The sequence below is a fragment of the Balaenoptera ricei genome, chromosome 1, assembly GCF_028023285.1.
Source record: "Balaenoptera ricei isolate mBalRic1 chromosome 1, mBalRic1.hap2, whole genome shotgun sequence".
In the NCBI taxonomy this organism is placed as follows: domain Eukaryota; kingdom Metazoa; phylum Chordata; class Mammalia; order Artiodactyla; family Balaenopteridae; genus Balaenoptera; species Balaenoptera ricei.
The window spans coordinates 105,914,060-106,202,417 of NC_082639.1; the positions used below are offsets into that span (position 1 = coordinate 105,914,060).

The 288,358-nt window shown below is 40.1% G+C and overlaps 2 protein-coding genes and 1 pseudogene across 2 annotated transcripts in view; 1 reads left to right on the forward strand and 2 right to left on the reverse strand.

The window, feature by feature from the left end:
- Positions 1-23,544: 23,544 nt before the first annotated feature.
- Positions 23,545-204,220, reverse strand: NOTCH2 (notch receptor 2). The gene is made up of 34 exons (XM_059929082.1): positions 203,924-204,220; positions 148,207-148,288; positions 119,821-120,080; positions 115,664-115,999; positions 105,601-105,723; positions 84,517-84,750; positions 83,018-83,173; positions 82,294-82,482; positions 81,239-81,352; positions 80,316-80,429; positions 78,398-78,631; positions 74,556-74,666; positions 68,235-68,427; positions 66,732-66,877; positions 65,039-65,152; positions 54,774-54,893; positions 53,899-54,051; positions 50,969-51,197; positions 49,974-50,175; positions 48,377-48,530; positions 47,810-47,994; positions 46,080-46,212; positions 41,604-41,840; positions 38,833-38,945; positions 37,372-37,877; positions 35,661-36,008; positions 34,676-34,818; positions 34,263-34,473; positions 33,718-33,814; positions 32,067-32,235; positions 31,168-31,469; positions 30,219-30,366; positions 29,123-29,220; positions 23,545-28,190 (listed from the first exon to the last, which is right to left on the reverse strand). The coding sequence occupies exons 1-34, from the start codon at positions 203,994-203,996 to the stop codon at positions 26,802-26,804; spliced, it is 7,416 nt and encodes a 2,471-aa protein (XP_059785065.1). The 5' UTR covers positions 203,997-204,220; the 3' UTR covers positions 23,545-26,801.
- Positions 93,550-93,926, forward strand: LOC132347249 (ubiquitin-conjugating enzyme E2 D3-like; annotated as a pseudogene).
- An 80,574-nt stretch (positions 204,221-284,794) lies between the features above and the next one.
- SEC22B (SEC22 homolog B, vesicle trafficking protein) overlaps positions 284,795-288,358 on the reverse strand; it is a 19,300-nt gene continuing 15,736 nt past the window's right edge. Inside the window, exon 5 of the mRNA XM_059929094.1 lies at positions 284,795-286,737. Coding sequence (XP_059785077.1) covers positions 286,583-286,737 — 155 coding nt within the window. The 3' untranslated portion in view covers positions 284,795-286,582. The remainder of the gene's footprint in view (positions 286,738-288,358) is intronic.

Sequence of the window (288,358 nt, forward strand, 5' to 3'; positions counted from 1 at the left end):
TTGCCCACTTGTTCTTGATCTTAAAGGGAAAGCTTTCCCACTGAGTATGATGTTAACTGTTAGCTTTTTATTCATGGCTTTTATTATGTTGAAGTAGTTTTCTTCCCTCCCTCGTCTGAGGGGAATTTTTGTCATGAAAGTGTGTTGAATTTTTTCAAATGCTTTGTTTGCATCAATTGAGATACTCATATGGGTTTTTCCCTTTGTTCTCTTAATGAGGTTTAGTACCTGGATTGATTTTTCACGTTTTGGACCATCCTTACATTCAGTATAAATCCCATTTGGTCATGGAATATGATCCCTTTCATGTGCTGTTGAATTTAGTTTGCTAGTATTTTCTTTAGGATTTTTGTATCAATATTCATGAGAGATATTGCTCTGTGGTCTTCTTTCCTTGTTATCTTTTATCTGGTTTTGGTATTATGGTAATGCTGGCCTCATAGAATGAGTTTGAGAGTGTCCCTGCCTCTTTAATTCTTTGAAAGAGTCTAAGACGTCTTGATGTTAATTATTCTTTAAATATTTGATAGAATTCTCCAGTGAAACCATCTAATCCTGAACTTTCCTTTGTTGACAGGCTTTTGATTAATTGTCAATCTCCCCACTAGTTATAGGCCCATTTATATCCTTTATTTCTTTGTGATTCATCCTTGGTAGGTTGTTTGTTTCTAGAAATGTATCCATATCTTAGGTCATCCAATTTGCTAGCATATAATTATTCATAGTAGTCTCTTGTAATTCTTTTTATTTTTATGACATTAGTTGTAATGTTTTCTCATTCATTTCTATTTTAGATATTTGAGTCTTCTCTTTTGTCTAACTATGTCTCATTAAAGGTTTGTCAATTTTGTTGATATTTTCAAAAAACCAACTCAGTTTCATTGATTTTTTTTTTACTCTTTTTTGATTCTCTATTTCATTTATTTCTGTTCTAATCTTTATTTTTCCCTTCTGTCTGCTGAATTTGGGTTTAGTTTTTTTCTTCTTATTGTAATTCCTTGAAATGTAAGGTAAAGTTATTTGTTTGAGATTTTGCTTCCTTTTTAACATAAGTGTTCACTTCTGTAAAGTTCTCTCTTTGTGCTCCTTTTGCTATATCCCATGAGATGGGATGTTGTGGCTTCATTTTCATTTATCTCCAGATATTTTCCAAATTCTCTTATAATTTTTTCTTTAACCCACTGGCTTTTAAAGAGTGCATGGTTTCATTCCACATTTTCGTGGAATTTTCTGTTTTCCTTCAGCTAGTTTAAAAAAATTTTTTAATTGAAAAGTATAGTTGATTTACAATATTATATTATTTCCAGGTGTACAGCATGGTGGGGGATTCAGTGTTTTTACACAATGTATTCCACTGAAACTTATTACAAGATAAGAGCTATAATTCCATGTGCTGTACAATATATCTTTGTTGCTTATCTCTTTTATACATAGTAGTTTGTATCTCTTAACCCTCTACCCCTAATTTACCCCGCCTCCCTTCCCTCTCCTCTTCAGTAAGCACTAGTTTGTTTTCTATACCTATGTGTCTGTTTCTGTTTTAAGCCTACATTCATTAGTATTATATTTTAGATTCCACATATAAGTGATAGAATACAGTATTTGTCTTTCTCTGTTTAACTTATTTCACAAAGAATAATATTTTCTATGTCCGTCCACATTGTTGCAAATGGCAGGATTTCATTCCTTTTAACAGCCGAGTAATATTCCATTGCATATACATATCCCACATCTTCTTAAGCCAACCATCCGTTTATGGGCACTTGGGTTGCTTCCATGCCTTGGCTATTGCACATATGAAGCTATGAACATTGAGGTGCATGTATCTTTTTGAATTAGTGTTTTCATTAATTCCAGATATACACCCAGGAGTGGAATTGATGGATCATATGGTAGTTCTATTTTTAGTTTATCGAGGAACCTCCATACTGCTTTCCATAGTGGCTGCACTAATTTACATTCCCACCAACAGTGTATAAAATTTCCCTTTTCTTCACATCTTCACCAACACTTGTTATTTGTAGACATTTTGATAATAGCCATTCTGATAGGTGTGAGGTGATATCTTGTTGTTTTGAATTGCATTTCTATAATAATTAGCAACATTGAGTCTCTTTTCATGTGCCTGTGCACTTACCAAGGTCTGATGTGCTGTCTGTGCAGGTTTCTACAGCTCTGTTCGGACAAAACCCAAGATCGAGTCTTTTCCCCTGTTGTGGTCTTCCCAGATTTAGTGCAAGGTTGTGGCATGAAGTGGGCAGGGTTGGAGCATTTCTTCACCCGGGCCTGGGATCCCAGTGTTGTGGCTGTGGGAATGAAAGCAGCTGGGTTGCTGTCAGAAGTCGGGGCTGCTTCTATGGCACTGTTTGAGAAAGCACCAACAACGGCTGCTGCCATCACAACTGGACATCTCCCTGGGCCTGTGGGTCTCCTCTGTGTCTTTTAGATGGAGTCTTTTCCCAGGACCTTGTTGTCCCAGATCCAGTGCCAAGCCGTGACTTGGAGTGAGCGGGTCCAACGTGTTCCCTCAGCTCAGACTGGAGGGCCCAGAGAGGGGGCAGTCCCTAGGGCAGACCTCTCTCCGCCCAGTCTGGTCGCAAGCCAGCACCTGCACACTCCTCCCGAGTGGAGTCTAGGCTCCTCCAGCCTTTCTACCTGTCCCAGCAGTTCTCCAAGTAGCCAAGGGGGCTTGTCTCCTCCCTGGAGTACGCCAGGACTGAGATGCCCAGTCTATGGCTCAACCCACTCACTCCCCAGGGTGAATGCCTGCCCCTGTGGTCTCCCTTTTCCTCTTAGTCCCTTCCCAAGGGCACAAGTCTCAACCCAATGCAGTGCTTTTCTTCCACCTGATTACATGGGAATTTTTCTTGCAGCCTTGGTCATATAGGAGGTCTTCTGCCAGTTTCCAGTTAGTTTTCCATTAGAATTGTTCCACATGTATATATATTTTTGGTGTGTTGCTTGGGGAAGGCGAGCTCCATGTCCTCTTACTCTGCCATCTTCATTCCCCCACTCTGTAACAACCTATTTTAAACCGATAACAACTCAAATTCAATCGCATGTAATAAAATTATATACAATCTTAGAGGAAAAATACTTTGTAAATTAATCAAGGAGGTAAGTTTGACAGGCTTAAATGTAATTCGGGTGTTCTCTCTCTCTCCTTTGCTGTATGGAGTAGCTGAAGTGGTGCCTTCCCCAGCTCAGGTTCCCTTTCATCTCAGAGCTCTGCTCAGATAAAGTCTGTCTCTGTAAAAGGAATCTTGGTGTGAGCAGCTAAGCCACTTCTCCTGCCCCCATGTTACTAAATATAAATGGAAGAAAAAATCATACGTAAGCACTCTACTCTTTTACATCCCTACCCCCTCTCACTTTATCTTATTTATGACACAAATTACCTCTTTTTATATTGCTTATCCTTAACAAAAATTTATAATTGTTTTAAAGAAAATTCTATACCAGACTTACAAGTTGTTAACTCACCTATATCAGAATACTATGGCACTCTTTATTTGTCTAAATATTTACCTTTGTCAGAGAATTATATATGGTTGTATGTTTTTGTATTGCTATTTATTATCCTTTCACTTCAACTTGTGGAACGCCTTTCAGAATTTTTTTAAGATACGTCTAGTGGTGCTGAACTCCCTCAGGTTTTGCTTATCTGGGAAAGTCTTAATTTCTCCTCTGTTTTTAAGGATATTTTGGGCAGGTGTAATGTTCATGGTGACACTTTTTTCTTTCAGTAACTTTAATATATCATCCCACTCTCTATATCTGAGAGATTTCTGCTGAGAGATCTGCTGACCAATCTAATGGGAGCTCCCTTGTATGTAACACTCACTTTTCTCCCTCTGCTTTCAAGAGTCCCTCTTGATACGCGACTTTTGACAGTTTGATGATCATATATCTTAATGTAGGTCTCTTTAGATATATCCACATTAGAGTTTATTGAGCTTCTTAAATTTGTATGTCTCTTTCTCTCCTCAGATTTGGGACACCATTGGCCATTTTTTCTTCAGTTTCTCTGTCCCTTCCTCTGTTCCTCACTTTCTGGGATTCCCATTTGTATATGTTGTTTCAGTGGATCGTATCCCTTAAGTCCCTTAGACTCTCTTCATTTTTCTTCATTCTTCTGACTTTTTCTTCCTCTGGTTCACTAATGATGAAAGGCCTATCTTTTAATTTGCTGATTTTTTCTTCTGCCTGGGTGAGCCCCTCCAGTGAACTTTTCAAATAAAGTATTGTATTCCTCATTTCCAGAATTTCCGTTTGGTTCTTCCTCATGGTTTCTATCTCTTTGTTGATATTCTCGTTTGTTCATGCATCATTTCCCTGATTTTGTATAGTTGTCTATCTGTGCTCTCGGTTAATTCGTTGATCTGTAAGTTTGAGTTTTTGTCTGGCAATTCATATATCTCCCTTTCTTTAGGTTTATTATCTAGAGATGAAATTGGTTCCTTAAACATGTCATGGTTGCCTGTCTCTTTGTATGTCTTGTTTTGTTGCTGTTGTTGTTGTTCTATTTTGGATTTTGGCATCTAAAGCATCAGTCAACTCTCCCAGACTGGTGTCATACAGGGCGGTTTTTCTCCACACAGCCAGGCAAGACAGTCTGGAGACCTCTCAAGTCTTTTCTGTGTGTGTGTGTGTGTGTGTATGTGTGTGTGTGTTTAATGTATAATGTCTATGTATCCTTTCTGGGCTTGTTTATGCAATTTTTTTGAAGTGATTTGCCAGTTTCTATTCAGGAGCTCCCACTGCAAAGTTGAAGCTTATCTGCTGTTGTAGTAAATCACCATCCTGGGGCTCCACCTAGTTTCTGTCTGTAGTGCTGCACACCCTGGTACATGGTTTATATCTGTGCTCTGAAACCCCTCAACCTGCACCTTTGTTCCTGTCAGTACTGGAGTACAGGCAAGACAGACACTTGTCCCTTGGACTGTCCCCTGAAGGTCATTTGTACTTACATTCTACTCCTTTTGCTTCCCAAGGAGAAGATGGGAGTTGACTGTTTCCTCCCAAACATGCTGCATATGTGTGTTTGTGGATCAGGGGATGATGGAGAGGCTCTCTGGTGAGAGAAAGTGGATAGAGCTGCAAATTCTGTAGCCAACTTTCATGAAGATGGCTTCACGCTCATGTGGGGTGTGGTCGTCTTTTTACTGGTTTCTGGATTTCTCACAGAGGTATTTTGTTGGTTTGTACTAGTAGAGGAGTGTCAGGGCTTCCTAATCCACCATTTCGCTGATGTCTTTAGTCTGTTCAGTGGAACGTTTTGCAATGGTAGAGATGTTAATACAGCCCAATACTATAGCCACTAACCTTCTGCAGTTATTGACCTATTAAATGTGGCTATTGTGACAAGGCAACTGATTCTCAAACTTATTTTAATTACAGTTAATTTAAATTTAAGTAGCCACGTGTTGCTACTAGCGGCCATATTAGCCAGCACAGCTATAGAAGGCCCACTTTCCTATGTTTCTAGAAGTATTTAATATCCAACTCTTTAATATAGGCTTATTAGAAAAAGAAGATATAGCTCATTATTTAAAATGACCTTCTCTGATTATTAGTGAGACTGAACTTTATAGTAGCTTAATGCCAATCTACTCTTTAAATTATTTCTAAATTGAGATATAATTGACATATAATGTTATATAAGTTGTAGGTGCACCACCTAATGATTCTCTATGCAGTAGTCTCCCCTTACCTGTGGGGGATAGATTCCAAGACCAGCAGTGGATGCCTGAAACGAGAGATAGTACCAAGCCCTATATATACTATGCTTTTCCCTATACATACATACCTATGATAAATTTTAAGTCATGAATTAGGCACAATAAAAGATTAACCAAAACAACGAATATTAAAATACAATAATTACAACAATATACTGTTATGAAAGTTATGTGAATGTGGTCCTCTCTCTCTTTCAAAATATCTTACTGTCCTGTTCTCACCCTACTTCATCTCATGAACCTCTGAGATGATGCAATACCAATGCAATGAGATGAAGTGAGGTGAATGACGTAGGCACTCTGAAGGGAATTCTCCTTTACAGTTGACCCTTGAACAGGACGTGTTTGAACTATTGGCTAATACAAGATTTCTGCAAAATAAATACAGTACTACATGATCTGTGGTTGGTTGAATCCACAGGTGCAGAACCGAGGATCCAGAGAGCAGACTAACAGACATGAGCATCCAAGGCTTTGGGTGTCTGTGGTGGATCCTAGAAACAACCCCCCATGGATACCAAGGGACAACTGCAATATTTTTGGACTGCAGTTGGCTGCAGGCAACTAATAATATGGAAAGTGAAACTGTGAATAATGGAAGACTACTGTATTTATGTATTGCTAAATGATCACCACAATAAGTCAAACTAACATTCATGACTACACATAGTTATACTTTTTTTCCTACGGTGAAAACTTATAAGATTTACTGTCTTAGCCACTTTCAAATGTACAATACACGATTAAATTATTCTTACATTTGCCTCTTTGTATCCTTTGCCCATTCTTCTCTTACATGCTTTGCTCTGCTTTTCGATTTGTTGGCGCTACTAATATATTGCAAATTAATTTGGCCAATCTGTTATTTGTCACCTAATCTATACAGTGTCTTTCACCATACAGAATATTTAAAGGTCTTCTACCTTCTGGGTTTCATGCCATTCTTTAGTCTTTCCTTATCCTATGATTGTAAAAATGTCTGTCTAATATGTGCTTTAACAAATTTCTCTTAGTACATCTCTGATTTTTTTTTTTTTTTGGTATGGAACCCAATACTGTCTTCCAGGTGTGGTATGGTTCTGTTCTGTCTTATTATTGGATCAAGTACTGAATAATCCTATAACTGACAAAGGGCACTCTAAATGGTTTTAACAAATCAATTAGAAAAAGACAGATAATCTAATAGAAAAATGAGCAAAAGATTTCTACAGGCACATCACATAAGAGAAAATTCAGGTAGCCAATAAACAGATGGAAAGGTTTCAATCATATTATTAAACAGAATACTGCAAATTAAAGCTGCTATCTGATGCTATACCCATCAGGTTTAGCAATGATTCAAGAAATTAATAATATGAAGCTTTGTTGAGGATATAGAATGATAAGACCTCTCTTACACTTCAGTGGCAATAAATCAATAAAACGACTTTAGATACCTGTTTGACATTACCTCATATAGTTGGAAATAGGCTCTATGATCCAGGAATTCCATCCCCACCCTACAGAAATGTGTACATATGTACACTAGGATACATGGATGTAACAGTACTCCCCCAAACTGGAAAGAAGCCTAATTTCCATCAGTGGTGACTGCAGCAATGGAGCTAATGAATCTGAGTTATATGCAACAACATGGATATTACAAACAAAACACAAATGAACATATAAGTCAAAATCAGGCAAAACTGAACTTTATTTTTAGGTGTACGTGCATACTTGATAAAAATAAATCAAGGACATTATGAGCAGAACTGTCAGGAAAGTTGTTACTTCTGGGGTGAAGGGAAAGGGCTCTAATCAGGAAATAATGGGATAGGGGCAGGGTATGGTTCATGTAGCTTCCAGGGAGCTCTGGTGTTGGTAATACATTTCTTGAGCACTACTGTTTGCTGTACGTATTTGTTAAAACATTCCTAAGATTTCAAGATCTTTTGTGTATATATTATATTTCATGGTGAAAAAAAAGTTTTTGTAATGTAAATTTTTTGTCTCTTTCTGAGATGTGACAATTACATATGCTTTGTTATCATTAATCTTTAGGTTGACGGATTAGCATAGACTCATAAAGATATCGTTGAAGGGATAGTGCTGGTAGATTAAATATGGCTGGCATTTTTACTTACATTGAAAAAACTATATCACGGGTGCATTGTGTCTCTTCCTTTTTTTTTTTTCTCCTAAAAGATAAAAAAATAGTTTCAATTTTTTGAGATGGCCATTATGATTCATTACATCCCTTTTGCTAGTGAATTAATGAAATGGTTATTATATGGATTCTAAAATGCCTCTGCATTATTCATATTAAGATAAAGCTAAGCACAACAAAGAACAACATTTATTTCTCTTTAAAGTTACCTTCTGAATCTATCCGTTTGGGTTCAATCAGTAGAAAGAAACCCTACAGTAATTGAAACAGGAAAATGTAATATAAAAAAAATATTAGCTGTAACAAGAGAATGGAATAACTACAGATTGGCTATTAACATGTAAAGAGAACTCTAAAGAATATTGAAACAGTGGATATATAATAAAGCAGATATATGATACATGACATGATATATATGATAAAATATGATATGATATATGATATAGCCACCACTCCCAGGGGTGAATTAGAGCATCTGTGGCAGGAAGAGTTAACCTCCTCCTAGGGCTGAGATCCAGATCTCGTTGGATGGGACAGCCTTGGATCACTGAATGGCAGAGAAATCACTGAGGTACACTCTGGTAGGTCTTGCCAGAAATCCAACCTCTCATGTCCTGGGGTAAACTGTTCACAGGAATGTGTCTCACTGAGGCACTGCAGAGCACTGGAGAAAGTTGTTCATGGGGAGGTATGTCACCGGGGCACCCTAATACACTCTACTACAGAACCGCCTGGGGAAAAGTGGGTGCCTGGGATTGCTACTGGTTGCTGGGTGCCTCTGGCTGCCTACACTGCAGATGTGTGGCCCTAGAGAGGCTGCCTGCACTTCAGAAGTTTGGCCTGGGGAAGTTACTTCAACTGCAGGAGGAGCCTGTCTAGGGAGTCACTGGAACAAGAAAAGCAAATCTCTTACTCCTAAAATTTCTCTCCAGCACCCTCTACTGATAAAGCTTAACTTAGTGCCAGCTAACAAAGCTAAGATACTTAAGGGCCCAGATCCATTTGCACAGGCAGAAAGGGTGATTTTAGAGCTAACTGGTAATAAATTGATAATCTAGTAAGTCCACTATGAGGAACTAGATTTGCCAGTCAGGACAGGCAAGATCAAAGAATTCTAGTTAGAGCTCTATTTTCTCTCACCCAGTTGTTTGAGGCTGGAACAAGGTGTGAGGATGGCACCCTTAAAGGATGATTCTTCCTGAGGCACAGATGGAATAGGCAAACCTGTTTTTTTTTCTCCACCAATGTTCTCCATTTGGTCAACAGAGGTCTTCCAACCCATACCCCTCAATTATCCAGTTTTTCTCGCTTGACTTGGGTAGATACACTTCTGAACCCTATGGCCAGAATACATGTAATTTCCTCCACAATTTGGTTGAATTCAACTAATCACTAATAGAAAAGGTTCCAATTTCTTTAATATGTTCTCTTGTCCTCTTTAATTGCAACAAGCTCTAAAAATTTATATTAGCCTTTGGACATTTTATGCATATAATTAGTTGGTCTACAAGCAATGACTGTGTTTTTTTTTTTCTTTCCTTGCTAGAACTAGAACTCCCAGATCAACTTCAGATTGAGAATATATGAGAGCTGACATCTGCATTATTCTTAACTTTAAAGGAAATAAATTTATACGTTTATTATTAAGTATGATGTTTTCTATAAATTAGATACCCTTTATTAGTTTTAGGAATTTTCTCTCTATTTCTAACTGCTGTTATATTTCATAATTTTTATCATGAAGATTTAATTTTCCCAAATACTTTGTTGATTCTACCGAAATGATTGTATGAGTCTTCTTAAGGTGTGATATCTAGTAATTGATTCACTAAGTGTTAACCATCTTTTCTGAGGAAAAAATTATTAGTCATAGTGTATTTGTATTCATCATTATGAACTTGCTTCTAGTTTCAGTTTGGTGAAAATTGATTTACAATGTTTGCCTCTATGTTTCTAGGTAAGTTAGATCTATAATTTTCCTTACTTGTGTTATCCTTGTAGGGTTTTTCTATCAGAGTCAAATTAGATGCATATATTGAGTTGAGGAGTGTTTTATTTTTCATTCTCTGGAAGGTTTATGATAGGCTGTTCTTTTAAATTTCAATGTATTATTATAGCAGCTAGGCCTGATTTTTCCCAAACATATTAGAATAAATTCGTTTACATTCATAATTTTTTATCTACTGTATCTGCCAAAACATCCCACTTTTATTTCCCTAATACTTGTTAGTTGTGCCTTCTTTATATTTTTATTTAATTTAACTATCTTTATTACCTTCCTTCAGTTATTTCATTAATTTCTGCTTGTCTTGATTATTTCCTACTTTCTATTTCTTTGGATTTATTCCGTGGTTCTTTGTCTAATTTCTTAAACAAAATGCTATGCCAAAACAATCTTGAGAAAGAAGAACGGAGCTGGAGGAATCACGCTCCCTGACTTCACACTATACTGTGAAGCTACAGTAATCCAAACAGTATGGTATTGGCACAAAAACAGGCATATAGATCAATGGAACAGGATAGAAAACCAAGGATTATACCCATGCACTTATGGTCAATTAATCTATGACAAAGGAGGCAAGAAAGCTCAATGGAGAAAAGACAGTCTCTTCAATAAGTGGTGCTGGGAAAACTGGACAGCTACATGTGAAAGAATGAAATTACAACACTCTCTAACACTATATACAAAAATAAACTCAAAATGGATTAAAGACCTAAATGTAAGACCAGATACTATAAAACTCCTAGAGGAAAACATAGGCAGAACACTGTGACATAAATCATGGCAGTATGTTTTTGGATCCATCTCCTAGAGTAATGGAAATAAAAACAAAAATACACAAATGGGACCTGATTAAACTTAAAAGCTCTTGCACAGCAAAGAAAACCATACACAAAACAAAAAGAAAACCTATGGGATGGGAGAAAATATTTACAAACGCTGCTATGGACAAGGGATTAAACTTTAAAATATACAGACAGCTCATACAGCTTAATATATATAAAAAAACAAGCAATCCAATCAAAAAATGGGCAGAAGACCTAAACAGACATTTCTCCAAAGAAGGCATACAGATGGCTAACAAGCACATGAAAAGATGCTCAATATCGCTAATTATTAGAGAAATGAAAATCAAAACTGCAATGAGGTATCACTTCACACCAGTCAGAATGGCTATCATTAAAAATTCTACAAATAATAAATGCTGGGAGGAGCTTCAAGATGGCGGAAGAGTAAGACGCGGCGATCACCATCCTCCCCACAAATACATCAGAAATACATCTACATGTGAAACAACTCCTACAGAACACCTATTGAACGCTGGCAGAAGACCTCAGACCTCCCAAAAGGCAAGAAACTCCCCACGTATCTGGGTAGGGCAAAAGAAAAAAGAAAAAACAGAGACAAAAGAATAGGGACGGGACCTGCACCAGTGGGAGGGAGCTGTGAAGGAGGAAAGGTTTCCACACACTAGGAAGCCCCTTCGCGGGCGGAGACTGCGGGTGGCGGAGGGGGGAAGCTTCAGAGCCACGGAGGAGAGTGCAGCCACAGGGGTGCGGAGGGCAAAGCAGAGAGATTCCCGCACGGAGGATCGGTGCCAAGTAGCACTCACCAGCCCGAGAGGCTTCTCTGCTCAGCCGCTGGGATGGATGGGGATTGGGAGCTGAGGCTCGGGCTTCGGTCGGATCACAGGGAGAGGACTGTGGTGGGTGGCGTGAACACAGCTTGAAGGGGACTAGTGCACCACAGCTAGCCGGGAGGGAGTCCGGGAAAAAGTCTGAAGCTGCTGAAGAGGCAAGAGACTTTTTCTTCCCTCTTTGGTTCCTGGTGCGCGAGGAGAGAGGATTAGGAGCGCTGCTTTAAGGAGCTCCAGAGACGGGCGCGAGCCGCGGCTATCAGCGCGGACCCCAGAGACGGGCATGAGACACTAAGACTGCTGCTGTGCCACCAAAAGCCTGTGTGCGAGCACAGGTCACTCTCCACACCGCCCCTCCCGGGAGCCTGTGCAGCCCGCCATTGCCAGGGTCCCGTGATCCAGAGACAACTTCCCCGGGAGAACACACGGCACACCTCAGGCTGGTGCAACATCATGATGGCCTCTGCCGCCGCAGGCTCACCCCGCATCCATGCCCCTCCCTCCCCCAGGCCTGAGTGAGCCAGAGCCCCCGAATCAGCTGTTGCTTTAACCCCGTCCTGTCTGAGCGAAGAACAGATGCCCTCAGGCGACCTACATGCAGAGGCGGGTCCAAATCCAAAGCTGAACCCCAGGAGCTGTGGGAACACAGAAGAGAAAAGGAAATTTCTCCCAGCAGCCTCAGGAGCAGTGGATTAAATCTCCACAATCAACTTGATGTACACTGCATCTGTGGAATACCTAAATAGACAACGAATCATCCCAAATAGAGGAGATGGACTTTGGGAGCAACGATATATATATATTTTTTCCCTTTTTCTTTTTTTGTGAGTGTGTATGTGTATGCTTCTGTGTGTGATTTTGTCTGTATAGCTTTGCTTTTACCATTTGTCCTAGGGTTCTGTCTGTCCTTTTTTTTCTTTTTCTTTTTTTTTATTACTTAAAAAAAGTTTTTTTCTTAATAATTATTTTTATTTTAATAATTTTATTTTATTTTACTTTATTTTATTTTATCTTCTTCTTTCTTTCTTTCTTTCTTTTCTCCCTTTTATTCTGAGCCATGTGGATGACAGGCTCTTGGTACTCCAGCCAGGCATCAGGGCTGTGCCTCTGAGGTGGGAGAGCCAAGTTCAGGACACTGGTCCACAAGAGACCTCCCAGCTCCACATAATATCAAACAGCGAAAATCTCCCAGAGATCTCCATCTCAATGTTAAGACCCAGCTCCACTCAACGACCAGCAAACTACAGTGCAGGACACCCTATGCCAAACAACTAGCAAGACAGGAACACAACGCCACCCATTAGCAGAGAGGCTGCCTAAAATCAAAATAAGGCCACAGATACCCCAAAACACACCACCAGACATGGACCTACCCACCAGAAAGACAAGATCCAGCCTCATTCACCAGAACACAGGCACTAGTCCCCTCCACCAGGAAGCCTACACAACCCACTGAACCAACCTTAGCCACTGGGGACAGACACCAAAAACAACAGAAACTACGAACCTGCAGCCTGTGAAAAGGAGACACCAAACACAGTAAGTTAAGCAAAATGAGAAGACAGAGAAACACACAGCAGATGAAGCAGCAAGGCAAAAACCCACCAGACCTAACAAATGAAGAGGAAATAGGCAGTCTACCTGAAAAAGAATTCAGAATAATGATAGTAAAGATGATCCAAAATCTTGGAAATAGAATGGAGAAAATACAAGAAACGTTTAACAAGGACCTAGAAGAACTAAAGAGCAACAAACAGTGATGAACAACACAATAAATGAAATTAAAAATTCTCTAGAAGGGATCAAAAGCAGAATAACTGAGGCAGAAGAACGGATAAGTGACCTGGAAGATAAAATAGTGGAAATAACTACTGCAGAGCAGAATAAAGAAAAAAGAATGAAAAGAATTGAGGACAGTCTCAGAGACCTCTGGGACAATATTAAACACACCAACATTCGAATTATAGGGGTCCCAGAAGAAGAAGAGAAAAAGAAAGGGTCTGAGAAAATATTTGAAGAGATTATAGTTGAAAACTTCCCTAATATGGGAAAGGAAATAGTTAATCAAGTCCAGGAAGCACAGAGAGTCCCATACAGGATAAATCCAAGGAGAAACATGCCAAGACACATATTAATCAAACTACCAAAAATTAAATACAAAGAACAACTATTAAAAGCAGCAAGGGAAAAACAACAAATAACACATAAGGGATCCCCATAAGGTTAACAGCTGATCTTTCAGCAGAAACTCTGCAAGCCAGAAGGGAGTGGCAGGACACATTTAAAGTGATGAAGGAGAAAAACCTACAACCAAGATTACTCTATGCAACAAGGATCTCATTCAGATTTGATGGAGAAATTAAAAGCTTTACAGGCAAGCAAAAGCTGAGAGAATTCAGCACCACCAAACCAGTTTTACAACAAATGCTAAAGGAGCTTCTCTAGGCAAGAAACACAAGAGAAGGAAAAGACCTACAAAAACAAACACAAAACAATTAAGAAAACGGTAATAGGAACATACATATCGATAATTACCTTAAATGTAAATGGATTAAATGCTCCAACCAAAAGACATAGACTGGTTGAATGGATATAAAAACAAGACCCATATATATGTTGTCTACAAGAGACCCATTTCAGACCTAGGGACACACACAGACTAAAAGTGAGGGGATGGAAAAAGATATTCCATGCAAATGGAAATCAAAAGAAAACTGGAGTAGCAATTCTCATATCAGACAAAATAGACTTTAAAATAGACACTATTACGAGACACAAAGAAGGACACTGCATAATGATCAAGGGATCAATCCAAGAAGAAGATATAACAATTGTAAATATTTATGCACCCAACGTAGGAGTACCTCAATACATAAGGCAAATACTAACAGCCATAAAAGGGAAAATCGACAGTAACACAATCACAGTAGGGGACTTTAACACCCCACTTTCACCAATGGACAGATCATCCAAAATGAAAATAAATAAGGAAACACAAGCTTTAAGTGACACATTAAACAAGACGGACTTAATTGATATTTATAGGACATTCCATCCCAAAACAACAGAATATACATTCTTCTCAAGTGCTCATGGAACATTCTCCAGGATAGATCATATCTTGGGTCACAAATCAAGCCTTGGTAAATTTAAGAAAATCGAAATCGTATCAAGTATCTTTTCCGACCACAACGCTATGAGACTGGATATCAATTACAGGAAAAAATCTGTAAGAAATACAAACACGAACTTCCCTGGTGGCGCAGTGGTTGAGAATCTGCCTGCTAGTGCAGGGGACACGTGTTCGAGCCCTGGTCTGGGAAGATCCCACATGCCACAGAGTGGCTGGGCCCGTGAGCCACAATTACTGAGCCTGCGCATCTGGAGCCTGTGCTCCGCAACAAGAGAGGCCGCAATAGTGTAAGGCCCGTGCACTGCGATGAAGAGTGGCCCCCACTTGCCGCAACTGGGGAGAACCCTTGCACAGAAACGAAGACCAAACACAGACAAAAATAAATAAATAAAATTAAATTAAATATTAAAAAAAAGAAATACAAACACATGAAGGCTAAACAACACACTACTTAATAAACAAGAGATCACTGAAGAAATCAAAGAGGAAATAAAAAAAATACCTACAAACAAATGACAATGAAAACACAATGACCCAAAACCTATGGGATGCATCAAAAGCAGTTTTAAGAGGGAAGGTTATAGCAATACAATCCTACCTTAAGAAACAAGAAACATCTCAAATAAACAACCTAACCTTACATCTAAAGCAATTAAAGAAAGAAGAACAAAAAAACCCCAAAGTTAGCAGAAGGAAAGAAATCATAAAGATCAGATCAGAAATAAATGAAAAAGAAATGAAGGAAACGATAGCAAAGATCAATAAAACTAAAAGCTGGTCCTTTGAGAAGATAAACAAAATTAATAAACCATTAGCCAGACTTATGAAGAAAAAAAGGGAAAAGACTCAAATCAATAGAATTAGAAATGAAAAAGAAGTAACAACTGACACTGCAGAAATACAAAGGATCATGAGAGATTACTACAGGCAACTATATGCCAATAAAATGGAAAACCTGGAAGAAATGGACAAATTCTTAGAAATGCACAACTTTCCGAGACTGAACCAGGAAGAAATAGAAAATATGAACAGACCAATCACAAGCACTGAAATTGAAACTGTGATTAAAAATCTTCCAACAAACAAAAGCCCAGGACCAGATGGCTTCACAGGCAAATTCTATCAAACATTTAGAGAAGAGCTAACACCTATCCTCAAACTCTTCCAAAATATAGCAGAGGGAGGAACACTCCCAAACTCATTCTACGAGGCCACCATCACTCTGATACCAAAACCAGACAAAGATGTCACAAAGAAAGAAAACTACAGGCCAATATCACTGATGAACATAGATGCAAAAATCCTCAACAGAATACTAGCAAACAGAATCCAACAGCACATTAAAAGGATCATACACTATGGTCAAGTGGGGTTTATTCCAGGAAAGCAAGGATTCTTCAATATACTCAAATCAATCAATGTGATACACCATATTAACAAATTGAAGGAGAAAAACCATATGATCATCTCAATCGATGCAGAGAAAGCTTTCGACAAAATTCAACACCCATTTATGATAAAAACCCTCCAGAAAGTAGGCACAGAGGGAACTTTCCTCAACATAATAAAGGCCATATATGAGAAACCCACAGCCAACATCATCCTCAACAGTGAAAAACTGAAACCATTTCCACTAAGATCAGGAACAAGACAAGGTTGCCCACTCTCACCACTATTATTCAACATAGTTGTGGAAATTTTAGCCACAGCAATCAGAGAAGAAAAAGAAATAAAAGGAATCTAAATAGGAAAAGAAGAAGTAAAGCTGTCACTGTTTGCAGATGACATGATACTATACATAGGGAATCCCAAAGATGCTACCAGAAAACTACCAGAGCTAATCAATGAATTTGGTAAAGTAGCAGAATACAAAATTAATGCACAGAAATCTCTTGCATTCCTATACACTAATGATGAAAAATCTGAAAGTGAAATTAAGAAAACACTCCCATTTACCACTGCAACAAAAAGAATAAAATACCTAGGAATAAATCTATCTAAGGAGACAAAAGACCTGTATGCAGAAAATTATAAGACACTGATGAAAGAAATTAAAGATGATAAAAACAGATAGAGAGATACACCATGTTCTTGGATTGGAAGAATCAACATTGTGAAAATGACTCTCTTACCCAAAGCAATCTACAGATTCAATGCAATCCCTATCAAACTACCACTGGCATTTTTCACAGAACTAGAACAAAAAATTTCACAATTCGTATGGAAACACAAAAGACCCCAAATAGCCAAAGCAATCTTGAGAACGAAAAATGGAGCTGGAGGAATCAGGCTCCCTGACTTCAGACTATATTACAAAGCTACAGTAATCAAGACAGTTTGGTACTGGCACAAAAACAGAAATATAGATCAATGGAACAGGATAGAAAGCCCAGGGATAAAACCATGCACATATGGTCACCTTATCTTTGATAAAGGAGGCAAGACTATACAGTGGAGAAAAGACAGCCTCTTCAATAAGTGGTGCTGGGAAAACTGGACAGCTACATGTAAAAGAATGAAATTAGAACACTCCCTAACATCATACACAAAAATAAACTCAAAATGGATTAAAGACCTAAATGTAAGGCCAGACACTATCAAACTCTTAGAGGAAAACATAGAACACTCTATGACATAAATCACAGCAAGATCCTTTTTGACCCACTTCCTAGGGAAATGGAAATAAAAACAAAAATAAACAAATGGGACCTAGTGAAACTTAAAAGCTTTTGCACGGCAAAGGAAACCATAAACAAGACGAAAAGACAACCCTCAAAATGGGAGAAGATATTTGCAAATGAAGCAACTGACAAAGGATTAATCTCCAAAACATACAAGCAACTCATGCAGCTCAATATCAAAAAAACAAACAACCCAGTCCAAAAATGGGCAGAAGACCTAAATAGACATTTCTCTAAAGAAGATATACAGATTGCCAACAAACACATGAAAGAATGCTCAACATCATTAATCATTAGAGAAATGCAAATCAAAACTACAATGAGGTATCACCTCACACCAGTCAGAATGGCCATCATCAAAAAATCTACAAACAATAAATGCTGGAGAGGGTGTGGAGAAAAGGGAACCCTCTTGCACTGTTGGTGGGAATATAAATTGATACAGCCACTATGGAGAACAGCATGGAGATTCCTTAAAAAACTAAAAATAGAACTACCATACAACCCAGCAATCCCACTACTGGGCATATACCCTGAGAAAACCGTAATTCAAAAAGAGTCATGAACCACAATGTTCATTGCAGCTCTATTTATAATAGCCAGGACATGGAAGCAACCTGAGTGTCTATCGACAGATAAATGGATAAAGAAGATGTGGCAAATATATACAATGGAATATTACTCAGCCACAAAAAGGAACGAAACTGAGTTATTTGTAGTGAGGTGGATGGACCTAGAGACTGTCATACAGAGTGAAGTAAGTCAGAAAGAGGAAAACAAATACCGTACGCTAACACATATATATGGAATCTAAAAAAAAAAAAAACAGAAAGAAAAAATAATGGTCAGAAGAACCTAGGGGCAAGACAGGAATAAAGATGCAGACCTACTACAGAATGGACTTGAGGATACGAGGAGGGGGAAGGGTAAACTGGGACAAAGTGAGAGAGTGGCATGGACATATATACACTACCAAACATAAAATAGATAGCTAGTGGGAAGCAGCCGCATAGCACAGGGAGATCAGCTCAGTGCTTTGTGACCACCTATAGGGGTGGGATAGGGAGGGTGGGAGGGAGGGAGATGCAAGAGGGAAGAGATATTGGGACATACGTATATGCATAAGTGATTCACTTTGTTATAAAGCAGAAACTAACACACCACTGTAAAGCAATTATACTCCAATAAAGATGTTAAAATAATAATAATAATAATAAATGCGGGATAGGGTGTTGGGAAATAGGAACCCTCCTACACTGATGGTGAGAATGTAAATTGGTACAGCCACTATTGAGAACAGTATGGAGGTTCCTTAAAAAACTAATAGATAGTTACCATATGATCCTGCAGTCCCACTCCTGGGCATGTATCTGGAGAAAACTCTAAAAGATAATGCACTGCAATGTTCATAGCAGCATTATTTATAATACCCAAGAAATGGAAGCAACCTAAATGTCCAATGACTGTTGAATGGATACAGAAGATGTGGTATATATATACAATGGAATTTTACTCAGCCATAAAAAAGAATGAAATAATGCCATTTGCAGCATCATGGATGGACCTAGAGATTATCATACTAAGTGAAGTAGGCCAGACAGAGAAAGACAAATATCATATGATATGGCTTATATGTGGAATCTAAGAAAATGATACAGATGAACTTATTTACAAAATAGAAATAGACTCACAGACATAGAAAACAAACTTAAGGTTACCAAGGAGGAGAGAGGGGTGGGGGAGGATAAATTAGGAGTGTGGGATTAACATATACACACTACTAAATATAAAATAGATAAACAATAAGGACTTACTGTATAGCACAGGGAACTATATTCAATATCTTGTAATAACCTATAATTGAAAAGAATCTGAAAAAGAATATATATATGTATAACTGAATCACTTTGCTGTATACCTGAAACTAACACAATATTGTAAATTAACTATATTTCAATTAAAAATTTTTAAATGCTTATGTTATTGATTCAGTCTTTCTGCTGTGGCATAAATATTTAGATGAGAATTTTTCTACTTAAAAACTTTGGTTGCTGTCCATAGTTCTAATAATTACTATTTCAAAAATAGTGGTAGTATTTGATAAGAATTTTGGTATAGTTACTAAATATCTTCTAACATATTTTATTAATAACTGACATTTATACATTAAATTTTTTTCATAGATATAGGGGTGTTGGTTAGATTTTTTGTTTCTCATTTGATAGTGCCATGTTCAGAGATAACTGTCTATATGATACTGATTCTTTGAAACTACACTAAGATTTTAAGATGGCTTTACCTAGGTATAATTTTTATGAATCTTCCAGATATTCTTGGAAAATTCATTAACTGTTATTGTGACAGTCAGTGCTCTGTATATAATAGGGTGTTGAAAAGGTATTCTTCCTGTCTTGGAGTGTCAGCACAGGCCTCTTGATGTCCTTTAGTCAAACCACAAGGAGCACCCTGGTGAGTCAAACAAAGATAGATTCACTGATGCTTTTTGCTGCAGGGAAAATTACACACTAAGGGGAAATGTGGTATCTCAGTAAGTGAGTGTTAGGAAGGGCTTATTATGGGATTGTACTTGTGTTAGTTGATATTGAGAGAGGTTTAAAAAATTGAGTATCTTAATGAATATTATCAAAGTTGCAGGCATGATCAGACGAAATGTGCTCTTCTCTTTAATTACATCCCCAAACTGGATTTTGTTTATAACAAAGTTTTTGTATAAAGTAATTTTACATTGTTTTATTTACTGAAACCTAAGGTAGGTTTTTAGTATATTTTCTTGGGTTGTCCAGGTATATAGTCTTATTAATCTCAGATGAAGATATCTTCTCTTCCTCCTTTCCAATTCTTATATGTAAAATCCTGCAATAACTATAGTAACAAGATTCTGATGTAACATGATTACTGGTTGGTGACCATCGTCTGCCAGATCCTTATTCTGAAATCTTTTCCCGGAGTGAAGGGAAAGGGGTGATTGAGGAGAGGGAGAGAGAAAAATGAGACAATTCCATTACAGAAAGACACAAGCTGGGTTCTTACATTCCAGTATTTGCTAGCCTAAATTGTCTGAAATAGGCATAAGAAGCAGGTGATGATTTACAATGAGGAGCTTGCAAATCCCTGTCTAATTACAGAACCCAGACTCAATCCCAATATGTTTATGCTGAAGCAGCTAAGTGCCACCAGGTAGTACCAAATAGCAGCCAGGGCCCAGACAGGTATGGATTATCCAGCTGGACTCCAGAACTCCTACCCAGCTAGCCAATAGCTGGCTTGCCTTGTTCATTTAAGTAATTTTGCAATTCTGTGGTCTCAAAATTTATACAACTGAATTTGAAAATATATTTGCTTCATGGATCACCTATTGCAAATAGCAATGTTGTTAAGCATAAAATAATCTCCACAAATTAAATTTATGAAAGCAAATAACTGGAAAAGGAAGGAGGGAGGAAGGAAGGGAGGGAATGGAATTAGTGAGAGGATATAGGAGTCTCACCTATATTACCTCATTTTTGAACATCTGAAACAAATATGAAAAAATATTAATGTATTATAATTTTAAAATATAAAATTATACATAGTTATATACTACAGTATTTATAATATTAGGTGTTTATACATTTCTGTCAGTATTATAGATACATTTTATTGAAGTATAACTCACATTAGTAAAATTCACAAATCTGAAGTAAATTTTACATGAAATTTTATGTATACATTCATGAAATCACCACCAAAGTCAAGGTATTTTCTGTCTCCAAACAGATTTTTCTTGCAGTCTTCTCAGTCAAGACCCCTCTCCCCGAGAAGTACCCACTATTCAGATCTTTATTTATCAGCTGTTTGCTTTTCTGACTTACATAATGGAATCATACAGAATGCACTTTTTAGTGTCCGGCTTATTTTGCTCAACATTATGTCAATGACACCTCTTTATATTGTTGCATGTTATTTTTTTCATTTCTGGGTAGTATTCCACAGAGTGACAGCACCGTAATTTATCCATCCTCCTGCTGATATTGTCTTCAGTTTGGGTGCTCAAAGACAAGGTGGTGAAGAAACACACTAGTTGATCAGGAAAAGAAGTTAAGTCAGGATTATTAATACATAATTTCCCTGCCTTCACGTATCAATGGCAGGCTGTCAATAGAAGTTTTTTAGAAATATTATCATTGGAGGGAAAATGTTTTGGATAATGTTGTGTTTGCACCTTCCAGATCCACTCTCTTCCTTTCTCCACCAAGATTTCTCCTCCAGGAAGCTGACCTGTATCAATGGTTCAATTCCAACAGACTCCTTTATTTTCAGACTTCGACTTGGCTTCAGCAAATAGAAAGTCCAGGGTGGAAGTGTGGTGGGGAATGAGATGAGGGTGTTCATTTCTTGGCTTCCTTGCAGTGAGAGGGCCTGGGGCTCACCATGCCCCTGGCAGAAGTCACAGCTCTCCTTGAGTTAACTTGTTCTATAGGACTCCCTCCTTTCAGTTTCCAGTAACCTCTCCCAGCCTTCACGCCTTTGGACCGGGAAGTGGTAATACATGCTGATGCTAATCAGGACTTTCTGCACTACCCCCTAGGTTTCCCCTACACCCCACACGCATTTCATAATTAGTTTTGATAAATAAGCCCTTCTTGAATTATCCTTATTTGAATTTGCCCACACTTTGCAGTCAGGACTTGACGGGTGCAGATGTTTTAAATGTGTTTTCTTAAGGTCCGTTTCAAAAGAAGGAAAAGTTGTATTCACTCTGTTTCACACACATTCACACACCTACACACACACACACACACACACACACACACGCACACACACACACTTCACACGCACCATGTCTCTCTTCGGGGCTTTTGCAAGCACCTGATTCATATTTCATTTTAAAAATACTATCACCAGGGAATTCCCTGGCAGTCCAGTGTTAGGACTCCGCGCTTTCACTGCCGCAGGCCCAGGTTTGATCCCTTGTCGGGGAACTAAGATCCCACAAGCCGCGTGGCACAGTCTAAAGAAAAAAACAATACTGTCACCAAATGAGGTGAATGACCTCAATATCATGCAGCAAGACTGAGGCAGTGTTTATTGTGAGAACTTGGAAGCAGAGGCAGTAACAAGCTTGTAGTTTGCCTGTTGCCCATCACATCATCACAGTGTGCAGACATTAAAGACGGTTGGTCTATTATCATATTCTGAGAAAAGAATTCACCCCCTCTCCTTGAGCTGTGGGGCCTTTTAGTTGCATGACAGGGAAGCCCAGTCCCTCCCCTGGTGTGACCATGGCCTGGGGTCCTAGTCTATTGTTCCAGCTGTGTGATATGGCAGCCCTTGGCCTCCAGTCCTGCTCTTCTTTCTTGCATTTCATGCCTAGCAAAGCCCTGATAGTCCCTGCACGATCAAGCACTAGGTTTCTACGCTTGCAGTTGCAGGAATAGGATGTGATGGACAGCCCAGATCCACTGAAGTAGGTTTCCATGGAGCAAATTTTCATTGCCACAGAATCTGAAAGGCTCTGAGAAGCCAGCCTGTAGAGAACCAGACTTGGGCGAGACATTCCTTAGCTCTCAAATTCATTTTCTCTTTACACCATTTCAAAACCCAACATGAGGACTCAAATGTGTTTTATATAAAATTATAACACTCAGGATAACCAGTATATGATACCAATTGTGTTTAAAATGCCATATATACCATCAATGTCAAGTATTTGTGTTCAAACATCTCACTGATTGACAAGTAAATGCATGAATGAACTTGGTAACATCTATATATGCAAAATAATATTATATAGCTGTATATTTTAACTCTATACAAAATTTAAAGAGGAATAATATTGGAAACTAATGGTTTAGTTAATAGCAGCATTGGTTTTATTAGTTATATCCCAAATCTCAATTCTGGCTTTAGCAAAATTCTACATTTCCACTGGAAGGCACTTTGTCCTGAGCCACTGCCCACTTGTCACCAGTTAGTGCACAGAGAAGTAACTCAATCTTGTGATGCTTCCTATCTGGCAGAAGCTTTCTCCTCAAAAGCATTTATTTATTCTCTGCCTGGTGAAAGAAAAAAAGACTAGTGCTAGGCTCCGTGGGATTCAGAATGAAAATGTTTTCCCTCTCAGCAAATTATGACATCAGAAGGTAAATCATTGCAAGACCAGTGATGCAAGAATGGAAAATAAAAACCGCAGTGCCCATTGAGCTTGACATGTAACGTTTTTTTATTTTGTGATAAAAATGCTTCCATATAAATTTCGTCTTTACTTTTAGAATGAAACTTTGAAAATTAAAAACAAATTGTGCATTTTCCTTACTATGTATAGTCAGGAATATGCAGTCATTTTACTGGTTATGGGTTTCTCATACAAACAGATATCGTATCACTTTTAAGAGAAATGTACACAAGGAAGAAGCCACAGTACCAAGCAGTTATGAATGGGAGCCTCAGGGCATATAAACTTGTCCTCTCAAACAGTCATTATACATTCAGTATATTAGTTAAGGCCAAAATCCCCAAACCACCTGCCAACAGAACATTACACCTTTGGTTCTTTTTTATGCAAGAATTATGAACTAGCAAATTTAATAATAAGATGATATAATGGACTTGCGCATCATAGCTGACTGCTTACATAAAATCTTTAGCTCTCAGTCTCTCTTTCCCTCAAACCTCTCCCTCCCTCACCAACATGTAAGTCAGAAAATGACGCTTAATATAAAAGAAACAAACAAATAAAAAACATATCCCCAAAGGCAGACAGAAGAGGAATCAAAGGAAGAATTTATAAAGATAAAACAAGACTGTGGGGGGCACAGAGGGTGACCTATACCTGGCATAAAAGTTGTATCCCATACAAACTTAGTCTCCAATTCAGCACCCATGTGAGAAAGTGATTCTCCATCTTACCTTCTCTTTTACTAGGTCCTATACAACTCAAGCGTTCTTACAATCTAAGCGATTGATAAATGCTTGAAAGGCAGTGTCTTCCTCCTCATCACTGAAGCCCGTTGTCTGTAATGGCAGCTTTCACATTCATCTCCCCAAAACCCAAAGAGGAACAAGCAAGTTAGGCCTACAGTGTGCTTGCAGATGGAGGAGGCTACAAGGGATCAAGCTACTGGATCAGAGGCTGACACTTTGAGGAAGAGGGGCTGGAACGGGATGACGGAGAAGTGCAGATGTGTGGGGTCCGTAGTGATCCATGTAGATAGGTTCTCCCCACCTGTGAATCAACAAATGGGTCCAAGGATAAAGAGTCACCGTTTAGAGTGATAAAATACTACACACTATGAACGGGGCTGGTAGAGTTGCCATGTGAGAGAATAAAATACAAATGAACAAACAATCTGCTTATGTCAGGGAAAAACAAAAATTTTTTTTAATTCAATGAACTTGGGCAGGACTGGGAAAATCCTTTGTACACTTCCATGCGAACAGACACACAGGGTTTCCATACGAAGTCACAGACAGATAAATCAGGTAAATGGGAAGAACTGATGAATACTCCCAGGCAAGGCAGGAATGAAAACTATCGAAACCAACACGGAGTAGGCAGTCCACCTATTAATATCTGCAAAACGTCCCCCGAAGAACTAATTTTCCATGTGTCATGACATCATAGCACCGGGCAGAAGTAACAGTGTGGAGACAGGACCAGTTGTTAGCTGACTCAGGGAGAAGAGGAAGAAAAGTATTTTTCTCCTCTTTCTAGTGTTGGCTAGAATGCTTCGTCCAACTTGACAGAGGGTCAAAAAAGTTGCCAACACCACAAATACAGGAAGCAGACTCAGGTGGGATACAATCACAATCCGAACATGAGGATGACAAGACAGTGAGTCTGTAATTGCCCATTATCATCTAGAAGGTGACTCTATGAAGGGAAAATGTCCCTGATGAGTGTCCACATTAGTTCCCTAACAGAGAATCTCATGATTGCTGGAAAGGAAAAGAAATGGAGGCAAAAAATAGCAAAGGCTACCTCATAGTTCCTCCCCTTCCAACCTTCTTATAAGGCTGCTTAGGCCCTAGAAAACTAGCCAACATTCTATTTCCCACACTCGAACACAGAAAACCCACGTGTTCAGTGAGAACCTACTGGGTGCCCCAGTAATCAGATCCCACAGTATGGAGGGAAGCTAGGTGAAGGGGCCTGGAATCAGAAGGAACATCAGGAAGTAGAGACTACGGTCATCTGACTAGGGGAAGACGACTGTCACAGGGGGCCCTTGAGCGGAGGAAAGAAATTTCACTTCTAAAGAGCGAGGGAATATTGTTTGAGACATTTTCTTCTTGGAGATATGTGGAAGGGATGGCTCAACAGCTAAGATGATCTTCATCTGCTGGATGTGTGAGTGAAGCAGGCCGAGCGTTCTAATATCAGGGAACAAATGTGTTTCACACTGGCAGTCAATGGAATGCTTGGCAGGGACCGGTCAGCGGGTAACCACTCCTTCGTTGCATGAGTTAGCTTATCTCTTGGTCATTCCAACATTCCAAACCTTTGTCTGTTTGGGTTTTTTAAGGGCTCATATTACCTACACTGCCAAGGATAAACCTTCACACTTACTAGGCCCACAAATGGAAGAAACAACAGATTCTTACTCTTCTTCCTGGTAAGGTTTGTAGGAATCCTGCATGCAGGCAAGAGAATTCAGGGGCAGCCTCTTGAAGGGGGTTCTGGTCCCCTAAATGGGTTCAAAGAGAAATATTTTGTTCCCCTTCTTCTTTTAGGAATGATATTATGTAGGAGAATGCACTATGTCCATTTTCTAAAGAAACATACTTGAAAGTTTTCTGCTGAGAACCATAAAAGTAAACCCCGTGAGACTCCTAGGAACACTGGGAAAATAGGAGGGGAAAAGAAGGCTGCAGGTGCTTTCCAGAGCAGGAATGATTAAAAGCACAAAGGTCCTGCCCTATAACATGCAGGTGGGGTTCCAGCCACAGAGAGGTGCAACAATTACAGCACCAAGTGAAGTCAAAAGACTTTCCAAGGATGAGAATATAAGATAGGTCAACTCCGGCAGAATTCCAGGGCACAATTCCCAATAGGACTCTACTATAGAATCTTCTCATGGATATAGCAATAGCCCCCAAGGCTGGAAATACAGTCCAAGCTGCAAGAATGTCTGCAACAGGCATCAATCTTGTTGCCCACACTGAAGAGAGGAAACGCGGTCCCAAGTCTTGTATTCATCTTGCAATTCCATGAACCTGGGCTTGATGGGCAAGAGATTACAAGGAGCCTTGTCCCTCCCCTGCTCCCAAAACCCTGCAGATACACAGTGAAGCTAATAAAATTGCTTCCTTTGCATCATCTACAAGATAAGAGCATCTCCTCTCCCCTGCCTCCGGAAGCTGGTTCCAGAGATTTCTTCATTTCTGTCCCGGACGACCTTCATTTGCTCCTCAGCAGCATTTACGATAGGAGTTCTGTCCCTACGCTGGAGGCAGAGTGTTTCATGCGTAGACCTGCATGTTGCTGCGTGGTGGCTCAGACATGTGTGCCCCAGGTCCCCGCTGACCTCCTCCAGCACCCCCAGGAGTGGGGCTGGTGGTCACATCTGACCAGTCAGAAGCAGAGTGGGGGGATGAACTTGACCACTGGTCAGGAGACTCTGGGGATGGTGTCAGGTAGGGGTGCTCACCCTGGAGGTGACCACTGTGACTGGGGGTTCTCTCAGCAGCATTGGAGGAAGCATAGCTATGCTGTGAAGGGGGCGTGGGATACTTGCCCACAGAGGCTGGAAAGGGATGGTAGGCTGGGAGAATGGTCTGAGCAACCTGCCCATCCTGCTGGGGCATCATGGCAGTGGGGAAAGCCATACTGGGCAAACGAGCCATTTCTGGAATCTGATACATGGTGGGCAGGGTGCCTGCAACAGCTGGAGGGCAGCTGGATGGAGGCTGGGCAGCCCCGGCTGGTTGGGCAATGCTGCCTTTGGGGATTAGCTGGAAAGTCACGATGGGGGGCAGGGGCTCTCGAGGGGCAGGTAAATGCTTCCCTTCAGGCGGCCTGCTCTGGGGAGTTATGCCAGGGTGAGTGCCCTCAGCTGGAGCCAGGACCATACCAAACATCTCGTTGTACTGGGTCTCATTGACCTCCACACGGTTCACCCAGTCCGCTGGGACACTGACTGGATGTAGCCTGCCCAAGCTCCCCGCACCGCCACCGCCCGGGGGAACGATGTGGTGGTGCGACAGCAGCTGGCTCACTGAGGGAAGCACAGTGCTGGCCCCGTGAGCCAAGGGCTGCATCTCATGAAGGTTAGAGAAAGACAGTGCATGCTGTGCATGGACTGGGGCAGGGGGGGCAGCAGTGGCCAACACAGGGTTGGGTGAGGCCTGTAAGATTCCGGGGGATGTAATCATCGGAGAGGATGTGGTATCAGAAACATATGTGTGGGGAGATTCTAGGGAATCGACGGGGGACAGAGTCACTGAGCTCTCAGACAACTGGCCCTTGTCACTCAGAGACTTCTTCCTCCTACTCCCCTTGGCATCCTTGGCCTCCTTGGCAAGGTTAGGGAGGCTAGAGGGCACAACACTCTTGGCATTGGGCCGTCTAGACTTCTTGCCCATCGGGGTGTGCTTCAGACTGAGAAAAGATCTGTTGGGTCCACAGATGACAGGTGAGAGAGCAGAAGTCAGCACGGTGCCTGGAGGGCTCGGGGTCACGTTGTACTCATCCAGCAGGCGCACAATGTCATGGTGCATGCGGTCCCGAGCCACGTCCCGGGGAAGACGATCCATGTGGTCTGTGATGTCCCGATTGGCAAAATGGTCTAACAGGATCTTGGCTGCTTCATAGCTCCCCTCCCGGGCAGCAAGAAACAGAGGGGTCTCTTCCTACAGAAAAGGTCCATACAGAGCACATTTTAATAACACTCTTGAGAATACAGCAGTGTTTCTCAATCTGTTTGTTATCATTCCTTTAGATATTTTTTCCTAACTTCCTTCCTGCATGAAATTTTAATATCACAGATAAAGTGTATAACTATCTACGTACTGAATGGATATCTGTACTTTATACATAAAGAAAGTTAAGATTACTTTACCCCTCCCTAAGAACCAATTTTGCCCCATTGAGTGCTACATCTCCTTAGTGGGGAACATGTGAGATAAAGCATGTCCCCAAGCCAGAAATTCACTTAAAAGAGCACTGAGCTTATCCAAATAGGATCCTAAAAGGAATAACAGGTAGAAATAAGAAAGGTATGCGGGGAAGAACCTAAAGCATGTATAGAACTGGGAAAAATAAGGGAAAGTAAAAGAAAGAAGAGACAAAACATCTGAGAGAAAGAACTAACATAAGGGAAAAGAGGAAATGAATGAGAGAAGATAAGATGAGCAAGAGAGGGGAAACATGACATAAAACTCAGAGGAAGAAAAGCAAACAGGAAAACATCATGATGCCCAAGAACAGGGGGGAAAAAAGTATCAAGAAAACAAATAAGAACAAACAAGTGAAAAGGAAGTGAGTGTGAAAAGAACGAAGACCAGGAGAAAGGGAAATGTCAAAGAAGAGAAAGGCAGAAAAGGCTACACCAAAGTTATTGACAGGAGAACCTGATGCAGACTGAGTACTGAGTAGGCAGAGGGTCAATCCTGACACTTCCCTGGATAAGCCCAATACAAGCACTCCAGCTCTCTGGACCAAGTTCCAATCTGCTTCCATCTTTGTCTATCCTTATCACAAGAGGAGCTACAGGAGAAAAGCAAAGGCCTGATAATCTGAGGCCCTGCTATGCCTGCCCTCCAGCTCAGAGCCCAGACTGTACCTTGTTGTCCTGCATGTCTCGGTTGGCCCCATTTTTCAACAGCAAAAGGGTCGCCTCCACATTATTCACAGCAGCTGCCCAGTGAAGAGCAGATTTTCCTGCAGGAAAAAACATTTTTAGGGCTTCCCTGGTGGTGCAATAGTTAAGAATCCACCTGCCAACACAGGGGACGCGGGTTCGAGCCCTGGTCTGGAAAGATCCCACATGCCACAGAGCAACTAAGCCCGTGCGTCACAACTACTGAGCCTGCGCTCTAGAGCCCGCGAGCCACAACTACTGAAGCCCGCCCGCCTAGAGCCCGTGCTCTGCAACAAGAGAAGCCACCGCAATGAGAAGCCCGCGCACCCGCTCGCTGCAACTAGAGAAAGCCCGCGCATAGCAACAAAGACTCAAAGCAGCCAAAAATAAAAATAAAAATAAAATAAATTTTTAAAAAAACAAAACATTTTTATAAGCAGACAGAGCAGAAGGGCATGTCCTACTCCTACTATTGGGAAGCATCAGGACTTGTACTAGGAAACCTTGAACTTCTCAGACAGCAGTAGGAAGCCAGTTCTCTCTGGGGGCCCATAGGAAAAACCCAAGTATTATCTTCATTTTCCCCTATTCTAGAAATACTTCAGTACAGGCTGCCTAGCCTTCAGAAGACCTCTAAGTAAAAGGATCATCTGTCTATGGTACCACATCCCTCACATGGCAGAATCTACCCTGTCACACACTGAAGGCAATAACCTACTTATTTATTACATGCCAGAATGCATAGTTAGAGTATCTCACAACCCTCACCTCCACAATGAAGTTGGCTCTCACATCCTTATATCAAGAGTGGTGTGCCTGGGAACATACACAGGGAAACCTTCCATAGACCTGCTTTGAGATCTGAGAACCCTCACTAAAAATCCCTTCCCAGCTTCATCTATGGACCTCCCGCTGTCTCAGATCTCTGAACTCAATATGGTAAAAGGAAGAATGAATGACTGAATGAATCTTCAGTGGATTCGGATCTGGGACAGCTCATTAAGGATCGTGCAACAATCTTCCTCCTTAGAGACTTGCTTTGCAGGTAGGAATCTGAATCCCTGCTTCTCATCCCTACCGTGGTCGTCCACTGCATTCACATCTGCTTGGCAGTTGATCAACTCTGCCACCATTCCCTCCACAGCTAGGCGGGCAGCCAGGATCAGGGGTGTAGTGCCATCATTCATCCTGGCATCTAGATCAGTTACTCGGTTGCGGATCAGTATCTAGAACACGAGAAAGTACAGAAAAGAGAGTCACCTGGATACAAAAAATAATGAAGCTAAGATAAGAAATAACAGCATCAGAGCTGAGGCTACACTGTAAGTCCCTGGAGGACAGGGAATGTCTTGTTATCTTTGTGCCCATGGTTCTACCATGGTCAGTCAATAAATATTTGTTGAATGAATGAATGAAGGAATAAATGGATGAACAAAAATACAAACAAATAGGTGCTCAACCTTTACAATGGCTATGTAAACTAATGTACTTCTACTTTCTAAAGAAAGAAGAGGGATGTGGGAAAATACCACAACCTCAATTATGGTGTATAGGTTAAGATGATACAGCATGCTTCCAATTTCCTCATGAGGGTAGACTAATAGGGCATCAGGTATACATCATGAACTCATGTCAAGAAACCCACCAAGGAGCAGCTGGAAGCCCATATGGTCAGATAAATCTAGAGGGAGAAGCTGACACTAGTCAGAGGCTTCATAACAGGTATCACTCCCATCTGATCTTTTCATTTGGGAGGCATTTTGCCACATCAGAAACAAAACAAAGCTAAGCAGTGATTAACAATCAGAAGACTGGTGTTTTCTGCTATTGGCTCTATTATTTCCTGGCTGCAAACAGTCAAGTCTGTTTGCCTGCCTCCCTTTTCCTGCTTTCCCTTTTCCTTTCCAGCAAGCAGGACTCTATCATCTGCCTTATTTTCTCAAAGAATCATTGAACAAATGTAATGGGATATTAAGTGCCTTAATAAAGGGAAAATATACTAGATCCATAAGGAACCAACTCTTTACCTGGAAGACACCTTGGGCATCAGCTGCCACTGCAGCATGGAGAGGGCAGCGGCCCATGTTGTCCTGGGCGTTGGCATCTGCACCTGCATCCAAGAGGCGCTTGGCAGCATCGGCCCTCGAGTAGCGGGCTGCAAGATGCAGGGCCATCTCACCAGTCCGGTCTGTCTGGGCTTGGAGGCTGGCACCCTGGTAGACCAAGTCCGTGATGATGTTGGCAGAAGAGTCCTCTGCATCTTCATCTTCATCACTCATATCTGAGCTGCCTCCTCGGAGAGAAGCCAGCATCAGGGGGGTGCACCCATCTAGAGGAAGGGAAAATTCCAAAAAGTATTCGAGGAGGGGAAGGACATTAATGTTCAATTAACCCTATTGTTGTTCGACGTGAAGAAAATTATTCTTTTGTGAAGAAACTCTGTGATTCTTGTGGTAATTGGCAACTGACTTTTCCTTGATAACATCCTTTCTGTAAAGAGCAGCTATTCTCTACGTTAAATAAGCTTTCCTGTTCAAGTTCCTAAGTGCTATGTTATTTTAAATTGGACAACTTTTAAAAATATCCACTATTAATAAACTATGTGCACTAAGGTACGAACTAAACAAATTCTCTATCCCTCTGCTTTGGAATATTATTTTTTTGTCCTACTAAAATCTATCCCAAATAATCAACCTATTTGCTGTCGAGCATGGTGTATGTGAAGCAATGTGAAATCCTTCTCTCTTTTCTCATATAAGTTCATAATTTCTGCAAGCCTGTGTTCCTTAAACATTCATTTCCTCGAGCTGATTTCCAATCTGTGAAAGCAGAAGGGAGCATATCACCAAGTGGGACAAACACAGGGATAAGGTGGAAGCCGGGGCAGGCACGCGCAATGAAAAAGGGGAGGCTTGCAGGTGCTGACCTGGGCCGCGGACGTTCACATCCAGCACATCCACCTCCTGCTCTGCCTGCGGAGGAGTGAGAGCCAACGATGGCGTCCTACGGATATCTGCAGCTTCAAGGTGCTGCTGTGTCCATGGCCGTCGATCGATGGGATCATCTTCTTCTGAGAGTAAAGCCTCATCTTCAGCCTGAAAGGAGAAGACGACTCTCCCTATCAATCTGGCCCATGGCAGGAGCTGCAGACAAGGAGCTAGTCCGGAGTCTCCCATCACTTCTAATCTCCCACCCAGTTTTCTCTGTCCTCCTATCTAACCTTCCAGATTATTATCCACACTGGCTTCCCACTGCTCTCATGATGTGGTTCCTGTCTACCTCTCCTGCATTGTCTGTACAACTCTCCTAACCTCCCCAAGCCCATACTCTAGGCTTCAGCCTTACTACGTCACCTATATTACCTACCTAACATGCCATCTATAGATCCCCAAAGCACCATTTTCCTGCTTCTGGGCTTTTGCCTATGTTGTTCCTTCAGCCTGCCATGGTCTCTCCCAATTCTTTGTCTGACTAACTCCTGTCTACCCTTCAAATAGAAAGTAGACTCTAATTCCTCTTGTTGGTCCTAAAGGGCACCCTCTGCTCACTCTGCGTAACTGAGCATGTGTTAAGTACCTACATGGCACTACACGGCAGTTCCCACTGCTGCCTGAAAGGTTCCTCACAATAGGGAACAAGCCTTGCTCAGGGTTGTCTCCTTGCACCCCGTATTTAACCCAGTGCCCAGCACAGAGCAAGCATTCAGGAAGTATTTACTGAATAATAATATTATTATTATAATTTTAAAACCAGCTGCCCTTTATGAAGTATTTAGTATGTGACAGAAAATAGGTAATAGGCAATTTACATGTAGTGCTGTATTTAATCCTCACAACAACTCATAGAGGAAAGAATTATTATTATTTTCCCTATCTTACAGATTAAGGTAATTAAATACAAAGAGGTTATAAGTAATGTGCCAGAGTTTTGGACTTGAATCCAGTTCTGACTATAGCTAAAGCAATGTTCTTAACCATCATGGTGTACTTCATGCCTGTATTCCTCAAGCATTTATTTCCTCAAGCTGATTTAGACTATCCTTGGGATACATGCATATCCTAGCCATGTATATCTATGGGTGAATGGTCTCCTTTTTCATGTCAGACTCAGCCCAATGTACCCCTTACTTCTATACGGCTTTAGTTTCCAGGGCTCAAGATCTGAAGCCTCCAAACTCAGTGGTCATTGGCTCTCTTCCACTGATTAGTTCCACCTTCCCTTCCAGAAGGAGAAGTACCCAGAGAGGATAAGGGAGAGATCTAGCCATGAAGGAAATTGCTATTTACACACAGTAGTCCTTATTCCAGTACCATCAGCATGACACTTGAGGAAGGAAGCATGTTTGTTTTATTATTTTTAAAGAGTTCCTTTTGAAAAACTTACATAGGTAACCCAAGGTCATCAGTGACCTAAAGATTCCTGCTTTTTCAGACAACCTAGGATAGCCTCTGCCTGGGCAACGTGTAAAGACTATCACCCTTTTCTCCCATTCTTGACACTCTAGATACCAAAGGACAGAAATATGAAATGCGAGCAGATAATGGATAACAATGGTGGTTCTACCATGGCTAGCTTACCTTGGCTTTCTTTGGCTGGGGCCCTTCATCGTCGACCCAATGTTCACTTGTTCCAGAACCAATCAGGTTAGCCTCTGAGACTTGCACTGAGAGATTTCTGATGTGACGGAATTATGAAGGTGTAAAATAAGAGCAGATGTTATATCATAAAAGAACATAGAAGTTTTCAATACTTTTTCTACCATCACACACTCTCATGGCTATAGTCAGACTCTCAGGGCCTTTGGCCCAGGAAAAATGGGCAATATTACATCCCACTGCCTGAGGAGATATCCTTTCCTTTCCCACTAATCAAGAGCTGACAACAAAAGTGTGCCTGCCTCATCACAGAAGCTGAGGACCACTGTGATTATATGTACAGAACTGAAGCATCCAGACTCTTGTTGTTTTAGAGTCACTCAGTAGGCATCCAGAATCATGGTCAAGTGTAATAACACAGCATGGCCAGAGCTCAGAATATAAAGTCATGATTCAACAGATATGATTTTCCTCTCATCCATGCTCGTTATTACTGTGAATGGTAGCTTGGCGGCAGACCCCCTTACTTCAGCCCCACGGCATCCTGTCCCACCGGCTCACGACGTTTGTGATTGCTGGAGTCACGGCGAAGGGTGAAGCCTTCAGGCAGCCAGAGGGAGCCATGCTTACGCTTTCGTTTTGCCATGATAACCCCCAGCAGGATAATAAACAAGACAATAACAACAGCAACAGCAAGTAGATAGATAAGCTGGGTGCGTTTTGGGGTCAGGGATTCACCTGAAAGTGCAGAGAGACAGGGAAAAGTAATGAATAAAACATCCACCCCTCAATATTCCCCCTACATTCCTTTAGAGAACAACTTTGACCTCACCAGCCCTGAGAAATAGAGAGCTGCACATTGTAAACTATACCCTGTTCTTTCTGCCCCCAAGAGACACCTTTCTCCCCATACTTTCCCCTTAATTCCAGTGCTACTCACTGACAACAGACACAAGAGGGTACGACAGGGTCCCCTGGATGGCGTGAGACGCCAGAAGAGCTGCTGCTGCATCCGTATTCTTGAAGCACTGGTCTGAATCTTGAACACACTGGCGGTTGTCAATTTCCAGGAATACCTGAGAGCTGTGGGAAGCCGAGGGGAAAGAGGTAAAAGGGAAATGGTGAGAAAACGGAAGGGTGTCGTCCAGGAATCTGAGTTACAGAGGGTGACATGAGCCTTCTTCCTCACCCTCAGCCTCAGCCTCTCCACCTCTGGATGCTGCCTCCAGAAAGATCTCAGAAATTCAGATGTTGTCCATCTAGATCCTAAACACTAATTCTCACTTGGGGGATGTCTCGCTATCCTTGGTTTGGCTGAGTCTAAGCATTCTGACTTAGGCAACATGAGACAAAGTGAGAAAATGGAGTGAAGCTGTCTTTGGTGGGCTTCTCCTACCCGTTCCAACGTACTCAACGGTACATAGAGCCGCTCTAAAAATACACCCCTGCCCCTTGTTTTTGTTCCTTACTCTCCTTTGTCTCTGCATCTGTACTTCAGCTAGCTATCGAGTTGAACACTGTGAGATATACTAACAATGTGGGGTGTGAATGACAGAACATATGCAGAACATCATCGTCAAAGAGACATAAATGGAGGGCCTTGAAAAGAAGGCCAGGATTCATACAAAGAGGAGTCATTACTAGAGGGATTTAAGGTAACTCTGGCAAATGGTTAGAGATTCTAGCACTTGAGGAGGCCGTCCTGACATCCTGCCCCCCGCTGGCTCCAGCCCACTTTTCAGGATCCCAAAATCAAGGCAAACCTTTAGCACTAACTGTGAATACTGGGATCATGGGCTTGTGTTACTTGGTTGGCTGTTCTTTTTCTGACCTTTCATTTTTTTAGGTGCAGTTATGACTTCTGCGTATCAAAGTGCTCAGCTTGATAAAATTAAGCTTTAAGAAGTTCAGAAGTTAAAACCTACCCAGCCACTTCCTGTTCTTGATCGCCAGGAAGGGACCTGCGCGTCAGTCTCTGCTTCTTCATGGCAGCTGACTTTTCACCATAATAGGGGTAGACCATGAGGTCCCCCTGGGCATCCCGTTTGATGCGTAGGTTGGTGTGGAGCAGGGTGCCCAGCGCCCGCAGGAAGCTGCGGGCATCCTGGAGCAGCTGTTCAGGTGGCATCAGCACCACAATTACCAGGGTGCCGTCTGCCAGGTTTTCTGGCCGGTCAGCAGCACAGTCCAGCCCATCCCAGCCACACTCCTCACTGTTGCATCCCTGGTCACAATGGTTGTCTTTGAAGTGGTCTGCACAGTACTTGTCGTATCTAGGCAGGGGGAGGCAGAGGAGGAAGAGAACAAGGTAAGGGTCTCAGACCAGAACGGAGCTCTAGTTGGTTTCCCCTTGGAACTAATGTGGATTTTCCTACCCATTTTCTATGGCTCAGATTAGATCCCGAATGCCCCATGAAGCCTTCTGTGACTCTCCTATCCCTGTCTTCTTAGAGCATATATAGTCTACACCCCTTAGTGTCAGTGAGTGCTCTCTGAATGAGAAACAAAACTGTACTCACTACACTCATGGGCCCCCAGGCAGCTCATAATCTTGTTAAATCAGATTTTTAAACAAATCTGGAACAAAAATCTACTTGGTTCATGCTTCCTTTATTTTTTTTTTAATCCATTGCCTCTAGGCTTTCAGAAGTAGAACATGACTCTAGAGAGTGCTTCCAGAAACTGGATCGTAGCCCTGTACCATCAAGAGATGCTGTACAGTGGACCATGTTGATATGACCCAATTCTTTTCTAATCAAGATTGAATCCCAGCTCTGGAAGGTAGGTGGGGAGCAGTGTGTCCCACACAGGGTACCAGATCTAATTTGTACAGCATCTTTCAAACACTGGGAAAAGGAAATTGAATCCCAAAGCCCAGTGATGCAAAAATCATTTTATTTCCACTCTCCTCTCCTCCCCGACTCACATCCCTTGATGGTTCCACCACCTAGCACAACTTGTGCCACTCTAGCTCAATGAGGAGGTCAGGAGTAGCTGTATGTGCTTTGGCAAGTTCTTGAACCTCCTAGGTCTCAGTTCCCTCACCTGTGAAAGGCCATTAACAATACCTGTGCCTCACAAGGTTGGCGAAAATTAATCAGAGTTAAACTAAATGGGGTGACTAAATGGAAAGTCATTATGTAACCCGCAAAGCCCCGTATAACTGCAACAATGAAGACCTGGAGGGTTAAGCTGCCTAAGCTAGCTTATATGCTTCCTGATAAGCCTGATGGGGAAACCCTGTCTTAGGGAAAGGAATGGGGCAAATAGAGAGAGGTACAGACCTTTCCATCCATCCTGCAGGCAGGTTAAGTGAGAGGCTGCCTGAGAGTGGGTAACAACACTTCCAAAAGTTATTTCCCCCAGGAGATTGTGAGAGCAGCAGGCGAGGAAGCAGAGACAGGCAGAGAGAGGGCGGCTGTGCAGTGAGCGTTCCCGCACCTCCGGCAGCAAGGGGGAGCACAGGGCAGCGTGTGCTGGGACAAGGCTGACGCCAGGAAGAGGAGGGCCCCAGGGCACCAGTCCGAAAAGCAGAGGCAGCTTGGGCTGCAGCACTGGAGCGGTTAGGAGCAAGAACAAGAAACCAGGGCATGTTAGTGACAGCGTCCCTCAGTTCTGGGGGCCCTGGATGCTTACTTGCACGTCTTGCCATTCCTCTGGCACTCAAAGTTGTCGAACAGGCACTCGGCCGTGTTGCACAGCTCATCGCACTGGCTGTTGATGTAATCCCAGCAGGGAATCGGGGAGGAGCAGTTGGCCCAGGGGTTCTCCATGGTGAGGGAACAGTCACCCCCATCCCACTGGCAGGCATGGCTGTTGCAGGCCTCATCGCAGACGCCATCCCGAGCTTTGTCGGCACAATACTGGCTCAGACAGGTGGCAGGAGGGGTGCTGGTGGGAGCTGTGTAGAATTCACAGTGGCTGCCCCAGAACGGCGGAGAACACTTGCAAGAGTAATAAGGAGGCTGGCGCTGCGGGTAGCAGCTGCCCCCGTGCTGGCAGGGGCTACTGGCACAGCCTGAGTCGCAGTCCTGGGGGTTGGGGCAGAAGCAGCGGGGTCCTGAGGCTGTGTGCACACACTGCTCCCCTCTCCTACACTTCACTTGTCCACAGCTGCTCTGGCATCTCGCCCCAGAGAATCCCTGTGGAAATCAGGGAACAAATGAGGATGGCAGGCTGACTCTTGAGGGCATGCCCCATTTTCCCTCCCAATCCCCTCTCTGCCACACCTCTAGGGAGGTGAAGACTAGACCCTTGGCTAAGATTCCTCCGTGTAGCCTCCTGGACCAAGTTCTAGGAAGAGACCTCTTCAAGTCAATCTATAGGTGAGGGCTGGCGGTTCCATAGGATGAATATAGAATTTTCTCACTCTAAGAGCTCAGTTCTAGAAATGAAGTCAACAGTTCATGGTAGGATAAGAGTCAGGTGACACCGTATCTATTAGCACCTTTCCTAAGCGTCATTAGATCACTCATACAGTGACTTTATAGGGGGAAAAAACTCACTTCAGAGTATTAGGTGTCTAAAAAACTTTCCTATGCCATTTCGTTCTTGGCCTTCTTGCTCAGTCCAGGCCAAGGTTACTGGACAGGTTTCCTTTTGGTATCTCTCCACACATAGTGATCTGTGTTAGAGAGGTTTTAGCCTCTGGCAGTAGCAAAAGTGTTTGCAAAGCAAATGGCTAACGTTAGGCTTCCTTCTAGTTGAAGAAGCAGCCTGCTCTCAAATAGTCCCTGCCAAGGAATGTGAGCAGAGTGGCATTTCCAACCAACTCTGTCCCAATCTGGGCAGCAAGACTACCCTCCAGCACAAGACCCAGAAGCCAGAGACAGTAGCCCTGACTTCAAGGGAACGTTCCATTGCCCTTGGTGCTTCTGAAGATTGACAGTCACAAATCAGGGAGCTCACTGTTTCTGGAAGTATTTTAACAGTTCTAAGTGGAAAACTGAAGCACTTTCTCCTAAAGAGGCTATAATTAAGAAATGTCCCCACCAAGACAGTTCCCCACAGAGCTCGGAAACACCAGGTTTAATCTCAGCTTCGTCACAGACTGTGTGGAAGAGAGCATCCTCCTTCAACAGGCAACATGGCACTCACTGGGGGACAACGACAGATGAAACCATCAGGCATGTTGCTGGCCACAGCACAGGTCCCTCCATTCAGGCAAGGCATCTGGGGACACACATCGACGAAAGTTTCACAGTGACGACCTCAGAGTAGAAAATGAAAGGGTGTTTTAAAAGGCAGAAGTAGTAACTGCAAGTTACAGAACAGAACACTGCTGGGATGTGAGCCAGTCAAAGGATTAGAGGAGGGAGAGGTATGAGAATTAAGTTCTAAGCCTAAGGGAACAAAAGAGGATGAGGAAGGCACTCATTGGATCTCAACATGCGTGGCTCATCACCGACTCAGGGCAGTTCCCTCATCTGTCTTATCTACAGTAATAAGCACAAACGGCACACATACGCGCTTGAATCGACTCACAAAACAAGAATCGACTCACAAAACGAGACTCACAAAACAAGATTTTTTACAAAAAAAATGACTAATCCCTCCAAAAAAAAAAAAGGAAAATGACATCTAAGCTTTTTTTGAAGGCACTTTAGCTTTCATGAGTCAAAAGAAACATTTAGCAAAAGTGTTCACTGCATTTTAACACCGTCTATTTCATAAGAGAGGCTACACCAGACCAATACATCTAAATGGTGATTAACATATACACACTACTCTATATAAAATAGATAACTAATAAGGACCCTACTGTATAGCACAGGACACTCTACTCAATACTCTGTAATGACCTATATGGGAAAAGAATCTAAAAAAGAGTGTATATATGTATATATATAACTGATTCACTTTGCTGTGAATTCACTTTGCTGTTACTTTCACAGCAGGAAGTAACACAACATTGTAAATCAACTATACTACGATAAAAATTAAAAGAAAAAAACTAAGAAAAAGGGTGATTTGCAGTTTATAGCGAATTTTCATCAGTGACCTCTCTTTTCAATCATTTTCTAGCCTTTCTGTAACCCGATTGGCACTGTTTCAAAACACAGCTTAATATTCCCAGAGTTAATGATCTCTAGGCACAGTTCTAAAACAGAAGGTATCCTGAGCCCACTGTTCCATGACAAACTGAACTAAGCAAATGAAATTATGCGGGGTACATGGGGCAATGCTGGGGCCTTTTGGCAAATAGCAGGATTCAGGCCCCATCTGGCCTTCAGGCACTTGGAAGGGAAGAGATGGCTTTAAAAATTAAAATGAAATGAAAATAGCAATAATTTTGGCCAACCAGAATTATGGGGCAGGAGTTACAAATGTTTGTTTCTTCAAATCATAGCAGCAGACAATAAGCAAGAGCAGCCTCCACATTTGCACGGGGCTCAGGGACTGATGGTCCCTTGATGTTCATCTCAGCATCAGCACCCCACCATAATCGCAATCAATGAGTCAAAGGATTTTTTATTCACAAGTGTAGAAAATGTAGAAACACCACTTCCTAACTAGGGGACCCCAATTCAAGGTGGCCTCCATTCCTTCCTTCATCTGTTTCCTTCTTTCTTTGTAAGTGCTTATCATTGTTTCCAGATAAAGGAAGCCTCAGAGGTAATGAAAGGAACAGGAGTCAGTTCTGCTCTTCCGGCTTCTCAAGCACATCATGACCAATACGAGACTACAGACAGATTGTTCATATTCTTTCTGTCCAGTGCTGCCTCGAAGGCATGATGTTCATAATGGATTGTTTCTCTTTTGAGAAATGTACGTAGGCATCTTCTATATTTCAAAATCCATCCCATTTTTAATAAAATTCCCAAGTTCTTAAAGGTAGCACATCTTCAAAATTGGAAGGAAGAATGTCTGGATATAATAGGCTCAGAATGTAGCAGAGTCCAACTTGCCAAACTATTAGTAAGTAGACTACTGCAGACTCTCGTCTGACTCCCAAGGAATACTTCTACAGCATAAGATTCGGATGGACCACAGAAATGCAAAACAGATTTCTGAGTATCTGATGATACTGCCATATTTAGACATAAACAACTATTTTAGCTCCCCAAAGTCACCAAGCTGCCCTCCTACAGAAATAATTAGTAAGTGTCTATGATAAAGTCCCTATTCTGAGGCAGGACTTGGTCATCTTTATAATCTGTGATGAACACAGCCAAGTCTTAAGACTGCAGGTCATACTTGTGACTTCTGAAGTTTTCCTTTTCAAACCCTCATCAACCAATTTTGGTTAAACACACCCCAATTTGGATCTACTCCCTTTAAGTGTCCTAGAAGACCCTAAGCCTCTCTGGATTCCCACAGAGGTGGAAAGGTCACAGTGGCAGCGACTACCCAGTAACTCAAGTCACTACGTGCCAAAGGAGGCAGGGTGATGAAACCAGAGTTAGATGTAAGGTTCCTGAAAACAAGATGTTATTTTGCTCAGATGAAGAGTTCTGGAGATGGATGGTGGTGATGGTAGCGTAACAGTGTAAATGTCCTCAACACCACTGAACTGTATACTTAAAAATGGTAAAGATGGTAGTAAACTTTATGTTATGTGTATTTTACCAATTTAAAAATGTTATTTTGCTCAACCACTCCCAACATTCTATTTCTTTTTTTTTTTATATTTCTGCTACAATATGATATAATGAATGTATAACAAAAGAGATAGCGTCTCTCAGGAATAGCAAACATCGATGGAGCACAGACCTAAGAAAAAATTGGGCCCTTGAATTAAGCTGGTCTAGTTTTCCACATATGAGAAAAGCTTCACTCGGGTCTGGGATTTGTCATACAGGGCCCAGTTTCCTCACTAAAATCCCCCTCCGAGGCAGAGTGGCCGGGGAGGCTGGAAAGTCGCTCACCGGTAAAGGCACTGCGGCAGACACACAGGTAGTCGTTGGTAAGCTGTATGCAGTCTAGGCTGCCCTCAGAGCTGCAGGGGTTGGAGAGACACTCGTTGATGTCCCCCTCACACCGCTCTCCAGCAAAGCCAGGCAAGCAGCGACAACTGTAGCCCCCAATCCTATCCACACACTGACCGCCATTAAGGCAGTGGGGACCCCTGGCACAGTCATCAATGTTCTCTTCACAAAGCAGGCCTGGAGGAAAGAGAGGAGAGAGAGAAAATCATGACAATCCTTGGAACGCTGCTTTCCAGCAAGGGAGAACCACCCTTGTTGGCACTTTCACAATTAGTCAGGTTACATTCCTCAGTCTGCAGTGGGAACTTTTAGGTCAGGCAGGGCAAAACACACTCTTGATCCAGGACAGCTGCCATCCTCTTGGTCACCAGTAAGGAAAGAATGTACTCAGGGCTTCACATGTACTCTCCCGCACAACCCAAAGAAGCAGCTCATTAGGGAGTAGCTAGCATTATTTTCATTAATTTATTCATTTTCATTCAAAATATAAAAAGTTAAAAAATTAACTAAATAAATAGATTACAAGTAAGAATTGGAAGAATTCTTGGTAAGAATTGGAAGTACATTTTGAGTGACATAATTGACTTTTCCTGTAAAATAGTATAAGTGCACTAATATCTTATATTGAAAAAACAGAGGGGAAATATCCTGTTGAGAGCTCAAAGGTTATTCCATTTAAAACAGAACTCATTTAATGTGCTGTAGTTGTAAATGAGCCATCAAGCATGAGTATCCGTAAATATTTTTGAGAAAGAAACAAAAGAAATCAATGACTATTCTAGAAATGATTTCATGATTAATTCAAAAAATTACAAAAGAAAGGAAAGCAGTTCTCTATTCCTACCACTTGTAATAGCAAGACTATTGGAAAGAAAAGAAAAATGTAAGAAAAGACCTCATTTTCAATAGCAACAGCAAAAGATAAAATACCTAAGAATAATCTTAACAAGAAATGTGCTACACCTACATGAAGACTTTAAAATAGACCTGAAAGACTCAAAAGGAAACTTGAATAAATAGAAAGACACTATGGTTTGGTTAGGAAGACTCCTCATCATAAAGATGTCAGTCTTCTTTACATAAATTCATAAATTTAATGTGACTCCAATAAAAATACTAACAGGATTTTTAATAGACAATCTGATTCTAAAATTATATAGAAAAATAAACTATAACCACAGCCTGGAAAACCCTGAAAAAGAAGATCCTTAATATTTAAAGCAGAGAGGCATTGATAAATTAATAGAATAATAGAACAAAAAAGAAAGCCCAGAAAACACCCAAATACACATGGGAATTTAGAATTTGATAAAGGTGCCATCTCAAATCACTGTATGAAAGATCAAATATTCAGTAAATTGTGTTGGGACAAATCAGTAGCCATATGGAAAAAGTTCTCCAGTATTCTAGTATTTGAAGAAAATATGTGAAAATTCCTTTATAATCTTACAATGTGAACAGTGTTGCTGACTAGGATTCAAAATACAGAAACCATAAAAAAAAAACTGATAAATTCAACCTGATTAAAAATAAAAATCTCTGCATGAAAAATCTCCATAAAGAAAATTTAAAAACAAAAGGCAATACATTGGGAATATACTTATATTTTGTTTCATAGACATCTGTTCTCTGTAAAATATTAAGATAAACAACATAACAGGAAAAAAGGATACAGATATGAACAGAGAAACCATAGAAAAAAGAAAACCAAATGACTCTTAAATGAGAGTATGTCCATTCACATTGAGGAGAAGCCCATAGGTTTGCTCATACACTGCTATTCAGTAATATCAACCAAAATTACAAATGCACATATTCTCTAATCCAGCAATTCCATTTCTGAAAATTTATTCTACAAATACACTTACACACATGCTAGACAATTCACATTTCTATCATTAGGGCACTGGTTAAGTAAAATATGGTATGCCCATAAAAGGGACTGCAGAATAAAAAAGATTAAGGAGGTTCTATATTTTGATATAGAAACATCTCCAACTAAGTAAAAAAAAAAAACAAGTGCAAAATACTGTGTCTAATCTATCTTCAGAGTAAGAAGTGGGTATTAAAAATATCTTTGTCCTTGGCTTCTATATACATAAAGAAACTCTGAAGGATACATTAAAAAAACAAACTCAAGAAAGATATACAAAAGACTAAAGAAAAGTGGTGTTTACTTGTTTGTGAGAGAAGGAGAACTAGGTATATGGGAAGGAGATTTTTCACTGTATGCTCTTTCTACGTGTGTGTGTGTGTGTCTGTGTGTGTGTGTGTGTGTTGGGGCAGGGGGTTGTATAAAATTGTGGACCATGTGCATACATTACCTATTAACAAACAAAATCAAAAATTGCAAAGTAAAAGCAAACCGGTATGTGCTCCCACTCTCATAGAATATTTGGTATTCTATGGACTGCTAGTAAAATGAACACAGATGCTTATCCTCCCATCAGGATAGAACCAGCAGTCATGAACAGACCTATCAAGTAAAAAAGAGGTCAACCTCAGCCTGAGGCAGAAGAACTGTTACAGTTAGCTCTTGACGTGGGGGTCTGGAGGCAACCCAGGCCAAGATCCAAAGCTCAGGAGTATAGAAAGAAAAGCAATAGTGGTAACTCTAGCAATGAGGCTGTGGGACTTGAGAGTCCTCTGGAATGTTCACCAATGGCCAGAGAAGTCAAGCCAGGAGAAATAAATACCACTCCACATATCCAACCAAACACAACAGTATAATAACTCAACGAGTTCTAAGTATGACAAACTCAAAGAGATCCACACCTACACACATCATAAAAGACAAAGAGAGAATTTTGAAAGCACCAAGAGAGAAGCGACTCATCATGTACAGGGATCCTCAATAAGGTTAACAGCTAATTTCTCATTTAAAAAAATGGAGGTCAAATCACATGGGATGGGATGACACATTCAAAGTGCCAGAAGAAAAAGACTGTTAATAATAATAGCAAAACTATTATTTCAGCCATCCTTAACAAATGGTTAGAAGAGAGAAATTTTGTTGCCTTATGAAACGATCCATTCTAGGACTGATATCTCTAATTAATAAAAAGTTAACGGTTAAAAAAAAAAAAAAAGTAAGTTAATGGTATAGCAGAGATTTTAGTGTAGATGAATATCCATGTGCTTGCCTACATTTCCCAGTCTCCCTTGAAGTCAGGTTGAGACCATTTTACTACTTCTGGCCAGTATACTGTGAGCAGTAGTGATGGGTGTCACTTCCAGACTGAGGTATTTAAAGCTGCTGCATGACCCTATAAGTCTGTCCCTCTTCCCCTGCTGTGGAGGTCTTGGAGGCCCTGTGCTGCAAGCCACATTTCTAAAATATAAAGAGAGGTAGCCCAACACACTCAGACTTGATTTGAGTGACAAAAAAAAAAAAATTGTTGTGTTAAGCCACTGAGATTTGAGGTTTAATTTGCTACTACCAGAATCACACCTTGTCCCATACAGTACAAGTATTCAAAGGACCAAGCTAACAACAAGTCAAAATTAACTTCTACTTCTCTTTCAAGTACTGAGCAGAGAACTCAGTACTTTTACAGGACAAATCTTCAAATATTCAAAGGCTGTTTCTCCCTAATTTTTTCTTCCCCGTTAACCTCGTTGCTCAATAACTAGCCTACTAGTGGGGTACTCTTCCATTTTAATTTAGCCAAACTCTGAACTCAAGAAGGGTAAATTATCAAAATTCACTGACACAAAGGTCTAAGACAGTATAAATATTTCTCTAACATTCTATTCTCTTTGACAATGAGAATCGATTTCCCACCATTGTGGATGGCCTCTTACTTTTTATTTTTTTCACAAGCTGCTCAGGGCAGGTACCATTATAACTACATCTTTTCTAAAAAACAATACTCTAAGCTCTTTCCAAGAGATTGTTTGGAGGCAGGGGAATGCCCCTGGCAAAATGATGGCTCCATCATCCACCATCTAGGGTTGTATCTCATTAGGTCTTACTGCAATTCTTTGTTACAGTCTTGGGCCATCAGTGCTCTCCCCTGGGCTTATGAAAATAGGCAAATGTTTTCATGTCATTCATTTCCCCACTTCATGGAGGCAAAACTTGGCAAGTTTAAAAAAATACATGAGCTGGTAAATATGAATTATTTTTTCAAGAGGCCACTAGTTGTCTTCCCTTGAAGCACCAAGAAATCTTGCTAACCAGATTAACTTTGTTGCAACCTTATGTCATTTTCACATTCTGTGTTTCATGGATTCCAACAACAACCAGACAGAATTGGAGTCAGAACATCAGAGCTAGGCAAGAGATGAATGAAATGGCTTGAATTACCAGGATTCAGAATAATGCTTGATTTTTTAAAACCCACTCAACACTAAAAATGCATTTGTAACTTAGAGAATGCCCTGGATGGAAGACAGGTAAGGCTGATTTCATACCCCGAGTGCCTGGTGGGCAGGAGCACTTGAAATGGTTCACAAGGTCGATACAGGTGCCTCCGTTCTGGCATGGCTGGTTCTGGCACTCATCCACTTCATACTCGCAGTTGACACCCTGATATCCTGGGACACACTGCCAAGAGCAAGCAAAACGAACAAGAAATATTGGCCCACTGTAGGACACAGACCATGAGAGCAAATGAGATCTGGTAAGTTACTGTGACCCTCTTCCCCCAACCCCTACCCAGCCCTTGTACGCTTCTCTGGCATCATCACACTCTCTACTAACCACCACGTGCAGAGTTAGCTCACATCTTACTGGCATTTATCACTTCCAGTCGAAAGTGATAAAAAGCCACTTGAAGGGGAAGGCAAGGACTGAATATTCTGAGCGATATTTCAGATGATGCCTGTGCAAAACTTTTGTCCCTCCTGTGTGCAGGCTTCCCCTAAAATATGCATTCCTGTGTATGTGATGAGGACCCTGTGACTCACTCAAATGGTATGTGTGGATGGTAGTAAAGATATCACATGTATTGATCTCCAGGTTCAGGAAACTACATGTTTAAGTGTGAGAAACTGACTGGTATGGGGTGAGGGCCCGGAGAGGTGGGCTAGCTACCTGGGCTAGAGGTAGGGGTTCCAGGGCTTTTAGGGCTGATCAAGAAAGAAGATACTGACCACGAAGTGGCTCTATTTAAGAAATGCTTTGAGTCCCTCACAGCATAAGATCATCCAGAGGGAGAAAGAGGGTAAGGAGAGGAGGGCAGATGAACTTGGAGGGAAGGGGGTTACAGAGATGGGGCTGACGTGTTTGGTGATATCACTCAGCAGCCAGGCCAGGGTCTCTGGATCAGAGAGCTCTGAAGGGCAGCTGTGGCTTGGTATCTTCATGTCCTGGGGCTTATCTTACCTATGGCTAGCAGTGTCTGGTGCAGGTTTGCAGAATATACAAAGCAGGCAGGCTCTAAGTGGCTAAATTCTACTTATTAAAGCTATGTTTAAAACAACTGGATGTGTAAAAATTTGAGTTTGGTTCCAGTGGTTTTTGAGCTAACAGGTCTCAGCCTGCTGTGAAGAAATAAACAACTTAGGGACCAATATACAGATGCCATCTTTGGCTCATTTATGATAAGTGGACAAGCAAAGCTTTTCTCAGTGTTGCTTGGTGGTCTAAATTGGGATCAAATCCATGTCTCTGGTCTTTAGTTAAAATCTTGATCTAGCCATTACCAGCCCAGACATTAAGAAGACATGACATGTCCCTTAAAAGACACACACATCCTCAGGTATACACATGTAACAGTATGACAGTACACAGAACAGGCTAAGCAACACTTTTTTGAGAGAATTATTAGTTGGTTGATCAATGACTGTATACAAAGATGACATGGGTCAAAGGGACACGCCTCAAAGTGGCTTCTCCTATCTCAACTGCTATTCAGGGAAGTACCAGGGGCCGCTGGGCTGTGTGGGGCTGTGAAATGCACTCCAGCCAGGGAATGTTGGCTTTGAATCCTGGAAGCAACCCTGTGGAAGTAAGATGGTTCCAGACCTCTGTAAAAATATATTACCAGAGCTATTTTAACTTATTGCACAGGGGGACTGAAAAAAAAAATCTATAAATTGCGAAAATAAGACATAAGCAGCTAAACTCAATATGCTAATGTTCGTAGGAGTTGTGCCATCTTCTGGGAGGTCTCTGACCTCTCCCTGCTCATCTTACTCACCTCACATCTGTATCCACCGATGAAGTCCCTGCAGGTGGCTCCGTGCTGGCAGGGATTGGACGAGCACTCATCAAGCTGATCCTCACAGTAGCTCCCGGTGTAGCCCAGGGGGCACTGGCAGTGATGCGAGTTGCCGGCACTGATGCAGATGCCTGAGTGCTGGCACAAGCGGTCAACGGGCACCCCTGGGAAACCCAGTGGAGGAAGAGACATCATGGAAGAGCATACAACACGTCAGGTTCAGACCAACTAATCTCAGCCGGTTGACACATCAAATTTTATTCTTGTCTAGTTCACAGTCCTCAGTACCAGTTTTATATTAAAAATAAACAAGCCCTGAAAGTGGAATATGCCTTCATTTCACTTCAAGTACCTTTCTTTTTGGAATCTCTAGAGCTGTTCCTCTGCTCTTTCACCTTCTGTTTCAGACCCTTTCTCCAGAGTCTTGCCCATCCACTCCTGTCTTCCCTTCCCTCTCCTCCCACGATAACAACATTTGGCCTAAAATGCTGCTGGTCAGTCGATACTTTGTGGACTGACCCTGGAGTCTGAGGGGGCACAGCTCACCTCTGTGGGAGGCCGCCACCTCACAGGAGACATTGGGCACGTCACAGTAAGCACCAGCCCATCCAGATGGACACAGGCACCGGGACTGTGCTTTTTCCTGAATGCAAGTCCCTTTGTTTTTACATGGAGACCGACTACAGAGGTTCACCAGGGTCTGAAACAGGGGCATACACATACATCAACATTCAGACACCAGAAACGAAAAAAAAGTTACACTGCATTTTAAGAAATCAAAGGAAAGCATACTAATTAATAATTAAAAAAAAGAGCCCTCACCCAAGCCTTAAACTTAGATCCACTGTCCCCAGATAATCTAATCATTTTATATAGTTTAATTCCTTTTAGCTCTGCTATTTAAAAATTCTTACCACATAAGTTTAAGAATTTGAGGAAGCCCAATAGGTTAAGTTATCCCCTACGTCACACTTATGTCTAGAAACATGGCCACCCTATGGGGCTACAAAGAAAGAGAGAGTTAAAGCTGTCAGACAGCTCCTATGTGCTACTCCTGAGTGAGAAATCCACGTGAGGCTTGATCAAATCTGTCTGTGGTGAATATGAGTGAAAGGACTTAAAGCCTATTAACAAACCTAAAAACTGTCAAAGAGCTTATCTGATGGGAGAAACTCAGGCTTATGAAAAGCATGAGACAGAGACTGTAAGTGAACTAGCACCTTCTCCAAAACTCACATGTGGTGGCCTGGCCCCCAGGGAGAGGAAGGCCATACTCAACAATACAGACCTTTTGTGAAAGAAAGGGGGAAGGGCAGAGCGCTCCACTAGCACTTGTAGTCTACACTGTGAGAACAAGTAGGAGCCCCGTGAAGAATATCCTCCTAATCCACAGAATCAGCAACAAGCTCTTTAATAGGCAGAGGTGCTTATAGCACCTCTGCTTACAGCAAAGCCTTATTGAAGTGTACTCTGTAAGTCTAGTTAAACTTGGCCATTTATTCCTAAATTCTTTGGACTGCTGTTATTCTATCATGTACCATTGTTTGAGAGGTAAAGCTACATAAAATTAAACACAATGCTGTTTGGTATGCAACCTTGGAAAAGTCACTTTGCCCCTCTGGGGCTCAGTTTCTTCTTCCATGAAATGAAAGGCTAGACCAGTCAGCTCTGAGGGGTCCTTCCCTTATAAGAGTCTATGAAAACATATATTATTATAAATAGTTGAATTTAAAAGACATGTGAATAGCCTGGTTTTGAGACTGTTACAGTATTGCAAGACATGATAATTCTCATTATCCCCTTAGATGTTGTACCTGAATTTTAAAAATCGTATTTTGATTGTTCTTTATTTCCCTTTTTGTATTTCCTAAATGATATCTATGTGCTTATTTCCCACATGCATTTTCTGCAGTTCTTGGTTAGCCTGTTACAACAATTTTATATTTGTTAATCTATATAATCTTGCCAGTGTCACCATTTTGGAATCTACCAGCTATTAAGCAGCTCTCCAGATTTACCTCAGGGACATCCCTAAGACCCAGAACTTTCTCTTTTGGGTGGGGCTTATTCTGCCTAGAGAAGGAATAGGTGTAATATTCAACTATTCTGAGGGAGCTGAATGAATGGGATGGAGTCTAAGTACCTGACAGTTTTTCCCAGTGTAGCCCAATGGGCAGATGCAGCGGTAGGTACCCAGGCCATCAACACATACTCCTTCATTCAGGCATGGATGAGAGTTGCATTCATTGATCTCATGGAGGCAGAAGGGGCCAGTGAAGCCCACAGGGCACAAGCAAGAGAAGGAGTTAATCCCATCGATACATGTGCCACCGTTGAAACAGGAGCTGAGAAGCAAACAGGGAGAACAACAGTAGCTATGTAATCTGGTTCCTCTGACCTGCTGGTTAAAAACTAAGGTTCCTGGAATCCAAGATATTACAGAGGCAAATACTCCTGAGCACCCAAAACTCCTATATCCAGTAAACTTTACCTTTTTCCAAACTAGAATGGGCGCCAGTCAGCCTGAGTCTCAGCTTCCTTTGCACAGCCAAAAAGATTAGGGGAGTATTTAAAAGTCTGAGCTTATTAGAGGCTCCTAAAGAAAGTGAAGGTTTCCAAGTTTTACCCAGTGCTTCTGCAGCTTTCCATGTATCAAATTTCATTTTATCCCTAAGTCAATTTAATTTATAAGGGAAGTGTTAAATAAATAGCTCTCGACTCTAGATTTCTTTATGGAAGAGAAACAGAACAAATTTGTTGATAATAAAAAAAGAAACAAACCTCCCAGAAATTACTTAACGAGGGATGACAAATCTGCAAAGAAATAGGAATTTTTTAATTGTCAACTAAAATGAACAAGAGACCCAAAGGATATGGAATAGAATTATAGCTCTTTCTGTTCCCTATGCAAGCAACAAATGATGATCCATCTCACTAAGTTTTTCAACCTCTAACCTTTGAGCTTGTAACTAGATGTCTACAAGGAATCAGGAACTAGGAAATAAGAGGTGACTATGCGGTGGGATCCAAGTGGAGGCCTTATGCCTGTCCCTTGATCCCAGTACTGTGCTCTGTAGTTTCCTCCTGTTTCTCCCTTTGCCCCTAAGACACTGGTGCCTGAGGACACGGGCTGCTTACCTCTCAGTGCACTCGTCAATGTTGTTCTCACAGTGGACTCCATCAAATCCCGCCTGGCACTTGCAGGTGTAACTGTTGACGTAGTCAGAGCAGGTCCCTCCGTTCTTACAGGGTTCACTCAGACACTCCTCCATGTCTGTCTGACACCTGTCCCCAGTGAAGCCCAGAAGGCACAGGCAGGAGAAAGTATTCACTCCGTCTACACAGGAACCTCCATTCTGGCAAGGATCTAAGCCATTGCACACAAGAATTAGAACTCTGAACAGCAGCATCAAGCTAATCTTAGACTCATACAGGTGAGTACCCTGAACTGAGTCACACAAAGAACAGAAACAATTCTGACTTTTCTTTGCATCTATTTTGCCCTGACTCCTCCATTTATGAAAATGAATGCAGTAACACTTCCCTGAGATTCTTAATAATAAGAATCTGTTTAATACCTGGAATGAACTTTACATATACCACTAACAGTTTTGCAAACTTAATAGTCATAAAACTTGTATGTGTCCCACAAACTTGCATTTGTAAATCAAATATATGCCCCAATACACAGAATCTCAGAAATATCAATAAAGATTTTCAAAAGGTATACGTGGTGGTGGAGTGGGTGGGGTAGGATGGAATAGATATTAATCAGCCCCCTGCGCTAATCTATCTTTGCTTTCTTTTCCCTCACTCCCTTCCTTTCTTCCCCCATTTCATTTTTCAAATGCACACAGAACATTTACCAAAACAGACCATACACTGGGCCATATGACATGCTTTAATAAATTTAAAGTAATTCAAATCATGTGAAGTATGTTCACTGATCACAGTGGAATTAAACTAGAAATCAGTAACAAAAGCTACCTGGAAGGAATCAGCAACAAAAGATATTTGGAAACTAAAGAACACACTTCTAAATAACTTATGAGTCACAGAACAAATCCAAATGGAAACCTGAAAGTATTTTGAGCTGAACGAAAAGAACATGACACATCAAAATTTGTGAAATACAGCTAAAGCAGTGTTTTGAGGGAAAATATATAGCATTAAATGCTTATTTTAGAAGTAGTAGAATGAAATAAAATCTAAACTTCCATCTTAAGAAACTAGAAAAAGAAGGGCAAACTAAAACCAAAGTAGGCAATGAAAAGACTAAAGAGCAGAAGTCAATGAAATAGGAAACAGTAAAACAACTGAGAAAAATCATGAAACTAAAACTGGGTTCATTAAAAAGATTATAAATAAATACATACCTACATACCTACCTACATAAGTACACATACACATAATACATAAAGAGATAGATAGATTACTAAAACCAATAATGCTCTACCAAGGGCAACCAGATGAAAAAAGAGAGAAGATATAAATAACCAATATCTGAAATAAGAGAAGGGAAATAACCCCATTTTAAAATAAACATTAAAAGTACAATAAAGGAATATCATGAAAGACTCAATGCCAACAATTCTGACAACTTAGATAAAGTAAAACTCATTCCTTGAAAGATGCAAATCACCAAAGCTCAATGAAAAAGAAATAGATACCCTGAACACCTACTAAAGGAATTAAATTTATAATTAAAAACCTTCCCAGAAAGAAAATTCCAGGCCTACATGTTTAGAAGAAATGATACTAATTCTACTCAAAGTCTTACAGAAAATAGAAAGAGAACACTTCCTGATTTGTTCTATGAGGCCAGCATCACCCTCTTATCAAAACTATACAAATGTAGTATAAGAAAATTAGAGAACAATATGCCCTATGAACACAGATACAAAAATCCTTAGCAAAATTTGGGTAAATAATATCTAACAATATATGAGAGAGAGAACACGTCATGACCAAGTAGAATTTATCCCAGAAATTTAAGGTTAGTTCAACATTTGAAAATCAATTAACATAATTCACTTACATTAAAAGACCTTAAAAAACAGTATTACCACCTCAAGAGATACTGAAAAATCATTTGAAAGGAAAGTAACCCTCATTCATTATTAAAAGGAAGAAAATTCTCAGCAAACTGAAGGTAAATTGCAAAATTCTCACCAAATTGAGGTAAACTGAGGTAAATTCCTCAATTTGATGCTTTTCCCTTAGAATCAAGAACAAGGCAAGACTGGCTTCTCTCACCACTTCTATTTTGCATTTACTGAAGTCAGTGCAATAATGCAAGAAAATAAATAAAATGCATACAGATTTAGAAATAAAAGAATACAGAAAAGAAATAAAAGGTATAACAGTTGTATTTGTTTAGAAATAACATAGTTTATTATCTCTATAAAAAAATCCTAGGACTCTAAACTAAACCAGAAGCTATACTAATCTAGAATTAATGATAAGTGAGTTTAGCAAGATTACAAAACAGAATTACTCTTTAAAACCTTTAAAACTCATATTCCTTCTCTTCAAAAAAGAGTTTTCATTATATGATTCTATTTATATAAAACTGTAAAAAATTCACACAAATCTATAGTGACAGAGATAGATCCCTGGTTGCCTGGGAAAGGAAAGTGGAAAGGAGAGTTAAGTTACAAAAGAGATGAGAATACTTCCAGGGGGGTGGACATGTTCAATATCTTGAGTATTGGTTTCAGTTGTCATACGTCAAAACTTATTGACTGGCACATTTAAATACTGGCAGTGTATTGTATGTTAATTATACTTCAAGAGATGTGCTTTTTAAAAAAAGCTTTCATAGCATTGTTCCCACTTTGTCAATGTACAAAAATCAGTAAGGCAATACTTAGACGTGACTACCCTGCCTTAACTCCTAAAGCCAATAGCTTCAAAATGAAGGTTTTTAAAGTACAAAGATTAAAGACACGTGGTCAACTACTGGACGGCCAGCCTCAGCACTGAGAGGCAAGTGCCTCCACTGAGCTCTCCTCTGGCCCCTGTGTCCTCCTCTCGCTGGGGGCTTGGGAGCAGGCTGGCATACTCACTGGCAAGACAGTCATCGACGTCCTCCTCACAGTCCATACCACTGAAGCCTGGAGGACACTCGCACATGTAGCTGCCCTGGGTGTTATGGCAGAGACCGTGGTTCATGCAGGGCTTGGAGACGCACTCATCAATGTCAACTGTACACCGCTGACCTGGAAACACAGGCGCAATGAATGGTCCAGTCTTTGGAAGCTGATTCCCACAGAAATTTATGTGGGGCCTGAGCTTCAGCTGGGGTAGGTGGGGCTACTCCAAGGATATGCCGGTTGGTCTCCTGCTTTTGGAAGTCCCTTAAGGCTTCTGTGCCCCTAGCAGTTGATGCTAGAATCCCCTGTAGAACATCATGGTTTCAGACTCTGGTTGGAGTCCTCTAGCCCCAGAGACATGCAAAATGGAAAGGGCTTTCTAAAACATTCCAGTTAGCAGCTTCTATACAAGGCCTCCGTTCTTTATTTTGTTTTTAAAGATTTATTGATTGGTTGATTGATTGATTGATTGCTATGTTGGGTCTTCGTTTCTGTGCGAGGGCTTTCTCTAGTTGCGGCAAGCGGGGGCCACTCTTCATCGCGGTGCGCGGGCCTCTCACTATCGCGGCCTCTCTTGTTGCGGAGCACAGGCTCCAGACGCGCAGGCTCAGTAGTTGTGGCTCACGGGCCTAGTTGCTCCGCGGCATGTGGGATCTTTCCAGACCAGGGCTCGAACCCGTGTCCCCTGCATTAGCAGGCAGATTCTCAACCACTGCGCCACCAGGGAAGCCCCAGGCCTCTGTTCTCAACAAAAAAGGGCAAGCCTCAAAAGACCAGGTCCTCCGTGTCATCAGATAACCTGACCACTTTGTTTAAGGGTCTTGGTTTCCCCATTCCCATGTTGTTACCTTGCCAGCCAGGAGCACACAGGCAGGTGTAACTCTCAAAATTTGGTGCCTCTTTGCAAACACCAGCATTCTCACAAGGGTTTGGGGAACAGGGAGCTAATACAGTCTGACAGTTCTTGCCTGTAAAACAAATGACAGAGTTTATTATAAAGAAAAATTCCAAGGAAACTGAAACTCCCCCCAACCCCCACCAAATTCTATACTAAAGGATGATCTCTGAATTCAGGTCCAATGTAATGGATAAGAGCTTTGGAATCTGAGAGACCTATGGACTTTTGTGTCTTGGCTCTGATGTGATTACTAACAGTGTGATCTCAGGCAAGTTATCTTCTCTGAGCTTCCACATAAATAAGATGGGAATTAGGATGGTATATAACTCATAGAGGCTTTTTGTGGATTAAATGAAAAAATGCTTACAAAGTCCTTATTAGCATAGGGCCCAGTACATACAGTAAGTACTCAACAACTGTTGGGCTGCTGTCATCTTCATATGATTATCACGAGTGGTTACATGGATTTGGAAACCTGCATCAATCAGGGGTGATAGTTTCTGCATCTTCATAGCTACGATTCAGCTACTCAGAAGCTTAGCCACACAGATCTACCTTCACATGAGCAGGGAAGAAGTAACACAGCCGCCTACTCCTCAAAACCTCTGCTGGCCTGTTCCAGAAGGCAATGGGGTTGATGAGAAGGCCATCAGAGGTGGAAAACAGTGAAGCAATACTGAATGCCTAGTAACATCTCTCCTTATATCAACATCAACAACATGACATTGATAGTTGCCCATCAACATTTTCTATCTTAGTATACTGAAAATAAGACTCCAGAAAAAAATTAAAAGAACGTTTTTATTAAAGGGGAGATAGGCTTTTTCCAAGATGGCAGAGGAGTAGGAGGACGTGGAGTTCACCTCTCCCCACAAATGCACTGGGAATACATCTACAAGTGGAACAATTCTCACAGAGCACCTGCTGAACACTAGCAGAGGACCTTGGACACCTAAAAGGACAAGAAAGATCCCCACGTAACCGAGTAGCATGAAAGAAAGAAGAAGGGAAAAGGAAGAGGAGAGGAAGTAGGATGGGACCTGTACTCCTGGCAGGGAGACGAAGGTGAGGAGAGGTTGCCACAACTGGAGAAGCTTCCTCACGGGCAGGGAGATCACCTGGGACAGAAGGGGAGACTTGGAGACTCAGAGGAGAGCCCGGCAACTGGTCTGTGGCAGGCAGGACACAGTGAGACCTATGCAGATGGTCCGTGCCACAGCCCTGTGCGCCCCAGCCTGAGACGGGTGCCTGCAGGTGCACACGGGGGCTGGGTGCCAGAACGTGGGGTTTGGAGAGCAGACCTGGGGAGGGGACTGCTGTTGGCTGAGAGGAGACAGCCTGAGGGGAATGAGGAGCTCCACAACCAGGAATGCTTGTGGAGGAAGCCCAGACTGCCACAGAAGTGAAGCGCCATGTGCAAAGGGCAGGGTCGCCATTGTGCAGCCTCTCTCCTCGTGAGGCGGCCCCTGCCTCCACGGGCACGAGGGAGGGCTCTGGCTGGAGGCGGTTTGCGCACCCCTGCCATTGCTTCCTCTGCCCCCATCCCCCCCACCCCAGCCTGGGCAGCACGCTGGCCCCCATCGCCACCTGGGCTCCTTCCAGCCTGACGAGCTCGTGTGCTCCGGCCACCTCTGGAGCAGACTCCAGTGAGAGGAACACACACAGAGGTGGGGCTGAAACCACAGCTGAGCCCCAGGGGCCCTGTGACTAAGGAAGAAGAGCTTAAACCTCTCCTCACAGCTACACAAACCCAGAGTTACACCTCCTCTGATGGCTTCCTAAATTCAGCGCCTGCGAGACATCCAAAAGGACAACAAGTGCTCTTGCAGCTGGGATGGGTCTGGCTTTAGCAGCTGTAGGCTTTGTGGGCACATACACAGAGGTTGGGTCAGGTCAGAATCTGGGCTGCTGCCACAGTTCCCACAGCGGGTCCAGGTTCATTACTACTGCAGTCCTGGGACCTGACTTCAGTGGATCTGCGCCAGTGGCCTGGTGAAAACAATGCCTGAGAGTCACCAGGGCCAACTGCCAGCATACCGACAGTTAAAGTGGGACCAAGAGCAATGTCAACAACAGTGTACTTTGTGAGCCTGCACAATGGGCAAAAGGGGACACAAAAGAGCACATTCACAGGTGAACAGCTCCAAAGGAGGCATACACAGTGACTCCTCACCCAGTGGGAGCACTCCAATCCCACCTACCTTGCACTGCAGATCAGAAACACAGTTAAGAAACAGATCTGGGGGCCTCTACTCCAACAACTAGGGATCAGGCCCCGCCCCTGACAGGACAGTGACAACCACAGAGCAAAAAAGGAGGCCCTGCTCAATATCCAGGACCAGCTCTGGTCACCACAACACCAATCAAACTCCCTATCAAGGGGATAATGGTACAAGCCTCTGAGCCAACCTCACCCACCAGGGGGCAGACACAAGAAGCACGAGGAACTACAAGCCTGCAGCCTGTGGAAAGGAGAACACAAACACAGTAAGTGTGACAAAATGAGAAGAAAAAGAAATATATTGCAGACGAAGGAGCGAGATAAAAACCTATAAGAACAACTAAATGAAGAGGAGATAGGCAATCTACCTGAAAAAGAATTCAGAGTAATAATAGTAAAGATGATTCAAGATCTCGGAAAAAGAATGGAGGTACGGATCGAGAAGATATAGGAAATGTTTAACAAAGACCTAGAAGAACTAAAAAACAAACAAACAGAGATGAACAATACAGTAACTGAAATTAAAAATACACTGGAAGGAATCAATGGCAGAATAACTGAGGCAGAAGAACAGATAAGTTACCTGGAAGACAAAATGGTAGAAATCTCTGTGGTGGAACAGAATAAAGAAAAAAGAATGAAAAGAAATGCAGACAGTCTCAGAGACCTCTGGGATAACATCAAATGCATCAACATTCGAATTATAGGAGTCCCAGAAGAAAAAGAGAAAGGGCCTGAGAAAATATTTGAAGAGATTATAGTCAAAAACTTCCCTAACATGGGAAAGGAAATAGTCACCCAAGTCCAGGAAGTACAGAGAGTCCCATACAGGATAAACCCAAGGAGGAACGTGCCCAGACACACATTAATCAAACCGACAAAAATTAAATACAAAGAAAAAATATTAAAAGCAACAAGGGAAAAGCAAGAAATAACATACAAGGGAATCCCCCATAAGGTTATCAGCTGATTTTTCAGCAGAAACTCTGCAGGCCAGAAGGGAGTGGCATGATATATTTAAAGTGATGAAAGGGAAAAACCTACAACCAAGAATACTCTACCCAGCAAAGCTCTCATTCAGATTTGATGGAGAAATCAAAAGCTTTACAGAGAAGCAAAAGCTTTACAGAGAAGCAAAAGCTAAGAGAATTCAGCACCACCAAACCAGCTTTACAACAAATGCTAAAGGAACTTCTCTAGGCAGGAAACACAAGAGAAAAGAACAAAAGAGGAAAGGAAGAAAAAAGGATCTACAAAAACAAACCCAAAACAATTAAGAAAATGCCGATAGGCACATACGTATCAATACTTACCTTAAATATAAATGGATTAAATGTTTCAACCAAAAGACACAGACTGGCCGAATGGATACAAAAATAAGACCCATATATATGCTGCCTACAAGAGACCCACTTCAGACCTAGGTACACATACAGACTGAAAGTGAGGGGATGGAGAAAGATATTCCATGCAAATGGAAATCAAAAGAAAGCTGGAGTAACAATACTCATATCAGACAAAATAGACTTTAAAATAAGACTGTTACAAGAGACAAGGAAGGACACTACATAATGATCAAGGGATCAGTGCAAGAAAAATATACAACAATTGTAAATATATATGCACCCAACATAGGAGCACCTCAATATATAAGGCAAATGCTAAAATCATAAAAGGGGAAATTGACAGCTAACACAATAATAATGGGGGACTTTAGCACCCTACTTACACCAATGGACAGATCATCCAGACAGAAAGTTAATAAGAAAACACAAGCCTTAAATGACACATTAGACTTAGATAGACTTAATTGATACTTATAGCACATTCCATCTGAAAGCAGCAGAATACACTTTCTTCTCAACCGCATATAGAACATTCTCCAGGATAGATCACATCTTGGGTCACAAATCAAGCCTCGGTAAATTTAAGAAAATTGAAATCATATCAAGCATCTTTTCTGACCACAACACTATGAGATTAGAAATCAATTACAGGAAAAAAAAACCTGTAAAAAACACAAACACATGGAGGCTAAACAATATGTTACTAAATAACCAAGGGATCACGGAAGAAATCAAAGAGGAAATAAAAAAATACCTAGAGACAAATGACCACGAAAACACGATCATCTAAAACCTATGGGATGCAGCAAAAGCAGTTCTAAGAGGGAATTTTATAGCAATACAATCCTACCTCAAGAAACAAGAAAAATCTCAAATAAACAATCTAACCTTACACCTAAAGCAACTAGAGAAAGAAGAACAAACAAAACCCAAAGTTAGTAGAAGGAAAGAAATCATAAAGATCAGAGCAGAAATAAATGAAATAGAGACAAAGAAAACAATAGCACAGATCAATAAAATTAAAAGCTTGTTCTTTGAGAAGATAAACAAAATTGATAAACCTTTAGCCAGATTCCTCAAGAAAAAGAGGGAGAGGACTCAAATCAATAAAACTGAAATGAAAAAGAAGTTACAATGAACACCACAGAAATCCAAAGGATCATAAGAGACTACTACTGTAGCAGCTGTATGTCAGTCCGTATGTCAATAAAACGGACAACCTGGAAGAAATGGACAAATTCTTAGAAAGGTACAATCTCCCAAGACTGAACCAGGAAGAAACAGAGAATATGAACAGACCAATCACAAGTACTGAAATCGAAACTGGGATTAAAATTCTTCCAACAAACGAAAGTCCAGGACCAGATGGCTTCACGGGCAAATCCTATCAAACATTTAGAGAAGAGTTAACACCTGCCCTTCTGGAACTCTTCCAAAAAATTGCAGAGGGTGGAACACTCCCAAGCTCATTCTACGAGGCCACCATCCCCCTGATACCAAAACCAGGCAAAGATATCACAAAAAAAGAAAATTACAGGCCAATATCACTGATGAACATAGATGTAAAAATCCTCAATAAAATACTAGCAAACCAAATTCAACAACACATTAAAAGGCTCATACACCATGATCAAGTGGGATATATTCCAGGGATGCAAGGATTTTTCAGGATCCGCAAATCAATCAATGTGATACACCACATCCACAAATTGAAGAATAAAAACCATATGATCATCTCAATAGATACATAAAAAGCTTTTGACAAAATTCAACACCCATGTACGATAAGAACTCTCCAGAAAGTGGGCATACAGGGAACCCACCTCAACATAATAAAAGCTATATATGACAGACCCACAGAAAACATCATTCTCAATGGTGAAAAACTGAAAGTATTTCCTCTAAGATCAGGAAGAAGACAAGGATGTCCACTCTCGCCACTATTATTCAACATGGTTTTGGAAGTCCTAGCCATGGCAATCAGAGAAGAAAAAGAAATTAAAGGAATCCAAACTGGAAAAGAAGAAGTAAAACTGTCACTGTTTGCAGATGACATGACATTTCATACTATACATAGAAAACCCTAAAAATGCTACTAAAAAACTACTAGAGCTCACCAATGAATTTGGTAAAGTTGCAGGACACAAAATTAATACACAGAAATCTCTTGCACTTCTATACACTAACAACGAAAGATCAGAAAGAGAAATCGAGGAAACAATCTCATTTACCATCACATCGAAAAGAATAAAATACCTAGGAATAAACCTACCAAAGGAGGCAAAAGACCTGTACTCAGAAAACTATAAGATACTGATGAAAGAAATCAAAGATGACACAAACAGATGGAGAGATATACCATGTTCTTGGACTGGAAGAATCAATATTGTGAAAATGACTCTACTACCCAAAGCAATCTACAGATTCAATGCAATCCTATCAAATTACCAATGGCATTTTTCACAGAATTAGAACAAAAAAGTTTACAATTTGTATGGAAACACAAAAGACCCCAAAAAGCCAAAGAAATCTTGAAAAAGAAAATCAGAGCTGGAGGAATCAGGCTCCCTGACTTCAGACTATACTACAAAGCTACAGTAATCAAGACAGTATGGTACTGGCACAAAAACAGAAATATAGATCAATGGAACAGGATAGAAAGTCCAGAGACAAACCCACGCACCTATGGTCACCTAATCTATGACAAAGGAGGCAAGAATATACAACGGAGAAAAAGACAGTCTCTGCAAAAAGTGGTACTTGGAAAACTGGACAGCTACATGTAAACGAGTGAAATCAGAACACTCTCTAACACTGTACACAAAAATAAACTCTAAATGGGTTAAAGACCTAAGTGTAAGGCTGTATACTATAACACTCTTAGAGGAAAACATGGGCAAAATGCTCTTTGACATAAATCACAGCAAGATCTTTTTCAATTAACCTCCTAGAGTAATGGAAATAAAAACAAAAACAAACAAATGGGACCTAATGAAACTTAAAAGCTTTTGCATAGCAAAAGAAACCATAAACAAGATAAAAAGACAACCCTGAGAATGGGAGAGAATATTTGCAAATGAAGCAACTGACAGGGGATTAATCTCCAAAATATACAAATAGCTCATGCATCTCAATTAAAAGAAAACCAAAAAACAATCCAATCAAAAAATGGGCTGAAGATCTAAATAGACATTTCTCCAAAGAAGACATACAGATGGCTAAAAAGCACGTGAAAAGATGCACAGCATCACTAATTATTAGAGAAATGCAAGTCAAAACGACAATGAGATATCACTTCACACCAGTCAGAAGGGCCATCATCAAAAACTCGACAAACAATAAATGCTAGAGGGGGTGTGGAGAAAATGGAACCCTCCTACTCTGTTGGTGGGAATGTAAATTGATACAACCACTATGGAGAACAGTATGTAGGTTCCTTAAAAAACTAAAAATTGAACTACCATACGACCCAGCAATCCCACTCCTGGGCATATATCTGGAGAAAACCATAATTCGAAAAGATATATGCACCCTGATGTTCACTGCAGCACTATTTACAATAGCCAGGACATGGAAGCAACCTAAATGTCCATCAACAGAGGAGTGGATGAAGAAGATGTGGTACATACATATGATGGAATATTACTCAGCCATAAAAAGAACGAAATAATGCCATTTGCAGCAACATGGATGGCCCTAGAGATTGTCATACTGAGTGAAATAAGTCAGACAAAGACAAATATCATATGATATCACTTATCTGTGGAATCTAAAAAAAGGGGCCAAATGAACTTATTTACAAAACAGAAATAGAACCACAGATGTAGAAAACAAACTTATGGTTACCAGGGTGTAAGTGGGGGGGGGGGATAAATTGGAAGATTGGGATTGACATATACACACTAATATATACAAAATAGATAACTAATAAGGACCTACCGTATAGCACAGGGAACTCTACTCAATACTCTGTAATGGCCTATATGGGAAAAGAATCTAAAAAAGAGTGGATATAGGTATATGTATAACTGTTTTACTTTGCTGTACACCTGAAACTAACACAACATTGTAAATCAACTATACTCCAATAAACTTTTTTTAAAAAGGGAGATAAAGTTGTTTTTAAGGTCAAGTTACAACACACACCTGTCAGAATGACTATCATCAAAAAGTCTACAAATAAAAAATGTTGGTGAAGATGTGGAGAAAAGGAAACCCTTGTACACTGTTGGTGGGAAGGTAAATTGGTAGAGCCACTATTGAAAACCGTATGGAGGTTCCTCAAAAAACTAAAAACAGAACTACCATATGATCCAGAAATTGCACTCCTGGGTATATATCTGAAGAAAATAAATACACTAATTCAAAAAGATACATACACCTCAATGTTCAAAGCAGCCTTATTTATAATAGCCAAGATATGGAAGCAACCTAGGTATCCATCAATAGATGAATGGATAAAGATGTGATATGTGATACACACACACACACACACACACACACACACACACACACACACACACACACAGAGGAATATTACGCAGCCATAAAAAAGAACTAAATTCTACCATTTGCAACAACATGGATGGACTTAGAGGATATTATACTTAGTGAAATGAGTCAGACAGAGAAAGACAAATATTGTATGTTACCACTTATATGTGGAATCTAAAAAACAAGACAAACAAATGAATATAACAAAATCAAAACAGACTCACAGATATAGAGAACAAACTAGTGGTTACTAGTGGGGAGAGGGAAGGGGAGTAGGGCAAGATAGGGGTAGGGGATTAAGAGATACATACTACTATGTATAAAATAGATAAGCTACATAGATATAATGTACAGCACCAGGAATATAGCCATTATTTTGCAGTAACTTTAAATGGAGTATAATCTTTAAATATACTGAATCACTATAGTGTATACCTGAAACAAATATAATGTTGTAAATCAATTATACTTCAACAAAATAAAGTCAAATTACAACTAACTCAATTTAAAATTTTATCCTAAAATTTTGTATTCAGAAAGAAAAAAATATTACCACAAATTTTCATCAATATCCCTAACCAGTTTCTAATGTGTCTGGTCAGAATAATGGCTCACAAGGAAAGGCAACGTTGCCTAGTTCCCTTCACGCTGGCCAAATTCAATGACACTTAGAACACTTAGTGACACTTAGCACTGAAATTTTAATCTGCATAGGTTTCCAGTCTAATATAATTTCTCAAAATTCACAAGTAGTAAATTCTTTTAATAAGATCCTAATACACAGAAAAAGCAACAGCCAGCATTTAGTCAAATATTCTTATAGTATCTGAATAGCAAGAAGACAAATATTTTCAAGATGACCTGTGCACCTTAGTCATATTCAGGTAAGTCTATAATGTGCCTGAGCATAGTGACACCTGCTTATATCTCCCTACAGCCATCAATTCTCAGTCTTTATGGTTGTAAGTGAGACCATCTGCTCAGTACCAACAAATGTGATCAGCACTATCCCTGTGAAATGGCATTATTTAGACTGTCTGTCTGGGGATAGCTAGGGATCTCCGATAACTTTGATTTTATCAGTCAGGCTGGCTAAATGCACTTTCCCTGCATGAACGTTTCTTCTAAAGAGGTGGCAAAGATAACAATGTAGTATCAAGTCTTTCAGGTAACAGAGGCGTGCTTCTGGCCACTCTGCCGCTCCAAACAGCCTAGAGTCACTGGCAACAGCTATAATCAACAGCCTAAGACTCCAGGGGAGCAAGAACTCAGCCACGCTCCTGCCTGCATGCTATGCACTGGAGAAACATGCAAAGTCATTGCCCATGTTTCTGTTTTGTTCCCCACAGATGAAGAAAAAGCGAGCCACACAAATACAACCAATCACAAGATGGCAGTAACGAGGCAGGAGACTACAAAGAAACGTCCAAGCACACTCCTAGAATACTACCTGAAACAAGGAACACCTGATATGCAATGGAGTCACACCCATGTCTTCTGCGTGTGCGATCGCCATCCAAGGGGTAGTGCCTCTCTGAATAAGATGCAGTGGCAATGAACGGGAGGAGAAGAATGACAGGAGGACAAGCTTTGGATTCAGAGAGACTTAGGGACAAATCCTAGATCTACCACTTACCTATGTGACCTTCAGCAAGTAACCTCTCTTTGCCTCAGCTTCCACATGTATAAAATGGTGATAGGAACTTCTAAATACTTTGTAGAATTATTGTGAGCACTAGATCAAATAATCCAAAGTATGTAACGTGTCCGGCACATAGTAAATGACCAATAAGTGGTAGTTGTTGTGTTAGCAAAACTCAGACTAAGAGCACAGGCCACAGAGACTCTGGGTCCATTCAAATAATGACTAGACCATCAGCTATGTGTCAATTCCAGCCATATATAATTTAAAAAAATTTTCAAACCCTAAAAAATAAAGGCAGCAAATGAGTTTCCCCACCACTTGCAACTAGAGAGGCCACATTTTTTTTTTCAGAGCTGAAGACCCAGTCAGTGAGGGCAGGAAGGGTGACGAGGGAGTGATTCCTCAGAGCGGCGTCACTGCCCCACAGACCCCATCTCTGAGACCCAGAGGTTTGGAATGACAAGGCAAGACCAAGCAACCCTTCTGGCCCTTGCACTTGCAGGACTCACCTGTGTATGGCAGCACACAGTGGCAGGTATAACCACTTATATCATCAAAGCAGGTTCCTTGGTTCAGACATGGATTCGAAGCACATTCATCAATATTCACCAGACAGTTATAGCCTGTAGACAGAAAAGGGGAAACACCAAAGACAGTGAAACTTTGTTACCCTCCTCATTATCTCATTTACTAAGCAATCCTCTCAGTGGTAAACGTTAAACACCTCAGAAATTGCATTAACTTCTTCAGGCCACTGGAACGCCTGTTCATTCATTTCAGTGTCAAGTCCCTGACATAGTCAGTCAGTAAAAAGTGCTTAATCCATCAAAAAATGAATGGAAGAACAGTATATTCTAATAGCTTGAAAGTCTAATGCACCTCCAAACATAACTAATTTCTCCATTATGGACCATGAAGTTCATTAGGGTAAAGACCTACTGCTATATCTAAATAGAAGCTCTTTCTATACAGAGTATCTGGTCAGGGCTTAAAAACAGCCTGTAAGTTATCAAGGGATAAAATAATCGAATACTTAATCAAAGCCTCTGATTTATGCCCACTCTTTCAAATGCACAGTCTCTACCATCGATGTGGTAGGGCTTCCTGAAGTCACAAAGCTGTTTCCCCTGATCCAAGACACGAAATCTACTCCCACTATGAAAAAGAGAAAAGTAAGGAAGCATTCATGGGGACAGGACTGTACCAAATGCCACACGCCTTTGTGCCTTCAGTAGGGCCTGACACAGAGCCTTAAAACTGAGGAACTACAGCACTGTACAAAAGAAAATGATGGTCTAGGAGTACAGAGGTCTGGGTTCAAACTGTACTCTGCTACTCAGTAGCTGTACAACTTTGGACTTTACATTTTGATTTTTATTTTGTTGATCAGCAAGTCTCAATGAGACAAAGGAATAAAAGTGTTTTTTAATCTATAAGTTTCTTTGCAGATGTAATATATCTGAATGTCAGAAAATTACTGACTAAAATATGGTCTCAGAAAATTTTCAAGTAATCAAATAAAGTGACACTGAAACATACTGATGTATTACAGTAGCCTGGCACAATTTTTGAGTGGTGAAATCAGTGACTATATGGATAGCGAAGTACAAATGTGCATGATTTACCCACAGGTTTCTCCCTCTTGAGTATCTAAGAAAAAAGCAATGGGAGAAATACAACAGAGACAACTCAAAACGTGATTTTACACAATACCCACTATTACGCATTTTTCCAGAAGGCCATAGGTGACTATGTATCATCTAAGAATATCTTAATGTGTAAGAGAATTTGTTGGAAAGGTTTTAAATACATGGATTCTTCCATGATATTATTGCTACAATTACAGTAAAACAAAATTTTCATTCTACTACCAATATCTCTTTCGAATTATCATAGAATCAAGCCTACACTGGAGCTTATAATTAGAACACCTGTCCAAAGTTGTAGAGGTGGAGTTCTAGCTGCTCACCTTAAGTGGTACTGTTTCAATAACTCACCTCTCTGCTAGTCTGAAAATAGAATCCATGTATAAATCTATTTATGTTTTTATTCCCCAACTGCCCTATAAATATTAAGTACTCAAATTATGTTTGCTATATGAATGAGTAGGAAAAAAGGGAAAGGAAGAAGTGAGTCAAGCCATATGCACCAACAGAAAGGCAGAGAGAGAAGGGAGATAAAAATATGCACTTCTGCTTTCACCTTTAAAGCCCTTCTTGCAAGTGCACCTGTATCCATTCACCAGATTGTCACAAGTTCCTCCGTTCTGGCATGGATTAGAAAGGCATTCATTTCTGTCCACTTCACAGTTGATGCCAACCCAGCCTGCGTCACAGAGGCACTTGTATCTGAAAGAAGACAGAATTATTTACTGTTGGGGGATGAATGTACAATTGAGTCATAGTTGAAATACACCATTCTGAAAAAATGAAGGACCAAGGAACTCTTGGGTAAGCTAATCTCATTTCTGATCCTCTATGGACCTGTACTTGGGTCACCATGTGAATCATGTGGGCCCATCTGGAGTATTCAGTAAACACACCTTCCTGGCCCACAAAGATGCTAGAGAAACTAAGTAAGTATAGTGAGTTTTCATATGTAAACAGTGGTTGGTACAACAAATCAGGACAAATTGAAAGACACATTAACACAGATAAATCTGCAGTTTCTTTTCTTCTATATAAACTAAAAGTAACGCAAGCCTTAGGATCACTTGTTTCTGGTGTAAAACAGACACCCAGGAAGTAGGGTAGTTATCAGAGACACTAAGCCACTCTGAAGAGCTCCTGGGATGTCTGACTCCTGAGACATGCTTTGTTCTGACCTGAATCCCTGCCCCCAGAAAGCACTGAGGGTACTGAGCAGGAAAAGGAACAAAAATGAAGGTATTTGAAATATATGCACATTGTTCACAATCTGAACATCATTAGCACTTAGAATGTCGTATCAGGAGATAATAGCCTCCTAGTCTGGAGATCCTTTAAAAAAAAAGTAGATGGGTTGGGATTCTTTGAAGGCTGCTATACTCTGAAACAGGAATACTGGGTTAATTCATCTTGGAAATAACTTGATTTCCTATTTACCTCTAAATACACTCTTCGGTCTTTCACCTGTTGTAAGCATGGCAAACGGTAATGCCCAGAGTCCTGTCCTCTGACAAGCACAGCAAGAGTACACGACTATCTCATGGAACCTAACATCACACTCTGTGATTCTAGAAAATTACTTACCAACACATTATACAACTCTCAGGGGCTTGCGAACTGTGAACATTTCATCAGGGCCATGTCTAAAGTTAGCTGAGACCAGATCTACTTCAGTGGCACCCACTGGTACCGTGATAGAACAGAGTTGGGCTTTTTTTTTTAAGCAGGAGGGAAAATCAAATAGAACATCCCTCAGAACTCAATCTTGCAATAAGTACTAAAAGTGCAATTGCCAAAGACTCATAAAATTACCCTGGATTCCTCCCATGTGCTGACTACCCACATGAGGAAAGAGACATTCCTCCTTATTTTCCACCTACTCAGTCACAGAAGGTAGAGAAGAAGTGGCGATTCGGAAGACTATGACGCAGACTACCGAAATCTTCAGCGAAGTCTCAGCTCAAGTCCTGACTGACTTCTACAGGGTATGGCCAATACTAAAACTCAACTGGCTTGACACAAGTCAATAAGAAACTGTTAATACATGACAGCTACTCACCCACTGAGGCCCCCAGTACAGTTTCCATGGACACAGGGATTGCTCAGGCACTCGTTCACCTGTGAGTAGCAGCTGGGATGATGGGGCCCCTCAGGGCATATACAGCGGAAACCGTTCACATCGTTGATACATGTTGCACCCTTGCGACAGGGATTGGAGGCACACTCATCAATGTCAATGTTACATCTCTGCCCTGTAGAGAAGGGAGACAGTTTTTGTCAAATACAAAATGCTTAGGGAATAGACACAGAACTATGAGATCTATTGTGTTGATACCTTCATCTTCATAGGCTATAAGATGCCTTGGGCACCGCATGTCAAGACTTAAGGAATAAGACATCCAACAGCACTTAGTGCCATGCAAGGAAGGAGCAAAGGGCACTGTGCTTTGATAATAAAGCTAACAAAATGCTGGAACAGTGTTGTAGTGTTTTGACATGCATTTCTTCACTCCATCTTAGAAATGGGGAAACTTTACAAGGATTCAAAGAGAACATCAAATGTTACCAAGGTTGGCCGCTCCTCTTGTTGCTGTTTGGAGTATTCTCAAAGGAGCTTTCCTTATCACTGCTTTCAGCTGGTTTACTGCATTCATTTTTTCAGTTAGTCAATCTCTTACATTTCCATATATGGTAAATCTCAATTAACAGGAATGCTTCGTGAGTAGACTATTAATTTAATGGTTAAATTGGTTAAAAAGAAAAGCCATTTTACTTTCACTTTTAGAGTTGTATTAATCCATCTTCTGTCTCAGGAAGAAGAGTATTCTAAGCATAATTTTATTGTTCTCTGATCATTGAGAAAACCATCCAGGGTCTCTCAATCTAGACCAGTGGTTCTCAAACTTTAATGTGCAAAAAGAGTTGCTAAAAGTACTTGTTTTAAAAGGAGATCCTTAGAGCCCCAAAACCACATTTTAAATAATGTAGGTGATTCAAATACTACATTTTGAGAAACTCTGATGTAGATAATTATTAGTAGTTTATCATCAAATAATAATGTAAATGTTCAGAATATATGAAATTGAACTGAATATGTTCTTCCTCTAAAATATATCCAAGACTGCACTTTGAAAAGATGTCTGCTATAACCTTCACATTTATTTCTTTAAGTGGAATAAAGTATGCCAGTTACGTAAGAGTTTTGCTTTGTTAAGTTTTGAATAAATGAGATTTAACTATATATTCCAAAATGATATAAAATTTTAAAATAACCCATAATTCTGTAAATGAGTGGCAACAAGCAACTGCTATGAAGGAATTTATAAATTTCTAAGAAGACAATTTTCTCATTTAGATAAAAACAGGCATTTTCATTTAAGAAAGAGCAACCCTGCATTTAGAACAGGAAATTCCAAATGAAATAGATACACACCCCTTTAAAGTATGGGTATTAACATTTTTTCACCCTCCACTGCTCTCTAAACCATTATTGGTGGTTCTTGAGGTAAAAACCCATAATCTGGTAGTAGTTGCTATTTTCCTCTTAAGTGTTTTATTAATAACTTATTTTAAAATACTACTTTCTTAGCTTCAACCTCTGGGTTTTTTTTTGATGTTTGCCACTGGCACCAAGATAAGAGCCAGAACTCTTCAAGTGTAGCACTATCCTCAGCCTGCAATCCAGTGGAGAATGAGAGGAAAAAGCCTTTTCATTTTCTGTCCTTTTTTTGGGAAGAATCTTCTCAGAAGCCACTCCTCTCACATTTCCTTCATTTGCTTTTAAAGCTCTTTGCAGAATCAATTTTCAAGTCATCTTTAGCTGAGAGGGTTAAGTACCTCTTTGTGCAGTCTACTTGGTGGACCGACAGCTGCTTCACTCTCAAGGTCCCATGCTTAAAGTAGCGTTAGAAACCCCAGCATCAGAAACACCCAGCACAAGGCTATGTGCCTTGTTGGGCTCAGTAACTACTGAATGAGAAATTAGCCAATGTTTCTTATCTTGTAGGTAGGTGCCCAAAAAATTAGTATTTAATGAATGAAAGCATGGTATAGTCCAGACTCGAGAGTCTGGTGTTGGATGTCAGAAGTTCCGTATGTGATTCTGGTCATTCATTCAGCAACATTTTCTAGGTGTTCCCTCTGTGCTAGACACTGTTTTAGAAAATGTTGGCTAAAAAGATAATTAGGGAGGTCCCTGCCTTCTGGGAACTCACAGTCCTAGCAGTGTGACTCACTAGCTAAGACCATGGACACATCAAGCTCTATCTTTCAGTTGCCCTATTTGTTAAATGAGGATAATAAAACTTCCCTATCTGCTTTCTTTGTTTTGTTAATTTTTAAATTAAGACATAACTGACATATAACATTGTGTAAGTTTAAGGTAGACAATGTGCTAGTTTGATATATTTTATATATTGCAATATGATTACCACCACAGAGTTAGCTAACACCTCTATCACTTCACATAACTATCATTTCTTTTTGGGGTGAAAACAGTTAATATCTACTCTCTTAGCAATTTTGAAGTTTATAATACAGTACTGTTGACTGTAATCACTATGCTATGCATTCTATCTCCAGAACTTATTTATCTAGTAGTTGCAAATTTGTACCCTTAAACAATATCCCCCCAATCCCTTATCCCCAAGTCCAGACCCTGGTAAACAGCATTCTACTCTCTGGTTTTATGAGTTTGGCTTTTTTATATTCTGCATATAAGAGATATCATATAGTATTTGTCTTTCTCTGTCTGACTTATCTCACTTAACATAATGTCCTCAAATTCCATTCATGTTGTCACAAATGTCAGGATTTCCTTCCCTCTCACGACTGAATAATATCGCATTGTATATACACAACATATCTTCTTTATCCGCTCATCCATTGATTTACACTTAAGTTGTCTCACTACCTTGGCTACTGTGAATAATGTTGCTATGAACATGAGTGTGCAGATACCGCTTTGAAATACTGATTTCAGTTCCTTCAGATATATACTCAAGTGTGGGATTCCTGGATCATATGGTAATTCAATTTTTAATTTTTTGATAACTGCCATATTGTTTTTCCATAATAACTGTACCATTTTACATTTCCATCAACAGTGTATAAGAATTTCCTTTTTTCCACATCCTTGCCAACACTTGTTCTCTCTTCTCTTTTGAGAACAGCCATTCTTTCAGGTGTGAGGTGATTATCTCACTATGGTTTTTTCATTTCCCTGATGATTAGTGACGTTGAGCATCTTTTCAGGTACCTGTTGGCCATCTGTATGTCTTCTTTGGAAACAGAAGGTCCTTTGCCCATTTTTCCCCCTATTCTAAACATTTGTTTTCCTTCATCATTTATACATTTTTTGAATGTTTCTGATGAATGCAGTCTGGATTCCAGATCATACTCTAAATCTTTTTAAAGGCATGATCTCATTTTCTACCACCTTTGCCACAACTCAGTGCTCCTCACTCTCCTCGTGCTTAGCAGGGTGCCTGTTCAGGATACGCCATTATTCGCTTGACTAAGGGCTGGAGAACCAAAAGCAATTGCATGTTCAACATTTATAAATTTATAATTTATAAACATTTATACACCTTACTCCTGATTAGAAAATACTGTAAGAGATTTAGAGAGAGACAAGACTGTAAACCTCGTATCTATTTTTCAAATTGTATTTTGGTGATTTTATATAGTTGTATAATGACATTGTAATGAGGATTAGCTATATTGGTAGCTACTCATGATTAGCCTTTCAAATGTTATTTGAAAATCACTAGGGTTTGGTAGATAGTAAAGCTTTCAGAACCTCACCTGTTTCAGATGATACTGGATTTCAAAATACAAATAATGATTTACAAGTTAAAAATACAATCAGTCTGTGGCTAAATCATGTAGCTCTGAGAATTAGAGTGAACATTGCCAATATCCTCTATCTGGAAATTATTGGGTATTTTCCAATAATATTTTCCAAAACTGGGTATAGCTACTCCTGACTAATGTGTTTTCATTTTTAATTGAGGTATAATTGACATAGAACATTATATTAGTTGCAGGTGTACAACATAATGATTTGATATTTGCATATATTGAAAAATGATCACCACAATAAGTCTAGTTAACATCTGTCACCATACATAGTTACAGAATTCTTTTTCTTGTTATTTGCCCAATTTTTAATTGGATTATTTGCTTCTTTACTATTGAGTTGTATGAGTTCTTTGTATATTTTGGATATTAACCCCTTATCAGATACATTGTTTGCATATATTTTCTCCCACTCTGTAGGTTGCCTTTTCAACTTATTGTTTCCTTTGTTGTGCAGAAGCTCATTAGCTTAATGTAGTCCCATTTGTTTAATTTAGTTTTTGTTACCTGTGCTTTTGGTTTCATATCCAACCTATGGACTTTCATGGACTGTTATAAAAAGTCAGCAAAATAATGGACATCAAGGTGAAACTGAAAAAGTAATTTATAAAACTGGAAAGTATTCTACAGAAGTACCACATGATTTCTTACTTTTCCTATTCAATCATTTAGTATAAAGAGGTCTGCAGAGAACAGAGAATTTAGTCTTAAAAAAAAAAAAACCTCCCTTAAATCTGTTCAAGCTGTTATTAAAATTGTAATTAAAAAATAGTAGTATTAAAATAAAACAAAGGCAAGACTAAAACAGCTCATATTTACAGGTCATGAGTATATATCACAGTTGTCTCTGATATTTTCAGCAACTGACTTAAAAAAACAAATAGGAAAAACAGCTGTAGAAAACTGTTCCAAGAACAGGGTACCACCCAGTAACCAAAACATTCCATTTCTTGGTTATGCAGTTTCATGCTACACCTTAAGTTTATTTTAGAATATTTTTAGCCTATGTCCTCCCTCTTTGACCTTCCTGATTTGCTAAATGTTAAAAAGAGAGAGCATATGATTCACTGACATTTCCAAAAAATTTAAGACCAGTCTAAGGCTTACAAATGTAAAAAGAAACCACAGCAGGCACCTACTTAGGCTGTCCAGTGAGGTGAGAATGAGTATGGACTCTAGAGTAGGACCCCCTGGGGTGGAATGCTGGCCACAGTGCACTAGTACTGTTACTTAAGCTCTCTTGAGCTCTGGGTTTCTCATCAATACTGTAGAAATAATAATAGCAGTGACAATTCAATGAGGGTAGGCACTTAATTTAATGCCTAGCTCAAAATAAAGCCTTGAAAAATGCATATGTCATTCTATCTAGCAGGAATTTTTGTGTATTCAGTTGGCTGTCACTTAATGTTGGAGTAACATGTTTCAGGACACAGAAGTACGTCTGGCTATACCAGCAGTGCCGGGCACTAGATATAAGAGCTTTCACCACACCTGTCTTCTGAGTTATCTTCCATTGAACAGAGATTACGGTGACCCCTGTGGGCCATAAACATTCCTCTCTCATGTCCACAATCACACCAAGCAGTGCAAAGGCTTGTGAAATACAGAGAGAGGTAAGTTTCCGGCAAGCAAGAGGTATCTCTTCACTTGGCTCTGATGGCCTTTTGACATCATAGTTTAAAGAACTCCATGGGAAGTTTCTCACATTGGTTGCAAATGACCACATGGTATTTATTAAATGGTAACATCATTATGTAAGTGCCTGCTTCTATGTGGCACTGTCTAGAAAGAATGGGACAGGCACATTATATGCTCTCTGATGGTGCCATTAACAAACGGATGTGTCAGTAAAAGCCTTCAGTAGAGGCTCAGTGACCTCTAGCACTTTTTGATCAGGAGGGTAAAAGATAAAGGTAATCTTATTAGCAACAAAAGAGGTAAAAGAGAAGATGCATGTGAGTTTGTGTGTGTGCACACATGGTGTGTGTATAAATGTTCTAGCTGCTTATAATTTAAGAAGAATTATAACCAATTTTATTTTAGTCACTTACCTTCTTCCTCCGAGAGAGGAAAAAAAGCCTCTCTGTGCTAGCCAAAAATAGTTTGATCCTCCCAAGTTTTGGCCTTACCCAACAATCCTCCATAAGAGGAAGTACTCAGAAAAAAGCATTTAGTGTTTTCATAGAATTTTACCTTGGCCTTGCCTTTACAGAAAGTATTCATTACTAAGTGTAGAAAAATAAGGGTGGCTTTGAAAGCTATATAATTCAAGCCTGAAAAGAAATTCTTTTCAGGTAGTTATAAACACATGGCTTAAAAACCCTAACTAATGAAAAGTTTCATGTTACAGTTTAGGGAAGCCCTGTAAGTAGAAAACTGGGCCAGAGAAGCAAGAAACAAACTTCTAATTTTCCAAGAGACAAAGAAATAGGAAATATTTGAAAAGTAATTTTCCTTTAGATGCCCTTTTCCCAAAGTGATGGGGCTGATGGAGGAGTCACCCAACAAAAAGGAGCATTACCTGTGAATCCTGGTGAGCAGACGCAGCTATAACGATTAACGCCATCCATACAGACTCCGTGGACACAAGGGCTACTTGCACAGTCATCAAAATTGATTTCACAATTAACACCTGCAAAGATGAAAGCAAAGAGAAACCATGCAATATTAGCACAGAAAATACCAATGATCTCTGCTTGTGATGCTAGGTGTTAAGAAATATGAAGAGTATCCAGCCAACCCTGAATACAGGAAAGTAGCAGTTCTCAAAGCGCAGTCCTCCAGACCCCATCAGGGGCATCATGAGGTCAAAATGATTATATTAACCATACTAAGCCACTATTTGTTGTTTTCACTGTGTTGGAATTTGCACTAATGATGCAAAAGCAATGGGGGTAGGACTGCTGGCATCTTAACAGGAATCAAGGCAGTGGCACCAAATTGTACTAGTGGTCTTTTTATTCTTCACCTCCATGTACTCAGTTAAAACAAAACAAAAAGACAGTTTCACTTAAGAATGACTTTGGTGAAGCCGTCAAAATTATTAACTTTATAATTTGATTATACCTTGACCCTTGAGTATACCTCTACTGTTCTGTGTGATGAAACGGAAAATAAACATAAAGTAATTCTGTGGCATGCCAACGTTCAGAGCTGTCTCCAGGAAAAGCAGTTGTGTGATTGAGTACTGAACTGAAACAGTTGTTTTTTTCACAGAATCCCATTTTAATTGAAAGAACAACTGACAGACAAACCAGGGCTATTCAGACCTAAGTATGTAGCAAACATTAAGTGAGAGAAATAAACCTGCCATTTCAAGGAAAACAACTGTGACAGTACTGTGCTCCAAAGATAAAATTTAAGCTTTCACATGAAAATTAGAATTTTGGAACTTGTATCTACTACTGTAAGCTTGATACTGACTGTCCCTGTGATGGGCTAAAGTTCAGGATAAAGAGTCTGGTAACTCCCTCCTGGGGTATGCTGCCTTCCTCCTGGTCTGTTCCTCAGATGAATGGTAGAGTTTGGCTCTGTTTAGGAAGGTTTAATTGTAGATATGGGTAACTAAATAGTAGAGATACACCAATCACTATTGTTACCATTATTCTCTAAAACTACTCATGACATTTCATTATTTATTTAACATGAATTTCGTGATGTGTTTGGGTATCATAGTAGAAGAATATCTTGGTAGTTTAAAAAGTCTAAAAATAAAGGCTGATAATTAGGATATAAACTAATAAACGAAACTTCCACAACAAAATGCCCTAGCTTTTATTCACTCACACTTTACATTAATATTTATTGATAATAATTATTATATTAACAATTTGTTGAGCCATTATCATGAGCCAAGTACTCTGCCTCCTACATTCTATAACTTTATTCTCCTCACTCCACTGCCAAATCAAGTTGTGTTACATCCATTTTATCACGAACTTGCACAACTGCGTCAGCACAGTTAGGATGTGAACACAGCTCTCTGGATTCCATACACTTCACCACACCATACTGGTCATTCTGTGATTAATGAGGCTATACTGCCTTACTAGCCACAGATGAGGCAAGGCTTCAATATTCCTTGATTACAAATGGATACCTTTAGGAGATGTGTCTAGCCCTTGTTGGACAACCCCCGTTTACTCACAATGGACCACGACAGGACCCAAACAGCCATGGAGGTCCAATGTGACTCTGCCCCCAAATCCATGTTTCATTCTAGCAGGAAGAGACACCCAGCTCAAGCTGGGCCAATGAGATTATCTCACTGAGACGTTGCAACATGAACTGGGTGACCTATGGTCTGCATGTGGCCCTTATTTCCTGCTCATCCCCCCAAAGCCTCATTGTTCGATTCTCACTTGGCATCTGTGAGATACTTCTGTGTGCTTTCACAAAATTCTTTCTGCTTGTCTGTTTTGTAGTTGTTGTTTGCTTGTTTGTTGATGATTCTTTTAGCTAGTAAAGGTGGTTTCTGTGACTTGAAACCCAAAAAAACTTACTTAAGATCACAGGTATCAAAGGCATCAAAAGTGATCAAAAGGCATCAAAAGTGATTCTGGGTAGTGTATTGCACTTTAAGTACTTAGTGAGTGAGAAACCACAATTATAACCAGCAAATTGTAAAGCATCCCTCTATCCACACACTCACCCAAACCCCAACCTACCAACTCAGACTATATTATGAATGGGTTGTGGATTCTTATTCTAGAACTTGAGAGTCTATTCATAATGATTGATTGAATGAATCCTTTCACCCAGGCTCCTGGTACATGCCAGGTCTTTCTCCACCCATTACAGGCCAAGATCTCTTTATGCTGCCTGCATCTCTTTGCTTTAATTCTCCAAACAGCCACAGGAATGGATTTGGCAGTTTTCTGAGAGAACCAGGGCCTTCCTTCTCTATGCTGCCTGCACACCACTGATATTCACTGCTTGCCTTTCTCACTGACAGCTACTTTCACCTTGACTTCTCTGTCCTCCCCAGGGAACACACCTGACCCAACCCGGCGTAATGATACAGTCCCAGAGAAAACAAAGTGCTTGCCAGCCCACCACTCACCCAGGTGTCCAGTACATTTGTTGTAACGGGAACGACAGCAAAGCCTAAAACAGCCCCACCATTCTAAAGGCATCCATTCAATTGCTTGTAAATCTCTCAAATTTCTTTTCGTACTGCAATTTCTCATGTCGGGGGACCAGCCCGGAAGCAAATTGCTTTTGGAAGGTTTCACAAAGATCTATTCAGCTCTTTTAGTGAGTTATCTAAACGTGGGGAGGGGGAAGGCATTTTCAACTGGGAAGGCATGGGATGTTTCTCGTATGCTTGAGCAACTCAAAAAGGACTTTGTTTTCAAACTTGGCATGTACGAGTTCCTGGATGAAGACCAGGCCTTTGACAAGTTTGAAGAAATGGATTTGGAAATAACAAGATGAAATGAGGGCAGCTAACCTCCTCCCCCACCCCTGCCCCCTACACAGGCCATTTTCCTTAAATGGAGAATGAGTTCTCAATAAATCACTCCTCGTATTGGCAGGTTCCCTTCTAACAAAGGCACACACTAGTTAATCTTCCACGAATACATTTTCCTTTGATCGGGGACACAGAACTTCTCTGTCCATTAACCACAGTTGTGACCATAATTATTCCTCGAATAAATAAAACAGGATCTACTGAAACCTGTGAGATGCTGCTGCCTGAGAAAACAATTCAACATTTCCCCAGCAAGGAGCAGCATGCCCTCACGACTAACAAGCAGTCATTCAACTGGAGTCAGGAAACAGCAAGGAACTTGGGATGGGAAATGGCAGCTCTGCATTCTAACTGACAATGGAACGTGTTGCAAAGTCTCTCCTCTCCTTTAGCTTCCCCCCCCACCGCCAAATGGCCAAGGCCCACCAGAGAAAAATATCAGGAGAAAAGTGTCACATGAAAGATACTGGACTCTGAAACAGAGGAAAAACTATTGGAAGAACTGGAGGGAAGGAGGGAGGGAGGGAGGACCAACTTCATTAACCTGATTGAGGTGGAGGTTAAAGAAAAAAAGACAATCAAATGAAGCCACAAAGGCAAGATGGTTTTCAATTTTAAATAATAATTTCAATTTTTTGAAGTGGTGTGCCTCCTTTTAATGAAAAATACATACACAAAATCATCAGCTTTGCAAAGCTATTGTCTCTAATTTCTCTACTGGCTAGAGCCATCTGCCTCTGAGACATTTCTGGCTGTGGCTTTGGCTGAGCTTCTCAGAATCAGGACTATTTTTTAGGTATCTAAGCATATGCCAAGAAAGTCTGAGACATCTGCGTAAATTGTTTCTGAAAAACAGTGAAAACTCCAAAGGAAGTACAGCGTGGGCTTACCTGATGTGCCTGGCTGGCAGTTGCACTGGTAACCATTTACCAGGTCGATGCAGCGACCCTCATTCAAGCAAGGGCTGCTGTAACATTCATCTATCTGGTCGCTGCAGATGGCGCCCATGTACCCTGGATTGCACACGCAGGTGTAGGAGTCAATCCCATCCTGACACTGGCCATGGTGGCAAGGATCAGGGTCACAGTTGTCGATGTTCTCCTCACACAACACACCAGTGAATCCTTGGAAGAAAGTGTACCAAAGATGCTTAAAAACCAAGGCAGACATTGCATACCTGAACATAAATGTAGCCGGCATCCACTTATCCTACACATCCCAAGTCTTAAACAATTCATACTGCAGGCAATGAGCAGTTGGAACTGAGTATTTGCATTGATTTATAAGGCAAGCCTAGAGAGTTTTGCTTAAAATAAAGTTTTTCAAGTCAGATTTGTAGAATTCAAATCGCTTTTTCTAAATAATCAATAATTTCATTGCAGAGACACTTTGCATCTTCATTTCATATTGGACTTCAGTGAGGAATAGCTCTCAATATTTTTCCTTAATATATTTACCTCTATATTCCTTTCCTCCCAAACCCAACTGCATATACAGGTACTATATTAATGGTTTCATGTACCTTATCTTCCCAATTCTGACCTGAGACGACAGAGAACTTTTCTCTGTTCCTCTCTACCTCCCAGGGATCTATGCATATACAGTAAGTTTTTAATAAATACTTGTTAAATAAAATGAATGAACAAGTTATGACAGTTAAAAGAAAAGGGACAAATAAAAGTTCCTTTATTCAACATTAAATCCTTTTAAAAGACTCTAAGAGGGCTCTCCTCCCATTTAAACATGAGTTCAAGGTTTGTAAATTCTCTCCAGTGAAGGTTATTCTCCACAAGCATAATCTGGCCAGAGGAAGACAAAACCTGAAACCTCACAACCAGAGACAAACGTTCGTGAAAAGAGAAGAAAATTAAGTGGATCATCTGACAGGGCCCTCTCTAACTAGGCCTAATAACTGGTAATATTCCAATACTACTGAAATAGTAATTCTCTGTGTTTATTGTTATGACTTAGTTTGCTTTTCTGTGATCACAAAAAAAAATCATGCACATGATGCTTAAAATCCTTTAAGAATCCATCTTCTAAAATAAGAAAAAATATCTTGAATTATATTCATAACTCCTCTCTTCAACAGTCAGATGAAAAAAGAAACTGGGAATTCACCTTTTCTACTAATTTCTAGTCCTTTTCTACACAGTGATGGTCTGTGCAGAAGCAAATGTGTAATAAGGGACATGTGGCTTATTCAAATCCACTCCCAAATTAGAAATGTCGCCACAGATCAGAAATGTAGAATATTTGTAAACATTCTTTTTGACCCTAGTAGCAGAAGTCAGGAAAGAGGATCCAAACTTTCCCAGACAGAGCTCCCTCCCCTGTTCAAATACACATCCAACTCTCAAAGCATCAGTCATCTTTTATGCAGAAAACCTCTGCACTTGCACACCACTGCCCCCAGATTTCTGGGCCTTTGTTCGATCACTTGCCTCAAGAAACACAGAGACAGGTCTCCTGCTGAGAAGCCCCAGTGAAAAATAGCTTTCAACTGGAACTCTTCCCTTTTCCAAAGGAGTAGGTCAAGCCAGCTGGAAACTCACCGTTGCCAAAACCTGCCCCAGAAAGACAGGGGCACCTAATGGAAATGTCCAGGCCAGGCCACGATTGTGGTGAAGGAGGCGGGTGTCGTAGAGGAAACAGTGAGAGCAGCAAGAAAGAGGCTTGGAAGAAGCTCTTTCTAAATCCAGAGCAGCCCATGTTAATGGACTGGCCTGGCAGGGCAGCTGGAAGAGGACGGTCTCCTGTTTTGTTCAGGCAGACCTACCAGGGGAATAAGAAGTGAAAAATTCTTACCTGTGGCGCACTGGCATTCATAACCATTTGGGTGATCTATACACTTTGCCCCATTCAGACATGGGGTACTGGAACAGTCGTCAATATCGATCTGGCAAACTGGCCCAGTGAAACCTGAAAAGGGTACAGTGATGACACAGGTCAAAGGATTATCCTATGTCTTCCTTACTATGAGAATGATGCCCAAAGAGAACTGGGTTGTTATTGGCAGGGGTTATACCCGTGCGTCAGCAAATGTAGAATTATTCTCCCCAACAGGTAACTAGGATAACTTAGGGTGAGGCTCAGGGCATCAGAGGTACCTGTGTGTCTCTCTACCTTTTTCTTCCCAGCACAGATTTCACTTCTCGTTGAAGTAGGGACTGAATGGTTATAGGCAGAGCCCCCTAACAAGTGAATGTGGCTTCAGAGGAACTGGGACCTCCTCTCTAGAGAAACAAGAGAGGCTATAGACTCTGGCAGAAAATTTAGCATGTCTTCAACAACAGCTTTGGGGAGCAAAAGGAGAGACACAGCGTTCTCTGGAAAGAATTGCCTTGTGCTGTTTCTGTACCCATGGGTGAAATGTCTAAAAATAATCATCTCACAGAAAGGTTTCAAGAATATGACCCACAAGAAAAAATAAAATCCTGAATAACCTAGAACTAAGGCTTCCGTGAGGTATGAACTTTCCCAAATGTACACACAGACAGAGAGGTCATGGGTCATTCAGAATAGACTTGGACTTCTGGCCACAAAGGATTTGGAAGATACACTAGCTGAAACAAATCCCCCATTTCTGTACACACACACTCCTATCCTGAAGCACTCACTTTAATGACTTCCTCATGTACAGCCCACACACGTTCTCTCCCTCCTCCCTTCCCTGTGGTCAGTCAGCTTTGTGCTTTCAAAGAAAACAGGGGCAGGTGGTGGGCACTTACCAGGCGGACACAGACACTGGAAGCGATTGACTTTATCCACACACTGTCCATTGTTCACGCAAGGGTTGCTCTGACATTCATTTATCTCCAGTTCACAATGCACACCTTTGAAACCTGAACAAAATGGACCACACAAGTGGCTTAGAAAAAGACAAAGGCGTGTTCTAGCCAAGAAAGCACAAAGTTGCAAAGATGACTATATCCTCTATGAGTATGAACATTTCTGCAGAGGGAAAAGAGGACTCTGCTATGATTGGAAACAGTCACTGTGAGCACCAGCCAGACAGGGGAATATTCTGGGATATCCATGTCTCTGTGGAGAGGGGGAAGAGGTCACCTCCAAAGACCTTGGTAAGACCTAGCATGCAAACAAAGACTGAACCACATTCTCTGATCAGTCCAGGCTTTGCTTTCAGGACAGTGCCAGGTCCACAGGGTCCCCAGTCCAAGTTCCTAAAGACCAGCTGCGTCAGAGATGCTGTTCCTCTCAGGGTGCAAGTCAAGGTCAGGAAGGCCCGCCAAGGCCAGAGAGGCCAGCACCCTCAAGCAGGCAAAGCAGCCACTGGCAGCCGTCATGTTTAAGCTGGGTTTAGCTGTGCTGTCTGAGGATTCAGGCAATGGTCTCTGCAGAAGAGTTCCAGAGTATAACAAAGCATGTGTATCTCACTATGAGATAAATGGCAAGTTCCTATACAACTATGGGTAAAATTATTTTCTATAAATGGAATGGTATGCTATTTGTAACATATCAGGGGATAAGGAAAGCTTGCTATTTAAAGAATTTTTATGATAAATCCTTTATTAAATCGAAGTATACTTGCATTTTAAAAATCTTCTGAATTTTTCTCTCACATGTATCTGGGTTTTGACATAATGGGATTGCTTTCCATAGATCTAAGAATTCTAAGATGGCCTTACTCCTTAAGGGTCCCCTTAGCGGGGGATTAAATGGTAACAGAGCTTATGGAATTGCCACACTATACTGAGTGCTCTGCCTAAAAGAAGCACAGTGCAGTGCCTCCTGTCTAGATCCCACACACTGATGGCCCACGTACCTGGCATGCACAGACATGTGAAGCCTCCAATCTTATCCAGACAGGTGGCATCATTCTTGCAGGGGTCTGAATGGCACTCGTTGATGTCCATCTCGCAACGAGGCCCTGCATAGCCCTTCAGACACTCACAGTGGAAGGCACCATCTGTGTTCACACATTTTCCCGCATGCTCACAAGGATTGCTATTGGCTGGAAGACACAAGCACCAATCACCAGGATCAGAGCACTTGATGGAGTGTCCACAAATGTGGACTACAGAAGTGGGTCAGATTATTAGCATTAGGGCCAGGTCTTTAATAATCTGGTTCTCAATTTCCTATTTTCTTCTAATCAATCAATCAATAAGAAAGTAAGTAAATAAATAAACAAGATGAAGGAAGGAAGGAGGGAGGGAGGGAAGGAAGGAAGGGAGGAAGGGAGGAAATAAGGAAAGAAAGACAAACTAGGACAACCTCAACTCTTGTGAGTCTCTACTGTTCTTATGCCCAAACTGTCACTAAGGTAGGGCTTTATGTTAAGAGTCAAGTACAAACCTTCTATATATTTCAATTCCCAGAATAGAATACATGGTTACACTGAAAGGTTAGCTGTGAACAGTGGGCACATAACAGGTGAGATACGAGGTTTGGGTGAAACATGCTCGTAGAGTACAATGCGCTTCAGCTTAAATGCTTGCTGAGCTCGACAGACACCATGAGGAATCGGAAAGGTTCTGTGTACTCACCCATGGCACACTCATCCACATCTTCTGTACAGTCACCCCCTTTGTAGCCTTGTGGACAGGTGCAAATATACTGCCCATTCAGAGGGTTGGTATCACACAGTGCCCCCTTGTGGCAGGGGTTGCTGATGCATGCATCATCCAGATGACATAAGAGACCTGTCACAGGGTGGGGTAAGGAGAAGAAAGAGAAAATGTCCCTTACTTGGGGAACAATTTTCTCTTTCATGGAAGAGGGAAAACCTTATGATTGGCACATCAAAATCCAATATGAAGATTTAGAGGCAATTTCCTGGCCCTATCTCAGGGACATGCTGCAGCCAGCAGCAAAGCAAGGAGCTTCTGCAGACAACCCTGATACTCTGACCCTGAGCCCTTAGCTGGACCCCTCCCCAAGGGTAGATAAAGTGAGGCCATAAAGTGAGATGGTTAGATGATGGAGACAGGAAAAGGGAGATATACTTCCCATTGTGCTGTCACGTTTAACAAATAAAAACAGAGGACCCCCAGTTCAATTTGAATTTCAGAGAAACAACAAATTATTATTTACTATATGTCCCAAACATAACATACATCCTATGTTTTATTAGGCAACCTATTTTCCCAAGATCATGCTACCTGATGATCTTGGGGCCACCTGCATTTCACTAGCCTCAGAAGAAAAAACCAGCTGAACGTCATCAGCCTATACTCGGGCAGCTTTTTAATAGTGTCAACATGCCTGGCTCAAGTGCCCTCAGGACTCTGAAGATATTACTAGGCCCCATGTTCTGCATAGTTCACATGGGAACTGGAATTTCCAGTCTGAAATTAGCTTAAGAAGAGGTGACTAAGGCTTCTTCTACAAAGCTGGAGGTGGGGCTTTTGGAAAGGCAGAGATATAAGAACATTTCAAAACTGCTAGGCACAAAGTTCTCTCACTAAGCAATCTCCTTCCATCACATTCCTCCCTTCATCGCTCTATTCCTAGAACCAGAAGCTGTTAAACTGAAAGGCTAGAGCAATGTTAACTTTGGAGTTGGTAAAAACCTTCCCTTAGAGGACAATATGGAGAGCTGGAATGCACTTAATTGTTTCCCTCTTGCCAACTTTTTCTGAGTAAATGGATTATTTCTTCTTAAAATTAACTGCCTACATCCATTTGTGAGTAATTTTGCCTTAATTTCTGAGAAATTCATCTTAATTTCGGAGTTGCCTTTCAGCTTAAAATCTTAAGGAGGGCTATAGATGTTCCCAAGGCAATAGTTGCTAACTTTCATTTTGGGGGGATGAAAAACTGAGGTACACAGAGTTGAGAGCCAAAAGTCCTAAGGAAGAAGACTAACTTCACAGCACTTTGGCTGGCAATTACATTTCCAGAAGAACATCTTTGAGAGGCATGTTCCTACAGATGGAAATTAAAAGGACATACCCCGATAGGGATGAAAGAGAAGGAGGCAGAAATCCCGACTGCTCACCAGCCCTCTCCCGCATTTCCAGCTCTGTTCTTCCGCTGGCCTTACCTGCCTTTCCTTCTGGGCACATGCAAGAGAAGGAGGCCACACGATCAATGCAGGTGGAGCCTGGAGTGCAGGAGGCGAAGGCGCAGTCGTCAATGTTCTCACTGCAGTCATCTCCACTCCAGCCATTAACACACACACAGCCATAGCCCCCATTGCGGTTGGTACAGGTGCCCCCGTTCTGACAGGCATTGGGTTGCAGCAGGCACTCATCCACATCCTCTGTGCAGAACTGTCCTTTGGGGGGAAAAGTGCCTTTGATTAGGGCTCTTAAGTCTCAGAGGATTAGTACCATACCAGCCCCCACACACTCTTCACCCTCATGTGACCTGCCTGAAATTGAGGCAAGATTAACTCACAGCACACCAGGTCCTCACATGAATTTTAAGGCCACCTTGAGACAGCCATATAGTTATTCCAGGCAAATAATTTAGAGGATGCAAGTTGCCATCCCTAGAAACTCTGACACCATGAAATCTAGCCAACCTATCAAAGAGAAAATTGAGTCTTATAAGATCCTTAAATCTGATTTGGTTAAATCCCTGGGACAATGAATACATAAGTGAGAAGAGCAAGGAGAGAAGGGTCTAAGAGATGAGTACGGACAAGAATAATGAGAAGCAACTTAAAAATCAAAGCTTTAGGGCTACTGTTCTATATCTTGACCGTATCAATGTCAACATCCTGTTTATGATGCCGGATAGTAGTTTTGCAAAGTGATGTCACCATTGGGGAAGACTTGGTTAAGGGTAAACAGTATCTCTCTGTTAATTCTTATAATTTTGTGTGAAACTATAATTATCTCAAAATAAAAGGTTTAACTAAAAATAATGGTAAGGGCAAGCAAGGGTAGAGAGAAGAAATTAAGGAACTAAGGACAATAAGAGCCATGGTAAAATATGAATGTGAAAGGCAAAGCCAAGATGATGAGACTGGAGCAAATACTGGATTAGTGGAATAACATGTGGGAAGCCGACCTTATGTAATAGAAGATGGAAAAGGATTAGTTTGTTCTGCCTGAAAAAGCAAACAGAAGGATGATAATAAGACCACTTCTGAATGGACTGCAGGTCACTACGAGAGCAAAGGATGGGGGACTATGGCAAAGGCTCTTAGGCCCAGTGACAATCGACTTATAAGCACGGAATTTGTGATTAGCAAGCATTTAGTGCCAGGCCACCTGAGTTGTAAAACAAACTGATGAATCTTTCTTATCAGAGGTCTTTTAATACCAGTTTAGGGAGCTACCAAAGGGCATGAATATTCAGATCATATGAATTCTCTAAAACAGAACATGACAAGTGGCTAAAACCCAAAAAACCTCAAGGTGTCCTTAATTCTTTCTCTGTAAAAATCTCACTGAATGACTCAAAAAGGCACTCTGATGAAGAGGCCTCTTAATGACAAAGCACAGGACTTTTATACTCAGAAAATGCCAAGGCTAGACCTAGTCCCCAGATAACAATTCAACTTGGCTCAAGTATTTTCAGAGTCTGCAAAGTGCCCAACTGTGTAGCCATCAACTGCTAACAGAAGCTAGTTGTGTCTGATCCAACCTAACTGACCACCTATTCTTTACTCCTATCTAACTGATGCATCCATTATTACAGAACCAACATCATTCGACTGCACTTCTTTGATTGCACAGCAATCTCCCATCACTTGGCTGCAAGCAACCTCAGTTCAGGAATATTTTTTGTATTCCCAGCTAAGATCCCTCTACCTAAGACGGCAGAATGGGTGTGTGGGCATCTCTGGAACTCTGTGCTCAGGACCCTGCTTCTGTGCTGCTCTCCTCACCCCACTTCATCCATATAATTCTTGAAGGAGCCACCATGTCTTTACATGATCATGCATGCCTTCCTGGTCACAGCTGACTGATCCAGGATGGGCATCTTATACAAACTGTCACTGTGTCTCTTTTCCAAACTTTTGGACTAGAGACCCTCTACCACATGGACCAAAAGAATAACATGACCAGTCTACACACAAAATGGTAACAGTGAATCAGAAGTACACAGAAAAGAAAAATAGAACCTGGTGGCATTCAAGTTACTGATTCCAATTGTTCCCAAAGACCGACTCTTCATAAGTCCATTCAAGAGCACAGCCATTCTGAGAGATGTCCCTTCCAACAGGTTTCCCTAATTTCAGATGGGGATCTGTCAACTGCAACCTGCAGTATTAACTAACACAAAGTGAGTGAGCGAGTGAGTGAGTGAGTGCAGGAGCAATCATTTCCCCAGGGTAGACGATGTCATTTAGTATAGAAAGCTTTGCTCCCCTACTTCACTGGCAGAAATGCTACCTCAGATTAAAGACAGGTGTGTAATTAAGATGCAGGTGGGATTTAGAAATGAAAACATAACCAAGAAGCAGGTGAAGAGTTTCTGTAACCTGGAAATTACTGAGAGTCTTGTCTCTTACACTTATGACTCAAATACTGTGCTATCGTCAAACCAAACTGACTTGCTGAATGTGAGAAATTTGGATGTTATTTTTCTTTCTTATTGGCTCTGTGATAATTCTGAGTATAAGACACTGTGATTTTAAAACATCTCATATGTATTTCGTATGCATTATAATACCCAGACACTTAAATATTGTAATAAGACACACTAGGTTAATGAAACAATGCTTGGAATGGAAATTTTGTTCTCTTGGGAAAGGAAACCAAGAGTCACTGATTGCATACTATGAACCAGGCATTGTGCTTGAGTTGTCACAATCATTATCTCATTTATAGTTGAGGAAACGGGCTCAGAGAAGTAAAATAACTTGCCGGTTGTGAGGCAGGGAGTGCAGGAGAGCTGGGATTTAAACTAGAGCTGCTGACTCTCAAATTCGTAACAAAGACTTGAGGTGTGAATCTCACCATATCAAAACAATCTCTGTGCATCTCAGTTTTCCCAAGCACACAAAGGCATGGGGAAGGAGACAGGACAGGAAAGGTGAAGATTAAAATCATGACTCGCACCATCAAATTACTGGGAAAAATTATGACTTCAAATTACTGTCCAAAAATCAAATGTATTTTTTGAGTACAGTTGACTGTTTTTCTAATGAGGTTGATTTTTGAAGGTTAGATACCTTCATCAAATACCTTAGGTGTTTGGTGTTAGATACTGTTAGAGAAATCAAATCTACAGAGTCAAGAGAATACTGGCTTATAAATAATCTGTTATAGAATGGATCATTTTTCTCTAAGGTTCAGGCACATTTCTCCAGAACAAAACCCTTCCCAGGCATACTTATGCCATACTTTTTTCCTCATTCCAATTCTAGCAACCAGTCATTACATTCAGAATATAAAAACAGGAACCAGGGTGCCACTAAATTGCTTGTTCCAAAATTCCCAGTGGAAAGTCTGCCAACATACTGCACTTCCTTCATGTCACCACCCCTCTTGGCAAAGGAGGAAACCAATGCAGAAGCCTAAAAATAAGAAACGTGAGGCTGAGAAAGGTTAGGTAACCACCAACCCCACCATCCCCGCCCAGAGTCATAAACTGGTATGTCAGAGCACTATCATTCAAACTCAGATCAATTTGACTCTAAAACTACTGTTCTTTCTACTGCAGCACAGTTAACTATCCAGCCCTGGGTTTGATCCACAAGATCTACAGACTAAGTCCCTGATCCTAGGGTCTTAAAGCACACAGAGAAGGCATGGAAGCATGAGACAATAAAAGAAGACCCTTGGTAGAAATGAATAAAGACAAAAAGTCACTAAGTATTGAAATAGGAAAGTTTCTTGGAGATCTACTAGAAGGGCTGGGTCCATTGTCTGAGGTCATTCAGCTTTTCCCACTACTCCATGGCAAGAAAGCGTCAGCCTGGGCTGGAGGAAGAAGGCTTACTCAGGTTGGTAGGGTTAGGTCTTGAAGACATCAAAGTGACTGGAGTCTATTCTTAGTTGGGGTTTGAAATGAGAAAAGGCTGGAGACCATTTGAGGCTTTGAATTCTAATATGAATTCTGAACTTGATACAACAAGCAAAGGGAAGTCATTGTAGGCTCTCAGGTGGGGGAAGGTATGATCAAAGTTGCGTGTGAACATTGGTCTGCCAGTAGAATACAGGAGGGACTAAAAGCAAATGACTTTCTTTTGGTAGGGAGAGAAGGAGAAAGCACTAAGTTAGGAGCTACCTAGCATATAAAAGCCTCTGGTGAAAGGGGAGAGCTGCGTCTTTCCACGCCCTACCTAGCTACTACACCTTCAATCCAAACAAGTCTCAGCATGGGTCAGCACACAAACTCTGCTGGTGGACTCCCAAAATATGTTGCACAAAGCTCGGTTAGGCAAGTTTTTGAGGGCATCAATTATCCCTCTTACTAATTTCACCTGCCAGGTATTGCAGGCTACTGGCATCTGACATTGGGACTAAGGCAGTGGGCTATTAGACTTTTCCCATCTCCTATTAGAAAGGAAACCACTTGTTTCTAGAAACTACTTTCTCTATTGCCACTATGAGTCTGTGCTAACTTGGTATGAAATGCTACACTACCAAAGCCTTGGCTGACACCTTAAACACTTAGAGCCACCTGCATATACTGATAATTCTCTGGGTGATGGCTTTTGTTTCATAAATATATCTCAAATCTCTATCTTTCCTTCATATATTTTACTCTATAGCCACAATGGTTTACTGTTGGCTCCTTAAGCATTAAATTCTTTCCTACCTCAGAGCCTCTGCATATCCTGTTCTCTTCACCTCAAATATCCTTCCCCCTCTTATTCATATGGCTAATTAATATTTCATACCTTGACCTTCCTTATAATTTAAGCAGACCTCCAAGCTCACACTCCTCATTTTTCTCCTTCATTGCACCTACTCCATTCAGTCTGTCTTGTCATTTATCAAACGGTGTAATTTTATATTCATTTGTGTTTTGCAGTCTCTGTCTCTGTTAGACTATAAGCTCCATGAGAGCAAGGACTTTGTTGGCCATTCACCTCGGTTTACATGTCAGGCACTGTACCAGACACTTAGCGTCAGTGGTGAAACAGACCTTAGATTCAACCTAATGTGCTCATTTTACAGACAAAACTAGGACCAGAGAGGTACAGTGACTTGTCCACATTTACACAGCTAGTTGGAAGAAGAATTAGAAATAGACAAAATTAAAAACGGAAATCAAGTGCTGAAAAGGACATTGGGGTGTGAGATCACAACACTTCAAGTGAGTCTTCAAAATGACTGTTGAGGGAAAGGGCAGGGTTGAGAAACATACGGGAAGAGCAAGATGCCTAAGCAGTGCTACAAATGAAGACAATACAACTAAGAACAAGTATGCTATTTTATATATAGTAGTGTATATATGTTAATCCAGCCTCCTAATTTATCCCTCCCCCCCCCACCCCCCTTTCCCTTTGGTAACCTTAAGTTTGTTTTCTATGTCTGTTTTGTAAATAAGTTCATTTCTATCTTTTTTTAGATCCTACATATAATTGATATCATATGATATTTGTCTTTCTCTGTCTGACTTACTTCACTTAGTACGATAATCTCTAGGTCCATCCATGTTGCTGCAAATGGCATTATTTCATTGTTTTCTATGGTTGAGTAATATCCCACTGTATATATGTACCACATCTTCTTTATCCATTCATCTGTCGATGGACACTTAAGTTGCTTCCATGTCTTGGCTGTTGTAAATAGTGCTGCAGTGAACATTGGGGTGCATGTATCTTTTCGAATTACGGTTTTCTCTGGATATATGGCCAGGAGTGGATTGCAGGATCATATGGTAGCTCTATTTTTAGTTTTTTAAGGAACCTTCATACTATTCTCCACGGTGGCTGTACCAATTTACATTCCCACCAACAGTGCAGGAGGGTTCCTTTTTCTCCATACCCTCCCCAGCATTTATTATATGCAGACTTTTTCATGACAGCCATTCTGACTGGTGTGAGGTGGTACCTCACTGTTGTTTTGACTTGCATTCCTCTAATAATTAGCGATGTCAAGAAGGACCTACTGTATGGCACAAAGAACTGTACTCAATATTTTGTAATAACCTATAAGGGAAGAGAATCTGAAGAAGAATATATATATATATATATATAAAACTGAATCACTGTGTTGTACGCCTGAAACTAAAACAATATTGCAAATCAACTATACTTTGATTAAAAATAAATAAATACAATATGACACAAATGAACCTATCTACAAAACAGAAACACACTCACACACAGAGAACAGACTTGTGGTTGCCAAGGGGGAGCGGGGTGGGGAAGGGAGTCTGCGGTTAGCAGATGCAAACTGTTATATATAGGATGGATAAAAAACAAGGTCCTACTGTATAGCACAGGGAACTATATTCAATTATCCTATGATAAACCATAATGGAAAAGAATTTTAAAAAGAATGTATACATATGTATAACTGAATCACTTTGCTGTACAGCAGAAATTAACACAACACTGTAAATCTACTATACTTCAATAAAAAATAAATTTATTAAAAAAAAGAAAAACAAGAAAAATAAGTATGCGGTATTGATTTTGTAGGAGTGGGGTCACTTTCATAATGATCTTTTCTTATTGCACCGTCCTATGGTCTTAAAAGCAAAGGATGAATAAGTAAGACTATGGGCAGTGCCTGTGTCAGAAAATATAACAGAGTGAACCCAACAGGACTGTACTGAAATGGAAACTATGACCTGGGCCTCACGAGCATCAAGTTCTAGCCATGTGAGCTGAGGACCACTAAACAGACACCATTTTATGAGCTGCAAGACATCGGGATACAAACAGCTCATTATGGTTTTCTCAGGACACCACAAACAAACCATCAATCTGACTTGGAGTTACAAGTGACTGGGAAACAAGAGGAGGAAGGGGAAAAAAGGAAAGGAAAGAAATGGTCGCTGAGCCTTGCACTTCTGGAAGAAGCCCTCCCCTCCTAGTCGCCTCTCAACTTGGCGGGGGGAAACCTTTCACCACATCAATGGCCCTGCTAAGGGGCAACTCTCATTAGCAATAACAATCACCACGTGAGGAACATGTAAAAATGAGCTTGGCTGACCCCTGCCCTGACCCTGCTACCTCCTCTTCTTTGGTTAAGTCAAGAGAATTTGGTCTCCAATACACGCTTCCAGCCAGCAGTCACCTGGGCTCCTGAGTTGGGGAGTTTCATCTTTTCATATCATAGCAGGGCATTCTTGTAACCTGTGTCCTATAAACCTTCTCCTCTACACAAAGGAGAGTTTCCATTCTACTCCTGAAGTGAAAGGGCAGAGGACAAGCCTGACTATTCTACAACTTCCCAGGACGAAAGATGGTTGAAACATTTTGCACAAACACTGGAGTCTACAGGGTCTGCCTAATGAGAGGCTGTGTGCATGCACTAACGTACAAGCACACACATGTATATATGAGGCTAGGGTTACAGTGGCTAAGGGGATCCTGTAGGTGTGCGGGATACACATGCAGATAAACGCAAGAATCTCAGTGAACGTTCCCATGAATCCTAGACACCATCATCTTTTTCACACTTCCTCAAAAGCCTGGTTTCCCTGCATCCTGATCAGTTATTTTTTTCTAAAGAGTCCCCAACTTAATCTCATCATGTACAGTGGATTGTGCCATTTGCCTGTTCAAGCCCTTTGATGCCTTCCATTACACTTAGGATAAAATTCTAAATCCTATCTACATTTTCTGCCTACCTCTCCAGTCTCTCCCCTTGAAATACCACTCGTGCCAGGCACTCTGGCTTTTTATTTTTATCCTTTCTCAACATGATCACAATCTCTCCCCCCTACGGGTCTTTGCACAAGCTGTTCCCTGTACCTGGAGCACTCTTAGGCTCAACCATCCCCTAATAATTCATACCCACTGTCCATAGCTGAAAGAGACAGTACATACCTACCCCAAACCCAACTAGTTCTACCTGTTAATATGCTCTCTAATAACCTCTACTTTTCCCACTAGGTATTTATTATAGTTCAAAATCTTACAGATAATATACTTTATGTCTGTGTTATAGACTGTAAGTTCCATGGAGAAATGGGTGGTACCATTTACTTCATCAGTGAATCCCTAGCACTTAGCACAGTGCCCAGCTAATAATATTTCTTGAGAAGTAATCAAAAATATTTGTTAAACAAAATTGATCTGCTCTTGTCTTCTCTCACTTAAGTCATTCTAACCTCAAAATAATAATCACCTTTCAACTCATCTCCCTCACACCTTTAGGGTGTCTCTATCCTATTCATACTCCCAGACTTTCCATCACCCCCTTATTTACATCCCCCCATCAATACACATGCCTCTCATTCCATCCTCTTCCTTAGCTGCTGAACTCCATCTCATTTATTCCACACCAAATTCACCCTGCCTTTTGACCTGAATCCTTCAACTGTGTCTCAAGGGTGACTCTATATTGTGGGGTACCTTACTTCTTCAATTGAAACCCAAGATTTCCCTAAAGACTACATTCCATCAGCGGGCAGTCCTCCTCAGCCCTCCTCTTCCAGTTGCCTCCATCTGCATGAAGGTAAATAGGCAAAGAATCACTCTTTCCTTTATTTCCTAATGGTGCTACTGACTTCAAATAGTAAAAATAGACTTATTCAGCTATTTCTAGGTACTAGACACTGTGATGAGTGCTTACACTGATTGTCAAATGTAATACTATCATATAAAATTAGTCCAGATTTACAGACATAGTACAGGCCCGGTCCACACTGAAGAAAGATACTAAAGTATCTCAGGGAAGTAAGGAGAAGAGACTCTGACAGCACCCAATAATAGCCCTGAATTTGGAGGCATGAAATTAGGCCAGGAACAAACTGGAAAACTTAATGCTCCATTCATTCATTCATTCATTCAACAAATATGTATATACTATATGCCAGGCTTGACCTGAGACTAAAATGGTAAACAAAAGAATTGTGGATTCTACCCAGAATGTACAGAAAAGTAAGGGTTTTACAACTAAATAAACAGTTATAATAGTGGGTAAGAAGTGCTCTAATAGATACATATTGCCTTAGAAGCACAGAGCAGAAGAGAGAAGAACTATGTTCTGCAGGTCCAGTGGGGGATGCTATGTTTCATTGGCAAGCCAAGATTATGGCCTAATGGCAGCCTGTACCAATGCAGTGTGGGGTTTTTTGACAATTCACTTTCCTACAGACCACACCTTCAAACCACCTAAGGTTGCATTTACAACAAAAATTTATCATCCAAATATTAATAGTAATGGCAGCATATGTCTCGATATTCTAAGATCACAATAGTCTCCTGCTTTAACTATCTCTGAGGTTCTTTTATCCATTTGTTCACTGCTGTGTGTTCCAAACCCAGAATGATGCCCTCGTGCCAGAGAGTGCACAGATCCATAAAACAGACGGAGATAAGTACAACAGTAATCTCATGAACGGACTCAAAAGTATGCCACGTGATGCTACTTTAAAGTCAGAATACGTGCATTACAGCTGAATAAATTGTAAATTACTGTTAAGAAAGAGAGAGAGAGAGAGAGAGGAGAGAGAGAGAGAAAGAGAGAGAGACTTTATATGTTAATCAGGTTGTGTAAGAATGTGTACGTATGTGAGAGGATGTGTAGAAAGGGGGATGGGGGGGAGGGTACTTCAGGCAGAAGGAGGTGTATGTGTACAGGTTTGAACAGAAGGCAAAATGTGACTTATTTGAGGCAATGAAAAAAAACACTGTGGTTCAATTACAAGGCATGCATCAGTGGAGATAAGGCTGGAGAGGGAGTTATACTCAGAGCCTTGGAACTGTATCCAAAGACAAGGGGGACCTACTGAATCACTTTAGGCAAAGAAACAGCACAATCCAATTTGTGTTTCAGAAAGCCCACCATGCTGCTACAGGGAGAATGGACTGAACTCCATCCCTTCCTTCCAGGTCAACAGCAATTTAAAGCACTGAGGAGTCCCAGGGCTCCTGTGGCCGCTATAGCAACAAGAAAGTCTGTGGTGCTTCTGGGGCAAATTCCGGATGCAACAGCACCGAAGAGCATCCAGGCTCAGCCACTATATGGGAGTGATGGATGCTGTGTCAATGCCAGGTATTCAGAAAGCTGATGCTGGCACAGAGGCTTCTCCACACAGAGAAGAAAATGGTGCCACACTTCTGTCTCTCTGCTAGGAGGTCCACACTCTCGCTCTTACACTTCCTTGGGCTGCCGGGCTGTTAAACAGTTTACATAAAGAGCCCCTCACTTCCCTGGAAGAAAAAACTAACTGTAGCAGGGGTTCCAAAGAGAATCAACCTACTCTATTTATGGGCAAGCCATTACTAATGAGCAGAATGAGTAAAACAAACAAACAAAAAACAACCTGGAGTCCATTAGAACATTTTTCAATATAAAAGATGTAGAGGTACCACTTAAGATGTAGATGAAAAGCATACTTGTGAAAAATCTGCACTTCCAGAAACTAGTACATTATAGAAAGAATTGGTTCTGTATTCTCAAGAATTTTATACACATGTAGGTTTTCAAAAAAATGAAAATAGAGGGCATCATACTCTGATGAAATGGGGTGGGCTGAGAGAAAGGCAGAAATAGAGAGGACCTAGATGCAATGAGTAAATACTATAAGAATATAAGAATGTAGAGCTTCCCTGGTGGTGCAGTGGTTGAGAATCTGCCTGCCAATGCAGGGGACGTGGGTTCGAGCCCTGGTCTGGGAAGATCCCACATGCCGCGGAGCAACTAGACCCGTGAGCCACAACTACTGAGCCTGCGCATCTGGAGCTTGTGCCCGGCAACAAGAGAGGCCGCGGCAGTGAAAGGCCCGCGCACCGCGATGAAGAGTGGCCCCCCCTTGCCACAACTAGAAAAAGCCCTTGCACAGAAACGAAGACCCAACACAGCCAAAAATAAATAAATAAAATTAAAAAAAAAGAATATAAGAATGTAAACCAACTATACTCCAATAAAAATTTTTTTAAAAAAATATAAGAATGCCGTTCAAATACAAATCAGAATTGAAAATGATAAAGGACAGAACTGACAATGAAGAAAAATCAGGTATGAAGGAAAAACTTAGGAAGCTCTTGTGAAATGCAAAGGAAAAAACAAGCAGATTAAAATATAGGGAGAAAAGATTTTAGCTATGAGGAAGAATGAAGACCTAGTGTAAAGGTAATAGGTGTTCCTGAAGACACAAAAACAAATGAGAAACATAATCTTTTCTGAGGTGAGAATAGACCTAAGTCTGCAGATCCAAAGGGCTCGAAAAGACTAGGAAAAAATAATAGGAAATATACCTATACCAATATTGGTTAAAGTTCTGATTTTAAAGAGGGAGGAGAGAGGTGAAAGGAGAGACAGAAAGACAGAGAGGGAGAGAGAGAATGACTGAGCAGACACTGGACTTCCCTATAATACTCATTACAAGAAGCAAAGGAACAATGTCTAGGAACTTCATAACAATGTAATTTGTGACCCAAGAATTCAGTATCTATAGAAGATGCCATTTGTGTATGAAGGCAACTAAACTAAAAAAATATTTTTCATATATACAAGAGCTCTGAAGACATGCCAACATGTCGCTTTTCTGTAAAAAAATTCTCAAAGATATACTCATTTGACTGAAAAAGTAAGTGAAAATAAAAAACTCAGGAATGAGACGGTTGTGATATAAATGTACTGGTAGTTAGCATAGAACAACTTATACAGAGAACTAAGTCTAAAGTGTTATAAATTGGATTTTAAAACAGTATACATAGCAATAATTTTTAAAGAACAAGGGTAAGACTAAATTTCAGTAATAATAATACTATAATACAAATTTTAAAATCCCAGATCACACGAACAAAATCTGGAGAGTGAAGAGAAGATTAAGAGAAGTATGCTCATTCCTTACCTCACAGAAAAGGATATACTTTCATTTTTGACAGAAAAAAGTAGAGAGATGAATGCAAATCCAAATTATTCTAAACATGTATATCTTTTAAAATTTTAAAAACACTAAACACTAAATATAATTTAAACCATTTCACCTCTATCTATTGTCCTCATGGACTAACGTCCACTTCCTTGAATTACTTAAGCACATGGTTTATGTTCCTCTCATTCTTTGCTCTCCCATCTCCCATGAAATCAACATCTGGGTTGAGGACCAATGAGGTCATCTGAGCCAAGAGTTCTTAGTTTTCTCAACTCAACAGACCTCCACATCCACTCATTATCACAAACAGACTCACATTCTGGATCTCATTATAAGACACTCATTGTTCCAACTCCAAGATCTCAAACTGGTACTTCCACTCTCTGAATATAACTTCCAATCTCCCTTCTCTCCCATTCCCAACAACCATTTCACTTAATTTTTCCCCACTAAAACTTGAAAGAGTAAACCACTCCTAAATAACCCAGTTCACTAACCAACCCTTTTCCAGCTGCCTTAACTCTTTGTCTAGCCAAGGTTCTATGGTCGGTCACATGAATGAAGTTTCTGTCCCTAAAGCTACTGCCCTGCTGCCCCGTCTCTCTCTCTCTCTCTGTCTCCCCATTTTTTACCTGTACAAAATCTTGAATAAGTGATTTATTCCTACTCCTCCTTTTACTCCTCCCTCAATATCCACTTTTCTCTTTAACCTCTTGCAATCTGGCTTTCTTCTCTCCTTTATAGAGAAACTCCATTTTAGAAGATTTCCAATGACCTCAAAAATTCTGACTAACTCTCTGCAATTATTATTTGCATTTGAGTCTCCAGGTTGTCATTCATTCAATAACCATCATTCGTTAAAATTGGTCCTGGGAATGCCAAAATAAGTAAGGCTAGTTCCCAATTCCCCAGAGGCTGAGAGTGTATTAGGTGAGGTAATAAGCATATCAAACAGTAAGAGCAGTATAATATTGCAGGCGCTATAACAGGGGCATGTAGAGTTGAGTCAAAGGTACAATCTTAAAATGCATCCCCTGACTCAGTGATGCTATAATGGCAGAGCTTCTTCCGAACTCTTACACATCCCCTTCTCTCACCTTCATTCCCTGGATCCCTTTCCTCATCAATCTTCTTAAGTGTAGACTTAAGATCCAGACCCTCTGGCCTTCTCAGTCCACACACGTTCCTTACAGACTTGAACATTTCCAAGGCAACCAAAAATAAGACTCAAAATCTGAGTCTCTAGCCCCTACCTCCATTTTGACCTCCTAGGTCTTACTGCTGAATGTTTTCACTTGGAAAACTCACCTCAAACTCACCACCATCTCTAGCCTATTTCTTTATCTCTGTCAACAGTCCCCACATTCTCCCACTACTCAGATTTTAAAATAGAAGTTAACTCTTCTCAATCTCCTCCCTCGCCCAAACAAGGGCTTAGATCAGTGGTCCCCAACCTTTTTGGCACCAGGGACCGGTTTCTTGAAAGACAAATTTTCTAAGGACCGGAGGGCGGGGGAATGGTTTTGGGATGACCCAAGCACCTTATATTTATTGTGCACTTTATTTCTATTATTATTGCATTGCAATATATAATGAAATAATTATATAACTCACTATAATGCAGAATCAGTGGGAGCCCTGAGCTTGTTTTCCTGCAACTAGATGGTCCCATCTGGGGGTGATGGGAGACAGTGACACCCGAAGTGTGTTGCTTATGTCCAGTCTACTCCATAAGATGCAGCTTCATTGTCACTTGCCACTCACTGATAGGGTTTTGATATGAGTGTGCAAGCAACTGATTTATCATGGTCTCTGTGCAGTCACACCTCTCTGCTAATGATAATCTGTATTTGCAGCCGCTCCCCAGTGCTGGCATCACTGCCTCGGCTCCACCTCCGATCATCGGGCATTAGATTCTCATAAGGAGCGTGCAACCTAGATCCCTCGCATGCGCAGTGCACAGTAGGGTTCGTGCTCCTATGAGAATCTAATGCCGCCGCTGATCTGACAGGAGGCGGAACTCAGGTGGTAATGAGAGTGATGCGGAGCGGCTGTAAATACAGATGAAGCTTCGCTCGCTCACCCGACACTCACCTCCTGCCATGCGGTCCGGTTCCTAACAGAACATGGACCAGTATCGGTCCCTGGCCTGGGGGTTGGGGACCCCTGACTTAGATGGTCCCCAATTCCTATCCATGCTTCTTTCAAACTCATGATCATTCCTACTTTTCAACTCCTACTGTGGTTATGTGTTGACTTTCTTATTTCTTCCTAGTGAATTTGACCATTCTTCAAAGATCAGGAATTGATATATTTCTTCTTTGTGTCTCTTATAGCATCGAGCATAGTACGTAACTGTAAGTTAATCAGTAAATATCTGTTATTGAAGCTACATTACAAACATTCTCTGAGGGCTTGAAAAGTCATGAAATGAAACTGGATCTTTCCTGGGATGCAGCAAAAGCCAGACATTGAGTCATGGACCACGAGGGCAGAAAAGATCCCTCAGTCTCACCTCCTGCATTTATTGGGCCACACTAACCACTCACTCCTGTTCCCACCAACACAACCACTAATTAGCTCTGAGACCTCTGGGATGACAGTGCTTTAGGTTAGCACTCCGGCAGTCTGCCCAAATGATAGTAAACTGAGGTTGGGTTGGGGGCAGGGGAGCAGAATTCAAAAAAACAGGCTTATTTTCAAATCCCCACAATCAAGTTGACAGCAGAGAAATTGAAACGGGAGATGCATTTTTCCATTCCTCCATGCAGACTACAAATGAAAAGACTTTTGCAGTCTCAGATATACTTAGTTTCCACTCTCACCAAAAAGCTCCATTTCTATAGTATTAAAAATACAGAAAAGTGATTTTGAGAAAAGCCTCATTCTAGAGAACAACTTGTACCAACTAGAGGCAAGTCTGAAATAGGAGCACTGAGTTCAAAATCAAAATACCACCATGAAAAGACTCTGTTCCCAGAGAGCACCCCTGGCAGTATGTACTTGGTGATTTGTGCCAAAAATTTTTGCTAAAGTTGGAGCAATTGACAGCAAAGGGAATCTTAACTAACACTTTAGGTTCATCATGCTATAAAGGAGAGCTGAGAGAAAATGTGATTGGTTTTATTTGACTCATGTCCACCTAACTTCCATTGTTCACTTCTGCTTAGTGTCCCAAAGCACTATTCCAAGCCCAAGCTGAAATTACATTTCTGGGTTCTGCACAGGAAAATAAATCATGTCTGCCCTAGGAGTGAACCCAAAACCAAAAGCTGCCAGAGAGGAATTTGTGAGTTGAGTTTAGAGTCAACTTTAATTCTGAAGGAAATGAACCTTTAAAAGGAAAATTCAAATAACAACCTATGTAGACAAAACATTAATCTACACTGCTTCAATTAATTTGGGGACCTTTTATAACTTTTTTTCTTAAGTGGATATCTGCCAGAGCAGACCTTCTCTCATAAGATGGCTTGGAGCCAAATACAGTAATAGTCAAGATATTTGTGCTCAGGCTTCCTCAAATCCTAAGGTATACATACATATCCTAAAGGAACATCCAACTACCGACTTATCTCTATAACAAGATTCCTATTTAAAAAAAAAAGTAAACCATTTGCCCAACTCCCAACACCGATTTCTTTCTTCCATCTGGGCTTTAGTTTGTTCAGAAGAGTGGTAGCCTTTGAAGGCACAAATTAGTACTATTCTAGACAACCATGTCAGGTAAAACCACTCTGCACTGGGCTAGGACACAGTTCTGTCCACAACTGATGTGGAAACCACACTAGAACAAGGTCAACATACTTTCCTCTAGTGAGGCCAACACAAGGGCACCTCGAGGATAGCTGCACATCCAGCCCTCTACCACCCAGGATCAAAGAGGATGCTTCTACACAGTACATCTTTGCATCTAAAGTAGGGTTGTCCACTCTATGACATAAATCACAGCAAGATCCTTTTGACCCACCCCCTAGAGAAATGGAAATAAAAACAAAAATAACCAAATGGGACCTAATGAAACTTAAAAGCTTTTGCACAGCAAAGGAAAACATAAACAAGACGAAAAGACAACCCTCAGAATGGGAGAAAATATTTGCAAATGAAGCAATTGACAAAGGATTAATCTCCAAAATTTACAAGCAGCTCATGCAGCTCAATATCAAAAAAACAAACAACCCAATCCAAAAATGGGCAGAAGACCTAAATAGACATTTCTCCAAAGAAGATATACAGATTGCCAACAAACACAAGGAAGGATGCTCAACATCACTAATCATTAGAGAAATGCAAATCAAAACTACAATGAGGTATCATCTCACACCAGTCAGAATGGCCATCACCAAAAAATCTACAAACAATAAATGCTGGAGAGGGTGTGGAGAAAAGGGAACCCTCTTGCACTGCTGGTGGGAATGTAAATTGATACAGCCACTATGGAGAACAGTATGGAGGTTCCTTAAAAAACTAAAAATAGAACTACCATACGACCCAGCAATCCCACTACTGGGCATATACCTTGAGAAAACCGTAATTCAAAAAGAGTCATGTACCACAGTGTTCATTGCAGCTCTATTTACAGTAGCCAGGACATGGAAGCAACCTGAGTGTCCATCGACAGATGAATGGATAAAGAAGATGTGGCACATATATACAATGGAATATTAGCCATAAAAAGAAATGAAATTGAGTTATTTGTAGTGAGGTGGATGGACAGAAAGACTGTCATACAGAGTGAAGTAAATCAGAAAGAGAAAAATAAATAACGTATGTTAACGTATATATGTGGAATCTAAAAATTAAAAAAAAAAGGTTCTGAAGAACCTAGGGGCAGGACAGGAGACAGGAATAAAGACGCAGACGTAGAGAATGGACTTGAGGACACGGGGAGGGGGAAGGTTAAGCTGGGACGAAGTGAGAGAGTGGCATGGACTTATATATACTACCAAATGTAAAATAGATACCTAGTGGGAAGCAGCTGCATAACACAGGGAGATCAGCTTGGTGCTTTGTGACCAGCTAGAGGGGTGGGATAGGGAGGGTGGGAGGGAGATACAAGAGGGAGGAGATATGGGGATATATGTATATGTATAGCTGATTCACTTTGTTATAAAGCAGAAACTAATACAACATTGTAAAGCAATTATACTCCAATAAAGATGTTATAAAAATAAAAAATAAAAAAAATAAAGTAGTGTTGTCCAATAGAACTATCATGAGAGATACAGTTGTCATTTAAAATTCTCTGATAGCACTTTAAAAAAGGAAAAAGAAACTGGTGAAATTAACATATTTTATTTAACTCGATGTATTCAATACATTATCATTTTATCATCTAATCAATATTTAAAACATTATTAGTGAGACATTTTACTTTTTTTTCATACTGAGTCTTCAAAATCAGGTATTTTACAGTTGAGGCACATCTCAGTTCGGACCAGTCACATATCAGATGCTCGAGAGCAAGATGTGCCTAGTGGCTACCATATCAAACAGCATGGACCTAAAATGTTTTACATGATAACTGTTTGCTAAATAAATGAAAAGCTCAAAAAGTTTTCTACTGCACCATTTATTCTCCCAATAAGAGGTATCAGTTCTGTGAATAGCAAATAAAACCTTCCGAAGAAAGGGAAGCTGACTCATTTATCCCAAATCAGACCATGAGTAGACTTGGAAAAAATTTCTGGTCATCTTGAAGTCCAGAACTTGCTGCAAAAGATCAAGCCTTCTACGTAGGTGTACTTAGAAAACAACATGGTACCTATGAGGCTCTTCTCATTAAAAATGTGGCCAATTCCCAAATCTCCATTTACTGCAAATTGATACCTAGGTTTTTTTAGCTATATAATCCCACCCATTTTTTTTCAGATAGCTGGCAACTTCATTTCCTCTCCTAGTAGCCTGCTCAAACCCTTCCTTCTCTATTTTGTCAAAAGCCAGACCAAACAGTTCATGCTTCGAATGCTTCAACTCTGCAGCTGAAAATTGTAAAGGGAATTCTGAACAAAGTTGCAATAAGGCTCTTAGGTATAGTGAAAAAACCACCAGACTGAATATAAAACACTTACTTAATATTAACTTCTAATCTCAAAGTAACCAGGAACATGAACACACACCCACACACATACACGCACACACAAAGAATAAGTCACCATGTCCTAGAATAATAAAACTATAATTTGAACATTCAATCTGCTAAAAAATAAAGTCCTTAATAAATAAAAAAATTTTTAAAGATAACCCATAGAGTCAATTTGTATAAAAAAAAAAGACCACAGATTTGAGCAGACTTGTAGTTCAGCAAGCCTAGATTCAAACCCTAATCCAACCACTATGTGCCTTGAGTAAATTGTTTAACCCTTCTGAATATCCATTATCATCTGTAAAAGTAATATTAAAAAAAAACTCTACCCCTCATACAGTTATTGCGAAGATTACATAAAATAAAACACTGTAATTAGCTCATTATTTGGGTGCTAATAAACATGAGTTAACTCTCAGCTCCCAGCCCCATTCATTTCTTTAATTTGTATAAGGCAGAAAATACTAATGTGACTTTGTTTACAGCTCTAATGTCAGTATCAATAGGAACACTACAACCCCAAATTTTCTTTCTATTCTTCTCAGAATGAGGTTGGGGCTGGGATCAGGAACAAGCTCAGCTATACGCTACTGACAACAAAGGTCTGTAAAGCGCTCTGGTAACTGACATCATCAACAGTTCAGTGACCCCATTCCCTCACCTCAAGCATATAATAATGCTAATATTAATGTGGTGAGCATTATCACAGAGGAATGTATGGGGTAGTTAGGGAGCCCAGAGGGTAACACTTAGCTCAGCCTAGAGAGAGAGGGCACGGGGGGGCTTCCTGAAGGTGGTACCCACTTGATCTGAGCCAGGCAGGCAAAAATGGTGAGGACTATAGGGAGAGGAGTGGAGAAGGGAAATCCAGAGAAAAGAAATGGTGTGAACAAGGACATAGGACGTGGCTGATACAGGAAGCCGTTCTTATTGCCGAAGAAGCAGATGGGGCTGAGGCCAGGGAGGACTTCACATAATGAAGGAAGGACCTTGGACTTTATCCTGTTGGTCATCGGGACAGTAAAAAAAAAAAAAAAACAAGGCCGTCACTGGAAGTCAAAGATTGGCATCAGTGAAAAAGAGGAAGGAAACCTGTGGTGGGAAACCAAAGACTGAGGGTATTTTAAATGACAGCAGATCAAAAGAAATAAATACTGACACATTGAACTTATCTATCGTTTCTGCCATCCCCTCTAGAAAAAATACAAAAGCACGTGGAAAAAGAAACATCTTCTAAGGGCTTTCATAGAAAAAAGGTATTTACTAAACACCCTGGGGTAAGAAATTTTGGTAAAATATCATTTCACTGGGAAACTTTCCCCCAAGACTGGACCTTCCTAATTAATATCAAAGCAGGAAACTGAGTGTGCTATCAAAGAAAAATCAGCAGTGAAATCACAATTATCATTTAATCTTCATTGGCATCAGGAGCCTTGGTACCACACAGAGCCACTCTCTCCCACAGGGCAAGGGAGAGATTAGAATGGGGTCAAGTTCCTAACAAGTATCTCATCCTGCCCAATACCACTGTGAGGATCATTAAAAAGTGAAAAATTCAAATCTTTCCAGTTACTATTTGTCACATAATTAACTTTACAGTAATCTTTTTAAGTTGGAAAAAAAAATGGCCTATGAAAAAAATCACCAGAGAAATGGCAAAAGCTAAAGAGAACAGAGACTATGACAGAAAGAGCAGAGGGTTGGGAGTAAAGTCCTAGGATCAAGAAATCAAGAAGAAATTCTAGGGGAAGTCCAATTTTAGGTAAACCCAGTGGGAAAGTATCTTAAAAAAAAAAAAAAAAAGACAGTTTGGGGATTAAAAGCAGAAATGTGTGCCCTTCCAGGAAATCGTATTATTGAAGTTTTAAAGCCTTTTAATCTTTTTCTATTCCTAAGTCTACAGCTCTAAAGAGTACTCTAAATAATTAGCTGCTGCAGATGAGGGAAGGCAATTCGGAGACTCTAAGGAATACCAGGTAGTAACAACAGCAATCCAATTTCAAGACTTCTTTGCTGGGCACAATCCTTCACTGGTATTGGAGTTTCTTCCTTATAACATTAACTTATTCTTGGGTTTCCACATTAAATCAATCAACTTCTCTCAAAAAGGCTCAGTTTTAATCACTTAATCAGTTCTTACTTGTCTCCACTTTCAGTCAGATAAATAGATATAAACAGAAACTGGAACCAAATGTCTGCATAAACTCACTTAATTTCAAAAATAAGAGGAAAATCTGCTTAAGACAACATTAGAAACTTCCAAGAGGTTGTAAATTTAAGCAAGACTACTCTTCTAATGTCAGAGGCAGAAAAATCTGTGTGCAAAAAGGGATACAAAAAAGGAAAAAATAGCAATGTAGATGGGTGTCGTAAAAATAATGTCATCAAGAGGACCTGCCCAACCCTTTGCATAATTATAGGACATGACAATAAGATGAGATAGATTTCTGTCTGTGAACAAACAATAAGCTCTGAACTCTCGCAGCCTGCATAATTTATTTTCATTTTTTTTTCAGTTGGAAGAAGGAAGAGCATTTTAATAACCTTTTCATATAATTATGAATATTCTTTGATACTATACCAAAACTTGACAAGTTGTAGCTTCTTCTTCTTTTCCAGCTTTATTGAGCTATATTTAACATAACATTTGTGTAAGTTTAAGGAGTACAACATGATGATTTGATATACATATGTATTGTGAAATGATTACCACGATAAGATCAGTTAACACATCCATTACTTCACACAGTTACCATTTTTTGTGTGTATATGGTAAGAACATTTATATTTTTGCATTTAAGTACGTTCCTTTCCTCTCAAATACTTAATAAGCATCTACTATGTTCCAGGCAATGTGCTGTTTTACCAGATAATAACCTCAGAGTCTTTCAATAATGTTCTTTCTCATATCTCCCACAGCACCTGGCATGGTGCTGAGTTCACATCAGCTGCCCAATAAATACCCGTGAAAATATTTCTTCCTTTAAGTGAACATGGGGGAACATATGGGGTTCGCACTATACCCAATGATGTAGCACAGAGACCCTTGTAAAAGATGCCCACTTCAGTAACAGAATGCCTCTGGTTACCAACTTATGCCCCATTCTGACTGATCTGTCACACCGTACATACCTGTCCACTGAGGGGGGCAGCGGCAGTTGTAAGTGTTGACCCCATCCACACAAACCCCTCCATTCTGACACTTGTGATTAGGACAGTCATCAATATTCCGCTCACAGGTGACCCCTTCAAAACCTAGTAAGACAAGAACAGAGAAAATGATAAATTCTCATACCGATGGTGTGATCTGCTCTTCTCCACAGGGCATGGTCATCAGAACAGACTGACTTCATTATTTCAATTCAGTAGCCAGCAGCTGGTCAACCCAAGACTCACCATATAAAAATCCCCCAATCTCCTGTCTTCTCTTGCCTCAAGCAGAGTCAGACACTTAAAATGACTCATTATGCCAATGACATGCCTTCATAGTTACCTCACAAGTATTTCAAACTGTTTTCATGAAATAAAATCCCAGTGAAGATAAATGTCTACTCAGAACAGCTATTTACTCGTTCTAAAAAAACAAGGGTATTAGATTTTCCCCAGCTCCATGCTAGGTTAATGGGAAGAACAGATAAAAGATTACCTAATTAAATTTAAATTCCTTTTTTTTTTTTCCTTGGGAAAATCAGCGTGGTGGGAGGGACATAAGAAAAAATATTGAACTTAAAAGTCTGTAGATACAGGTCAAGTTCCAACCTCACTGCTTATAAGCTATTTAATACATGGTAAATTACAAACTCTGAAGTAGCTTCCTCATCTGTAAAATGAGGCTGACTGCACCTGCCCAGCCTGCCTTTCTAGGTTGTTATAAGTGCCACATCATGAGTCAGGTAGAAATAAATATAAAAAGCTATCTGAATATGGGGTGGCATTATTACTAACTAAACTTGCTAACTATTATTACTAACTAACCAACCCTTCAAATTCTTCATCCTCCTCTTCACATTAACAGCATTGCTTCCTTCCGCTTGATTTCTCCCTTTCATGAAAAATGAAACTAGCACACCAAACTTCACCCTAACTGCCCATAGAATGTTCCTCTATAATTTATACATTGGGCTTTTTCTTGCTCTCTCCTTGCTACCAAATCTCTTAGCTATTAAAATAGAAGACTACCAGCTTTAAAACAAGAGAGAAAGTTCACTGATCATCCTCTTATTTGAAATACATGTGACTAAGTATTTGCCCTCTTCAAAATGTCCCTTAAGTTTCTCTCTCTTACTCAAAACACTTATTGGGTCTTATACTAGGCACTGGTATAGGTGAGTAAAAGAAAGAGTCCCTGCTTTGGGGGCATTACAGTCTGGTGAGTGGGACAGACATCAATCACACCTTGCTTTATTCATTCCTTACCACAAGCTACTGTGGTATTCGACATCTGCTCTGTTACACTGGAACATGGCTGGTTTCTCTGAATACAGTAGCAGTCATGTAAATGAGTATGAACCAAGTAACCAAAAAAATTACCCAGAGAGCAAAGGAAATCACTTTGTAGAAGATGGAGATAATTGAGAGCTTGACTGAAGAGAATTCTGTTTCTCTAGGTGTTTGGTACTCAGTCCATTCAAGCAGATGAGTCATTAAGTAAGCTGTAAGCTTGAGAAAGGCTATGAAAAATTTTATAGACTCAGATTTTTTAAAAACTTAATCATATTACTCCTATATCTGTTTAATCACATGAAAGTCTTACAAATGGACTAATGAGTCAGTAAATGTTGAACTGTTTAAGCCGACCCATAATTATGATAAAGTGAGGGCAAATCTACAGATCCAGAAAGTACAGTCCTTGAACAATAACTGAGGTCTGTGTTTCTAGTCTAGTGCTCTTAAATGGAAACATTCTTCAGAAAAGTCATAGATAGTTTTAGAGTGTAGGAGGGAAATAAGGGGTCCTGGCCCACCGCCGTTAGAACCTGTGTGGTCTGGTGGTGTTCCAGAACTGCTATTGGTCATCGTCCCCCTAACTTGATCTCCCTGGTGACTAAATATGGTTGACTAGGGTGTCAAGGAGGTGATGAAGACTTTGTAGCCAAACTATAAGGACTTGAACTGACCTTGAATTTATATTTGCCAGTGCTACAACTAACTGAATTCACCAACCACAGACAAATTAAGAAAGCAGAAGCATTTCAACATATCCACAATATATAAGAAATAAAATGTCTTCTTTTTATGACTGACTAACTATTTTAGTTCTTACCTGTCACTATGTAGGTAGGTGAGAAGACAAGTAGGTGAAAGAGTTAATTCATGGTTGAAGCATGGCCTCTGGGGTCAAACTGCCTAGATTCAATTCTCACCCTTGCCATGCAGTAGCTGAGTGAACATGGGCAAGATACTTAAACTTTCTTTCCTCTCTGGGGTAATTAACAGGACCTACCTGAAAGGTTGTTTTAAAGATTAAATGAGTCAGATATAAAAAACACTTAATTCAGTAAATTGTGTTGGAACAACTGAATATCTAGATGCAAAAGAATAAAGTTGGACCCCTTCCTCATCCCATACACAAAAATGAACTCAAAACATAAGAGTTAAAATTACAAGACTCTTAGAATAAAACATAGGAGTAAATCTCTGTGATGTGGGCTAAGCAGAGATTTCTTAAATATGACCAAAAGCACAAGCAACAAAAGAAAAAATTGATAGTTTGGAATTCATCAAAATTAAAAACATCTAGGCTTCAAAGGATACCATCAAGAAAGTAAAAAGACAGCCCACAGAATGGGAGAAAATACTTGCAAATCATGTATCTGTTAAGAGACTTATATCTAGGTTATATAAAGAATTCTTACAACAAAAATTAAAATACAATATACATAATATAATAATACAAATAGCCCAGTTATAAAATGGATAACAAATCTAAATAGACATTTCTCCAAAGAAGATATATAAGTGGCCAATAAGCACATGAAACGATGCTCAACACCAGCCATGAAGGAAATGCAAATCACAACCACAGTAAGCTATCACTTCACACCCACTAGGATGGCTATAATTAAAAAGACAGATAACAACAAGTGTTGGTAAGGATATGGAGAAATTGGGAATCCTCATACACTGCTGGTTGGAATGTAAAATAGTGCAGCCACTATGGGATATAGTGTGGCAGTCATGAAGAGATTAGGGTTACCATATCACCCAGCAATTCCTCTCATAAGTATATACCCAAAAGAAATGAAAACGTATGTCCACTCAAAAACTTGTACAAGAATGTTCACAGCAGCATTATTCAAAATAGCCAAAAAAATAGGAAGCAGCCCAAATGTCAATTCCCTGGTGAATGGATAAATATGGATACAAAGTGGTAAATCCATACAACGGAATATGATTCAGCCATAAAAAGGAATGAAGTACTGATACCTCCTGCAACACAGATGAATTGTGAAAACATTAAGTGAAAGAAGCCAATCACGAATGACCACATACTGTGTGTTCCCATTTATATGAAATGTCCAGAATAGGCAGCTCTATAGAGAAAGTAGATTAGGAATTGCCTAGTGCTGGGAGGGAGTTAGGGGGAGGTTAGGGAATGACTGCTAATGAATACTAAGTTTCTTTTGAAGTGATAAAAATGAGCTAAAATTTATTGTGGTGTTGGTTACATATATCTGTAAATATGCTAAAAACCACTGAATTGTACACTTTAAAAGAGAAAATTACATGGTATGCAAATTATATCTCAATAAAGCTGTTATATTAGAAGGAAAAGCACTTAAAACAATGCCTGATGCACAGGGAGTGTTTTACACATATTAGCTAATGCTATTGGCTTGGCCAAAAAGTTCACTTGGGTTTTGCCGTAAGATGTTACAGAAAAACCCAAACGAACTTTCTGGCCAACCCAATATTATATACCAATGGGATCAAAGCATCCCTAAGAGGTTATCTACTCTGATCCTTCTAAGTTACAGATGAAGAAGGTAAAGGCCACGTGGTTGACCTACCCAAGTTTAAATGCCTAGTAGGTAGGAGTCAGTACTGAACCAGAAATTTTATTCAGTTTCAATCAGTATGATCTCTGGGACCCCAGAGTTACCTTTCATTAATCTGAAAAACTGATCTTGGGTCAAAAGTTCCCATGTCTGAGAAAACCCTAACCAAATCAGTTCTCCTCCAAAGTTAAGACAGGATTTATGCTTTAAAAATAGAGTTACAGTACTCTTTTTGGAAATAGCTAGCAAATTCTTATAAGAAAGTCTACCCAAGGGCGAGGGGAGTAGGGAGGGAGGGTAAGGCTTAAATGAATAAGTTATAGTGGAATCACTTCTTAAAAATGTTTTAAGGTTTTAAGGGAAAGGGAAACAGACAAGTCTCCAGACCTGTGGGTGGGATGGGTGTAACAGACTTTCAGAAAGGCTCACATGACTGTACTAAAAGGAGTCCACTGCTTAAAGCCAATTCACATCCTTAAAAGGCCAAAAAGAAAGAAATTAAACTCAGAAGGAACATTTTAAGACTGTGCTGTTATAAAACCATGGGCCACGTAACTGATAAATGATGACAGTGAGGGTGGGGAGCAGAAAAGTGTCTTTCGAACTTGTCATCCCACATAGAGAACAGCATCTCTCAAGAGAGCTTCCATATCTTTCCATTTTCAGCCCCCGGGAGGTGTGAGGGTGGAAAGGCTTGGTACAGAGGCACAAAGAAGACAGCAGAAAGGGGAAGCTGAGATGACACAACCAGGATTCTCCCAGGCCAGGCTGAAGGTCCTCAGGAAGAGCTTCTGTGCACAGGGATGAAAGAGTGAGGAAAACCCAGGGATGCCTGGAACTGGACAAAGGCACAGAAGTAAACAGCTATGTGCTACCTCCTCCCCCGCCTCTGGGAAGAAACCTGTCACAAGAGCAAGTGGGCCTCACCTCTGTCCCACTGGTTTCCTCGGCACACTGCATCCGTCGTCCTCTGAATGGGCCCCAGTGAGCTCACCGACCCCATGACTGGCCCCTGGATGCCTGCCCCGCCACCCACCCAGGTGGTTGCTCTACCTGCCTCCCTCTGTAGCTCCCAAATCATCTCCACTTCCCTTTCTAACTTTACCTCCAAAGAAGTCAGAGAAATGAATACAGGGGTTCAAAAGAAATAAATTCAGAGCATTTTTAAAAATTATAGAATATAGGAATTCTCTTCTCTATCACACTCAATTCATTCATTTGTCAAATATTCATTAAGTCTCAATTTTGTACCAGGCAGTAAGCTGGATACTGGGGGCGGAAATTAAAATGAGGGTGTCTACTGGCAAGGATGAACAGTCAGTTTGACAAGTGCTGTGCTAGATGTATACAGGTTGCGAAAGACCTCAGAAGGTCTCTAGTCCCCACGGGGTAGGGGGTATGGAAGGCATTTCAGTGAAGTAGGTGCCTTTGACACATCATAAGGAATAAGTTCTATATAAAAAGGCAGGGTGGGTGGGGGAGGTAAGTGACAGAAGGCTGAGGAGGTAGCATGGGCAAAACTGCCAAGCATGGCAGAACAGGAAAAACTTCCAGGAACATCAAGTAAAACTAAATGCAGGGCCCAGGTTAGAGGAGCTAAAATAATGCGCCTGGCAAAATGGTACGACAATTTCTGCATCTGCTCCAGTGAAACCTGCCAGAATATGATTAGTATAATACCCAAGAGAACATCACATGCCCGCGCATATGAGAATGCAAGAGTTTCTAACAGTTTTTAAGCTCAGCAACTGCAGAGCAGACACAAAAGCCACAAAATGTGGTTAAGCTTTATTTTAATGATATAGGGATATTACATATAATCAGCCTGTAAAGTACAGAGGTGATTTACAAAGGATAAACCTTCCTTGTTTGGAGAGGATGGATCAGACAGCTTTCTATGAAGTTTAAAAATCATAAAGGAATAAGGAGGTACAGGAGAGAAAGAAAAAGGGAAAGTCCATCAGGGACTGTCCTATTCCAACTGTGAACTCACAGGTACAGCCAGGAGATACAAACAACCCACTGCTTTCTGATTACCTGTGCCGCTTCTTAAAATATCCACAAACATAAAACCAGTTCAACTCATGCTCTCCCCACTAACCCAAAAAAATTGGGAATCAGTGATTCAAGAATTTATTTTCTATTTTGTTCTTTTGTTAAAGTTATTCTGGTTGAGTGCTCCTCCTCAGGGCTTCCGCTAAAAACTTTACCTAATGGTAGTTCATAAGGATCTGGATTGTTAACAGTTGCTGATCCAAGAAGATGAAATACAGTTCCTTGGTTTGATTCTATCAGTTCCCTTTTGAATATATTCCTTTCTTCTTCCCTCGATGGAGAAACACTTCTTTCTTTATTACACAGGATGAGTCATTCTTGCAGTTTTAATTCCCTCCCCATCAGTCTTAAAATAATTCTAAAATCAACTCAGTAACTACAGTGCCCTTTGCAGGAAAAGAACTATATCTTAACCATTCAAAAATAATCACTAACTTTTGTGGGGTTCACTGACTTTCAGAGTTGAAAAGAACTCCAATTCTTTTTACTCAGTACTAGTATAAACAAGTACAGAAGGAGAAGCTAGACTAAGTCTAGGGTGCACGTTACCAGGAAGAAAATGAAAAGACCAAAGTTACGTTCTCAATACTACCATATTATACTAAACTCAATCTGTCAATCAATAGGTGTGTGCCTATTATATACCTGGCATGGTTTCTAGGTGCTTGGGACATATCACTAAATAAAAACAAAGATCCTAGTTTTCACTCTGGAGAGGGGAAGAGGCAGCAGAATTTAGAAAAGACAGACAATAAACAATAGACATAATGGGGTAAATTATATAGCACAAATTATATAGTAAGATGATGACAAATGTTACAAAAAAAGAAAAGAAAAGAAAAGAAAAAGTAGACCCGGGTCAGTAATGAAGGGGGAAGGGAATGGTTACAACCTGAAATAGGGTGATCAGGGTAGGCCTCAGTTAAAACTGCAAAGACTTGAAATGTGGTGGGAAGCAGCCATCTGAGAATTGCAGAACCTGGACAAAAGCTACTGTGCCTCTCGCTGACTTGGTTTCCCCACCTTTAGAACTGAAATAATGATTCTCTTCAAATAATGGTGTTGTTTACATTGAGATAGTAATTATTATTTTAAGTAACATTTTAGTCTCTTGGACAGTGTGGAGGGCAATGGGGGAGGGACAAGGAGAATGGTACTGCATTATGAAAAGGACTCTGTAAAAGAAAATCATCTCCAGGCATTATTTCCCCATGTGGAAATAAAGTTAATACTTTGCAAACTCCACCTGGGACATAAAAACAATGAGTGTAAAATCTTATACAGGGGCTTCCCTGGTGGCTCAGTGGTTGAGAATCTGCCTGCCAATTCAGGGGACATGGGTTCGAGCCCTGGTCTGGGAGGATCCCACATGCCGCGGAGCAGCTGGGCCCGTGAACCACAACTACTGAGCCTGCGCATCTGGAGCCTGTGCTCCGCAACAAGAGAAGCTGCGATAGTGAGAGGCCCGCGCACCGCGATGAAGAGTGGCCCCCGCTTGCCACAACTGGAGAAAGCCCTCGCACAGAAACGAAGACCCAACACAGCCATAAATAAATAAATAAAATAAAGAATTAAAAAAAAAAATCTTATACACTGTATAAATATATATTTGTTCACAGTGTTATTGCACTATCGTTTTGAATTCTTTTTTAATTTCCTTCTATACATGGTCCAAGCTGACGTGATCTGTTTTAGATCATGCGACCCTGAAAGGCAAGAACTAGCCTACTTAACTGTTTTTAAATATCTGCAATATATGTATGTATGTAACAAATACTGTCTGATCATAATTAGAAGTATCTCCTTTTTCTTTTAACATGAACCTACATTCTTTTAACCCAAACACCTCTAAGCATTTAACAAAAAGTCTTACACATTTCAAAGCACCCTCAGGGGCAGACAAGTAGTACAGTGTCATGGAACAAGATGTACAAAGCACAGGCTTTGGAAATAACCTGCTTGGATTTCAGGACTCAGCCTAACCACATGTCAGCTGTGCAACTTTGAGTAAATCACTTAACATCTCCAAACTTGAGTTGCTTCACCTGGGAAACTAGACAAACAATACCTATCCCCAAGGTTTTTGTGTAATGGAGCTAATGGAAGCAGAAGTACCTGGCACAGTGCCTGACTCATAAAAGGCATTAAATACATGTTAGTAAACTCTTTGCCAAATCTTCTGCCCCCAACGCTGCACCCCCCATCCTGATCCCAAACACACACATACACACACACACTTCGTCAGTGTGTAAAAAAATGTCTTGCTTTAAACTATAAGGAGAGTGTAAGAGACAGCCAGGATCTCCTTACTCCATCCCACTAGCCCTGGCAACCTCTCAGCTGTGGAATCCTTGGTTATTTCCTTTCTCAAGGAGGAGATACTATTCTGGTTTGACAGATCCTTTCCTGGACACACTCTCAGAATTCCCTAAGGCTGTTATCGTGGCTAGTGGATAACAATGCAGAGGCTATGGGAGTGAATAATCACTCTCTCCCTGCTAAAAACTTCCTTTATTGACTTCTCTAACTTCCCGTTAGTACTTTGCTGCCAAATCAACCTCTTGTTCTAGGCAACTATTAGAAGTAATTTTCTTGAAACTAAAAAACACATTTAGTCTTCAACAATAAATTGCACTAACCTCAATTACTAGCCACTTAGGCTATTAGAATATTAGACTATTAGAAAATTTGCAAAATTAAATCGTTTACATTTCTATTTCCTTCTTTTAACCCTTAAAATGCAAACAAAAACAGGAGTGAAGAAAGATATCTTTTAGTTATTCCTTCTACAAGATAATGTGGATGACAGTAATATTAGGTAAATAAATATTTAGTGTCTAAAATGACAGCATTATCTATTCTTCATTGAAAGAGAAACTGAAAGCAATGCAATTAAATAGATCGTTCTTGTGGCTTAGAGTTAAATGGTATCCTTTTCTATTATGTGGCAGTCTTGTATTGCTGTATCTCAAGCACAAAGCACCGTGCCTAGAACATAGCTGGCAGCCAGTAAATTTTAACTGAGTGAAATGAATAAATTACCATTTGCTTTTATCCCAAGGACCAACATATGACCTTTAATCCCCAAAAGATAAAACAAACGATCCCATTATATGTGAACCATATCCACAACACCAGAATCTAAGATTCCTACTCCAAAAGAGTGGCTAAAACAACTTCTGTTTGAGGCAATTCTGCTTACTTAGCACATTATTCCCCCCTACAGTTTTCCTTCTTTTGTTTTTGCACTAAGGTTATTTGTATAAAAAGCAGAATCTTTGTTGCCTAGTAATTCATCTGCTCCAGCTGCTTGTGTTCTGTTCCCAATCAAAATTCTCGGTTTTCAGCCTCCTCATCTTTTTTATAAGGAGATCAGTGAATCCGCCAGCCTGGCTCCTTTTTCCATCCTACAGAACGCTGGGCCCCAAGCTCCCATACACTGCTCCTCTTTTTGCTTCTACCTTGGGGTTATGTATGGCTGTGCCATACATAATCTATCAGCGCTCATCAAAAAGTGTCCACTGATTAACAGAGCACCACTGCCACCCCAGTTCCAAAATTCTCCAACTGCAAGTCTGGGCAGGGCTACCCCAAGGTCAGAGAGACTACATGGAGAGGGTTCTAAAGACCAGAAGCTCAGTGAAAATCACAGAAGGGTAGGTGGGTACAATTAGGTAGACAGTAAAATAATCCATTATTCTATCAGAGGTAGAAATATATAGGAAAGTTGATCATCTATTAGTATTGTCAATTCAGTTTAAAGCATTTTATTAATCATACATACACATTTTTCAATGTCTAATTCTCATTGTGTTCCTTTCCATTCCATAGACTTGTCTATCCTTTTCCCAGAGCTCTGTGTCTCTTATTTCTCACTGTTCCTCCAAAAAGGACAATAAACAATTTCCAAGCCACTCATCATCATAAACCCTGACATGTTAAATTACCCCCTGCTCAGTTTATGGACCACATGGGCCCATAAAACTCCTCTCTCACCAGCAAACCACCCCATACAAAATTCTCACTTCCCCTTTTCCCTCCTGGGAAGGATACTTCTTAAAGGAACAACTGAACCACACCCATCCCCTTCCTTCCTGCTGGAGGTGCATCCCCCAACCCAGGACACTAGGGGGACTCCTTACCTGGAAGGCAGTTGCACTCAAAGGTGAAGTCACCAGTCTGCCGGCAGGTGCCTCCGTTGACACAGGGGGAGGGTGCACAGGGCACGTAGGGACTGTCACAGTGCTGGCCTGTGAAGCCCTGGGGGCACTGGCACTGGTAGGAACCCGGGAGGTTGAGGCAGGTGCCACCGTGCTGGCACTGTCCTGGAACGTCACACTCATTGACATCACTCGCACACTTCTGCCCTGTGAAGCCCGCGAGGCATGTGCAGGAGAACTGGTTGGCCACAGTGGTGCAGGTACTTCCATTTGCACAGGGCTGAGACAGACAGGTATCAGTCCATTGGCACAGTTTACCTAGAGGAAAGATAACAGAACTCAGTACTGCCCACAGAAATGAGGGTCAGCCCCATCCCACCACCCCACATCTCCCACCCAAAGGGTGACATAAGGGAGCCACTGCATGGAGAATCCCTAAGCTCTTTGAATTTTACAGGAAGCCCATATCAGAGCTTCCTCAAGTTCACCTGACAGGGGCACTCTCCAGGGCCCTCAGCTGAGACACAAACACTCAGTGGCTCACATGGGAGGGGGAGGGACAGTAGGTTAGTCACGGGAAGCCTACATTAATCTCTGCAGCACAGGATCCAGAAGGGTCTGGATCCACCTACTGTCTCACACCTCCTTGTCTTTGCATAAGCTGCTCCTCTGTTTGGAAGGCCATCTTCCTTTGTGGTTACATAAGGGGCTTCAACTTATCTTGACAGCTCTACTCATAAGTCACCACTGCTGTAAAGTCATCCTTAATGCTCCCCTCAGCTCCCCAAATCCCCACCCCCTCTCCCTCACACACACACACCCCTGCACATGCAAACATATACCCCAAGTTGTCACACTGGCAGGGGTCAGATCCCTGTAGTAGGCTCTCAAATCATGTCTTTTGAATGAATAAAATGTACTGATATTTTCCACAATACATTATGACTAAATAGACCTCTTAGATGATAGAAACAAGTCAATATGACTTCCATTTCCCTTAAACACAACACACATGCACACGTATTCTGGGAAACATTTTGTTGATTGCGGTCTTGACAAAAATATTGCTGGATGTGTTTGAAGGAGATAAAAAAGACTCTCTGGTTTCCTATATATGGAAATAACTAGAAGCTGTCATGAGAATAAAGGTCTAGAAAGGTAATTCTTGTGGACTCTCTCAGGTAGGAAAGTACTAGAAAGAAGCAGGAAGAAAGTACTGGATCTCAAGGCATAACTCAAAGGAATCAAAGCAGATTCTTTGAGGTAGAAAGAGAGAGAAAAAAAATACTCCCATGCTACTAGTAAATTTGGTATTCACGTGGTTTTTTGTTTTCATTAGTTTAAGCTTTTTTCAAAACTAAAGATACGAGAACCCCCTGAATTTGTTAGTACTCCAATTGGTTGTCTAGGTAAACATCCAAATCTTTGACCCCCAGAGAAAAGCAAATGACAGTCATGACAGCTTCTCTAAAAGGGAGAGAGAGGTGACAATTGAGCACACAGAAGTGCTCTCTGCCTATCAGGAATATCAAATCGAAGGGAAAAGGTGCAATAAAAATTGGGGTACAGCATGTATATCTCAGAGTGCTAAGCAGAGAGAAAATGAAGGAACCTCAATTTTTCTTCCTATTTTTTCTTCTGAGAGGTACTTACTTACAATGGAGAACACATAAAAATGGTTACTTTTGACAACTGTGTATATCAGAGTATTTGCCTACAACTGAAACAAGAAGGTCTCTGACCTTGGTTTCCCATATATGTTTTGTACAAGCACTAACTTCCTGCCTCTGTTTCTTTATCTGTGAGTGAGGTGAGCTCATATGGTCTGACGAGGTGGTATAGTGAGCTATCCCAAAACCAAAAGGGTGAGCTTGACCTGTGGCAGTTCCTAAAGTGACAGACAAAAGTGGCAGATGTGTAAAGATGATCAGAACCCTGCAGACCACCAAGAAGAGTTTGTTTTAATGGCAAAGGAATACATTTTAATTTGAGGGTTATTTCAGAGTAACATTTTAGTTATGAAGAAGGCACTACTGCCATTTCCACTAGTCAGGATTAAAATGTGTTAAATGGATATGCCTTCCCTTTGCCTTGTGGAGCCAAACAACTCGAAACCGACAATCATGAAAAAATTATTCCCTTAACCACCAAATCTCTTCAATGACTCACAGTATCAATGCTGTCATAGTCATGATGGAGATAATGGAGCATCCTAATTATCTTCTACCCGTAACAACACCTTTTAATGAAAAACCAGTAGAACAAGTATTCCAAACTAAATGATCCAGTCTCGTTTTCTGAATATGCTTTTCATTTTTTATTAGATTTACAGAATTGTTGATATAGTGGGGGACAAAATGATGGATAGTTCTCCTTTTCTCGTCTAACTTAGTAAACACGTGTGGTTCATTCTGAATCAAGCTCAGACCCAGCTTTGAAGAACCCACAATATAGTCAGATGAGAGACATGTAAAAATTAATTACAATAAAATGTGACACATAAAATAACAGAACATAGAGACTAACTGAGTAAAGGAATCATGAAAGGGTCACTAAGAGTTTACAATAACATTGGGCAATCCCCAATTGTAGAAAAGGGCGTTCCAGGCAAAGGGGTGTGCAAAAGCATGGAGGCAACAGGAAGCATGACATTTTCAGGAAATGATGAGAACGCTGGCGTCACTAGAGCTAGATGCGTGTGGGGAAGTGAGGCTATAAGAAGACGTAAGGCCTAGACTGTAAGGGCTATGCAAGCCACGTAAAAGAGTTTGTACTCTGCAGAAGATGAAAACTCACTAGGCTGGTAAGCAGGTGAGTTTGTGAGAAGATCTGGATTTATGTTAAAGATCCGTGGTAATGTGACAGGTGAACAAGAGGGGGAGAAAGTAAAGGCAAGGAAACCAGTTAGGAAACAACTGCAGGAGTCCAGGTGAGAGATGACCTGGACCTCACCTACAGAGCAGAAGAGGAAATGGAGAGGAGTAGACAGGTGAGAGGTATTTCAGAGATTAGACTGGGTGACTGAGTCTAAGTGGGGTACAGATAAGTGAGAGGGAGTTTCTAGTTTGGAGTATTTGGAGTGTACACTGGTGCCACTATTATATCAACATGTTGAGTTTGAGGTACCTGTTGAATTTCTAAGGATAATATGCAACGGAGAGTTAGAAATATGAGCCTGAATGTCAGGGTTGGGGTGGAGCTAAAAGGATGACCATGAGAGGCATCAGCAAGGGATGAAGATGGTGAGAGTTGAAGCAACTGGAGATAGCGAGATTCCCTGGGGAAAGCTGTGCTATGACTCAAAACAGGGCTCAAAACACAATTCCAAAGAACACAAAAATTAAATGCATGAGGACAAGGATAAGGCAATGTAGAAGCAAATGGAACAATCAGTTTAGAAAGCTCGAAAAGCCAATGCCCTGAATGTCTGGGGAGAGGAGATTTCAAGGACTAAGTTATCAGTAACACAAACAACTTTTCTTCTGGTGACAGTGAAGTAAATTTTTTTTTTTTTTTTAAATTTGGACACAAAGGCAGACAGACATTTGCGTTTTTTTTTTTTTTTAATTAATAGCTACTCTATTTATTTATTTGTTTGTTTGTTTGTTTTAGCTGTGTTGGGTCTTCGTTTCGTGCGAGGGCCTTCTCTAGCCGCGGCAAGCGGGGGCCACTCTTCATCGCGGTGCGCGGGCCTCTCACCATCGCGGCCCCTCCCGCTGCGGGGCACAGGCTCCAGACGCGCAGGCTCAGCAGTTGTGGCTCACGGGCCCAGCCGCTCCGCGGCATGTGGGATCCCCCCAGACCAGGGCTCGAACCCGTGTCCCCTGCACTAGCAGGCAGACTCTCAACCACTGCGCCACCAGGGAAGCCCCGACAGTGAAGTAATTCTGATCCCCAATCCTGATATGTATTCTTCAGGCAGTCAACACTTCTGAGTATCTGACCCTTTTTCTTTCTCTTTCTCCCCTTTCAAAAGGAATTTAAGGATAGTTGATTGGAACATTCCAGTTCCTTACCATAATGTTAAACATGTACCAGAGTTGGGGGACCCTAAAGAACCAGATGACAGTATCTAAAAGATGCTAAATTAAAGTACCTGCTGAGAATGGGAAAGTACGGCCCTGAGTCCCATTTGTTACCTGTAAAACCAACTTGGCAGGTGCACTCATAGGTATCCCGGCTAAGCACATGGCAGGTGCCTCCATTCAGGCAAGGATGAGACACAAAGCAGGGGTGAGTGGTCGAGTACTGGCAGTCCTCGCCTGTGAAGCCCGGGGCACATCGGCATGTGGCTTTCCCCAACATAGCATGGGCCACACACGTCCCACCATTCTGGCAGCGGTTCTTCTCACAGGGGTCTCGATGTTGACAATATTCTCCCAAGAATCCCTCTGGGCATCTGTATGGAAAAGAGAGGAGTCCATGAAAACACTTGACTTCTTATAAGTCCCAAAACTTACAAGATAACACAGTCCATTCAAGAAAACACTAGACTGTAAATTGAGAAACCCAAAGGTACAACTGTAAAACTGACTCACTTTAGGAGAAGAAGTGTTTAGAGTACTTAACTGCATACTCTCATGTCTTTTTGAGTTTTGGCAGGTGACAGAATATCAGGTGGGTGACCCAGCATGGTCTGCCATGGCCAGTGAGCATGACCCTTATTCAGAGGCAAAATACAGCCATAGCTTTTTTCATGTAGGTGCAGGCTGGTATGCTGTAACAGCACCTTTTTGTGCAGCACTGTTGATACTTGTCTTTAAATTCATTAACTTTCTCATTTTGACTAAGTCAGTTGATAGAATTAAGACAGTCACATGATAATGTATGGACTGAGCCTCTTATCCTCTCCAATTTAAAATATATAAAATATCTCTCAAGCATTGAGAAATAATAAGTTCTACTTTTCTTGTTTCCACTGAGACATCAGTTGGCCTATACCTAGACTTCTGGGTTATGTTAAAGGGGTTGAGACTGTGATAAAGAAAAAGGAGGTACAGGAATGGCGAAGGGTTCAAAGGGGCTTTTCAGAAACTTAAATCTGTTAAGATATTAGTAGCAGGCAGCTTTCCTAACCAAAAAAAGCACAGAATATAATTAAAATAACATTTAAAATATCTAAGGTACCATACAAACACCAAAGTGGAGAAGGGAAAACAACTCAAGAATAACATTCTGTAACATTTTCCACACACTGTGTTGAGGAATCTTTTTATATGCCATCCATTGGTTCATAAGATACACAACCATCCCAAATTGTGTGTAATATTTACGACAGTTTTCTCTAAACACCATAAAAAGGCATGGAAAGTCTCCATTTTCATAATGAAGAGGTTGTTCAAATGGGACCTCTAAGAAGCATTTAAATGAACCACAAAGTCTTTGATTCTAACTATAAATCTTGCCGTTTGGCTGTAACCCAGATATTTGGTTCAACCTCTTTCTCCATTTTACTTTTTGGAGGATAGAAAACTAACTGCAAGGCTGTTCCACCATTACCTCGAAGACAACACATTTAAACCAATGTGTTTAAATCCTATCACATCTTCCGATGCTCAATCACTATGTTCTGACCCTCCCAATCACCCAGACTTGAAGCACTGGGGTCCTGTCTCACTCCTTCTCATCTTTGCCAACCATATCCATGATGTTTTATTAGCCACTGGTTGACCAGGTGAGGCCTTTAGAGGTCACAGTTTTGAGAAAAGGAGAACCAGATATTTGGGAACTAAGACAGTACATGCCCAGACGAATTACACAGTAGCTAAAGTGGCTGGAGGAGGAAACAGAGCTAGTAAGTAGCTACAGTGGCAGTGATGCATCTGACCCCAGCCTCCTCACCTTCTCCCAGAGCTCTGAACAGTAAGCGTGGCGGAGCCAGGAGCAGCTAGAGCTCTGCGTGTCCTCGTGAACAGGTGAAGCTAGAGAATAAGAGGCCGTGAGGAGAGGGCACAGCACTGAAACCAAAGACTGGCTGAAGTCTCCAGTGAGGAGTCTGCACCTCATGCGGTGAGGAGGCCCATTTGGAGTCCTGGTGCTACGACCTTGGACAAGTTACTGGGTTGGCCAAAAGGTTCGTTCAGTTTTTTCCATAAGATGACTCTAGTAGCGCTTAGTTGTCTTTAACTTCATTCGAAACAATTTTGTTAGACTGTATGGTGACAGCTGTCATATCAGTGTACATTTTTAAAAAAATTATTAAAATTGGTGAATTTTTGTGTAGCCATTTTAATACTGAAGATGGAAGAAAAAAGCAACATTTTCGGCATATTATGCTTTATTATTTCAAGAAAGGTAAAAACACAACAGAAACACAAAAGAAAAAGAAGATTTGTGCAGTGTATGGAGAAGGTGCTGTGACTGACCGAACCTGTCAAAAGTGGTTTGCAAAGTTTCGTGCTGGAGATTTCCCGCTGGACGATGCCCCATGGTCAGGTAGACTAGTTGAAGTTCATAGTGATCAAATAGAGACATTAATTGAGACCAATCAACGTTCTACCATGCAGGAGATAGCCGACATACTCAAAATATCCAAATCAAGTGTTGAAAATCATTTGCACCAGCTTGGTTATGTGAATCGCTTTGATGTTTGGGTCCCAAGTAAGTTAAGCGAAAAAAAAATCTTCTTGACGGTATTTCCACATGTGATTCTCTACTTAAACGTAATGAAAACATTCCGTTTTTAAAACAAGTTGTGACGGGCGATGAAAAGTGGATACTGTACAATAATGTGGAACGGAAGAGATAGTGGGGCAAGCGAAATGAACCACCACCAACCACACCAAAGGCCGGTCTTCATCCAAAGAAGGTAGTGTTGTGTATATGGTGGGATTGGAAGGAAGTCCTCTATTATGAGCTCCTTCCAGAAAACCAAATGATTAATTCCAACAAGTACTGCTCTCAATCAGACCAACTGAAAGCAGCACTCAACAAAAAGCATCCCGAATTCGTCAACAGAAAATGCATAATCTTCCATCAGGATAACGCAAGGCTGCCTACTTCTTTGATGACCAGGCAAAAACTGTTACAGCTTGGCTGGGAAGTTCTGATTCATCCACTGTGTTCACCAGACATTGCACCTTTGGATTTCCAATTATTTCCGTCTTTACAAAGTTCTCTTAATTGAAAAAATTTCAATTCCCTGGAAGACTATAAAAGGCACCTGGAACAGTTCTTTGCTCAAAAAGATAAAAAGTTTTGGGAAAATGGAATTATGAAGTTGCCTGAAAAACGGCAGAAGGTAGTGGAACAAAACGGTGAATATGCTGTTCAATAAAGTTCTTGGTGAAAATAAAAAATGTGTCTTTTATTTTTACTTAAAAACCGAAGGAACTTTTTGACCAACCCAATACTTAACTTCACTATCAGCTCTCTCACATTTTAAATAGTTAATAAAGCTACCTGCATCGTGATGCTGTTGTAAGAATTGAACAAAATCAAGTATGTGAACAACTTTACAAATATGTAAAAGTTTTGCAGATGAAAAACATTTTTTCTCTCTTTGCACTTATGAGGAAAAATATAATGCTTTATTCAAATCACAGCTTGATTTTATAATAGAATAGGTTATTTGCTGATTATTTTTTAAGTAAAGGAGCAAAAATTGCCAACGTAGCATAGGTAAAATTAACCCTCAGCTATATTATTAAAATCATTTGCAACTTATTCAAGAAATCTGTTAAGGATGATGTTAGAAACTGCGACACAATTCTCATTCACAGTGACAGTCCTCTGGGCATTAAGCCTGGCTAACACCTCTCGATTCTCCCACACGGAAATTCTTTGCCTTGTAAATAATGGCAAAGTTTTAAACCTGGGTGGGCTTTGCCCAGCTTTGCTTCCACCACCTCCCCAACACTATCATATGGCATCTGCTCGGAGAATGCAAACTCATTCAAAAATGAGCTTCATAAACATGTAATGAAAACGTAAGGTTCCCAGGAAAACAAAAATGAAAACAATATGCAAGATTCTGAAGCCAAACAAACAAATGTATTCCTGAATTATCTATTACTAAGGTTTAATCTACATTGTTGCTTCTTACCAGTATGAAAAAATAAGTTTCAACTAAGGTATGTTTAAGAAACCAGTAAAAATAGAGGTGGTAACTACAGCTTGTGGGTCTACTCTGACCCACTGCCTGTATTTTATGGCTGGAGAGCTAAGAATGGTTTTTACATTTTTTAAATGGTTGAGGGAAAAAAATTTAAAAGAACAATAATATTTTACGACATTTGAAAATTATGTACAATTCAAATTTCAGGGTCCATACATAAAGTCTTATTGGAACGCAACCATACTCATTCATGGAGGGATTGTCTATGGCTACTTTCGCACTACAATAACACGGTTGAGTAGTTGTGATGAAACGATATGGCTCGATAAAGTGTTTACTATCCGGTGCTTTATAGAAAAAGTTTGCCAACTCCTGACTGATAGAAATATCTGAAGCCTAATTCTATGTATAGCATCCAACATGCTTATTAATAATGATGCTGATGATGAAGAAGAACATTCTCATATCAGTTTCCACAAAGAATGTTACACTCATTCATCCATGCAACAAACATTTACGAAGTGCCTATTAAGTGCCAGGCATTGTTCTAATGCTAGGAAAATCCTTGAACTCGTGGAGTTTAAATTCTAGTAGGAGAAGACAAAAAGCAAAATTAATAAGTAAAATACATAATTTGTTATGTGGCATTAAGTGCTATGTAAAACAATAAAACAAGAAAGGGGCACAGGAAGGGAATGAACTGGGGAAAATGGAGGTGGATAAGTGAGGTATTTCAGTTACAAATATGAAAAGCAGAAAAGGCCTCACTGAAAGGCACATTTGAGTCAAAACCTGAATGAGGTGAGGGACTAGCCATGCAGGTATCTAGGGAAAGCATGTTCAAGGCAGACAGAACAGCAAACGCAAAGGCCCTTAAATAGGAAACCGTCCTGGCATGTTTGAGGAATAGCCAGGAGACCTCTGTGGCTCCACCAAAGGGATTAAGAAAAAAAAGTAGCAGAAAATATATTACAGCTATAACTGGGAGGCAGATCATGAGGGGTCTTCAGGCCACTGCAAAGAAGGATTTAGGGTTTTACTCTAAATCAGATAATACTTAGATATGATGTACAACTGATTTATTCTCCTGAAGTCCATGTACAGAAACACGTCTTATTTTTATGGGAAACTAGACCCATTGTTGGTATAGTAATAAAGACTTTCTTATTTAAAATGTTCTAGAGGGCTAGACATCAGCCTATTCCTTTACCTTGAAACATGTACAAGTCTCTTTTAACCTACATTTTTCACTAAGCCTCATTTCCCTTTCCAAATTCTTCCTTCACAAACAAACTTCTATAACTGTAGCCTAATTTTACAGCTATTTTCCCTTTCTTTTCCATTTTCTTATTTGTTCCTTTGCAGTAAAACTTTCATTCTACTTATTGCCCAGAAACCATGTCCTAAGAGCAATGACTTTCCTCTTGTCCAGTTCAATGGTCTCATCTGAGATTTCTTCATAAGGAAACTCTCTCCCTTATAGGAGGTACTGCTGACCATGCCTCCATCACTCTACTTGTTTTACATTTGGCTTTTATGACTCCCTCTGTATCTCAAAGCTTGGTAAATTCTTAGTCTAGATTGCTGAATCCTCTTCTCCTTCTTCCCCATCAATTTATGGCCACTTGAAGCTTAAGTCTGGGCTGGACTACTCTTTTCTCTCTTAGGCATTTGTTAGTTTTGTTATTGTTCATTTTGTTTTAAGCAACTACCTTCATGTATACAGCTCCAGTTCCATATGTTCAGTTTACTAAAAGTCATCTACTTACCCTAATATATCCTGCCAATACTTGAAACTAAACATTTCAAAAGTAGGATTATATTTCCATGAAACTTTAATTCCTCCATTTTTCTAAGGCTTCTATTCACAATCTCAAAAGTCATTTTTGGTTAATCCTTTTACATTATATATAACTTATGAACATCTTCTGATGTCTTGTTAACTGAATTCCTACAGTACTCATCATTCACACTCACTGTTCCCTTTCTGATAAAAAATTCTGATCATCTTAAAAGCCTCAGGCCAGACATCCTGTTGCTGTCTTTTTCCCCACTTCCATCCATCCTTGTAATAACAGAACCTTGGGATTAAAGACACCCTAAGGTAATTTCTACCCAAAGAGATAATTCTTTCTAAAATATCCCTAAAAGACAACCACAGCCTCTACTTGAATAAAAGTAGTTAAGCATGGTGTCTGAGAAATAGAATTTAATAAATACTTGAAGTTATTTTGTTCCTACTATTAAAAGCACAGACACTAGAACCAGATCACCTGGATTTCAATCCCATGTACTCTATGAGTGATCTTGAGCAAGTTACTAAACCTCCTTGTTGTAAAATAAATTTAATAATAGTGCCTACCTTGTAGGGTTTTAAATAACTGTAAAGCACTTAGAACAGTATGTAGCACATAGTAAACGCCATGTATTTGTTAAGTAAAATAAAATTACTGGCTCACTACTTTAACAATAGAACTCCCTTCAGTGTGGGTGGATCCCCATGTCAGGAAGCTCTTTCTTTCTGATGTCTTCAAATTCTACCTTTCCTTCCTAGGTATGTATATACCAAGAGGGATAAAACATAAGTCCATGCAAAAATCTGTAAAGAATGTTCAGAGCAGTATTATTCATAATAACAAAAAGTAGAAACAGCCCAAATGTCCATAGCTGATGAATGGATAAATAACATGTGGTATATCCATACAATGAAATATCATTTGCCATAAAAAGGAATGAAGATTTGATACATGCTGTGACACAGATGAACCTTGAAAATACCATGCTAAGTGAAAGAAGCTAGACACAAAAGGCCACATATTGTATGATTTCATTTTTGTGAAATGTCTAGAATAGGCAAATCTATACAGATAGAAAGTAGACTAGTGTTGCCAGGGGCTGGGAAGAGGGGGAACTGAAGAGGGACTACTAAGGAGTAGAGAGTTCTTTTGGAAGGTAATGAAAATGTTTTAAAATTAGATAATGTTGATGGTTACACTTAACTGTGAATATACTAAAAACCACTGAATTGTACACTTCAAAAGGGTGAATTTAATAGTATGTGAATTACTGTTGGTGGGAATGTAAATTGGTGCAGCCACTATGGAAAACAGTATGGAAGTTCCCTAAAAAAACTAAAAATAGAGTTACCATATGATACAGCAATCCCACTCCTGGGCATATATCAATATCTAGACAAAACTCTTTAATTTGAAAAGATACATACACCCCAATGTTCACAGCAGCACTGTTTACAATAGCCAAGACATGCAAGCAACCTGTCCATGCCCATCAACAGATGAATGGATAAAGAAGATGTGATATATATGTATATACCCATACACACACACACACACACACACACACACACACACACACACACACACACACTGGAATATTACTCAGTCATAAAAAAGAATGAAATAATGCCATTTTGCAGCAACATGGATGGACCTAGAGATTATCCTACTAAGTGAAGTAAGTCAGAAAGAGAAAGACAAATACCATATGATATCACTTATATGTGGAATCTAAAATGCGATACAAATGAACTTATTTACAAAACAGAAACAGACTCACAGACATAGAAAACAAACTTATGGTTACCAAAGGGGGAAGGGAATGGGCAAAGGATAAATTAGGAGTATAGGATTAACAGATACAAACTACTGTATATAAAATAGATAAACAGTAAGGTCCTACTGTGTAGCACAGGGAACTATATTCAATATCCTGTAATAAACCATAATGTAAAAGTATATATATGTGTGGGTGTTTGTGTATATATATATATATATATATATATATATATATATATATATATAAACCTGAATCACTTTGCTGTACACCAGAAACTAACACAACATTGCAAGTCAACTATACTTCAATAAAAATTTTTTAATTAAAAAATTTTTAAATAGTATGTGAGTTATATCTTATTTAAGAAAAATAATTCTGCCTCCCTATAATTTCCACCTGCTGGCTATGCCTGTCTTCTAGAACGAAACGGAACAAGCCTTCCACTTCTCTTACAGGTGGCCCTTCAAGAATTTAAAGATCGGACTTCCCTGGTGGCACAGTGGTTAAGAATCTGCCTGCCAATGCAGGGGACACGGGTTCGAGCCCTGGTCTGGGAAGATCCCACATGCCGCAGAGCAACTAAGCCCGTGCGCCACAACTACTGAGACTATGCTCTAGAGCCCGTGAGCCACAACTACTGAGGCCACGTGCCACAACTACTGAATCCCGCATGCCTAGAGCCCATGCTCCGCAACAAGAGAAGCCACCACAATGAGAAGCTCACGCACCACAACGAAGAGTAGCCCCCACTCGCCGCAACTAGAAAAAGCCCGTGCACAGCAACAAAGACCCAACGCAGCCAAAAATAAATAAATTTATTTTTTTAAAAAAAGAATTTAAAGATAGCTATGTTGACTCTTTGTTTTCTTTTTTCCAGGATTCAATGCTTTGGACTAGTCCAGACTTCCTCACCATTTTAGTGGCTCTCTGATGCTTAAGATAACAACAGTAATAATAATAACAGTGACCAACATTTTTGAAGCACTTACTATGTATTATGTATTTGCTAAGCATTTTATTTTTATTACTCCCTATAACAGTTATGTTATATTATGATCTCCATTCTGTATACAAGGACCTTGAAGCTTAGAAAGATGAAGATTTCAGAGCTACAAGATATCAGAAGCAGGATTCAAATCCAGGTATGACTCCAGAGCCCACGTACTTCAAAACTGGGCTATCCTGCCTAGCCCCAACTAGATGATTCTAGTTCATCAAAAACCTCTTTAAAAGGTAGGGCCCAAAATGGAAAAAAAACACCTGATACATATGTTCTTACCACTACAGCATAGAGCTGGACCATCACCTCCTGTGATCTGGACCCTGTTGTTTCTAATATTGCAGCCTAAAGCGGTGTTCACTTTTTTAGAAGTCACAAAATCCAGTCAGTTAAAAAGTCCCTATTTTGTTTCACATGAACTATTTTTATGCCATATTCCTCCCACCCTATATTAGTACAACTTGTTTTTTGAACCCAATAATTGGACCTGTAATTTCTTTCTTTTAAATTCACCATGTTGAATCTTTACCCCAAGTTTCCTTGATTGAGATAACTTTTACACTTTATTCATATAACCACAGAATGTCAGCACTGCACCAAACCTCAGAAGTCAACTGGTCTGAACCCCTATTGCACTGATAAGGACACCAAAGCTAACTGACCTGCCCCAAGTTTGTCTGCAAATGTAGAAATTTCCACGAGTTTTGCATCATCTACAACTGTATTTCTATCTTTACCTAGATCCTTTATCAAAACATAGAATGTCACTTAACTGAAAGTATTCTACGAAGTCCTGCCCCAAGACCGGTAGCCATTCAGTCAGCTCTGTCATCTCAATTACCCCAGCATCCTGTCCACACCTCTCCATTAACGGTAGCCAGAAAATTGCTCACTGAAAGAATGATCCTTCTCAAGTATAATTTTGATCATGTCACTCTTCTGCTCAGAAACTAGCTTTAGGGCCCAGCCCCTCAAATCCTTAGAATCTATGACCTACTTGTCTGCCCCACTCCTACCACCCGTCTTACTCCTCAGAGATCCATAACTTAAGCACTCCAGATTATTTCCACATTCATGTCTACTCTTCCCTATATAAAGATCTTCTTTCTAATCTCCAGTGAGAAATATCACATTTTCCCATCTGATAATGTCTCTAATTTATTTTCCTTTCGTCGACCCTTGCTTCAGAGACCTGCTCAAAACCTATGTCCATTATTAAGCTTTCTCCACACCATCTCACCCATCTCTGATCTAATAGTAGTTGCATTTCATGTTACATGCTACATAATTTCTAACAGTGTGGCTCTTCTTCTTTTAAGCCATAATTAGGTCTTTCCTGTGCCTCTCTCAAACTCCCATTTGATATTTTTTTGTCAGAAAGGGCATATCTTCAGACCCTGGTGCAGGTGCCTTGAATACCACGAACACCTATGTTGCAAAATCCCCTCCCAACCTCACACTATGCTCTGCCTGGTAGAACACAGGCCAAGGCCACCGTAAGAATCATTCTGAGGTATAAGATTATCTCTCACACCCCAGGAGGCTAAGCAGAATTATGAACATGGGAAGAAAGGGGAGAAATGGGTGAGACAGCCAGAAATAAAGGACCCCTGTTTCCTAAAGCAGGAGACCTCTCAACTTTGCAAATCCCTGTTCAACTGTAATACAAGTACACCATATACCCTGTTAGTCTGAGTGGGAATTAAGACTCTCCACTGAAAACAGGAGCTTAAATAGCCCTCTTCTTGAGATGGCTCAAGTTGAGTTTATCATCCAAGTTCCCTTATAAATCTTTAGTTCTATTAAGTTATTAGAACTTCTATTAAGTTCTATTAAGTACAATTTTTGGAAAATAGCCTAAATCTTGAACTAAAGGTGTATATAAAAAATTTCTAAAAGATAATCAAAAAACTCTAACAGCTGCCTTTTGTTCCCCAAACAATATGAATGCCCCCCCCTCTCTGGAGGGAATTTATCACTTATTTAAGTAGTATTCTCAGTGACTTCCTCCTAGTCTCTTCCTTTCTCTGGCTTTGGATCTCTGAAAGAATATAGTTCACAGAGGAGGCTGTGAGTACAGGGAAAGTTTTGGGGGGTTTTTTCCCTGTAAAATAATTTCACAAACTAATCTGAATACTTATCAGCTCCATACAGATATATGCATGCCTTTTTCGGAAAAAGTCTGCCATTTCTGACACAAAGAGGTCCACTCTTTCATTGTGACTGTTCAGACACACACATGGCGAATGAGGTGAAGGGGAGGGATGGAGGAAAGAAAAGAGAGAGGAAAACAAGGGATTCCTCCTAATGGAACTAGAAAACATTCCAACTGAATGGATGCCCATACAGTCCCCCCTCAATAAAACAGATGAAAACCAGACCCCAACTCTCACATGTCACCAGCAGCCTGGATTCGTTTACATGTAGCCACTTTACAGACTTCAACGAAGCTGGTATTTGAATAGCAATTCCAATCTATCTGGCAATGGCTGCAGTTCAGGATCAGTCTCCCTAGTAATACAGGACAGAAATATTTGTTCTTTCAAGTTTCCTAAGTGAATAGCCACTCGTCTAGAGAAAAGCTTAAAACACTGCAGCAGCTTGTGTCAGCTCCAAGATGACTGAAGTCTGAGCAGGAAATAAGCCCCTTTTCCAAATAAAAGCCAGTGTTCTCTCTCCTTGTTTTCTCCACCGAATGTTCTGTATCAGCAGGGTGAGCCCAAATGGCACGCAGGGCTTCGCTGCAGCTCTGGCTTTAGCTTTTTTTAGCGAGGATTTGGTCATTAAAAAAATAAAACAACAACGCAAAACGCCACCACATACAAGAAGAAGAAAAAGAGAGGCGTGCTTTACGAAACAGCTATTTCAAAATCATGATTTTTAAAAAACTATACAGAATGTGGAACGGAGGGGAAAAAAAATGTCTCATGTGGGTTGCGTCGGCCCTGCAGCTGCTCCTCATTAAAGCTCCTCTTTACTCCCTCTGGGCTGGTTTCCAGCAGAAAATTCTTTAAACAGAACTCCGCTTTCAACCCACTTTCTTCTTGCTCTGGGCCTCTCGGCCCCCCAATCCGCAGTGGCAGCCTGCCCTAGCTGAGCTCTAGAGGGGGAGCTGTCGTTAAGGGAAATGAGGTAAGGGCAGAGGGAAAAAATAAGAAACCAAATTAAGCATTGGTCAGTAACAAAGGTCTGCAGTTTGAAAAGGCCCCAAATCAGTCTGTTCTTTCCTGTGACCATAATGCCAGCTTAGTTTCCTGCCCCCTCCCCCAGGCCCCCGTTAAAGTAGATAAAAAATAATTGCTAACAGCCAAGGCTAACTGTAACCAGTTAAAGTTCCTATATAACACTTAATTCCCAAGGCTCTGGCTTACAAACTCCTAGATGCCCCAGAGCCTACAGAATCAAGTCTAAACGCTTGGTTGGCATTCAAGAGGCCCAACCTACTAATCCAACCTCACCGTCCCCCTCCTCTCAGTACCACCAGTTTGACATCTCATCAGACTGTCAACTTTTTAATTCTATAACTCTGCGTAAAGGTAACCAACTGGGTTATGCTAATTACTGACTTTGCTTAAAAAAAAACACACAACAAAAGAACAAAACAAACAAAACAAAATAGTACTTGAAGACTTCTTGTTAACTTCCTGGTAAAGAGGGGAAAAGGGAAGAGCTCTGTGATGCTAACTTCTTCTTGCCATTCCCACTGCCACTGTCACCTCCCCTCCCCCCAAAAAAGAAAGAAAAAAAAAAAGGAAATACTATAGCTTACTCAGCAAGAAGGAAAAAGAAAAAGAACTAAAAAAAGTATTCATGAAATGGTACAGATGAACCGGTTTGCACGGCAGAAATAGAGACACAGATGTAAAGAACAAACGTATGGACACCAACGGGGGAAGCGGCGGGGGGCTGGTGGTGGTGGGATGAATTGGGAGATTGAGATTGACATGTATACACTGATGTGTATAAAATAGATAACTAATAAGAACCTGCTGTATAAAAAATAAAATAAAATTTTAAAATTTAAGAAACAAAAGTATTCATGTATAGAGTCAGGGCCCAGTGCTGGGCTGTTTGTGGTAAAACACACTTTCTAGGGCTTTGCTGGTTTGATGTAAAGGAAACAAAGACAAATATACAATCAGTTTCTCTCTCTCTCTCTCTCTCACTCATGCACACACACACACACACACACACACACACACCTTTTTTTTTTACCACAACTAATAAACAAAGACTACCAAATACTGCAGGACAGCCCATTTTTCTACTATGTAAATTCAGCTTCCTGAACAGAACATTTCTGCTTTTCTTGTAGAAGTAGTTCAGAAAATGTTAATCTTGGTTCCCACATTAGGCTGAACGCTTCCAAATTAAAAGTTTCCCACAGGAAAAGGATTTCATGGGGAGTTGTGAGGCTGGGAATTGTCTTCTGAAACTCCACCTCGCTGGGTTTCCACGTGTTCAGCTTTTTCAACCACCCCCCGCCCCCCGCATCTGAATAAAGCAATAAACACACACCGATTTTAATAAATCCAAACCAACCAGAAGTTGCCGTGGTATATGCTTTAAAACTGTTAATTCATAGTATTGTTCATCTTCATCAGAGACTATGAAATCAGTAACCACTGCAATAGGAAACCATGCTTTATTTACGTAAGAATTTGCAAACACCCTTATCTTCCAGTTTATAGTCTGGGCTCATTTATCAGAACTCAAAAGCTGAACTGAGTGCCTAGCCTCTTCAATCATCACTTGAAAGATTGGGCAAGGGCACACAAACAGCACTGAAAGAGTTCTGTTGCTGCTATAACAGAAGATGGTCTTTCCTCTGTCTTCTAGCACACAATCAGTACCTTACCATATTTCACTGCACTGGACCCTGAGAAAATATCTACTTGTGATTAAAACATGGCAAACATACTCTAAACACGTAAGTTTACAAAAAGCACCCTTCACAGTAATAGGCAAAAATGAATGAGCTAAGCCAGTTTGTTCCCAAGCTATGCACTGTACAGTTGCTGCAAGGAGTCTGTAAACGCTTATAAAACACTCTCTAGACTACTAAATAATGTCCTGTCCATATTAAATGGACTGTAAATGCTGTTACAATTATTAAAATTTTGAGGTATTATGAAGGGTGATTGAATTCTGAGTAGATTTTGACATGATGCATTGTATTCAAGCAAGAGACCGTGAAGTGGCTTCATCTCAAGATCATCTCTCCTTTATGCCTTACACTCTCGCGAGGCTCAGCTTCTTTAGCTCCTAGAACATGTTACAGTGCGCCTCCAGACCTCTGTACATGCTGTTCACTCAGCCCAAAACACTTTTCCCCTCCCTCTTCTTAAGCCCTAAAATTCCTTTAAGCTTCAGCTCAAATTTTATTTCCTTTGAGAAACAGGCTTGATGCCCCCTGCTGTATATTCCCATAACCCTAACATATATCACTCATTGCCTTGTATTATGATTATTTGTCTGCCCAACAGACTAAGAATTATTCATCACCATACTCCCAGTGCCTAATACAGTAACTGGCATATAGAAGGCATTCAACTATTCAGGGCTTATATTCTTAACAGAAGCCAAAAGGCAAAATGCAAGGGTCCATGGAGTCTTTACACCTTCAAAAGACTTTAATTATACTCAAAGTTTGGGAACCACTAGGTTGAGCTATTTACCCAAAGGATTATCAATACTAATTAAGATTCCTGATATATAGAGGACTTAACCTTCACTTACCCCTAAATCATTTAAAGTGGGCAAGCCAAATCTATACGGAGTAGATTTTTTAAATCACATATTCCCCCAAAATATGAAGTTAACACACACACACACACACACACACACACACACACACACACACACACAGAGTCTGCATTTTCTCTTATACTTTTATTAATCTTTAATAAAACACTGACTACATGAAGCACCAGGATCCTGAGTGACAGAACATCCTGCAAAGTGGCCTCAGTAACATAAACTGCTACACTCTTTTTAGAAACTTAGCAGTAAAAATTAAACAAAATTTCAGATAAAAAAATTGAGTGTGGGTGCTTGCTTTCTGTTCTCCAACATGAGTAGGTGACCACTTGTAAAATTCTGAAGTCTAAAAAATATTTGAAAACAGAAAGTTCCAAAAGCTTATGGTTTGATCTGAAAGGATTCCTAGTTCAAAAATAATTGTACTCAAATCATATCAAACCAAACCTGAATGTGAGAGTAGGCTGGAGAAAAACCTGCATTTCTCCAAACTTTAAGAGGGTAAAAAATATTTCTTTGTAGATTCTGAATACATCATTCTCGAAAAAAAAGTAATAATCACATGTATAGGTATGCAAAACCATTCAATGAATAATTGGAAAATACAATTTCAAAATGCCCTGAAACACTACAAAATCCCATTTAAATGGCCTTAATTAGAACCAGAAATAATAAAAAATAGTGGGCATCATGGGAAAAATAAGTAACAGTGCCTTGAACCCCATTTCAAGACAAAAACCACTACTTCCCGTAAAAGATAGAACCATGGCCCAAAGGGTTAAATAAATGGTTCTTGGGGGTAAAAAAAAAACTTAGCTATTACAATGGTTTGTGAACTTCCAAAGGGCCACAGTAGATAAACTGATATACAATATATCTATGGTATTAAAATTGCATGGGGCAGGGGTGGAGAGATTAGGTAAAAACTCTAAAAAGGCTCCTTTGGGGCAAGGGGTGATAATGATAAAAAGGTTGAGAAACAATGAGATAGCATATCCAAATAAAGTAATTTTTAGCTTAGTATCTGGCACTCATAACACTCATAAATGTTAGCTGAATTAAACAGAAAAGTTTCCTACAAATGTTGCCTATAATCATATATATTCAAACTCACATGTCTTCAAAAAAGTGTTCCTCAGCTTTGGAAATTCCTTCACCTATGCCTGATCTGCTGTATGAAATCAAATTCTATGCCTCCATAGGGTCAAATGAAAATCTTGCAAAGCTAAACAGTGGTCTAATGAGAAAATTTATCTAACATACATGCAGATACCATACAGATTACTTCTTTTAAAAATACAATGCTATCATTATTTTATGTACTCTTGCATTCTTATAACAAAAACAGCAAAACCTTCAAACCCTCATTGTATGGACAATGCTTGTAGCGCACGTGAAAGTCTTAGCCTACTGGTATCTATACTAGGAAGCATGCTCTATCATCAACTACACGGCTGGGACTGGATTTGGTTTGTTTAACTTTTTCCCTCTAGATTATAAGCTTTTGAGAACAAACATAATTATTAAAATCATCACCATCACAATAATCACCCAAAAAACTCTTCCACACAAAGGATAACTTTCATGAAGTTAATGACATCTCACAACATTTATTACTTTTATGACAATAAGGGAACAGTTACCGTCAAAGAAAAAAATGTAATGTTTTTATTCATTTTATTGAAAACACTCATTAATTTAGCAGGATCTCGGCTTTAGTGCAGACCTCCAGCATAGGTCATCTCAACTAGAAAAGTGGCATCAACCAAAAATTGATAAAGGAAGATTCAGATATAATTCTTTGTTCTAATTTCAGCAACATCTGCTTTAAGAATTTCTTTTGTATATTAAAAAAAAAAAAGCTTAGCCCAAAAATGGCTCTTCCAGTCTATACCGCATGCCCTCCAAGGACATGAAGCATTTCAAGTGGTTATTATGCTCTAAGGTAAAGGTCAAGAAATATTGCCCTGGGCAAAATCCATGGGCCACCTGTTTTTATACCTCCAGTCCAGAAGCTAAAGCTGGTTTTTACATTTTTTTAATGGTTATGCTTTAAAGAGGTATATAAGTACCTACATTATATCCTCAATTTGCTTCTTAGCCAGCAAAGCTTAAAACCTTTACCATCTGGCACTTGAAGAAAAAAGTCTGCTGATCCCTGCTCTAAGGCCAGGACAGCATTAAAGTACACATAGGCTAAAAACACATTCAAAACATGTGCTTACAATTTAGGTAACTTTTTTTGTTTACTAGAAGTCAGGGCACTTTAGGAGCACTTGTTATGAACTGCGTTTAATTTCAGAAAGGCAATCCAATGGTCAAAGAATCATCATTGTCAATTGTCATACCTCTGCATAATTAGAACCAAAGATAATAAAAATAACGAACATCAAGGAAAAAAATTATGGTGTATAACCTTAATGTGGTGACTCAAGACAAAAACCGCTACTTCCTTTAAAAGATGGGCTGCTACTTCCTTTAAAAGATGGCACCATGGCCCAAAGGGTCAAAAAAATCTAAGATATTACAATGATTTGGGGCCTTCCAAACCAAAGAAACTGAATATCAAGCAAGAATCCTGAAAGTATGCACTCAAGTTCACACAAAGTGAAGATAAATGCATCCTGAGAGGCACTTCACTTACTAAACTGAGTCAAGGCAAAGCCATGCCTGATGTGGCTACATTCTCCTGCACCATTCTGCTTAAAAAACCCATGTCTACTGGTAGGTGAGACGTACTTACGGCATACCTAAGGATGGATGGATAGATAGATAGATAGATAGATAGATAGCTAGCTAGCTAGCTATGTAGTTATTTTTAGTTTGTTTTTTATCTGAATAAGAATAAAAATATATTGGGCTTCCCTGGTGGTGCAGTGGTTGGGAATCCGCCTGCCAATGCAGGGGACACAGGTTTGACTCCTGGTCTGGGAAGATCTCACATGCCACAGCATAACTAAGCCCATGTGCCACAACTACTGAGCCTGCACGCTAGAGCCCGCGAGCCACAACTACGGAGCCAAGCCCGCGCGCCTGAAGCCCGTGCTCCGCAACAAGAGAAGCCACTGCAATGAGAAGCCCGCGTGCAGCAACAAAGACCCAACACAGCCATAAATAAATAAATAAGTAAATAAATTTATTTTTAAAAAAAAGAATAAAAATATAACTAGTATATTGTTTTACAGAAACTCTCACCCAAGACTTTAGCATGTTCTCAGAGCTTTTGATTGAGCGGCTCCCCACAGACCTTTCCTCTAGATCAGCCCTGGCTCTTCCACCAGATGTGAACCTTGAATTAGCCACTTTACTTCTCTGAGCCTCAGCCTCCTCATGTATTAAAACAAGATGCTAGGCCAAATAATCTCTAATATTCCCTTTAACTCTAAAATTATATGATTCCATTAGGTATGTTCTACAGCCCCCTTGGACATTAATATCCTTTAGGAGGATTAAATACCTCCTTTAGAAGGAACGCAAAAGAATTTCCACATTGTTTTTGTTTCATGGAATGTTAAAAAATAAAATGTATAGCTAGAGTTAAAATCCTTGGTCTTTCAAACTGCCTCATAAAAGCCCTAAATTGTTTATTTTTAATTCTGCTTTTCTCTCTCCTTCTCTCCTCCCCTTCTCCCTATATATTCACCCTGTTCCTCGAGGGTTGGTACCAAAAATGAAAAGAAATAGCGCTGAATCTTTAGGTCACCTAATGGGGACTGAGAAACAGCTTTTAGTCCCACTCTACATTCTAATCAGTTATGTAATACAGGATAAGTCACTTGAACATATTAAGCCTTGGGTTCCTCATATATAAAACAAGATGAGTGGGAAAGGTGATCGACAAAATCCCTTCCACCTCCTAAAGTATGATGACTCTACAATTTTGGCTGTTGAATTCCCTCAGCAATACTGCCCGAGAATGTAATGATGTTTGCTGATGGTAATGCTTGGGGTCAGTGGTTGTGTATGTCTTAACCATCAACCCACTCCAAGCAGGGGCTCCCTGGGGCAAGAATTGTGCCTGTGTCTCTTCTTTTATATCCTTCACACTGCCCAACTATCATCCTTCTAAGCGCACAGAGAGTTCAATACATACTTGTGTAAATGAACTGTTGTACAACTCACACTTTCAGCTAATCCCTCACAGGAAGCATAAGGAAGCAAAGAATAAGCAAAAGAGAAAGAGTGATGTATTTAAACAAGATATGGAGAATAACGAGGAGCCCTGAGCCTAACTGGGAAAGAAAGTCCTTACCATCTTCCCCAAGACATCTGGCCAACATGAGAGCCTGTTTTCTTCAGCACAGAATGGTGGTAGACATTGCAGTCCCTTTATGGAATCTGATCTACTGAAAAATTTCACAAGACTAAAAATGACCTATGTGTGTGTCTGGGAAGAGATGCACCAAATTTAAACTTGCAGGGAATCAATCACTTAATTAAAGTCATGTAGGACCTTTTTCCAGATACAATTTTTATATATCCTCTCAACACAGCATAAGTACCTGTCTTACTCATTTCCCCAGCTCAAGATGCTCTCATTAATTCTTATAAAATTTAGGAAAGAATAGGTGATATCCCATAATTAGAGAGTATGCTTCTCTGAAGACTAATTATAAACTCTGATTGTCAGTCTCAACCTTTGCCTGGAAGGAAATGAGTCAACTTTTCATTAGTAATCAAGCTCTGTCCACTTTTTTAAGAGTGACCCAGAAATTCAAGGCCATTGAGTTTTAACAACATGAGACAGAGAATCAGACACCACAATATTATATACAAATGGGACTAAGACAGAAAAATTAAAGTCAAAGAGGCTTCTGAGGTACTTTTCAGGCTGAGTGAGGTTTCAGAAGGGGCAAGTTACCCAGTAAAATAACTACCCAAGGAGATGTCTCTGGCTTACACAATAAGAACCCCAGCATTTCAAAACTTTAAAGGGACAGGTGGTTAAATGGCTAAGGCACTACCATGGTCAAGGCAAAAAATCATAACCACTGTCAAATGTTTTCCACATAGAATAGGCCTCCCTGGTTTATTCTGGATAATTGAGGGTTTGGATATGTACTATATAATCAGAGGAAACAAGCAGTAAAGGACATGAGCTAATTTGGGGTAACCAGAGACGTGGCTAACAGATGCTTGCTTACTCTGGATCCCTGAACTGAACTGGATCAGGCCAATGATATGCTGGACAGAAGAGATCTGAGGTGGGAACACCTAAATTCTCAGCTACGAGAATGCGTTATGCCTTATGTGAAGACCGATCCTGTTCCTGGTGTCTCTGTTTTTCCATCACTCCTCCTATCCCAACCCATTGTTTTTCTTGCCTCAGAGATTCTTGAATTCTGAGTTTCCCTGCAAATGGTGTCCACAAGCCTACCTGGTCACTCTGCTCTGGAAGCAGCACAAGACTCAACAGTCAAGGCCAAAAAGGGGAGGGGAGGACAGGTGACTGCTCCCAGCTGCCCTCTCTTCTTGTCCCCGGTCTCCCCACTCACCCCTAACTCTAGACAGTCTATCTTCTAGCATTCAAGCCAGCATGTGCTAAAGGAATGATTTTTTAAATCAGCTATCTATCACTGTGAAACAGATTAATCCACATACCAGTTTAGTAAAACCTCACACAAACTGAAGTATAGACAGAAGGGAACACCCAAGATGTAGAAAAGTTTTAAAACTATGTCATTAAGGAAAAAAATGATGAAGATATTGGTAACAATTATTCCAGTTAATAATAGCTCTCTAGTCCCCTCAGTCTCTCTACTTCCGGCCTTCTACCTATCCATCTCTTAAGACACAGTCAATATTCTCAGATTTATTCTCAGATTCTAAGTGAACCACAAAAAAATCCTCTGATTGTAGTCTTCTGTCCCATAGTAGTCGTTCTCTTGTCTGAGTCTCCATAGTTCTTATCATCTGTGCTGCTCCATTGGGCAGTTATAGACTGTATGTGTGTATATATATATATGTATATGTGTGTGTGTGTGTGTATATATATGTATATATGTGTGTGTATACACACACACACACACACACACACACATATATATGTCTCATCTCCCCAACGAGATGGCAAGACATCAGAGGACTGCCACCATGTCTTACACAGGAAAAGCACAACGTTCATTAGCAGACACTCCCAGTACAGGTACTTTTGAATAAGAAAGTCAGACAGCACAGGCCTCCTCTCGGCCTTTATGGCTGTTCACAACACCCAGCACAGTGCTCAATCATAGTAGCCAGCTCAATAAACACCAGTTTGATGAATATTAAACTTTCCTTTGAAGAGTGCTATGGACTGAGTGTGCCCCCTCAAAATTCTTATGTTGAAACCTACATCCCCAATGTGATGACATTTGGAGCTGAGGCCTTTGGGAAATAATTAGGTAGTTGAAGTCATGAGGGTGGGGTCCTCGTGATGGGATTAGTGCCCTTAAAAGGAGACAAGGGATCAGAGCTTTTTTTCCCTACCATGTGAGGATATAGTGAGAAGGTGGCCATCTACAAAGCAGGAAGCAGGTCCTCACAGGGAACCAAGTAAGCCAGCTCCTTGATCTTGGACTTCCCAGCCTCCAGAACTGTAAAAATAAATGTCTGTTGGTTAAGCCACCTGGTCTGTGCAGACCAAGACAAAGAGTGAGGATCCTAAAGTGCCTCAGAGTCTTACTTTCAGAGTTCAGGATACAGGACTATACATATAGTAACTGCAGGAAAGTTACTGAATCTATACAGACTCAAGTACCCTAAATGCTACTATTCTACATAAGGTCTAATCAGGATCTTTTCTTATTAACACCTACCTTCTCCTCATACTTATATGAAGAAAAAAAAAATGGATATAATGTTCCATCTGGATGTGTTTCCTGAGTAATACCACCTGTTACTTAAATAATGCCTTTATTAGTCTTTGCTTTCACTTTCTTTTCATAAAGGTCTTTTCATAAATGTCCAAGTAGGAGATTGTTTAGAAGAAGAACATTTTAAACAGAAGATAACTGCATTAATAAGGGAAGGCTGAAGGCATCAGTATAAGAGTCAGTAATACATTTTTGGACACAGAGGATGAAGTGCTAGTGAAGATTATTGATGATGGATAAATAGGATATAGAAAACTTTGGGAAGCCCCAGACAAATTGTAAATTACCTTACATTGAGATGTAAAATAAAACACAACTAAGACAAATATGAAAACAAAACACTCACATAACACACACAAACACACACAAACAAAACACAAAACACACACACTCTCACATGATGGGGTGGAAGAAACACTAAACTTCATTTCTACCTACAAAATTCCTAGCAACAGGATGTTGTGAAGAGGACTTAATGAAAACCCCCATCACGCCCACACATTTATGCTAGCTTAACAGAGAAAAAAGCACTTGGAAATTTTTAGATAATTACATTTTTATCACATTCTGACTTCTTCAACCCCTTTGTATTCAATCTTGCTAGCCTTGATGAAAGACAGATAGCCAAATTTTAAATGAAGGATTTAATTAATTACTCCAGATCGAGAAAGAGAAATGTTTCTCATCCTGCTTAGTCACAAGAAAAAAGGGGATAAAGGAATTACTATACGAAATGAATGGTGCTGACATGCCACAATGGAACAATGAGAAAGAAACTTCACTTAGGATTATGGTTAACCTGGGGATGGTGTTGAAAGAAGCCTAGCTAAACTCCTATCTATTCATGCCAGGTTTGCAGGCCAAAATTAGTTGATTTAACTTACTGGCAGTGACCCAAGACAGGCAAAAGGATACAGGCAGAGCCTAAGAACCACCTTCTCCTACTTCTCTACCTAACACTGAAGTTTATAAAGTTTCCAACCTAAAGAATAAAAATCAGCTGAAAAGAACATGAGAATTCTGTTGTTATATATTGATAAGAAGTTATTCATCAAGACTTCCTTTATGAAAAATTTCTCAGGGACACAACATATTTGTTAAAGGAGTTTTCAAGGACATAAGTGTTAATAAGAAGAATAGCTTAGAAATGGTACTGTTAAAGGGTCCAGACCCCAAGTCCTAAACAAGGAAAGCCTCACAGGACATTCATCTATCTATACATCTATAACTCGCAATGCAAGTATAAGGCACTATGTTTAACAACTTGTGACTTCTGTGCTGGCAGCACCATTTATCAGAAGTTGTAGAATTTAACCTGTCTCAGTTTCACAGGTGCATAAAATCTGCCTGGACTTGCTCATCTTCCATTAGGAAAAAGAAGGGAGACATTTCAAGTTTTTAAGTTTAGTTTTCTCTACTAAAAAGCATTTTAGTACACAATATCCTCTACCCCCACCTTCACTGCTCTCTTCTTATATTTCATCTGCATTAATTGCACTGAACTTTCAAGTGCAAGGCCACTTCTCAGAATTGCAGCATTAGCCAAGCCTGGTCCACGTACACTCATGTAGCTACAAGCAAGTTCAATACTCTAGTATTATGTAGTATTATGAGCTGCCCAGGCCTACCTATGTCTCTACTTTAAAATCAGAAACTATATATAGAGTTTTAATCATAATCCTGATCTGAAAAGCTACCTTTTATATACTTTCAAATGTTCCACACTTCCTTTTCAGAAGGTCCTGTTTGAGATACCACTTTAAAATAGGTAATTTTGTCCCATTTTACTAATAAGCAAACTGAGACTCAGAGCAAAAGCACATTTTCAAAGAGCACATCTCAGGTCAGATACTTAAGAGTTATGTGATCTTGGGCAAATTATTAATCTCTCTGAGTTTCCATATACTCATTGGTAAAACAGGGATATCAAGATTCTCTACCTTACATGAGGACTAAAATAATACCTGTAAAGAGCTTAATTGAGCACACAGCCTAGTATGTAATAAGTGCTCAATAAATATTAGCTAGCATAATATTCTTCAGCTTGCCAAAAGATCCAATTACTGACAGGATTTAGGGCTCAAATTCAAGTCTATCTAGCATAGAAACCTGTCCTCTCCATGTCACCAAGCAGGGCTCTTCCAGATGCCTTAATCCACTCACCAGTTCCAGAATGAACCATACAGGAGCCTGGCACAAAAGAAAAAAATCAGCAGTACTGATTTTATCTTTTTAAAAAATTTGGATATTTTTAATCATAATTTTTGCATTAATTTTGATTTTTGAACTATTGCCTTAAAGTATTATTTATCTCAACTGAAGGAACCTTGCCGGCAGAACCAGTTTCAGCAGAAAAAGAGAAAGTGATTTAACAGCTGATATTTTTCCCAGTGCATTTCTTTGATCTGCCCTTGAACAGCACTCACCAAAAAGGTGAGTGAAAGGGGAAAATGCTGAGTCAGCCATGACTTTTGAAAATGCCTTTCTAGGGCAGTACGGCCACAACACAAACATTGATAACGCATCCTCTACTATAAGCAAGGCTCTGGAAGATTCTGAGTAATTGTATTCTCTCACAACTATACAGAAACTTATCAAGAGGACAAAGAAGGCAATGGCTCCAGTTTTCTTGGATGGCTTTTGGAGGCCTGGACCACCAACACTACTCTCTAATCCTGGCAAGGAAAATTGTTAGCTGTTAAAGTTTAATGTTCCTTATAGCTAATAGATAAATTTTAGGTAAAATGTGACACGGTTATATTTTATAACATTTTCTATTTATAATAATTTACTTTAAAATGTAGTTTCTAGTTAGATACTTTGGCAAAAAGTAGAGATTCTCAAATGCAATCACCCATCCACAGGAACCTATATAGCTCATGGTGACTTTCCATTGTTTAACAAATATTGTGCTAGTTACCTCCTAAGTGGTATGTAGAAAACTTTGAAAGACTCCTTTAAAATTATAATTCTTACCATTAAAAATAATGGCAAAGTAACTTAGATCAACTCTCCCGTTCATAATAATTATAAACTCCAGACAAAATATTAAAGGTACCAGAGAGCAATCAAAGCGGGCAGAAATTAGAAGGGATATGAGCCTCGAAGGAAAAAACAAACTACGTATATGAAACCTGCATTTATACACCTTGTTCCCTGAAGGTATTCCCCAGTTCATGAAGCACAAGAGAAACAGAAAGCAAGCAGAGAATGGAAGTTTTACTGAGCTAAAGAGTCAAAGATGTCTAGAATTGTCAAAGTAGCTGAAATTTGAGGAGGAGAAATCCTGGAAAAAACAGAACCACAGAGGAGGTAGCCCTAAAATATGTAATATAACTCCACAACAAGATGATATTTAGGAACACAATGGAAAGCAAGAGCTGGAAGGCTGAAAAACTGAGCATGACTCTGGGGAGTCAGAGGTTTTACTTTAAATCCTACCAAATTAGAGGGGCTTGGGATACACCCCAGAATATGGTAAAAACCTCACGCTTTCCACTGAACCCACTGAGGGGTCATACCTTGGGAGTAAGGATTATATCTAGAGCCCAAGTCTAGACCAAGACGCACCATCAGACTAAGAGCAAAACAGATCCCCCCATAGCAGAGCCCAAATAGCATCAAGGTGATCTTCCAGTAACATTCTTTAGTAGAAGATAAAGTTTAAAATGCATCACTCACAATGTCCAGAAAACAATAAAAACTACCATAAACATGAAGTAAAGGGAAACTGTACCCACAGTCGAGTGAAAGAGCTGTTGATGGAAACACATCCAAAGACAAGCCAGATGTTAAAGAACTGGCAAACAAGGACTTTAAATAACTATGAGAGATGCGTCCTTAAAAATACACATTTTGTGAATTTTACAAATCATAACCTCACCCACCCCCAACATTCTAGTGAACTTGAGTTGCCCACGATTTTTAATCAAAGTGGGATTTGGAATGGTTTATATTTGAAAGCCTGAGAAAACAACTTGAAAGTGATTAATGACAGCCAAATTTAATTATGTATTTACACCTCCCAGTAGGACAAGCGAGAGAATGAAATGCCTTATCTCTCTGTAGTGAGAGGGCTTTATTAAGATATGACAACAACTATTTAGGAGCAATAATTGAGTTTTATGCAAGATTACACCGGTTCTCCTTGTCTGGCTCCCAATCTAATCACAGACTGATAGAGTACTTAGACTCTTAACAGTTAGAAAAAACAGTTGAGCTGTGTACAAAACTAACCTTTAAAAGTACTTATTCTCATCTGTCTATGTGATCTTATCAAGGATTTCTGTAACTTCCATAAACAACCATTATAATTTAGCTGAATCAATAACATTATGCTCTTTAAAGAGACAGTCAGACACCTTCTACTTTAAAATATTTTCCATTAACTCCTACCCACCCACCCCAGTAAAAAAAATTTGGCCTCAGCTTTCTTTTCTTAATCCAGTAAGCAATCTCATGAATAAAAAGACAATCATATGTCCTGCATATCTGATGTAATTTTTATAAACCTTCTAAGTGTTCTAATATTTATTACCATTTTGTGAAAATAGTATTTACTGAGCAAGCTGGAGTAACTTCTTTCCCCAGGGAAAAAAAGCAAAGCCGGTGAAGATATACTGAAAGGTCTGCTAAATAAATGTTATTTTTACTTAAATTTTGCTTAACGTTCTGTAGAGGTTGGCTGGCATGGCACTGTGGAATGACTGATTTGGCTTCCCTGATATTGTTCTTGCTTTTCCTGTGTCCACTTATGTTGACACTGATACTCCTGAAGATGCTAACATTACTTTTATTGAAGTAGAGAAACATTCTCTTTTTACAAGTTTTGTTGTTCACATCGGTCTCCCGAAAAGATCACCTTGCCCATTTTATTCCCTTACTCTCCTTTTCTCTAGAAGCTTCTTTCCCTCACAACAGGGTTGGAAGACATCTGAGGGATGTCCAGGACTATATTCAGAACTATATCCATAAGCAACCCACCCCATCAATAATTAACAAATATCCAGGGACAGAATTCAGGCAGCTCCATTTTTGTAAATCACAAAGTGAGTTCCCTGTTTCCTAGCAACGATTCTTCCAAAACCTAGGGTCAACTTTGTCTCTCTCACCTTGGCTGCAGAGTATGAGACTAACAGCTCACACATCTGTTTTCTCCCCAAAATGACCCTTAGTGTCCATTCCTGGTAAGTGCTCAGAGATTGGTCTCCTCTACAGCCCTCTTTCCCCATGTCAGACCACAAATATGTAGGCCAACACTTAGAACGTATTTGAAATTCTCCCTACATAAGTCACCAAGTTGAATTATCTCTAAATAGAACTAAATTGCCTCTCTGTATAGTACTACCATCCTGAATGCTACATGAAGCCAACAAAATTCTCAGAGGAAAGGACCAGTTTCTACTTACTTAAGACAAACAGATTTAAAGACATGTGAATGATATCTACTGAGCAGTTTTGGTTCAAGAAACATATCGTTGAGTGCTAGCTACATACCAGGCGCTGTACTACGCATTAACTGTGCAAAAGCACACAAGACCAGGACTTCACACTCTAGTGGGAGAAACAAACACATCAACAAATGATCATAGTATAATGGGTTAACTACCACGAGAGAGATAAATAATAGAATAAAGCAAGTAACTAAGACACCAGATGCCAAAAAGAGATTAACAAGATTTCAGTGGCCAATTCTAAGGTACTAAGTTCCTTTCCTTATTATCTCCAGTTGTGTTTCCATTCTTAGAGAAGACTACATCACATGTTTTTGGTTGGATTTTTTTCCCAGCTAGAAAAACTAAGTGAACAGCCCATAATCAGTTACATAAAAAATTTCATTTCCAGTGTTATATTTATTCCAATCCAAACAACCTATTGTTAAGCTTTACTGTCATCACAGCTTAAAATATTTTCACTTTGGTGAAGAAAATTTTTTCTGACTAGGAAAATTCTTGCTCATAACATTAAAGAACTTAGATCCTGTTGTCAGAATAGACTTGATTGGAAAAATGTCATTATTATAGTTATGTTTTTCAGTTAAATATCCAGAAAAGAAACAAAACCATGTTGGATAAACTCACTTCAAATGCTTATCAAGGGCTTCCCTGGTGGCACAGTGGTTAAGAATCTGCCTGCCAATGCAGGGGACACAGGTTTGAGCCCTGTGTCCAGGAAGATCCCACATGCTGCGGAGCAACTAAGCCTGTGCGCCACAACTACTGAGCCTGCGCTCTAGAGCCCATGAGCCACAACTACTGAGCCTACGTGCTACAACTACTGAAGCCCATGTGCCTAGAGCCTGTGCTCCACAAGAGAAGCCCCCGCACCACAACGAAGTGTAGCCCCCGCTCGCCACAACTAGAGAAAGCCTGTGCGCAGCAACAAAGACCCAATGCAGCCCAAAATAAATAAATTAATTAATTAATTTTTAAAAAATGCTTATCAAGCAAATACTTCTACCAAAGCAAAGAACAAACATATCCCATAAAAGTGTTAAAGAAGATAAATGTCATATTACCAAATCTTATTTTCCATTAAAGAAACAGAATGGAAACATGTTCCTAACAAAAATTTTCAATTGAGGTTGAAGGGGGAAAAAAATTATCCATAGGCAACCTAGAGAAGCAATTTATGAGATTACCTCACAGGTTTCCTCAAACAAAAAGTATGGCTACACTAGAGGATGATCAGAGAGAAAGAAAAGAAATGCTCTTGAGGACTAGCCTAAACCCCCTAGTCCTATCTACTCCTCATCCTTATTCTTTTAAACCTATATAATGACATTCAGCCACAGCCCCTGCTCCCCACCCCATCCCTACAAGCATGTGTGCATCTTCTCTCACAGTCTCTCTTTCAGAATTGATTTTTTATATTAGATTTAAAAGTTTCACATGGCTGTAGTATTTACTTACAGTAGGCAGAATTAAAGTTAACATCTATTTGGTCTGACTTAAAAACAAGATCACGGCTAACACGTTGAGAAGCGATTCTGAGGCTTTGCCTTAAACTGAAAAATGTAAAAGAATGTACTCACTATATTTAACTAGCTACTCACTGAAAGTCTTTTTCATGATGAAAAAGATAAGACAGTAAGTTCTTATTAACCATTTATCTGACATCCACATCCTCATCCCCCACAAAAACTACATCAGAAAAGTTAGAGAACCAGTAACATTTCACAGAAGTATTAAAAATAGAATAGTATTACCATATCTTGTCCAATTTCCTATTGAGGAAAAATAAAATACATAAAGAAGGAAAAAAACAGAGAAAAACTTACTTGCAGTACCCTGTACCATTGTGGTAGGTAACACATATTCCTTCATTTACACAGGGCTCATAGCCGTCCCGACATTGCAATGCTAGAAACGAAAACAAATACACATTAGAAATAAGTCACTAATCATAACCCTCAGATATCAAAGAAACATCATCCAATCCAGGTCAACATTCATTCCCATATCCAACTTGATTTAGGTTTCCCTTTAGAGTTTTAATCATCTTTTTATCTTTTGGCTCCTGCGGTCACAGAAGTACAGAAGCTCATCCCAAGAGTCTCTTCCCACGATAAATGTTCTGTGGTCCCGAATGATACTCTTAATTCTCTGTGCCTCTATCTCTCTGGCTGTTATATCCCTATTTCCCAATGATACTAAGAAAATTAAAGCTATACTATCCATGATATGCCATGAGCATCTTGGGATTTGGATACTTCAGATGAGCAATGTAAGGATTCATCAATGAATATTTAGGAAGACCTGGGTAGATACTAGGTCACCATGATATTAATGAATTACTTAAGCCTCAGGTGAAGTTTCAAAACAGGCCACTTCAAGAAATAATCAGAAACATCAATAATATTCATTCAACAAACTATATTTGAGAGCCTAGTGTGTACCAGACACTACATTAAGATCCAGAGGAAAAAGGGGAAATGGAATTCATAGAGAAATGAATAAAACATAATCTCTAACTTTAAGGGGCTCACACAAAGATGGGGAGTAGACTATAAATAGAGATTGTAGAGGAGGGGGGATAAAAGCAAAGAAAATGAAAAGTTAATTATATATATATAAATAAAACAATAATTCTCAAATTCTTGAACCCTAGTCCCTTTAATAAAAAGGTACTTCATCATCCTAATCCCTCCCAAAAGCAGACTATCCAGAAATAAACAGCAATAGTAGAAACTTTCATTGATTTCAGCCAGAAGAGGAGGAAGGCTACCCAAAGCCTCATTTGCTGGATAATTACAGTACCTTGATTGTTTAGCTTTTAGAGTTGGAATTTTCATCACCAAAATGCTTATCAAGAATACTAATAACAATTGGAAGGGCAAGACAGAAAGAAACCTTGTCAAACAATGAAAATCAAAATTGAAGTCCATGAACTTTTTCTGGAAGATTATTAAGCTCTTCATCTCCTAGGATGGTTCATGTATAAATACCTGAAAGCAAAACCGAGAAGTCTCCACTTTTGAGTTTCCTCTGTGCGTACCACTCTGTGAATAAACTGCAATATCAGAGGCTCTAGGTCTGCCCTTCCGGGGCACCAAAACCAGCTTCTTCTCACAGCAGGGCCCAGGCACAAGCTGGATGTTAGAACAGATCCTCCATTAACAATTACTGCATAGGAGCCTTCTATTTGCCCAGTACTGTTATCAAGTGATGAAACCCTTTGAGAACATGTTTACAAAAATCTCAGCTCTTGAGGTAATAATATTTTTAAAAACTAGTGATAACAATAGCAGCTAACACATAGTACTTACTAAATACCAGGTATTGTTCTAAGCCCTTTACACAGACTAATTCAGTCTTCCCAACAACCCTATGAAGTAGTTAATTTCATTAAACCCATCCCACAGAAAGGATAAGTGACCCGCCTATTGTCACAACAGTGAGTGAAAGAACCAGAATTTGAACCTAGGGAGTCTGGATCTCATGAGAGAGTCTGTGCTCTTAACTACAGTAATACAGTGCTTCCCACCATCTGACATTTTTCTTCTCAAGAGGGGCAAAATAGGTATTATTATACCCACGTATTAGAAAGTGAAGGCCAAGGAGGTTAAGAGGCCTCCTCATGGGGCATTCCTCCATAGCACTAGCTGTGACACTGCTGGGCCTTACTGAGTCCAGCCCCGTCTCCATGACAGCTATTGGTATCACACAAGCAGTCACTAGGCTGCAGCCCGAGCAGGCATATTCAGGAAGAGGGTCATCTTGTTGTCCATATCCCACTTCCCTGTAGGGCTCAAATGCTCCCTCTTCCCACACTGATAAGCCCAATGCAACAACTATAATTAAAACAGTTAATGTCAGGTTATTTCCTCCATACCAAAGTTCTCAAACTGATTTTTTTATTCTCTTTAGACACTTTTATTAGTTTCAATGAGAACTTCCTGACTTTTTTTCTATTTGCTTTTTTCTTTAAATAGGAAAGGAATGTCCCGCAGGCCCAGAGCAAGCCAGAGTTCTGTCCTCCCCCTGCAGCCCAGAGCAAGCCACAGCTCTGGCCTCCCCCCTGCAGGAATCCTGGGGCAGTGGAGGGAGTCAGGAGTCCTGAAACCCTGGCTCTACCACAAACTAGCTGCACTACTGCAAGAAAAGCACAACCTCATGGGGGCTCAATTTCCCAACCTGTAAACCAAACTGGGGTAAACTAAATGCTGCTGAAGGATTCCCTGTGATCCAACAGTGACAACTCCCTCATTAAAAGTAGATGAATGGCATGCCTGGTACCTAGAGAAATCTACCCAGAAGGACAAAAGGAGCCAGCCACCCATGACTCAGAAAGCCATGGGTGCAAAAAAAAAAAAAAAAAAAAAAATCACAGTCTGTTCCTATTAAGCATCCTGGCAAATCATTACAGTGACAGGTGCAGAGAAATACAAACAACCTAAAGTCAATATGTGGCAATCAATCTAGAAAATAACTTCACAGCCTAGCCTTAGTGAACCAATCAAATTCAGGGACCAAAAAGGAGGTAGGCTCACAAGGCTAATAATTAATGCCATCTGGCTGATCCGTAGGATCATGCTACCTTGAACCTTTAACATTTACTGAGCCACGGTTCTCAGACTTTAGTGTGTATCAGAATCATCTGGAGGGCTTGTTAAAACACAGATTGCTGGACTCCACCCCCCCAGTTTCTGAGTGAGTCAGTCTAAAGGGGGCCTGGGAATGTGCATGCCTAACAAGCTCCCAGGTGATGTTGATGCCGCTGCTCTGAGGGGCCACACTTGCAGACAACACCTGTACTAAGGCATGATGGGCCACTTTAAGGAATCCCCTAAGACTATATAATCCACCAGAAGTCTTGGATGATCTAGACGACAATATATTGCCTGGATGAATAACAACAACAACAACAAAAAAGTAAAATTTGAGACTCACAACTTTGCTCAGAGGCTATTTCTAAATGAATACTGTAATTATTTGTCATAAATATAGAAGTTAAAACTTTGATAACTAAAAACCATGACAGTGAGTGAGGCTGGAAAAGATCTCATTTCAAAATTCAATTTACTTTATTCTCCAACGTAAAACACTTAAATTTAACAATAAAATTAAAAGCAGCTTTATATTTGTAAAGTAAAAAGTGAAATGTTCCATCGTATCAGTTAGACATTAAACTGTTTTAATAGACTCAGAGAAACCGGTCACTCACAAAAGGAGTGACTTTTTCCCGAATTTTCATCTTAAGCTACAAGGGTTACTCAATAAATGCTGGCTGACGAATATCAATCTCATATATGTGCGTGCCCCCTGCCCCCAAAAGGGGCAAAAACAAAAAGAAGCAGTGGATTCCAATTTCATCACTCCATCACTTGGCAATGTGACACAATATCTAGAATATTTCCAATTTTCACACATTTTCTGTACTGCATATTTGGGGACTAGTCTTCCAATACTCAGAAACATACTTACAGACGGAATTCCCTGGAGGTCCAGGGGTTAGGACTCCACACTTTCACTGCGGAGGGCATGGGTTCAATCCCTGGTCGGGGAACTAAGATCCCACAAGCCTCAGGGAGCAGCCAAATTCATTTAAAAAAAAAAAAAAAAAAGTACTTACAGAGCGTCTACTATGTGAGGTGCAGGCCCTGATGTCAGCGAAACCATGGTTAACAGAATAAAGTCCCTGTCCTCATGAACCTTATTTCTACTAGGGAAAGACAGATAATGAATAAGTAAATTTATTTATTATCTCACAGTGGTAAGTGATAGATTCTATTGGAAACAGAACCCAGTTATGGGATACAACGTAATCAGGAAGGCTGGAGGTGTAGGGACCTACTTTAGATAAAGTGACTAGGAAAGGCCTCTCTCAGGTGGTTTCCTTTGAGCTAAGACTTAAATGAACAAGAATCATGAAGATATGGGGAAACAGTGATCCCAAGCAGAGGAAACAGCAAGCGTAAAGGCCTGGAGATGGAATGAGACTGGTATTCCATGTCTGTATGGCTAGAAATTATTAAACAACGGGGAGGGTAATAGGAAACAGCAAGGAAGGCAGGCAGGGGTTAGATTACAGCTTCTACTCTAAGGGTGAGCGTGAACTCCTGGGCAGCTCTAAGCAAGGAAAGCAACACAACCAGATCTGTGTTTGAAAAAAGTCAAGACTGTTAAATGTTCCAGTGTGTGAAGGCTTTTCTTCCTTTCTTATATAAGCTTATGCAAGTCACCCCATTTTAGACTAGGCCGAAGCCACTCATTTTCTCAGCTCCCCCACAAATGGTAAGGATTTTATTCTAATCCCATCTAACCTTCCAGAATGACAATGTTACAAGTGTCAGTCCACCACTCGCTCATCTGCAGTGGCTTTCAGTTCTTAGTTTTCAGAACTTATTCTCAGCTTGGCTTCAGAAGAACCAGTTGAGAGGTGGATGCAGTACCTTCGGTAGGTACAGAGCCAAGCTTGGCACTTTTTCTTCCAGGGATGAGTCATTCCTTCCTTCTTCCAGTCGAAGCCCTCACCCTGGCCTTCAAGATCGCAGCCTACATTATGCGCCCAGCATTTCACCTCGAACCGCTTTGAATGCAGCCTCTTGCTTGAACAGACCACTGTGAACTCAGTTCCTTGCCTCCACTAGCATCTCAGCTTCCTCTGATTGCCACTTCCACTTTACAATCTAAATTCTGCTCTGTCCTCCTAGGCCCAGCTCACCTTCTGCCTGGCCCACAAAGCTTCCCCTGGACGTTTCTGTCCTCACAGGCCAACCCCTACCCTTGTAACACTCATAACTCACAATTTAGCATTTAATTCTGTACTGTCTCCTAACTCTCTCGGCTTTTACACTTTTAAGTTCCTAGATGATAGAAACCATTTCTTCTCTTCTGTATATTTGAGGCAATATAGTTTAGTGATTGAAAGCGTAAATGCTGAAATCAGGATCTCAGTTGGAATTCCAGCCCCACCATTTACTATCTATCTCTGTATCCTCTTTGTACTTTCATTTCTTCATGTACAAAATAATCTCTCTCAGAGCCCTGGCAAGAATGAACTAAATTAATACATTTAAAGAGCCTAGAACAATGCCTGACACATAGTAAGAGCTCAAAAAAGGACTGCTCACATAGTAGGTACTTAAATTCTTTGTTATTGACTCCATGATAAATGGTGGCTTTAGAGGAACTTGTTATATCAATCAAACCCCAGTTTAACAAACTGAGAAATCTGGAAAAATAGAAGAGCCCTAAGCAATTTAGGACATAATATCAATAAATGGAATAAATTCTTCCCAGTTGCCACCAATAAAGGTCTAGTAAAAGATATCCTGAACTACTACAAAAAGCAGTCACTCACTGCTCAAAAAAAAAAAAGGTATACCACTGCAAGCACAGGGAGAAGTAATTCATGAAAGGTAAAATAACACTATATATGAGCAAAAATGTCATTCAGTTTTCATATGGTGCTTTTACTATTTGTTGAACAACTACTCTGAGTGTGGCCCTCTACTAAGCACTGCATGAAAATCAAACAGGGATCAAACAAATTCCTATTCTCATGGTGCACACAATCTAGGGAAGTTAGGAATAGGGACAGATAGAAAATGACCTACCCAAATGACTCTAAGATAAATAGGAGTAAAATAAAAATTGTTTTTACTGTATACCTTTAGCAGACTCTCTCAATATCAATTTCAGAATCACTCCAGACAGAACCTTTAAGAAATACAACACAAACCTTTGTTGTTTAGCACTAAGTATAACTCAGTCCAGACAAGGTTCTAGTAAAGTTTATCAGCCTCATTTGTATATAAATACTGCAAACAACAGAATAAACTGTCATTGATTTTTACCAGTTCCAGTGCCTAAGGAATTTGCCCATTTAGGGACAGGCCCAAGATATCCAGACTTAATGGAATTGTCCTTAAAACTTCCTCTAGGCATTTACCTAGGTTTTCCAGGGCTTTTCAGTATCATGCCAGCTACATATGACTGGTTTAAAAGCCTCCCTTTGTTTTAGAAATCTCTAACATGAGTAATTAAGTCTGCACCCCAGCCGGTGTAATCTGAGCAGCCTTCAAATGTGTTTCACTTGTTGCATTAACATGTAATCGTTTTAAATTGGCATTACTTGTTGCTTTGTAGCCTCTTCAAATAAGCCTCTGTCGTCTATCTCACATGATTTTTTTCATATCCTGCTCCCTCTGTCTGCAGGATGGCATCTGTTTGTGCTTTTACATCCACTGATGACTCAAAAGACATTTTAATGCCTTGAATGGCTGGGGTTCCTAAAATATGTGAAGAGGAGGCATAGAAGGCCCTTTTAATTTTCTTTTCAACGTTTATGCAAATTTCAAGTAGCAGCATTTGAGAAAGATGAAGTCTGAGTTTATGCCCTAGGACCTTGGCTGTGGCTGGCTGCTATTGCTTCAGGCACATGGTGCTGGAAGAGGCTCAGTAAAATGAACACAGCAAAGTTTTCTAAAATGACTGCTTGCATTATTACCAAAAATAGGAGAATTGAGGGCAGACAGGGAGACATCAGGGATTTGCAATAAGTCTCTCAGCACCCTGCAATTTCAAACAACAAAGCTTTCGCTAAATTTTTTATTCCATTTTTTGGGATTAAGCCATGAAAAAAAAAAAAAAAAATCCAAACAAACAGAAGAAGTGCAGAAGCTTCAAATCCCAAGTAGTACATTGAAAGAAAAACAAAATGGAGAAACATCTGTCTTCCTCCTTGAAATCTGCCTTGATTAAAAGGCACATAAATGAAACAAGGGAGATATTAATTTTATTTTCCTGATAGCATTCCGAGGATTTCTATGCCCCTTAAAGGTATCATCTAATAGAACATTTGTTTTCTACTTAAGAGATGATGATACCAGACCCACAGAAATTAAGGCTTAAGCTATAAGATTCATAGCAAAATATTACTACTTTTCAAAAGCAGGTATGCCTTGATTTAAGAAAATATAACCAACAAAAAACTGAATTTATACATAAGGGTATTTTTTAAATTATTAATAGCATTTTTGTTTTATAAAGATATTCATCCCAGTGAGTTGGTGAATCTATAATAATCTTTCATTTTAAAAATTCCAATTTTTGTCCTATTTTATAATGTTGGATTTATTGCAAAAAACAAAATTTGGCACACTTGCTGTACTATGTTAACATATATTACGCACTGTGTTTTTTTTCTTTTTCTTTTATTTTGCTGTATTTTTAAAGACTGCAGAAAAAATTTACTTATGAGTTAAATTTTAATTTCTTAGTTTTGGGGATGAAAATGGACTTCCTCTTCCATATGAAATGCAAGATATGAAAAATACACATATACTTATAAATCATATGTGAACAATTTGTTAATAATCATCTCTACACACACATACATTCTTCCACCTGGAAAATAGTTCCCCTCCCTTTCTTCCTTCTCCATCTTGCTAACTCCTACTTATATTTCAAATCACGAAGAAAGCATTACCTTCCTTAAGAAGCCCTCAGAGACCCTCCAATCTGATTTAAATGTCCCTCCTCTGTACTCCCCTTACATCTTGGGCAGATGCATTATAAATACAGGCTCACCAATTTCTCTCCACCTCTGAGCAAATTCTCTAAAGGTAGTGACCATGATTGGATCATCTTTGTATAACCAGGACCTAGAACAGTGCCTGGAACGCAGCAGGTATACTCAATATTCATAAAATATTCAATGAACTAACTATCTCTAACTTTGACAAAACCCTTTAACAAACTCAACAATCGGTTTATGTGTTTAAAATATTCCAAGGCTCCAATTTTAATAAGCACGGGGATACCCAAATGTGACTGTGCCTAATAATTCTGATTTCATATTGTGTAAGGAGTAGAAAAGTAAAATAAGGAGGAAAAAATGGTGCAAATTTCCTGGCCTTTAACAGGGATGAACAGTTGAGAAAGTGGAACCATACTTTTTAATCTTCACAAAACTAAAACATCTTTGGAAGTTCCTATCTTAAAATTTGCATGAATAAAGAAACACCCTCCCCCGTGAATCTTAAGCCATGTGTATTATGGTAAGAATTGATTTAAATGGTTTGAACGGAAACCAAATAATTTACATCTAAACGGCAAATGCAGAAAACATAGGTATAAAAATTCCAAGTGAATGCTAAGCTAAGATAGTATGTTTTTTTTTTAAACATCTTTATTGGAGTATAATTGCTTTACAATGGTGTGTTAGTTTCTGCTTTATAACAAAGTGAATCAGCTATACACATACATATATCCCCATATCTCTTCCCTCTTGCGTCACCCTCCCTATCCCACCTCTCTAGGTGGTCACAAAGCACAGAGCTGATCTCCCTGTGTTATGCGGCTGCTTCCCACTAGCTATCGGTTTTACATTTGGTAGTGTATATATGTCCATGCCACTCTCTCACTTTGTCCCAGCTTACCCTTCCCCCTCCCCGTGTCCTCAAGTCCATTCTCTACACCTGCATCTTTATTCCCATCCTGCCCCTAGGTTCTTCATGACCTTTTTTTCTTTTTTTTTTTCGATTCCATATATATGTGTTAGCATACGGTATTTGTTTTTCTCTTTCTGATTTTACTTCACTCTGTATGACAGACTCTAGGTCCATCCACCTCACTACAAATAATGCAATTTCATTTCTTTTTATGGCTGAGTAATATTCCCTTGTATATATGTGCCACATCTTCTTTATCCATTCATCTGTTGATGGACACTTAGGTTGCTTCCATGTCCTGGCTATTGTACATAGAGCTGCAATGAACATTGTGGTACATGACTCTTTTGGAATTATGGTTTTCTCAGGGTATATGCCCAGTAGTGGGATTGCTGGGTCGTATGGTAGTTCTATTTTTAGTTTTTTAAGGAACCTCCATACTGTTCTCCATAGTGGCTGTAACAATTTACATTCCCATCAACAGTGCAACAGGGTTCCCTTTTCTCCACACCCTCTCCAGCATTTATTGTTTGTAGATATTTTGATGATGGCCATTCTGACTGGTGTGAGGTGATACCTCATTGTAGTTTTGATTTGTGTTTCTCTAATGATTAATGATGTTGAGCATTCTTTCATGTGTTTGTTGGCAATCTGTATATCTTCTTTGGAGAGATGTCTAGTTAGGTCTTCTGCCCATTTTTGGATTGGGTTTTTTTTTGATATTGAGCTGCATGAGCTGCTTGTAAATTTTGGAGATTAATCCTTTGTCAATTGCTTCATTTGCACATATTTTCTCCCATTCTGAGGGTTGTCTTTTCATCTTATTTATGGTTTCCTTTGCTGTGCAAAAGCTTTTAAGTTTCATTAGTCCCATTTGTTCATTTTTGTTTTTATTTCCATTTCTCTAGGAGCTGGGTCAAAAAGGATCTTGCTGTGATTTATGTCATAGAGTGTTCTGCCTATGTTTTCCTCTAAGAGTTTTATAGTGTCTGGCCTTACATTTAGGTCTTTAATCCATTTTGAGTTTATTTTTGTGTGTGGTGTTAGGGAGTGTTCTCATTTCATTCTTTTACATGTAGCTGTTCAGTTTTCCCAGCACCACTTATTGAAGAGGCTGTCTTTTCTCCATTGTGTATTCTTGCCTCCTTCATCAAAAATAAGGTGACCATATGTGCATGGGTTTATCTTTGGGCTTTCTATCCTGTTTCATTGATCTATATTTCTGTTTTTTGTGCCAGTACCATACTGTCTTGATTACTGTAGCTTTGTAGTATAGTCTGAAGTCAGGGAGCCTGATTCCTCCAGCTCTGTTTTTCTTTCTCAAGATTACTTTGGCTATTCGGGGTCTTTTGTGTTTCCATACAAATTGTGAAATTTTTTGTTCTAGTTCTGTGAAAAATGCCATTGGTAGTTTGATAGGGATTGCACTGAATCTGTAGATTGCTTTGGATAGTATAGTCATTTTCACAATGTTGATTCTTCCAATCCAAGAACATGGTATATCTCTCCATCTGTTTGTATCATTTTTAATTTCTTTCATCAGTGTCTTAGAGTGATAGTATGCTTTTATTGTACAGTACTATTTTCCCCGTGGGTATATACACTGATACACATCTACAAAACAATAAGCACCAATATGGTCCAAAATAGCTCCAATGTATTTCTTCACTGTAAGTACCTAATCCTTTGTAAAATGACTCTGACCAAAACAGTTACAAGGTTTTCATGTCCAAAAGGGTCAGGATCTTAGTGTAATAAAACACAACAGAGGGTAAGAAGTTATATCATATTTGGAGTTAAATTATTCTCCACACAAAGGACTATATATTTCTGTATTGCTTAGTGGTCATAAAAGTCCAATCTGAGGTATTATTCCATTGTCTTATATATTCTATTATCTGTTCTGTTCTATGGTCTCTATCTGTTCTCTTATCAGAGACAAACTCTGCCTATCACCAATTTCCTGTGCTTTTAGTAAACGCTCCCTTTGTAAAATTTTTAAAAGACTATTTTGTTAAGCACAGCTCCATTTTTCAAAAAACCTTTAATTTCAAATACATGCTTTTAAGTACCCTTGCCGGAAAAGAATTTTATAAATATATATAATTTTCTTGATACCCACCCAAAAGAAACAAAGTGTTCTTTTAGCTTAAATTGTTCAGAATGCTTTTTAAATGGAGTAGACAATTTCTACTGTTTGTTAATTTAGAGGTAGACCCTAAACAGAAAGAATAAGGGACAAAATTATGTCAAAAATGAAAATGGAAAAATCTATATTGTTATATGTTATTATATAAGGTCATGGAAACTTCCCAAAACCAAATGGGGAAAACCCAGGGAACGACTTCAGATTTCCCCATGGGCATCCTTCCCCACAGGAAGGATTTTTTTAAATCCTTGGTTGGTAGCAGTAAATGTTACTCCCAAGAATCAAGTCACTGGAACACCATAATCAGTGTACTACGCTAATGGATGACAGAAGGTCTGAATCTTTATACAAAGTCGCACTAAATGTTCTGAAGTCAGGGTTTGCACAGGCTAAGTTCCTAACATTTGGGTCATGTCTATATTATTATCTGGGTCACTGAGGTTCTATATCTTCAGCCAAAAGTAAACCCTATTCACCTGTGAACAATATTCAATTCAAAATTCCTTCACACATCACTGAGAACTGTCTAAACCCAAGAGCTCAAAAGGTTCTAAACTGTAGGCTCATACCCAGAATATCCCAGCTAAGCAAAGAAACCAGCACTGTGAGGAAAATACCTAAATCTGGAGATGGTAAATGCATATCATTCCCATTTCCAGAGAACATGCCTGGGGCAACAACCTTGGAACAGAGGAAGGTAACAGAAGGAAAATAATCTTTATTAAATATCAAGGGTAAAAGAAAACATGAAATACAGCCCCAAACTTCCATTTTTATGTAGTTTTGTTTTCAATCCCTCCCTTCTTTTGTTTCTTCAGACACACATCTATGCCAACTCACGCAAACAAAACTTTGGCCCCATGGTCGACAGAAAAGAATAATAATAATGCATGTTTAAAAATATTTGATGAAGAGCTGATAATTTCAATGTTCAATCAATCCCTCTGAAAAACTCTAGTCCTCCAACTCCATAAAACTTTCAACTACTCACATTCTTTCTTTACTGTGCATGTAAGCAAGAATTTATCTCTAAGACTACTTAGATTTCTGTGGAGTTAACACCACTCATTTGAATAAAAACAGCCCAGCATACTAACAGTCACAATTTGGCCTGCAAATGCTCATGTCCATTCCTGCTCATCTAACTGTTGCTGGATGAGCCAAGAAAGACAGCAAACAGAAAATCTTGTATACAGGCTTATCTCATTTTACTGCATTTTGTTTTATTGCATTTTTACAAATTAAAGGTTTGTGGCAACCCTGCATGGAACCAATCTGTCGTGCCATTTTTCCAACAGCTATTCCTCGCTTCATGTCTCTGTGTCACATTTTGGTAATTTTCACAAAATTTCAAATTTTTTTATTATCATTGTATTTGTTATGATAATCTGTGATCAGTGATTGTTGATGGTTCTACTTTAATTGTTTTGGGGTGCCATGAACTGTGTCCGTGTAAGACAGTGAACTTAATAAATGTGTGTGTTCTGACCACTCCACCAACCAGCCATTCTCCTATCTTTCTCCCTCTCCTCAGGCTTCTATAGTCCCGGAGACACAACAAAAGTGAAATTAGGTCAGTTAATAACTCTACAATGACCTCTAAGTGTTCAAGTGAAAGGAAGAGTCACACGTCTCTCACTTTATATCAAAAGCTAAAAATGATTAAGCTTAGTGAGGAAGGCATGTTGAAAGCCGAAATAGGCCGAAAGCTGGGCCTCCTGCACCAAACACTTAGCCAAGTTGTGAATGCAAAAGAAAAGTTCTTGAAGGAAATTAAAAGTGCTTCTCCAGTGAACACACAAATAATAAGAAAGTGAAACAACCTTACTGCTGATATGGAGAAAGTTTTAGTGGTCTGGATAGAAGAACAAACCAGCCACAATATTCCCTTAAGTCAAACCTAATCCAGAGCAAGGCTCCAACTCTCTTCATTTCTATGAAGGCTGAGAGAAGTGATGAAGCTGCAGAAAAAAGTCTGAAGCTAGCAGAGGTTGGTTCATGAGGTTTAAGGAAAAAAGTCATCTCCTTAACATAAAAGCAGAAGGTGAAACAGCAAGTGCTGAGCAGAAGTTGCAGCAACTTATCCAGAAGACTTAGCTAAGATAATTAGTGAAGGTGCTACACCAAACAACAGGTTTTCAGTATAGATGAAACATCCTTGTATTGGAAGAAGATGCCATCCAGGACTTTCATAGCTAGAGAGAAGTCAACGCCTGGCTTCAGAGCTTCAAAAAACAGGCTCTTTTGTTAGGGGTTAATATAGCTGGTAACTTAAAGTTGAAGCCAATGCTTATTTACTGAATACTACTCCAAAAATCCTAGGGCCCCTAAGAATTATGCTAAATCTACTCTGCCTGTGCTCCATAAATGGACCGACACAGCCTAGGTAAGAGTACACCCATTTACAACATGGCTTACTGAATGTTCTAAGCCCGCCATTGAGACCTACTACTCAGAAAAATAGAGTCCTTTCAAAATATTACTGCTCAATAACAATGCACCTAGTTACCCAAGAGCTCTGATGGACATGTACTATGAGATTAATGTTGTTTTCATTGCTACTAACACAACATCCTTTCTGCAGCCCATGGATCAATAAGTAATTTTGACTTTCAAGTCTTATTATTTAAGAAATACATTTTGTAAGGCTATAGCTGCCATAGACAGAGATTTCTCTGATGGATCTGGGCAAGGAAATTGAAAACCTCCATTTAGAAAGTATTCACCATTCTAAATATTATTGAGCTCATTTGTGATTCGTGGGAAGAGGTCAAAATATCAGCATTAACAGGAGCTTAGAAGAAGTTGATTCAAACCCTCTTGGATGACTTTGAAGGGTTCAAGACTTCAGTGGAAGCCCTGCCCTCCAGGAGGCTAGCACCATCCCCAAAGCCCCCTCAAGCCAAACAGTCAATTGCATGGGAAGCCTACCCTTCCCTCTAGCTGGCTCACAGCTACTGCATGAGACATGGCCTTGCAGCCAACCAGGCCAGGAACCAGCCCCACTTATCAGCATGCACACAGGAGTTATCCCTGCCACAACAGTAGGGTGCACAGAGCCCACATAGGAGATACCCCCAGAACATATAGCTCTGGTAATCACAGTGGAGCATGTTGCTGGGCCTTATCACACATCTCCTACATAAGGCCACTTCTCCAATAACGGGAAACATAACTGACCTACCTAACACATAGAAATAAACATGGAGAATTGGGCAAAATGAGGAGATGGAAGATATGTTCCAAAGGATGGAGCAAGACAAAATCTCAGTAAAAGAACTAAACAAAGTGGAGATAAGCAATCTGCCCAATAAAGAGTTCAAGGTAATGATCATAAAGATGCTCAACAAGCTCAGGAGAAGAATGGATGAACACAGTGAGAATTTTACCAAAGAGTTACAAAATATAAAGAAGAACCAAACAGAGCGGAAGAATACAATAACTGAAATAACAAAATACAATAGAAGGAATCAACAGTGGATTAGATGATACAGAGGAACAGATCAACAATCTGAAAGACAGAGTAGTGGAAATCACTGAAGCTAAACAGAAAAAAAGAAAAACAACTTTTAAAAATGAGGACCATTTAGGAGACCTCTGGGACAATATCAAGAATACTGATTTTGCATGACAGGGGTCCCAGAAAAAACAGAGAGAGAGAAAGGAGCAGAGAACTTACCTGAAGATTAATAGCTGAAAAATTCCCTAAACTGGGGGTGGAAACAGACATCCAAGTCCAGGAAGCAAAGAGAGTCCCAAACAAAATGAACCCAAAGAGGTCCACACCAAGAGACACTATAATTAAAATGGCAAAAATTAAAAATAAAGACAGAATCTTAAAAGCAGGAAGAAAAAAGCAACAAGTACAAGGAAACTCCCATAATACTATCAGCTGACTTTTCATCAGAAACTTTACAGGCCAGAAGAGAGTGGCACAATACATTCAAAGTGATAAAAGGGAAAAACCTACAACAAAGAACAGTCTACCCAAAAAGTTTATCACTCAGAGTTGAAGGAGAGATAAAAAGAGTTTTACAGACAAGCAAAAGCTGAAAGAGTTCAGCACCACTAAACAGGCTTTACAAGAAATGTTAAAGGGATTTCTTTAAGCAGAAAAAAAGGCCACAACTAGAAATATGAAAATTATGTAAGAAAAAATCTCACTGGTAAAGGTAAAAATACAGTAAAGGTAGTAGATCAAAAACTTATAAAGCTAATAGGAAGTTTAAAAGACAAAAGTAGTGAAATATATAGATGTTTATGTTGTTATATATGAGACTCAGGGTAACCACAAACCAAAAATCTGTGATACACAAACAAAAGAGAAAGGAATCAAAATACAACACAAGAGATAGCCATCAAATCACAAGGGAAGAGAGCAAAAGAATAAGAAAGAACAAAAAAGAAATAAAAAGAACAACCAGAAAACAATTAACAAAATGGCAATAAGGGGTTTCCCTGGTGGCGCAGTGGTTGAGAGTCTGCCTGCCAATGCAGGAGACATGGGTTCGAGCCCTGCTCTGGGAGTATCCCGCATGCCGCGGAGCGGCTGGGCCCATGAGCCACAATTGCTGAGCCTGCGCATCTGGAGCCTGTGCTCCACAACAAGAGAGGCCGCGATGGTGAGAGGCCCGCGCACCGCGATGAAGAGTGGCCCCCGGTCTCCACAACTGGAGAAAGCCCTAGCACAGAAACGAAGACCCAACACAGCCAAAAATAAAATAAATACATAAATTAATTTAAAAAAAAAGCTTTATCTTAACTCCATCTCCTCCTGTAGTTACCTTACCTTTAAAAAAAATGGCAATAAGTACATATCTATCAATAATTACTTTAAATGTAAATAGACTATATATTCTAATCAAAAGACAGAGAGTGGCTGAATGGATGCAAAAACAAGACCCATATATATGCTGCCTACAAGAAATTCACTTCAGATCTAAAGACACACACAGACTGAAAGTGAGAGAATGGAAAAAGATATTCCATACAAATATAAATGAAAAGAAAGCTAGGGTAGCAATATTTATATCAGACAAAATAGACTTTAAAACAAAGACTGTAATGAGACAAAGAAGGACATTACATAATGACAAAAGGATTGATCTAAGAAGAAGGTATAACAATTGTAAATTTATGTGCACCCAGCATAGGAGCACCTACATACATAAAGCAAATATTAACAAATGTAAAGGGAGAAATGGACAGTAACAGAATAATAGGGGACTTTTAACATCCCACTTACATCAATGCACAGATCATTGAGAGAGAAAATCAATTAGGAAACACTGGCCTTAAATGACACATTAGACCAAATGGATTTAATAGATATATATAAAACACTTCCTCCAAAAAAAAGCAGAATACTCATTCTTTTCAAGTGCCCATGGAACATTCTCCAAGATAGATCACATGCTAGGCCACAAAACAAGTCTCAATAAATTTAAGACTGAAATCATATCAAGCATCTTTTCTGACCACAACAGTATGAGACTAGAAATCAATTACAAGAAAAAAACTGCAAAAAAAACCAAAAAACATACACACATGGAGTCTAAACAACATGCTACTAAATAATCAATTGAAAAAATCAAAAAGAAAAATCAAAAAATACCTAGAGACAAATGAAAATGGAAACACAACGACCAAAATCTATGGGATACAGCCTAAGCAGTTCTAAAAGGGAAGTTTATAGCAATACAAGTTTACCTCAGAAAACAAGAAAAATCTTAAATAAACAATCTAACCTTACACTGAAAGGAACTAGAAAAAGAAGAATAAACAAAACACAAAGTTAGTTGAAGGAAAGAAAAAAGATCAGAGTGGAAATAAATGAAATAGAGACTAAAAACAATAGAAAAGATCAACGATACTAAGAGCTGGTTCTTTGAAAAGACAAACAAAATGGATAAATCTTTAGCCAGAGTCATCAAGAAAAAAAGAGAGTACTGAAACCAATAAAATCAGAAATGAAAGAGAACTTACAACAAACACCACAGAAATACAAAGAACATAAGAGATTGCTACAAACAGTTATGTCAATAAAATGGACAACCTAGAAAAAAATCGATAAGTTCTTAGAAATGGACAATTTCCCAAGATTGAATCGGAAAGAAGTAGAAAATACGAACAGACTCATTATCAGAATTGAAACTGAATCAGTAATTTTAAAACTCCCAACAAACAAAATTGAAGAATAGAAATCATATGATCATCTCAATAGATGCAGACAAAATTCAACATCCATTTATGATAAAAACTCTCAATAAGTGAGTACAGAAGGCATACCTCAACATAATAAAGGCCATATATGACAAACCCTCAGCTTAATGGTGAAAAGCTGAAAGCATTTACTCCAAGATTAGGAACAAGACAAGGATGCCCACTCTTGCCACTTTTATTCAACATAGTAGCAGCAGTTCTAGCCAGAGCAATTGGACAAGAAAAAGAAATAAAAGGAATTCAAATTGGAAAGGAAGAAGTAAAACTGTCACTGTTGGCAGATGACATGATACTATCTGTAGAAAATCTAAAGATGCTATAAAAAAAACTATTAGAATAAATAAATTCAGTAAAGTTGCAGATGCAAAATACAGAAAACTGTTGCATTTCTATACACTAATAATAATCAGAAAGAGAAATTAAGAAAACTATCTCATTTATAATTGTATCAAAAAGAATAAAATACCAAGGAATAAACCTAAAAGGTAAAAGATTTGTACTGGGAAAACTATATGACATTAATGAAAGGAACAAAAGATGACACAAACAAATGAACAGATATACCATGCTCATGGATTAGAAGAAGGAATACTGTTTAAACGTCCTAACTACACAAAGCAATCTAAGATTCAAGAAAATCCCTATCAAAATATCAGTGGTATTTTTCACAGAACCAGAACAAATAATCTTAAAATTTGTATGAAACCTCAAAAGACCCTCAACAGCCAAAGCAATCTTGAGAAAGAACAAAGCTGGAGGTATCATGCTCCCAAACTGAAACTATACTACAAAGCTATAGTAATCAAAACAGTATGACATGGCACAAAAACAGATACATTGATCAACGGAACAGAATAGACAGCCCAGAAGTAAACCCAGGTTTATATGGCCAATTAATCTACAACAAAGGAGGCAAGAATATACAATGGGGGAAAGACAGCCTCTTCAGTAAATGGTGCTGGGAAAAACTAGACAGTTGCATGCAAAAGAATCAAACTGGACTACTTTCTCACACCATATACAAAAATAAATTCAAAATGGATAAAGACTTAAATGCAAGACTTAAAACCATGAAACTCCTGGAAGAAAACATAGGCAGTACGATCTTTGATACTGATCTTAGCAATATTTTTTTTTGGATCTATCTCTTCAGGCAAGGGAAACAAAAGCAAAAATAAACAAATGGGACTACATCAAACTAAAAAGCTTTTGCACAGCAAAGGAAACTATCAACAAAACAAAAAGGCAGACTACTGAATGGGAGAAGATATTTGCAAATGATATATCTGATAAGGGGTAAATATCCAAAATGTACAAAGAACTCATATAAATCAACATCAAAAAAACAAACAACCCTATCAAAAATTGGGCCGAGAACCTGAATAGACATTTTTCTGAAGAAGACATACATATGGCCAATAGACACATGAAAAGATGCCCAACATCACTAATCATTAGGGAAATGCAAATCTAAACCACGAGATGTCTCCTCACACCTGTCAGAATGGCTATCATCAAAAAGACAACAAATAACAAGTGCTGGTGAGCATGTTTAGAAAAGGGAACCCTCCTAAAATGTTGATGGGAATATAAATTGGTGCAACCACTATGGAAAATAATATGGTGGCTCCTCAAAAAGGCTAAAAATAGAATTGCCATATGATTCAGTAATTTCTGGGTATTTACCCAAAGAAAACAAAAACACTAATTTGAAAAGATACATGCACCCCAATGTTCATAGCAGCATTATTAACAATAGCCAAGATATGGAAGCAACCTAAGTGTCCATCAATAGAAGAATAGATAAAGAAGATGTGGTGTATATAAACATATAACAGAATATTACTCAGCCATAAAAAAAAAATCTTTCCATTTGCAACAACATGGATGACTCTAGAGAGCATTATGCCAAGTGAAATAAGTCAGACAGAGAGAGACAAATACCATATGATCTCACTTTATATGTGGAATCTAAAACACAAAACAAAAAAAGCCAAAATGAAAACAGATTCACAGATACAGAGAACAAATGGGTGGTTGCCAGAGGGGAGAGAGTGGGGTGAGGCAAAATAGGTGAAGGGGATTAAGACGTACGAACATTCAGTTATAGAATAAAAAAGGCACAGGAATGTAATATAAGGAATAGGGTCAATAATACTGTAATAACTTTGTATGGGACAGATAGTTACTAGACTTATCATGGTGAACATTTCATAATGTATGCAAATGTCAAATCTCTATCTGGTACACATGAATCTAACGTAATATTGTACATCAACTATATTTCAATTTTTAAAAAAAGGCCTCAGTGGACAAAATAACTGCAGATGTGGTGGAAATACCAAGAGAACTTTAATTAGAAGCAGACCCTGAAGATGTGACTGAATTGCTCAATCTCATGATAAAACTTTAACAGATAAGGATACGCTTCTTATGGATGAGCAAAGAAAGTGGCTTCTTGAGATGGAATCTACTCCTAGTGAAGATGCTGTGAAGACTGTTGAAATGACAACATAGGATTTAGAATATTTTATTAAACTTAGTTGACAAAGCAGCATCAGAGGTTGAGAAGACTGACTCCAATTTTGAAAAAAGTTCTACTGTGGGTAAAATGCTATCAAACAGCACTGCACGCTACAGAGAAATCATTCACAAAAGTAAGAGTCAATCGATGCAGCAAACTTCACTGTTGTCTTATTTTAAGAAATTGCCACAGCCCCCTCCCAATCTTCAGCAACCACCACCTGATCAGTCAGCAGCCACCAATATCGAGGCAAGACCCTCCACCAGCAAAAAGATTACCATTTGATGACGGCTCAAATGATGGTCAGCATTTTTAGCAACAAAGTATTTTTAATTAAGATATGTACCTTGTTTTTTTACATATAATGCTATTATACATGTAACAGACTACAATACAGTGTAAACATAACTTTTATATGCACTGGGAAACCAAAAAATTCATGTAACTTGCTTTATTGTGACATTCACTTTATTGCAGTGGTCTGGTACTGAACCCACAATATCTCCAAGGTACGCCTGTACGTCAATAAGTGACCATATAGAAATTTGTCTTCCATGTTTGTGTCTTCAAACAAGGGAAGGAAGTCTAGGTTTCTCTATTTGCAGCAACACCTGATCTGGCAAAAGTTACATTGCCTTTCACAAAGGTTTTTTTGGTTCTAGAGAGGCCAAAAGACTTCCCTTGTCCCAGCTTCAGTCCAGAGTTCTCAGAAAGAGCAAAAGCAATGATCTAAACTCCAATATATTAGATTAAAATTTGGGGGGTAAATCCAGTAAGGGGTGTTGACTTTCTGGAGCTCAGTGCTTCCCCTACTCTCATAAATGAGTCATAAATTCCTAGAAAAAAATTTTTTAAGCAGATGCCCTGGCCTACCACTCATTTCTTCTGCTTTGTTGCCACTCCTCCTGCCTGACAGCCCAAGGGAGTTCCAGCAAAAGAGAGACTCTGGACTGGGCAACACCTACACCATGTCTGCTCTACCCAGCTTCAACCCAGCTAAGATGCCAGGCACAGGGGAAATGCTTGGAAAATGTTTGCCAAGCCAAACTGTTGAAGGAACAGGCCAGTCGTTTTCTATCTCTCTTGAAGAGAACATAAACAAGTCCTTAATTTCCCACAAAAGAAGACAAAAATAAAATCTGCAAAATGATAGTTTATTCTAGCTTTCTAAGGTCACAGTGACCTGACAGAGGAGATATTTGAATATCTTTTGTTTATCACTCTTAAAATACTCTCCTCAATAAAAATTCATTCCACTTTGGGGAAATGGGAGTGACACTCATGTTGAACAAGAGGGATTTACAAAGGGAGTTTTACCAGTTATACCACTCCAGGCTCAGTGGGAATGTCCTTCTCACTATCACTTCATCACATTAACGGGATTAAGCCCTCTGGAAAACCGGTGTTAAAGCAAGTAACCCTCAGTTCAAGCGAAGGGACAAAGGATTCAGTGAATGTGGTTATTAGTGTATTAGTATTTGCTGGTGATTAAATAACATCTCTCCTCCTCCCCACCAAAGCACACATCATCTCATCAAAAACATTAAAACCAAGGCATTGTAATCACTTTGGCACTAAGCCTGATTATAAGTTACCATAGAAAGTCTCAAATACTCTAAGTTTTATATTAAAAACATCACGTGAATCAAGTATTCTCTCCCTCAATGTAATCTGGCTTTAGAATAGCTAAGTAGAACATGTTTATAAATTTCAGCACAGTGAGCTTCCATCTCCACAGAAAATAACCCCAAAGCATCAACCTTCCAAAGACACAGTACCTTACCCCTCAAGGGGTAACTCTAAAGATGTGAATTTCAGAAATTGGCCAGTCATATCCGAAGTTAGATGGCTGGTCAGTGTCCTCCCAGTAAAATGAGAGTAATAAGCACCTACAGATGGAGTTGGTATTGACTTGGCAACATGTACCCAGGATTAACATCCCAGCTTCTAAAGGGCAGGAATTTTCAGCTTATTTCTACCTATGTTCCCCCACCCAAACCTATAAGTATTCTAAGGCCAATGTGAACACTATGGCCAAGCAAATCAGAAAGTCAGTTCACACCCTCAATTTCTCAGCCCTGAGAAGGCTGAAATACCCAGATCAACTGGCCAAAGATAACACTATGATAAAAGCACCTCCATACTTTACAAAACATTTTCATACAAACGATCTCATTTGATCCCCACAACAATCTTGTAAGCATGCAAATTGGTATTAGCACCATTTTACAGAAGAGGAAACTGCAATTCAAAGAAATAAGGGACTTGTCCAAAGTTATTCAAGTCAAGATGGCCAAACCAGGACTAAAACACAATTCTCTGACCTACTAGTCCAGCGTCCTTTCACTCACTACTCTGCTGAGATGCAGTCAGAACAACCTGATATCCACCAAAACCTGCAAACCTCTTTAATATACATTTGTGACTCTAACATTTTCATGTAGCTAAGCACCCACATACCAGCTGTGTACACAAAAAAAACACCTATGCCAAAGATCAGCTAATGACCACACTCTTGTCAAAAACAAAGGCAATACTGAGTTCCCAGGATAAGAACCACTCTTCATGCACATGCCCTAACAAGGACTGACATCCATTCATTAGTACCACTCCTACCTCTACAACAAAAGAACCCCACTTTTGAAAAGTTGCCAACCCTAGGATTCAATACACTACTATGTATTATCAATATTTCTTAGGAAAAAGACAAAAACAAACTGCTCTATGAGATAAAAGACCAGGTGAAATTGTACAGAGTTCTTCCTTTGTGAAATTGTAACTAGATACCATTTCTTCTCAACAATAGAGTAGCATCACAGAAGCAAAAGGAAATTATGGAACCAGATCATAAGAATGATGACACCTTATCTTGACAAGATTTTACTCTTACAAATGATGACCCTATTAAAAGCAGGCAATCTATCATCATTTGATTAAGCTACCCACAATTCAACTGATTAGAAATAAATCCCTTCAAAGAACACATCTGTAGTTAAGTTAATGAAAACTGAACCACTACACAGGAAAAGTGTGGTCTGCTGCTCAGAGAAGGTGGGTAATAACTAATGTGGTAAACCGAGAATCCGTAAAAGAATATTTTCCTCATCTGGTCTGCTTCTCTCCAATTGAAGGAATCCACCGAGAGGGAAAAAAGACAAAAACTCACCTTCCCAAACCAAGAAATAAACTATCCAGACACATACCCATAATGATACTGGATCCCACTCAAGAAAACCTCAGACAGCTCAGAACACTGTTTTTCCACAGGCTGAGAATACAAGACTCGTCTCTTCCAAAGTCAAAAGGATAAATTTCATTACTACATTTTGGTATATTGTTCCATAAAATACTACCTTACTTCATGTCCACGCCACTAAAGAACTGTAGAAAATAATGACTTGTTAAAATAGATTACTGTTCTGTTTCCCTTACAACATTTTTTAAAGGATCTCTGACGCCATATACCAACCTGGGTCCATAAATTTGTGGAGAAATTCAAAATAAAGTTTCAAATTATAATTGGTCTATAACAAATAATATATTCTCTATAAATAAGTATTCCATCAAAATTCAGGAAATCTGATGACAGAAATGTAAGGAGAAAATGGGTTTTTGAAAAGGCTCAGGCAAAAAGAAAACTAAATGGCTATAATTGAGAAAAGAAATGGGCATGGTTTTTTTTTTTTTTTTTTTTGCATCTAAGCCCCACTTCTGAAACAACAGCTCTTTGCTCAGCTGGAGGAAAACCACAGGACTTGGAATAAGTCACTTAATATACTGTCCCTCCTTACATTAAAATGACACTGTTGACTCACCCTCAGTAGGATATGTGCTTGGTTTAACTCGTTTTTCCAGTAACAGTAGTGAACTGAGCTGCTCTAATATTGAAATGATTTGCATCCTCACGAATGACAAAAGTATGTATTGGAAATACATATACATAATACATGTATATATATAATATACATTTCTATTATGTATATTTCATATATTTCATAATACATAATATATATGTATTTATGTATATATATCATAGAGTATATTTATATACTCTATGATATACTATATATAACATATATAATATACTCTATAAGTATACTAAAATAGAGTATATTTACATACTCTATTTCACACATACATAATAAACATGTATATACATAATACGTGTCCCTGAGTTTCTCTGGCTCTGCTGTGTAGCCAGTGACTTTTATCCCTCTCTTTAATTTGCCCTCCATAGTCTCTCCACAAATGATGGCCATGTTATTCCTTTTTATTTTACTACAAAAATGGAATTTCTTATTACCAAAATTAATTTTCATTGCATTTACTCAGTGTATCTTTGTCTTAGCTAATCCTCATAGTCCTGGGCTTCCAAACCCTGAAATGAAACGAACGAATTTATTTTCATTACTTCTGATTACAAGTCTTGCTCAACTTTGAGTAATACTGCAGAAGGCCTAAAACAAATTAAACAACCCTTTCACACTACCAGTAGTATTCAACAGCATTCCATAGGAAAGCGTGGTATATTCTCCATCCTGCTTCTCTGTCATCTCTAATTTGCTCTCTAGTTAAGGCTGAAAGTATTTTTTTTTTAAATCAGCAAACATTTACCAAGCCCTAATATGGATTATGAAGCAGGTTAATCACTATAGAAGTGGGGAGGGAAGACTTAATGACATCAAACAAGGGTTTTGCACCAACACAGACCATAAAAGGGAACGTTGTTCATTCTCCTTAGATCAAAAACAGCATTCTTTCTTAAGGAGAAATTCAACCTAATTCATATACATCCTCCATCCTTATCTCTTCCACTCTGGAAAGACAGCTTTTTAATTCAAAACCTCAAAAAATACTTTGCAGAGGGACATTCAAATTATTGGGATTAAAAAGTAATCTATCTAATGAAAGAGCCAATAGCTTTGACATTAAACTGTTCAATTTTCAGTCTGGACCAGTGGTCTGCAAAATCAGATGTGTGTATCCCAGAGGTAGAGGGGTTCAAGAACATCCACTGGGGAACCAGAAGAACTTTTAGAATGTCTACATATTTACAGTCTAAAAAACATATAATTGAACTTTACTAAGAGTTAACATATGCACATATGGTATAGTAGTTGTACAGGTACATAATTTATAAATATTTATTTACTTACTTGGAGGAGAGGGTCCATGCTCAAAAAAAAGTTTTCCTTGGGGCATACATTTGTTTAAAGTTTGGAGGTTCCTTTACCCCGGCATTTCACAAACTAGGACACACATAGCCCTGGGGAGCCGGGGGGCGGGGCGGCGGGTCACAGCATTTGGGGGAAAATGCAAAGAAATTGAATAAACCTGGTACATGTTCCTGGTGCCTCTGTTTCATTCACGCTAGGGTAAGGGAGAGTCACTCTTTTCTGTAATCAGGTGCTTTGGAAGACAACTCCAGTAAACATGTCTTAGGATGGAAGGGGCCACAGAATGATGACCTAGGTTCCATGCCTGGCTCTCTATCACCTAGCCGCCACCTGACCGAAGGCCAATCACTTCACTCTTCCAGGCCTTTTAGGCTCCTTCTAATTCAAATTTTATGATTCACAATTGAAAGTTTTCACCCCATCCTTACTTGCTTCTACATATTCTTCTAACTGGAACGTGCAAGTCTCCCCTCCCCACGAGGGGAGGCCTTGACTTTTCATTCCCTCAGCTTCCATGCGTTATTTGCATAATGCTAAAGGGCACTTGCTGGAAGGGTTTGTAAGCATTCTCAAGTTATTTCCAAGTGTCCCCCAGTACTCTTGGACAGACTGTAGTAAGCTCCTTCGTGTATAGGGTTGGGGCAGCATTCTGCATGAGGGAACCAACGTACACCATCACCTATTCATGCTGACAATCTACAGCCCTGGCCCTGATGCAGATCAGCAATGTACTAATTTAAGGGGAAAGGTAACAGGAACCTAAATTACCCACCTAACAAAGGTGGATGTTCTGAAACAAGAAAATAAAGCTGAGACCATGTTCAGGTAAGCCAGGCTATGAGAAAAAATAGCTCTGAACTCAGCAGGAACAAAATGAGGAACTGGAGACAGCACAGAGGAGTGTTAGCGCATGCTGGTAGGACGCCCCCTCTCACTCAAAACAGCCGTTCACAACCCAGCCATGGCCACCCTGTCAAAATAATTGGTACTTAAATGAGTTAGTATATGAAACATGCTTGCAGCCTGGCACTGTTAGTTAATATTATCCTCATTCCATCGAGTACACCAGCATTAGCAGAAGAAATGTTAGAGCTTTATCTGTAGACTTTGGGGGCTCCATGGCAGAAATTTCACCTACCCAGAGCAGGCTGATTCAACTTCCCTTTTCAGGTTTTGTCAACATCTGTAAAGGTTCCATGGCATATTTCCTATCACATGAAAAGATAAGACTCAATTCCCAGGCAATACAGTGCACTTTTAAGGAAGCAGCATGGTGTGAGGGATAAAGCAGTGGGCCAGGGGCTGAAAAGTCAGACATCTTGTCTTTGTACTGCCACTAATTTTTCTGCTCTTGAAAAATTACTTACTTTCCTAAGACCTAAATTTTCTAATCTGTATTTTAAAATGATTAGATGACCTAAAGTCCCATAGTCAAGAAGGCAGTAGCTTACAAACATTTTTACTGTGATCTACTGTAACAAATAGTCACATATATATGTACACAGCCAAAACAAAAATTTCAAGAAACAATGCTTATCCCTACCTTGTGATTTTTCTATTCGATTTGATTTTTTCCCCAAAAAGTGCAGTTTGAGACCTACCAAATTGGTTTCATGACCCACTAGTGGTCACAATCTGCAGTTTAAAAAGCATGGTAGTAAAGAGTGTGGTCTTGCAGTCAAACAGACCTAGCACCACCGTTAACTAGCTGCATCATCTTGGGTAAGTTACCAACCTTTTTAAAGTTCATCTTTTAGATCGAGATGAAAACACAAGGGTTGTTCTAAAGATTAAATGCAATAATGAATGTAAAGCACTTAGCTGCACAGTATGTGACACAGAATAAACACTCAATAAAAAGTTATGGTGATGATTAATAATATCAATGTCATTATTACTAAATTCAAAGATTCCAAAAGAAAGTAAAAATAAGTAGAAGGAAGCTAGGAAAAGAAACAGGCTCACCTGCAAGCACTGATAACCAGAAGGACTGATAATCAGGTTAATCCTGGCCTATGCTCATGGAAGTTTCACAAATGGAGGCATTTTTGTAGGCTTTCTTCACAGTATCCCCTAACAACTGAAATGCTCACGTGTTTGCTGAATGAATTAATACACCTGGAAACTCACCTCTACACACTGCAGGAACTATAAGAAGACCCCAACTAAGCTTACATAGCTCCCCAAACTTAAACACCTGAGGATGCTCTAAGTCAATGGTTCTTAAAGTGTTGTTCCCAAAATATTAGCAGTATCACCTGAGAACTTGTCAGAAATGTGAATGATCAGGTCCCACGCCAGGCCTACAGAATCAGAAACTCTGGGGGTGGGCTCAGCAATCTGTGTTCTAACAAACCCTCCAAAACTTGATGCACATTCAAGCTGGAATACTACTATTCCAAACAGTGATGACTTGGAACCCTATAGCAATCCCAGGGAGCTATACATACAAGCAAAGGGACTCCTGCAAAGTTTGCTTGTCCTAGGACTAGTTACTCGGCTAGCTCAACAAAGACTCTTCACAGCCACCTATAACCTCCAAGGAAGTTCTCAAGAATTGTTTCTCCTCTTCTTCTTCTCCTTAGCTCACCAATAGAAGCCTAAACTAGACAAAGAAGCACAAGGCCTCATTCTTAGAAGCAATGCAAAGCCTATTTCTTAATGGTCTCTTACCTAAGCACATTCCCTGGGCTCACACTGTCCCATACCAGGACTTCTGTACCACAGTTCAGAGTGCTTCCTGAAACTCTGCATCAGCTCTCAAATAACGAGCTGGGTCTCACAACCAGTAAGCACACAGCAACCCTGGCACTGAAGTTACACAGCACTTCTCTACCCATACTCACCTTGCATTTTACCACTTGCCAAATTAATGAGAACTTATTAAGCATCCATTGTGTGTACAGGTATATATATGCTCCAAAAAGAAGGTAATCAAATATTCAAACTCCAAAATCAAAGTCTGTAATCTGTTGCTAAATCAAAGAATATATTTGTATCACTAGATTTAGTCTACTCCTTTAGAAAATCATGGAAAAGCTCGTTAATTTCTATAAAACCTAGAGAGGGCAGACAGCAGAAGCAAGAAGAACTACAATCCTGCAGCCTGTGGAACAAAAACCACATTCACAGAAAGATAGACAAGATGAAAAGGCAGAGGGCTATGTACCAGATGAAGGAACAAGAAAAAACCCCAGAAAAACAACTAAATGAAATGGAGATAGGTAATCTTCCAGAAAAACAATTCAGAATAATGATAGTGAAGGTGATCCAGGACCTCGGAAAGAGAATGGAGGCAAAGATCGAGAAGATGCAAGAATGTTTAACAAAGATCTAGAAGAATTAGAGAACAAACAAACAGAGATGAACAATACATTAACTGAAATGAAAAATACACTAGGAGGAATCAATAGCAGAATAACTGAGGCAGAAGAACGGATAAGTGACCTGGAAGACAGAATGGTGGAATTCACTGCTGTGGAAAAAATACAGAAAAAAGAATGAAAAGAAATGAAGACAGCCTAAGAGACCTCTGGGACAACATTAAATGCAACAACATTAGCATTATAGGGGTCCCAGAAGGAGGAGAGAGAGAGAGAAAGGACCCAAGAAAATATTTGAAGAGATTATAGTCAAAAACTTCCCTAACATGGAAAAGGAAATAGCCACCCAAGTCCAGGAAGCACAGAGAGTCCCATACAGGATAAACCCAAGGAGAAACATGCCGAGACATAGTAATCAAATTGGCAAAAATTAAAGACAAAGAAAAATTATTGAAAGCAGCAAGGGAAAAATGACAAATAACGTACATGGGAACTCCCATAAGGTTAACAGCTGATTTCTCAGCAGAAACTCTACAAGCCAGAAGGGAGTGGCATGATATACTTAAAGTGATGAAAGGGAAGAACCTACAACCAAGATTACTCTACCCGGCAAGGATCTCATTCAGATTCGATGGAGAAATCAAAAGCTTTACAAACAAGCAAAAGCTAAGAGAATTCAGCACCACCAAACCAGCTCTACAACAAGTGCTAAAGGAACTTCTCTAAGTGGGAAACACAAGAGAAGAAAAGGACCTACAAAAACAAACCCCAAAAAATTAAGAAAATGGTAATAGGAACATACATATCAATAAATACCTTAAATGTGAATGGATTAAATGCTCCAACAAAAGGCACAGGCTTGCTGAATGGATACAAAAACAAGACCCATATATATGCTGCCTACAAGAGACCCACTTCAGACCTAGGGACACATACAGATTGAAAGTGAGGGGATGGAAAAAGATATTCCATGCAAATGGAAATCAAAAGTAAGCTGGAGTAGCAATACACAGATAAAAGAGACGTTAAAATAAAGAATGTTACAAGAGACAAGGAAGGACACTACATAATGATCAAGGGATCAATCCAAGAAGAAGATATAACAATTATAAATATATATGCACCCAACATAGGAGCACCTCAATACATAAGGCAACTGCTAACAGCTCTAAAAGATGATAGTAACACAATAATAGTGGGGGACTTTAACACCTCACTTAAACCAATGGACAGATCATCCAAACAGAAAATTAATAAGGAAACACAAGCTTTAAATGACACAACAGACCAGTTAGATTTAATCGATATTTATAGGACATTCCATCCAAAACCAACAGATTACGCTTTCTTCTCAAATGCGCACGGAACATTCTCCAGGATACATCACATCTTGGGTCACAAATCAAGCCTCAGTAAATATTAAAAAACTGAAATCCTATCAAGCATCTTTTCTGACCACAACACTATGAGATTAGAAATCAATTACAGGGACAGTTACAGAAAGATAGAGAAGATGAAAAGGCAGAGGGCTATGTACCAGATGAAGGAACAAGAAAAAACCCCAGAAAAACAACTAAATGAAGTGGAGATAGGCAACCTTCCAGAAAAAGAATTCAGAATAATGATAGTGAAGATGATCCAGGACCTCGGAATAAGAATGGAGGCAAAGATTGAGAAGATGCAAGAAATGATTAACAAAGACCTAGAAGAATTAAAGAACAAACAAACAGAGATGACCAATACAATAACTGAAATGAAAACTACACTAGAAGGAATCAATAGCAGAATAACTGAGGCAGAAGAACGGATAAGTGACCTGGAAGACAGAATGGTGGAATTCACTGCTGCGGAACAGACTAAAGAAAAAAGAATGAAAAGAAATGAAGACAGCCTAAGAGACCTCTGGGACAACATTAAACACAACTACATTCGCATTATAGGGGTCCCAGAAGGAGAAGAGAGAGAGAAAGGACCAGAGAAAATATTTGAAGAGATTATAGTCAAAAACTTCCCTAACATGGGAAAGGAAATAGCCACCCAAGTCCAGGAAGCGCAGAGAGTCCCATACAGAATAAACCCAAGGAGAAACACGCTGAGACACATAGTAATCAAAGTGGCAAAAATTAAAGACAAAGAAAAATTATTGAAAGCAGCAAGGGAAAAACGACAAATAACATACAAGGGAACTCCCATAAGGTTAAAAGCTGATTTCTCAGCAGAAACTCTGCAAGCCAGAAGGGAGTGGCATGATATACTTAAAGTGATGAAAGGGAAGAACCTACAACCAAGATTACTCTACCCGGCAAGGATCTCATTTAGATTTGATGGAGAAATCAAAAGCTTTACAGACAAGCAAAAGCTAAGAGAATTCAGCACCACCAAACCAGCTCTACAACAAATGCTAAAGGAACTTCTCTAAGTGGGAAACACAAGAGAAGAAAAGGACCTACAAAAACAAACCCAAAACAATTAAGAAAATGGTCATAGGAACATACATATCGATAATTACCTTAAACGTGAATGGATTAAATGCCCCAACCAAAAGACATAGACTGGCTGAATGGATACAAAAACAAGACCCATATATATGCTGTCTACAAGAGACCCACTTTAGACCTAGGGACACATACAGACTGAAAGTGAGGGGATGGAAAAAGATATTCCATGCAAATGGAAATCAAAAGAAAGCTGGAGTAGCTATACTCATATCAGATAAAATAGACTTTAAAATAAAGAATGTTACAAGAGACAAGGAAGGACACTACATAATGATCCAGGGATCAATCCAAGAAGAAGATATAACAATTATAAATATATATGCACCCAACATAGGAGCACCTCAATACATAAGGCAACTGCTAACAGCTATGAAAGAGGAAATCCACAGTAACACAATAATAGTGGGGGACTTTAACACCTCACTTACACCAATGGACAGATCATCCAAAATGAAAATAAATAAGGAAACAGAAGCTTTAAATGACACAATAGACCAGATAGATTTAATTGGTATATATAGGACATTCCATCCAAAAACAGCAGATTACACGTTCTTCTCAAGTGCGCACGGAACATTCTCCAGGATAGATCACATCTTGGGTCACAAATCAAGCCTCAGTAAATTTAAGAAAATTGAAATCCTATCAAGCATCTTTTCTGACCACAACGCTATGAGATTAGAAATGAATTACAGGGAAAAAAACGTAAAAAAGACAAACACATGGAGGCTAAACAATACGTTACTAAATAACCAAGAGATCACTGAAGAAATCAAAGAGGAAATCAAAAAATACCTAGAGACAAATGACAATGAAAACACGACGATCCAAAACCTATGGGATGCAGCAAAAGCGGTTCTAAGAGGGAAGTTTATAGCTATACAAGCCTACCTAAAGAAACAAGAAAAATCTCAAGTAAACAATCTAACCTTACACCTAAAGAAACTAGAGAAAGAAGAACAAACAAAACCCAAAGTTAGCAGAAGGAAAGAAATCATAAAGATCAGAGCAGAAATAAATGAAATAGAAACAAAGAAAACAATAGCAAAGATCAATAAAAAAAAAAAAAAGAAATCAATTACAGGGAAAAAAACGTAAAAAACACAAACACATGGAGGCTAAACAATATGTTACTAAATAACCAAGAGATCACTAAAGAAATCAAAGAGGAAATCAGAAAAAAACTAGAGACAAATGAAAATGAAAACACGACAATCCAAAACCTATAGGATGCAGCAAAAGCAACTCTAAGAGGGAAGTTTATAGCTATACAAGCCTATCTCAAGAAACAAGAAAAATCCCAAATAAACAATCTACCGTTACACCTAAAGGAACTAGAGAAATAAGAACAAACAAAACCCAAAGTTAGCAGAAGGAAAGAAATCATAAAGATCAGAGCAGAAATAAATAAAATAGAAACAAAGAAAACAATAGCAAAGATCAATAAAACTAAAAGCTGGTTCTTTGAGAAAACAAACAAAATTGATAAACCATTAGCCAGACTCATCAATAAGAAGAGGGAGAGGACTCAAATCAATAAAATTAGAAATGAAAAAGGAGAAGTTACAACAGACACCGCAGAAATACAAAGCATCCTAAGAGACTACTACAAGCAACTCTATGCCAATAAAATGGACAACCTGGAAGAAATGGACAAATTCTTAGAAAGGTATAACCTTCCAAGACTGAACCAGGAAGAAATAGAAAATATGAACAGACCAATCACAAGTAATGAAATTGAAACTGTGATGAAAAATCTTCCAACAAACAAAAGTCCAGGACAAGATGGCTTCACAGGTGAATTCTATCAAACATTTAGAGAAGAGCTAACACCCATCCTTCTCAAACTCTTCCAAAAAATTGCAGAGAAAGGAAAACTCCCAAACTCATTCTATGAGGCCACCATCACCCTGATACCAAAACCAGACAAAGATATCACAAAAAAAGAAAATTACAGACCAACATCACTGATGAATATAGATGCAAAATTCCTCAACAAAATACTAGCAAACAGAATCCAACAACACATTAAACGGATCATACACCATGATCAAGTGGGATTTATCCCAGAGAGGCAAGGATTCTTCAGTATACACAAATCAATCAATGTGATACACCATATTAACAAACTGAAGAAGAAAAACCATATCATCTCAATAGATGCAGAAAAAGCTTTTGACAAAATTCAACACCCATTTATGATAAAAACTCTCCAGAAAGTGGGCATAGAGGGAACCTACTTCAACATAATAAAGGCCATATATGACAAACCCACAGCAAACACCATTCTCAATGGTGAAAAACTGAAAGCATTTCCTCTAAGATCAGGAACAAGACAAGGATGTCCACTCTCACCACTATTATTCAACATAGTTTTGGAAGTCTAGCCACAGCAATCAGAGAAGAAAAAGAAATAAAAGGAATACAAATCGGTAAAGAAGAAGTAAAACTGTCACTGTTTGCAGATGACATGATACTATACATAGAGAATCCTAAAGATGCCATCAGAAAACTACTAGAGCTCATCAATGAATTTGGTAAAGTTGTGGCATACAAAGTTAATGCACAGAAATCTCTTGCATTCCTATACACTAATGATGAAAAATCTGAAAGAGAAATTAAGGAAACACTCCCATTTACCATTGCAACAAAAAGAATAAAAAACCTGGGAATAAACCTACCTAGGGAGACAAAAGACCTGTATGCAGAAAACTATAAGACACTGATGAAAGAAATTAAAGATGATACCAACTGATGGAGAGATATACCATGTTCTTGGACTGGAAGAATCAATATTGTGAAAATGTCTATACTACCCAAAGCAATCTACAGATTCAATGCAATCCCTATCAAACTACCAATGCCATTTATTACAGAACTAGAACAAAAGATCTTAAAATTTGTATGGAGATACAAAAGACCCCAAATAGCCAAAGCAGTCTTGAGGGAAAAAAACAGAGCTGGAGGAATCAGGCTCCCTGACTTCAGACTATACTACAAAGCTACAGTAATCAAGACAATATGGTACTAGCACAGAAACAGAAACACAGATCAATGGAACAGGATAGAAAGCCCAGAGATAAACCCACGCACCTATGGTCAACTAATCTATGACAAAGGAGGCAAGGATATATAATGGAGAAAAGACAGTCTTTTCAATAAGTGGTGCTGGGAAAACTGGACAGCTACACGTAAAAGAATGAAATTAGAACACTCCCTAACACCATACACAAAAATAAACTCAAAATGGATTAAAGACCTAAATGTAAGACTGGACACTATAAAAGTCTTAGAGGAAAACATAGGAAGAACACTCTATGACATAAATCACAGCAGGATCTTTTTTGATCCACCTCCTAGAGTAATGGAAATAAAAACAAAAATGAACAAATGGGACCTAATGAAACTTAAAAGCTTTTGCACAGCAAAGGAAACCATAAACAAGACGAAAAGACAACCCTCAGAATGGAAGAAAATATTTGCAAATGAAGCAACTGACAAAGGATTAATCTCCAAAATTTACAAGCAGCTCATGCAACTCAATATTAAAAAAACAAACAACCCAATCCAAAAATGGGCAGAAGACCTAAATAGACATTTCATCATAGAAGACATACAGACGGCCAAGAAGCACATGAAAAGCTGCTCAACATCACTAATTATTAGAGAAATGCAAATCAAAACTACAATGAGGTATCACCTCACACCAGTCAGAATGGGCATCATCAGAAAATCTACAAACAACAAATGCTGGGGAGGGTGTGGAGAAAAGGGAACCCTCTTGCACTGTTGGTGGGAATGTAAATTGATACAGCCACTATGGAGAACAGTATGGAGGTTCCTTAAAGAACTAAAAATAGAATTACCATATGACCCAGCAATCCCACTACTGGGCATATACCCAGACAAAACCATAATTCAAAAAGACACATGCACCCCAGTGTTCACTGCAACACTATTTACAATAGCCAGGTCATGGAAGCAACCTAAATGCCCATCGACAGATGAATGGATAAAGAAGATGTGGTACATATATACAATGGAATATTACTCAGCCATAAAAAGGAACGAAATTGGGTCATTTGTAGAGACGTGGATGCATCTAGAGACTGTCATACAGAGTGAAGCAAGTCAGAAAGAGAAAAACAAATATCATATATTAACGCATATATGTGGAACCTAGAAAATGGTACAGATGAACCGGTTTGCAGGGCAGAAATTGAGACACAGAAGTAGAGACCAAACGTATGGACACCAAGGGGGGAAAGCGGCGGGGGCTGGGGGTGGTGGTGTGATGAATTGGGAGATTGGGATTGACACGTATACACTGATGTGTATAAAATTGATGACTGATAAGAAAATAGATAAATAAATAAAAATAAATAAAAATAAAAAATTTCTGTAAAACCTTACTTTTCCAAAAGGCACCTTAGTCATAAGCCCTGCAGTGCTACAAGATTCTAGTTAGAAACAAAAAAATTTAGAGAAAAAACAATGATTTTTATCAAAAAGCAGAAAAATACAACTGCTGTCTTTCCACTCTGGAAAGAACTGCTAAATAGCTTTCAAAGGCAAAAGGGTACCTTTTAAAAACAGAAAGATCCCAAATTTTTGTCAATAAAATGATGATCCAGTTATACACCAAGGAACAGACAGAACACCTGGCTTCGGTTCTCCAACTATCCCTGGTACCTACAGCGTGACTTTGGATTTGGTCTCACAGGGTGTCTGCCTCAGTCTCCACAAATGAACACATGATCTTATAAAAGATATAATGCACATGAAAGTGCTTTGCCATCTATTAGATATTATCTTCTCAACATGTCAATTTATTCCTGTGAACTGATTCCTTCCCTCCAACTCACAGTGACCAAAATGATTTATTTTAGAAAGTGCTCATAAGTGGTTTGACAGCAGGTGTAACAAAGGTGTAAGCTAGAAAAGATACTGAATACTTTCATACACTTAAAGCAGCATGAAGCCATGGACATGAACAGTTATGACAAAGAAATGGGTTAGAAAAATGACCCACAGTACATTGCCCTTCCTGGTTCCGGCAAAAATTTGAGCTGGAAAGACACGGTATCTAAAAAGGAAAACTAATGACAAACAAGAAATAAAGTGAACTATTTCAAAACCTCACAAAACGGTAGTTTGAGAGCAAGGGGTCAGGGAGGGCTATGTTTTTGTTAGGTCTGACTTGCCCTTAGCTATGGGTGCACTGTCTTTTCATGTGGCCCCAAAGAAATAGCTGAGCCATTATTGTTGTTGATAATGATGAGCAGATGCTGATGGGATGATTGCACATCAACAGTTCTCAGACTCAGGTCTTGTGTAATTGGGTGTGTCGATCTATGTCACTCCACAGATGGTTATTAAACCAGTTACAACTTCCCTAAATCTTTTCACTAGACGTGAACAACACTCTGGATAGTTACTCTCTGGTGCCAACCGAGAATAGGCACTATCATAAAACATTTTTTTAAAACAGTTTCAAGGTTTATCCGTCCTCCTCCCAACACACAAACACACACACACACACGCACGCACACACGCACACTCTTAAAGTAGGGATGTTTGTTTAATTCAAAAATCCAAATTATCAAATTTGAAATTTAAATACCATAAATACTTCTCTACTACAGTGACTATAACAAGTCTATTAATTTCAACCTGGCATGAATAAAAAAATATAATCAGCTCCCAATTTTCTATCAACAAATGATATGCATTTTAGATAATCTTTGTGCCTCAGGAACAATAAAAATCCTGCTATCAAAGCTCCCCTCAGGTTGATGGAACACAGGGATTCCCAGCTCTCATGACACAGAATCGCCAAATTCTTCCTACTGAGAGAGGTGCAGCCCCACCCCCGATGCAGCTAGATGACAGTGACCTTTATCGAGGAAGCTCTCAGCTGACCACAGGGCATGGCCAAATGTCCAACTGGACTGCCCCAGGAGACAAAATGATCCATTTGGCAGTCTGTTGATACTGAGGTGTCAAACCTTCAACTAATTGGCCGCTCTTTGCAGTAAGCTTTCCTACACTGTACACCTGAAAGAACACTTGTTGAGACGGCTCCGTTGAATGAGAAACACAACTTTTGAAACGCACTCTTGTGGAAAGGCCAGCATACTTTCATATACAAATAGGTGTAACAAGCCACAGGCTCATATGTTTTTAGCCTCAGAATTAGTAAGCTAAACTGAAGTGCAATACGTGAATTTCATCATTTTTCTTTCTTTCCCCATGACCATTTGGCAGAGTTAAAATTTTAGCTATCATGCATTTTCTTCCCTAAAATGTATCAGTTACAGTTCCCACAGAAGCTAGCTATGCATTTCCTTGTGGGTGTATGCGTAAAACTACCATAACAAAACATTTTCTATTTCCTCATTTTGATCAAAAGGAAAGAAGAAATGCTAAAGTGCACTTACATAAAGGACAGTGCAAAACTGACATGCCTATCTGTATAAACAATTTATATTCTGTTTAAATTTAAAGTTATGATGATTAAGGAGAGAAATGCCAAGAGCTATGAAATAAAATTACATTAAGGGTAGCCCATGCTGCATGCTCTTGAGAGACTTAAGAGAAACTTTAAGGAACAGCAAAGTCACTTCAGGCCACTCAGGAAGAACTAAGGCTTGAGACAGTAAAAACAGCTGGGGAAAAATGCTAAGAAACAGACACCAGAACACATAAAATGCTTGTAAATGAACACAACATTATGGACCCATTGGCAGAACATGTGGAAGTTGTGATGGGTTAAGGTGAGTCAGCCACACTCTCCAGCCTATTTCACTTTGGATCAACAGCAGCAGGGACAATTAGTTACTGCAGGCACAGAACAGCTTTAAGAAAAGCTAACCTACCCATCTAGAGAAAGACTCCTCAACCTCTGCTTCATTACTGTCATGCTCTAACTGACACAACTAATCAAACAAAAGGAAAGAGAATCCTTTCAAATCATGGGGAACAGAACTCAGATTTAGGGACATTATGGAGCAAGCAATGTGATATAATGAAACAAGAACTGCCCTAGAAATTAGACCTGGATTCTAATCATGGCTTTGCCATATACTCACCATGCGATCTAGAGGAATTCCCTTAAGCTATTTGAGACTTACTGTTCTCACCTGTAAAACTGAAATATCACCAGCCCTCCTTCCTTAGCAGATGTCATTTGTGGCTCAAATAAGATCATGTTTATAAAAGTGATTATAAACCAGGAAGCACTATTTAATGTAAAATATTATTGTATGTAAAATTTCCAATCCAAAATTCTGTGAAACAGAAAAACTTCACCATCTAGCCCCCAAATGATAAACTATTACATGACTCAAATTAGATCACATACATCTATATTATGAGACCAGCCTAAATGGGGATGGTAGGTATTATGTGTGTTAGGCTGGTGTAACCAACTTCAACCATTTTTTAAAATATTTCCCCACTGCTCTCCTAGTGTCTCAAAAATGCTCAGGAATTACAAGCAAGAGCGATAATCTCCTCAACCTCCCCTAGCCTTCTCTGGCACAGAAATCTGACATAGGCCACTTCACATGCCTGATTAGATAAGCCTTCCCAATGCTGAAAGCCAACTGCTTCTAACATTTCAAACCTGATTTCCATGAAGACTCAGGGGTGAAAGATGGAAACAAATAAGCCAACCAAGTAGATCCTCCTTATTGAAAGAGTTCTCCAGCTTTGATTTGAAGTACTAAATAATTTTTTTCTATGAACCAATTGCTTCTGAGGTCATAGGTGCAAGTTGCTGCAAACAGAGCAGACAAAAGTGTTAGAAAGGCTTTTAACTTACACACAATCCTGCAAACTTTAAATTACTAAAATGATAGTGCTTTAGTCTGTTCTTTAGGTGATCCATAATCCTGCCTTGGCAATGGAGCAGAGTCTAAAGGGAATCATTAAAAGATATTAAAACAAGAAGTCCAGAGACAAGTATTCCCAGACTACATCTTCCAAAGGAGGAATTGCCATGAGACTAATGAAGTTTAAACTTTGGGGCCCCCTGCACTTGAGCGCCTATTCTGTGCCCAGAACCATGCAGTTTCCAATATTTACAAACAATCCTGCAAGTTAGGTATTACTATTATTCCAATTATATAAATCAGGGAATTGAGAATTAGAGAAGCTAAGTGGCTTGCCCAATACCCTTAGCCAAGAATCGGAGCCAGGCCTAGCTGGTTCCAAAACTCACCAGCTACGCTAAAGTAAACATCAAAATGTATTTGGAAGGGTATCTAAAAGTCATAAATAATCAGCCTTTACTGTCATTTATCTCTCATTATGCTTCATATCCCTGGGCATTCTCTCCTTCACCATTCAACTGGCAGCTGAACACAACTAAACCTGAAGGAGAAAGTCCAGTATGTCTGAAAGGACCCACATGTCTGATCATGCATGTTTAGACTGTATTTTAAAACAGAGGGGATTATCTGGGATTCTGTTGATGTCAAACATACTTCTCTCATCTATTAGTATTGATGACCATCAATTTTCAGTGACAAAGGAGATAATAAGGAAAATGTTCACAGAAAAGAAGAAAAGCCAAGGTTATCCCCATGCTTTTTCTGTAACACTATGTGTAGAAATGCTACACACAGTTAATTTCAAAGTTCCCAGGCCTAGATAGGTTAGTCCTGGGCAGTTTTAGTATTGGCTATGTCCACTTTCATATGCTGAGGCATTCCAATCATTTTACATGGTCTTTTATATCCCTTTCAGAAAGATACAATAAGAATACAAGCACACAGTCAAGAAAAGCTATCTGCAATTTAAAAGGCTGGCACAAATAGGACTCTGGATTGCCATTTTCAGACTATCAAAATGTTTTTTATTCTTTTAAAAAAGCTACACATTCATTCCTAGTCTTAATCTACTAAAGAATTTCTTTTAAGATCAAGAAGTAATAGAGAGAGAAATGCTAAACAACTTTCCTTGGATTACAACAAATATAAATCTATCCTTCCCATTTTCAAAGTGATTTAGAAAGAACTGCAACTCATCAAAATGGAATTTTTTTAAAAATTTATTTATTTATTTATTTATTCATTTATTTCATTTTTGGCTGCATTGGGTCTTTGCTGCTGCACACGGGTTTTCTATAGTTGCTGAGAGCGGGGGCTACTGTTTCTTGTGGTGCACGGGCTTCTCATTGCGGTGGCTTCTCATTGCGGAGCACGGGCTCTAGAGTGCAGGCTTCAGTAGTTGTGGCGCACAGGCTTAGTTGCTCCGCGGCATGTGGGATCTTCCCGGACCAGGGCTCGAACCCGTGTCCCCTGCATTGGCAGGCGGATTCTTAACCACTGAGCCACCAGGGAAGCCCCTGGAATTTTGACATTTAAATAATTTCCACATTATGCAAATGTTCATTCAGAAGTAAGATGTTAAGAAGAGTAAAACTTAAGTCAATTTAATACAGAAAATATTACTAAATCCAAAGTTACACTATCTGTAGGGCTACAGGACTCCACCAAATGACAAAGGCATCACTTAACAGTGGGTAAATGTGTGAGCTCTGGAGTCAGGCAAGGGGGGTTCCAGCTCCTGGTCTATACCAGCTCCTGGTCTTTATCACTAACTGGGTGACCTGGATGACCAAGCCTTAATCTTCCAGTAAGTAGGAATTATAACACCTACTGTGAGGAGTAAAGCAAACACATTAAGCACTTTTTCCCCAGGCATCTGTCACGTAATAAACCCTCAGTATATGGAAGCTATTGTTACTTCTTATAAGCTCCAGGAGGATAGTTTTTTTGTCTGTTTCGTTCACTCTATTAATAAAGAAGCATGCCCCGGTCAGCTTTCATGCAAACACAGTTCCTCCAAAGTGACATTCACATTTATCTACATTAATTACATTCAAATGCTGCTACCCTTAGTATATACCTCCTCTCTTTTACTGTAAGTGGCTGCAGCTGCCTTTGCAGGATGATTTAAATTACTGGAAAATATTTTAAGTGTTTTAAGGGTATCTGAGTTAACATATGCACCACTTACATTTTCAGTGTGCTTACACATAATTATAAATATCTCAGACCACAAAAGAAAACTTTTCATAGTACTCCTACAACTGAAAAACAAAGTCTTAGAAATAATTACAGAGGGAGCAGAAGGGAGTGGTAGGTAGAATACAGTTTACTAAATTGGCAAAATAAAATTTGGAGTTTTGTCTTAAAACAAAACAAAACAAAAAACCTGACAACCATTTGTTCAAGGCTGCCAAAACTTGAGAATAAGCAAACTGTCATGGGAAAGAAATGTTAAAATACGAAACCCTTTTCTGAGAAAGTTACTCCACCAGTCCTGGCTAATCCAATTCTGAATCACTAACGACTCCAGTCCTGCTGGGTTGTCTTAACCACTACAAAGAAGTCCAAAGGGACAGGCAGGGTCTCACAGGCAAATATTTTCTCTGCTGTCACTGACATTTACAATATAGCCACACTTCTCCCCTCCCCCACCCTTCCCACTCCTTCACTGTTCCCTTTTCAGATTTCAAAAATCAGAGGGTCAACATACTGATATATCATTCGACTAAGGAGTATAGAGGGGAGATCACTTGACTAGAAAACGAGAGCTTGGATTCTGGCCCCAACCTTGACCTAGCTCTGGGCCCTCTGGCCAGTCACTTGGGCTTTGCTTTCCTCATCTGTAAAACAAGGATGGACTAGATGGGTGGTTCCCAGCCCGAGATCCCAAAATCTCCAGGAACCCCTAAAGTAATAACAGATCATGAGGTATTTCTATTATTCCAAAGAGATTCCATTAAGTGCTATAAGGCTAATTAAAACATCAAATGCATGGTGACACCAGATGGCACATGATGATGTTTATCATATCATAGGAAAGGGGGGAACAAGAGTGTTGGACCTGATATTGTCCTCAAAGCTACACCTCAGAAAAATCATAGTTTCTGTACTAAACATAATCCAACCACAAATGTCTGGTGAATAAATAAGGGGGAAATGATTTAGTACCTATCAATACAATTTGTATAGTAGACAAATTCTCCAAATTGAAGATACACCCCATTAAGGGAACAGACTCAAATATAATACCCTTAAATATTTACAGGTTCATGGGAAACCAGTGAATAATCTACATGCTGCAAACATGAAGCTCCTATTTCTCACCAAGGATCTGAATCACTCATCCACTTTTGATTAAAGTGAAAGCAACAAAAAGCCAGTCTAAACTGCAACATAAAATAACACCAACAACAATAACTACTATTCACTTCACTCTTACTATGTGCCAGGAACCATACTACAAATATAACACTGATTAACTTATTTAATCCTCATAACAACCCTAGCACTTACATGCTACTATTACCTTCATTTTATAAATAATGAAATTTAGGCATAGAGTGCTTAAGAAACAGGGACACAGGGCTAGTCAGTTAAAAGCCCTGGGTATCCCCACCCTTTCTCCCTCTAAGCTGACAACTCCTTCTCAAAGAGAAGTCTCTCAAAACACAAACAGAAATGTCCCCAAGCAGAGCCCTTAGGAGTTGGGCCATTGCTCTTGAGAGCAGGCTTCTGAGGAGCTCATAGCTGTGGCCCATTCTGGCTTAAAGACATCCTTAATGGGAACTCCGCTCTTCTCAACCCAAATTCAGTCTGCTTGTCCTGATGATAGAAATCAACTGAGAGAAGCCCAGGGCCATTAGTCAACTAAAATCAACCCATTTATTCAAAAAATACAAATGATTCCTAACAGCTGGCTCCTACATTCAGAGAACCTATGAGGAAAAACATGCATTTTCAGTGTACTAGAATGAGTAAGGGTTATGGAGACAAATAGACCAAAACAATCAGTCAATCAATCAATTCCAAACCTGCCACTTACTAATTGCATTATCCTGAGCATGTTACAGGTCTCAGTTTCCCCTACTCCCCATCTCAAAGGGTTGTTGTGAGGCGTAATCGTGTGAATGTACAGAAAGTGCCACGGCTGACTGCAGAGGCCCTAGAGCCAGAGGTCTGAATCCTGGCTCCATCCCTCACTAACCACATGATTGGCCCCAACACCCAAAGCTGTGAATCTAAGCTCCTATTTCTTTACCTGTAATATAGCTAATTACTGTCTACCCCAAAGGACAGCCACGCGAATTAAATGAGGAAATATATGTAAAGCCCCTAGGAGAAGGACTGACACATAGTAAGAATTAAGCAATTTTTTTAAAAGAGCTGAGGTTTTAAAAGTCAAACCACAAGTTTAAGTCCCAGCTCTGTCACTTATTATCTAGGGCTAAACAATGGTATACAAGCCAACTAACCCCTCAGAGGCTCAGTTTCAACCAAGATTTTGTAAAGATTAAAGGAGGCAGTTGTGTAAGAGTGTTCTGTAAACTCTGCATTGCTATGTAAATGTTAGGGTTGTTTTACGTTTTATGTTAATTGTATCGAGTGGTCCTTTCAAATACTATCTTCATCTTTAAAATGGAAAAACTGAGGCAGAGAAATTTTAAGCCATAGAGGGAAGGCTGATAATCCCAAAAGTAGGATGGAGAAAAGGATTGGGCCAAAATAAATTCAGATCATGACAAAGCAGAAAAGTAATAAGCCTTCAAGAGGAAAGATGAGAATAAACATCCATTAACCTATGTTTTTAATCAGCAACTTCACCTGCTGATTAAGCCTCTCAGTGCACAGTCCAGGCGTAAGAATTCTCTAATTTCCTCCCAGAAACAGTATTAGACTTCAGGGTGAGAAAGAGCTTCACTATCAAGCCTCTTTCCCATCCGTAAGTTAATTTTGTGGCTGGGGCCAAGACCAGGGGACACAAACTGGAATCTCACTCTAACTGGCTTTCTCTTAACCACACCTTAAAAAAAAAAAAAGAAGTTGCAATCTTTCAGAGAGGTTTCCTTCTTTGGTTGGTCAGAAATGTCCTTGTTCCCCAGGTCTCCTCATGCTAAATATGGTAATAGCTGGCAAACAAACAGCCCAGTAAATTCCAATGATACTTAAGAAAGCATTAATATTGCCTGAAATTACTCTGAATCAAACACTTAAGACCTACAGGGCTGCCACATAGAGCAGTTCAGCTGGAACTCTTATGCCAAAAGCAGCAGGATGCCTTAAGAACATACAAGCTTGAAAAAAAAAAGCAATCTACTCTTCTTTATTGCAACATTCTTCAGCAACAACACTGATCTCCTACCCACTGTGCACACAGCACTGCACTAGGGCAGTGGGAGGCTGGAGGGAGAAATCTAAGAAACAGGTGGTGTTCGTGGGGTGCCAAAACAACAGGTTGATTCAGTCAGTTCTGTCCCACAACTAATCAATTTGGTGAAGGGAGAAGGGAAGGAATCTTAGTCATCCTGTTGGCCGACCAAACTGACTGGCTAGACCATTGCACAATTATCAATTAGGCCAAAATGTCAGATTTAATAGTGCATATTAGCCCTGCCTAATGGGATGTTACACACTTCCAAGATCTTGGATATCTCAGAAAACAACACAGAAGCAGATTACCCTCTACCCACCCAAAATCACATATCAGGCTCCAGAATACACTGTTTTTTTTTCCAGTATCTTTTTATAAGGTATTAAAGTAAATGTGCATTTTCTGGGCACATACAACTGACAGCTTGTTGATTTATGATACAGTCAGATTAGAATTTTAAAGTAATTACAGAAAATACCAGTTAACAAATACATAGAAAACTGACCGAGCACATTAGAAATCAAAGGATTTTTTAAAAAACTATCAAATAAATTTTTGATATCAATATTGGTAGCAATTTGATATTATGTAGTTTAACGTGTCCATACATGTTTTGACACATTTAAGATAGACAAAGAGATAATACCTTTAATATTTAAAGAAATATTTTAAATCAGTAACCAAAAACTAAATACCTTGATGAATAAAAGACACAATATACCAAAATAAATAAATAAAAAGAAAAGGCAATACAAATGGCCACTGACCATATGAAAAACATTCAACATCATTACAAGCAGAGAGACCAATTAAGATGAGGTAGCATTTACCACTTATCCAACTGGTAAGGAGTTGTAAAAATAAAAACTAGTGTTGACAATGGCTGGAAACACTGAGAGTCTCATATTCTGCTGATAGAAGTATAACTTGGTCAAACTGTATGGAAGGAAATTTGGCAGTGTGTATCAAAAGCCACACAAAGATCCATGCTCTTTAATACAATAATTTGACTTCTTGGAATTTATGTTAAGAAAATAAATATTCCTATCAAGATTTACATATAAGAATGTTCAGGGCTTCCCTGGTGGCGCAGTGGTTGAGAATCTGCCTACTAATGCAGGGGACACGGGTTCGAGCCCTGGTCTGGGAAGATCCCACATGCCGCGGAGCAACTAGGCTCGTGAGCCACAACTACTGAGCCTGCGCGTCTGGAGCCTGTGCTCCGCAACAAGAGAGGCCACGATAGTGAGAGGCCCGCGCACCGCGATGAAGAGTGGCCCCTGCTTGCTGCAACTAGAGAAAGCCCTCGCACAGAAACGAAGACCCAACATAGCAATCAATCAATCAATCAATTAAAAAAAAAAAAGACTCCTCATTTCCTCCTCTTCCCCTTAAAAAAAAAAAAAAATGTTCATCACAGCATTATTTACAAATTATGAAAATTGGAAACTAAGAATAGATTTCAGTTTAAATAAAATATAACAGAATCTTCAGATAGAACAACATGCAGCCTTTAAAACCATGTTCTTAAAAAAATATTTATACACAAGAAGTATATTCAACATCTTGTAATAAACTATAATGGAAAAGAATCTGAAAACAGATTTTATATACATATATATATATATTCTTTTTGAATCACTTTGCTGTACGCCAGAAACTAACACAATATTGTAAATCTACTATACTCAATGAAAAGGAAGAAAGAAAAAAAAGAAAGAAAGAAATATTTATATATGGGAAAATGTTCACAATATTTTAAGTGGTGCAGAAGTATATGGTAAAACTGTAATATGTTAAAGTCCTAATTATAGTAAGAGACACAGAAAAAAAACTGTATGAAATGTAACAAAATATTAAGTGTGGGTTTTGATTGGAGGTGATAGGATTATTGGAGATTTTAATTTTCTCTTATGTTTTTCTGTTTAAAAAATTCTATTTCCCAATTTTTAAAAATCACTCTCGTTGGGCTTCCCTGGTGGCGCAGTGGTTGAGAATCTGCCTGCCAATGCAGGGGACATGGGTTCGAGCCCTGGTCTGGGAAGATCCCACATGCCGCGGAGCAACTAGGCCCGTGAGCCACAACTACTGAGCCTGCGCGTCTGGAGCCTGTGCTCCGCAACAAGAGAGGCCGTGATAGTGAGAGGCCTGCGCACCGCGATGAAGAGTGGCCCCCGCTTGCCACAAATAGAGAAAGCCCTCGCACAGAAACGAAGACCCAACACAGCCATAAATAATTAAATAAATAAAAATTAAACTTAAAAAAAAAAAAAAATCACTCTCTTTGAGATAGTAATTTCTCTTCTGGAAATCTAGCTTAATGGAAAAAACCTAAAGAAGGAAATTTTTGTATAAAGAAGATCAGTGTCATTTATATAGAAAAAAAAAAAAAAGATGGAGTCAAATATGCAACCAAAGCAAAGGAGAAATCACCAAAGAAAGGCAGAACAGAAAATTGTATATACGTTATAAATATACAATTTTTAAAACTAAGAGTAGATAAAAAGACCAAATGATGTACACCAAAATATTAACAGTGGTTAAGGCTGTGGATTTTTCTTACACTTTTCTAGACTTTTCAAAGGTCCTTAACTACCTTTAAATGTAATTACTTTAAAAACAACCCCCCCAAAAAAAAATCTTATAAAGGTGCCAGAGAAAATCAACAAAGTATAAATATGAGTTAATTACATGTAAACATAAGGAATAATTCTGTTGCTATGCAACCCTACGTTAAAATGTAACAATGTTTGTTTTCAGTTACAACCATTTTCCTTAAATCTCTTAGAAAGTTTATGTCACAGGAGCCATGACATATTGTTACTTACTTTATATAGTAACATCCAAAACTTGCATGATTTACAAATATGTTTTTTTCTCTAATAATCCTCATAAAGATTATAAAGTGCTTTAGATGTTATAATAAAGTAAATATCCTTCATGTTTCCAATTTTAAAAGATATAGCAAATAAATAAAGGCACATTCTCTGCAAAGAAAACATAGTAAAAAGTAATAATCAAAACATACATGTCCTCAAACTTCAATGAGTCTCCACACTTTAGAGACAAACAAAAGCATGTGAAAGCAGAGAATTAAACAAAAGTTTCTTTGCAGCACACCACATTAACCATTTAGAGAAGTTAACAAATTAGCACTATCTAGTTTTCTTACTATTCATAAACTCAACAGAACATATTAGTGTATAAATAGTTCTCAATTTTTCTTATTTGAATGTTGGATAAGTATGCCAACATAGCAACCTCTCCGTGTTAGGTACTAGTTAAAATAGTTTAATCTTTGAGACTTAAAAGCCTCCCAGAATCTCCTCACAAAAGAGAGATGAGAGTAAAAAGAGATGAAAAAGAAGCAAAGAACAATTTAAAAAGGCACCTGCCTCTGAACAAGGTAGTATACTTTAGAATGTAACCACAGCTTCTTGTACAACACTTTAGTCGGCAAGCAAAACTGTATTTTAAAGGGATACTATTTGTTAAAAGACAACAGAGTATTAGGGAGACAATATCTGACTGCAATCAAAATATTATCATCATGTTTTCCTTACCTCACAACATACACACACACTTTCTTCATATGAATAAATATATGAGGGTGGGAGCGCTACCCTTAACCCAGAAACAGGTTCTGCAACACCCGTAGATGCAACCTGTCTTTGTGAGATGATGAGTCCACCTTGGCACGATGTTTGGCTGAGGCATTCAAAGAAGCAGAGTCACTGCCAATATCCTGCAGAAGGAACTGACTTGAAGACCAGAAACTGCCCTAGAGGCCTCTGGGGAAGGTGCTCCAGTCCACTGGGAAGAGAGACACAGGCCCCTCACCGCCTGACCAGGAGAGCAAGGGCACCAGAACTGGACCATGGTAACCCGCCTGCAGTTCAAGAGTGGCAAGGGACAGTAAAATGACCCCCCAAGAGTTTGTCCAATCATCCAGTAAACCCCAAACTTTGAGGGGCTAGTAGGACAGGGTTTTGCCAAGACAAGCACAAGAGGGTGAGGGAGATGTCAGCATGATTAATCAATGCCACCTGAGGCAGCAACTTGGGGTGTGTCCACACTACACCTCAGTCATTGCCTGACTGTGATGAGAAGTTCCTTCAGCTACTGCCACTGAGAACTCGATCTTCCAAAGGAGCTCCTTCCACCTTAACTTGTCCTAGATCAGGCTCAGTCAGCATCCAAGACTGAGAACACAGCCTTCTCTCTTGCCAGAAACCCACTAAGACACCACAGCAGGTGCCAAATTTATATTTACACCCCCACCAAACAAGGGGGCTTTGTCTTTTCCCCAAGTCAAGTTTTGATACTTCTGAATTCCAACAGAGAAAGAGGAGAACAGCAGACAAGCCTAGCAGGGGTGAGCTGGGGGTCGCCGTGCCCTGGTGGTCCTAGAGTTTCCTCCCTCAGACCCTACAGCTCTTAGTCACCCTGACTACAGGAAACTGCTCTCAGAGAGTGTAGATAAGTTACTAAATAACTGTACTTCATGTCCCTAATTTTGTGTGCTCATCTGTCTTGTCTCCCTGATGATGTCAGCTCCTTGGGGGCAGGACTCTATCTTCCATTTGGTCAGTGATTCCCACACAGCTAGAAAAGTAAAATACCCTGTACTCCCTACCACATGATACTAAGGAAAACACACAAATTAAGGATGACAACACACCACAGTCCTCCCTAACACACCACTAAGACAGGAGAGCTACGCAGGTAATAAATCTTAGAGCCCATATAGCTAGGGCTCCTACTAGAGTATTATATAGAAACTTATATATTTACATATATAAGTAAATTAATACAATAATTGCTTTGCTTTGCTCATTCCTAGCTATGGCTTTTCATCCCGCCTTCTTGGCTTTACTATTCTTTTTAAAGTCACAATGTATTTTCTGCCACAAAGCTCGTCCTCCTTTCAAAAAGGAGAGGAGAAAAGAAAGAACAGACCTACAGTCAACTTCCTACCGCTGCCAACGAACGCTGCTGTTTGTCCCATCCAGAGGCCATGAGCATATCCTTTCAGATCTGAAGCCACTTCCTTCTTCCTATCAAGAACAGCAAGACCAAGTGTCTTTGTCAGAGGAGCACTCCTGGGCCCCTTCTTGCAGACTGCTCAGTTCTGCTCAAGAGGTCCTCCATTCCTCCTTTATTCTCCCCTCCTTATTCCATTTCCTGCAGCAGCCCAGACACCCCCCCAAAGCAGGACTGCCTGAAATGAGTGACCTTTATATCTTTTTGCACTAACATATCTGAGGGAAATCCCTGCACCAGACATGTGTTCATAGGTTAACAAAACAGACATCCTCAAAGACAGCATCATTCACAAGGGCTGAGGACAGAATTCCTTAATGGACACCAAAAAGTCTGTGGAACTTTTAAGTATTCTGGTATCTCAGGTAACATTCTGATGGCGGGATAAGGAGGCTTCCACCAAAGTCATACATGACACACACATGGCAGTCCTAAGACTTTGGATAGATCACAAAAAACCTTTTTTTTTTTTTTTTTTTTTTTTTACAACAAAACAACTTTACTAGCCTTATGGGGACACCAGAGCAGCTTCCTTCTCCCTGGTGAGCTAGGCATTCCGTAAGAAGCAGGGGAAGAAAATGACCACAGGACGCAAAGCAACCCACCTCTAGCACTATCAAAGAATAAACAAACAAAACAAAACAAAACAAAAAGCCCTTGGCTTCCCTAGATTCACTCTGCAGTGATTCCAAAACTTCCCTAGTATAAGAATTACCTGGGGGCTTCCCTGGTGGCGCAGTGGTTGAGAATCTGCCTGCTAATGCAGGGGACACGGGTTCGAGTCCTGGTCTGGGAAGATCCCACATGCCGCGGAGCAACTGGGCCCGTGAGCCACAACTACTGAGCCTGCGCGTCTGGAGCCTGTGCTCCGCAACAAGAGAGGCCGCGATAGTGAGAGGTCCGCGCACCGCGATGAAGAGTGGCCCCCACTTGCTGCAACTAGAGAAAGCCCTCACACAGAAACGAAGACCCAACACAGCCATACATAAATAAATTAATTAATTAATTAATTAATTTAAAAAAAAAAAAAGAAAAACTCATAGCTAACATCAAAAAAAAAAAAAAAATTACCTGGCTATTTCTTAAATATACAAATTCCCAGACACTATTCCATACTCACTGAATCAGAATCTCCAGGAGAAGACCCCAGGTATTCCTACCATAAGAGAGGTTAGGGAAACACTGCTCAACAAATGCTTCCCTCCCACAAGTGCCCCTCTGGGCAGGGAAGTATAAAACACATAGGGCTAAGGTGATTAACCCAAGCAATCACCCCAGACAGGATCATCTTCATGCTCCTCACTGAGTTTAACTCCTTCTGCGGAGGGGTGGGTGTCAGTTCAGTAAAGGGTACCTTTGGATCCCTGTCACCCACAAAGGGCTCAGGACTCTTTGAGACAAATGCCTGAGAAGAATGCCAATGGGGGCAAGTCATAAGGAGGCAGATTACAACTGAATATAAAAAGATCTTTCTAAGAATTACAGCTGTCCAAATCTAGACTCATCTGCCTCCGAAGGCAGGGAGCTGTCTGTCACAAAAGGTGTTCAAGGAGAAAAAAGGTAGGCTACATCTTAACCAGGATGTTGTAAGAGGATCAGAATCAGCACGGGAAAGACAGGACAAGGTGAACTTTTTAAAGTTCCTCCCAATACATAAGTCAATAAAGAGGAAAATGTCAGCTACCCATTAATTAATAAAAAGAGATAGCATAAAAGTCTGTAGGTGGGGTCAGCCTTCAACTGATCTTTTCTCTTCAAAGGAGAAAGGAGTATAAGGACACACCCCTGACTCACCACTGCTCTCTTCCAGAATGTCCCAAAGCTGGGGAGGACAGAGCAGGAGTCCCAGGTGCTCTAACCAGACCTGCTGCCCAGCTGACTCTGCATGCTGGGCACAGGTCAGAGAAGGGATGTGTGTGACATGGTCCCTGCCCTCAAGGAACAAATCTCATTTTGGAGATAGCTCACACTCTATGACTCTCTCAAAAATGTATCTATTATGTCTCACCGTTAGAGTTTTTTGTCGGTGGTGGTGGTTTTCAAGGGAACCCTCTTGGTGGGAAAAAACAAATACACTGAATGTAAATATCCTCTCAGTCTAGTACAAGTTTGCAATATCCAGCTCAGGATGAAAAAAAGCTCAAAATAATCATCTAAACAAACTTAGTTAATTCTAAGTTTGGGATTGACATGTACACACTACTATATTTAAAATAGATAACCCACAGGGGCCTACTGTATAGCACAGGGAACTCAGCTCAATATTCTGTAATAATCTAAATGGGAAAAGAATCTGAAAAAGAAAGGATACTTGGATGGGTATAACTGAATCACTTTGCTGTACACCTGTAATTAACACATCATTGTTAATCAACTATACTCCAATATAAAATAAAAAAAAATTTTTTAATTCTAATTTTAAGAACACTATATTCCAAGAGTCCCCAAAATGTCCAAATTACAGTAAGGTGTGGCAACTCTGGACAAAATAATAGAAATTGCTGCCATAGTAATATAGTAATACAGGAAGCAGTAGAAGCAACTCAAGTGAGAGGCTGGGGATGGATGCCAGCACCTTTGAGGTTAAATTCCAAAGTAAAAGTGACCTTTATGAATTGCAGAAGTGATCAGAAAAAAAAAAGAAAGAAAGAGAGAGAGAAGAAACTACACACACACACACACACACACACACACACACACACACACACCCCAAGAGGGAAATTCAAAATGGCAAATTTAAATAAAACATCTGGGGAAGGGAAAAATTTGGTTTTTCCCCCAAATGTAAGGTAAACAATAACGCTTGCAAATACTGTCTTTTAAAAAACTGACTTGAAGTACCACAGGAGTCCAGAATAAGAAAATGACTAAAAGTAATTGTTCAATTAAACAAATATTTATTGAGTGCCAATTAGATGCCAAGGCACCATACTAGGTACAAGGGGGGGCATTAGAATAAACACAACTGAAAAGACACAATTCTTTTCCTCAAGAGGCACACATTAACAATAAGCACTTGAGGAAGTTCTAAGTATTTTTGTGTACATGAGCTCATTTGTACAAGAGATGGAAGTGGTGTGGAGAATGGACGAGGCACTAGGCTGAGGACCAGAAGAGAGAAATTCTAGTCTCAACTCTATAATTGGCTCAGTGATTATGAACAAAGTGCCTGAGCAAACGGAGGACCCAAAGCAGTGCCCCTCCAGCAACAGCACAAGACTAATTAATAACTGACCTGGAGGAGAATTCTGGTCTTCTGGCTTCTAGTCCAGTGATCTGCCCAAAATATAACGCATATGGTAGCCCGATAAGAAGGAAAAGTAGAGGAAAAGAAAACCCTTTGGTTTCAAGTCATTTGCAGAGAAAGGAAAGAAGAGAGAAGGAGAATAAGAAAAGGGTGGGAGTAAAATAAAAGGTTCAAGTTGCGGCATCCAGATAGAGACGTCAAGAAAAGAAGCACCTAAATAAGAACTGTACACACAGTATAAGGATAATGTAAAATCTCTGATTATATTCTCATTCAAATCATGGCTTAGAATTTTTCACTCTAAAACCGTTAAGGACCAATAGACAAACTGTCTAAAAATGATACATATGAACGAAGCTTGAAGAAAAAGAGATAAGAGAGAAGAAAGGGAGGAGGCAGTTTATAATAATATCCTGCAAATATATGAAGCCCTTCTAAAGAGACACTGTGGACCCATTGTGCCCAGATGAACAAGAAGAAATAGTATTATACTCTATAGCTTTTATGCTGGCAATTTTAAAAATCTTTGGGAGTCGGAAGGGTTAAATACTGGAATGGCTGATTAAGGTTCAGTCCATTCTGGAAATTATTAAAATTAAAAAGGAAAGACCCCATATATACACCTGAAGGCAGAATAATGAAATATCATTGAGCTCCAACCAAGTTACTGTATCAGAATCACCTATAAACCTTGAAAAATACAGAATCTCAGATCTACTGTACCAAAAGCACCCCAGCTGATTTTGATGCAGCCAGGATGTGGAGCTTTGTTCTACTGCAGTCGACAGGGTAAGGAGGAAGACCACTAGGAATGGCATCGGAGAGTGGGAACTAGATCAATGCAAATTTTGTGGGCAAAATAGAATTTCTGCGGGTGTGATATTTTTAAAATGTATTGTAAGGCTGGTCTGAAGCGTCCAAGCATATCCCACCGAATTTAAACATTTTCTAAGGGTCCTGAAGTCAGCAACTACAGTTCAGGTGAACCGAAAGTTACTCCTCTATGCTATAAGAAGCCCACAGAAGAGGCAGTAGAGTGGGAATGGCACAGGGAGATGCCAAAAAGATGCGGTAAATATTTTTTAAAATCAAAAAATCAGGAAAAAGAAAAGAGAGACTAAAAAAAAAAAATCACTCTCCTTCATCCCTCCTCCCCAAAAAGAAATAATATCAATACAGAGAGAACAAGAAGAAAAAGGAAAACAGTTTTAGGGTAAGTTTTATCTCCATCTGAAAGAAAAAACAATTTGTGATTTTTTTAAAAGCAAGAGAAGAATTCAACTGAGAAATCATCTAGCAGGCAGCAAAACCAGGAGTCACTTCCCATTGCAAAGCAAAAGAAAACAAGGAGCAAGGGGTGGTCTTCGATAGCTGTTTAGACAATCAGACAGATGGGTTGACAGCTCCTTGCCTTAGGAACTCAGTGATGTTTAAATTAACAATTGGCCACTAGCTAAATACAGGAACACTCAAAAGTTTGGAAGGGTGTGGTATAATTGGTACCTTGGCAAAACACAATGATAATAAATTGAGAAGATTCAAGAAGCTTTCACTGTTAGACTCTGAAAAGATTCAAGATTTGTACCAATAAACAGGTTTTTTAATCCCTTCTATTTTTGTGTAGTTTAGCATCTGAAGAACACCTGTCTAAAAATCAAAATACCTAAATCCTGTCCTTTGAGCTAACACTAACACTCGACTTGTCCACCTAAAAGCTAGCTAGTAAGAGCAATACCTCATCAGTGCAGAAGTATAGGTCCTAGAATGAGAGAAACTTTGTGTGTCAGAGTAATCCTATTTCTGACATCAGTCTCATCATTAAACACTTAATGTAGCAACTCGCTTTGCAAACATATTTATTATTCCCTCCAACTCTCTAAAGTAAGTGATCTCTGGTTCTCTTCCATAGATGAGGAGACAACAGACCATGAAGGTTATTTACTAAAACAAGCTAATGGTAGACCAAGGATTATAACCCCAGACTAGCCCATTGTTTATACTCCTCTCTATCCTAAATTTACACTTATACTAGAGTTTTCACTCAAAGAAAAAGGAAAGGCAAAAATACTATCATATGTGTTTTGTTAAACGCTTCTGAAACAAGAGCTTTGGTTCATCATCACACAGCATCCTAGCCCACTTCTGAAATTCTGAGGGACCCAGAGGTGTATGGAATTTGAACTTTCCAAGAAAGATCTGGTTGGTGTTGAACAACCCAGCACTGTGATCAATAACATTGATGTCTTTTAAACATCTGTGATTGGCATGTCGACTGTCTGTTAACAATGAACAAAGAGCAAAGATTTCTGAAGCTCATCTTCATAACTCTCTCTTTGCAAAGAGACATAGATCATGTACCAGTTTTCTTGATAAGGGTAAAAATCTTCCTTCAGATTAGGCTAGGAAAAGAAGGGGCCCCTTTCAGTTCAACAAACATGCACAAGCCACCATCCCACTGGAAGCAGAGAGTTCAAAAAAATAAATAAAACACAGCCCTGCCCTGAAAGGACTTTCTGAATACCTTTTGACTGCCATGGGTTTAATATACATTCTCTTAATTAATCCTATTAGCTGGGTAATTTCATTCCCATTTTATTGGTGAGTTCATACAACAGAGCTGGATTTGAACCCAGGATTAAAGAGCAGAGCTCCAAAGCCCAAGCTCTTTCCACTAAACAGTCTGAAGAAATCTGCAATCTAAGAGTGTGGGTGGGATGGGTAAGATATGATTCGATTTCCTTTCCTTGATCCAACCCTGTTCAGAAAGACTGTTGCAAATATCCAACCATAAAGAAGCTTTCGAAGGCACCACTTTGAATTAACGTATCCACTGTTCCTCACCCGCCCCCGCCCCACCTCCAACCATGCCAAAAGAACAGCAAAAGCTGCTGCCAGGTTGGAGGAGTTGGTGATCGTCACACCACATTCCTGGGGCTGGACACAGACTCTGAAACAGCGCCCGAGCTCTGCGCCTCGGAAAGAATAACAGCAGTGGAGATTTTTAAATCATGTGGCTCAGCATGCAGCCACACCAGTTTTCCTACTGCTCCTGCCTCCACCTTTCAAAGACTCGAGCAAAACTTTACACCGGATTCATGGGGACCGTGGATTCAGAGTGTCAGAACTCAGGCGCGCCGTAAAACCCTGTCCCCATCCAAACCAAACCCACCCACTCAGACTGTGGGCCTCCTCTTAGCAAAGCTAAGTCTGGCTGTGAAGGTGTAAGCCGTTGGCCTTGGAGGCCCTGCCCCCGCTCCCTCCACGCCAGGGTCTGGCATTCCTCCGCTCAGACCATCTGCGCTCCGCGGCCGGCGATGGTTGTCCCGGGCAGCCCGCCCTTGGCTCTCCCTCGACCCCAGGAAACGCGGAGCCAGTGGGCAAAACTGCCCAACTCCCCGAACTCAAGCGCTCCAGGAAGGGAGTTTCTGAGACTTGCTGCCCGCCTCCGGCCGAGGAGGCGTGCGTGCGGCCACCGGCAGAGGGGAGCAGGAGGCGGCGAGGAGCGCGGGGGAGGGGGCGCGCCCAGGGAGGGGGAGCGATGATGTCCAAACTTTAGGAACTAAGTGGCCTCACTCCACGCCGACGGCGAGCCCGGCCTTCTCGCAGAGTGGAGGACTGAAGGGTGGGAAGGGTCGCCCCAGGTGGCCGGCCGGGCCGGAGGGGCGTGGGCCGGAGCGCAGGGGACAGCACCCCACGCCCCGATACTCACCACGCGCGGGGGCCGCGCGGCACAGCCACAGTGCCAGCAGCGCCCACAGCGGAGCGGGGCGCAGGGCGGGCATCTTCTCGGTCGCCTCCTCCTCCGCCGCCGCCGCCTGGGCAGATCCACATGGGGAGGGGGTCCCGACAGAGGAGCCCCCACTTTTTCCTCCTCTCCTCCTGCTTCTGCCGCTCACGGCCTAGCGCTGCGCCCCGAAACTCGGGCTTCCGTGCCTCCACTCCCTGCACCCCAAGTCCGCCGTTCTTGGGCCGCCGCCTCAGCCGCCGCCCGAAGTTTGGCTGAAACTTTCTTGGGTGTGCAGCGAAGCAACCTCGTGTGTCCTTCCGCCTCGGCCTCCTCCTCCCACCGCAAACCCCGCCCCGCTGTCGCCGCGGCCAGGCCCCGCCGCCTTCAGCACCCAGGGGTTTCCCGCAGGAAGAAGCGCCGGCCCGGGCTGCGCGCGGAGGGATCTACTATGAGTCCTCAGACACCACTTCCAGCCTCGCCAACCCGCGTCGGGTCCCGACGCGCCTTAACTCGATCGGCGCTGGAGCGTCTCTCGGGGCCCGGCCTCAGCCGAAGGGGTGGGTGTTAGGACCCTGAACTTGAATCACTAGGGTTGTCGAGATCCTGAACTTGCCGGAGCGACAGACATCATCCACTGAGATAGGAATCGCCCCCACACACCCACACGTCCATCCACACACTCCCGGGCCAGCAAGAGGAATGCGGTAGAGAGGGACCAGTGCTGTCAAAGAAGGTAACGGGCCAAGACGCCAAAGTCCATTTAAAATGAACAGAGCCATCAACTGGGTTGTGTTGCACCCTTCATTCATTCATTCATTCATTCATTCATGCAGTCAGTCAGTCAGTCATCTAGCAAATATTTCTTAAGCGCCTTACTTTGCGTAGCGGTGTGCCCGGCACAATGGACTGTTACTAAAGACGCATGATGCACAAGCTAGTTTTGAGGACTGAGACATTGCTGCTGCGGGCTGCAGGATTCAGGGAAGGCTTTCACGAAGGAGCTGGGATGAGACCAGGATCTTGAAAGGTTAGTAAAATTGGCATAGGACAAGGAGATCAGCTAAGGATATCCCATTGTAAGATGTTGATAATAGCTAAAAATCGGAAACAACCTAAATGCCCACCCACAGAGGAATGGATGAATAACGTATGGTATATTTATAAAATGAAACACAATACAGCAATTGAAAAGACTGTATTCGTATATGTCATTAGAGATAAGTCTTAAAAATAAAAAGATAGTAAAAAAACTAATTGCAGAAGGAACTATAAAGTATACCATTTCTGTATATTTAAATGTTTTCCAAACAATACTGTATATAATTTATGAATACATAATACACAGTATATGGTAGAAGACTATAACCAGAATAATGGTTACTTCCCCGGCAGGAGAGTGGAGAATGTGACCAGGTATGGGTACAAGTGGACTTGCTATTTGTAAGAGAAGAGCTGAAATAATCAAAAAGTTCATGTGAGCATAACATTCCAGGGGAAAGCCATCATCAAAAGCAAATAAGATAAGGAAATCAGTAGATGAGTTCTGGCACTATTAGCAACGACCCACCGGAGTCAAGGCGGGAAAGGAGGTTGGGAGCAGATTATGCAGTACCTTGAATGACAGGCAGGGGATGGGGGGGTACAGTTATCTCTCAGGTCATAGAAAACCATTGAAGGTTTCTGAACAGGAGTGAGACTTGATGGAAAGGAAAGTTGCTCTGATAATCCTCTGCAGAATTGATTGTCAGGAGCAAAAGGTGAACTGGAGTCCAAGGACCAGTCAGGAGTCTGTGAAACAGTCCAGGCATGGGGTGATGAAGGCCTGCAGTAATGAGGTAAATTCCAGAATGGCAAGGAAGGAATGGATCTGAGACAATCTTGAAGAAAAAAAAGGGGGGTGGGAGGTGGGAGGTGGGAGGGAAGGCAAACCTATGTGACTAGTTGGATGTGGGAGTTTATGATCCTGTTGGGAAGGGGAATCCTACCCACAGAGCCTCTCCCTGTGACTCGTGCAGGATAAAATCCAAACTTCTACAAATGGTAAACATAAGGCCTTTCCTTCACTGGGCTCCAAATCTTGTCCTCTCTGCCCCACACTGTGAACTTAACACAATAACGGTATTGAATGACTTGAGATTCCCCTGAACATATCTTCTTGCTTCAGTCTCTGCACCTTCTGTCCCCTGATTTGGAACTCTTGTAGTCCCCTTCTCTCTTCCTCTTGGTGAACTTCTAATCACTCATCCTTCAGTCCTGAGAAGGCTCTACGGAAACTGTAACGAATTTCCATCCCTCACTGACAGTCCCTCCACTGTACTGCTTCTTTATCTTACACTCTTATCTATTTTTTCACACAGGACCGTTTGTATTTCTATCTTCTCAACCAGATTAAGAGGGCCGTACGGGCAAGGACCATGGCCTTATTCATTCCCAGTATCTATCACATAGGAACTAGAATGTAAAACAACACCAAACAAGTGCAGGTCAGTATGATCATAGGCCTATGAATTTCCAAACTGAATTTTAATAAGCACTTTATAATAGAGAAGCAAGTACTATTATTGAAAGTAGTCAGCTTGGGATGCTAAAAACTCTTTTCAAAAATAACATAATTAGTCAAAATAGTTTTGGAATTTCCCTTGAACAAATGTGTTCAGAAAAAGATGATTAAATTACTTTTTAGGTGTTGACCCGTGGGGTTACCAGCTTGATCATTCACCTTACTCACTAAATATAGTTCACAATGACTTGGCTGTATACAAATTTTTGAAATCACCTGCAAAGATTTGATTTGTCATTATTAATAGATCCAGAAGAATGTAAAAGTAATGACCCCCAAAGAGCAGCTCCAGAAATGACTGTGGCTATAACACCATTATTAATACATGTATGTGATTTCTCAAGGTGACTGTCTCAAGGAAAGCAATTATTTTGTTCACATGTAAGTTTTGTTGGATTCGTTATTATGTTAAATTTATGGCATACATCCCCATAAGGACAAAAGTAATAAAGAATAAATGTCATGAATGGAAGTAGGGGAAGGCTATGACGGAAGAGGTATTTGAAAGGACGTGTTTTGAAGGAAGCTATGCATATAAATTGGTAAAAATGAAACAAAAAGGGAGCTGAAAATCAAGGGAAGAAATTGGAATCAGCAAAGACTGAGAGATGAGAGCAAGTAAGTCCAACCCATCAACTGGCATTCTGGTGAATATTTACCATGGTCCAGATCCTGTATGAGGAGTTGAGGGATAAAGAAAGAGAGAGACAAGTAACAGACAATTAATATCCAGTGCGACAAGTAGAATGTTCACAGCTGAACATTCACAGCTGAGGGACTGTGTGTCATGTCCCAGCCCAGGGGTGGTCAGGGAAGGCTTCCTGGAAGACCTCAACAGCCAGACTAAGAATTGGAGGACCAGAAGATTAATGAGGTAAAGAAGAGGCGATTTCGCATGGTTAGAGGTCTAAGCTGTCTCAAGCACAGGGAATGAGTATAGAGGCAGGTGAACAATAGAGATGAGAGATTGTTCCCTACAGTGGGAAGATAAGAAGTTAGGCAGGGGCTGTGGGCGTGCAGAAAAGATGGGCATTGGCTCCTAAGACTCGTAACTGCTTAGGTGAGAGGGGAAAGGTAGACCAAGGAGTCAGCAATGACCTCAGTATCTTGAGGTATGATGAGCTATTACCGGATACAGGAAATACAGAAGGAAAAGGAGGTTTGGTGGAATAGATAAGCAGGCAAAAGAGCAATGTAGCTGAAGTGGAAAAACTGTGTTTAGCAGTAGCAGCCAGGGCTGTTGACTGCTTTAAGGAGAGCTGGGAGGAGCCTGACTGATTAGCAGGATGGAATTGCACTGAAATATGTTTTCTACTATGGGTCTCTCTCCAAAGTTAAACCTAAATTCCACTGCGTGCATTTAGATGACTGTTTCCCTGATCCCTATCAGAAGCCGGGGGTCCAGTGGTGGTGTCTCAAAACATGAGTAGCATCTGAGGACATAAGATGCCAGGATCTACCTGGCGATGTCAACCCAAAATGTACTCAGCAGTTTAATTACTCAACTAGATTGGGGGATGGCCTTCCCCAAGGACAGTGCTTTTAGTCAAAGCAAATTCTACTGTATAGGAGAAATTGGCAGGAAAACATTCAGGCGATCCTATAACTAAGCAGAGCTATTGCTGTTCCTTAAAGTTCTATAGCTTGACTGATACAAAGGAAAGTGAGATCCCACAAACTTTCATCTGGGGAAAAAGAAATCAGTCTCCAAGACCAAATTAAAGTCTATAGACCATTAGCAGTAGAAAAACATGAATAAAAGCCACCACTAGTTTTGGTTTTGTCAAAACTAAAAATATACATATATGTCTTTACTAATTATAACTCACACATAAAATTGCTTCCCAAGACAAATGCAGAATTAGGCACTTACTTGTTCTCATGTCTATTCTCTCAAACCCAATAAGCTGAAAAAACCCTCAGTGCCAGAGATCCTGTGTTGTCTATTTTGCCCCAGTTGTAGCACAGTAGTTAGTGCACATGAGTGTCAACAATACATGTTTTAAATAAATGTGGAATGAGGAACATATATATCTATATGAATCGGCGAGAGGTGCAATATTGACAGAAAGTTTAGGTGTTTTGGAAAATCCAGTGCTAAATCAGCTAAACACTATATATGTTGAAGAAGAGATTCTGGAGTTCTTATCAAGCATAGGTTGATGTATCAAGGCACTTCATAGCTTGACATATAAAACTACTCCATACATCTCACCATATAACCCAGGGATGCGTAATGAAATGTTTGTGGAACAGGAATTAAAAGGAAGATTTCTTTGCAGAATAATGCCTTGCATTTGTGCAGTGCTTTAGGCTTTCCAAAACACTTTAAAGTGTATTATCTCATTTGATCCTCAAAGCAGTTGTGGGGAATAGCCAAGCCAGTCATTATTATCCCCATTTCACAGATGAAGAAACTGAGATAGAACATACGCGTCTTGCCTAAGGTTAAATAAGTAATTGATGACAGAGCTGAGACAAAACCCCACTATTTCTGATTTCTTATTCAGTCACATTCCACTGTCCCTTCCTGCAACACTGTGAAGCATATCCAAGATGATATTTAGTGCGGGGACCTCTGGGCAGAGGTCTGGGCACAGCTTCTCATCACTTCCATTTCGGTACAGGACAAGCTGACCCACTTGTAACTAGGAAACCTAAGCAAGCGAATGCATTCTTTTATTTAAAAGCATTTTTTGAGAGCCTACCCTCTGCAAAGCATGTCCTTGACTCTGTGGCAGTACAGACAGGAATCAGACCCAGCCCCTGTTCTCCAGAGATCACAGTGCAGTGTGGGAGGCCAACATACAAACAGCATAACTACAACAGTGATAAAGCACAGGACTATGGGAAAGTAGAGAGCACTGTGATTAATTCTAAGGCCACTTTCATTTCACCCTGTCTCCAGCTAGCAATATATAAATGACCTGAGGTGGCCTATACAACCGGAGTGTAAGCAGTATAAACACAAGAACCATTTCTTATTCATATTTATAATCCCACAGTAGTTAGTTCTATGTCTTGCATGGAATAAGTGTCCAATAAAGACTCACATTCTGAGAGGTCTGCAAGTTCAGCCAAACAGGGGACAAGTTCCAGAAGGCAGGAGTTAATCTCAAGATTCAAACTAGCTCTGAGAATTAGGAGCCAGTCAGACCCTTCAACTGAACATAGACCCAAATGAGTAATATAAGAAATCTTAATGTGAGCTTCTTGGCATATGTTTGCCCTTTTAGGAATGTGATTATCTCAATTTAATTGATGTCAAGGCGTGGAAAATTTAAGATTGTCCTTTTATAATTAAATCTTCCTCATATGCATGTGCTCTGTATACTATATGGCAATGTCACCTATAAAACTTAACTAGGAATCCAAAATTCTCTGCTACCCATGAGATAAGCAGGAAAGTTATATAAAGTGAGTATAGGAATGCTCACTTTAGTACTACCTGACTTAAAATTTTCTTTTAAGTATTTTATGCTTCAATTCCTAAGTGGGTGTGTACTTTTTATACGTAATGATGTAAAAGAGAATTGACCTGTATGTACCAGGATGTCACCCCAACTCAAGAACAGCATAAATCCACAACTGTGTAATTATCAAACCACAATATTATTGGATGAGCTGCAGCATTTCAGTCACTAAAATGGTTATGTAACTCCAGATATTTGTAAAGTGTTAAGGTTTTTATTCTCAGAAAGTATTCAGTTGTTTCCACCCAACATTCTTATTTTCTTCCCTCACAATTAGCCAAGAAATTCTTGAGCAGTGAGGTCCAGGCATACAGAAAGTTTCCACCTTAAAGTTTGGCAAAATGTTTAAACTATCTGAGTGCAGATCACATCTAAGTCCACTTATGTGGAATTCAAAATAGTTAACTAAGTGTGAGGACGGGGGCATCGAGAGTAAGGAAGAGAAATCCCACTTTTAAAAGTAAGCATTAAAAAAAACTTCTAAAGTAATTCATCAGGAGATAATTAATGGGTGGCAACAGGTATTTACAATGGAAGTGTACATGGCCTTAACAACGGGGTTTGCTCTGAAGACATTCTAATTAAAAAGGGAAAGAGTAATTTTGTAGGAAAGTACAAATCAGTGGTGTGTATGCATGCTAATGTGTACAGAGACAGAGGTGGTAATTGCTGGGCTCAGAACAGGTATCTGTTGCTGAAGATAATGACCTTGTAAATATACCAATAGGGTTTCCAACAAAGCTGAGAGTATGTCATTATTATTTGCCAATGTGGAAAGGAATGTGAACTTGGAATTCAGCAGGTGAATCTGCTGGATACCAACTTGTTTTTGTTTTTAATTATTCTGATTTCTGTTGAGAACAGTATAAGATGAATACTTGTTCTCTTGCTCAGACCAAAGACCTGGTCATTTTTCTTTCAAACCGTTGACTCCCTCCCTCGTATCACACTTCCTGAAAGTCTAAGCGAGAAAAGAAGAACAGATGCTAGCAAGACAGAGAATGTTCTGCACATTACGATCTACATCTGAGTCCAGGAAAGTACACCTCATCGCTGAGAAGAGCCCTGTGGACAGTTCACATCTCTGTTGGTTTCTTTTGCAAGATATAGTTACCTCAAAAGAGCCTTCCTTAATTGAACTCTTATGGTCTGACTTGCCTGTCTACTGATGACTGTCATTTAAGAGTATTTACTCAAGACAATGGTTAGGGGTATAGATATATTTGTAAGTAAGTGAAGGAGTGGATAGGGTGAACACAGACTGATTTCTGTAAGCTCCAAGTGCTGAAATCAGTAGACAAACTTCAAGTTTTGAAAAGGCCAACTTGGAACATGCAAAATATAGTATAGTTCCTTGCTCATCCACCACTTGGGGTTTTGAGAAGAAAAGGGAAGTAAGAAGAGTTGAAGAGAAGAAAAACAGAAGAGTGGGAGAGGAAGGTGAAAGGGTGCTCTGGAGTAATATGCACCTGTTTAGAAGTGGGGAAGTAGCATGAACACTAGCAAAAGAAGAACCAATGTGGAGTTCCTCCTTGCACAGCTCCCTCTTCCCTCCTGAAGGCTTGGGGTGAACCCACCGCATTATTCTAGAGGTAAAAGAGAACCTCACTCAGGACACCTCCCTGAATTCCCTCCAAATAACTCAGAGTACCCCTACTCTAAATCAGTTCCCTATATCATAAATATTTATGAGTAATAATATCAATAACAACAATCATTAAAAATGGTAATGGCAAGGGCTTCCCGGGCTTCCCTGGTGGCGCAGTGGTTAAGAATCTGCCTGCCAATGCAGGGGACACGGGTTCGAGCCCTGGTCTGGGAAGATCCCACATGCCGCGGAGCAACTAGGCCCGTGAGCCACAACTACTGAGCCTGCGCGTCTGGAGCCTGTGCTCCGCAACAAGAGAGGCCGCGATAGTGAGAGGCCCGCGCACCGCGATGAAGAGTGGCCCCTGCTTGCTGCAACTAGAGAAAGCCCTCGCACAGAAACGAAGACCCAACACAGCCATGAATAAATAAATAAATAAATTTATAAAATAAAAAAAATAAATAATAATAATGGCAGTTAACTCTTCTGGACAGCTTACTGTGTGTCAGGCACTGTATTAAGCGCTTTACCCACTTCATTGTTTATAATGCTCCAGCCAGCTTATGAGTAGCTATTAGTATTCCCACGTTACAGAGAAAGTGGAGCCTGAGAAGTTGCCCAGGATCACACACCTGCTAAGCCGTGGCACAGCCCAGGTAGCTGACCACCTCCAGTGGCACATGGTTGACCTCTGCGTGGTATATATGCCTGCCCACAGGTCTCTGCCTGAGAGATCCAATCCCATCCATTGTTCAGACCATCCACTTGAGCACCGTATAAGCTGTTCTCTTGTCATTTGTTTTAAGCCTGGTCTCCCAAACTTTTTGTGAGACAGGGCTTGATCACATACCTCCTTTGTGCTCCCCTGCAGCGTGACGCCCAGTATCTGGCTTGTCAGCCTCCAACCCTGGGGCATCTCGAGGACTTCACTTCCCTGCTTCTGCCCCCGAGATAAGAGAAGGTCAGACAATTCTGCCGGTTGGTTCTACACTACAATTTTTTATTCTGAAATACTGCCTTCTATGTGTACCTAATGAAAGAAAACGCCAGTAGAGAAAGAACCAATTCTATTTATTGCCATATCATTGTTTAAATTATAAACAATATACATGTATATATATATATTATATATTTTTTAAAAATATATATATATATTTAAAAATTAAAGGAAAGTCACCTATAATACCACCACTGATAGCATTTTGGTATATTTTATTCAGTTGTTCCTTCATATGCACATTTCAAATAGTTATAATCAATCCTGCTTTCTCAGCTAATTTACATAGCATAAATCTTGTCCTGTGTTGCTACACAGGCTACATAGTTATCATGTGTAAAGTAACATGGTTATTGTCTGCACTATATTACAACATTGATGACACAGAGAGCTAGAATGCTTTCCACATAGGTGTTGGGATCTGTACCCAGAGTTGTCCATCCTATTGCAGAAACAGTCTCTGCAGACAATCCACCTATACTGCTTCCATTGCCAAAGCCAGTGGGATGAATGGGTGGGCCCTTCAGCAGCTGAAATGAATCAGCCCCAAAGAATCCCCTGCTGCTGCTCTCTAACCTCAGTCCTTCCCCCCAGCCCCTTACCACACCTCCACAGCTTTTACAAACCTTTCCCACTGTCCTCTAGCCTCTTTCTGTTCCCTGTTTCCTTCCCAGCAAAAGGCCTTACTTCCCACTTCACTTAAAGACATCTCCTAGCTCAAACATCACCTCCCCCGTAACCTTCCCTAGCCCTCCCCATTTCTATACTGGCAGGCCATCTAAAATCTCCCCAACCTCTTTCCCTTCAACCTCACAACTTATCTCTTATGCACCCACCTTTACTTCGTTTTCTTGGATCTCAGAGAAAGGCCTTTCCTCCATTCCAATGCTAATATCCTTCTGCACTGGCCATTGATTTCATCCCTTTCTGCCTTTTCCAAAACCATGTTGCCATTCATTATCCATCTGCCTCCACTGTCACTCTCATTCATCTCTCCCTCTCTGCTGGCTTAATCCTCTCAGCCAACAATTTTCTTCAGCCTTAACTCACACTTGCACAAGTACTTTCTATTGTAGGCTCAGGCACATATCTCTTTCCTTGCACTTCCCAACCTCTTCAAAGCGTAGCTTGTCCCTTTTGTTCTTACTTCTTCAACCCGCGACAACTTCCTCTCCCAACATTTGTTGAGCATCTACTACGTGAAAACAGTGGGGAAATAGAGATGAACAAGGCAGTCCCTACTCCTGAGGGGGCTTCCAGCTAGTGGGGAAGACAGATAGTAAAGCAAACAGCACAATACAATAAAACAAGTCACATAATAGTAATGTGTGCAAAAAAGTATCTGTAGAAAGGCTGCCTGGGGAATATTGGGAAGACTTCTGAGGGAGGTGACACTTGAGTTAAGCCTTGCAGAATGAATTCCATATCACCAGGCAGAGACTATATATGTACATATATTGCATTGGGGAGAGCACACAACTGACAGAAGAAACGGCTTATGCAGAGGGCGGAGAAACCATAAGAGTAACAATTCTTTAGGGAATAGCAGACAGGTCAGTCATTGGAAGGGTAAGGTTCCTAGTAAGGAATACTTAGAGAAGAGATGGAGAAAGATTTGTTTAGGCCACTGGTTCTCAAGCTTTCACGTGTTCAGAATCACCCAGAGGGCATTTGAAAACAAATTTCTGGACTCCAGCTCCAGAGTTTTAGGGTGGGGTCTGGGTGGGGCTGGGAAATTTGCATATCCAGCAAGTTCCCAGGTGATATTGACGTGTTGGTCTGGAGACCACACTTTGAAAACCCTTGGCTTAGTAACCTGACTTCTGCTTGAATTGTTCCAGTGAAATTAATTTTAGGTGTCACCAGAGACCTTCAACTGCCAAATCCAGTGAACTCCTTCTCAGTCTCATTCTCCTTGACCATTTTGCAGCACTTGACACAATTGATTTCTTAATTGGTCTCCCAGCTTCCAGTCTCACCTTCTTTCAGTCCATTCACTACACTGATGCCCACAGGACTATCCAAAATGCAAGTAAAATCCTATCACTCTGTACTTAAAACCCACCAGTGGCTCCCCATTCATTGTGGTTAGAACCCAAACTCCACAGGCTGGAACAGAAAACCCTGGCATTCTGGCCATACTTACCTCCTCTCCTGCTGTTACCCCATATGGCACAGCCCATATTCCAGGTACATCAACCTACCAGCCAGTTCCCAGACATGCTGTGGGCCCATGTACTCCTCATATCTGCTCCTGCACTTTCCTTTGCCTGACATGCCCTTCCTCCCTCCCCTCGTCCACCCCATCTTCCCCTCGACCTGTGGAATCCTAGCTCAAGGACTAGCTCAAATGTCATCTCCTCTGCGAAGCCTTCTTCAGCTTTGTTGCACCTTTCCCCAAGCCCCTCTGCAGCTGCTTTCGGTATATTATACATACCACTTACCAGTTAGTTGAATATATGACTACTATATTGGGACCTACTTGAGTGCACAGTCTGAGTCTATCTTATTATTTTGTTATTCTCATAGAAGGTGTTCAATGTAGGTGTGTTGTGTTGTGTGAATGGATGTTGGTTACGTAGTACTCACTGAATAAATAGTGATTGGGGTAGACACTCACTGCCTACCCGGTGGAACCCAGCAGTAGGCAGGCAGACAAATAGGAGGAGTAGGAGGACATACAGAGATACTCTGTTAATGAGCAAGAGTCAAATGTGCCACCTCACCGCCACCTGACTCCCTGACTGGGAGGTTGAACCACAGGCTTTTATTTCCCATGACTCTCTCTTTCTTTGATGACACACTGGTTTGTCAGCTCCATGGGCCAGGAGGTTATGCAGCTGCCTTTCTTGCTTTCAGCAAAATGCTCTCCAGGGGACTTATCCAGACTAAGGAACAACATCTGTGGAGACTGAGCAGGAAACACTTTGGTTGTTTGGCTTGGTGAGCACACCACCAGCAGGCAGCCATTTCTTTTCATTCTTGTCCCACTGCTGACGGAATGCTAGAGATTCTTTGCCTTTGAAAAGTACAGATTCCCCATTTTCTCTCTCTGTCTCTCCCTGTCTCTCTCTCTCTCTCTCTCTTCCTCACCCCCTCCCTTACTCCTGCGCATTCTGATTGTGGGGTGACCAGATCCTGCAGAAATAAAACAGGCCTGGATTTCCATGGGGCCAGGATACGTTCTCCTCATTCTCTAATGATACCATAAGTTTAGGAAACCATTGAGCAGCTAATGGGCTCAGAACACCCATGCTTTTTGTCACCTAGCCTCTTCTCATCTCTGCACAGATATTCCTATGAGAGCAGCCATGTATTTAGTGACTCCTATATACTAGGTGTTTTATATATATGATCTCATCAGATCCTTACAACATTCCCACAAGGCAGATATCTTTATCGCCATTTAACAGACAAAGACACTGAGGCTCAAAGAATTTAAATAACTTGTCCAAACGCAACAAGCTAATAAGTGGTAAGGGTAGGATTTGAACACGCGTTGTAATAATTCCAACACCTGTGTGTTTTCCATTAGTCATATATCTTGGAGACCCAAAAAGGCTGAAAGTTACAGAGTCAGCCAATGTCACAGCAGGGATTAAATTCAAGGTGTCCTGATTTCTAGGTCAGCCTACAAATATCCACTATATTGAAAGAACTGTTTGAATGGGTAAATATGATGTTCCAAGAATTTACAAAACTTAAAAAATGTATTGAGGCTGCAATGTGAAAATGACCCAGAATGGGAAAAGCTGTCTAATTACTTACCAGTGTCCCTCGTCTCTATTCTCCTGTGGTCAATGGCCCCTCTCAGTTGGGTACACCCGAGCAGAGATGCTTCCCTATCCCCTAAAGTGATATTCTTTTCTGTGGCACAAACCACCACCCCCCCCCCCTACTCAAAGCAGTGTTTTAAAAATCTCCCTTCTCCTGTTTTCCATCCTCTGAAGTACGAAGTCTGACCAGAAAGAAGGAATAAAACTGTGACTACATGCACAAGTAGTTTGACAAAATATAAATGATTGTTTATTTCTACAACAATGCCAAATTCAATAAAACAATGATGTTTTTTCTTTTCTGGTCAACTTGACACTTAACGAGTATGTTTTCCTGAAGATTTCCCTGTTCAACTGGTGCTCTTGGCATTGTGAATAAACAGAACTGATGATAACATCCATCAGAGTTAAGCACACAGAGTGGGTGATAAAGTCAACACAAGAAGCTGAAGGCAAGATTTACCCCCGATAAGCTGCCAAGAGTTGGCTATGGATTCTCAGCGGACACTGTGACTCATTCATCTTCCCCCTTCAGCCTTCCACCACTGCCATCATCCCTGCTTCAGCACTCAGGACAAAAGCAGGAAAGCAGGAGAGAAGGAAAGCTCAGGAGTCAAGTACTTGAGATGAATACATAGCAGAGATGATCTGACTAGGATAAAAGGCGAAAACTCAGTGGTAGATTCTTAATGCATGCCATAAGAGAACAAAGAAGGGCACTTTAAAAGTCAAAGCAAACAACCAAATAAAGGTCACACTCTAGAAGAGCAAGCAGACACCAGTGATTACTAGGCTTCCTTTAAGCACCCTTCCGTTTTCTTGTCCTAGCCTCCTCTAGCCCAGCCAAGGAGTTCCAGAGTCTGTCCATTGTTCCAAGACTTGAAATTGTTTGCCTTGGATTATTCCCACTCCTGTATTTTCCTTGCCTCTCTTTTCAAAAGTAGGTTAAGGATGTTCAGGTTTCCCTCAAGCATCTTAATGAGTTAGTCATGATTACAATTGCGTCTTTTAAATTGCCCAACCCATTGAAAGGCTGCCATGAAAGGAGCTTCTACAAACACAAGCTGGGCTGTGTTTTTCATTTTATGATGTTGCAAAATGTGAATGAGGAGTTACCTCCAAGTGTGTAATTAGCATAAAAGCTACCCAAGCAGAGAAGAGAGAGGTGGGCTACTGTCTCAGTGGAAAACATTGCTATTGTTCCCACAAGGGGCATGTCCATTGAGACTAAAATAAAGAGAAGCTTTTTGCTAACAAATGTGAAAGTGTTTCACACAGCTCATGGCTCATAATACTAAATGCTCAAAATGTGTTTGCTAGATTGGAATCTTCTCCATGATCTACTTCTCAGTCAAGTAACTAACCATGGTCACCTCCATTTCCTCACCATCCACTCTTCTTGTACTCCTCTAGGCGCTTGAATTTGTTTCTCAACATTTCTCCTATGATTGCCCTCCTAAGGAGCCTTTTTAGACATTTTTAATTGCTCCCCCCACAATATTTTAATACCACAGATATATTGTTACATCAGTTTAAGTTCTGTATTTATATCTGTACTGTACATTAAAAAATTATTTTTCATCCCCCAAGAACTATTCTCGCACTCCTGTTGAGAATGCATGACCTACCAAGCCAGAGCAGACTGATCTAGGACATAACAGAAACAGATCACAGAACTAAATGCTGGATGAAATCGATTTGGGGGGAAATCCAGGCAGGTGGCAGGCATAAGAATTTGTCTAAATCAGGCTTGAAATGGGTCAAGAGAGACAGCTGGCCATAAAGGTTAGCCAAGCAGGATGTAGGTTGGAGAAAGCAGCTTTGGTGGAAGACAGGAGAGCAAGGTTCAAGGCAGGCAGAGGCGTGGAGAATACTGGTCCGTTGGGTCAGATAATACCTCATATAGAGAAATCCCAATATCCAGAAAAGCTCCATGGAAGAGAAATTGCTCCCAGCTCTGAAGCCAGATTAGACATTTGCCTTTGATCCTAAAGAGCCCCTTGACTACCAGGCTGACTATACCCCATTGATGAAAATCTCTGGTTATTATAGGGGAACACGTCAAGTTGGTCCCCGCATTCCCTGAGAACCAACATCTCCCAGTACTTTGAACCTTCTGTATCAGATGAAAGAACCAAGCCTTCTAACCTGACTTGGAGCTTTGCTGTGGCGTTCATGTCCTCAGGCATTCAAACAGGCTGGTCAGATAAAAAGTCTGGCTTTCCTCTTCCTCAAGTCATCTACCTTCTGGAGAACCTTCCTCTCCTGACCTAAAAACAGGAGTGGACCCAGGGCCCTGACTGAGCACACCCAAAGCTGCGCTTCCTAAAGCCATTAGAATCTCTTAAAGGTCAACTCCAGCAGCCATTCTCACTGATTTCCCAGGTCAGTGTCTCAATGACATTTGGTACTGCTGCTCACACTCTCCTCCTTAATTAATGGTCAGGCCCTCTACCTAGGGTCTTCATCACACTCTACTTCCTTGGTCCTCTGAATACTCACCTTCTCAGTCTCCTTATTCCTCCTTACCTTCCTCAAGGGCATCCTTTATCTTTGGTTCCTTCCCATTGCCCTCCATGCTCATCCCCACCATGCTGATCTGTTCATATGTTCAATTTAATTTCATAAACATGGTTGAGCACTTGCTATATGCCTAGCATGGGTGTAAACAAGATATGGTCCTTGCACACTCTTATGGGGGAACAGATATGTACATAACCAAGCAAAACACAATGTGAGGTATGTAATACAGATATGTAGAAAATATCTTAGCACCCCAATGAGGAAGTGATGAATTGTGTATTGAAGAGACTGTAACAGGCATGAATTTTCCCAGAGGGAAAATTTTTGATTTGTGCCTTGAAGAATGAATAGAGATTCATAAAATAGAAAAGGTGGAGGAAGAGCATGACAGATAGAGAGATGAGGATGGGAAAGGCACGGCCTGATCAAGAAGGGTTAGAAAGCCCTTGTGACTTGAGGGGAAGTAGGTGTGAAAGTGGGCAGGGTTGGGGGAGGAGTGATAGGAGAGGAGGCTGGAGAGTCGGGGACACACTTCAATCACCATTTAAATTTACGTTTCTAGGTAACATGAAATGGATCAGCACATTGCCCAGCATATTTTAAAAAATAACTAAATTTAGCTCATATTTACTATATGCTGTGTACTGTGCTAGGTGCTGGTGATACAAAGATAAATAAGCTGCCCTCTTGGGAGCTCCTAGTAGAGAGATAGACACGTCTAAAAAATTAATATATGCAATACAAGCTAATCCAGCAGTGATGGTAGCTTGTACATGACACAAAATAGAGAGGGACTGGCTTTGAGTGGAAGGATTAGCAGAGGATGTTTCAGAGAAAAAGTAATATGTGAGCTGAGCTTTAAGAGATCAGCTGGAGTTAGATGGTGTGGTAGACAGAATAATGGCTCCCCAAAGATGTCCATGTCCTAAACCTGTGAATATGTTAAGTATCATAGCAATGGGGACTTTGAAGATGTGATTAAATTCAGGGATGATAGAAAGATTATAGATTACCCAGATGGGCCCATTGTAATCATGAGGGCCCTTATATAAAAGGGGACGGGAGTGTCAAAGCCAGAGAAGGAGATGTGGCAATGGAAGCAGCGTTTGGAATGATGTGGCCATGAGCCAAAAAAGCATGGGCAGTCTCTAGAAGCTGGAAAAGACAAAGAATAGATTCTCTCCTAGAACCTCCAGAAGGTATGCTGCTCTGCTGACACTTTGATTTTAGCCCCACAAGACTCACTTCAGACTTACGATTTGCAAAAAAGCAAGATAATAAATTTGTGTCATTTTTAAGCCACTAAGTTTGTGGTAATTGTTACAGCAGCAAAAGAACACTGATACATATGGAGCAGTAGGCAGGCTGTGGGATGGAGAGACTTCCAGACAAAAGGAATAGCATCGGCAAAGGCATAGAGGCACAAACTAGCATGGCACACCCTGGGGCGGGGCTTACAAGTAGTTTAGTGTTGCTGAGGCTCAAGGATCACCAGGTAAGGAACAAAGAAAAGGCTGGAGTGTGAGGCAAGTGCCAGATGATAGAAGGCCTTGTAAGCTCCTACCAAGGAGTTTAGGTATAGTTTAAGCTTAGAAAGTAAATCAGGGGGATTTAACGGTTTTAAACAAAAAAGTCTAAGTACCAGATTTTCAATTTGAAAGGAAGGTTGAATGGGGAAGAGCCTGGGGCAGGGAGACTACTTAAGAAACTATTGCAAATGTCCTGGAGAGAGACGCTGCAGCTTGAACTACAGGAGTGTAAGACAAGTCAGAATAAAGAGATATTTAGGACACAGAGAGTGACAGACTGCTGGGGGCAAAAACAAAGGGAAGAGTCAAGGATGACTCCAGAGTTCTGAACTGGACCTTAGGGGATGGCCATGCTGCCAGCTGAGAAGGGAAAAACTGGAGGTTACTCCCAATAATTCTTAGATTCATATTTTCTTTATTCCTGTGTCCACTAGGCTGATTAGTCCCATCAACCTATATTTAAACTGTCTTTAAATTCTCCTGCTAACCTTTCCTCTCCTCAATCTATTCTCTATGTTGTAGTTAGAACAATTAACTCCATATATAACAGATTCTTACTTAGTGCCTACCATATGCCAGATACTGTTATAGACCCTGGGCGTATTGTAATGAACAAAATAACTTAAAAAATAAGCTAGCTTACATTTAATCTAGAAGGTCTTCTTAGAAGGTAATTTTGGACATTTCCATCACCAGTTCACATCTTCTACTCTGAATTCCAATTTCCTCTCATTTTATAGCTAAATTTTTGGGATGTGCTGAAGCTCTCTGTCAACTAACTTGTCTCAAACTATTAGAAATCTTAACTTACAAATGGGCTGTGATCTGAATCTGTGCTTCTCAAACTATCTGGGGACGGGGTGGTGGGGTAGTTGTATGGGTGGCTTTTTTTTTTTTTTTTTTTTAGTTTTTTAAAAATTTCCAAACTACTGTTGTCTGCTACCTGGTCCTCCTACATAAGACTAGTGCACAGGTCATGCCCCATGTGACTTACTGTGTGAATTCCACAACACCAAAACTCATCCATACCCTGCTCAGTGACACAAGCCCACTGATGACCTGTTTGTATGTCACAGAATTCTTGATTTGCTCTGAAAATTTCGAAGTGCTTCCTCTTAATTTCTGTACCCTCAAGTTCAACACTGTCCATAGAACACATGTTGAATCCCCACATTTACCAAGTCCCTTAATAAAACAGTTTTGAGGAATTTGAAACAAATTATATGGTGATTGCATTTTTTCTGGCCCACTGAAGCCTATATCGGCCATGCTAGCTTATAGTTTTCCTATAAATAGACCCTAGACTATGTGCAGGCAGGAGAATAAAGACCTCTAGGACAGCTGCTTGGCAGATCACCTTTTTAAAGAGTAAACACTTCTTATTTCCCCCTCTTTTTCATGTTTTTTAAACTTCTTTAGTCAGCTACCTCCTTAACCCAATCCCAATTCACACAAATGAAGAAGAAAATTAATGTGAGAGTCCTTCAATTCTTTATCAAGTCCTTGCCAGAGATAATCCAACAACCTCAGTTTCACTAGCTCTAAATAGATGAAGCTATTTAGCATAAACCATAGTTTAAGTCAACCTCAGGCTTATGGGCTGGATGGGTCTAGGAAATAAAAGGAGCCTTTGTCTCTGATTCATTGGCCCAACGCTGGGGCTGGCTTATCCTGGACTTCCTCCAGCCCCCAATGAGTATGTTTGCAGCCTTATATTACAGTTCTTCTAGAACTTTTTTTCAATCCTCATCATCCTTGTCCTTTCTTTGCTTTTGACACCATTAACTCTTTCTTTTCGGTGAATAAGCTCTCTTATTCGATGGCTTCCATGACTCCACATTGGATTTGTTCCTACGTTTTTGTTTCATCCAATTTAGTCTATGTGATCTCATCTTCCTTTCTCTCCTCCTTTGCCAAGGGGCTTATCCTAGACCTTCTTCCCTCACTCTCACATGATGCTCTCACACTCCAGATGCTCTCATCCTCTCCTATGGACTCAGTTATCGTCTAGATATTCTCATGACCTAAACTCTTTCCTGAGCATGATACACATAATTCCAACCATTCTCAACATCTTCATCTAAGTATCTTACAAGCATCACAAATTCAACTTAATGTTACTTCTCAAAAACCTCTCCTTCCTGCATTTCATATCAGGACACTGCCATCCACTTAAGCATTCAAGATCAATGCTTGGAATCATTCACGACTCCTCCCTTTTCTTCATCTTCAGTCAGTCATCACTCATCATTCCACCACTGCTGTGTTTCTTCAATCATTCTCTTTTTCTCCACCTCCACTGCCTGACATCATGCTCTCATCACTTCTCACCAAGACCATTCTCAGTTCTCTGAACCCTCAGTTCTCCACAACCCTCAGTGCTGGAGGGTGGGTCTTCCCAGGACTCAGAGCCCCCAGTCCCGTCCATCTCTAGAGCAGCCTCTGTTCAGTTGCTGCATTGCCCTTTCTTTTGACAGGAGAATCCAATCATTCATACTCTTGAATACTGACTTTCACAACTCTTCTTTCTTTAACTTCTTATAATACAATCAAATATTTTTTTCTTTTAATGGATTACCAGGACTTTCACACATAGGCCTTGACTGACTTTTATAGACTCTTCTAGTTTAACGACAACAAAAACCCAAAATTTATCAAACCTGCCACCATTTCTCAGACCTCTGCATTCTATTCTTGCCACCAAGTATGAGCCAATGCCTGCCGTCTGCCTAGATGGGTTACTCATCGTCTAAAACTTGGTGCATATGCTTTATCTTCTGGGGCACTCCTCCAAGCACTGATCACTGCTCCTTCCATTGTGTTGCCATAGCACTTTGTAAGGGCCTTGATGGGCAGTTCATTCAATGGAGTTTTATGAGCAAGTTGCTGAGTTATACTCTAAAGGTACAAAGAAGATGGTACTGCCATCAAGGAGCTTACCTTCAATTAACAGAGAAAGACATGAGTGTAAATAGCAAATACGCTTATTTATTTTTAAGAAATCCACATTACAAAGTACTATAGGTGCTGTAGGAGAAGTATAGGCAGGACACGGTGGACAATAAAAAAGGAGGGAGTGTCCACTTCTACCTGTGAGGCTGGAGATTGGAGGAGAGAAACCTAATGAAATATGTTACAAAAAAAGATAACCCTCCTAGCAGATGATGAAAAGAGGGCATTCAGGGCAGAGGAGAGCATACGCAAAGGCCTGGCAGGATGAAGCAGCAGGTCATGTTTCAGGAAAAGCAACTGGTTCTCTATGGCTAAACTGGGGCATCAGCATAGATGCAGTAAGACAGGAGGTCAGAGAACAAAGGGAAAGATTTACCTTATAGGCAATGAGGAGGCACTGCAGGATTTTAAGCAGAGACAGATAGGATGTTCCAATTTGTATTTTTAGAAAAATCATTCTAGCAATAGTGTACAGAATATAACATAAAGCTTTTTTGGCAGGGGGAGGGAAATCTGTCAAAATATCTATTTTCCCTGTTAGATCTTGAGCTCCTTGATATCAAGTACTATATCTCTTACATTTTTATCTTCCCGGTGCCTAACACACTCATTCATCAAGCAATAAGAGAGAGGCTTCATGATGTTTGTGCTGGAGTGTGGGTCTAAGAGTCAGGGGAACTGAGCTTTGGACCAGGCTTTGCCCCCAGCCCCCGTGAGGCATCAACAAGTCACTCTCTGCTTCAGTTTCTTCATCTATAAAATGGTGGTTTATTCAAGATCATCTTTCAGTTCTCTTTTGCTCTAACATTCTGTAATTCTATAAGGGAGTTTCCTTTTTTCAAAGTTTGCAGTCAATATTTGGTAATACAAAAACCAAATCTGTCTCCAGCTTATAGAGGTGAGTGTCAAGAGCTTAGTGCACCATGAAGCACAAGTTGACCCAAAGGTTATATAAACCATTCTCTGAATAGTGAGCTCTGATTCTGCTTAAACTATTCACACGGTAAAAGGATGTGTTCTTCGTGCTGAAGGGGTATAGAATTTTCTCTTCAAATGTTTATTCCTTTTTTAAGGAAAATACACAGAACTTAGGTTACTGTTACTATAAGCCTTTAAGTGATAAGACAAATACATTTTGAAAATATTAGAAGCTTGAGAGACCCATCAGTTTTATCCATCTTGAATTAGTTCTCTACTTATCAGCTCAGCAGAATACACAGAGTTCTATCAGGTTTTCCATGGTCCTTTCATAATTTTAATACATCTTTGACTTGGTAGAATATCCTCTGACATTGCTGCTTCATCAGTGTAATACTGACCTGATTCCCAGAATTTAAATTTCAGGATCTCTAGCAACAAAGCTAATTTGTATTGACTGCACCAACAAAGGCTTTTCTTAGCCTTCATACTATTTGATCTTTATCTTCACAAGCCTATAACCTTCAACTCTCTTCAACTTTCTTTTTTGGCTGATGATGTGATTTTACTATCTTTTACCTAGAGGTTTTTCTTAGTTTAAAACAAGCTTCCTCAGTGTACTTCTCTACTATGGTCTTTCTCCATTGATATTGGAATGTAATTATTTAAATTTAATTTATTGGAGATATTGTTTTTAAATTTTTAAATGTAATGTCTTATGAGCCTTTTCCTAAGAAATAATTTACTCTCTAGTACTGAGCTCAAATATATAAATTGTCTAACTTCTTAATATACTATCCATTCATTAAACAAAATTCTCACTTTGACCACATTCTCATAATAAACAATGTGCCTGGGTTTCTTTTTACTGTAAAACAGCTGATAAATTTGTTCCAGGGCATAACTTTACAGGGTGGCTTGTAAACCAGCCACAGTAATTTGAAGATGCTTCAACTGAGTTGTGCCTCCTTTATAGCAAACATTTAGACCAGGAAAGGAGGTTTGTTTATTAGATTGGTGGACACAAAGAGAAAGATAGTGGTGACACCACCCTTCCCTATTCTCTCACAGACATTCTCATGTCAGGTGGGCGAGTGCAGCCTGTGATGCTAGTAATCCCTTGGGCTTTGACTTAGCTGACCGTGGACCATGTTTTCAGTTGCTTGGCTCGTTCTTAGAGAATAAGCCAGCGGAGTGGATTTGGGGCTCAGTATATCATCCAAACAAACAAGATGTGTAGTGCAGCAGTTCCACCTCCAGAGAGGGGCTCACCCTCTTACGGTGCTCCTTTCTTGACCCCCTCAGCCCTCCTGTACATGAGAAGAAGCAGGACTGTCCCTGACTGGTCCATCTCCCTGAGGCTGTCATTTCAGAAAGGGCTTATTTTCATTGGCTCATTTACCCCTAAACCCATGAAGAGCATCTAATTTTCATTTGTTGAACTACATATGAACTATACTTGGGGGTGTAGGATTAATAATCTTGAGGAACAAAAAACATCTCCTGGCCAGGTCACCAAGCCACGATGAAAGTTCTAGAATTCACGGCATATTTTGAACCAAAACGCACTGTCTGAAACTTAAACAGTTTAGAGTGTAACTTTAGCTTCTCTTTTATCTCATGAAGAAGTTCAAAATAATGTTCTCTAGGAAAATCCCCAGTATACAGGCTGTACTTGCTTTTCCTTTCCTTATCACCAGAATGAGATTTTTAAACAGTTTTTAAAATATCCTATGCAAGAACTAATAATGGGAAGGAGAAATGTTGTCACTCCAGATGCGTTTCTCCTCCCCATTATAGTCCTAGCAGAAGCTGGAGAAAATAGCATGACAAGAGTTACTAAAATGCTAAAAATCATAAATTAACAAATAATAAGTCTGAACTCTTCCCCATCCACTTCTTTTTCCTGGTTTTTCCTTAAAGGTATCAGATGTGAAAAGGCTAGTCTTATATCAAACCTGGGAGGAATGAGAGGGAATTATGTACTGACAAGAAAAATAGCAAATAAGAAAAATGAAAGGTACTTTTTGTTATAAAGAAAGATTTTAATGCATATAAATAAGCAAATTTATAATCTTTTTCATTAGTATGTAGATTGCCTTTGCATACTGGCAACTGAAACCTGTTCAAAACAAGGTTCTGATTATGGAGAACAAACTAGTGGTGGTTACCAGTGGGGAGAGGGAAGCAGGGACGGGGCATGATAGGGGTAGGGGATTACGAGCTACAAACTACTATGTATAAAATAAAATAAAATACAATAAATAAAAGAAAAATAAGCTACAAGGATATATTTTATAGCACAGGGAATATAGCCAATATTTTATAATAACTTTTAATCTATAAAAATATGAATCACTATGTTGTACACCTGAAACTAACATAATGTTGTAAATCAGTTATACTTCAATAAAAACAAAAAACAAAAAACAAAAAGTTCTGGGATGCTGGCCCAACTCATGAAAGAATGGCCTTCTACCATTTGTCCTCACAAAAGTAACTCTACACTCATTTTGTTTCTTAAAAGTTTACTATCCAAACAACTACCTCTTGTGGAAAAGAAAGCAGCAAAAGATGGTTTAAAAAGCTAAGCGTGTTGGGACGAAGTGAGAGTAGCATCGATGTATATACACTACCGAATGTAAAATAGTTGGCTGGTGGGAAGAAGCTGCATAGCACAGGGAGATGTTGGGTGCTTTGTGACCACCTAGAGGGAGGATGGGAGGGAGGCTCAAGAGGGAGGGGATAAGGGGACATGTGTATGCATATGGCTGATTTTCTTTGTTGTACAACAGAAACTAACACAGTATTGTGAAGCAATTATACTCCAATAAAGCTCTATTAAAAAAAAAAAAAAACTAAGCATGTTGCTTTTAGAAACAAAGTTAACAAATTTCAAAGGGTAATAGGTAATCATCCAACAAATGGGTGCCAAACATTTAAACATCTAAGAGTTGTTTTAATAAACCATTTACTTGGAGACGTGTACTGGGAAAACTAAATCTGCAGAGCTAAGGTAGTAGGGTGCCTGCCAGTGTGGCCTCAGGAATCAGACTGGGCGGGAATCCTGACTGTCACTCACTAGCTGTGAGATCTTGGACAAGTCACTTACTCTCTGTGCCTCAATTTCCTCCTAGGTAAAACTGAGTTTAATGAGATTTGAATGAGTTAATACATGTAAAATGATTAGAAAAGTGCCCGGCATAGATTAGGCCCTTAATAAATGTTAAGATTGAACTACACTGATTGATTCTGCTTTAAAATTCTTTGTAGGAATGAATGGCCTAAATTTTTAAGGGGGTATAGGTCTAAGACTAAAATAACACAGACCACAGATCTAGAAACTTTTAAAAGAAGCTCCTAAAATCTGTCTCCCGGAATCCTCATTGTTTACAAAAGCAGAGATTAAAATCTTTTCAGTTAGAACCCATACCTATAATCATATATCCATAATTAAATATGGTTTTAAAGGGAACTTTCATTTTGGCTCCTCCTCTTGTTTCTTCTACTATTCTTTTCCCCTTTTTCTACTGGTATAAAAATATTTTTCAATTAATGCAATTTGAGTTCCAGTTATAGAAAAGACAGTGGGCTACAGGCTGTATAAGAGTCTGCAGTCTGTATAGGAGAGAGAGAGAGAGAGAGAGAGAGAGTTTTAAATGGACTATTATAGAAATCTTACAAGTATGTACAACACTGTTACTAGGGAAAACACATTCCACAAAGGCAAATAATTGTTTGAGTGTTCATCTCCATTCTATTTAATAAGTCAAGAAACTAGGGTTGTTGACTACACCAGCTCTGTTTCTTCAATTCCCTTCTAGTAACTAAGAGGAATACTCTTACCATGGAAAATAGGAGTAATCTCGTAGGCCCACTTGCAGGCTGAGTGAAAGGGGGCAAACACCCTAACTTGGGAAGTTCATAGCCAGGTTGCCCTTATGAGTTAAGTGGTTACCAAATGTAGTACTTAAAGGGTTTGGAGGGGGGATCATCGCTCCAGATTATCTGCGCACTGACCTCTATCCTTGCAGTGATTTAAAATCCCTACACCCTACTGTGGCTTTCCCCTGTGATTTATGGTTTGGCCATATAATAAAGGGGTGATGGATCATGACCTTTCCCCTGTTTGCTGCTGCTTCTATTGAGTGATTTGAACTACACTTGTTTTAAGTGATTATTAAGCCCAGTAATTTAGGCACACTGCTGCATTTAGGACTGAAAATCAAAAGTCCCTCCCCTGCCCCCCACAAAAAATGTCATAACTGTATATCTAGAAATTACTCAAAGAAAGCATAAAGTAGTTGACTTGCTTATCAAACGTAAATAATATCAAGTTGAGCATAGAAAATAAACACAAATTCCCAGGACAATATAAATATTATATCAGCCAGACCTTGCTGTCCCCAACCTGATCTCTCTGCCCAAGTCACTGTCTACCTCTTGCAGATGCAGCCCTGCCCAGTCCTTGTGCCAGTGAGAGCCAGACGTCATTCCAATTCTTTCTCCAGAAAAGAGGGGAGAAATCAGGAAATAGTTTATTAGGAGCTTGATTCCCAGCACCTAGCCCAGTGCCTGGCACAGTGCCTGGCATATAAAGTGCACTCTGTAAATATTGATTGATTGAACAAATACACCGCCAACCCCCAGAGCCAGTATCCCGTGTGGCTTGGGATGGATTTTGCCTTTTGATGCTTCTTGTACATATTACTTCTCAGTTTCCCTACCTGCCTCTCACCATGTGTGACTGACCATCCTTGCTGGCCCTTCTGATCCAGTCGTCTGCCCCTGGTTCCCCTTCCAAAACCCCTGGAAGGATCACAGCATATTCTGCAACACCAGCTGATGGACCAGGGGTGAGGGGGAAGGTGAGGTGGCCTGACCTTGTTACCTGGGTCCTACAGTTCCTTTTCCCAAACTAAGGCCTGTTTCAAGGGCCTCTTATGTTGCCCAGGAACCTCATGATTAACAACCCCTCGTCATACTGTTAAGATTCCCCTCTCCCCAAGGCTTTGCACTGTTTCCTGACTCATTCCTTGGACACTCTTGCCAGGGTCTTCTCCATGTTAGGACACAACTTTGACTCTTTTTGCCATAAGGTCTTTTACTCTCATCTGTTTTGCAGTTAAAATCCAATTATGAAATCCACATTAACTTTACTATAAATATGCTCAAAGCTGCAAGGGCTTACATTTACTTGATCTGTTCCTTTCTTTTTTTCTTCCTGAAATAAATTGAAGTTACCTTCCTCTTAGAAGAAATCCCCCTTTCCTCATTTGATTTTTATGGGCTACTTCTAGCAGTGCATTGAATTCTGTCTCCCATGTTTCTAATCAATCTTCACAGTTTCTTTCCTTTCCATCTCTTTTTTTTCTGTTCCCATTTCTACCGTATCAGTTAAGGCTTTTGTTAGCTCTTGCCTCAGCTTTAGCAATACCTCCTACACGGTCTTCATACTTACTATACTAGCTTATTCTGGCCTTGGCCCTTATTATCTGTGGGGCCTGGGGAAAGTTGCTTTTGCTCTAATCCCCAATTTCCTCATCTGTAAAATAGGCATATTATAGTATGTACCTTATAGGGTTATTATAAATGAAAGCACATATTCTAGGTTCCTCCAGGCTATAAATCCAGCTGCTAATTAAAATCTTAATGGTTCTCATCCTTACCCAAATTTGGGGGAAACTTACAAAATGGATGAACTCAGTGACTATTTATTTATTGAATACTCTGTGCCAGTCACTGAGCTAGACTCTGGGGACACAGCAATAAACACATAGACCTGGATGCTACTTTCATGGGTTTACATTCTAGAGTAGGAAAAAGACAATTTTTAAAAAAGAAGAAGAAATAAGAAAAACTATGGTACGTGAAATGGTGATAAATGCTGTGGAGAAAAAGTTGGCGTGGGTGGTACTAGGCAGGTGGGGCAGTGAGGATGTTCGGTTTTATACAGGGTGTGAAGGTGTTGTTTGTGCAGCACACAAGGTGGAAAAGGTATTGTTGAGTCATTAGTGAGCAGCTCTTACCTGTGTTCTTGAATCAGTTATGCCATCATTTGTTGTTACAGTTAACTTCACCTAACGCCATGACGCTGGCTCTGACAGCACCACGGTGAGCTAGAAGCCCACACCCATGCCTCATTGGGAGCCCTGCATTGTTCCCCTAGTCAACAATGCTTTTGAAAAACAGGAAGTAAGAGAGTCCATTTTTTTCAGCATTAATGCTCAAGGTAAAATGTTACCGAACTAACTGAAGTCTGCTACCGTTACCTTGCTGCGAATTAAAAAAAACTTTTTCTGCCACTACAACTGGCCCCGTGGTGCTAGTTTTGTGGGAAATTTAGGGCTGGATAGCTCCTGTGATGACTGTCAGCATCCTCTCTCAAAGTGAGAAAGGAAAGGCTCTTTTCCCGGATGCTACACTCAGTTACCCACCGGGTGATAGGCCCTAGGGCATTTCAGAGTTTCACAAAATGGCTCTTTCTGTTACACAGAGGCCATTCTTTGTTTTCTTCTGGAAAGACACACACGAGGAAGCTGAGTTAGGCCCTGCCACATAACAGCCAGACTGGCCATGGCCTTGCAGGACTAAAGCCCAGCCTTACCATTGCAGACTCCTTTCTCAACAGGCTGTGCTTTCTCTGGGGGCCCCACTGTACCTGCCAGCCATGTCTACCTCTGGAACTACCCCCAGACATGGCTATGCACGAACAAAACCCTCCTAAAGCCAGAATTTGAGTTTTCCCCCAACAAACTCTTAGCCCCCTTGTAAATCAGTGGATGCTAATTATTGCTTGAGGGGAGGGGATATTGTCTTACTTGATGTCACAGACATATCTGTCTTAATTCTGGCCCAGCTGGGACTTTATATCACACAGTAAATAGAAACACTATTTATAAAGTGACTCGAACAGTTCTTCTGTTTAGCAGGTGCTCAAAAATGAGTAACTATCATAATTATGTAGGTAGTTGAATTATGGGGTATTATACATTTATTGCTTATAATTTTTATTTTTTCAAAATGTTTGACAAAATTATGTATTATACAATCAGAGCAAACTCTTAAAGTTAAAAAAAAAAACACAAATCTTGACATGTAGATGTTTCCTTCCCCTTCTTTTCATCTAAACTTCTCAGAAGAGTAGTCTATACTCACTATTTCCACTTCCTCAACCTGCTTCTATCTGGTTTCTACCCCAATCATTCCTCTAAAATTGCTCTCACTGAAGCCACCAACTATTTCTTAATGTCATGCCGTCAGGAATATGTTGGTGGGCTGGGAAGGGAAGGCACCCTCAAGCAAATGATAACTTGAAGCAGAGTGAATTTGAGTAGAAAGGAGGGGGCAAGGGCGCAAGATGTGAGGCCATTTCATCCAAGTTGAAAGCATGATCCAGAACCAAAGCTGAATCCAAACACTTACCTTGTCCAACAGTCAAGCAGTCTAGTTAGAAGCCAACTCACCTAAGTAGAAGAGAGTCCAGAAAGAGCCAACTGCAAACAGGTAAGAAGCTGACAAACCAAGGTAGTCCCAGAAGAAAGAGTGCAGAGATGGCAGGCCAAGAGGAATTCCATACTCAGCAAGTTACCAGCTGCATTTACCTGGGCATTCCTGGGAATGCCTGGTGAAAAGTTCTAACTTACAAAGTCACTTTTCAGAGATGAGAGATGGGCTCCCAGGAGCACTCCTATACTGGATATGTCAACAAAGTGCCTGCCACACCCAACTTCCTCTTCAAGATGAAACTGCCCCACCCACAGCCCCCTGCTCTGAGAAGCAGAGCTAGATTTTTCTTTACCCAGGGATGGCTCCTGATTGGACCAGGAATTGGGCCCTGACATTAGGGCTGCCCCTCCAAAAACCAGGGCTTGAATGGAAAAAGTGAGTTTGGTCAATCAGATTCTCTCCTTCTGGGATTTGAACTGGGAAACATGGAGATAATGGGGCAGTTAACCATGGAAACTGGAGTTGAAAGGATGCCATACAAAGGAGTGGTGGCCATGGAGGGTCATACTAAAGCCACTACTTTACTACTCTACTGAAAGCCACTTTCCTGCCACCCAGATTTACTAGGGTTCCTGTGTTCTTCGTCAGGCCAACCCCAAATTCCTGTATTCTGTGCTAATATTTGTTGGTCACCTACTACTAGCTAGGCATGGTTCTAGGTGCTCAGAATCCATTAGTGAATGAAACAGGGAAGTAGTAGTTATAACAAACCCTTCATTACTTTGAGTAGGGTCTCTGTTTCAAAGGGCCAAATGAAAACAATTCCTCATGCCCTCACTCTTTCCCGTGGTCCAGTGGGTGAGGTCAGTCACAGTGTCATAATGAGTCTACTTCCTCTTGGGAATACAGTTCATGTTTATTTCCCCTCCTCGTTGGGGTTGTGGCTGGAGATTTAGGAGTAGAGAAAAGAATAGAAGGAGCTGGGAGGTTGGACATGGAGGAAGTTAGCTGATATATGACAATGAAAACAAGGTGGCTGAATGCCCAGGCTTTAAATTAACTGGGGTTTGAAATTTGGCTCTACCACTTACTCATTATGTGATCTTTGGCAAGTCAGTTTTCTCAGCTATAAATTAGAGGTAAAATAGTATCCTCTTTACGGCATTGTTGGGAGGATTAAGTGAGAAAATATATGCAAAGCATGTAGCACACTACCTGACCCATAGTAAGTGCTCAAGAAATGATAGATCTCTTTGCTGGTGGTGTTATTATTATCAGCAATCCTTAGCTTTCATATTAGATAGGTAGAATGAATGTGCTAGGGGAGAATGAGATGGCATCCCATGCTCAATCTTCCTCTCTGAAGGCTGCTGCCAGCAAAAACTTGGTATACTCATCAAAATTCCTTCAAGTTGGTGCATACCTTCCCAGGTACTCTCTAGCTGCAGGAGCATCAATAGTGCAAGGAAGAGGGGGTGCAAGAAAACGATAAGGATGCAAAATATTGTTGCACAGAAAAGCAGTTCTGAAAAGAGGGAAACAATAAATTCTGAAAGCAAATTCTGTGGCAGTGACACTAGACAGAGCAGTCAATTGTGTGTGTGCAGTAGAAGAATGCAGGTATTCCTTAAGCACTACTCTTGTCACCCATTTAGGGGTAGCAGGCAGGTGGATGTGGACCTGATAGACCCAAGGGCTCTGGTTGGAAAGCAGTGCTTTGACAGACCATGGAAGTAGAAACTCTCTTTTACCCATCAGGGTATAAGGGGCTGGAGTGGATAAAGGAGCAGTGCAGGGAGGGAAGCATGCCTTCTTTATAAAGCTGTCACTGCCAGGACCGAGTAATGACTGGGCAAGAGAGGCAGACGAGAGATGGGAGTCCCATAGGTGGAGTCCTGGAGGTGTGTGAGGGTAAGAAGGAGCCACAGCTACTCTTTAGGAAACCCAGGTAATATCTGCTTGAGGTCCAGGTCTTGTTGTGGTAGTGTACCAGCACACATGATGTTGAAGAGGGCCACAGATTGTGTTTTGGTAGAGGAGCAGATGGGTGTCTGAGCTGAGGCTACATTCAGGTCTTCCTGGCAGGATGTGCACCACCCTACTCTCATAGACGTCCTCCTAGTATTTCATACCTCTCTGAGTTACACCCAAAAGGCTATGGATCTGGATTAGGAACACATGTAGATGACTGAAAGATAATTTGGGCTGAATGACTGTGAAATATTCAAGTCAGACTCTTCCAAGGTTAATGGCCTCTGCTGCCCCTTGTATTCAGGCTTACAACCTAGACCATCTGCCCTGTGGTTCTGTTGCTGGGTGTGTAGCTGATGGAGCACCCAAGGCTCATAAAATAAGGCAAGCCACCTTGCATAGCATGAGCTAAGCTTCCAGGTTTGTAGTGGATGCTTCAGGCTGCTGCAGACTGAGCTCACTATCATGCATTAGACCCTCTAGGCCTTGAAGACATCTTCACAGCAAGCCATTCTCCTTCCCAAATGGGGATAATGGAGGACAGAACAGGGGCCTCCTTGGTCAGGAGCACCAGTGTCAGCAACACCAGTCCCAACAGTGTTAGGCTGAACCAAGCTGGGTCCAGGCTACCTAGAGTTGGCACAAAGGTTAAGAGGACAGACTCTGGAGCTAGACTGCCCACATTTGAATCCCAGTTTTTACTTCTTAGCAACTTTTTAACCTGTGTGACCTTAGAGGAATTACTTAATCTCTCTGTCTCAGTTTCCTCATCTGTAAAACAGCAGTGGTAACAGCATACACCTCATAGGGTTATTATAAGCATTGAATTTATTAATACAGGTAAAGTCCTGTATTAATAAATTCAATGTAGATGAGTTTCTGGCACATAGTAAGTGCCAGCTAGTGCTATAATGGGGCAAAGGTGAAGGGAGTCTTGATTTGCATGAAAAATATTGTCCAGCTCAGCACATCAGGCCAACTTCCCTCTCTTTTTAGGAGGTCATTACTAGGTCAGTTGCACAGAAAAGAACAAAATGCTATCAAGCCGAATTTGGAATGTCTGTGTCAACTGACCAGGGGCCTCTCACTCCAGAATCATAGACACCTGGCTACACCAAACTGGAGTTGTCTGGAGACGGTTTTGGAGGTGCTGATGCTTCAGGTAATCCAGGATTGCCGGACTGGAGAATTATATGAGGCATAGTTGGACAGGGTATGTGTGGAGGTGTTCAAGGGTATGTTAGGACATTGTCCAGGAAATGCAAAAACCATCCCCTGGACAGTCATGCAGGATACTGATCATTTGGTGCTGCCACAGATCAAGGATATCATGGTCTCTACAAACTGTCTAGACACTTCTAAAAAGCCATCTTTCCCTCTTTGTCTTCCAAATGCAGCTGATGGAAGGCAAACAAGGTTCTAGGCACTCAGGAGGTGTAATTTCATGGACCCCTGGAACTGCCCCAGGAGCATAGGGGACCAGACAGGATCAAGACCCCAGTAATCATAGCAGAGGCCCAGTTCTCTGCTTTTATTCTTCACAAAGTGCCCCAGTGCCTTCCTGGGAGAAGTGGAGACCAATGGATCCCAAGGCCTATGAATCCCTACTGAGTCTCAGGTAATGGGGGTTGTGGTGCCCATAGGATTGTCCAGTAAAATACAGGACACCTAGTTGAATTTGAATTTCAGATAAATAATGAATAATTTCTTAGTATAAGTATATCCCAAATGTTGTATAGCACATACTAAAACAGTATTTGTTGTTTATCTGAAATTCAAGTTTAACTGGGTGTCCTGTATTGTTATTCAATAAATCTGGTAACCCTTGCTGGGGGGTTGTGGTCATAGAAAGGTGATGGATGTGTGCAGCATTCAACTGAACACAAAGAGCAGAGATGCTGGAGGATCCTAGAGCCCTTACCTCAGAGGGAACCCATAATACTGGTTCATTCAGTTCCAGCTGCTGCGAGTAGAGGAGATCTGAATACTCATCCACTCTAACGGTGAAGTTGGCCACTCCATGGACAAAGGGCTCTTACCGGTCAGTCATGGCTATGAAAAAGTCCCAGTGGTGCCCACAGTGTAGCCTTCCCAGCTATAGCTGAACAGCTGTTCAGCATCCTGCTTTCCCAGCAGACATGAAAAGTCCCATTTACATTAGTGTCCTCTTGTCCCCAGATATAACTCCCATAGCTCCATAAACTGCTGGAGCTAGATTAAAAAACATGGCAACTGGGAGGGCTCACCTGAAGACTGAGAGGCTGCTCTGACAAAAGGCATTGTAAGGCTTGGCAAGGTCTGACCAGCAACCTGTGATCTCAAAGCCAGAAGCCCTACTGTCAGTAATTTGCCACATCATACAGCAGCCACCATCTGAAACCACACTCCTCATTTCAATTCTGGGAGCTGAGTGGCAGAGAATTAGCAGGAGACACAGCCCTGTGGATTGAGGGACAGTGTCCGACCTTACTCCCTCAAGTTGGGAGTAGGTAGTAACCAAGAGTAGGCATGTGGTGTAAGGCTGGGTTTCCTAAGCAGAGAAAACAGGCCAGAACCTCAGACATGTACACACAGGTACAGAGTCCAAGAGCCGGGTCACCAAGACCCAGAAACAAAGACCCACTCAAACAGGTCAAAGAGTCAAGGCAGTCTCTGGAGGCAGAGTTCAAAGAGAATGAACCAGCAACAGGTTGGTGTTTACAAAGTCAGCATGTGACCAGCCACCTACAGTTGATATTTTACTCCTGGGGTTCTGGGTGGGGAATATAGCTGGTTATGGACACTGCTGTGAGGGTATAGGTATTTTCAGGGACTAGACCTAGCTGCCAACACCCATGGACCTTTCCCAGCCGTGCTCTTCAAGTACTCTGCAGTCGCTGCCTCTGTTAGACACTCTCTTTTCATTGTCACTCTCTACACACTTGGCTTCTGAGACTTTGCACTCTTCTGGTTTCCTCCTACTTGTTCCTTCTCTGTCTTCTTTAAGGGATCTTCCTCCTGATCCTTGAATATTCATACTCCTCAGAGTCCTACCCTTGACCCACTGTTCTTATCTTCTATCTCTTTCTGTAGTGCCTGGATGTTCTCATTTGCTGTCATGGTTCCAACTAAGAGCATACTTCATTGAAATGTGGGTTGTGGAGGCAAACATTTGGGTCCTTTTTTGCAAATTCCTAGCTGTGAGACAGGCAAAGTTTTGTTTTGCTTTTTAAAGCTTCTTTAGATTTCATACCCTTATCTACACAGTAAGGATAAACAACATGGACCAGGGATATGATGAGAATTAAATACGAAAATGTATGTAAATTGCTTCTCACAGTGCCTGACATAGTAAGTGCTCAATAAATATAATCATAATAGCTATCACTTATGACTACTTATATGTGATTGAATCTCAGATCTTTGTCTCTAGCTCAGTACTCTCTTGGGAGCCACACTCATATAGTCATCTGTCTACTGAATATTTCTACATGGTTGTTCCAAAGACACCTCATGTTCATTGGGTCAAAAATAAAACTTGCCCCCCCAAAAAATGAGGAGAGGGTGAAAGAACCAATAAAGTGGGTTTTCAGGGGACAGCTGTAAGGAGCAATAAAGTTGTCTTCTCAATCTAAAACAAAAACAAACTTGCCCTTTCTCCTTCTAAACCTCCTCTCCTTCTCTGTTCTCTATCTCAATTGTCGACATTATCACTCATCAGTCCTGGAGTCCTAGAAGTCATCTTTGACTCTTGTCTTTTCCTTGACGTTTGCCATCCACCTCTGCTCCTCAACAAATCAATCACTAGAATCTGACAATTTTGCCTCTTCAACTCTTTCACTTTATATTCTTCCCCCATTTCTTGCTAAAAACTTCTTGAAAATGTAGTGATTCAAGGCCAAGGCCCTGGCTCTGAGGAAGTTCATGACTTTGGTGACAAAGACAGAGTCCTGTGGTAGATTATATTATTGTTCAGAATATTCACTACCCCTGCCTGTGGGGCCTGTAGGAAGAATATACATCTCTGCCCCATTGACATCTGGCTTGGCTATTGACTTGCATTGGCCAATGGAAGGTCAACGCAAGAAACAAATTGGTATATGGAACGTGTGCCTCTTCTGAGCAATTCTGAGCAGAAGCTATAAGAGTTATCATGTTGTTCCACCATCGTTCTTTCCTCCTGCTATGATACCATCATGTCCCAAATAGGGCCTGCTCCTTTGGTCTAAATGATGAACGAACAGATGAAACAAGGCTGCAACCAATACATGATGAACACACAATATGAACAAGAAATAAATCTTTTTTGTGGTTAGGATATTGGGATCATTTGTTATTGCATCATAACCTAGCTTAAACTGACTGATACAACTCCTTTCAGGATTATTTATTGAGTATTTTAAGCTAATACACAATGATATGGAAATCAGTGAGTCACAGTGATGTGAGGCATAGTGTTCTCCAACAAAGTAAGAAAGCTGGATGTCTGCCAAACATCACAGATATTTCACATATGAAGATTCTTCTTCTGGTCAAAGTTCTGTTTGGCAAAGTAAATTTTTACCTTTTTTTTTTTAAAATAAATTTATTTATTTATTTTTAGCTGTGTTGGGTCTTCGTTTCTGTGCGAGGGCTTTCTCTAGTTGCGGCGAGCGGGGGCCCCTCTTCATCGCGGTGCGCAGGCCTCTCTTGTTGCGGAGCACAGGTTCCAGACGCTCAGGCTCAGTAGTTGTGGCTCACGGGCCTAGTTGCTCCGCGGCATGTGGGATCTTCCCAGACCAGGGCTCAAACCTGTGTCACCTGCATTGGCAGGCAGATTCTCAACCACTGCGCCACCAGGGAAGCCCCGAAATGTTTACCATTTTGAAGATGTTAGTAGCTATAGGACTTTCCAAAAGAGGCCAACAAAATCAGACTTAAAAAAAAATCTGTTTGGTGTATGCATAATGGGAAGGGGGACAAAAGAAGAGCTGACTGAACTGAGAGATATCAGGGATTCACAGAACTGCATGTTAAAAGGAAATGGCATTGCTGTGAGTTTATTTATGACCTATTTCAACATATTGGAAGAAATGTCAGCAATTTGGAGGATGGTAACGTAATTTGACAGAAAAAGAGCTTCAGTTTTCTAACTCTACCACAAACCCCAAATCGGCTTGATCATTTCTAGGGCACACATCTTTGCTTGGCAACAACAACAGTAACAACAGCAATAGTAATAACAAATATTGCATAGATTGAACTGTGTCAGCATATCAAGAGATGTTAAACAGAACATTACTTTGCTGTTCTGTGTGACAAGTTTGTGTATTAACAGGGCTCTTCAAGACTAAAGTGGTCTTACTAAATACTCAATATTTAGTATTTAGTCAATAATAAATGCTCAATATTAAAGCAATTTCTAAACCTCAGCATATTGACACTGGGGCCAGATGATTCTTTAATGCAGGGACGGTTGTGTGCATTATAGGATGTTCAGCGGCACCCCTGGCCTTACCCATTAGATGCCAGTAGCACTCCCACATCTGTGACAACCAAAGATGTCTCTAGACATTGCCAAACGTTCCCGAAGTGTCTTCCTGTTCTAAAGGAATGACGCTGGTGGTGGCAAATGAGAAACCATGGCATACTAAACTGAAGATACTTCCTAGTGGACAGGCCTTTGGTTTATCTAATTAGTTCAGGCAGTTAGCTCTTCACTTTGCTTATAAATCAAGCCACACCTGCCCCAATACCTAGTAACAGCTATTGACTGAGTACCTTATTGTAGGCAGTAATCATAATTTGCATAGTCAGTATAACATGGAGATTAAGCACTTGGCTTTGGTGTCAGACAGCCTGGGTGAGAATCCTGGCTCTGCTACTTGTTTGCTGTGTGACCTGGGGTAAGTCTCTTTACCGCTGCCATTGTTTCCTCATCTATGAAGTGAAATAACATAGCACATATGAACTAACCTAGGGCTGTTGTGAGAATTCAGTGAGTCAGTGCACATGAGGTGCTTAGAACTGAGCTGGGGGTACGGAAAATAGTCAGTAGATGTTTACTGTTATTCTTAATCCTTACAGAAGCCTCCACAACTTAAGCCACATCATCTCCATTTTACACATGTGGAAGCGAATATTCAAGAAAATCAAATCCAAAATCACACAGCTGCTAAATTACTTGGCTGGCAAGAAGGGGAATCGGGATTCAAACTCCAAGACTGAAGTGTTTCTCGCTACACCACAGGCTGGGTGGAAAACAGGTTAAACCCAGGAGGAGGAGTTTTCTTTCAGAGATAAAAATTGGAACTTGTCCACTTGGCTTGTTGTGTTTGCGCATAGTAATGGAAAGACCCACCAAACAGGCCGTGAAAAAACGGCTTTTACCACTGACTAGCTGTGAGAACTTGGGCAAGTCTCTCAAACATCCTGAGGCTGTTTACTCATCTGCAAAATGGACACAAAAACACCTGCTCTGTGTTCTTCACGGGTGGTGGTCAGAGTGATGTGAGAAAAAGTATGCAACAGAGTACTGTAAAACTGTCAAGTGCTCGACGGCTGTCGGGTTGGATTTGTGCCGTGGGGTAGGCACACCTAAGACCCGCCTTTCCTTGGTCCCGTCCAGCAGCTCCGCCAAAGCGAGTTTTTCGCCCCCCCTTCCCCCCCCCCCCCGCCACGGTCATTGGGCCTCAGCCTCAGCAGACGGCCCTGGAGGCCCTGTGGTTCCCCACCCCCCAGTGGGCAGAGGTTGGCCCTTCTCCGCCTGGTTCCAGGGTGGGCAATCTGCATCCAATGTGGATGCAGCAGCTGCTGCTTATCTGTAGTTAGTCAGCAACCCGGACAGATGAGGTGTCCGTGGCGACCTTCCTGCCTCAGTGAGTGTGGGAACTCGGGGCTTCCCAGGGCCGAGGGGTGGGAATGTAAACGAAATGGTCCCTGCTGAAGGCTGGCCTCGTGCCCTCCCCCTGCTGCCCTAAGGAGGCATGAGAGATGTGGAGGCTCCTGCACCAGAGTGCAGAGGGGAAAAAGCCAGGGCTTTAGGGTGCCAGGGTTGCTCTACCTCTTGGCCCGATCCTGACTCCCCCAGAGGTGGACACTTCCTGTCAAAAGTCCCACTACCGCCACTGTTTGCTGTCAACAAGGCAGAGTCAGAAATACCTCACCCTGGTGGAAACTCTCCTTCCCTCCCTCTTCCCCTCTGTATTCTGTAGTCAGTCATCTGTAGAGAGCAGGAGTCCTGATCGCTTTCTAGCAAAAGGCAGCCAACAAGAGGCTGAGAAGTGTCTTGTTCTCAGCCCCCTTTCATTCGTCTGCCGAAGATTGGGCCTGGGATGGGCTCTTCCCCGTGTTTGTTACTCTGTACTTTGATTTGCTGCTCCATGCCTTTCTTGTATGTTGGAGTCTTTCCTTCAGTTCCTTCCAGTTGCCCACTCTACATTTCCTCACTCCTCCAATAGAGGATTGTATCTATCTGTGGCTCAGCGTGTATCTGTGGCAAAATGGTAACACATTTTAAGTTCTGGTTGGTGTCTTCTCACTTTTTTCTTAATCTTCTTCCTCTCCATCTTTATATTGGCCAGCACCTGCTCTGCATTTAACAAATGTGCCAGACACCGTAAAGGTGCTGGGGATACATCAGCCAGCAAGCAGGATAAAGTTGATGATTTCTCACTGCTTACATTCCAGCTGGGGAGAGATATTGGACGAGTATTCTCACAAGAAGGCATTCAGGGTGCTGTGGGTCCCTGTATCAGTAGGTGAAAACCTAGACCAGGCTCAGGAAAGCCTCCATGAATAGCTGAGCCTGGAAGCCTGGAGCATTATTCAGGTGAAAGATCGGGGAGAGGAGGGAAGGCAGGTGGGAAAGAGGACAATATATGTGAAGGTGCTGAGGGAAGACAGCATTTGCAGAACCAAAAATGAATAGCACGGCCGCTTGTGGTACATGGCCTGGGCCTTGTGTCTCCCCCTCCCCCCCCCACCCCTTGAGCAGTGCTTTATCTCTAAACACTTCTGGCTACTCACCCACCATAAAACTGTCAGGAATGCTCTTCCTCTGAGGCTCTGCTTTTTTCCTTCCATGATTGCAGTGTCAACTGATAATTTCCTAAAATGGGCTTGGAGTCTGGAGACTTAGATTCTTAACTGAATTCCACCACTTAACTGTACAACCTGAACAAGTAACTTAGCATCTCTGAGCTGTGGGTCCTCATCAGTAATATGGGCCAGTCATGTACTAATAGTAACATTTAATACTGTTTGCTCTGTGCCAGCCCCCAATGCTAAGTAGTTTATTGCATTTAATCCTCACAAATTTAATCCTCATGAAGTAGGTAATATTTTTATCCCTTTCTACCGTCTCAAAGGGAAGTCTGAGTGTGACACTAATCATGGACGTGCTTTGTAAACATTAAGGGTTAATGCAAAAATGACATAATATTACCACGGTGTTCACAAGTGCATGTGCAATGAATAAATTCATTTGTTAAATGCCACAACAGTTCTGGGCTATACATAATTAAATAAGGATCAAAATCTTTTGTGTCTGACTCCTAAGCAAACCAAACAAAAAGCGGCAGCAAGAATGAAGTGTTGTCATCACCGAAGAGATAATTGCATGTAGTGCCAAACCACTGAAGGGAGAATTCCACAGATGTGATCCCGAACCTCTGAAGTTTACAGTCTGATGACCACCACTGCCCGGAACACATATGTAGACAACAGTGAAAGCTCAGAATCAGCTCATGAAGAGACACTGAGGTGTCAAACCTATTGCCCACCAAGGGTAAGGGCCTTTCGAGGAGGCTGAATGAGCTGGGAGAAATTCATAAGCTTATAGCAGAATTCAAGGATGGAGCTGAAGCCAGAAGGGTCTAAGTTTCTTGGTATTCTCCTTAGTACGTATCCCTCCACTTTCTATCACTTTATCATAGCATTTTTCACTCCAAAGCCCAATTCTGGGAAATTATTTGTACATGATATGTGCACTGTCATAATATTATAACGACAAACTTTTAAATTGTCAGGTTCTGAAACCATGGATCTGTGTACAAAGTAATATGAATATATGTGTGTGCGCGTGCGTGTGTTGATGAGTGTGGGCATTTGTGTGCTTGCTTGTGAGTGTGTGAGCATGGCTTCCTACACTTACACTCCTCCACTTGGCAAGAAGTGGTGCTGGCTGGCCCTGAAAGCAGCCAGTGTGGGAGGAGAACTGACACCAAAAACAAATGAGGTGAAAGAGGATAACTGTGGTTTGATACTCTCAGATCCACATGAAAAGCAATGAATAAGAAAGTCAATGAGCTGAAAATGACTTGAGTACAGGCACCTCCTTGGGATTATAAACCCTCTGAATGATTGTAATAAACATTTGCTTAAACTCCTTTAAAGTGCTTTGAAACTTTACTATCCATTTCTCCCATCAAAATATAGGTAGTCTATCTTGGAGGTTAAGAGTACATTCTGTGCTCAAGTCCAATGTCTATTAGATTCTGCCACTTACTAGCTGAATGATATTGGGCAAGTCACAATTCTCTAAGCCTCTATTTCTTCACCTCTAATATGGGAAGAGTACTATCTACCTTGGGGAGTTCTTGTGAGGATAAAGGAAAATAAAATGTGGGGAGTGTTTTTGATGACATTTTATAGGTTACAAAACAGATGCGCAGAGAGGTTAACTTCCTCTTCTGGGGCCCCCCAGCTAGTTAGTGGCAGGGCTGGGGAAGCAGTCAGGCATCCCGTCTCTGGCCCAGGGCTCTTTCTACTCAACCACGTGGAGCACCAACCCCACACTGAAATAATTTTCAGGTCACAAGTGATTTTTTATGCATAACCTTTTTAGTTTGCACTTCTCTGCCAAATCCACACACTAGCAAGCTTGGAGCCCTGAAGAGAAAGGTTATGTAGGACCTTCTGGAAAATTAGTCTAGGTCTGAGGTGACCAGAGGAGACCTAAAGAACTATAAGTGAGAGAAGAAAAAAGACACCCTCTCACACTCCCTTCCATTGTGGACATGTAGATTATTTACTCTGTGGATTGATGTAATGCAATCTTTAATCCCATGTTGGCTACGCTCTACCACTTCCCTCCACCATCAGGGGGTGTGTGCTCAAGCAATGTAAACTCAGGAAAGTAATGCAAAACCGGGGAAGTAAATCTGCTTTTTACACCTTTCACCCCACTTCAGCCTCCTCCTCTCTTTTTATTTCATCCCTCTCAAGCTTTAGAAAACCAGGGATAAATGTGTTTTCTATTATCTTTGCTCAACTCCCATTATGGAAATGATAGAAAGAAAGACAGCTGGACTAGGAGTCAGGAAGCCAGGGGCTTTAGTCCAGGGATGACATTGGTTAATCAGGCAAGTTAGATCAATTTTTCAGGCTTTGGTTCCTCATCTGTAAAATAAAAGGAAGAAATGAGCATTTACAGGGTGCCCACTCTTTGCCAAGTGCCTTCAATTATGTCACTTTATTTAGTCCTTTTAAAAAACACTGCTTGATAAAAATTTTGATCTGCATTATGCAAATGAGAAAATAAAGGGGCAGAGAAGCTAAGTAAATTGCCCCAGGTCCAGGTGGCAAAGAGAATCTGAGCGAAAATTGAACCTAGGACCATCTGATTCCAAATTTTATGCTTGTGCCAGTAATCCAATACAATCTATGATGTTCCTTCCTATTCTAATATTATGCTGCTCTGTGAGCACGGTTAATCAATAGTTGTCTGAGTTTGTCACAGTGAGTCATTCCTGCATGTCTTGAGGTCTTATTCTGAGTGGGCAGAGGACCTGAGGAGATTTACTACCACCCTTATTTGATCAGCTGTATACCTTAATATTATAAGAAGTAGTTTTATCACCATCAATGGAAGTTTGATACTTACCTTCATCTTAAATGCTTCTCCCAATAAGGAAAACATTTCCTTAGAAGTCCTTCCCTTCCTTGGAAGCTTAATATTTATATAATTGACATTACCCTCAATTATTGAAGAGTGTTCATTAAGAAACCAAAGATATTTCACATTTATCTATTTAAAAACCTCTAACCCATATAGAATCAGGGAGTAGTATGAAAGGTACTGGATTCCTGAGATGGGGGAAGATGAGAATATTGGTGAGGAGCACAGGATGTGGAGGTCCCAGCTACTCACCATTGTAAGGAGATCTGTCCTTCTCCCTCCTCTTCTCAGGTGCCTCTGAAGTTGGACTCAAAGAAGAACTTAACACGTCTAAACTGTAACTTCACTGCCTGATGGCTGGGAGAGTGAAGTACTATAGTGGAGTGTACTTCACTCTACAGGAGGAGAGACAGGTATACTAAGTGTTACCTATTCCTTTTGTAGTCAGCCAGGTATATCATCAAGCCTAGTACTTTCACACTGTAGTTATGCTTTCTAAAGGTAAGGATGACGTCTATTTGTTGTTGCACCCTAAGGCTAGCCCAGTGCCTAGCACACAGTCAATAAATATGTGTTAAAAAATGAACTGGACAAGGCAGGCCAATAGGGAAGATAATTAGGGTAACCTAGGTCATCACTGGACTAAGTGTTAGTTAGCAATTTAAATCTACCTAAATCATGTGTTAGTAGCTCCTTGAGAGCAGTGACCATATATTACTCATCTTTGTGTTCCCCAGAATTTAGCCTTGTATAATAGGGGTTCAAATGTTTCTATGGAATTAAATCATCTTTAGGGACTCCTATGACAGTGTAGTAAAAGCACCCTAGAAGACGAGATGGGGGAGGGATGAAAAAAGATTAAGTGATTTGAAGGTGGTAATGATAAGGACAATAACAATGATCACATAATCAAACTTGGTGCTGGTGGACGACCAAGCGCTCCTGGAAAGGAATGATGCTAGTGCTGGTGAAACTGCAGCAAACGTTGTCCAGGGAAGGGTTGTGGTGTCTGAGTCCTTTCTCTGCTGCTCCAGGGGTGCCAAAGTAGGGTCCATCCACATTGGTACTTTAGGGAAAGGGATTCCTCAACATTCCACTCCATTTTTCCCCATAATATTGTAACTCTCACTGATCAGGTTGTTTTTTCTTTTTTCCTGGTCTCATATACAGCCACTTCGTGGATACATGATCCAGGATGAATTCCAGTGTCTGCCATCCTGGACCCACTACCACATCCCTCTTTCTCTCTAATGACAACTTTTCACCAAAGGGTGGGGCGGGGGATTTCATTATACCCATGACTCCTCTCCTTGCCCTATCTCTCTAAAGATAACCATGCTTAGTGATTCCAAGGTGATTCCCTATTCTACACTGTGACTGACAACTTCTACTAAAGAGGAGAAAAACCATATTTTTAAATCTTTACTGGGACAGCTCTGGTTAAGAGGGCATCTTGTTATGTAAGAAACCCAGGATGGGAGAATAGAGGATGTAATGATGCTTCATAGACTTTTGGTTGTGGGGTCAATGTAGGAATTGACTCAAATCCCATTTACCATTGCAACAAAAAGAATAAAATACCTAGGAATAAACCTACCTGAGGAGGCAAGAGACCTGTACTCAGAAAACTATAAGATACTGATAAAAGAAATCAAAGACAACAAAAACAGATGGAGAGATATACCATGTTCTTGGATTGGAAGAATCAACATTGTGAAAAAGACTATACTACCCAAAGCAATCTACAGATTCAATGCAATCCCTATCAAATTACCAATGGCATTTGTCACAGAACTAGAACAAAAAATTTCACAATTTGTATGGAAACACAAAAGACCCCGAATAGCCAAAGCAATCTTGAGAAAGAAAAACAGCTGGAGGAATAAGGCTCCCTGACTTCAGACTATACTACAAAGCTACAGTAATCAGGACAGTACGGTACTGGCACAAAAAAAGAAATATAGATCAATGGAACAGGATAGAATGCCCAGAGGTAAACTCACACATCTATGGTCACCTAATCTATGACAAAGGAGGCAAGTATACACAATGGAGAAAAGACAGCCTCTTCAATAAGTGGTGCTGGGAAAACTGGACAACTACATGTAAAAGAATGAAATTAGAACACTCCCTAACACCATACACAAAAATAAACTCAAAATGGATTAAAGACATGAATGTAAGACTGGACACTATAAAACTCTTAGAGGAAAACATAGGAAGAACACTCTTTGACATAAATCACAGCAAGATCTTTTTTGACCCACCTCCTAGAGTAATGGAAAAAAAACAAAAATAAACAAATGGGACCTAATGAAACTTAAGTTTTTGCATAGCAGAGGAAACCATAAACAAGATGAAAAGATAACCCTCAGATTGGGAGAAAATATTTGCAAACAAAGCAACTGACAAGGGATTAATCTCCAAAATATACAAACAGCTCATGCAGCTCAATATGAAAAAAACAAACAACCCAATCAAAAAATGGGCAGAAGACCTAAATAGACATTTCTCCAAAGAAGACATACAGATGGCCAAGAGGCACATGAAAAGATGCTCAACACTGCTAATTATTAGAGAAATGCAAATCAAAACTGCAATGAGGTATCACCTCACACCAGTCAGAATGGCCACCATCAAAAACCCCACAAACCATAAATGCTGGAGAGGGTGTGGAGAAAAGGGAACCCTTTTGCACTGTTGGTGGGAATGTAAATTGATACAGCCGCTATGGAGAATGGTATGGAGGTTCCTTAAAAAACTTAAAGTAGAACTACCATATGACCCAGCAATCACACTGCTGGGCATATACCCTGAGAAAACCATAATTCAAAAAGACACATGCACCCCAATATTCATTGCAGCACTATTTACAATAGCCAGCAAATGGAAGCAACCTAAATGTCCATCTACAGATGAATGGATACATACGATGTGATACATATATACAATGGACTATTACTCAGTCATAAAAAGGAACAAAATTGGGTCATTTGTAGAGACGTGGATGGAGATTGTCATACAGAGTGAAGTAAGTCAGAAAGAGAAAAACAAATATTGTATATTAACGCATATATGTGGAATCTAGAAAAATGGTACAGGTGAACCTATTTGTAAAGCAGAAATAGAGGCACAGACATAGAGAACAAATGTACGGACACCAAGGGGGGGAAGGGGAGGGTGGGATGAACTGGGAGATTGGGACTGACATGTATACACTCTTATGTATAAAATAAATAACTAATGAGAGCCTGCGGTATAGCACAGGGAACTCTGTGGTGACCTAAATGGGAAGGAAACCCCAAAAGGAGGGGATATGTGTATACGTATAGCTGATTCACTTTGCTGTACAGCAGAAACTAACACAACATTATAAAGCAGCTATACCCCAATTAAAAAAAAAAATATGTTGTGAACTTTTTCTCTGTTCAATAAATATGAAAATTCTGTTGTTAAAAAAAAAAGCTGGCATAAATGGGAATAAATTAATGCCTTTGGTGGAGGGTGAGTAAGACTGCTTTAAAGTCTGGAGGGAGCAGTGTCCTACATAGATTAATAAGACAGGAAATATTCTTAAATGGAGCAAGAATGTTGGAAACATTTGGATGAGAAAACTGAGATGAATAAAGAAATGCAGAGAGCTTTAAAGTCCACACTGAAGGTTTTGGAAGATAATAATAACTAACATCCACCTAGCACTCCTCTAAGCTCTTTACATATACTACTCTATTAAATCTTCACAACAAGTCCAGGAGGTAGATATTAGTTTTATCCCCATTTTACAGAAGAGGAAACCAAGGTACCAACCTATGGAGTAACTTACCCAAGGCTACATACAACTAAGTGATAAAGAAAGCTGGAATTTGAAGCTTAAGCTGTATCTGGATCTAACATTTATTCAGCACTATGTACTAGGTAGTATGCTTTAGTCTACATCTGGGGTGACCCCAGGAGACCTAAAGCGCTATGAGTGAGAGGGGGAAAAAAAATTCCCGTCACACTTCCTGCCATTGTCAACATGTAGATTATTTACTTTGTGAACTGATATGACACAGTCTTTAATCCCACACTTTTTATACACATCCTTCCCGTACACGCTGTAAGTGTGTATACGTTGTGGTATTTATATATTCAAATACAATTTACCACCAGTCTTCAAGATCACAAGATCATGCTTCATTATTACCTCTAGTTTTTAGTATGGTTTCCATTAGCTGTTCCTGGGGGGAAACGAGCCAGTCCTTCCATTTTACAGATGGTGAAAGTGGTTTGGAGGAGGTCAATGGCTGGAGCAAGGTCACGAATCAAGTTAGCAGCATTTGGCTTAAATCAGGATCAGTAACCTCTGTCTCTCCAGCCTGATCCTCAGAGGGTCTGCCTGTCCTGGGGCCTGGGCCACATTCCAAATTGGGTAATCTGGTGCACGTTGCCTGTCTGAAATTCCCCTTGTGGTTTTGCTCACATCTGGTGTTTTTCACTTCTCCTTCTAAACACGTGCTTTGATCCTATTGCTGCTACAGCAGAAAGATGTCCATAGTTCCAAGGAGCATAGTTAATTTAGTGAGAGGTGAAAGATACTCCTCTCAACAGGACTTCTAAAAATAAACAGTATCAGGGCCTCACCATGTCATGCTTGAAGCACTTCCCGGAAACCTCCACACTTGGTAACTTCTTCACAGTGTCTCTATGGCCCCCAAACCTCTAATGTGCCTGGACTCCTAGCTCTCCAGCTCTTCTCAAATGCCAGGCAGGTCTGAAGTCTTGTGTTGTTCTTCCTTTTGTTCATTCTCAAAGTAGACAGGCTGACGTGTGGTTAACTGTCTTCCATAAGAGTTCTGTGGTCATATTTCTCCATTGGTTCACATACACTGAGCTGAGAGCTATGTATATTTACTTCCAGAAAACCTTATCTAGAATTAGCTTTCCTGTTTTATTTATTTTATCAGACTTCCTTATTCAATCTGCCCTTTACCTAATCTTAATAAGTCTGTTTCTTAATTATAAAAGCATTTTACCGTTACATTAAAAATTTTAGATCAATAAAGAATAAGAAAAAAATCCACAATCCTAGTACTCTAACATAACCATTATTAATTATTTAGTTTGTTTTCTTCTAGGCCTATTGTCCTTGTACGTGTGTGTGTATTTTTTATTTGTTTATTTGTTTTTACATTGCCAGAATCATAATTTACATGCAATTTTTGTGTTGACTTCTTTTCACTATTAAATAGTATAACTGTTTCCCACGTTGCTACAGAATCTTGCAGGTATAAAATGAAAGGGGACATGATGGTTTTGGCAAGAGGAGTGGGCAAAAGCCATCAGTGACCTCCCATAGAGGCATGAATTGTGAATATCATTTGTGAGGACCCAATTTTTCCCTAAGTTGCTGGGATTTCGAGTGGGGATAGAAAAGACACAGCTGAGTATGAAGAAGCAAAAAAGCCCCCAACTTTTGGAGACCAAGGATTAGTTTGAAGTCATAAATGGCTAAATTCAAGATTCAAGACGATTCACCCTCCCTGCTCAGATAAGTCAGAGGCAAAGCTAAATGTTTTAGTAGCATCTACCTAAACAGTCTCCAGAAAAGAACATCTTATCACAGGTCTGGATAGAAAGGGGATGTTTGGGGAACAACCCTCCTCAGGAAAGAACATCCTCCCATGGGCTGTGGAAAGTTATAAGTAAATTGTGTTGCCCACACCATTCCCGGAGTGTTTTCAGAGAAGAAATGAGGGGGCAGGGCATTCTTCCTATTGGAGGGAATTGCTTGACTTCCTGACTATGTTTTCTACTTTATCTTGGTCCCTCTTTCCTTTTCAGTCGCCCCATCAGACACCCACCCCAAATCGAGAAACATTACCCCAAATGGACTGTTATCCTCTTTTAATTAATCTTCCGCCAATCAACCTTCCAACCTCTCTTGCTTTCCTTTGCAGACCCTCCCAAGCCCAAGGCATCCAGCCAGCTCCTTCGTGCCCTCTCACTCCCCATATCCACCCTTACCACACGAGGAGACCAGTGCTTAGTAGTCTTGGCAAAGCCTCCTTTTATGAACTGAGCAGTCCCCTAATGATGAACGGAAGAACCACAGGCTGTTATGCCCGGCTTTACTTCTTTGGAGCTGCTCTCCCTAGTCTAGGGACACCAACTGACATACTGTGCGTCAGACACTTTAATCCTCACAACAATCCTGGAAGATTGGTATGGCTGTTCTCAAATTACAGATGAAGCTAGAGGATTTGTCTACGTAATAATAAGTAATATTGCAGAGATGTAAGAGAATTGAGAAAATACCTAAAGGTGCAGGGAAAAATACAAAGCAAAATTACTCATCATCCACCTCCCCCAAAGAACCACTGTACACTTTTGTATATATTTTATTTTATTTGTGGGTATGTGTGTGTGTGTGTGTGAGAGAGAGAGAGAGATAAGAGAGGAGAAGGAGAATCCCTAACATACACAAGTCTGTTTTGTTTAACAAAATTGGGATTATACTATTTCTATTAGTTTGCTAAGGCTGCCACAACAACGTACCACAAATTGAGCAGCTTAAACAACAGAAATGTATTGTCTCACAGCTCTGGAGGCTAGAAATCTAAGATCAAGGTGTTGGTAGAGTTGGTTCCTTTTGGGATCATGAGGGAGAGTCTGTTCCAGGCCTTTCCCCTAGCTTCAGGTGGCTTTCTGGAATCTTTGTTGTTCCTTGGCTTCTGCTGCCGATCTCTGCCTTCATCTCCATATGGTGTTCTCCCCGGGTGCATGTCTGTCTCTCCACATTGTGTTCTTTTTATAAGAACCACAGTCATACTGGAGCAGGGACCCACCCTACTCCAATATGACCTCATTTTAACTTGAATAATTACATTAACGATGACCTTATTTTCAAATGAGGTACTGGGGCTTAGGACTTCAACATATGAATTGAGGGTAGATAAAACTCAACTCATAGCCACTATTTATACAATATTTTATCTTACTTTGTTATTTTCACTTACCATTCTATTGAGAACATTTTCTGGGACGGGTACATTTTTGTCAGCGAAAGGGACTAGTGTGTGGGCAGGGAGAGGAGACCTGAGTGGGGCACCACAATGGGGAGGAACCCAAAGCCATAGGGAGAAGGCAGGAAATGAGAAGAGAATATAGAAAGTTCAGGGGAGCAGTCAGAACGCTGATGAGCATCACGGTTTGCCTGCCTCACAGGTTTTCTGAGGGCTTCTCAGAAACATGTGTTAGAAAAGGAAAGCTGCCAGGACCACCCTGTCTCCTCCACGACCATTTCCCCACCAGGCACCAGTATCCAGCTTGGAACAGATTCGGGGAGGAGGACACAAGAGGAAGCGTGAAAACCATCAAGAAGGCATAAGCGTGAGGGCAGTTTTGGAAGGTGGATGTAGAAGGTTTGTCAACTAGGAAGCCCTATAACATGATAATTAAGAAGTCCTACATAGAGTCAGAGAAACGTATTTTCAAATTCTAGCTCTGACACTCACGCTCCTGTAAGATCTTGAGTACTGTTACTCAGTCTTTCTAAGCTTCAGTTTCCTTGCCTGATAATAGGGGTTGAATATGGGTTGATGTGAGAATAAAAATGAGGTGACTTATGTAAAGAATTAACTGTAGTGCCTGGCATGAAGAAATCACTTCATTCATTCATTCACTCATTCATTCATTCAACAAAAATTAGTATTTACTGTTCAAGGGACTGTACTGAATGCTAAGTATAAGGTGGTAAACAAAACTGACACGGTTCCTGTCCTCATGGAATTGATACTCTGGAGAGAAAGGTAGATATTTAAACAAATTAACGTATAATGAAACGAAAGCCTGTGATTACAAACTGTAAAAATACTTTGAAGAAAAAAAAAAAAGATTTCTAAGACCAAGAAGTGGGAAAGCAGATTTAGTTTTGTGGGGGTGGGGTGGGGAGGCCATTCAGGAGGAGTAGCCTGAGGAAGTGATAGGAAGCTGAGACCTAAAAGTCAAGCTGGAAATAGCCAGATGGAGGGGAGGGGAAGAGCGGCCCAGGTAGAGGGAAGAGGCCCTAAGGCAATAAGAGCTGGGTGCATTAGAGGAGCTGAAAGAAAAGTCAGTGGGACCAGAGTGTAGTGAGCAAGGGAGACAGGGTACACATGAGGTGGGAGACAGAGGCCAGATCTGGCGGGGAGTCAGTGAATCTCTGGGGATGCCCATTCTTCAGAGGCGGATGGAGGAGAGGGCAGCCAAAGAGAGACTCTTAGAGAGGTGGGAAAACCAGGAAGTGTGAGAGGTGCAGAATATGGGAGAAGAAAGCGAATCGAGAGAGAGACAGAGACAGAGAGCTAGCAGGAAGAGGTTTTAAAAATCAAAGGCTTAGAGAGGTTGAAGAAGATGAGGACTAGATAGGACCAAGGGTTTAGCAGGTAGGAAGTCCTGAGACCTCTGAGGTAGCAGGTTCAGTGCAATGGTCGGAGTGAAAGCCAGATTGTGCAAGGTGAAGAGGTAGCCTGTGGTGAGGAAGTAAAGGAAGAAAAGGAAGTTAGCGTATATTCTTTTTAGAAGTACTATGATGAAGGAAAAGAGAAAGTCGGGGTGATAGCTAAAGTGAGAATTTCTTCTTTGATCATTTTTTATTTTAGACGGGTAATTTTTGAGCATTTTTCTAGGCTGAGGAGAAGGATCCAATGGAGAGAGATTGAAGACAGGATGAGAAAAGAGGACTGAGTCAGCTTTCAAGAGGCCTCATCCCCACGGTATTTAGCCTGCAATAGAAGGTGGCAGACTCTGGTGTCTTGATGGGGCCACAGACCTAAACAATGTGATTTCAGTCATAGAGATGGTTAAGCAAAACTCTGTAGAAAGCATTTCCATGTTTTCTTTAAATTAAAATTATAAATCAAAATAGTCATATTTTTAAATTTTGGATTTTAAGGCAATAGGCATTTAAAGTAAAATTTCAAGAAGTGTATATCCAGACACAATTAAGAATTTATTCCATTGACACTTTAGTGCTATTAATATCCCCCTTAATGTAATGCTGTTTTTATTTTTTAATTTGGTAGAATTATTTCTTTGCAATTACCTGGATCATTTCCTTGGGTCAAAACCCTCCTAGGTCAGCCCTAGATTTCAGGTCAGTTTGGCATCAACAGCTGTTTTAAAATTTTTTAAGTCTTAATTTCCCAGTTGCTCATAATTTTTTTTCCCTGCCTCAACAGGAGATGAAAAGACAATGGCCTTGCTGGGTTGATAGGCTCAAGAAACAAGTTTCACTTTACCTTCCCAGCTTCCTTCTCAGCTGGGAATGATGCACATTCTCCATCTCACTTCCTCCCTTTTTCATACAGCAGAATAAAAAAGATAAATTACCAATTTTTATTATTATATCAAAATTAAGTATGCACATAGTTTAAAGAATTGAATAGTTCTACATTACTAAATAGCAGTCCCCCACTCCACATCCCCCCACTTCTCACTCCTTAGAGGAAAGCACTTCTAATGCTTTAACTAATCCTTTTTTTTTGACTCACCATATCTCTAAATAGCTCCTCCTTAATGTAATCTATTGACTTTCTAATGTGGGAAATGGGGATTTAGCTTTCACCCCTTCCATACCACACATACACACATATATTTCCTGGACTTATATAGCTATATCATCATTAGGTTGATACACAGTATTTATATTATTTTAACCAAATAAATACTACTCACACCTGTGTTGTATAATAAATTATAATCATTTTCCTGAAAAACATTTTGCTTTCTCTGGAGTTAATAATTGCCTAGATTTCCTATGCATGCCACTAATTTAATCCCTACTGTCCTCCAGTTGTTTAAGTCTCCTCTCAATTCCACCTCTTCCTCTTTCTTGATTCACTCCACTGTTTGGGCGGAGCACATCCTCCAGTAGTTTCCTAAGAAACAGTGCAGGAAAGATAGAACAGCTGCCCTCAGTGCCTGCCCATATTCTCTTGGTACCTACTAAATCCAGGCATTCTAAATTACCAGCACGATGTCCCTTTGCATGAGGGCTTTTTCTGGCCAGTGAAGGTTTGCTGAGGAAGTATTGGTGAATTAACCCCCTCCTCCCTAGGAGCAGCCCTTAATGAGAATTGATAGATAAATACCCCAGCTTTCCCAGCCCTGAGTGGGGGTAACATTGAGGTATGATTTCTACACTAGCCTCCCAGAGTTCCCCAAAGGAATCAAGTTACAGCTATTCACAGTAACTTGCTGGTTATATTGGTTTCCTTGTTTCACTTCCCTACTGCCCTTCAGGTGTTTGCTGGGATCACCTCCAAAATAAACTACTTTTGCTCTTTATCTTCCATTTCCCATACCTCATCTCTCTGCTTTATTTTCTACCTTCCAAAGCTTCTACTGAGCTTTTTCATTTCTGCAATCATATTTAAATTTCTAAGATCTCGCTTTTGTTCTCTAAATGTTTCATTAAAAAATAGCTTTCCATTCTTATTTCATGTGTGCACTATCCCCTCTTATCTCTCTGACGATATTAATACTTTTTTGTTTTCTTGTCCTCTCAGAGGTTTCCAAATGGTCTTTAGGGCATTTCTCTCCAGCGTGTCAGGCTCTGAGAATGCTTTCCTATCTCCTGGCTGGATGCCAGGATTGTACAACCTATGCAAGGGAAGAAGGCAGGGGGTCTCTAGGTAATGTTTTCAGTATTTTGTCCTTTCACACAACTGTGCCTGGTCCTCCCTCTGTCTTGCTCTCCCATCAGAAGAAAAAAAAAAACCCTCTGTTCTTTGGCCACTGCAGGGAAGGGGCCATCCACCTGACAGCAGCAAGGGGAAAAAGGGGTCTAGGGACCTCGCTGCTTCTTGAACTGAATTTCAACTCAGCCTACTGTTTTAACCACAAATTTACTCACAAATTACTCACAAAAGTACCTGGTGTCTCCAGTTGCTGGGTACATGGAGGATTCTGAAATGTAAAGCAAGTTGCTGTAGCTTTCTCTTCTGCTGGCTTAGAACTCAGCTTTCTCTTGATTCAGGTATCACTCATTTATCTACATTCCAGCTATGAAAGTCATCCTGCTGTTGTCCCTTTCACATTCTCTTTGTCTTTGTAGGTTTATCCTTTTACCTAAGTGCTTATTGCCTTACATATGCATAAAGAAACTCTGGAAACACACATGAGAAACTAGTAACAGCGCTCACGTATGAACAGGAAGGAGGTGGGTCCTGGGCCAGCGGGAGACATGGATGAGGGAAACGTTTTGGTCTGTGCCTTTTTACATTTTTTGGTTTTAGAACCACATGAATGTATTACTTCATCAAACATTAACTTTTGGTTGAGTTCTAGGAGGGATCAGAACACAGTGCATGAGTTTAATCTGCTGTCTTCAACCAGAAATCTCAAGTATTGTTTTTCTAAATAAGCAGCTTTGATGTTGAGACCATAAGAAGTTTCCCAACCAACAGGCCTTCCAAGCAAAAATATGGGCAAATTTGACTCCATAAAAATTAAAGATTTCTGCGAGGCAAAAAAAAAAAAAAAAAAAAAAAAAAATTGGGTAAAGTGAGCAAAGTCAGAAGACAAAAAAAAAATTGGGAAAAAATATTTGTAACAAATATGAAAAAGGGCTAGTTCCCTTAAAATATAGAGTTCTTACAAAATAATTTAAAACAGATCAAAATCCAATTTAAAAAAACAGGCAAAGGGCATGAATAGAAAACATAGGTAAATAAATAGTACATATAAGAAAATGCTTTTTCTTTTTATATATAAGAAAAATACTCAACCTCACTTATGGTTTAAAGAATAAACATTAAAACAATGAGAAATCATTTTTCACCTATCAGAATGGCAACACTATAAAAATCTAATAACACACATTCATTGGGTGAGAATATGGGGAGACATGGAGTTTAAAGCATTTTAGCAGGATTAAAAATTGATGCAATCCCCTTGTAGTATAGTTTGGTGCTACCTGTCAAAATTAAAAAGTTATACCCTTTGACCCAGCAACTTCACTGTCAGAAATTTATCCTATGAATATGCTTGCACTGAGCATTAAGACATATTTAAGACATATTTTCAGCTTCTATAAAGGGGGGTTGTCTCTGTAACCCATCAGGGCCCATAAAGTGGGGTGAGTCCCAAATACAGAAAGTTTAGATAACGGGTTGTAGCAAAGAAAAGAGGGGTAGGGGAGGAAGAGAGTTTTCCATCAATTTTCACTTTGGTTTGGAGGAAAGTAAGAACTTCTCTCCTGGCTCCCATCTGTCATGCTCACTTTCCTAACTGGGTCTTTGCATGCACCATATTCAGAACCATAGGTCTTCAGAGTAGAAAGGTCCCTATAGGTTATTTGGTTTAACAGCCTTGTTTTATCATCGAGAAATCCAAACTCAAGTTAAGTTTGGGCAAATTCAAGTTGCCCAAGATGACTAAATGAGAGTTTTGATGATGTGATTAGGGCCTCCCAGTCTGGGCCTCTACCCTCTGTAGAATCTGTGCATACTCAGTACTTTAGCAAGGGCTCTAATGAAGTATCAAGATGCAGATTTGTTTCTAGCAGAGCCTCTTCTTGAATAGCAGGTGCCACTTATTACAGCTATTGTTGAAACATTTGTATAGGACTTCTAAGCTTTATTTTTAAAACAATTTTATCTTTAATTATTAAAATAGTTTATTAAAAACAAGCTAACGATATAGAAGGATTTAAAGTAAATGATAAAATTTCTACCCTCATCTTCACTCTCCTACGCCCTAGGAATAATCAATGCTAAACGTATGGTGGGTATCTCTCAGTTCTTTTTCTGGGTATAAACACATATATTTATATTTATTTATAGATACATACAACATACAAATAGTCTTTTATAAGTTGCTGTCTCACTCTACATATATAACGGACGTTGCTGAGACTGAATGAAAGTGGCTGCATGTCAGTAGTTCCTGGTGGTTTGCTAAGCCCCTCATAGAAACACAGTGTCTGAGGGGGGGATGTCACGCACCATGGAAGGCTGGTGGTAAGGTGATGTTTTTGGTCCAGTGGGCCTCACGGTGCCCCTCAAAGTGTAGTTGTCTCGTGTAGAAAACCACCAACTTCATCTATATTCACGGCTGCTTCAGAGCGTGAAGGGACCTCCATAATCATGTAGTCCAACCTCATTTGTAGGTAAAGAGCTATTTTCCCGAGAGGAGAGGAAGGAGAAGTGGTTAGGGGCCTCACCCAAGATCACCCAGCCAGGGAGAGTGACAGAATTGAAACTTCTCCAAGATCCTTGCTCATTGTATTGTGTTGTGTTGTTTTCTGAAGCTTTAGGAGGACGAGGGAAGGCAGTGCTCAGTTTGAAAACATTCAGATGCTCAGACCACACTTGATTTCTCAGACAGCAGAGCTGGTGCTCCATATCTGACTTTGTGCCCATGGTTCTTCCATGATGTTTTACTTTTGCCTGTTGTGTGCATTAAACTACCGTTAACTATCTTCTTTGGGACTTCCAGTCTTGCACTTTTAATTAATTAAATAATTTATAATTGAAGCATAGTTGATTTACAATGTTGTGTTAGTTTCTGCTGTACAGCAAAGTGATTCAGTTCTATATATACCTTTATAGCTGAATATGTATATATTTTCTCTTTCACATTCTTTTCCATTATAATTTGTTACAAGATATTGAATATAGTTCCCTGTGCTATACAGTAGAACCTTGTTGTTTATCTATTTTATATATAGTAGCTTGTATCTGCTAATCCCAAGCTCCTAATTTATTCCCCTCCCCCTTTCCCCTTTCGTAACCATAAGTTTGTTTTCTATGTCCATGAGTCTCTTTCTCTTTTGTAAATAAGTTCATTTGTGTCATTTTTTAGATTCCACATGTGATATCATATGATATTTGTCTTTCTGTGTCTGACTTACTTCACTTAGTATGATAATCTCTAGGTCCATCTATGTTGCTGCAAATGGCATTATTTCATTCTTTTTTATGGCTGAGTAATATTCCATTGTATATATGTACCACATACTCTTTATCCGTTCATCTGTAGATGGAAATTTGGGTTGCTTCCATGTCTTGCCTATTGTAAATAGTGCTTCAGTGAACATTGGGGTGCATGTATCTTTTTGAATTAGAGTTTTCATCTTTTCTGGGAATACGCCCAGGGGTGGGATTGCAGGATCATATGGTAAGTCTATTTTTAGGTTTTTTTTTGGTTTTTTTTTTTGGCCATGCTGCACTTTATGTGGGATCTTAGTTCCCTGACCAGGGATAGAACCTGTGCCCCTTGCAATGGAAGCACGGAGCCTTAACCACTGGACCGCCAGGGAAGTCCCTATTTTTAGTTTTTATACTGTTTTCCATAGTGGCTGCACCAATTTACATTCCCACCAACAGTGTAGGAGGGTTCCCTTTTCTCTACACCCTCTCCAGCATTTATTATTTGTAGACTTTTTAAAAATGGCCATTCTGACCTGTGTGACATGGTACCTCATTGTAGTTTTGATTTGCATTTCTCTAATAGTTAGCAATGTTAAGCATCTTTTAATGTATATTGGCCATCTGTGTGTCTCCTTTGGAGAAATGTCTATTTAGGCCTTCTGCCCAATTTTTGATTGGATTGTTTGTTTTTTTGTTATTGAGTTGTATGAGCTGTTTGTATATTTTGGAATTTAATCACTTGTCAGTCGCATCGTTTGAAAATATTTTCTCCCATTCTGTAGGCTTTTTGTTTTGTTTATGCTTTCTTTTGCAAAAGCTTGTAAGTTTGATTAGGTTCCACTTGTTTATTTTTGCTTTTATTTCTATTTCAGTTTTGTACTTTTCAACGTTCTCATGGCACTTGCACTCTTTACTTCTCAAACACAGCTTTATTATTTGCTCAGGTCTTGGCAGAATATTGAACAAGACATGGGATTATGTCAGATGGATGACAAAGAGAGGGAAAAAAGCAAAGAAAGACAACCAAGTTCATATAGATGCCAAATTCATTTGTTTGGGGAATGGTTAAGTGCTAGATACTGAGGATGAAGGTGGGATACAAATCAGAAATAAGCACATCTCTTGCCCTTGAGGGGCTTACATTCTAGAACAGTTATGTCCAAATTCTTTTCATCATTCCACTCCATCAAAAATATTGAGCATGCACTCCCAATAATTGCATATTTGTTATAAATTATATATGTTATACGGTACTAATCTTTAAATATTGGTAAAGTTTAATTTTCTTAGTATTTTAAAGAATAAATAGAAGCAAGTGTTCACATATTTCCTTCCCACGTCTCAGTGTAGCATCTTAGGCAACCCACTTTGGAGCTCACTGTCCCAAGGGGAAATCAGATGGATACTCAATAATACTGTAACATGAGAGAGTGTGGAGAAGGCTCTAATAGCAGGGTAAACAAAGTATTCTTAGAGCATCAAGGAAGCACTGCCAAAGGAAAGGAAAGTTGAGAATATTCGAGGACTTCTGACCTAACCCCCAAGCCCAACTTCCCCGGGATTGGGCTAGGGATTAGTGCCAGGCTTCATTTCCTAGCTGGTGTCTGTGTAAAGACTGCTTGATAAAAAAGCTGCACATGAAAGCCTACCTCACCCCTGAAGCATCCATTTCCCAGTACCTCGAGCATGTGAGGGCTTAATAAATAACATGTCATTCTGTGATGCTAGGGACAGACGATTCTGACCCGTGGCCCAGAGCCACCTTCAACCATCTACACTCAGCAGTGGAGTGGCAAGTGCCCTGGATGTGGTGTAAGGAGGCTGAGCTGAATCCTGACTCTCTTACTAACCAGTTGTAAGACTACAGCCCTTTAGCCTCTCTGAGCCTTAATTTCTTCATCCGTAAAAAGGATATAATAAATGCCTCCTAGGGTATTAACAATTTCTACATTTGTTGGGTTTTTCATTGTGCATGACATGTACCATCCCATGAAATCTTCACGAAAATATGACGAAGTAGATGCTGTGATTGTTCCCGTTTCACACGTGTGGAAACTAAGTTGTGGAGAGAGTAGATAATTTGTCCAAGTTCACACAGCTACAATGTGCAGAGCCTGAGTTCTGAGGCTTGTTGGACTCTAAAGCCCATGCCCTGCCCACTCTGTTCAGCCACTGACCTCACAGTGCTGCCTGGAGGGGCAGATGAGTAACATGAACTCTGACGTACACACAAGGTACACATAGGGTAAGATTTAGTTCTCGTCCTTAAGTCTAAATTCAAAATACGTTTTTCTACATAGCCCTGAAGGTCAACAAAATAGAATTTGGTTAGAAAGAAAAGGTGGAGAAAGAGAACTTTAAAGCTAACGTCCTTACTTTTAGCCCCTTACAACAGTGTATGATAGTCTGGAAAGAGCACTAGGTTAGGAGCGAAGAGACCAGTTCTGCCCCAGGCTTAGTCTCCACCTTTGGGCACATCATTTAAGCCGAGTTTACTCGTCGATTAGGGGTCCTAGTAAATGAGCTCTACAGAGTCTTCTTGTTTGACGATCCCCAAACTCCAATCTAAAAACACTCTGCAATGTGGACTCTCCCTGCTCTCCGGGGAGAGCGCTGGAGAGAGGCCTGAGGACGGGACACGCTGGCCAGGTCAGCCAGGGCTTACCCAAACAAGGCCATGGGGGCAACAGAGAGGGTGGGTGGGCACTCTAGCCAGAGCTCTGGTGGGCCGGGCCAGTAATTTTAAGGAAACATCGCAGAGAAAGTTTCTGTTGTGGTTGTCCCCTCTGTTTACTTTGGGCAGTTCTGTCATTTTTTAACTGACCCTTCCCAGATGAGATCGTCAATTTTCAGCTGAGTAAAGTCAGAGCCTTGAAACTGATGGAGTATTTGAATTCTCTGTGGCTCCGCGTTGTTAGAGGGAGGCTGGGGCAGCTGACCCCCCCTCTCTCGGCCCCGTTCAGGGAAGTGAAGCCAGGGCTGCAAACTTGCTGACAGTGGCTGGCGGCCTGCAAACCCAAACATCCCCCTCTCCTCTGCCTCGGTGTAGCAACGCGAAGAAAACAAAGCCACAAGCTTGCCAGAGCAGGGGAAGGCTCCAGCCCTTCCCTTCCAGCCTTTCCCTCCTGGCTTCAGCTCACAGCCATGTGGGTACAAGGTTATAGTTACAGTTGAAAACTGCTGACATCTACTTTTCAGTCACTACTTTAAAAAAAAACAAAAACAAAAAAACCCCACATACATACACTTTCCTTCATGGCTTAAAACTTCACATAGTTGATTCAAACCCAAAGGTGAATATTTATTTTGTTTTGCTTTTCATATTTTCCTAAGTTTGAACAATATGAATGTGACGGTTTAAGAGTCGGAGAGAAGGAAAGCTCATCTGCTTAGTACTTTTCCTAAACTTTCCAGTTTCTTTTGGCTTCTGAAAACCAAAGAATAGAGTCTTTTATGCCTAAGATTAGAAACATCTGGCCATCACATTTGAGTAAGGCTGGGCCGAAGTGGGGCAAAGCCAGGTGGAATGGCTTGCCTATTTGAATTATGAAATTCTAAGCACTGATGGCACTAAAAGTCACTAAATTCAACCTCTTCATTTTACAGTTAAGGAAACAGGCCCAGAGAGGTTAGGATTTGCTTAATGTCACACATCTGGTAAGTGTCAGAGGTGAAACCAGACTCAGGAGGTAACTGGGAGAACCTTACCCCCAGCCTACCACTCTGTTCACATACCCATGCATAGGGAGGACTTGATTATTAAAAAAAATAAAATGAAATATTCTTAATCCCTCTATTTGACATACCCAACTATTTCTACTTTTGTATCCACCCAGTGCTTATCCACTGGATATACAGTCTTCCTCAGGAGAAGATAGGAATTTAATGTTCATAGAGCACCTACTATGTGCCAGGTGTTCACTTATAGTTTCTCATTGAATTTTTACAACAGTACTACGAGGGAGGCATTATCATACCTGGTTCACAGAGGGTGAAACCGAGAGGTTACGTCCACTTGCCCAAGGTCACACAACTAGAAAGTGGCAGAGTCAGGATCTGAGTCCAGACCTCTCCAATTCTGCAGCTCCCAGACTGCACTACTCCCAGGCCACACTGCCACTGCCACCATGCACCATGGTGCATGCACCATGTCACCGTTTATATCTTTATATTTTCCCACTTGCAAAATTACAAACTAGTTTTGATAATTACTACTTTTATGGAAGTATTCATTCATTCAACAAATATTTATTAGACAGCTACTCTGTTCAAGGCAAGTCAAGACACTGACAATATGGTAGCGAGCAACATACATAAATCCCTGCTCCCATAGAGCCCAGATTCTATGGGGAGAATCGGATAGTAACCCAAATACATAAGTCAGATAAGTGCAATGGGGAAGAATAAAGCAAGGAAGGGAAATAGGAAATGCTGGGAGCTGGGCGTTGGGGGCAGAGAGCAATTTTAAATAGGATGGTCCAGGGAAAGAAAGTCTCACCTGTGACGTTTGAGCAGAGAGCCAAAGGTGGTGAGGGAACAAGCCAAATGGATATCTGGGAGAAGAGGGAAGAGTGGGTTCGAAGTCACTGAGGCAGGAGAAGGCCTGGTGTGTTCAGGAAACAGTAAGGAGGGCTATATGGTCGGAGTGGGGCGTGAAAGATGAAAAGCAGCATCAGATGAGGTCAGAGAGTAATGGGGGCCAGAGGAGGTAGGACCTGCGACCAACAAAAGGCATCAGCTTTAAATGAGAGGGGAGCCAAAGTTTTTACATAGAGGATTGACATGTTTAAGTTTTTAAAGGGCTCCAATGACGATTGTGTTGAGAGTAGACAAGGGAGTGAGGTGAAAGCAGAAAAACGAGTTGGGAGGTCACTGAAATAATTCAGGTGAGAGATTATGTGACTTGAACCCGGGGTAGTAGAGAATGCAGTGCGAAGTGATGCCATTCAGGGTATATTTTGACCATGGAACTGGTATGATAATCTACCATATTTACATGCCATGATGTCATAAAACATTTATTTTAGAGATTTAGGTTGTCTCAGCTGGTGCTATTATAGATAACATCCTCATTAACATTGCCACTCACAGCTTTTTCATGTTTTATTTCCTTAGGATAAACTATCAGGAGTTGGATTCCTGAGTCAAAGAATGTGATCATCCTGACACCTCTTGTTACATATTGTCATATTCCGTAGTGGGCTCCTCCCACGGTACCTTAAAGATCTTTTATTTTAAGTGCTCCAGAATTCCTCTCCTACTCCAGCATCTCTAACCCTCTTCCCCAGTATGGTTTTCTTCTTTTTCTCCCTCCCCTCCCTCTCCTTTTGGGGAACTTATAAAGGGGAAGGGGAACAAAGATGGACAAAGGTTAGGGCTGGCCACAGAGAGAGGTAAGAAAAGAAGGGGAGGAATTTCTTCATTTTTTCTTGTCTTACAGCCCTAAGAAAAGGCCAGCTGCTTCCCTTAGTTAGATGAGAATCTTCTTCTGTAAGAATCAACAAACTAACAATACTGCTTACTTGGAGATCTTTTTTTCTTCTGGGGAGATCAATGGACTTAACAATTTCAATTATCTTTCACAATGTCCCCTGGTGCTAGATCAAACTGCCTCCTCTGAGCAAACATTCCTCTCACTAGGGTGGGAAGTTCACCAAACTTTTTGGCTCCCTATTCCCCTCCTCCATCAGTTTGGTCCCCCTTTCAAAGGACCACCCTGCTTTACACAACTCCAAAGTGTACTTTACTCAATCCTTCTTATCCAATTTCATCTTGAGTATGGAAGAAAATGTTTTAATAATTTAATAAAAGTGAGGACTGAATTTTAGGATCAGTTTGTCAATTTCAGCTGATCCTAAAATTCATATGGAAATGCAAGGAACTCAGAATAGTCAGATGATCTTGAAAAAGAAAAAAGTTGGTGGACTCACACTTCCTGATTTCAAAGCTTACTGAAAAACGACAGTAATCAAGACAGTGTGGTACTAGAATAAGGACAGACATATAAATCAATGAAACAGAATTAAGAATCTACAAATAAACGCTAACAGTTCAACTGATTTTTGACAAAGAGGCCAAGACAATTCAATAGGGAAAAAATAGTCCTTTCAACAAATAGTGCTGGGACAAGTGAATATCTACACGTAAAAGAATTAATTTGGACCTCTACCGAATAGCATACACAAAAATTAACTCAAAATGGATCACAGACCTAAATGTAGGAGCTAAAACTATTAGACTTGTAGAAGAAAACATGGGAGGAAGTCTTTGTGACCTTGAGTTAGGCAACAATTTCTTAGATACCACACCAAATGCACAAGCGATAAAAGAGAAGATTGATAAATTGAACTTGATCAAAATTAAAAACTTTTGTGTTTTAAAAGAGGACTGTATGAAGAAAGTGAAAAGACAACCCATAGAATGGGAGAAAATATTTGCAAATCATAAATCTGAGAAGGGACTTGTATCTAGAACTCTTACAATTCAATAATAAAAAGACAAATAATCCAGTTTAAAAATGGGTAATTACAATAGACATTTTCCCAAAGAAAATGCTTATACAAATAGTTAATAAGCACACAGAAAGTCATTCAGGAAATGCAAATGAAAATTACAATGAGATACCACTTCTCACTCACTAGACTCGCTATAATAAAAAAAGGCAGACATTAACAAATTTTGGTGAGGATGTGGAGAAATTGGAACCCTCATACACTGCTTATGAGAAAGTAAATAGTATGATGCAGCCACTTTGGAAAACAATTTGGCAGTCCCTCTAAATGCTAAAAATAGAGTTACCTTATGACCTAGCAATTCCAATCCTAGGTTTCTATCCAAGAAAAATGAAAACTTATGTCCACACAAAAGCTTGTACATAAATGTTCATAGTAATTTTATTTGTATAATAGCCAAAAAATGAAAACAACCTAAAAGTTCATCAACCGATGAATGGATAAACAGAAATGATATAGCCATACAATAGAATATTATTTGGCAATAAAAAGGAATGAAGTACAGATGCCACATGCTACAATATAGTTGAACCTCGAAAACATTATGTAGGTGAAAGAAGCCAGTCACAAAAGACCACTAATGTGTGGATCTCATTTATGTAAAATGTTTAGAAAAGGCAGATCTATAAAGAGAGAAAGTCGATTAGTGGTTGCCTAGAATTAGCGGGAGCAAAAGGGTGAGGAGGGGAGTGAAAATAGTGAGTGACTGTTAACTGGTATAAGGTTTCTTTGGGGGATAATGAAAATGTTCTAAAATTAATTAAGGTGATAGATGTACAACTCTCTCTACTTATATATCAATACTATAAACCACTGAATTGTACACCCTAAACATTTGAACTTTACAGTATATAAATTATATCTGAATATGGCTATTTTTCATTCATTATTGGAAAAAGACACCAGGTTGTTCCGTTCAATGCCCTCAAAAAATTTGTTCATGTAATGCATGAAGGAGCATGCTATGGATTGGCCTGAGGGGTTGCTAGTAATAAAAGCTGGAGGTGGAGAGGGGCTAGGGGAAGAGGAGTATGGACTAAGGGATAGAGGAGGGACAATAAGGAATAGGTGAAGAGATGCGCCCAGAAATGAAGGCATAAATCATCTCAAGGTTGGAAAGCCACACGGGAAAGGGAGAGGAAATGTGGGAGTGGAATTTGTAGGATATCTTTACTGCAAACTGTGTAGGAATGGGGGTGGGATGGCTCAAAGCAAAGTTGCAAAGCAAATAATTACGAGGATAAAGACTGATTCGCTGAGTATATAAGGCTGTGTAGAGCTGATGGGAATTGTTTGATAAAAGGAATCATGATTGCTGTGGCCAAATTTGCTTCAAAGCAAAATTATAATGTGATCCTGTAAATAGCCAGAAAAGATAAGAGGTTAACCCTTCCCACAAAAGCTGTGGATTAACATTAGGTAACTTCTAGGAAACTGCTTCTTTGTCTAAGCAGAAATTCATGTCTATAATATTATTTGCACATTCCCTTGCATTTCAAGAAGGGTATTTTTAGTTTCTAAAAATGTTTTCCCTAAATTAGAGCTTTTTGGAGAGATGTTGGATCTGAACGTGTCCTTTTTTTAAATAAGAGTTTAAAAATAATAGATAATAAAATAAGAAACAAAAATAGCATTATTTAATATTATTATTATAAATAGTATTATTAATAGTATTATTTGGTAACAAAGTATCTAGTAAGACACATACATGCACACACACACAGACACCATCCCCCAAGGTTCAAAGCATGACAAGATACAAATCATACCGCTATTAATTAGCCTCTTCCTTGTATGTCTTGGCCCTGCCTACTCAAGAGCCCATCTCGTCCTCACAGCTCTGTCATATAGGGTGGAAGACACAGAGACAGGACAGCTGTGACCAGGGCTTACTCATCTGTATAGTCACTAGATGATGATAGTTATAATAATCAACATGTTTGAAAGGGCTTTGTGGTGTTCAAGCTACTACTGTGGATTTGATTTTAATTTAATTGTAATCTTCATAGAAACTTCTTTTTTTCCCCAGATGAGAGAATCAAAGTTTAAAATGAAGTAACTTGCTTAAGATCTCTCACCACACTCTTTCTCCTCAAGTATGTGCACGTCCCTAAACCTCTCAATTTAAAAAAAAAAAAAAAATGAAATCCATTCTTTACTCCGTATGTCCTCTAGCCAACCTCTCTTCTTTCATAAGTAAGCTTTTTCAAAAAGTAGCTCACACTCCCTATCTCCCCCTTTGCACTCATATTGTGAATTTTCCTTGTCTAAGGAATGGAACGTATTAAGGCAGGTCACCGGCTGAAAGATGGCACCTGGGGAGCACAGTCACCCAGCTCCGGCAGCTTGGATCACACACAATTATTAAACACAACTGGAGGGTTTAACAAGAGGAATGTCCTTGACCGCTGAAGAAAGTAGGCAACCTCTGGGCAGGCACTCAGCCTTGGGAAGCTTGCAGCATTCCTCTGAGCTTCAAGGAGCTTCCCATTCTATGGCTACCTTTCCCTCCCCTCCTTTCTGAGAGGAAGGGAGGAAAGAAGGAGGCAGGAAAGGAGGGAAGGAGGATAGTTTCAAAACAAAGTCATCTGACTACAATTCCATTCCCTTTTTCCTTGATTAGGATCCCTTCCAACTCACTGCTGTTGGTGTTGCTAAAACAGAGGCCACATTTTTACCACTTGTAGCTCTGGCCTTGTGAGAGAAGATGGTCCATCTACTCAAGAATTGTTTCCCTCACCTCCTATCAAAGTGCCCATACTCCTCCATTTAAATTTCATTGATGATCTAGATCTTGGAAGATTTTCTGGGTTGAAGAGAAGAAAGAAGCTGAACACGACCGGAGAGGTGAGATTGCTGCAAGGGAAGGGGGTACACCTCAGGGGACGTTTCACCTGCTTCCCAGTGCTCCCCACACTCGGTCCCTGTCACTTACAGGATAGAAGAGTGTGATGCAGAAAGGTCAATGGGTAACTTAATGGTCTTGGGTACACAGTAGGTTCTCTCTCACCTCTCAGCTGCACTAACCATACTTCCTGTTCTGTTATCTGAAGTGTGAGTCTGGCACTCTGTGAAGACACAAGTGCCCACTTCCAGCCAAGCAAAGCAGACTTTCTTCCAGACCAAGATGGTCACCCTTGGTCTCCCGCTGTGCTCTCCCTCTCCAGCTACAAAAGTGGGACCCAGCTCTCGCCTCCCAAGATTCTGAGGTAATGAGTAATGAGCTGCTGTGAGACTCTGCAATTCCAAGGAGTTCCCAACCTTACCAGTAATTAAAATCTAGACCTAGTTACTACACATTTTTCCATACTTTTCATCCCCTTCCCTATAATTCTGGCTGCTGAAGAATTAGTATCTCCTTTGATAGCAAAGGTGACAAGCATAACTAGTCAGGGTAGGCATGGGTTAAATCATAAAGTAGGTGGAATACATCTCTGATGCTCTCACCTCCTTCCCTTCTCCTTCTCGCTCTACTGAAGTCAGGAAAGAATCTAAAAATAGTCATTTATACCTTAATGTGAATTTAAAGCTCTCTAATTATATCTCACGGGGGCTTTATCTTCAGTTATAAAATAAAAATGTTTTGGCCACTACTAAAGCAGCCTTTCAGCCAGGTAGCAAAGGTATTTTCAGGGAACATGGGAGCCTACATTTGGGAATCACCAAATTCAAAGAGCTCCTTTGAAACACTCATATACCCGGGATCTTCCTGCTCACAGAGCTGGACCATGTGGGGAGTTTGACATAAATGGGCCACAGTCATTCATTTTAGGGACTTTCCCCCAGCCTCTACCTCTCTGGTGGCTTTTCTGTCCTCACCGACCTTCTTAGGCCAGTACCTGGTGACACTCATGGTGACCCAGGAAGGCTGGATCACGGGAAATGGAGAACGCGCTGTGCTGATGATTTATTAAGCTCTGTGGCTTCTTACTCCTCCACAAGACTCCTCATCAGAGGGTGCGGCTTGGGTCATGCTGGGCACTCAGCAGCTTTGTGGTGGGTATCGGTTTGTGCTTCCTCCCCCTTGCTTTCGATTCAATGCTTTCCTGTTGCAGTCTGAGCAGTTCTATTTAACCGCAGCCCCACAGCAGCTACCGCTGCATGCAAACTGGATCCACCGAGGGGCAAGTGTAGGGTAACCAGAGGGGAAGGGTTGAGAGGTAAGAAAGGAGAGTAGTAGAAACCAACTGGAAATGAACAAAAAATTCCAAAGATAGAATGTCATGATGAATAATAATCAAGAAAACATTCCAGTAATTTAAAAAATATGTTCCAGTTCACATTCAGCTATGGAAAAACTCAATCCCGATCTAAGTTAATTAGTTCAAATACATTTTCATTAGAACACACCCTTGGATGTATTTTTCAGAGAAATAAGAAAAACATCAGATGAGATAAGGTTAATTTGGGTTTTAATTCAAGAACTGATTTAAAATTAAGTATCCAAATTCAGTTCTGATTGAGGAATAAGATAAATGACAATTTGGGGGTAGAATTTAGACTGGATATGTTTGAGGTCCTATAATAGAGTGTTCCAGGCAAAGGAAAGAGCATTTGTGAAGGCCAAGAAGCAAGAGGAAGTACTGTGTATTTGAAACACTGGAATCCAGTGGGAGTGGAGCACAGACTGATGGCAGGTAGGCAGGCCGCCGATCATGAAGGGCTTATAAGCCATGCTAAGAAGTTTGGACTCTAGCCTAAGGACAGTGGGAAGCAACTAAATGATTTTAAACAAAGGAGGTGAATTTATCAGAATTACATTTATAAAAAGCTTTCTGGTAACTGGTGGAAAACAATCCAAGGGGAGAAAAACTGGAGGCAGAAAACTAGTAAAGACTTGTAAAAATCCAGAGGTGATCACTTAGGTCAGATGGGGATGAGGGTAAGTGGGTAGATCCAAAGAAGTAGATTTTACTGGACTTGGTTATTATTGATTGAATGTGGAGGGTGAGCAAAAGAGTAATCGAGGATGAATCCTCCGTTTCTGGCTAGAGTATCTGGATTGATGTTGTGGCATATATTTGGATAAGGAACATTAGAAGAGGAATAGTTTGAAGGAGTGAGTTAATATGGTTTTAGGAGTTTCCAACTGGACAGATTCTAGAAGGCAGTTGATACATAAGTCTGGAGTTCAGTGGAAGTAGAGATTTGGAAGTCACTGGCATATAGATCTCAACTAAAGCCATGGAAGGGGATGTGACTTCTCAGAGAATGTGTAGAAGAAAGAGAGGCTGACATAAGATGGGGTCCTAAGGAACACCAACACTTAAAAGTTCCTAAAGAAAGAGGAGCTTGCAAAGGATACTGAAGATCCATGACTAAGGTAGGAAAATAACTGTGTGTGGAAACCAAAGGAAGATGGTGGGTCCATCAAGAAGGTCAAGAGCATCAGATGCTGTGCAGTCAAGTAAGATAGAGACTGATGTATCCACTGACTGCATTTAGTAATATGGGGGGGGGGGCATTACTGTCCTTAGTGAAAGCCCCTTCAACCGTTCAACACAGTGGGAGCCAATGCTGGATTAGACTGGGTTGAAAAGTGAGGGTGAAATGAAGAATTAGAAACAACAGGGTAGACAGCTCATTCAGAGAAGCACACATACTACTCCCTCTACCTCAGAAGCCCTTCCACACCGTTCCTACTTGGTAAAATCTTGCTCATTCCAAGGATATGGCCGAAGTGAAGGGGATTTATAAACAAATAAACAAAAATCTGAGATATATTTTTTTTCCAGAGACAAATTCAGCCAGGGCTGGGAGTCAGGAAGTGAGTGACATTCTGTGCTCACCAGACAAGAACTTTCAACCAATAAAGAAGAGGCCTGTGCACTCCCTGGTGCCAGCGTGGGGGTGCTGGTCTACCGTAAGCCCAGAATGTGATGCAATTCTTAGGAACAGGAAGAGGTTTAGCTGGAATGGAAAGAGGACTCTGACTTGGGGAAGGCAACAGAGGGGGCAGAGTGAGAAACAGAGGAATTTTTTCAAAAGTGCAGAGCCAGAAATGAACTGACAAAAGCAGAATGAATTGAAAAACTGTCACTGAAAGCCTTTCTACCCCATCTCTGATTGTAGTAAAGCAGACAGAAAAAGCATCAGTTTCTGAATTGGCTCTTCTATCATTCATTAGTAAAAGAGAAAACACCCACCCCTTGGGACTCTCTTGACATATGAGGCATCTCCCTGAACTTCCCTCTTTAAGCAGAGAGCAGCTAGTCTGCTTACAGATGAGAAAATTTATCTGTAAAATGGGGAGCATGGCTATCAACCTCACATGAAAACAGGTATGAGAGTACCTTATATGCTAGTAAGAACAGTTCAAAAAAAAAAAAGGTCAGTTCAAATGTTAGCTGCTGATGTTCTTAGAAGGTATAAAAGCAGAAGGATATTTTAAAACAAATTTAAATAATAAAAAATAAGAAAGATAGATACAGATGATACAGATAACATTTGCTCCAAATGACACAGACACACTCTATAACAGACATTTAGACACCAGTGGAAATCATTCTCTGGACTTTTAGCCGGGCACCTTAAATGGAAAGAATCAGGCCTAAGAATCAGGCCTAAACATCTTACTTTCATCTTATTGAAAACATTATTTAAAAACCGGTGCAATGTGAGATCTAAAAATCTGGGGTTAAATGGAAAAACTGGCTGGAGGCGGGGGTGTGGGGGTTCTGGCTACACAGGTCAAATCACTAAAATGAGATTAAAGAAACAGCCCCGATTATTTTCTTCAGAGGTTACAGAAAAGGAAAATATTATTTGAAATGAGTGAATGTTTGTTGTGGCATTTATAGTATCGGGATTTGCCTCATCTGTCACCTAAAGACCATCATTTTTTAAGGGCTGTTGTTCTCTTTGCAGTACAGTTGTTTTCCTCTCAAGGAAACACTGCTTTACCTTGAGGAAGTGGCGGACTCCTCACATTGGAGTTTTGCTGCCCTCTTCTGGAAACACTAAGTCATGGCCTGAGAAATGGTCTGTGCTAAAGGATCCTAAATACTGCAGTACAGCCAGACTGCAGTATCAAGAGTAAAATAATTATGGAACTGGGTTGTTAGTTTTCAGAGGATCAGGCAGGACTGCACTCATAACGAATGCTTTCCTTGATCAGTTAGAATAATAATAATAGTAATACAGTGCAGTATTTACAGGTCACTTCACAGTTCATAAAACCCTCAGAACTATTATTGCATTTTTACTTCCTTTTATACTCAAATAGTCCATGTGAAGTAGGCAGAGCAGATACAATTCCCATTTTTTCAACCATGGGAAATTGAGGTACATAGTGCCTAAATAACTTACCCAAAGTCTTACAGCTGCAGAGTGTGAGATGATCTAGAAGCCAAGTCTCCTGACTCCCAACTCAGTATTTTCTACCCTTTCATATCCACAGACCACTGCTGCATGTGATGTCAGTAATTTGTCTCTGTTGCAGTTCATATAAATCTCTATCCTTCTTCAGCAATGTCCATTTTACACTATAGTGTTCACCTAATTGATGAAAATAAGTATGTATATGATTCTAGCAAGGCTATGGTTATTGTAGCAAAAACAATAACAACAAAAAACCCCACAAATATATCTACATAAATACCACAAGCAAGTGGATGGGCTACAGCAGAAATTCTTAAACTTTTGCTTGGAAGTTCTTTACAGTCTTTTTATTTTTAAAGAATCTTTAGCAAGCAGCGTTTTGTACTATTAACTCCCAACTCTACTGCTGGGGAAAATCGAGTTTGAGAAAGATGGAAGAAAAAGCAGAGTGTAAAAATGAAAAACAAATCAAGAAAAACCAATTTGAAAGTCAAATTACTTTTATTCTAAAGTTCTAGGTGTGCAAATTAACACACTCTGAATATTTATGCAAATAGCCAAACAAAAGACATACAAATGATAAGCTCTTCAGTCCTCACTACCTCCCCCGTGTGGCCAGTTCAACATACCTCATTGCCTACCTACACTATTTGCAAGGGAATCCTTGAGAGAAGTCTGGCAGGTGCAAACTGCCGTCGGTTGGTCAAAACTAAGTCTTAAACCAGTTTCTTATCTTTAGCATGGTAAAATATGTCTTACTTTGTATGGCATATGGGTCAAGGTATTTATAGCTGAACCACTATAGTGGAGTCACTAAGTGGAGTCACTTTTTCAGATGACAAATTGGTAAGGAGTTAAGTGACATGAAAAGCTCATTTAATATTATCCACACAACAGAAAAGCAACCATAGGCTCTGTGGTCAACTGGAAACATTTCCAGACTGAGATCTGCGTCTGACTTTTGTGCTTTCTCTTCAAGTCTAATTTGACTCCATGCCTTACTCTTCACCCTTTTACCTTTCAACTGTTTCTGTCCTAAAGAACCAATTTCATTTGCTATATTATCTTTCTTCCTCTTCCCCAATGTGTTTACTATATATAGATAGAATCTTCCTGTTGGTCCTCTTTTTTGTTCTGACTTCTTTTTAATGTGCCTCTCTCCTTTCCAATTCCCTTATTAGGCCTATACCATTTTATCCCACTTTGTTTTCCCCTTCCATTCAAATTATGTGTATATCCATGACTTAAAGCACAGCCCAGTTCCAGAAAACTGGTGCATAAATTTTTGTAATCCAATGTACTCATTCTGCAATTATTTGCTGAGTACCTCCAACGTGTCACTGTACTGAGTGCCAAGCACTCAAAGACATGAATATCAATTTGTCTCTACCTTAGGGACCTCACACGGTATACAGCCAAGGAGACAAATGAGTACACGTCAACCACTATTTTAAATTGGTAAGTTCTACGCTGGAAATATGAACACGTTGCTATGGGAGGATGAAACCACAACTTCTCCCAGGTTGATAAGAAAGAGGATGTGAGAACGTTAGAAAGGCTTTACAAGGAGGTGTTAGAGCTGGGTCTTTGAGAGATGAGCAGAACTTTAGTAGGTTGAAAGTGAAAAGGAAAGGGGTAAAGTACACACACAAAGAGAAATTCTGGAGAGAAGGTCCCAATGAGCCAAGGCACAAGGTAAAGTGGTAATCTGACTGATTAGAAAAAATCTAGAGAATTCGGTGTGGATGAAACAAAAGAGGTGGTGGGGAGTGGCAGATGTGTCTGAAAGGATACGAGGTCACACTGTGGAAGGCAGACTGGAGTATGTGACCTTTTATTCTATAGGAAATGGGGGTGCGATTGGCTCTTTATGAGTTTTTAGTATTAACATTGTAGTAGTACTGGGTTGAAAGAGGGACGTGTGTAAGGAAAGTAGTAAGAAGCCTACTGCAAGAGTACAGCTTAAAGTTAATGAGAGTTTGAATCTAAGACCAAAAAGAAAGGAAGTGATGAATGAGAAATATCTTGGCCGTTAAGAAAAACAAGTTTTGGTTAACAGTTGAGAGGTGGAAGGAGAAAACAGAGGAGTCAAATGCAATTCATGACTTGTAGCTCAGGTAAAGGAGTTGCAGGTGATGTCTAAAAATTAGAAATACATTAGGAAGTACAGGTGAGGTTTTAACTTTGAAGGTAATGGAATGAAGGTAGTAAGATGTTTTAGGTGCACTTAAGTTTTATGGGGTACTCAAACACAGATATCCAATAAGAAGCAAAAAATTGGATCTAGATCTCAAGTTTAAGGATAGACAGTATATTTGGAGCTATCAGTAATACAAGTGATAGTTGAAGCCCTAAATATAGAAGACAAACTAGAGGAGCTTCCTCTTGAATTCTTGCAGTGTTTGAAATATTTTATAAAGGGATTCCTTAAAGCAGGGGCATATCTGCATTGACTAATAAGAGAACACAGTATATTATGAAATCAATTAAAGGTAAGATAAATTAAGATCTAAAAATAACGAGTAAGTATAACAGTTAATTTTAAAGCTCTCGCTCACAGAAGTAAAGTTGTAGTAAAATATTAACTGCTAAGTAAAAGCAGCATCTAGGGAAATGAAGTAAAATGGAGAGGAATAGAATAGGAGTGAGGAAAAAGTAGGGGGAAAAGAGAAGAGAATGGGCAAAAGGACGTAAGAAAAAAAGGGGAGATTTATTTTAAAAAATCACTTTGTTAAACATTAAGTGAATCAGATGTAGAAAAATGTTGAATTAACACTGAGATCAAATGTAAAAGTAAAGGAACAAATAAAATAAGATGTATTATAGGAGATTAGCTCAAGATGGAGGAGTAGAAGGACGTGAGCTCACCCCCTTCTTACGAAAACACCAAAACCAAAACTAACTGCTGAACAACCATTGATAAAAAACGCTGGAACCTGCCAAAAAAGGATACCCTACATCCAAAGACAAAAAGGAGGCCACAGCAAGATGGTAGGAGGGGTGCAATCACGATAAACTCAAATCCCATACCTGCCAGGTGGGCGACCTACAGACTGGAAAACAATTATACCACAGAAGTTATCCCACAGGAGTGAAAGTTCTGAGTCCCACGTCAGGCTTCCCAGACTGGGAGTCCAGCGATGGGAGGAAGAGTCCCCAGAGAATCTAGCTTTGAAGGCTAGTGGGATTTGATCACAGGACTTCCACAGGACTGGGGGAAACAGAGACTCCACTCTCCGAGGGTGTGCACCAGGACCCAGGGGAAAAAAGCAGTGACCCCATAAAAGACCGGGCCAGACTTACCTGCTAGTATTGAAGGGTCTCCTGAGGAGGTGGGGAAAGCTGGGGCTCATTGTGGGGACAAGGACACTGGCAGCAGCAGTTCTGGGAAGTACCCATTGGCATAAGCCCTCCTTGAGGCCATCATTAGCCCCACCAAACAGCCTGTAGGCTCCAGTGCTGGGTTGCCTCAGGCCAGACAACCAACAGGGTGGGAGCACAGCCCCATCCATGAGTGGACAAGCAGATTAAGGTTTTACTGAGCACAGCCCTGCCCACCAGAGGGACAAGACCCACCTCCACCCACCACCAGGCCCTCCCATCAGGAAGCTTGTACAAGACTCTTAGACAGCCTCATCCACCAGCCTCACCCACTTCTGCAGACAGCAGAAGTAAGAACTACAATCCTGCAGCCTGTGGAATGGAATCCACAATCACAGAAAATTAAACAAAATGAAATGGCAAAGGTATATGTCCCAGATGAAGGAACAAGATAAAACCCCAGAAAAACTAAGTGAAAGTGGAGATAGGCAAACTTCCAGAAAAATAATTCAGAATAATGATAGTGAAGATGATCCAGGATCTCGAAAAAGAATGGAGGCAAGGATCAAGAAGACGCAAGAAATGTTTAACAAAGACCTAGAAGAACTAAAGAACAAACAAACAGAGATGAACAATATAAAAACTGCAATGAAAAATACACTAGAAGGAATCAACAGCAGAATAACTGAGGCAGAAGAACGAATAAGTGACCTGGAAGACAGAATGGTGGAAATCACTGCCACAGAACAGAATAAAGAAAAAAGAATAAAAAGAAATCTAAGAGACATCTGGTACAACATTAACCATACCAACATTCACATTATAGGGGTCCCACAAGGAGAAGAGAAAGAGAAAGAACCTGAGAAAATATTTGAAGACATAATTGCTGAAAAATTCCCTAACATGAGAAACAAAACAGTCACCCAAGTCCAGGAAGTGCAGAAAGTCCCAGGCAGGATAAACCCAAGGAGGAACAAGCTGAGACACATAGTAGTCAAACTGACAAAAATTAAAGACAAAGAAAAACTATTAAAAGCAACAAGGGATAGGGAGGGTGGGAGGGAGATGCAAGAGGGAGGGGACATGGGGATATATGTATACATATACCTGATTCACTCTTTTATACAGCTAACACAACACTGTAAAGCAATTATACTCCAATAAAGATGTTAAAAAACAAAAAACAAACAAAATAAAAAACAAACAAAGCAACAAGGGAAAAATGACAAATAACATACAAAGGAACCCCCATAAGAATATCCGCTGATTTTTCAGCAGAAACTCTGCAGGCCAAAAGGCAATGGCACGATATATTTAAAGTGATGAAAGGGAAGAACCTACAACCAAGAATACTCTACCCAGCAAGGCTCTCATTCAGACTTGACAGAGAAATCAAAAGCTTCACAGACAAGCAAAAGCTAAGAGAGTTCAGCGCCACCAGACCAGCTTTGCAACAATTGCTAAGAGAAACTTCTCTAGATGGGAAAGACACCAGCAACTGAAAACAACCTTGTACATATATAGACTGCTATATCAAAACCTATGGGATCAGCAAACCCAAAAACACAATAGATACATACACACACATGAACAAAAAAAAAAAAAAAAAGGAAAAAGAAAAGAAAAGGCAACCCAAACACAACACTAAAGATGGTCATCAAATCCCAGGAGAAGAGAACAAGACAGGAAGGGAAGAAAAAAGACCTATCAAACCAAACCCAAAACAATTAAGAAAATGGCAATAGGAACTTGCATATCGATAATTACCTTAAATGTAAATGGATTAAATGCTCCAAGCAAAAGACACAGACTGGCTGAATGGATACAAAAACAAGACCTGTATATATGCTGTCTACAAGAGACCCACTTCAGACCTCGGGACACATACAGACTGAAAATGAGGGGATGGAAAAAGGTATTCCATGCAAATGTAGATCCAAAGAAAGTTGGAGTAGCAATACTCATATCAGACAAAATAGACTTCAAAATAAAGACTGTTATAAGAGACAAAGAAGGACACTACATAATGATCAAGGGATCAATCCAAGAAGAAGGTATAACAATTATAAATATATATGCACCCAACATAGGAGCACCTCAATATATAAGGCAAATGGTAACGGCTATAAAAGAGGAAATCGACAGTAACACAATAATAGTGGGGAGTTTAACACTCCACTTACACCAATGGATAGACCCTACAGACAGAAAATTAATAAGGAAATACAAGCCTTAAATGACACATTAGACCAGAGGCACTTAATTGATATTTACAGAGCATTCCATCCAAAAGCAGCAAAATACACATTCTTCTCATGGGTACATGGAACATCCTCCAGGATTGACCATATGCTGGGCCACAAAGTGAGACTCAGTAAATTTAAGAAAATTGAAATCATATCAGGCATCTTTTCCTACCACAACGCTATGAGATTAGAAATAAACTACAAGAAAGAGAACTGTAAAAAACACAAACACGTGGAGGCTAAACAATATGCTACTAAACAACCAATGGATCACTGAAGAAATCAAAGAGGAAATCAAAAAATACCTACAGACAAATGAAAATGAAAGCATAATGATCCAAAACCTATGGGATGCAGCAAAAGCAATTCTAAGAGTGAAGTTTATAGCAATACAATCTTACCTTAGGAAACAAGAAAAATCTCAAATAAATAACCTAACCTTACACCTAAAGCAACTAGAGAAAGAAGAACAAGCAAAACCTAAAGTTAGTAGGAGGAAAGAAAATCATAAAGACCAGAGCAGAAATAAATGAAATAGAGATGAAGAAAACAATAGCAAAGATCAATGAAACTAAAAGCTGGTTCTCTGAGAAGATAAAAAAAATTTATAAACCTTTAGCCAGACTCATCAAGAAAAAAAAGGGAGAGGACTCAAATCAATAAAATTAGAAATGAAAAAGGAGAAGTTACTACTGACACCACAAAAATACAAAGGATCATAAGAGACTACTATAAGCAACTGTATGCCAATAAAATGGACAACCTGGAAGAAATGGACAAATTCTTAGAAAGGTACAATCTCCCAAGACTGAACCAGGAAGAAATAGAAAATATGAACAGACCAATCACAAGTAATGAAATTGAAACTGTGATTTTAAAACTCCAAGAAACAAAAGTCCAGGACCAGATGGCTTCACAGGTGAATTGTATCAAATATTTAGAGAAGAGTTAACACCTATCCTTCTGAAACAGTTCCAAAAATTGCAGAGGAAGGAAACCTCCCCAACTCATTCTATGAGGCCATGATCACCCTGATACCAAAAGCAGACAGACACCACAAAAAATAAAATTACAGGCCAATATCACTGATGAACATAGATGTAAAAATCCTCAACAAAATACTAGCAATCTGGGGCTTCCCTGGTGGCGCAGTGGTTGAGAATCTGCCTGCTAATGCAGGGAACACGGGTTCGAGCCCTGGTCTGGGAGGATCCCACGTGCCACGGAGCAGCTGGGCCCGTGAGCCACAACTGCTGAGCCTGCGCGTCTGGAGCCTGTGCCCCGCAACGGGAGGGGCCGCGATAGTGAAAGGCCCGCGCACCGCGATGAAGAGCGGTCCCCGCACCGCGATGAAGAGTGGCCCCCACTTGCCGTAGCTGGAGAAAGCCCTCGTACGAACCGAAGACCCAACACAGCCAAAAATAAATAAATAAATAAATAAAGTAGCTATAAAAAAAAAAAAAAAACCAACCAGCCACACAAACAAAGGCTAAAAAAAAAAAAAAAAAAATACTAGCAATCTGAATCCAACACTACAGTAAAAGGATCATACACCATAATCAAGTGGGATTTATCCCAGGGATGCAAGGATTTTCCAATATCTGCAAATCAATCACTGTGATACACCACATCAACAAATTGAAGAACAAAAACAATATGATCATCTCAATAGATGCAGAAAAAGCTTTTGACAAAATTCAACACCCATTTATGATAAAAACTCTCCAAAAAGTGGGTATAGAGGTAACATACCTCAACATAATAAAGGCCATATACAACAAACCTACAGCTAACATCATAGTTAATTGTGAAAAGCTACAAGCATTTCCTCCAAGATCAGGAACAAGACAAGGATGTCCACTCTCACCACTTTTATTCAACATAGTTTTAGAAGTCCTAGCTACAGCAATCAGAGAAGAAAACGAAATAAAAGTAATCCCAACTGGAAAAGTTAAACTCACTGTTTGCAGATGACATGATACTATACATAGAAAATCCTAAAGATGCTACCAGAAAACTACTAGAGCTCATCAATGAATTTGGTAAAGTTGCAGGTTACAAAATTAATACACAGAAATTTGTTGCATTCCTATACATTAACAACAAAAGATCAGAAAGAGAAATTCAAGAAATAATCCCATTTATCATCACATCAAAAAGAATAAAGTATCTAGGAATAAACCTACCTAAGGAGGTAAAAGACCTGTACTCCAAAAACTATAAAATGCTGATGAAAGAAATCAAAGATGACACAAACAGATGGAAAGATATACCATGTTTTTGGATTGGAAGAATCAATACTGTCAAAATGACTATACTACCCAAGGTAATCTACATATTCAATGCAATCCCTATCAAATTACCAATGGCATTTTTCACAGAACTAGAACAAAAAAATCTTAAAATTTGTATGGAGACACAAAAGACCCCAAATAGCCAAAGCAATCTTGAGAAAGAAAAGCGAACCTGGAAGAATCAGGCGCCCTGACTTCAGACTACACTACAAAGCTATAGTCATCAAAACAGTATGATACTGGCTCTAAAACAGAAATATAGATCAATGGAACAGGATAGAAAACCCAGAAATAAAACCACGCACCTATGGTCAATTAATCTATGACAAAGGAAGCAAGACTATGCAATGAAGGAAAGACAGTCTCTTCGATAAGTGGTGCTGGAAAAACTGGACAGCTACATATAAAAAAATGAAATTAGAACATTCTCTAACACCATACACAAATATAAATTCAAAGTGGATTAAAAACCTAAATGTGAGACTGGACACTATAAAACTCCTAGAGGAAAACATAGGCAGAACACTCTCTGATATAAATTGCAGCAATATCTTTTTCGATCTGTCTCCCAGAGTAATGGAAATAAAAACAAAAAAAAAAAACAAATGGGACCTAAATAAACTCAAAATCTTTTGCACAGCAAAGGAAACCATAAACAAAACGAAAAGACAACCCACAGAATGGGAGAAAATATTTGCAAATGATGTGACTGACAAGGGATTAGTCTCCACAATTTACAAACAGCTCATGAGGCTTAATATCATCAAAACAAACAACCCAATCAAAAAATGGGCAGAAGGGCTTCCCTGGTGGCACAGTGGTTAAGAATCTGCCTGCCAATGCAGGGGACATGGGTTAGAGCCCTGGTCCGGGAAGACCCTACATGCCATGGAGCAACTAAACCCGTGCACCACAACTACTAAGCCTGTGCTCTAGAGCCCGTGAGCCACAACTACTGAAGCCCATGAGCCTAGAGCCTGGGCTCCACAACAAGATAAGCCACTGCAATGAGAAGCCCGCGCACTGCAATGAAGACTAGCTCCCGCTCTCTGCAACTAGAGAAAGCCTGTGCGCAACAACAAAGACCCAACACAGCCAAAAATAAATAAATATATATTTTTTTTAAATGGGCAGAAGACCTAAATAGACATTTCTCCAAAGAAGACATACAGATGGCCAAGAGGCATATGAAAAGATGTTCAACGTCACTAATTATTAGAGAAATGCAAATCAAAACTACAATGAGATATCACCTCACACCAGTCAGAATGGCTATTATCAAAAAATCCACAAACAATAAATGCTGGAGGGGGTGTGGAGAGAAGGGAACCCTCCTACACTGTTGGTGGGAATGTAAATTGGTGCAGCCACTATGGAGAACAGTATGGAGGTTCCTTAAGAAACTAAAAATAGAGCTACCATATGATCCTGTATTCCCACTTTTGGGCATATACCCAGAGAAAAACACGGTCTGAAAGGATACATGCGCCCCAATGTTCACTGCAGCACTGTTTACAATAGCCAAGACATGGAAGCAACCTAAATGTCCATCAACAGAAGAATGGATATAGAAGATGTGGTACATATACACAATGGAATATTACTCAGCTGTTAAAAAGAATGAAATAATGCCATTTGCAGCAACATGGATGGACCCAGAGATTGTCATACTGAGTGAAGTAAGTCAGACAGAGAAAGAGAAATATCGTATGATAGCGCTTATATGCAGAATCTAAAAAAAAAATGATAAAAGGAACTTATTTATAAAACAGAAACAGATTCACAGACTTAGAGAACATGGTTACCAGGGGAGAAGGGTATGTGGGGGGGGAGGGATAGTTAGGGAGTTTGGGATTGCCATGTACACACTGTTATGTTTAAAATGGATGACCAATGGGGACCTACAGTATAGCACATGGAACTCTGCTCAATATTCTGTAACTACCTAATTGGTAAAAAAATTTGAAAAAGAATAGATACATGTATATGTATAACCAAATCACTTTGTTGTACACCTGAAACTAACACAACATTGTTAATCAACTGTACTCCAATAGAAAATAAAGTTTTTAAAAAATGTGTTACAAACCAAGAATGAGAAAAAGCAAACAAGAACCCGAGAGCAAAAAATATTAAAAAATAAAGGGAGAAATGACAGATAAATGAAAAATAGATGGAAGTAATAAAATGAAATAGTATTTTTTAAAAGCCAACCTTTTCCAAAAAAAAAACAAAAACAAAAGCAATTGACAGGACAAAGTGAAATAGTGCTTAGGACAAACACTTCTACATCATAATTTAGGAATAAACAGTATATGTAGTGGTCGGGTGTCTAGCAGTCCTGGATTTGAACCCAAGTACTTCAACTTGCTATGTGACCTTGGGCAAGCTGGGAGAACGGTTATGAGGACTGTAATAATACATGTAAAATGACTAACACACATGTTCAATTAATGAAAGTTATAGAAGGTTAGTCCAGTTTTGATTAGTATACGGAAGTCAAATTTCCAACAATTTTTCTAATCTAAGACATGGATTCAGTTACAGCACTTGAAATAAACTTTATTAGAATGGAGTGATTAAATTGCTCAAGACAGTTTTATACTGTTGGGTCAACCCTGTCTGTCATCATTAATAGGATGTGAGACTCAATTTGCCCCTTCTACCTCAAACTATGTCACACATGCTATAAATTTTTCTTTGGGACTTTTAAAAAGTACAAGCTATTTATTTGGTCCAATTAGTTAACGTGCATTTACAGTAGTAACATCTTTACAACCACTGTTCTTTGCCTTTTTGCTGAGCTGTCTAAAAAGACAACAAGGTGGGGCTCAGTCAGTTCTGCTGAATACACTAACTAAAAGCCTTAATTGTGTGTCCACCAACATTCAAGCCCTTAGGTCATGAAAACTCCCAATAAGATGGGATTTTAAATTGAGATGTGTTCTCATACATGTATTATTAAATACTATGTATGAAGAAATGATTATCCATTTGCCTTCTTAACTTGCTTTTGCAAGACTTCCTACTGATAAAAGTAGAAATAAAAAATTTTAAATCCTTGATTTTGATTTTGAGGAACTGGACCAAATATTTTTTTTCTGTAGAACAAGATCCAAAAATATTTGATAAGAATTTTTTAATGCAATTTTTTAAGAATGAATCTCATCCACAAAGTTAGTTCAAACTGTAGAATTTTTCTAGTTCACCTCAGCTGTACAGTTTTCAAGGTTTCTGGATTCTTTGCTTTGAGTTCCACATTCTCTATATTTGGAGTTCTTAGCTGGGGATCATGGACCACCAGGTCATGAACAGGCTTTATAGAGTTCTTGAAAACCCTGACATAGTATGTGATACTTGGTATACATGTACACATGAACATTGTTCTGGGGTAAAGGCACATACCTTTCACCAGATTTTCAAAGGTTTTCCAAAAAGCTTAAGAACCAGTTGGACATTTCAATGAACAGATGTATGTACAATGTGCCAAATATTGCTATGTTAACATTTGTGAGATTTCTTAATTAAAACATGTTATGAAGTTCAGCGTCATAACCAAAAAAGCTAATTCTAAAGAGCAGTTCAATGTCTTTACTTCCTAGTGGTTCACACAATCCTCAACCCACTGGAATCTGACTTGTGTCTCTACTGCTCTGGAATTACTCTGCTTGTATGATTACGCTCCTAATTGTTAAATTCAAAATACATTTTGTGGTACTTGTTTGATTTGACCTCTTGGTGGTATAGTATGGTGGAGAAAAGCACAGACTCTGGAGTCAAACTGTCTAGGTTCAAATCTTAGCTCCATCACTTGCTAGCTCTGCATCTTTGGATAAATTACTCAACTCTTCAGTGCCTCAGTGTGGTAAAGTTTCTTCATTCACATGGTGTGAACAGTATTTACTTCAAAATGTCAACATGAGCATTAAAATAAGTTCCTAACAAAGAAAGCATCGTGTAAATATTTCAGTATGTAGGATTTTTCCTTTCTTGAAAATCACCTGAAACCTGTCTATGTCTCATTCTACTCTGATGGCTCCTTAGTTTCATCTCCCTACTTACAGGCTTTTTCCTCTCTAATATATCTTTTATAGCATGGCCAGAATGATCATTTGAAATTATAAATCTGATGCCATCTCTTGCCACTGATGTTAGTATAGTCTGAATGACTTGCATGACAGTGTACCGTCTACTTCTTCTTCCTCAAGTCTCAGTTGCCTATACTTACCCTATGAGTTAAGTTGAACCAAGCTATATGATCCCCCGAATAGGCCTTACTCTTTTAACTCATGACTCTGCCTGGGAAATCCCACTCTCCTTCTCTTGCCACACCCCTTCCCACAGTAAATTAGGTGTCCTTTTCTAATGTGCCCCCGATAACCCTGAACAGTATTTATCACATTCTATTTTAGATACCTGTTTGGTTGCTGGTTCATTTCATCTAGTCAGATCTTCCCACTTCCTCCAATAAAGAACAGAAGTAGGAGTCATATTATGACAGTCCTGTTCTCTCATTTTCTACCATCATAATCTTAAACTACTTTCTTATCCCTTTGTTTATCAGCCCCCACCCCAACTCATTGTTTAATTAATCCACTGAGTTTAGGTAGAAGTGTATCTATAGAAGATGTGCACGTAAATTAACTAGATAACAAAACTTCACACTAAAGGGAACATTCTAGAAGTATTTATTTCATTGCTGACTACTTGGTTGCAGCATGCAACTCTCAACGAGCTGCCATTCTCCACTCCTACAGAAGTACCAAATGCTATGGTACCACTACTTAGGTTTTCAGCCTTTCAAAGGCTTTTATTACCAATATCATTACTTAGGATAAGCCTTTTAGGGACTTCAAAGCACTTATTCTCTATAAAAAGTAACTTCTTATTTCATGCACAAAACTCCAATTGGCAGACATAGGTCCAAAATGGAAAGAAAAAAATTTTATTCTAGTTCTGTAAATTATCAGGAATAAAATAAGCATTTCTCCTTGCCTTGTTTTAAAGAAATAGAATTTTTTTCTCTATCAGGAATCAGAACAGTAGGTTTGATGATCCTGAGTTATAAAATTGCTTACTGGTTAAAGTTCTTTCCAAAGATTTTAAGAAGTAGGCTCATTTTCCTGTACAATTTAAAGAAATGTTTGCAGTATGTGTAGGAATTACAGGTTATATTGTAGACCCTTGTGACAATATTTAAAAGGCCTATTCTCCCCATTTAAAAAATTCTACCTCAGAAGGTAAAAGGAAATCCCCATTATCCCTGAGCAAAAAAGGGAAAAATCATAGGTACTTTTATTTGTTAATAGAAGCTATTGTAAATGAGTTACCTATTTCTAGAACATTCTCAGAGAATTACATAACTGAAGCAGATACAAGGTGCTCTCAGATTTTCTCAGATAAATGTGTTTAGTAGTTTGAGTAGTTGCTCTGAAAAATTTCAATTTAATTAACTACGCAACTGAATATTTTCCATTTTGATATTTGAGGATATCCTGAGAGGCACATGAAACTACTGGACATAGAGGAATTTAAAAAATGTTGGCAAATTGTGGCAGGAGGAAGAGTGGGGAAAATCGTAGTGGAGAAAAAGTGAGAAAGGGGCAGGACAAAGCTGTAGTCATGAGCTGGCCTCTCTTTGTCACTAAGTCAGGGGCCTCTGGCTATCAGTATGCTACATTCACTCTTAGATTAATATAAACCAGATGCAGAAAAATAAAATTAAGAATGTCCCAAACAAAACATTTAAGTCTTTTAAGGAGTAAATGACAGAAAACATTTTAGCTTCTTAATCACGGAGTGCTATAATTTCAAGGCATCAATATAATTCATTTAACCCTAAAGCAATTGTGCAATAAGCAAAACATCATAAATGGAAAACAACAAAGGTTAACTTCCTACAGGGGCCAATAGACAGGATCTCTTGCAGCACAGCAATTAACCTTCACATACTGGAGTCTTATTTAAAAGGCCATCAACAACTCAGATTCCTGAAAAATCACAAGTGTCACCAACAAACGGAATGTTGATTAAACAGAGTCCAAAACCTTTCCAAAGGGCTGCCTTCTCTGAAGGGATTTCAGACTGTTGCTAGCACAGGTTGGTTAAGCCAAATCTCACTGACGGCTCCATTAGAGATGAGAATGCCCAGTCAGTGCTGTTTTAAAAATATAAAACACAGGGAGGGAAAAAAACAAATAAAACAATCTACTGTTCCCTAACATACATGGCTTAGCACCCAGAGAAAGCCTCTGCCACCAAAAGACACTTTCTACATAGGGCTAAGCTTCATTAAATGAGGCGTAATCTTTCATTTTCAGGACATGTCTTTCCTTGCAAGGTCTTTAGAGGCAGAAGTTCCACTTGGATTCTAATACGCATCTCTGTGAGCTCAGCTTCCTGAAAACATACACCTGCTGGGTTCTAGGTTCTCCCTTGCCAGTGACTGGATTCACTACTTCACAGCCACCAGAATCTCACATACACTATTAACATGATGAAAAATACAGCTACTGCTGCAAGTTTGGCGTAAGTGGAACGCATGTTCAAGTACTTCGCATCCTGGCGGTATTTCTTGGACAGACTGGACAAATTGTTAGCCTTCGAATCCAATGCTGTCAAAAAGGAAAAAAGGATAACATCAATTAGTCCCTTAAAGTATTTTATCAAATGTATTAAGACATAAAAATAACCAAAATGAGTGGCACTTTTTCAAACCATGAAGCTTAAATTATCATTTTTATTTTAAGGGTAAGGTTGCATACACTGATTAACTCATGATCCTGAAGCACTGTAAAATCTACAATGCATTTTAAAATTATCAGATCAATTTATGTTCAAATTCTTGAGGCTGTATGCAGGCTCTGGCCTCAGACCCTGGTTCAAATCTCAGCTGTATCAGTCATGTGGTATTGGTCAACTCAGCCTCTCTAAGACCCAGCTTCTTTTGTCTATAAAAATAGGGATTATATAGTAACAATAAACATACCATAGGATGCCTGTAAAGTGAGCACAATGCCTACATACAGTACACACTTGACAAATGTTAGCTGACCATAACTATCTTCATAATCTCTTAATGGTCTAAATCATATTCGCTCATATTTTGACAAATGATAATCCAGGTAAGATAAAAGATGCAGGTAACCAGAAACTTCAAAGAACCAGACAATGAGTATTAAGCTATATCTCAGTGGTGACTGCTACCAAATTTCTAAGACTTTCCACATAGTAAAGACTATTATTATGAAGATAAAGCTATCAGAAATTATATTTTAACAGATATAGGAAAGCTGTACTATAATGAAAATACAATCACAGGTGCTAGAAAACCACCAATATCTACTAAATTAAGCTTTTTAGAATCTTAGGCAAAAGTTTTTCTTTTTTCCTATAAGGACATTTGTAATGTCAGTATCTTCTTTTAATTGTTAACTGAGCACTTAGAGAAATAGTCAGATATACACAAGCTAGACTGGGCTTAAAATATACGGCATATTTTTAATAATGAAAACAAACTCTCAGTTTGGCATAAATAAATTCTAATCAAACTTTTTACTTCTTTAAAATTTTGAAAAACTATTTTGCAATCTGAATTTATTTGTTCTTCCTTGGAGAATGCTTTTGGAATATTTGGAGTTGCTTAATAGAGACTGGTTTTGATTGAGAAATGTGGCATTACTTAATAACACAGGCATGCCAGCCATTTCCAAATTAGAACTTGTCCTGTAAGAAAAGCACCTAGTGCAAAAAAACAGTTAAGGGATGAGAAATAGCCATGACAATGCTGCAAGGAATCTTTCCAGCCAATCTACTAGAAGGTACAATCCATTGGACAGAGGTTTTTAACTACTACTGTGTTTATTACTATATTCCCAGTGCCTAGAACATGATCTGGCATACAGTCAGTGAAAAATACAGTGAAAAATCAATAAATAAATATTTGCTACATGAATCTCAATCTGCTGAGAATAAGTGGGCAAAGAAATAAATATTAGGTCATATGAAATAATTAATAGTTAAGAGAATTCCTTTACACTGGAACATTTGGAAACACATAGTATCATAAAGACAAAGCTATTGCTTGGAGAAGTCATTTAGCAAATATTCATGTTATGGGCACCATGAGAAGTGCTAGAGGATACAATTATGATCAAAACATACATGATCCCTATATTTGTGGAATTTACAGTCTAATAGGGTGACACCTTTGAATAAAAAATAAAACCTATGGCT

Coding starts and splice junctions, on each gene's coding strand:
- NOTCH2 (XM_059929082.1), bottom strand. CDS start 203,996: ATGCCCGCCCTGCGCCCCGCTCCGCTGTGGGCGCTGCTGGCACTGTGG. Junction 31,470..32,066: donor TGTGAACGTCCGCGGCCCAG/GTCAGCACCTGC, acceptor CCCTTCCTCTAG/ATGGGTGCACCCCCCTGATG. Junction 29,221..30,218: donor GAATGCAGTGGACGACCACG/GTAGGGATGAGA, acceptor TTTTTCCTGCAG/GAAAATCTGCTCTTCACTGG.